Source organism: Helicoverpa zea, chromosome 23, assembly GCF_022581195.2.
Source record: "Helicoverpa zea isolate HzStark_Cry1AcR chromosome 23, ilHelZeax1.1, whole genome shotgun sequence".
Lineage (NCBI taxonomy): Eukaryota > Metazoa > Arthropoda > Insecta > Lepidoptera > Noctuidae > Helicoverpa > Helicoverpa zea.
Window position 1 is genome coordinate 5,272,358 of NC_061474.1, and position 288,358 is coordinate 5,560,715.

The 288,358-nt window shown below is 36.7% G+C and overlaps 15 protein-coding genes across 15 annotated transcripts; 11 read left to right on the forward strand and 4 right to left on the reverse strand.

Moving 5' to 3' along the window:
- Positions 1–15,369: 15,369 nt before the first annotated feature.
- LOC124641996 (pro-corazonin-like) lies at positions 15,370–25,652 on the reverse strand. Its single transcript, XM_047180285.1, has 3 exons — positions 25,518–25,652; positions 16,758–16,984; positions 15,370–16,052 (listed from the first exon to the last, which is right to left on the reverse strand). Exons 2-3 carry the CDS (start codon positions 16,974–16,976, stop codon positions 15,960–15,962), a joined length of 312 nt encoding a protein of 103 aa, XP_047036241.1. The 5' UTR covers positions 16,977–16,984; positions 25,518–25,652; the 3' UTR covers positions 15,370–15,959.
- An 18,090-nt stretch (positions 25,653–43,742) lies between these two features.
- On the forward strand, positions 43,743–104,171 carry LOC124642041 (lateral signaling target protein 2 homolog). The gene is made up of 14 exons (XM_047180338.1): positions 43,743–43,969; positions 67,650–67,790; positions 85,352–85,489; positions 90,711–90,901; positions 92,458–92,605; positions 93,096–93,201; positions 93,651–93,806; positions 94,532–94,640; positions 94,862–96,448; positions 97,285–97,389; positions 98,148–98,350; positions 98,853–99,054; positions 101,032–101,156; positions 101,633–104,171. Exons 1-14 carry the CDS (start codon positions 43,907–43,909, stop codon positions 101,773–101,775), a joined length of 3,417 nt encoding a protein of 1,138 aa, XP_047036294.1. The 5' UTR covers positions 43,743–43,906; the 3' UTR covers positions 101,776–104,171.
- Positions 104,172–109,692: 5,521 nt separating this feature from the next.
- Positions 109,693–110,503, forward strand: LOC124642076 (glutathione S-transferase 1-like). The gene has a single exon (XM_047180373.1). The coding sequence runs from the start codon at positions 109,750–109,752 to the stop codon at positions 110,395–110,397; it is 648 nt and encodes a 215-aa protein (XP_047036329.1). The 5' UTR covers positions 109,693–109,749; the 3' UTR covers positions 110,398–110,503.
- Positions 110,504–111,705: 1,202 nt separating this feature from the next.
- LOC124641707 lies at positions 111,706–114,134 on the forward strand. The gene is made up of 6 exons (XM_047179874.1): positions 111,706–111,885; positions 112,167–112,403; positions 112,572–112,724; positions 113,402–113,470; positions 113,546–113,718; positions 113,945–114,134. Exons 1-6 carry the CDS (start codon positions 111,706–111,708, stop codon positions 114,126–114,128), a joined length of 996 nt encoding a protein of 331 aa, XP_047035830.1. The 3' UTR covers positions 114,129–114,134.
- Positions 114,135–117,332: 3,198 nt separating this feature from the next.
- On the forward strand, positions 117,333–121,484 carry LOC124641994. Its single transcript, XM_047180283.1, has 9 exons — positions 117,333–117,396; positions 117,542–117,603; positions 118,322–118,550; positions 118,871–119,067; positions 119,365–119,565; positions 119,857–120,015; positions 120,522–120,694; positions 120,916–121,011; positions 121,283–121,484. The coding sequence occupies exons 1-9, from the start codon at positions 117,333–117,335 to the stop codon at positions 121,353–121,355; spliced, it is 1,254 nt and encodes a 417-aa protein (XP_047036239.1). The 3' UTR covers positions 121,356–121,484.
- A 432-nt stretch (positions 121,485–121,916) lies between these two features.
- Positions 121,917–128,608, reverse strand: LOC124642016 (heat shock protein DDB_G0288861-like). The gene is made up of 9 exons (XM_047180312.1): positions 128,563–128,608; positions 127,857–127,912; positions 126,219–126,447; positions 125,828–126,036; positions 125,079–125,291; positions 124,602–124,694; positions 124,245–124,417; positions 122,290–124,149; positions 121,917–122,115 (listed from the first exon to the last, which is right to left on the reverse strand). The coding sequence occupies exons 1-9, from the start codon at positions 128,606–128,608 to the stop codon at positions 122,022–122,024; spliced, it is 2,973 nt and encodes a 990-aa protein (XP_047036268.1). The 3' UTR covers positions 121,917–122,021.
- Positions 128,609–129,635: 1,027 nt separating this feature from the next.
- LOC124642073 lies at positions 129,636–133,310 on the reverse strand. Its single transcript, XM_047180371.1, has 9 exons — positions 133,262–133,310; positions 133,059–133,120; positions 132,419–132,647; positions 132,047–132,267; positions 131,728–131,964; positions 131,501–131,572; positions 130,767–130,927; positions 130,297–130,395; positions 129,636–129,741 (listed from the first exon to the last, which is right to left on the reverse strand). The coding sequence occupies exons 1-9, from the start codon at positions 133,308–133,310 to the stop codon at positions 129,636–129,638; spliced, it is 1,236 nt and encodes a 411-aa protein (XP_047036327.1).
- A 1,409-nt stretch (positions 133,311–134,719) lies between these two features.
- LOC124642029 lies at positions 134,720–138,037 on the forward strand. The gene is made up of 7 exons (XM_047180326.1): positions 134,720–134,771; positions 134,996–135,210; positions 135,302–135,550; positions 136,057–136,209; positions 136,626–136,813; positions 137,001–137,102; positions 137,345–138,037. Exons 1-7 carry the CDS (start codon positions 134,735–134,737, stop codon positions 137,916–137,918), a joined length of 1,518 nt encoding a protein of 505 aa, XP_047036282.1. The 5' UTR covers positions 134,720–134,734; the 3' UTR covers positions 137,919–138,037.
- Positions 138,038–138,725: 688 nt separating this feature from the next.
- LOC124641708 lies at positions 138,726–142,383 on the forward strand. Its single transcript, XM_047179875.1, has 8 exons — positions 138,726–138,761; positions 139,099–139,327; positions 139,515–139,729; positions 140,150–140,392; positions 140,606–140,755; positions 141,221–141,417; positions 141,606–141,692; positions 142,071–142,383. The coding sequence occupies exons 1-8, from the start codon at positions 138,726–138,728 to the stop codon at positions 142,381–142,383; spliced, it is 1,470 nt and encodes a 489-aa protein (XP_047035831.1).
- Positions 142,384–142,898: 515 nt separating this feature from the next.
- On the forward strand, positions 142,899–146,551 carry LOC124642027. The gene is made up of 9 exons (XM_047180324.1): positions 142,899–142,947; positions 143,176–143,237; positions 143,626–143,854; positions 144,113–144,327; positions 144,496–144,744; positions 144,957–145,175; positions 145,327–145,538; positions 145,640–145,723; positions 145,819–146,551. The coding sequence occupies exons 1-9, from the start codon at positions 142,899–142,901 to the stop codon at positions 146,549–146,551; spliced, it is 2,052 nt and encodes a 683-aa protein (XP_047036280.1).
- Positions 146,552–147,184: 633 nt separating this feature from the next.
- LOC124641978 lies at positions 147,185–152,137 on the forward strand. Its single transcript, XM_047180261.1, has 9 exons — positions 147,185–147,233; positions 147,340–147,401; positions 147,600–147,828; positions 148,311–148,525; positions 148,983–149,255; positions 149,697–149,924; positions 150,261–150,466; positions 151,118–151,204; positions 151,438–152,137. Exons 1-9 carry the CDS (start codon positions 147,185–147,187, stop codon positions 152,135–152,137), a joined length of 2,049 nt encoding a protein of 682 aa, XP_047036217.1.
- A 284-nt stretch (positions 152,138–152,421) lies between these two features.
- On the forward strand, positions 152,422–156,634 carry LOC124641952. Its single transcript, XM_047180219.1, has 9 exons — positions 152,422–152,470; positions 152,726–152,787; positions 153,060–153,288; positions 153,786–154,000; positions 154,322–154,585; positions 154,837–154,941; positions 155,335–155,522; positions 155,920–156,003; positions 156,449–156,634. Exons 1-9 carry the CDS (start codon positions 152,422–152,424, stop codon positions 156,624–156,626), a joined length of 1,374 nt encoding a protein of 457 aa, XP_047036175.1. The 3' UTR covers positions 156,627–156,634.
- Positions 156,635–158,160: 1,526 nt separating this feature from the next.
- LOC124641953 lies at positions 158,161–164,904 on the forward strand. Its single transcript, XM_047180221.1, has 9 exons — positions 158,161–158,209; positions 158,418–158,470; positions 158,610–158,838; positions 158,914–159,128; positions 159,426–159,686; positions 160,772–160,933; positions 163,647–163,837; positions 164,009–164,092; positions 164,707–164,904. Exons 1-9 carry the CDS (start codon positions 158,161–158,163, stop codon positions 164,864–164,866), a joined length of 1,404 nt encoding a protein of 467 aa, XP_047036177.1. The 3' UTR covers positions 164,867–164,904.
- Positions 164,905–165,888: 984 nt separating this feature from the next.
- On the forward strand, positions 165,889–173,582 carry LOC124642000 (dual specificity protein kinase splB-like). The gene is made up of 9 exons (XM_047180288.1): positions 165,889–165,937; positions 166,662–166,723; positions 168,299–168,527; positions 169,165–169,379; positions 169,787–170,035; positions 170,198–170,509; positions 170,708–170,895; positions 172,062–172,136; positions 172,427–173,582. The coding sequence occupies exons 1-9, from the start codon at positions 165,889–165,891 to the stop codon at positions 173,562–173,564; spliced, it is 2,517 nt and encodes an 838-aa protein (XP_047036244.1). The 3' UTR covers positions 173,565–173,582.
- An 83,626-nt stretch (positions 173,583–257,208) lies between these two features.
- On the reverse strand, positions 257,209–262,817 carry LOC124641999 (piggyBac transposable element-derived protein 4-like). Its single transcript, XM_047180287.1, has 2 exons — positions 262,564–262,817; positions 257,209–258,991 (listed from the first exon to the last, which is right to left on the reverse strand). Exon 2 carries the CDS (start codon positions 258,978–258,980, stop codon positions 257,238–257,240), a length of 1,743 nt encoding a protein of 580 aa, XP_047036243.1. The 5' UTR covers positions 258,981–258,991; positions 262,564–262,817; the 3' UTR covers positions 257,209–257,237.
- Between the last annotated feature and the right edge of the window lie 25,541 nt (positions 262,818–288,358).

Sequence of the window (288,358 nt, forward strand, 5' to 3'; positions counted from 1 at the left end):
AAATAAAATTTGAAGTAACATCTTTCCCTAACACTCCCACTTTAGACGATAGTCATATAAAATCAGGGTACCAATAAAGTGCACGAAAAACCCCTCGGTACCAAGCACGTACGGAACCAATCGAAATCACTGCATCGGTTTTCTCATCAAAATTTCATACATCGATATTGCAACTGAATATCAATTCGGTATTAGTATTCTATTCTAGAATATTTTGTGGGTCTGCGCTAGTTTAATGGGATTGGACAAATACATATTTATAATGCCTATGTATTTTTACGCTAACACAAAAAGCATTTCAGTCGAAAAAAGCAGTATCTACAATGGTCGATTTATTTTGGAGCATGACGTTTCATAGGTAGGTTTTGTATAAACTCTGTAGGCGAATATCTTGTTTTTCCAGCATTATTTAACTTAGTATGATGTGAGTTGCATAAAGAAAGTGTAAGTACTAGTAGTAGTTTAAAAGTTACCGCGACCCTGGCACACTAAGTACTCCTGGAGAAGCATGGGTGTGTAGAAGAGTAGGTACGATAAGCAGTTTCCTCGAGACGATGCTTAGTGCATTAACTTGCTTTAACAGACTTAACAGTAACAAAGAACACCTCAATCAAAATACAAGCGAACCCACAACAAAACCATCCAATTGCTATAAAACCCGGCTTCCGAAAGCTTCAAAGAATCATGTAACTACCTACATCGCATAAGGAATGGTTACCGCATGCTCATAAACGTGCCTGACAAATTACATAACAATAAGAACCGCACGCGATCCGGATCCGAGCCGTTTGTAAACCGGTCACGTTCCTATTGCGTTTCGGATGGTGGTTCTACGGTGGGACGGTTTTGATACTTGCGATGTTCAACTTTTTATGTTACATGCTTTTGTATATTCGCTATGTGCAAAGTGGGTGGTGGGGGACGGCAAATCGATCGAAGCGCACGGTGTGGCAGAAATGTGAATTAATTCTGGGCTGTCAAGTGTCAAATTGCTTTATTTTCATAACTTCCTTTATAATTATAAGTAAAAACGTAAAAATATGCGATATGGGTCATAGTACATGCTGTGTCGTAAATTGTAAAAACAATGGGAAAAACAGTTCGTGCAAGTTTTATTCGTTTCCAACATCAAAATGGACATTACAACAAAGACAAAAATGGATAGCTGCTGTGAAGAGAAAAAAGTAAGAAATTTAACCCAGTACACTATAATAATAATAATAAGCGTTCCAAAATTACAGTCCTTTTTTATTTGTTTTAGTGCTGATGGGTCCCCATGGCACCCAAAACGACATGATACAATATGCAGTCAACATTTTATTGGAGGCAAAAAGTCAGACGCAGAGGCGAGCCCTAGTTATATTCCAACAATATTCCCGTCAATATATCGGTGTAAGAAAATTTACCATTCTCAGGTCACTGCTAGATATAATCGTTTTATGACACGAAGATATCCGGATCAACAATTTATTGGAAAATACGAACAGAATCAGTTACCAATCGAAACAGTTACTAAAGTAAATGAAATGGAATTTACTATGATGGGCGATAAAGGATGCCAAGCAGATATTTATAATCAGTTCGAGTTGAAAGAAACATCATTTATTTGTAATAGGTACGTTCAAAATAATAACTGTGATGCTGAGATCCAAGTAGAAATACCAACTACTTCCAAAATTGGGCTGACAAGTCCTAAATAGTTGTGGCCACTAGGGGCGCTGTCATCGCGCACACAGCGAATAGGTAGGTATATAGTTGTAAACTGTCATGGTGTATCAAAGATCGAAAGCTCTAAAGATGAACTTGTATAAAGAATAGGGCAAAATTATGCATCAATATTATACTATTATACTATATGCACTGGGAATGGAAGTTAAAAATTTTAAGATCCATATTAAAGAATCAAGCAGTACTTTTTATATATACAATTTTTTTTTTTTTTTTACAGCTTACAGCCAAAAAGTATCAAAACCACACCATCCGCATACGAAGAAAGATGAGAGATCTCATAAAAATTATATCGAAGTGGGCACCGCGTTTGTACGAATGTCATATCGATATTGAACAGCACTCCACTATTCTGTGCTATTGCGTCAGTATAGCAAATATACGGAGAAAAATATATCGATAAAATTGTGGGCAAAGGAATGAAGTAGTGATGGAATGTTAAAACAAAAGAATAGTAGGTTCGAAATCGCTTAAAAAACAGTTGAATTGAGAACCTTCGAAATTTTTTGAAGTCGGTTAAAAAGAATATTTGAAACATACCTAGGTATTATTTGAACCATAGATTTGGAAATAAAATATCTATTCGTTAACTTGCTAGTGAAATAAAACATTGTAATCATGTTCGAATAATGATATCTACAGGATCAGATCTGCACTTGGGATATCGTATATTAGTAGTTTTCAAATATTTGTCGAATGATGGTAGAGAAAAGTTAGATATAATTAAAAAAAAAACATAATAGGAGGAAGGAAAACTACGACATAAAGCTCTCAGGAACTAATTCCATGTGTTTGTATAAGTATATTAAAAAATAGTCACTTACACCCATTTATTTACAAAAGTATACCTAACATAGTATAGTGCTGCAAATGCCGCAAGACAGTTTAATACTACTTCTGCCTTATAGTTATTCCAAAAAATACGTTCAACGAGTTAGTAATTTAGTAAACATCACTTCACAAAATGTAACACGAACAAAATCATAAACAACACAAAACCTACTAAACCGACGACAAAAAAATGATTATATTTAATACGTCCAATTAATTACAAGTTTATAACAATTTTATCAAGACTCGTATCCAACTTAAAAGGTTTTAAAACATTCAATATGTGCGGGTTGCCCTCACAAATCACTTGGGCCTTACGGAATGTATTAAGTGCATACGACAGTGTGGGTTCTGTAGCTAAGGTTTTTGAAACTAAGGTTTTTGGGAGAAAATTACCTTCGCTGATTGAATTAGAAAAATAATTATTAAGTTCGTCAGTGGTATGATTTGTCAATTGGTGCTGGTGATGGTTGAGTATAATAAAAATATATGTGAAACTGTGAGTTATTTAAATTAAAAGCCTTGTGGCTTCTTTTTAGAGTACCAAAGTACATTCAGATAGATTTTACGAACTGAAGTTTTGCTATAGGTATAAAAGCGTATGTTAATTAAAACAAAACACAAGATTAGCAAAAACAATACGACCTGTTTTCCTGAAAAATCTAGAACTTGATATTTTTTTAAGCCTCTTTACACACGAAAAACTTTTTCCCTATACTAGAATCACAGAAAAGGGATTTCCCATCCAATCCCAACGACCAACGACAGCCACCAACCAAGATTTTCAAACCCTTTCGAAATTCGAACGAAGAAAAAAACACGTTCAAACTCCTTTCGCGAAACAATGTAACCTTTTTTTCTCCACAGATCCCAAAAGATGGCATAAAAAAAAGAAAAAAAGAAAAAATGTAAAGATAAAGAGGCAGAAAGGTAAACATTGGACACGTAGACGACTAAATATAAATGTCTCGGGAGAACATTAAGATAGCAAGTGGAATGTTAAAAGCTATTTAATATTATGTTCTGGTCGAACTTTATTATCATCGAGTTTTGTTTGGTGTGTGGAAAGTACTGCGAGTGAGGAAAAAAATTAGTAACTTTCTTAAATTTTTTGAGCGTCAAAAATTTGTTCGTGTGAAACCGTTTTTAATCATATAGTTAAGGGGATGTGTTTTTTTTAATGTAGGTATCCTAGTTTGTAATTTCTGCTTAGAGTGTTACTTGGGAGATGACACCATATAGCAAAGTGTGGAAGACGAAGAGATGCTGCGCTAACTCCAAATAATAAATTGTGCTAAGTGCAGAGAACTGATAATATCTAGTTTCTAAGTAGGTACATAGTAAGTTGCAATACAACTCAAGCGTTACACATTTCCAAGACCCAGTTGCACCCTTTTAGTATAAAACCAAACCACAACCAGCCGTATACTCACCGCCCTTTGGTCAAATCGGCGATTTGAAAACTGAAAATGGTTCATTTCAATTCACCGTATGAATGACAGAACTTAATCGATAATGTAATATGTAGATAACTAAAAAATAATATCGCCTTTATTAAATATTTTTGCTTTCAGCCTCAGGTACTTACTCGTACTAATAAAATACTTAATTAATCAGACAACAGTACTTTCTTACATCCATACTCGGGTCGTCTTTTACAAGACGAAGGCATTTAAATGAAAGCGCGATAAACGGCTCTATATTAATGAATGTGCTTTGAGCACTCCTCCTACACTCGTGTAGTACTTTTAATATGCTATATTATACTTGCACATGTGGGATATTGTATATCTAGCTTAGCGGTTTTATTTATTCTCTCGTTTCTGTAACATAGAAAATTGAGAAAATAATTATGTCTTTGTAAAGTTGTGTGTAAAACTTTAAAAGAACTGTTCCTTTTCTGATGGATTTTGTAATTTAAGTATATCAATGTTTGCATTATCAAGTAACTATTGTGAACGCTGAAGAAGACCAGCTAAATTCGTTTTTGTCTTCTTTTAACACTAAAATGCTTTTTCCATGAAGCCAACCGGATTACTCTTCAAAGTTAAAGTCAAAATTCCAGATTAGACGCGTACCATTGTATTGCAGTTTCGCATAAGTATACTTAACATATGTTATGTAAAAGAGGTCGTTATATGAATTCATTTTCATGTAGTTTTTCTAAGTCATTTACAGATACATTCTAAGCACCTATGTCTTGGACACCATCGACTGAGTGAAAGAAAACATCTCGGGGAAACCTAAGCACTTTCAATCCGCCTGAAGCAAACGTGGTCACTATGTATGAAACTGAGGTTTGTACCTACCTTGTCGTGACCCCTAGACTCTTAAATTCTAGACATCCACAGGAAAAGTCTGGTTAAGCAATACACAGCCTTCTAGGCTGAACTGCGAGATGACATACAAACAAAAAACTGTGAAGTGGGAGCATAAAAAAGGCTGGAGATGATGTTAATGAATGACAAGCTTATCAAGCGATTAGTTAAAGACTAAGTACTTATATCTTTCTTGGTACTGGTACTAACATCCTATAGGGGTGTTTTTTTACTTAGAATTCAGGTAAGTAGTTTGCACACCTGCTTTCTGAGGTCATTAATTGCTGAAATAGGGACAGGTACAGACAGCAGATTAACCTACTTCAATCTAACCTTCTTCAATAGATTTTCAACCTTATCACAATAGTAGAAAGTTAATGTTCGATTGGTGAAATTCTAATTTTCAACTGGGAGCCTATCGGGATCGGTCTTCAGATTCGGATAGGCTGCATGCTGGTTCTGTACTGGTAGAAATTCCTTTCTATAAAAACTATACAACAAAAATAAAACTATACAACAAAAAACAAGGAAGAATTTACAAAAACAAAATTCAATAGCATCAAAAGTCATAGAGATTGTTGGCAAGCCGACTCAATCTGAGGCGTACACGTTCAATTCAGATTAGTTATCTGCGCCATTGTGGAATAAATCGCAACACTCGTCGCAGAATAAAGTCGTCACTATATCGTAAGTATTAAGTTACTGTTATTATTGTAATTAGGTACATAGATTTTTAGCCACATTTTATTCTTATTCTAAACTGAGATTTTCAATAAAAAGTATTTTCAAGATTGTTTCCTACCTTCAGTTAAGTGTTATAGCTGTTTCACGCGATTTCTCCCGCATTCCTGGGTGCTCTCTTTCAGAAATTAGTTTTATATAAAACTAGCTTTCGCCCGCGGTTTCACCCGCGTCCCGTAGCCGGATGGTGACAAAAACCTAAAACCTAAAACCTTCTCCCGGGTCTAAATTACCTCCCCTCTAATTTTTAGCCAAATCGGTCAAGCCGTTTTCATGTTATGTCATGACAACGGAAAGCGGGTTTCATTTATATATAGATAGATAGCCTAATAAATAAAAAAATGAGGAAGAATTTACAAAAACAAAATCCAATAGCATCAAAAGTCATAGAGATTGTTGGCAAGCCGACTCAATCTGAGGCGTACACGTTCAATTCAGATTAGTTATCAGCGACATTGTGGAATAAATCGCAAGACTCGTCGCAGAATAAAGTCGTCACTATATCGTATCGGTATCGCTGCGCCCACGGGCAACTACGACTGGTATACGGTCCTCGGGAAGGTAAAGTTTGAGGTGTAGTAAGGTTTTTTGGGCACCGTTGATGCGTTATGTAATTTTGCTGTGAATCACAATCAACCACAATTCCTAAACTCAAAAACTCAAACTCAAACTCAATTTTTTTTATTTCAAATAGGCCTATTAAAGCTCTTTCGAAACGTCAAAGTTAGGTGCACGGTTCCAAAGAGTTGGTCTCATGGAGAAGAACCGGCAAGAAACTCCATGGGCACTCTTTTTAAAAGAAAATAAAAATAATTACAAACATACAGTTTTCTATCTAGTCCTGAGAATGTTATACAATACAAATTGAGCTAAAAATGTATTAATAAATTATACAAAATAATTTTAGTGCAATTTTTACTAGAAAAATAATTTATACAATTCAAAGAAAAGATATGTATACTGGGTAATCAAGTTTTCAAACAGATACTTCAATTAGTGGTCCTTTTGGCTGGTCTGGGCGGCGGCAGTCCCGTGCCCGTGGTCGCCAGGGAAGCCACATGTGCAGAGAAAAAGAAAAAACAATATTAATTTAACGCCAGGCATCACTGTCATTAATGTACTCCTGGATTTTATAATACGCCTTTTTAATCAAAATGTTTTTAACTACATTCTTAAACTTTTTATCAGTGAGATCAAGGATACATTTAGGTAGCTTGTTATAAAAACGTACACAATTCCCTAAGAACGACTTATTTGTTTTTGTTAGCCTAAACTTGGGAACCACTAATTTATGTTTGTTACGTGTATTTATCTGGTGAATGTCGCTTTTAACTGTGAAATTATGGAGGTTTTTGCGAACAAACATAATATTTTCAAAAATATACAAGGAAGGTAATGTAAGAATATTAATTTCCTTAAAGAATTCTCTTAGAGATTCGCGAGAGCCCATGCCATAGATCGCTCGGATCGCCTTTTTTTGCAGAACAAAAATTGATTGGACATCAGAGGCTGCCCCCCATAGCAATATGCCATATGACATCACGCAATGGAAATAGGCGAAGTATACAAGCCTGGCCGTAGCTATATCGGTCAGTTGTCTTATTTTTCTGACTGCAAAGGCAGCAGAACCAAGTCGCCCTGATAGGGAGGATATATGGTCTCCCCATTGCAATTTACTGTCAATGGTAATGCCCAGAAATACTGTACTGTTAATTAACTCTAATTTGCTCTTTTCGAGCATTATATTTGTTTCAACCGCGGTGACGTTAGGCAAACAGAACTTAAGACATTTAGTCTTGGAAGCGTTTAATAATAAATTGTTAGCTGCGAACCATTTTGAGAGAATTTCTAGGCTTTCATTAATATGACTAACATTGGGGTTCTTACGCTTAACTTTAAAAATAAGGGAAGTGTCATCTGCAAATAAAATAACATCCGAAATATCAGACAACACATATGGAAGGTCATTTATATAAGCTAGGAACAGAAATGGACCCAGTATAGAGCCTTGCGGCACGCCCATTTTTACAACTGTCCCGGAAGATGTTGAGCCGCAGACTTCCACTTTTTGCTGTCTGTTGGATAAATAAGACCGGACAAGTTCAAGAGATTTTCCACGAATTCCGTAGTGTCTCAGCTTAGAAATTAGTGTATCGTGGTCCACACAATCAAACGCCTTGGAGAGATCACAGAATATACCGACGGCATCCTGCGAACTCTCCCAGGCTTCCAAAATTTGAGTGACTAACCGCGCACTGGCGTCCGTAGTGGACCTACCCTTTGTAAAGCCGAATTGACGGTCGTACAGTATATCATTTAAGTTGAAGTGGTTTAACATCTGATCAAGCATGATCCTTTCGAATATTTTACTTAGAGCCGGGAGAAAACTTGCCAAGTCAACATCATTAAAAAGTAACTATTTTTAACTGAGGTATGTGTATGGAACTTGGTACTTATTCAGATCTCACTTCTTTTATAGGCGAAGCATTCCCATATTATCGAACTTGGCAGCCTTTCACATTTTTGTTTTGGGTGGGATTTCATTTATTTTTGTAAGGTTGTTTATTTTATTTTTTTCTTATGATTAAGTTAGTTAAGGAAATGTCTCATTTATACTATCTTTCAGATTTTTGAATATGCACTATGCTTCTTACAAAGAAATGAACTAGATTAACTAAATGGACTAGATTTACCAACTGACTGACATGACATGTTATCATATATTATGTTCGTGGATGAAAGTTACACATTCGTTATTTTCGAAAGTGACTCACACTTGGCCGTTTTCAGATTTTTAGTTTACTTTGACTAAATACAAACTTTTGTAACGAATTTCAGATCGGTACGACCATTCGAAGATATATTATATAAATATAGATACATTTAGTTCGTTTTAGTTCCTTAGGGGTATAAATTTACACCTTCATTATTTTGAAACTGACTCACACTTGGCCATTTTCAGATTTTTCCCTTTATCTTGACATAAAGACCTACCTCCATGCCAAATTTCAAGTCAATACGACCATTGGAAGTGGTCTAGGTTTTTGATGAGTGAGTCAGTGAATCAGTCAGTCAGTGAGTGTATAGTAAAAATAGCGATTTTCTGACGTCAATATCTCAAGACCTACAATAGGTATATTAATGAAATTTTGTATTTTATATAAGTGAGGGGGTCTCAACAATACTTGAAATTTGATATGCGTAAATAAAATATATTTTGAGTTATAGGGGGGTCGAATTTGGCCCGAAATGGTTCGTGTAATATAACCCACGGCCGGTGTGTCGCTTTTTTTTGCTCGAACTTGGCGGTCACACTGCCGTGTGTCTAGATAAATGAATTTGAATTATCATTTATGAGATACATTTAGGTAAAGGAAGGACGAATCAAATGTTTTTATGTAATTGTATAAGAATAGTTACAACGTATAATAGAGGACGTGTCTACAAATAAAAAGTTAATAATGTTATTAACACTGAATGACGAAGGAAATCACCACCCAAATCCCTCAACTTACAACTTTACACAAACTCACGAAGCACTCGGTGTACCACAGCCCTAACCGTCAACGTCTGTATTCAAGTTATCCGGCGAGGTAAGTTAGGCGCAAGTTCACGGCGACGCTTATCTCACTAAAATAAATTGCGCAAGTAATCAAATGTTAGAGGGAATTGTTATGGCTTGTATCACAGGCCCTGTATTGTTCGAATGACATTCTACAAGTTTAAGTAGGAGCTAAAAGTTGCTCGGTGACATTTGTAATAAAAATACAAGAATTTAAGTTTATGTTAAGGTTTAAACTTTATGTGTTGTGATTCCAAATAACTAGGTACAACCTGGGAGTCTTCATAATTGAAATAGTTATTTGTTATACAAGAGTGCAAAGTTGCTTTTTATCCGCAGGCTCAATTTTGATGACCGAGCAAGCGAAGGATTCTAAAATTGAAACATGAGCGTAGCAAGTGTTTCAATAATTAGAATCCTGAGCGATAGCGAGGGAATCAAAAGAGCTCAAGGTGAAAAATCTTTGCTCTCGAGTGCAACACGTAACTTTTCATCCCACCTCATCGAGGAAATTACTAAATGCAAAAAAACAAAATGGCGCGCACATATGAGTATCAAATTAAAAAGCAGTACCTATTAAAGCTCATTTATTTGAAAACTCAGTTTAAAAATGAAACGAGGTTAAAAATCTATGTAAAAACAATAATAAAAATGACTTAATTAATTGAATAATTATTTTTAAGCAGTATTTTATTTGTTTAATATGTATTTGTTTGAAAAGTCTTATCAAGATTGTCACAAATGGAGTATTGCACACGATGTTCTAAATTCAAATCACTTTGCCGCTCTAGAGGATAAAAACGGCTTTTGCGCTCAGATATCAAAGGGTAAAACTACTCTTTCCGAGATGGTGGGATGAAAAATAAATTAACTTCTAAGTAAGTGTGCTAGTGGTAAAACGTGTGCCAATATCAATAACAAAAACTGCTACGATAAGAATGGTCTCTTAAGGTAAGCGTCCACAGGCACGCATCGCAACGGATTTTACCTTTCCTTGTATAAGAATTCAAACAACGGTGTCCACTGCTCCGCATCATATGGACGACTCAGATAGCTATGCTATAATTTGATACGTCCGATACGTTCGATGCGGGCCTGTGGACGCTTACCTTTACAGGAATTTTCAGGTTGATATAAATGTGTACCTACCACATAAATATTTTCTGTTTCCAGGGTCCTAGGTTAGACTACCCTGTTTCCATTGCGTTGCTCCATCAACATTTGTACCAGACTGGTTACTGCTCAGTGTCTTAAAACGTTCAGCCTTTTAAAAAACTCTACACTTTTCATAAAGAATTTAACATTCAGTTTATTTTTTAGACCAAAACAGAATCTAGAATTTTCGATAAACTTACCTATTTCATCCCTAGTACCATTTTCAAGCATCGACCTCAACAACCAAGTGTCGGCAACTCGGTAACGCAAGTGGCCAATCAGACGGCCGGTAACCGTTACCGACCAGTTACCAAATTACCGAATGTCGTGCGACAGGGTGTCACGGTAAACGGTACTAACTAGCTCAGTGTCATTAACTGGCTTGTATCGATTTAACGCGCTTTAGTTGAACTGTATTTTGGGTTCTTGTGATATTTTAGAGGTAACAAAATGAATAAGTAGCTTTTTAAGGTCCATTGCAAAAAGGACGTTAGATGTTTGATCGCTAAGTAGGTATGTGTGCCTGTCTGTGGCACCGTAGGTATATCTTAAATGAATGAATCAATTGCTCAATCGTTCAATCGTTTTAAAGTTAGAATTCTATCTATCTGGGCCCGGTTAATTTTTCAGTTTTGGCTGTTTATGGCTACTTCTACTTCAAGTTTTAATATTTCTGGTACTTCTTCCATATCTCTTGTATTCACTGTCAGTCTTGGTCTTCTCTCAGGTGACAATTGGTTTCGCTGCTTTGAATATAACAGGCGATAGTAATATATAGCTACGTTCTGTAAGTATTGAGCTCCGTTTAGTGATCGGCTGTCCATTGTTTTTTTTTTATGCTATTCCATCAATGGAGTTTAAGGATCATTTATTTATGCTGAATTTCAGAAATGCTGACCAAGGCTTTAATTACGTACAATCAAACATTTTAATTGGTTTACTCTTTAGGTAAAAAAGTAGATAGGTAGACCTATTGTAGAAACTTCTATTTTATTTTTGAGCTCATAACATTAGCACCAACAATTACAACACACCCACATTTCGTCAAAATGCTCATAATAAGCCCCAAAGCAAACATTACCAAGAACTGGAAATAATTATATGTACCTAAAGCTTGTGGCACATTGTAGCAGCACGGCAACAGCACGGCAGCAGCACGGCGTCGCCTCGAATTAAGACTACGGCTAGCTGTCAGCGCGCTAACCACGCGCTGTCCGCTCGCCGTCGGCGCGCCGTTGGCGCTCCGTTGGCGCGCCGGCCGCGCGCCGGCCGCGCGCCGGCCGCGCGCCGGCCGCGAGGTGTAAGCTTGCTGTCACAGCAAACTCAATATTATTTTAAGACGATTATGATTGATGTTATGATTGAACACGACGCAATGACGTTGTTTCGCTGCCGGCTCGGAGTCGGCGCGCAATTAGCACGCCGTCGGCGCGCTGTACGCATGAGGACCGCTCGCTTGCAGCGCGCGGGCGGCGAGTCGAGTTGTGTGGAGGCGGCAAGCACGCTGACTGCTCGCCGTTGGCTTTTTTATATTGACATTACGAAATATCTTATAATATACACGATTTAATGCTCTAAATTGAATGACACCTTAAATGCTGGTGTGGAGCCATGCTGTTGCGGTGCCGCTATAATGTGCCATAACCTTAAATCTATATTTTATTTGCCAGAAATTACACGCTTATAACTGCCATAACCTTTAACTTTTTTAGAACTGCGTAGGTACAGAGTTCAAAGACTTTACTTGTGGGTAGAAATCTAAATAGAACGATTAAAAATATACATATCTCAAGTTCAATTACTTAAGTCGTTATTTCCTCGTATTTCAGTCTTCTCTTCTTTCTCCTGCCCTGTTCCCAAATTTTACTTGGGGTCGGCGTAATATGTCATTTTCAACATTCGACATATTGCTATATGATTTGGCATTGTGTTTTTACGACCGGCCGCCTGCCTGACGTCAACCCTCTTTGGGAATTTCCTCGTATTTCAGGAAATCCTTAAAAAATAAGAAACACGTTACCACTTACCTAATGATTGAAAAGTAACTCTGTCAGTGGCAGTCTCATGCCAAAAAGTACTGAAACGATTTAAATGATGCACAGATAGTCTAAACCCTGAGGAAAACATATGATACTTTTTATCCGGATGCGGAAAGCTGCTCTCTGAGGACTCGGATGGAACTGCGGGTAACAGTCAGTTTATAATAAGTTGAATTCTAAAGGCTCATAAATAAATGCAAAGTCTCTTAGTTAGACCTCTACGTAAGTAAGATTGACACAATCTATTCCCATCTTCAGGCATTAAATATTCACGAATATAACGTGCCGATTATTCCCTTAATAGAACTTGACGTTACAGAAATGTGCATAAAATAAAAACCCTTTTATAATATTTTACAGCGTCCATTTCAGTTACAGCGAAATAAAATTAGATAAATTGACAGAAATATTTGACACATCTGCATCGGAACGGACAATAAAAACTTATTTGCAATCGAACACTGCATTAAATTCACAAAATTAGAATATCCAAATAACTGGTAACACAACGTCTATAAATAAAAAAAAGCTCGACGAACGAATTTTTAAAAATAACGTGCAAAATCAAAAGTCATTAATGTCCAATAAGTTAAAAAGTTGTGAGACGGCTATAATAAATCATTTTGTATTACATCTCTGTACCAATTTTTCCTAGTCTTTTTTCATCAATTTAACACGAGCAAAAAGTGGCACTCAATTGTAAGGTTTACGCTGCGATACATTTTTTTCTTTTTTATTATGAGCAACCCGTTTAATATTTTGGGCCAATCAGCGGCGGCGGTTGGCGGTCGAACAACGCCCTCCGCGTACACTATTGGTCGGTTCGCGGTACGGATTGTGCGATGGCGGGAAACGGATTTAAGTCTATGGCATCTCATTCTTACAATCGACAGGGCAGTGGGGCAGATTTGGTATCGATATCGATTTTTCTAACTCAATTAAAAAGTTTGGTTCACCATTTAACAGGCTTTACGTGTATACGATCTACGATTTATTGTTTAATTTATTTATTAAACAATTTGAATAGTTATTTTAGATTGTGGTGTTTAATAATGGAGAAAGTTTTTATGATAAAATCATCCGAAAAATAAAATGTCGATTCTTTCATTCCCCTTCATCATATTTTATAGAAATAACAAACTATTGACGTATTGTCATAATGCAAGTTATTGACACCTCTTTAAAATGAATATAGGAATCTAGTGACTTCAGGATTACTCCTTCCAGGTATCAAGGATTGTATCTTCTTATCAACCAAATAGTTAAGTTAAATAAACCAAACACAAACCTAACATACCTTATCATGCTTATCTTTCTCTAAACTTATCGACAAGCCCCCATCACTAGCTTATAAACGTCTCAACGTTCGTCTTCACGCAGACGACCAATTTCATCAGGCATACATTGTGGGCATCATTACTCGCTCGTTGAGGCCGAATCGACGTAATTTACTTGTAATCACGCATAACATCGGAACGTAATTGGATCTCAAGTAATTATGGTTTAAGTAGTTTTGTACTAAATAGGTTTTGATGTGCGGGATGGTTTTTATAGATACCTATGTGTATACTTATGTAGTTTGTTAGTATATATAATTTGTAATTTTATTGGGTCTATGTGTCTTTTTATTGATAGGGGAGAGGTAGTAGTGTGGTTATAATGTTCTTAAATAAAATTACTACTAAAAAGTGGGTACGTTTGGAAAAGAAAAAATGTTAATTCGTCTTTTATAAACGTTGCTTCTGATTTAGAACGAAGTTTATGACTAGTGAACTTATTTGTTCCGATAGCTGTAAAAGCCTTTAATTACAAATATATCTAAGTACTTATATAAATAAAAATGAATTTATTGTTGTTCGTTAATCTGATTAAAACTCGAGAATGGCTGGGCCGACTGAGCTGATTTTGGTTTTAAAATGTCTGTAGAGGTCCAGGGAAGGTTTGAACGATACTAAGTTCGCGGGATCAGCTAGTCAAAAATATAATCGTATCAGTAATTTATGTTCAACGCGAATAAATATTATTTTAGTGAAAAAAGGGTCTTACCTTAATCCAAATTATAATTTTAAAACATCTAATGCGCCATATGCCTAACATTATCTATAGTAGGTATACCTAAGGCTTCAGCATATAATCGTTAATGTAAAAATAATACCGATGCAATTACAATGGATGTTAGTTGGAGTTAATTTACTTTTAAATGATCCACACGATTTGTTGCCCACTAAAGTCTAATGATACTTGTTAAATTACGAATGATAAATGAACCACAAAATTGGTGTATAGTGTAGACGATATTGAACCTTATAATTATAGAGCTGTAAGTCCTTTTTTGGAAGAGAAAATATTTTCTTGAATGCTTAACAACTAAGTACGTAGGTAGGGTAAAACTATTTACGTAGGTATATAACCGTGGACCTACTTAACGGTACCACATAAAAATAAACAGTATCTAAAACCAAAACTTCGCAATAGAAATTTTAAAATAAGGAGATTTACGAAAGTTAATTGATTTATCATTACTCGTATGAAGTGTATTTTAAACAAGTTTGCCATCTAGCGGCCAATGGCAGAACTAGGTTACAAAGTGCTGCTTTACGTATGGTAGTAATATCGCTACTCCTCCCTAGATGGCGTTGTTTTAAATTTTGAAACATTGTGAATCTTATTTACTAGCTCGATGTATAGATGGCGCTTAATATTTATTTGAAGAGAAAATGTATCTTTCTACTATGTTGAACCAATTATTTTTCTGTTATTTTGCCTAGCACAACATATTTTTTCTAGCATGCCTCAGGGAGGTTTATGTTTGCTAATTTGATTGTTTCTCCTTAGTTGACTTTTTCGGTAATCACAAATAGGTACCTATCTAATGAAATCTTTGGAAGTAGGTATTTTTCTTTCATTTTGAATGTACCTACTATTCTGGAGTTTGAAACTTACAGTACCTAACCATTTTAAGAACTAAATAATATAAAACCAGATTCATCAATTTCCACCTTTTTATTTATAATATAAGTTACAATACAATATTGTTGTCAACATTTTTAACATTGTTATACGTTATTCTATAATTTAGTTTCATTTTTTAAGGTCTGCACCTCGAAATAGCACAAATTACATTTATTAAGCCAAATAGGTATCTTGAAATCACTATACATACATAGATATACTCTTAATTTTGTAATAACTATTTTATTCTATTAAACAAACTGATAATTCTATTGCATCAAAACTTCCGTAATTATGAAGTGTTCTAACCATAAATTGTTTTACTTCAAGAGAGGTATGGGGCCACCATCCTTTTCTCACAACAAAACATTTTCCTGGTCAGAACTCTTCACAATTTGAATTACAGAGCAGAAAAAAAACATTTTTGGTATAATCTGACTATAAATAGTAATGCACTTATCCAGCCATGAATGCATTACATAAAATAATGACTTACAAACATTTAATTAACAATATTAGGTACAATAATAAAATCTATCAAAATGGTCCTTGTATCACCTAACTATAAAATAAAATATAATTTAATCTCATTTTCTGTTGGCACATTATAATTAAGCAATTAAATTAGAACTTTCAGTGAAATGCTTCGATGAGCGCGTCCAGGGTTCGTTCAGTGTATCTTTTTGGAGATTCTTCGTCGTCTAAGATGTCGCACGGCACCAGCAGCTGAAAAAAAAAAATTGTAATTAGAAAAGCTCTTATTTATACATCCTAGAAAAAACGAATTCGCTAAAGACGATCTACAATATTACAAAAAGTTCCAGAAGAAAAAAAAAACAAGTACGTAGTATGTTCAGAAATATTTGATCCGGGCCAGAACTAACAATTTGCCTAGACAATAGCTTTTCGAAAGTGTAAGTTCGTATTCTAAACTCCATTTAAACCTCTTCTGTCATCTTTCGGATCAAAATGATAGTGTTTTCTTGTAAGTGTTTGGCAAACACATTAAACTTTCACCAGAATATGCGTATCTACAATATGCGTGCTATGCTAGGGGTGGATCTATTTGTTATTCTTACATCAGATAGGAAAATTGTGGCGTATTGCGTTTAGCCTTAGACGAACCGAACCTAAGAGTTTGTTTTAATGGAAGTATCTATCCTGCATGATGTTTCATAACAAATATTTTGTTCAGGAGCAAATTTTTTAATATAACGCACAGGATACGAAGTCTGCAAGTAATGAGGCATTCAACTTTAAGTCGGCTACAATTTGTTAATCATCAATTTAATCGAAGTATTATGGATAATTAAAATGTGGATAGAGCCAGAAATTCCATCGTTAGCCCATTAGGTACGTTTCAGGATCTAAGTAACCCTTTTGAAAACAACCAGTCTTCAAGACATCATCAACAGTAAAACAAAAACATACCTTTTCAGTAACCGGCTTTCCTTCCAACAGATACTTGAGCTTATTAATCTGGCAGGGCGAGAGGAACTTGTCGATATTCATGGCTATCTCCCTGATGTCATCAGTTCTCTTGTGGCCGTCTCTCTTGCCGTTCGTCCAGCCTCGGGAGTACTGGAAGGTCTGTGCCGTCACTGATGCTATGGTCACGAAGATCAGGAGTAGTGTCGTGTTGGTTACCATTGTGGTGGCTGAAACAAGGGATTGGTTGTTAGACTTCATTTGGAGTATTTGTAATGGTAGTCCATATCGTCATCCTCTGAGCCTTTTCCTAACTATGTTGGGGTCGGCTTCCAGTCTAACCGGATGTAATGGTAGTCCATAAGTATAAACTTCTATAATGAAGTCATACGAGTTCGTGGCTAAGCTACAGTGGCTTATAATATGTCTATCAGAAAAAAATCTTCTGAGCTTTACGTGGTATTACGCAGCATTTGGTAAGAATGATTCCATTAAGATATTATATTCCAGATAAGAATTTGAAAAAAGTGGGTTAATCAGGTACCTGACATTATTGTACAAAAAATAATATATACGTTCAGTTATTATTATTCGACAATGGCGATCTAAGAACTAAATAGCTAGGTACCTAGGTATTGCTAAATAAATAAGTGTAATGTAAAATCATTCAGTCTGTTTGTATTCGAACTCATTCAAGTTCCTGAACAGTTTTATAGATGTCAGGTGCACTCGGATTTTATTGACGCAATTTAAAGACGTTTAATTCATTTTATTGCACTTTTTTTAAGTCTGGGTGCGGAATTATAACCCATCTACGCCTTCACTTGCACTTTTGGGTTTGTTATTAAAGAGGAAAAACAAAAGAATATTCAAGCGATGTTATTTTGTTATCTTTATTCAAATCTTCATCAGCAGTCGTCCGAAAAGATAGTTTGATCGAGATAAAAAAAAAAAGTTGCACAAAAAAAAATATTAAATCCTTTTCAAGCGTTAGTTGATATCGAGAAAAATAAAGTGCGTGTTTTATAATCCTCGTAACAAATACTTTGCAACAGTATACACGGCAGTTCAACGCATAAAGTCTGCTATCTATTGCATGCTATTTCACAGCCCATAGACGACTACTAGCTAGAAAATCAAGTACTAGAGCATTAGGTAAAGTGCATACTACCAATCTATTTGCAACCTTGAAACGAAGAGCTGAAGGTTAAAATTTCAATGATGAGAAAAAGTACTTGAAATTGATGGATTGTCGTTACGACCGTGGGAAGTTAGAAGACATGTAAACTGTGTTTGATGTATTAAGAATGTAATAAATTAGTCTAAATATGAAAGAGCATGGACTGACATTTAAAGAAGGCTTTTTAAAGTGTTCTTTTGTTGAGTGAGGTGAGTATAAGAAGGAAGAAAATCCCAACACAACGGGGTTCCAGCTTTAGTAAGTATATCTCAGAATATTCACGAAAAAGAACCATTTTTGATTCAAGTAAATGATAGAAGGAAGTAAGAAGGTTTTTGCAAGGAACTAATATTTGTGCAAGACTACCAACACCTGCTTTCTAAGCATAAATACACCCACGATATCATCTTACGTCACGAAAAGTTTGATTTTGAAATGAACAGGTACATATTTTTTTTCCTTCATAAGAACGTTTCATATAACATGCTGCGCCGACCCCAAATGAAATTGGGATAAGGGCAGGAGGATGATGATGATGAAGAACGTTTCATATACTGCCATTGAACGAGTAATGTGCATATACCACCTGATCCAAATCATCATAAATGAAGGTAATAGTAAAATGTCATGTAAAAGTAGGTCTACATTTTCTTAATTAATCAATTTGCACCTATAGAAAATACCATGGTGGTTACGCAAAAACCTTGAAACAATGAAATGTTTGGTATAGAAATAATTTTCAAAACAATATGCATGATGGTTAATGAAATAACTTTTTGATTTATTTCTCGTATGCTGGCAACCCTATGGGGATGCACTAGCTTGATTAATTAAGGGTAGGAATGCAATGAGTAAAGTTAAGCTTATTTAAGTAATTGATTTTGACTTTTTAACTTAACTTGAGATTATTATAAAGGCAATAGTTCTCATTTAAGTGAACATTAAAATTATTTCCAAAACAAAGTCGTCTGGAAGCTATTTAAATATTTGAATAGACTTCACTTTCTCTCACCCTCAAGATAGTTAAGATAAAGAATATATATGGAAAGCAATAAAAGTATTGAGTACATATGAGTCATCCCCGCTCTTTTAGGTAACAGTCTTCACACTGGTTTACATCAACTGCACATATGCTTAACTGAAACGCAACTTAGTTACCACGTAAGTTTGTACAAAATATTACCTTCCTATCAGTCACTGTGAAGTACACTAAGTACTACGTAAATACTTAAGTTGACTTTAGTTAACTTTAGTTGGCTAATAATCTTGATCAGCCAAAAATATAAGCTCTTGAACAACTATGATATCTTTGATCCCGAGTCTAAATAACTTTCAGAGTAATTCGTCACTAGACTTAGCGACTCAATTTATGGGAAAAGTGAGAATATTGCTTTTAACGATTTAGCTTTTGCTTGTGGTTTCATAAACGTTGTGTGTTTTCTAACCGAATATTATCACATTCACATTCCCAAAGCAAGGCAAAGAAAGACTCATAAGTTAGTTATTAATGTCTAAATTAAAATAAATGTTAACAGTAATCCACCAGTAGGAATTAGGGTTTACCAAAAACTGGAATTTACGTAGTATGTACAAATCTAGTCAGCTGTCTAGCCAGATAATAAGACGTAAATAAGTTATTAAAAGAATCCTATCTTCGGCACAAAAATGCCAATATGTAAGGTTGGCAGACATGTGTGTTTATATAATGCGTCGAGGTGTTTACGCTTATTGCAACAAACTATTCTTAGTTTTACATTATTATGCGAAATTATCTCTGTCTGTCTAGCTTTCTCGCCAAAACTACTGAACCGATATGAATGTAAGATACACAGACAGGTGCGGGAATTAGTTTCCTCGAGATGAGGGAAACAGTTAGTAATGTATATTTATCTTTATGTTATTCTACAACTACAAACTAAAGGTTTAGTCAAAGCCTTTAAAACACTTGGGGATACTTATAATATCTTATGTATTCCGGGAAGAATAGTCTTGGGGATAGCCTTTAGGTCCCTTGAATGAATATCCCTCTTAATCAGATTACTATATAAGATCATATAATACAGTTAGGAAGTCACAACAGACGTGGGAAACAAATTATAATTATGTATTCAGAAAAAAATCTTGCTGATAATAAAACAACACCAGAAAGTTTTACCAACGGGCACCGTGTTGCCTATTATAGGTCTGGGTTGAGATAGTCCAAAGGGCAGTCGCTCTGTGCGAAACAGTGATGCTAATCTACATCAAAAACGGGAAGCTGATGCCAACATACATTGTCGGTAAAAAGGTGATAAATAAATTAGTTTAAAAATATATATGGTTAGTCAACTACCAGAATGAGAATGACGAATGCTCTCCGCATTAGATAGACAATCGCATCTTCCCAAAGTCTTGCACTAAGCAAATTCTTGCAGTGTAGAAGACTGCAGTTCATTCATTCATTCATTCATCAACCATTTGTGTAGTAAAATTTAGCAATGGTTGCCTGGATGTGTAAAGTTAAATTGCAGAAGGACTTGACAGTCGTGTGATGAAGCATGTCTTACAAATTGAATTTTGTAGGTACCAAATCTGACGAACTTAGGTTTGTAGGATTCTTGATAATTTAGAATATGAGACGTACGAGTACGCAAAGAGCACGTTCTAGTAAATATTATTAAGAAAGAAATACATGATTTGCCACGTCAGAAAGGTTAAACTACTTCGCAGAATTAAAAATCTTAGTATTTCCACCAATTTTTGAATAGTCACGTCTGTCTGCAAAGCAACATGTTGTTAATATGAAAATTCAGTTTGTGCATGAGTACATATATTCATGTATAGTTTTGCATTTATTTTCATAAAAGTCAGGGTGTTGAAGAAAATCAGTCTGATATTAGAAACGTGAAAGTTGGATATAGAGATGCGACTATTTCACGAAAACTAACTAAACTACGGGAGGGAAATAACTTAATCTGTAAATTCTTCGAATTTTAAAGACACTTGCTTCAGACACCAAGACATTGTGAACGTGACTGTTTCTTTCGGGCTTTCAGGCCAAAACTACTGAACCGAAACAAACAAAACTCGGAATACAGATCCGGATCCGATCTCGGAGAGAAGACTCCAGGGCACGGGTACAGAGGCTGAGAAAGGACAAACCGCGGTAACGGCTAGTAGTACAATAATTAAAACATTCACGAACTATTTCTCGTCAAATAGAAACTCGGTCACGTTAAGTTATATAACCTCTATAACCAGCGAAATGTAATTAATGTTCACTTTTATTAGGCAAAAACTAAACTATGAATCTCGATTAAAACGCCGTACCTGACCTTTAAATATTAACTTTTTAGTTTCGTTTGATTATTGGGCATAAATAAATATTGTTTAAGGGGGCTGGCTTTGGGCTCTGATCAAATAATATAAATGACACTATTTTGTATGTCTTTTATGAATTTGACGATAATTTAAGTTAATCTGAATTGGATTTTCATTTTACAACACTTCATGTGATGAATCCTACTTAAATCTTGCCATTTTGTTCTGTCATTGACTATGCTTATTCATAATTTTATTATATTCCTCAAATTAATACATAGACTGGTCTATGACAATTTTAAACCCACAAAACTATTTCGGCCCGACCAAGGAATCGAACCCGTGATCCCATCCACGGCAGTCGCTCTTTCGATCACTGCTACCCGCCTCGGTAGCAGTGATTAAAGAAAACACATACCTACATGGATTTGTAACCAACTTCTTTTACTATTCTAAATATTTATAGTATCTTCTGTAAATTTACTTGTTGCTTTAAAACAAATTAGTTAACAATCATTGTTTTGGTCGCCCCTTTCCGTCTTCCTATAATTGTGTATCCTTTTGTTTAGTACAATTGTTTAGACAGTAATTGTCCTGTAGAAAATGTAAATACAAATTACATAATGCTTCTGCTATTAAGTTACCTCATAATGATAACTAATTATAAGAAGTTGGTTGTGTTACATACCCGTTTGGCCCGCCAGTATCCCTGAATGCTACTCAGTAGCAGTCGTTGTTACAATTCCACGTCAGAGGCCGTCAGGCGGATTTGAGAAAACTCTGACACAAGAGCTTGTTAGATGATTACAACTGCAGCTCACTCTATAAGAAGACGTGTTTTCTTGATGCCTTAATGCGAACTACAACCAACTTATTGAAAAACGTGGTTTGATAGAAGCTTACGTCCATTGTTTTTGACATTAAAAGACTTTGCAAGAATTCCGTCAAACCGCGTGTGGTAATTATTACCTTGAAAGAACGTGCACCTTGTTTGTGACTAATAAGTATGTTAAATTGTACATACCCCTAAGGTAAATTAGTTATTATATGGACATCAATATCAACAAGCTAATAACATTTTAAATGATAAAAGCCTATTTACGTAAACTGAGTAATCAAAACTTTCAGCAACATTTAACATAGCCAGTAACATGACATTTAAAACAACTGATCCTAAACTCCATAAATAACAACAGTCGGGTTAATTCGCAATATTTTAATTAAACTATAACAATAACCAAATCATAACCAGACGTATCGGTCGGTTATCGCTATAGTCTTCAATCAGTACGTCCTACCTGTCATGACTTACGTAGCCGAAACGTGGACACTGACGGTACGGCTGGTCCACAAGTTTAAAGTCGCTCAGCGGGCTATGGAAAGAGCTATGCTCGGCAATTATCTGAGGGATCGCATCAGAAATGAGGTAATCCGTCAGAGAACCAAGGTCATCGACATAGCCCACCGAATCAGCAAGCTGCAGTGGCAGTGGGCTGGCCATATTAGCCGAAGAACCGAAAACCGTTGGGGTAAACGAGTTCTAGAGTGAAGACCACGCCTCGGCAAACGTAGTGTAGGACGTCCTCAGGCACGGTGAAGTGATGACTTGCGCAAGACGGCTGGCAGGAGCTGGATGCGAGAAGCCGAAAATCGATCTCAGTGGCGTGCACTTGGAGAGGACTATGTCCAGCAGTGGACTGGGATAGGCTGATGATGATGATGATGATGATCGTTATAGTTAAATGGTGCAACTCACCGTAAAACAAATGAAAACTGCGAACAACTGTACAGAATATAATTAGTTCACAGGTTACTCAGTTAATTTCTTCCGGACATCTAAGGCGCAATGAAGTGATCAAGTTTCCAACCAGGAAAGAAAGGCTACAGGATTGAGCGTGCTCACGGAGCAAGGAAATATGAGCGGAGATGCCATAATGCAGGTAGGTCAGGCGCCTTCTTCTAGGTCAAATGGGTATGGTAAGCATGACCAAAACTATAATTTACGAGTGAATTAACAATGCGTTCGGGTTTTTTGAGACATCTGTCAACGATTTTTGCTATTACAAAAAATTGTTGGGTCCGAAGAAGGCGCATAACAGCGAAGACAGTAACGTTCCTCGTCCCCGGCACACCCGCATTTTGGTGCGCTACTTTCTTAGGCGATTTTCCGTTATGGCACCTCCGCTAGTCATTTTGTTCTCCATGAGCGTAGTATACTGTACGTACGTATTGTACTGAATGTAAGGTTGTGTGGTGAATAGTTTTTTATTATTAGCTGGCAATCCCAACCCTTAATGGTTGTATGGAATGTGATCTTCAGTAGGATATTTGGTTGTGGGAGTTGTGACATCACATCTTAATACTTTTAGTTCTAGATGGAAAATTGACACTTTTGATTGACTTAATTGATTTGCCTTATAACGAGTGTCAGAAACAAAAGGTTATTGCGGCATGCAGTCATGCTAGGCATGATAGTCAGCTCATCAGAGATTTTTATTTGTACAAAATTTAGAAGGGATGATTGGCGATGGTTTGGTTTGGCATTGTTTTTAGCCCTTCGTTCAGCAGAGACGGCAACGGGCTGATACGATGTTGATGATATCATAAATATCATATATGATAATTGATATGATATCATAAAGCGAAGGCTTGTGAGAATTTGAATTAGAATATGTCGCAGACGAAATAACGACAGGTTTAAAGAAGGAAAATAGCAGTAGGGATAGTATCCCAGCATACTGAATAACCATGTACGTCACACGCCTTACCTGTTTTTATTGAATGCAAATCTTAGATAGTGTTATGTTTATTAGAAGCTGTTATGATACTTTTATGCTATTTGAAAAACTGACAAATTATCACTTCAGCTGCAAAAGAATTGGTAGTAATATCTACTATGATATAAATTATTCATTTTCAACTACTTGAACTACTATGAATCCATCAGCTTTTAAGATTTGCCTATGACGTCATTGTTTTTTATGAGTGATAAATTGACTATATTTAAAAGAAAAAAGTTTATTTCAAAATTGAAGCCATTTCGATTTAATAAGTTAAACACACAGGTAACTTGAGAGTAAGAAAGGACAGAGGCTACATTTTACCCTATTACATTTAGTGGTACTTCCGGGATGTTGGTAAAACCCCAGGGAACAAATACTGAAAAAACTACTTATCAGAAAAAAGTTAGTGAAATTTGTTAACGGATTGTTTCTGTTTATTTGCTTTTCACTCGAACTAAAATATAAATTCAATGCATTCTGAAAGCGGAAAATTACCCTATCCACACTTAGTAAAATATCATACTCTATTTGTAACGCGACTGGGCAGAGTTGTGCTAACTCTTATAAATGACCACTCCAATATAAACTAGTGGTGATGTCCATGAATATTAGATTTACAACTAATGTTTAAAGTTACTGTTGTCCCTATGTTTCGCGTAGCGCTACGAACTACGAGATTTTATGAAAGTATGCTACGCTACGCAAAAAAGATTCGTAGCATTCGTAGTAGGTGCTACGACAATTGTAGTTTGAGTTTTCGAGTTCATGGTGGTTTAATACTTATCAAATGTATGGAAAACTAATTTGGTATTTAACTATATACGTAGTTAAAATAGTCATCGGAATTGTCCACGATATTATATTGCTTGTGAACATTTTGTAATTTTCATTAATATTGGATCAGATGATGAAGTTTTCAACTGATCAAATAAATGAACAGCGGAACAATGTATTTTGGTAGATAAGTTATATGTACGGATAGCATAAAAATCGACTAGTACTTAATGTGAAGATTTTGTTTTCAATTATATTATTTATTTTCAGTTTAGACTGATGATTTTAATAGTCAAAATTGTTGATGGTTAATTCATAGTTTGTTTATTTCTCCATCCTGATGTAAATTGTAATATTTTCGTTGCGTTAATATTGCAGAATGCAAATATTTAAATTTGTTTGCAGATCAGTGGCATGTAATGCATTTCCTCTTGTCACAACAATTGCAACGCAATATCTTTACAGAACTTAATTTGTAAAAAAATTAAGCAATAATTAACAATATTATAGTAATAAGATATCTTTTGATATAATTATCAGATTTTCAGGGATATAAATTAATAAAAAGTTTTTAAACGATAATCCTTCCGTGTGAAACTTGACAAAATTTTCATTAAATTTTTTTGTTAATAAATCCCAACCTTCCAAAATAAAAGGTCCAAAATAGACAACAACTAAAATTATATAATTAGTGCAATAATACCTTTGTTCTAAAAAAAAACTCACCTTTCAATTACTGGCCAATCAGAACTCTCTACGTCACAAACTCCACAGAATGGAATGTAATTTAAAAAAACAATTGATGTGTTCCAAAATCAAAATTGATTGAGACTTCGACCTGATTCCTCGGAAGGTATGGCTTGACTACGGTTCTCTGTGTTCTGTCGTCCCCTTATATATGAAGCGGGGCGTTATACAATGAGCGTAGGTTGCTTATAATTCGACTGTGAATTTTACACGTTTTCACTTTATGACTCCTGTTTGGATTATAGTAATGGTTTATTGAAATAATATGTTAATGTTGTTAGATAATAAGTATATTTTTTAAAATTAGGGAATAGTTTTTAATTATGCTCTACATTTCGATTGTACAGCTAAAATATTTGAGACACATTATACTCATAGGATGACTTAAGACAATTGCAAAACTTTTTTTTTATTTAGTATTGCTTCGAAATATCAATATGAAAATGTTTAGTATGCATTAGTTGTCAAGGCTAAACCTTTTTAATTTTATGAACTCTATAAAGAAGTGCACCAGAAATGTTTTATTCCATGACTCAATACTCTAAAGGATCGTAACTTAATTTACGATAGTTCTTTTGAACTTGTCAACCTTCAAGCAAATTATTTTGTAGTTTAATTTAAGTTCATATTTTATACTACTTTATGGTTTTTGTGATATGTTTGAATCGTGTATTGATGTTTTTTTGAAGATTATTCCAATGTGCTAAGAACTGATTAATAAATAATCAGTCTACAAATTAATTAAATGTAGGTATTTTTTTCTAAAAAAGCGTACCTAATGTAACCCCACCTCCTAACCTGAATGTAGTACAACAAAATAACAATAATCTTACAAAAACAATATTAATACGCATAAAAAAGAACGTGAACTGATCTCCTAGCCTACATAGTACGTGCAGGAAAAAATCTAATGTAATATTACAATATTAGTGCGTTTTATGACACCACTGTGGAACGCGTCGCGAGTACGCGGTGAACCACGCGCCCAAATGTGAATAACAACTCATATTAAGACTGATTTTACCCCTTAACTTAAAAATATTTAAAAAGGAGAACGTGAAATCTTAATTTGTTTGTCAGGCCCGCCGCTAGCTGTTTGTTCGCCCGCGTGCAAAACTGATTATGCCGCCCTACGACTACATACGTTTTGTCAAAAAATATATAGGGGGGGGGGGCGGATCCAGGTGGTCCGGACCCCCCCCGCCCATTCATATCCAATCCAAATATTGATTGCAGAAAACCCACCTACTTTTGGATAAATAACTATTGCAATACATAACATACATTACACATAACTTTTTATTTACTTGAAATGTTCAGAGTAACCTAAGCAGTCCTGGGTTAGCCCATAAGCAAACTAAGCAATTGCTTAGGGCATCAATGCAGTGCAATCATTACCCAAGTGGCCCCTATGTATTGAAAGATTGTGATTAACTTAAACTAACGCACTTAAATATCTATAACAATGTTTAAAGTCAGTAAAATATGTTATTTGGTGGGTTTCCCGTTGAAAAGTTATAAGGCACACGTCATATGTAAGGAAGCGCGAGCGGAGCGAGCGCGAAAATTTTTTAGTCTAAGGACACAAAACAAATAAAAACCACTGTAAATTAACTATGCACAGAAGTGAAGTGCAAAAGCCGCGAGCGAAGCGAGCGCGATTTTTTCCTTAGAGTTTTCATGAAGGGAACATATTCTCGCTGGATGCGAGAAGCTGAAAATCGATCTCAGTGGCGTGCACTTGGAGAGGCCTATGTCCAGCAGTGGACTGCGATAGGCTGATGATGATGATGATGATGAAACATATTATCATAAAAAGCCATAACGGACGTGCGTGAAAAAGGGTTTTTTCGGAATTGAATGCCTCAACAATTAAACAAAGATAAAATGCGATATCTGACATGGGGCCGCGAGCGCAGCGAGCGCGAATTTTTTTGGGGATGCAAAGGATAAAACAGTCAAAATTGATAGGAGACGACCAAAGCTAGGGCGGCTTTTTCAGAAATTTTATTGGTTTAATTTTGCCGCCCCCTAAATAGCATTTGCCCCAAGCTACGCCACTGGTTGATCTTAAATCGTTTTTAAGAATCTTTAATTTTGAAAATGTCCTTTCAACAGATGTACCTAACTGAAACCGGCAGTGTAAGTAATATTCTTAGCGCTATTGCTGAGTTTGGAAATATTGAAATTAAATCATTAGTAAAAAGATATTGTATTTTTTAAATATTACGTGATAACTCGCAAGATTTGGAAAACGGCGTACATTACCCCTGTTCACAAAAAAGGCGCCAGAAATGCGGTTGAAAATTATAGACCAATTTCTAAACTCTGTTTATTTGCAAAAATATTAGAAAAAATTGTTTACTCTCAGGTCTATAGCGGTATAAGGCACTCGCTTACAGAGTGTCAGCATGGTTTCCTAAGAAATAGGTCTACAGTTTCCAATCTCCTCGTCTGCTCTGACTATCTTTCCAATGTTATGTCTGAACCTTCCCAAGTCGATGTGATCTACACAGACTATAGTAAAGCATTTGATCGAATAGATCACGATATCTTGCTGCAAAAGTTGCTTAGTCTGGGTATCAGGGGTAACTTATTTAGATGGTTTGCGTCCTATATCTCAAATCGTTGTCAAATTGTTGCCTTAAATGGTTACAACTCAGTTCCTTCGTCTATTCCCTCCGGTATTCCGCAGGGATCCCTTTTAGGTCCCCTATTGTTTACAATTTTCATAAATGATATTGAATCATGTTTTAAAAATGCAAAAATAATTCTATATGCAGACGATATGAAAATTTTATTTCGAATTTCTGACATTAGTGACTGTCTCGTTCTTCAGCAAGATCTCGATAGTTTGCTAAATTATTGTACTAAGAACAAGCTAGAGCTCAATGTTTCTAAATGTTTTGTAATATCTTTTACTCGTAAACCCAACTTTCTAAGCTACCAATATAAATTAAACAATATGGAACTAAAAAGAATTCAAGCTATGAGAGATTTAGGTGTAACATTTGACTCGAAATTGCTTTTCGACGCGCATATTGACAATATCATAAAAAAGCTACTAAAGCCCTTGGCTTTATTTTGAGACTTTCAGCTGATTTTAGAAATATAAAAACATTTAAAATACTTTATTGTACGTTTGTCCGCAGCCACTTGGAGTACGCTTCACAAATATGGAACCCAAACTATAGCATATACATTGATAGGATTGAGCGTGTACAGAAACGTTTCCTTCGATTTTTACAATTTAAGACACGTAAATACTCTTCCAATTATATTGTTAGGTGTAAAAGGTTTCATATGTTACCTTTACACGAGCGTAGGCGTATAGCTGATATAACTACTCTCTTTAAAATAGCTAATGGTGAGATGGATTGTCCGGAGCTTCTCAGTAAATTAGGACTGGTAACACACACTGCACTGTTAAGGAACCCCCGCCTCCTTCATGTCCCACGGGTTAATACAACATACAGGCAAAATTCATTTATGTTAAGAGCAAGCAAATCTTTCAATGTAATCTCGCGTGATGTTGTTGACTTAGATTTGTTCAATACCAGTGTTGCTCGTCTTAAGCGTTGTCTAGTTAGTCATTTTTTTATTTAACTTTTTTTTATAATCACAGGCAATACGAGTTGTTACTATTTTTCCAGAAACCAATCGAAATTTTCTTTTTTATTAGTATGTAAATCTAATTGTGAAAACTTGTAAATGGCCTTCAAGTGTCATATTATTTCTCTCATATTGTTTCCTCTAGCTGTAAGTTTTCCGAAAATGTTAAAATAAAATAAAAATAAATAAAATTTGCCGCCCCCTAGGACGTGCCGCCCGCGTGCTGTGCACGCGCTGCACGCCCGCTTATGGCGGGCCTGTTGTTTGTAAACTCAGGTAGGCAAGTTACCAGTTTGAAATGTAAGGTTAGATAATAAAGGCATGTTTTTCTTTGCCACCTTAATATTAATTTTCGATCATTGGGAAAAGTAATTATACATACTAATTATACGATTGTTGTTCTGCGACTATATACGCATCAAAATGACTGTCACTCCTCCTTACCTCGGTCAAAATATATTTTAACCTAACGCTAACACCATTGTAACATTTCAAAATTAAGCAAAGGTTGACGTTAATAAAAATAATACCTGTTTGAATTTTTTTTCTTTTCGTCCCTTAATGCATTTTTATTACAGATCAAATTACCAAAAATAAGGAAGGAGGAACGAAATATTCTTAACAGGACATCCGGGACTTTTTACATGGAACTTTTAATTTAAAACCTTCAACCAACAGTTGAATGAACGACATGATATGAATGAATGATTAAAGTAGATCAGTAAGTGGTGTTAATAAAAATAAAAAATAAAATGTCATTTATTTCAGGCAAATTCACCCATATCAGAAATTCACACAAACAAATTACTATTATTCATTAAGAAAAATCAAAAGAAAACAATATTAATAATTAAATTATACATACAATCAAACAATATTAATAATAAAATTAAGTTTTTAGTAAAAAGTAAATTTAAGTTAATGACTTTACTTTTACGCTCAATAAATAAGCAATTTTCCGCAAATTTTCTTCGTTATAAATAAGTTATACGTATTTATACGAAATGATAATATTTACTTGATACCCAATTTTACTCTTGTTTTTGTTTTTATAAATAAACGGGAATTCGTCATGCTGACTTTTAAATTAACATACGTATATTTTAAACTTGCAAATAAGTGAATAACTTAAAGTTATGCAAAATATTTTTTGTACTTTTTCATCTTTCTCTTTTAACAAACTATACATTTTATTTTTTTCATTTTGAGTATCGTTCTCTAATTTAAGAAAAATATAAAACAAAAGATGTCCTTTTGCAGCATTTGTACATTTGCCTAATGAAGGGAAATTGGTCCCTTCCAAAATTAGGGGTGACCAACTTTTTGACATGATCCCTCTGTGATGATATGCATAATCAGGCATAATGTTCGCGCTCTAGTGAGTTGGATACCTATTCTTGGTATAGTGCAGTAGTTTTGCACCACATATTCTAATATATACTTAGGTAGGTACTTAGTAGGAACTGTACTTACTCTATACCTACTCGATATATTTACCAATGTATTTTTAAAGTAAGTAAATGCAGGTATTTTGTACACGAATGGCTGAGTAAAGTAAAAGGAAAAAAAAAACATTTTGAGGACACCTGAACTTTAGAATCTGAAATCGATAATTCGACTTGAGCAAGGGATTTGATCCTTCTCTCTGCGAGAAGAGACCTGTGCCACTGAGCCACGCAGACGATGATGAAACTCGATGCATCAAGCCTTGAAACCCTCGTTTTGTTGAACTGACATAAATTAAAAAGCCGTGGTGGCCTAGTGGGTAAAAAACCAACCTCTCAAGTATGAGTGCGTGGGTTCGATTCCAGTTCAGACAAGTACCAATGCAACTTTTCTAAGTTGGTATGCACTTTCTATGTATATCTTGGACACCAATGGCTAATGGAGGAAACATGGACTGTTAAGTCTGAAATCACCAACCCGCATTGAGCAAGCGTGTGATTAACGCTCAACCCTTCTCCATGTGAGAGGAGGCCTGTGCCCAGCAGTGGGACGATAAATAGGCTGTAACGGTAACGGCATAAATTAAATTAAAGTAAGTGGTTTACAAGCCGTGACATGGTATTTTGGACTGTTGTCAATATTCTCTTGTGTTGTCATACACAACATTGTAAGTTGATCTTCTGCCGCTTTACATATCCCACGCAAATGGCTTGAAATAGTTCGGCAAACTGTGGAAATGTTGAATTTGATGATTAAGTTTTTGAAACAAAGTTAGCGGCTCTGTTGTTGAATAAAGGATTAAGAATGTCCCTGGCCGCAAGCGTGGTGATTAAAGCTCATACTTTCTCAGTGTGAGAGGGGCGATGTGACCAGCAGTGGGACGCCGATGATGTTGAATTAAAACCATTGCCTATTTGGTTGTCTTATTTGGCTTTTAGAAGTATATTTTGTTATATAGCATGTGTTACTTACAGTGTAAAGTAAGTGCAGTGCGTTTAGAACTTAATTCTCTTGTATTTTATAGCCAACAGGAAAAAGAGGAAAATGATGTCTTTTCCATGGGACTTTTTCAGATGTGTTCCTGAAAAACCTGAAAAGCTGTTGGTCCTTTTGCCCCAAATGAAGACTATATTTGTTGTATAAAGTGCAACAGGTACCAAAGAAAACACGTTGCGGACCAAAACGTAGGTGTTTTATCTTCTGTTTATTTTCAGATAGTAACATGTAGATGCACGCTTTTCATTATTACAAAACTGCATGCGTCATCGAAGGAGCATCATATTAGCACCAATATTGAGAAAAGAAACATGTATTATGTATTTTTCTTAGTTAACGTGAAATAATCTGCTAGGAAAAGTATTTTTGAAAACCTCCCACGTAAAAACGTACGGTTTATTTTAAGACATATCTATAAAACGTCTGGGCGGTACCCACACACAGCTTTACGGAAACCAAGATGTTGATGCGATTTTTTTTAAGATACGTATTGTAAAGTGAATCAATCGCTTGACAGTATTCAAATGAAGGATATTCATCAATCGTCGTCGGAAAGAAAAATGGATACATATGTCACGGTTTTCTTGTCTTTCCTTGAGTTTTAAATAACTTTGATGCAACAGTAGATGCAAATCTATATACCTAAGTAGTCTTTAATGACTCTGTATGTCAATCGTTCGCGCTTTCTCGACCTAACTACCTGGACTGATTTAAATAATATTTGGTACACTGTACAGAGATAGTCAGAGCTTGTGAAAAGGTGTAGCTTATTTTTAAATTGGTGCATTAGGTTGGTGCCCTTGGAACGCAGGTGTAACCCCGGCTAAATGCTAGAAAGGCCGACTGGTTCAAAATATTTTAACAACCTAATTATTTCTAAATTTTTGCGCGAAAGATTAGTTTTTGAAATCCGCTTAGTCAAGAACACGTACACGAAATGTTTTTGTTTAATTTCCAGATTAACATGGACATTCTTACTTTGAAATTAAAAAGAAGAAAACACACATAAAAACCTGAAATAAATACTTACTTAATTGCTTTCCAAGGACTTTCATATTTTGTGCTTAGGTTTATTTTACTAGTCTACTTAACTATGTGGATCCTAGACTGGTTTTAACTAAAAGTTAAGACTGTTACTGTGACAGCCTTTTTATCTTCCCACAGCTAGGCACAGGCCTCCTCTCACACGGAGAAGGATTGAGCATTAATCACCATACTTGCTCAATGCGCATTGGTGATTTCAGACTATATAGTCCAGGTTTCCTCAAGATGTTTTCCTTCACCTTTTTATCAGCCATCGGTGTCCTAGATATACTTAGAAAGTACATACAAACTTAGAAAAGTTGCATTGGTACTTGCCTGAACTTGCCGAACCCACACCCTCATACTCGAGAGGTTGGTTCTTTACTCACTAGACCACCACGACTTTTTTTTTAAGGTTAACACTGACCAACCAAGAATAAAGTATCCTATCTCTCCTAGGTACGTGTCGAATCACAGATACAGGAATGAATTTTAAGCAATGCGCAAAAAAAACTGGTGGTCCAGAATCGTTAACAGAACATATCTGCATCATCAGTAAAATTTTTTTTTTCATTCTCTTGTCCGCCCTAAAATCAGCAAAATATGGATACCAACTATTCTTACGCGCGCCGAGCGGAGATCGCGTCAGTAAACTGGTTTCGCGTAGCTGCCGTGCCTACTATGACGACTGTGACCGTTCTATCGGTTACAAAATAAACATCTTTCGATATCAATAACTTTTCTTTTTTGTACTAAAACACTACAAAATAAAAATATACGTATCTATAAAAATTATTTAACTATAAGTTGACAAAGTTTGCGCACTGGATAAAATTCATTCCTGTATATACATATCTGTGTGTCTAACGTGTCCTGTCTCATATAATGTAAAGACGTCTCTACTAGTTCCATGGAGTAGTCATACATTAGCATATATTTTCTGCAACACCACAAAATATGAACTAAATTCAGTTACTTTCAATCAACTATTACGAAGAATAAACGTGCCGTAGTGCATGTATGTAGTTTTAATTAGACCACCTGTTTCTGGTAGAAGCCTTATTATGGCTGCACCAATTATCGAGTCGGTCCAATGTGTTACGTAGGTTGTTGAGAAATGAGTACCCATAGTGCACTCATTTGCCGTCTACGACCCATAAAGCATGATGTATTTTTTCGTAGACGTGTTTTGAATTTTAAAATAGGATGGCACTTTTGAATAAAGAGCTTTTTGGTTTTGCAATTGTTTTTTTGGCATTGTTTTGTACCTTTTTTTTTTTTGTTTTTTTTTTTGTTTTTTTTTTTTTTTTTCCGACGTCAAAAATCATCAAATGACCCCTCCCGCTGTGGGTTAGCAGCGGTGAGGGAGTGTCAGACTCTTACTGACTAAAAACCGAAGTTTTTATAATGTTGATTAGGCCAGTAATCCGAATGTCTGCCTTCCTTTGTATTTACTCTACGATACTATCACCTACGATAGCACCCGGATAAAAGTAGCCTACATCATTCCTCGATAAATGGGCTTTATAATACTAGTTTATGAAATCTATACATTATATTTTAAAGTAAACTAAATGTATATTTATATTAAAAAAAAGAAAACTTAAAACAAATAAAGGGCGTCGAAAAATTGATCCTCATCGCTGTCACCCGGCAGTGTACCCAAAAGGCTGGCTGCATTGCCACGTTGAGTGGCAAATACCTTAACGTTTACGTTAAATTTTAACACTTTATACGTTTAGATTTTAACACGTACATACCTACGTATGATTCGCCCACGTCATAACTCCTTAAAATAATTAATTAGTTTCATGAAAGGGATCTAAATTAATACACTCAGCAAACTATAACTCTCCCTTATAATTATTTATTCTCATGGAATTGATAATAACATAGATGTTATAATCATTCTAGATTTCTTGGATATGTATAGGGGTGACATGGATGTCTATTCAAACTAAATGTGGCAGCAATAATTTTAGTGGGAATTACTTGATGATGTGATCTGCATAACACTGTCTAGTCTGACACCAGTCTAACCAAGGGGTGTTGGGTTGCCCGGGTAACTGGGTTGAGGAGGTCAGATAGGCAGTCGCTCCTTGTAAAGCACTGGTACTCAGCTACATCCGGTGAGACTGGAAGCCGACCCCAACATAGTTGGGAAAAAGGCTCGGAGGATGATGATGTGATCTGCATGACACTATTTTACTAAAGTGATACACGAAGCTAGTTTTTCAAGCTAGGGTGGTGAACTGCTATCGGTAAATTAGTAAGCTACTAGGGTAGGTACTTATTTAGTAACGACGGTACTATTCACAGCGATTGTCTATGATGATATCTATGTATAACGGTTACCCTAATCCCACGCTGTTAAAAGCCCACACATCTGAAGATTTATCTATACATATAATAAATCTGTAAAAAAACTGTGTCTGTACATTGAATATATAAAAAAAATAATAATTGGGTGGGGTTTAGAAACAGTAATGGAGCACAAATCCAAAAAAAAATTCTGTCTGTTTGTCTGTATGTCTGTATGTCTGTATGTCTGTATGTCTGTATGTCTGTTTGTTTGTACACGCTAATCTTCCGAACTACTGAACGGATTTCAATGACTTTTTCTTTGTTGTATCAGTATTAGGCCTGGTCAACATATAGGCTATAATTTATCTTCGAAACTTGAAGACCTGATGCAGAACTCCAACAGACCAATAAAACTATAAGAGATACAAATATGGTGCCGTGGCAAAAATTGTTTCATTTGATGAGCATTTTCAGCTGAGATTATAAATTTTAAGATCTGGAAGACCTGATGTGGAACCCCAAGAGCCCAGCTTCTCTGTACCATATACAGGTATGCCGTTTTAGCAAAAGTTGTTCAATTTGATAAGCACTTTCTATTGACTTATACAAATTGAAGATCTAAAACACCTGATGTGGAACTCCAGGGGCCCAGCTAGACTATAGCATATAGAGGTATGACGTTTTAGCAAAAGTTGTTCAATCTGATAAGCACTCTCTGTTGACTTATAAAAATTGAAGATGTAAAACACCTAATGTGGAAACCCAGGAGCCCAGCTAGACTATAGCTTATAAAGATATGACGTTTTAGCAAAAGTGGTTCAATCTGATAAGCACTCTCTATTGACGTGTAAACATCGAAGATCTGGAACACCTGATGTGGAACTTCAAGAGCAATACTACACTTGAAATGTATAGAAATGAATGTTATGAAATAGGTATAGTGAATCAAAATAAGTAATTAGTCCGTCTTTTAGATAACCCTAAAATAATGGACACGCATTTTTCTTTTCTCTCTCTCACAAACAAATAATAACGAAGATACAACAACGCTTGAATTTCGTGTTAAGTCACTGCTTAGTACAAATTTTACATACCTAGACGTGGCGTCACGAGCCTCCACTCTCTAACTTTGTTGCGTTTTATCTTCATTATTATTTTGTATATCTCTTCCAGACCTCGGGACTACAGAGTTCCAAATTTTTGGGAGGCAAACGTGGGGTCGAAGCCAACACGCTGAAGCCCTTTTGAGACAACTTTAATGAAATGGTGACACAAAACCGACGATTATCCCTTTATACACTATAGAAATGAACCCAAGGACAATCCCCGGTGGACGTCGTTAAAAAAAAGACAAATCCCGGTTCTGTGCTAAACTATTGCTAACTATGGAGGAAAACTACTTGGGCTATTTTGATGGGATGTTAGTGGATGACAATGTATTAGGTACATGTAAAAACGGCAGGTGGAGACTCGCCACCTCACTTACTGTAACCAGTCACTGAATAGCAACAAGAGGGCAATAGGGACATGAGCGGCTGAAGGGTGAGGATACCTCGGCGGACTTTAAACGCGGATTACGCGCTCCCTGTGCTTACCATGAGGCACCTACCCTCCGAGCAGGGCCACTAATCCTGCTCTAGCGACTCCACTCTGGACGGCCAAGCCAAGCCAGAGGCGTGAGACCTACCCCCGTCATGGTTCACTCCGACCGGCCGGAGATGGGGGACAGTATACTCTCCCTGGAGAACTCAGTATATATAGCCCCGCGGGGTCGCTACTCCCCGTCATCAGCCTCAGATGTCTTGCGGTGCATATATCTCATTATTATTGTCGTTATTATCTCAAGAGCCTTTGTCCCAATTATGTTAGGGTCGACTTCCAGTCACGATGCAACTGAGTACCAGTGTTTTACAAGGAGCGACTGCCTATCTGACCTCCACAACCCGGTTACCCCTTGGTAAGACTTACTGGCTTCTGACTACCCATAACGACTGCCAAGAATGTTCAATGACAGTCGGAACCTACAGTTTAACATCCCCTCCAAATAACGGTCATTGGTATCCAAAATATACGTAGAAAGTACATACGAACTTAGAAAAGTTGCATTGGCAGGCACTTGCCAGACCTGGAATCAAAGACGCACGCTCATACTTGAGAGATTGGTTCTCTACCCACTAAACCACCACGAATTCCACTAAGTCACCACGACTTTGTCATCTATTTAATGTTTTTTTACGAAATAATACCTACGTGTAATATTTTTGCCACACACAACTTAAATGCGGTCTAATTAGAATCACTACTTTTATCCCTATGGTCACGTCTATTGCGACGATTCAGATCTTTGATTTTGCTGACCCCATAGTCGCTGGCATAAGGGACAGGATCCGCGTACGAAGTCGCGGGCAGAAGCTAGTGTTTAAATAAAAGCACAAAACTTTTGAAATTTAAATGTATGGTCATTATGTTTTACTTAACAACAGGTAATGAAAGATCCGAAAACTTTTTATTTTACCCTTTTAGTAAATAGTTTTACATAGAGCGACTATCTATAAGATTTCTTCAACCTTCAACGTGGGCACCTCGATATGCTTTGAGAAAGACTTATGGTCATAGCCTCGTCATAGCTTCTAGTTTCTGACTCCCCTTAACGACTGCCATTGATGGTCAAATGACATCCATACCTTTTTTTTAACGACGACGTCAAAAATCATTAAATGACCTCTCCCGCTGTGGGTTAGTTAAATAGATGATAGTGCGTTTCGCAGACTGCTGTGATGCTGTCCCTTCTAGAACCTTCTACATCAATATGAAGAGAGTTGTTAATGATCTGTAGGGACGGCTACTAATCTTCTAATCATTCCGCAGTGTATAATTTATGACATTGTACGCGTTATATTAATTAATAACTGTGCGTGTCGGGGATGATATCTCTTCAGAGAATACGCAAGAAGCTGGGAATTACTTTAAAGTTGAGTTGTGGCCACATCTTACGTCTGTACGTACATTGCTTGAGTTGCAAGTTTTGGGGTGAATGCTGTCACTGGCCTATTTGTGTAAGTAGTATGTATACTCGAGTAAATTATGCTTCTGTTGCCCTGTTTTTAAAGACACACCAACTGCCATCAGCTGTTTTGTCCGGACCCTTGTGGCCTCCGTCTCACCCCCGAATAAAAAGTAGCTTTCCTTGGTGAATTTAGTATTTAACACTGACATATTTTTTTTCAATTATGTGCGTAGTTCCTGAGATTTTTCTTTCAAACAAACACACTTTTCACTTTTCAGCTTTATGATATTGCCCGTAGATTATTTTTCCATACAAAAAGGGGCATAAGTAAACATAAAAGTGCCGAATGCTTTATGTAGGCCACCCTTCATAAATAAACTGGCTGTATAAGATGTCTTGAAGAATTAAAAAAAAATTCAGCGATTATGGATCAAAATTCACTCTACTCGAAAGATAACCAAAAGTTACTTCTAGGAAATGTTCTGTAACGGAAAAGTATCTTTGAGATGTTTCCTTAAATAGATTTAAATAATAGCTTAGGTTCGCCGCATAACTTTCCTCTCACATAATTATTTTGGTGAAAAACATACGCTAATTTAGTGCACTATAATAAATACATAATTACGGATTTAATTACTTATTAACCAAAACTACTACCTATTACCTACTTCATATTTGCATTAAGAATAAATTGCATTATAGATTTTGACACAAAAATATTTTGAACTTAGAACGGAAAGAGTTCAACGCCACGCCTGAACAGACTGGCTGAAATAACTAACAACAGGTGAGTAATGCATTAAAATATTACCACTTCAATGAACAACTCTTACACACGATGGCAGTTACAAACTTCTCTAACGACAACCTTAAAACATAACACCTTACTAAAACTTCTCCATTTATCACCTCTAGGGAAACAGAACTTTTTGCAGCATACCATAGCTAATTTAATTTCATTTAGGAGCACCCACGTGGCATTCGAATTTCAAAAAAACGATAAAAGTTAAAAAAATAACGTTCGCCCTCTAGCGAATTACCCTTCTAGTTAGTCGATCAATTTACATTGAAATTCGGCTCATCTTTTAACTGTTATTGTTGTTTTAATCCTTAAGGGCTGGTTCGTCACTTTGTGCCGCCAAAGGTCTCTTATTATTCATAATTATGCCCTGAGCAAATTATCTGGCATCTTTTAGAAAAGTACGTCTATTACGCCGTTAGTTCCTAGGTTTGTATTTGTTAAAATTTGCTTAACTAGGCCACTAAACATGACATGCGAAGGTATTGATGTCTCATTACGATTAACACTACGTGATATTACCACCCACCGACATAAGCAAAGTTTGGCGGTCAAACTTCGTATAGAAGATTAACTTTCCATCGGGGATGTTCCAGGATAAATGCGTATCAAGGGACTTTTCTAAATTGTACTGAAAGAGCAATCATAATTGTTTTAAATGATATAAATTTTAATTACGTGATAGCTTTACGTTTTACGTTTTTTTTACGTTATATTTAAACTTTTTTCAAAACTTACGACGGTAAGAAACAATTCGGCAATAAAAAAAATAATAAAAACATAGACGCGACAAATGAGCGACACAATCTTCTATTTGAAATAGATACGTCTGTGCAGATCAAAGGAGAATCGTATCTCCAGGTTTCGGCATTGGTTGAACCTATTGTCATTATTTCGGCATTACCCACCTACGATGTAGTGGGTAACTAAATATCCAGTGACATATACCATATACAGCCCTTAAAATAGTAAAACGTAAAACATTTTTGTAATTGCGTATGACTTAATGGTATTCTCAAGTGTCAATTAATTTAAAAGTTATGTTATGATAATAATTACAGTGTCCTTTGTTTTTATTTTAAGTGTTCAAAAGAAGGTCAAACGGCACGTTAAATTGGCAAATAAACTACTTATTGACTGTAAAGGAGGACATTAAAATTCTATTTGTGTATCCTCACTATGAATTTATACCATTTAAAACAATTATGATTGCACTTTCAGTAGAATTTAGAAAAGTCCCTTGATACGCATTTATCCTGGAACATCCCAGATGGAAAGTTAATCTTCCATACGAAGTTTGACCGCCAAACTGTACCTATGTAGGTGGGTGGTAATATCAACTCGTTAAATAATGACGTCATATGAGATCGACTGGTCTTTTTATTTACATAGATATTTACAGCACTATAAATATTTCAAAAAAAAAAACCTAAAAATATCCAAGAAAAAGTTAAAACTAAAAATCGGCAGAAAATTGGAGTCATCCCCGTTGGATCTCATTTCAATTTTTGTGGCGTTCGATCCCAAAATTAATAATTAACTTGTATTTCCACATTTAAAATAAAATAAAAAAAAGTCTCGTTGGATCGAGCCCAAGACCAAGACGTCACTATTTTATGCCAACTTCTGACTGATGATTTTTTTTTTTACAAATGAATACTTTTTAATGAACTACAAAGGCACGCCGGATATCTAACCAAAAGAATAAAGACAGTTAGTAGAATAATAAAATCCAGGTTTAAGAATTTCGGTCTCATGACGTCATTTTGTCGTCCTTTCGAACGGAATTGAATCTTTTGTTACTAAATAAAAGATATAATCGTTCTTTTAGTTAATTTCTAAAGCAAAGAGATTGTCTTTGACTTTGTAGTACGGCCTACGTAAAAAAAGGCCGATTGCAAAAGGGGTGAATAGGGTGATTTTATATTCGATATAATGGACAATGTTCTTCTCAGGGCCGTCTTTAAACTATTTGAGGCCCTGGGCACATTAGGATCATGGGGCCCCTATGACCTTGAGAAAACACTATTTAGTTATAATATAAACTCTTTTGCAAAAAAAACGGGCACCTATGCGAAATCCTAGATTTAAAGCCTTACGTATTATATTCAAAGGGTATTATAGTAGGTATGTTTCTAGCATAAAAAGGGTTAGCCAAGCACGCGTGAGAGTGTATTCTTTTGAATTTTGTACATTTGCAGTGGCGGCGTAGCATCGGGTGGTACCCGGGGCGGACTACCTATTGAGCACCCCCCAAAACAAACGACAGAATATAATCACGGACTAAATTTCAAAAGTAAAGTACTTAAAAATTGTGTAGAAATCATTCATGGTGCTTTTTGCTAGGTTTAACATAAAGAAGCTGGAGACAGATCAGAATTTGAAATCACTGCAAACTTAAGCGCTAGCGAAGCGATCCCGTAATTTTTGTGTTTTAGGACATAAAGAACCTAGACACGATTTACGAAAAGTAGCGCAAAGGGAAAAAGCCGCGAGCGCAGCGAGCGCGAAATTTTTAAATTTGGGACAAAGCACCCAAACAAGTGTAAAAAAAACCACTGTAAAGAGAAGAAGCCGCGAGCGTAGCGAGCACGAATTTTTCGAGTTTTGGGACACAAAAGTCCTCCACCTCCTAAACAACTTAGAAATCGGCAGCGTAGAGCGTCAGTTGTTTTTGCTACTTCGGTCTTTAACTTTTTGTTAGACTGAGGACTCAAACAGTAAGCGCAGAATGAATCAGACATTACCTATTAAAAAATCGCAAACGAAGCGAGCGGATTTTTTTTTATAATTTTGGGGAATTAATTTAAGTAATCCATGACAGCCGGACTGGCACCCCTCTCAGTGACGCATCGACGTCTTGCGCATGCACTGTTGTAGTTTAGTTTAAAAATTGAATAGTGTGCAGTGACTGGTAGTGAACCTAGGCTTCGCAGATTAGAATGGCACCCTCACTTGTCCCTTCTGCCGGCGCTATCCTGGTCGTGCACATATGTGCCGACCGAGATTCCCCCCCCCCCCACCTTACTAAGAAATTGAAATACATTTGCTAAGAAATTGGTTAAACACTGTTTTGGACTAATTGCTAGCAGAAAGTTCGTCAGTGTTTTGAAGTGATTTTCAGAAAAATGATAATGCAGTTTTAATTAATGTACATTTTTGTTAGACCAAAACATTTTTGAAAAACTGCGTATTAAAATTTGATAAAATTTTCACCTGTTCTAAATGGGCTATACCTACTGATGATTGATGGCAATGTTAAGAGTTTCGGTATTTTAGTGTAAAGCGCTCTATCGTTTAGATATTGTACCCACGTGTTTTAAAATATCGCTCTTTCATAATTAAACACCATTTAGAGGAGAATCAGTATTTTGGGCTGCGACAAAACCAATTTAAAGTAAGCAGTGCCGATCACATTATCATCAGATTTTTCAAAATTAATGTTTTTCGGTAATACCTAAATATCGGTTTAACATTTGGTAATCTGGCAGGAACTAGGGGGCCCCATTCGATCCCGGGGCCCTGGGCACTTGCCCATAGTGCCCAGTGGAGAAGAGGGGCCTGGTTCTTCTCCCCCATAGCAAAACTTTGAGAAGGTAAGTACGTACCTACCTATACCTACATCAAAGGAGGTACTGTAGTGTGTATGGAAATGTATTTAACACACACGCATGGATTTTCATAATTGTCACCACATATAAAGTGTTCGGAAAGCCATCAACCCTTTTCGAACTTTTAAGTGATAGAAATTACTAGGTACCTACATTTTGAACCCTCTAACTAAAAGGTTACCCAGCTTCTAGGTAGGTGTTTTGGAAGGCACTATAAATTGGTGAGTCCCGGCTGTCTCTAATTTTTGCCAGATCGTTATGGGTAGTCAGAAGCCAGGAAGCCAAAACCAGTCATATCAATGGTTGCCCGGGTAATTGGGTTGAGGAGGTCAGATTGGCAGTCTCTATGTCGAACACTGGTACTCATCTTCATCTGTTGCAGATTGGAAGCCAACTTCAACATAGTTGGGAAAAGGTTAGACAGATGATGACGATCACCTTTTTCAGGTTGCCAGGTTATAAGTAGGACCTAACATTGTTAAGAAATAAATACATTACTGTAGAGTATAAGTACTTATCATTCATTTGAAAAACCTACGTGCTGTAATTGAAAGTATAGGTACATAAAAAATATAACAGCTTAGGTAGCTGCTAATATAGAAGAACCAAGAAAGCATAATAAGCCCACTACGCTACGACGAAAGGTAGCATTCATACTACAAAGTCTAACTCTGCCTAGTTCAACCATATCGTAAGAGATGGCGCCACACGTACTAAATTGAGTATACAAGTCGTGTTTCATGTATTTTTATTTATTTAGTTTTAGTTTACAAAATATATTCAGTAATAAGTGAAGAATAATTTGTTTTCTTCAATTAATAAATTACAAATTTTGCTGGCCTAAATCCCTTTTTAGGTGTTTTGAAAGATTATTTTGAATTTAATAAAATTGCTGTCCGAATGTACATAGTTTCCGAAATCATGAGCTTATTAGATTAGGTACGTAAATAGGTCCTTATAATTTGAAATTACGGCGTCGAAAACATCGTACGCGATTCGCGAATCTTTTATAAAAAATTATGAGTTGAAATGACATATTGCGCCGACCCCAAATAAAATTGGGAACAGGGCAGGAGGAAGAAGAAGAAGAAGAAGAAGTTGAAATGAGTTCAAGTTCTAGTTAATTATACTTCCCGCCTTAAAAAAAATACTCATTCATTACAAACAATAATCGATTCTAAGAATCGACTAAAATTTGTAAAGAGATCATATCTTTTAGAGAGATAAAACTTTTATACCTGGTAAGTAAGTCACTGAATTTATTTAAGGGCAAAATTATACTACTTTTTGGGCTAGAACATTTTATAAATCTTTCTTCAACACACATTAAAGATAAGAATGAAAGATCTTTTGCACAACACTATTACTTCGTTCGGTCGCATCGCCCAGTCGTCATAATCATTCACTCACTCCGTAACGTGAACGGAACGCGGATAGTGGAAACATGTCTGCCGTTTGTGTTATTTGACGTAAATATTGACGAAAATCAAGTTTCTGTTTTCATATGCGTAGTGATTATCGGTGCTATTTCATTTTTATAATGTGTGTGGATGTGCAGTGATCCGTTCATATGAGGCTGCTATACAAAACAGGTCCAATGGAGTCACTAAGAAAGTGGTTCTATAAACCGAAGGTACGTCAACATGATATTTTGATAATTATCCTTGTAACTGTGCTAATTTCCTTGTCAAATTCAACTTTAAAACATTACAAAGGATATTAAAAGATAAACAGACGATGTATATCTGTTTCGTAGGTGTGGTATTTATGATTCGCCTAGAAGTTGTCATTCTTTGTTGGCATATATTGGGATGATTCAGGCGATGTTTCTGTTTGATTTTCCTACTACCTACCATTGTTCTGATTGTTAACGTGTTCAGTACAATTTCCTATTACTATAGTGGTCATATTAAATCGCTAGGGTATGATTGTTGTGCCTTACGTCATAAAGTACAAGTTTTGTATTGTCTGGTCAGTCATATGCAAATTACTGTTCAAATAGTAAATATTTTAGTATGAAAATGTTATGTAGCGAGCGCCTCGGTGGCCGCGTTTAATGTGATGCTGTTGCAAACATAGAGTTGTTATGTTAAATAGTTGCTTAAAGATTAGCTGGTCATACTGGTTTGTTTTGCGATGTCTCTTGTTGATGTTTAAACGTCGTCATTAATTTGTCTGCATACATTTTCGTGTTGTGATTGCCAGCTGTCAGGTTCATGATATGTTTTAAGTCTATTGAGCAAAGAGTTAGCATTTTAATGTTTTTCTTTGTGTTCTTTATCACAATACAACAAATGAAGGTCATGTACTGTGTGATAATATTACCCAAATAGCTAACTATCAGTCATTTGATAATGTTAGCATATGATTAAACTGTAGCGTTCAAAGACTTCCTATTCTTATCAATAATAATCAAAATACAATAGACTGACTCAATGTTATCAGTTTCACAGCAAAAAACTAAAATAATCTATCATTTGTTTTTTTTTTCTATTGCTGTCTCATGTTATTTTGATATATCAGACAGAGAGGCGTTTATTGAGTAATCAATTTCGGTAGTTTTAAGACATGAAGGTTACAATACTTATTGGTCCCCATTGTTTTTTAATACCTAGCGCACCCAGAGAAAATGGATAATTGGGTTATTGAATAATTTTTGGAATCTATTCAGTAGTTAAGCAGCAGACTGTTTGTTTGAATTTGCTAATGTCAAGAACATTAGCGAGTTCAAACAAATACATTCTTCAGCTTTATTGTTATTCTTATGGACATATGTATGGTGGAATTTCCAAACTAAATATTGACAATATTTAACATTAATTATTATTTAAAAACGAATTATTTAAAAACTTGTTGTAATGTCTTGTGCTAGCAAACTTTGGGTATTTCCTAATGACCGGTCCTGCTCATTAATGTGTAAAATAATGTTTGTTTATAGTGGAATTACTAACAACATCTTATATTTCATTAAATATATACAATTTATAGGCATGTAGGTACTTGGTAAAGTAATTCTATGAATGGACAGTACTTAAGAGTATTTCTGTGCGTAATGTAGAACGAAAAATACATTCATCCATATTTCACACAATTCACATGAAATAGAATATCAATATAATGGTAGTAAAAGTCACTCAATAAGGTCCATTGGTTAAGACAGGTACAAAAACACCTTCACATTTTATAGCATGCTAAATAACTAATTAGACATTCAAATGAACGGTCATTGATTTGACTATTCAGATCGTGCACATGAATTAATTTACAATAGCCAGCTTTAAATTTACTTACATACCTACGTGTTGACTGACTAGTTGGGACTGATGGTCACCTGTAATGTAACTGAGAACCCCAGTTTTGGTCAGAGACGGTCGGCCGGATTCTATGGTTGCCTAGTCAAAAATGTAATCTACACTTTTGCACTAGGTTTTATAAAGATTTTTTTTGCACTCTAAATGCTCCAAAACTACTGGGTTGATTAAACAAAAAAAAAAATATGTAGAGCTAGAGTATTCCCGAGTAACACAGGCTATATTTTATTTGGGTACGGGCAGTAGTTTCTACGAGACGCAGGTGATACTATAGGAAAATGACTAAAATGTAATCAATTTATAGTAAAAACATACTTTAATATTAGTGTCTCACTTTGTGTACATTGGCATCGCAATATACATGATTCCTGCATCATCTCACTGTCTTAGTTTTGATATTCCATTTCTGGCTGCAGAAATCTCAAGTAGTTCATCATCATCCTCTGAGCCTTTTTCCCAACTATGTTGGTGTTGGGGCCTGCTTCCAGTCTAACCGTATTTAGCTGAGTACTAGTGCTTTACAAGGAGCGACTGCCCTATCTGACCCCCTCAACCCAGTTACCCGGGCAACTCAATACCCTTAGTTAGACTGGTCTCAGACTTACTGACTTCTGACTACTCGTAACGACTGCCAAGAATGTTCAATGACAGCCGGGATCTACAGTTTAACGGTCCATCTGAAACACAGTCATTGCAGAAATCTCAAGTAATTAGGTAATCATAATGTGAATATATTAATTATTGTTAACAATATTTATTTGTTTTCATCATTCATTTAATTTTATTGCTATCCATTGTTATTGCATTCAATTGCTATTTATGTTTTCATTCATTATGCTAATAATTCTGTTTATTAGTAGAAAAATGTCATGAATGATTTTTTCCTGGTTTCTTAGCCTTTTATTTTTTGTTATGTTTGAACTTCTTGTGAAGTTAAAAATATGTTATTCAGATGATTTAATTTAATTTATGGGGCTATATGAAGTTAGGTAAACAATACAAATGATTCATTCTATAGCTCACTTAGACTAGGCGGGTTGAATGCTATCTACATAAATATGTACTTCCAATCAAAGATTACTCAAGCTATGAACTAACCAAGTATCTAAAACAATAATTAACAAAATATGTGTATTGTATTATCTTTGTTTTTCCTTATCTCATAAGCAGCAATGGTTCATAAATTACTGTCATAAGTTAATTTCCATTTCTGAAAGGTACCTAATGACTGGTGAGATTTACTTATTTGTTTGTATTGTTTAAAGAAATGTTTTGAGAAAGGAACAACGTAATAAACAGACTTACTCAAAGGCTAATAATAAATATTTCAATAATTTGGCTGCCTTAACTTTCTCTTAATTCAGACTGGTATTTTTAATAGTGTGTAAATTCCAATGTGATGTCATACAGGTTGTACAACTACTTTTAAAAGCAGAAACAGTTTTTTACAATGTCCATTTTATCTTAAGACCATCTCTAGGGCATCTGATATTGTCAATTAAAAACTTAATAATTGCAGGTAAGTCGGAATTACAATACTACCTACGCCACCTGCTATGACTTGCCTAAAAAATAAAAACAACATAATAGTTCATAGGTATTAAGCGAAACCACGCCTGGGCCATTACTGTAGACAAATTGTATATACTCTGACAAAGGCCTTTGTCCAACAGTGACACGAATTGACACGATTATTTTACAATTAGATGACAAATACGGATTAGTGCGGTAGAACGATCTACACCGGTACCTGAGCCTAGTTTCGTGTGGTTTACCTATGTGCTGTGTTGTGACGTCATGCTAACCATTAAAGGTAATTGAGAATCGACAGTACTTGTACCTACCTGAAGGCCAGCCTTATGAATTAATTTAGAATGTGAATGTAAAATTGACGAAGACTTATGTGGTGGAAGGTAGGATAATATGGACTTACACCTCATAGAGTAAGTCTACATGAAAATCTTGAGGTCTCATTCGTGGAACTAGTAATAAAATAAAGTCGTATCGGACAATGTAATAGAGATGAGTGCAGAGTCTATCATTCAATTGAAAAAGCTAATCTCATAACAATTTATCGCAGACCTCAAGTACTCTACATGTATAATAACAACAATTTTGCAACCATAAACAATTTTATTCAAGAATCGATTTTATATTGACATCCTTAATCCGCGTTATCGGATTGTGACGTCACATCCCGCGTCTCGTTTTAACAAGGCCAATTTATTCGTTCGTCTCGCTTGCTCACTTTCACTTTTTTTCACCGCTTTCCCAATGGCGAAACTCGGTCGTCTTTGCCAAATCTTTCGCGAATGGATGCAGTCTGTCGCCCATTCAACATTAAGTTTGTGGGTGTCTTAAGTTTATGAACCGATTTCTTTTGGCATTGTTTGACTTTTTTTAAAACCATTGTTCTTGGACGTGGCAACCGTTACACTAAGTATTGTTGGTAAACAGTTAATTTTTGGCACTCAACTATTTACCGTATTCTCTTTGAACTTTTAGCTGGGGTTGTGTATTTCGATCTATGCTCTAGATTTATGTATTACTGTCTCGAAATAAACAAATGGAACACAAGCACAACATCTTTTAATACATTTGTGTGTCACGTTTTCTCGCGGCAGTCTCTGTGGATTGGAGCCGTTCTATTGGCAATTAACTTAGCTGTAGCAAATCGTCAAACTAATAAAATCCTTGTAATGACTGCATGGCCTGTTGTGGCATGACCATGCGGTTATCAGAACGAGAGATAATTGACGTAAACACCACGCCTGCTCTTTGGGTCATCGCGTTACATTCTAGTACTGTGAGCACTATTAGTAAACATTGATTCGTTATTTATACCATTATTTGACTTTTTGAATATTTGACTATACTGTAAAAGGGTGTTTTTCAGAAAACTTGACCCTAGCAAAATGGGCCTGTCCCACACATTCAAACATTTTTATTTTTATTTTTTTATATGGCACGTGTGAAAGTGAGTTTTTGATTAATTTAGGTATGGGTCATTCTAAGTTAAGAAGTACTTTCGACGGCAACAACAAAAAAATACATTTTTTTTCAATAAACTTTACAAATAACCTATTTATCACTTAAAACTAAATGTTTCCTATGTGGTCACTCAAATTTATTGCAGAAATGTACGTAATTAAGTCACAATAAGCTCTAATATATGAAAAATGTCTCTCCCCTGGTCTGTCCCCCAACCGACTTTATTTGTAAATCAGTAATTATGAATGTATTAAAATTCAATAATTATTATAAACTCTTTAATTTTATAGGGACAGTAAACTTAGTAATAGTATCTTACAAGTAAAAGTGCTTTTATTTCAATTCTTTAAAAAAAATATGAACACCGAAATTTGTCCACCGAGTTTCGTGTCTCGTCCCCTGGTCTTTTGTTTTCGTTCAAAAATCAGTTTTGCTCTCCTAGTCTGTAGAAGTTGTGACCTTGAATGCATAGTGTGTAACGTGAAGTTAGCAGCAAACGGCGCATAAGCAACTGCGCCGCCTTTATTGTCGGCCATTTCGTTCACGCTACTCGCTGGGTGCAGAAGAGTTATGTGAATGCAGTCTTTCCTCTGGTAAGTTTTACATTGCAATTTTTTGTTAAAATACTAACATATACTTCAATATTTACTATGAATAGTGTGTACATTGTTATGTTTGTGTGTGAATGACGTGCGCGAAATACTTTTACGGCTATTTTAGATTTCTATCGAAAATGTATCTCCCCTGGCGTATTTCCCCTGGCTCTTTTGATGGCAGGGGAGATACTTAATGTCCAGGGGAGATACATTTTTACGCGTTTCCATTAATACTTCTAGTTTTCTCTAATCCTTTACTTGGCGTTATGCTTATTTTAGCTTTACAATACAATATTACGTTTTATTTACAGAAAAATGGCTTGAAAAGAAGAGGATAGCAAACGATTACGATATCAAAGAATTAAAAATGACCCGGATAAGTATTTCATCGTTGTACTTGTTTTTTTTTGTAGCGTTGGACTGCACAGATTTAAGTGGATCTATTTCTTCCGCTTGTTTTTTTATTTTCAGGTTTCTTGCTTTTCTTGCTCGAGTGGACTTTTGCTGCACGATCTCCCGCGAAGCAGCTGGCCTACTGCCAGACTGCCACCGTGGGATCTGGAGGCGAGAGTCTTCTTGCGCCTGTACTACTGGCGCGAGGAGGCTCAGGAGGGCTGGGAGGGAACTCCGTTGCCGCGGCAAGTTGTCGAGCAGCGGGCGGAGCTCCGGCGCGATCTCATGGTGGCCTGGAGGGAACGACTGTCGCAACCCAGTGCAGGGCACGCCACCATAGTGGCGGTAAGTCCCCTCTGAGGAGTGGCTCGGGAGGAGTCACGGCGCCCTCACGTACCGCATGACGCAGGTCCTCACTGGACACGGTTGTTTCGAGAGGTACCTGCATCGAATCGGTCGTGAGGAGGCGCCTGGGTGTCACCACTGTGCGGACAGCCCCGAGGACACGGTGGACCATACAGTCCAGGAGTGCCCTGCGTGGGAAGGGCACCGCCGGGTCCTCGTCGAGGCTTTAGGCGGCGGCGACCTCTCGCGTCCGGCCCTGGTTCAGGCCATGGTCCGGGGCGAGAGGGAATGGGATGCCGTCGCCTCCTTCTCGAGCATGACTGTTTTGCACCTCTCATCCCGGCCGCCGCGCTGGAGCAGGTAGACACCACGGGCGCCGGGTGTCGCGAGACGACTCCCGGCCACCGTAGGCGTAGGTCTGTGAGCGGTGAGTTCGGGTGGCTCATCGCTCATGTCTATTTTTAGACAACAGACCCGTGTCGGCGGCGCGCGTTGTTCCACGCGCTCCTCAAAGAGATGTCAGCATCCCCAGCGGGGCCCAGTAGGGCCAAGGCCTGCCAGGGCTGCGGGTTGTTCAAAAGAGATACCGCGGCCCTGGCACATAAAAAGGCCTGCGACTTTTGATGCTTTTTGACGTCGTTAAAAAAAAGTTGACTTTTGCTGTGTTGCCTGCGTTCGCCTGTTTATATTTTGAGGAGGCGGTGGGCCTTCATTATCTGAACATGGTGGTGTTACAAAAGCATTACTTATATCTTGGAGTGCTAAACGTCTTCTACGAATTTTTGCTTTTTCTCTCCATATTTCAAGTTACTGTTATTCAAAAGAGAATTTTTTGTTTTTGTTTCTTTTTATTATTGTTTTTCATGTTTTGTACCTAGCACATAAGACTGCTAAGAAATGAAAAGTCTGATTATAAATAATTCATAATTAAAATAAATAAAGATGATTCTTAAAATTAACCTTGTTATATTTTTTATCTCTTCCCTGTTCATGAAGTATCTTCCCCTGTACACCTTGTCTCTCCCCTGTATTGTGTATTTCCCCTGGTCACTTATAAAACGAGATAAACCCAAAAAATTGACTGGCCCCTTTGTAAACGTTTTCAACGTAGCCGTTTACATTTAAAAATGTATACTTAAGTAAAAATATATAAAAAAAAAACTCGTGCCGCCATTTCATACAACGAATTACCTCTTAACTTAGAATGACCCGTATATATTTTAATGTACAATTAAATCGATATGTAGCATAAAAAGTGGATAGTTATTTTTATATTTAAAATAAACCTGAAGAGGACGTATAAATATCGTGTGTCCCATGGCGCTCTTGGAGATTTCAAATACATCTAACTTCTAAAATATTCGTTTTTAGGTATGTTTAAGTTTTTGAACTTAGTCTCTGTATTTCTAAAAACGTATTTTTAATTTTTATGCCATAAATGTATTGTTATTTTAAGAAATATCATTATTTTAATGTTGTCCTACGAAAATCATTGTTCCGGAAAATCCGGTTTCGTCACGGTGAATTTGATATCGTACTGAAGACAAAATCTACTAATTTGTGTTTTTTCTACCTTCTTGGCAACTTTATGATCGTATTAGGATTCCGCCATTGGCGTTTTAAAGTCAGTTAAGGCGAAAACTGTGACGACAATGTTGGTGTCATCGGCGCGCAAAATTTTTGGTCCGGATAGTGGCAATATTTAAAAGGTTAATAAATTGTTTTTTTAACTCTATAACACTGTATATAACATAAACAACTCATCATTATTAGATTAGTAAGGCTAAAAACAAGGTAGTTTAAATAAATATTAGTTATTTTCAATTTTAAAAGTCTCGTGAGATGAAAACGTCACCTCCTGTGCGTCACGTTACATACTACCGGAACAAAATCGTAACGATCTTGAATTGTAAAGCTTAGTGTACAATTAAATAATTTATGGGAGCGTCCTGTCCGCGCGTGTGGTAGGTATCAAACGAAAAGGCTTACATTTAATCGGTTTTGTTTATATATGTGTGTGTAAAGGTTTATATCTAAAAAATTTGAGAGTTAATACTTTATTCTTTGTAATTGTGTTTTGAAAACGGCAGTGTGGACATTACTCAAATTATTCTTATCCATCACGAAATTTTCATAATAGTCACTGTCCCATATTCTGGATGTTACAAAAATGGTTTTAAAATATATATTTTTCATTTTATAGCGTTTATTTTGGCATCATAGTATTTTGTTAGTATCTAAAATTTCTCACTAGGCTTGATTTTGGAAATTGTAGCGGATATCATTAGTAATAACAACTTTTCTAGTGAGATGTGTCCAAGAAGTGACGAAAGTGAAATTATTTAGCTGATTATTTAATAATCTTATAGAATTATGCTATCGTTTTGTTTGTTTTTAAAAGATTTTAAGTATATCTTTATGCTACCATAAGTTGATTTCGTTTTAATACTTGTTTGTTTTATTTTTAATTAATTATATTTTGTGACGTTCAGGAATACTATGCATCATACGCTGACAGAAAAACTTTAATATTTCTTAAAATCATCTTATAATTTTAATTTAAAATGCAGATTTAGCTAGTTAACAATATATTCTTTAATATTAGAGTAAATATAATAGAATTCACGAAATAAATAAAAAATATTTCCTGTGCGTCACAGGGTATTCTTTTCTGAAAAACACCCAAAAGCAATGTTTCGTATAGCAACGGTGTAAATCGTAACAGTCATGTAAATATTACGGTGTTAAATCGCCAATGGTTAGTGTTAACACAGCAGCAGTTCTTGAGAGACCAATAAGACATCAACAGAATTTGTGTCAATTGTTCTATTCATAATTCTTACTCTGTCGCGTATTTTTAAGATGCCTTCAGCCTTGAGTTTATGTCATACATAAATAATTTATGAACAAAAATAGTGCGGATTTAATTAGATGTAGATAGGCTATCTAAAGTAAAAATTTCGTAATATTTCAACATTAAACTTCGTATCATCGAATGAAAGATAATGTACCTATCATTCAAGATATTATTTTTACATATTGCAGGTCCTTATGTTCGTGTGCATCAGGTTTTATAGAAAGTGTAAGCTCAGACAAATCTTTCACATATTTTTTGTATAATGTCTAGCTTTCCGTCGGTTGTCCTACTTAGTAAAAGTTCACAAAATTATGGAAAGGTCACTAGATCATGATCATAGAAGACTGTAGACGCTAGACAGACAGGCCGATAGTTTGTCACGCAATGAACTTTGTCTCATCTTTTGTTGCTAGTCTGTCCCTGACTTTTTCATGTCATGGTAACAAATGTAAGAATAGTATGGACTTGCCTATCTATGGAGTAGTGAATTTGCGAAACTATGGAGTTTTGAGTTGACTGTATTTCGCGAAACGTTTCCCAAACGTCTGGAATTTGTTATTTTTGTGGTACAAGAAGTCAAAGTCATCATTACAATCAAACCAGCGCGATGACTATGAAAAGGCCAAATGCTATCTAAGATAAGACTCCCGATGATTGATGATTGTAGGTAGAAATGTAGGTACTTATCGGATATGATGATTCATTAAATCAACTGTCAAATTAGGCACTCTAACTGATTGTTGATTGAACAAAAATCTGAGTTGAGTCTACTGTACCAAGTTGACTCCAACTGAAAGTGCTCTTAGAAGTAAATGAGTCCTGTTACGTACTTTTTTAAAATTAATCATGTGTAGTGACTACAATAAGTTTGGTTGACTATAAACATCCGTTTGTATACTGATAAGATAAATTACTGTTTTCGTTACCCACTTAGGTAATTAGAAATTAATAACTTGCCCTGTCAGTAGTTTTGGAGCTTATTTGTCCTTAAATGCGCTATAGAAATACCCACTTGGTTAACTATGTGCTTCAATAGATTTTCAACCTTATCACAATAATGGAAGGTTAATGTTCGATTGGTAAAATTTGGCAGATTCGGGTAGGTTGACCAGCTGGCGTCTACACCAATCACTGTTGTGTTATTATTTATTATATAGGATCAATGATTCATTCAATGTCAGGATCGATAAAAAGTTAGTAAAGTATTTACTGGTCATCTTATATTTTTTGTTGATGTTATTGCTGTTAGAGGACACTATATTTGCGTGTGAAACACATTATTGAAGCATGAATAAAAATCAACCAAACGCAGACCGAATATGACATTCCTTGGAATTTAAATAGCTACTCCAACTATAATAAGCTACTATCAGAAAGTTTTTAGATTTCTAGATACATTCTGTCTGACGCTAGTTCAGGTATTCTAGATATTTACTTACTGGACTACTTCGACGATGTAATCTAGTTAGAATCGCCCAGTTTGCTACATAACCGCAGAGGCTGCTTGTAACTGGATCTTTGCACGAGAGGTTTTGTAAATCGAGAATACTAAAAGCATTAGTTTGAGAGAATATAACTAATCATCCAATTTTCTATTCGATGATATTGCTTTGTTGATGTCCTAACGAGTATCAATTGTCTTTTCACATCCTAATCTGCCTTAATCTGAAAATAAACCAGTTCAATTACCAGGTGAAGTTGATAACCAAATTTTTCTATTTTAATTTAACAATAGCACCTGCAACTATAATTTACTATTGTGCGGAAAATAGTCATAACACAATTAGTTTCGAATTGTGCAATCTTGCCATTCCGATTAAAATCTCACAGAGTGCCCACGTAAGATGAAGTCATTGTAAACTAACCAATTATTTGCTTCCTGTATCAAGTTTCTTTATTTGTAGTGTGATAAGATTCTGCATTGTGGATGCTGTTCAATGAATGCCTAGCGGGCTGTTTCCAACGCTAGTCGTTGTTCTGAGTAATAAACGAATGCCACAGTTGACAGGCGCATCAGTGCGCGGACGCAGCACCTATTATGTCATCGACTGTTAAGTAATAGTCGGAAATTGAATTCAATTCCACGTTATCAAGAAGTTTACTAAGTTCAAAACATATTGTGTGGCATGCAGCAATCGCGGCAATCGGTAATTTTCAATCAATGTGACCCACCAAAAACATTAAATGTAAAAAAATGCCAAGTCTCTCCATGCAGTCTTTCCATCGTAAAAAGTTTGGAGATCTCATAGAAGCCAAGTCCTATTCAAAATATTTTGTAGTTATAAATCAACATTTAATAATTGTATCAATAGTTTTCTTTATATTATAATTATAGTGACTTGGCAATGAGCACAAGAAGAAACAAATAAAACGGCATATTTGGAGGAGTTGAAAGTTACACACACCGCATGCGTAAACATTAATTTTCTTTTGGTTTATCCGTGTCGTCCCAACCGAATTTCGGCAACGGCAGTCAGTCTTAGTGTACTCTCGATTCATTTACTTTCCTAAAGCGATGGCCCGTAAGGTATTCTTAATTATTGTATTGGAGCATGTAGTCGGTAGTGACCATCATGATTCACACATAACAAATAATATAATCTGATCACTGGTCTCGTCAGAATATTTGCACATAATTCCAGGCAGCAAGCAGCTTTTAATTTGTGCTCATTGCCAAGTCACTATAATTATAATATAAAGAAAACTATTGATACAATTATTAAATGTTGATTTATAACTACAAAATATTTTGAATAGGACTTGGCTTCTATGAGATCTCCAAACTTTTTACGATGGAAAGACTGCATGGAGAGACTTGGCATTTTTTTACATTTAATGTTTTTGGTGGGATCTCATTAATTTTTTGTAAGTGTATAAATATGTCGGAGGCGTCATCAGGATGGCACTATCGTCCGACATCAGTTAGGGTAATCAAGCAAAGAGATAACTCAAAGAAACTCAAAACTCAAACAAACTAAAAAAACTCAAACGTTTATTCAAATTAGTCAGAACAAAAGACAACCCCCAAAACGCCCGCCCTTCGCCACTTCCTATGTGTTTTGGCTGGGGAGAAGAAGTGGCGGAACAAACTCCCCAGCAACACATGTCTGTCTGTTAGGTTAGAAGAACCATTACAATAACCTTTACAATATGGATCTACAACGGTACTACAACGCTAGGCAATAACACTAGGTACACTACACGTAACGAAAGGCAGTAACGCGACAACTCCACGAAGACTCGACGAAGCCTCGACCAAGACTCGATCAAGACTGAGCTCTGCGGACGCCACGCTGACCGCCACTACTCTGCCAAGCGCGCCAAAATGTTGTTTCACCGGAAACGCCGCTAGAGGGCGCGCTTGCGTGACGTTTAGTGTCTGTACTATTGACAGTCTCCGACACGGCCATCCTGCGTAGACCACGTCCTCGTGGTCGTTTAATCTGCAACAACACAAACACAGCACAGTATGCACAGTACAGCCTCGGCCACTCCTGACCACAACAGTAACTCTCGATCTTTGTTTTACGCTCTTACTTCTCTCAAGGAAATGAAACAAACTTCAAATGGCCTCAATTAGGTCTTTAACAAACAATCTAGGTGACAACTAGTTCTCAAAAGCTATACCCGGAGCAACCGAGTACTAAACTCTCACAAGCAACAAATCAAACTCTACATTTAATTGGGAAATGATCAATGAAAAGAAAGAAAATAATCGTTTGATCAAATTTAGTATGCAGTACTCTGTTCGTAACTCCACCTCGTCTAACAACTCATTGCCTCAATCCGGCAAAACCAGCGGGACCTCCATCCGGTACCCGAATTCAACACACACAACATATCACATTGCCTCTGTCCGGCAACTATGGGACCTCCATCCGGTACCCAATCTACCTTCTTCCTTTGGCGATCACCTACATCACCATGCTGGACGTTGGCTAGGTAAAACTCAGGCCAATAACCACGAACAGCAGCGATCTGAGCCACTCACATACTACGTTTGCATCTTTAATCTCAATTTAAGGTCTAACATACTCATCAACATTCGGATCAACTTAAAAATTCAAAGTTCGAATTAAAACAATTTTTACTTAGTTATCGTCAGGTTTATCTGATCAATCTAAACATTTTCAATGCAATAGAATGCTTTCACCTTGTGTGATGACATGCGATGTCCTGGCCTGTCGCAACTCATACGGCCTCCACGACAAATCCGGGGGAGGATGACGCTCCAAACAGCAACTGCAGCGCACCTCGCCCGCCGCTTGACTAGTAGACCTCGTCCTGTTCTCCAGGCTCGGTTCACCTTAGATTATATCTGTAAAGCTAGAAATAAAAAGTGCTTAGGCAACCGATAAATATTGACAACATATGGGTCAGCAACAAACCTTCTCGTTATGTAAGATAGTAAGACCTACACACATGTTACAGATTTAAAGAATAGCAATCACTATTCAAATGAAGAAACTAGATACATTAAATGCTAAGCACGAAATCAAAGAAAGATCGAATTGCTAGTCAGACTCAACTTGTAAATGACAAAATCATTACAGCTACGGTTGTCATTCACATCTACGCCTTCTACTTGATAGGCTTCACATAACCGTCGTGTCCCTTAGCCGAGCTCTCAGCCCATCTTGGCCTCCTAGGGACCACAACCACAACCACAGTGACATGACACCAACTGTACCACAGATTCACACAGGTCTCTTCCTGGTCACCCCAATGCCGTCACACAGGCCAACGGGTCTCTTCCAAGTCACCCCGATACCCATCATAGGTACAGCTTAACACAACGAAATTACAGAGTAGGTGAATGTAACACCTTACCAAAATCTATAGTCTGATGCACAATTCAATCAAATGACGCAAAACCGAAATATTCTAATTTGAGGTTTTAATTGATAAACAGAAACCAAGTCATCCCTGTGACCAAACATAAGGTACACACTTCAGCCATCCTTGTGACAAGTGTTCAACGGCAGTCATCTCTGTGACTTCCAACTTAACAGTCAATCAACCCTGTGATTGAAGCGCAACACACAAGCATACACACATTTACGTACTCTCCGATGCACGAGTGAATCAATCACCAATATCCAGACTAAGGGCTGCTTTGTGAAAGTTTCTAAAACTCAAAGCGATTTCGTCCCGACCCGGGAATCGAACCCAAGACCTCGTGTATAGCAGTCACGCTTGCGACCACTAGGCCAACGAGTCAGTCAAACAGTACAATGTACAATGACAAGCCACAATAAAATTGGATTGATCTCACCAGGTTTATCATTCAGGCGTCTCTTAACATCTCTGTGCATAGTGCCTCGTGTATGTTCATGCTGAAATCCGACACGCAGTAGAATCCAGGCGTCGCGCTCGCGGACGCCACAGCGACGAACTAGCAGACTAGACTCCTTTCACTCGAAGCAGGAGAGGCTCACGGGATTATCACATGCAAAAGAAATCGGAAATCGATTAATTTTATCACAACATTTTCATAACAACTATGACAATATTACTATCATGGCATAAATCTAATTTCACTGACTGACGATTTTCCCAACCATGCAATTCATGAAGGTCACGTCAACATTATGTCAGCTCTTTGACACATTCGGATCAAAACAAACCTAACAGCAGCTTCTTAAGGATCCTTGTGACAATGAATGCTCCCTGAAACCAAGCGGTTCATAACCAACACTAATCAGCGAGACAGACTGCCTCTCAAGTTTAAAAATGTCGTAAAACAAATAACGTCAACATAAAGTAAAAATGGATCGGTCTCACCGGGTTTCCATTCAACGTGCGTGACGATGCGCACATCGCTATGGCGCGCAGTACAGTGGCTTTCGCGAACGTGAAGAAGCCACGGAGATGCACGAGCACCAACATTCCGAACTCACGATAACACGACAGGCTCCTGGCAGCTGGGATGCTCCGCAGTAATTTTGTCGCCATATTGCACAATAACCACCGTCATTGTTGAAACATGAAAAAAATACAAATTCGGTTAATTTCTAGCATACCCTCAACAACTAGCTTGACATGTAACAATGGAAAACGATACCATTACCATAACCGTGGTTACCATACTTCTACCTTCGCTGAAATTCTTAATAAATCTTCTACTACAACCTCCATTTGAAATTATCAACGTTCCATTTTTTTTTTAACCAAATGATTCAAAGTCCACTTACGTCGTTAAATACACACTAACAAAATTCACATAGCAAACCTTACTAACAAAAGTCAAAACTAAGCTCAATTCAACAATTTCCGTCAAGACAACCTCTATCCGGAGTCTGATAGTCACCATTTCAAGACAACCTCTATCCGGCGTCTGACATCTACGACTCAAGACATCCTCTATCCGGAGTCTGACATCTGTGACTCAAGACATCCTCTATCCGGAGTCTGATAGTCACCATTTCAAGACAACCTCTATCCGGCGTCTGACATCTGCGACTCAAGACATCCTCTACCCGGAGTCTGATAGTCACCATTTCAAGACAACCTCTATCCGGCGTCTGACATCTACGACTCAAGACATCCTCTACCCGGAGTCTGATAGTCGACTTGCCCTTCAAGACAACCTCTATCCGGCGTCTGACAGGCACACCCAAATAACCATTCCACCGAATAACCACCTAGGATTCTTCCTAGTGCTTACCTAGATCGATTCAATGTGATAGCAGTATCGTAACTGGCGTTGCAATTTTCACCACTACAATCTTTGAACACGTGACACTGTGGACATTCGGATTGCATCCCACTTCTGATGTCGGAGGCGTCATCAGGATGGCACTATCGTCCGACATCAGTTAGGGTAATCAAGCAAAGAGATAACTCAAAGAAACTCAAAACTCAAACAAACTAAAAAAACTCAAACGTTTATTCAAATTAGTCAGAACAAAAGACAACCCCCAAAACGCCCGCCCTTCGCCACTTCCTATGTGTTTTGGCTGGGGAGAAGAAGTGGCGGAACAAACTCCCCAGCAACACATGTCTGTCTGTTAGGTTAGAAGAACCATTACAATAACCTTTACAATATGGATCTACAACGGTACTACAACGCTAGGCAATAACACTAGGTACACTACACGTAACGAAAGGCAGTAACGCGACAACTCCACGAAGACTCGACGAAGCCTCGACCAAGACTCGATCAAGACTGAGCTCTGCGGACGCCACGCTGACCGCCACTACTCTGCCAAGCGCGCCAAAATGTTGTTTCACCGGAAACGCCGCTAGAGGGCGCGCTTGCGTGACGTTTAGTGTCTGTGCTATTGACAGTCTCCGACAAATATATATCTACTAACTTACAAACTATAACTTAACTAAACTAAATAACAAGTTCTCCGAATATCAATTATTACTACAATATTTTTTAGTTTCGAAATGGTTTTTCATGGACAGATGGCGCTATCAAATGAAAATTATCGAATTATTTTGAAGTACTACTTAGACTGCGCTTTGTAACGAAACCATAGCGCGATTCAGCCAGGTACAACGCCATCTATCGAGCGCGCATACAATATTTATCGCAATACAATGGAGTTTTAGCTTTATTAATTTAATGAATTATGAACTTTATGTATTAATTTGTATTAATGATAGTCTATGTATTACATTTATATTATTCTTTTCTATTCTATGTATGTATTCATCCAATTGAATAGGTACTTAAACAACGAACAAAGTTAACAATGCAGTCAAATTCCACACATAATGTTCTTGCCAAACCGCAAATATAAAATTGTTTTCTATGGCATATTAATTTTTAATGTTTTTATAATTTTTCCTTTATATGTGGCTAATGACCTATCTTGGTGCAAAATTTGAAGTTTCTAAGTCTGCTAGAAGTACCTTAGATTTTTGATGATCTGTCAGTGAATCAGTGAGTCAGTGAGTGACAAAATGGTGTAACTTTGATCGACCGTAACTCCTAAACTATTAATTCAATTGGCATGTAATTTCGAACTTAAGCTTGTTCTTATGCCTACTATTATTCACCGAAAACCTAAACTCCTAGCTTTGTCCACGTCGAAGATATAGGGGGGGCGAAACAGCCGCGAATCGCTTCGAGAAAAGATGGTACGGCCGTGCCCGTTTTGCTCGAGACTTGGCTGGGGCACTGCCGTGCCCCCAGATTGTCTTTGCAGCTTTATGATTTTGTTATTCGATCGTCCCCAAAATTTCCATGACAAATGATATCGCACTTTGTCCTTTGAAGATGACCTACTCTCGTTTCACCCACACCGTTTTGCCTAGGAGTAACGCCCTTACATTGTCCCTAAGTGTCATTGCTTTCATAAAATGTCGAGTGTTATTGTCAATTGAGACTTTGACGTCACGTGGCACCCTGTAGTCTCTTGTTCCTTATAGTCTCTTGCTATGATTCCAATGTTATTTTCCTTCTCTGATGCTTGCGATCTTCAAGAGCTCTAATTGATAAGTTATTAGGATCTAATTGCCGGAAGAATTAATCTTCAATGCAGATTGTCGGCCGTTGCCCACTGTTGGCGAGGTTTGCTCAAGGTTTTTTGTTCCCATCCGAACCGTCATGTGATCTCTCAGTCGGTTATTTCATTGCTTTCCATGTTTTATTAAGATAAGACGTGCATGTCAGTTGTGTTTTGTAAATAACTGGAAATGAGGCCGATGTTTCACGGTTGTCAAAATGTTGGCCCTGTAATGAGCGGTTCCGATGGACGTCAATGCCGTTTCGGATGACGTATGCAGAAATAATGTTCGTAAATGGAAAATTTTGTGGTAATATGGAGAGGAATGCCGAGATATTTATATTTTGTCTCTCTTATTGTAATCTATAGAGAACTCAAACAACAGTGTACTTAAACTGATACAATATTCTATTTAGCTATCACATACCAATGGCGTGATCTCATTCATCTCGTATTGATAGTGAAATCGCTCTAATCTAAGTTTCGAAAGTACCTAGGTCACTATGTCGGAATATACACGATTTTGGTGACTAGACATGTTTTTTCTAACTTCTTCAGTACGATAGACGTATAAAAACTTTCATTGTGTGAATAAAGCATTGCTGGGTAACGTTCACTTAACCGTGGCGGGAGAAATATCTACTTAAAATAAACTTTGAAAGAACGGGTGTACTGAATGCACTAAAGCAAGGTTTTAATTTTGTCGAAACTTTAGCCAGGCTGTTTGGTTTTTATTGTGCTCTAAATAAACACGTCTCCTTTGTAATAAAATTCTCGTAGTATATGAAAATCTTTATTTTACGTATGGTATGGAAGCATGGCTTATGAAAATTGTATTATTTTAAGGCGTTTAATATTCATCTCACGTACTTTTATTACATGTTTGTTTTATTAAGTAAGTTCGTGTCTGGCTGTAGGCTTCGGTAATACAAAGATTGATATTTCATATTTCGGACGCAAACTAATGGTATACATATAATATTACAGTAAGTGTATTTTCCAAAAAATCTGTATCTCCGGATAGTTTTTATCTATGTGTAAATGAATAAATAGTGCCCACTTAAAATTGTCTACACACCAAACTATCAAAACCCATTCACCCGAGAAACTTGAAAGCGTAACAGACAGACAAATATCTAGAAAGACACACAGACAGACGGCTAGTCTACTGATCCAAATAGATAATCCTATTCCTGACTGACTGAAGACGAATCTAGAATCAGAGATATCTAACCTACATGTGTACATTCGATTCAGTTACAGCATGACTATGAGTCACAACACTAGTCTGCATTGATTATAAAAAGTAATTTTGGAACGAACGTCTAATAATTAAGTACTGTTAATGCCAATGTCGAGGTTAATTGGTTCTAAGAATGCTTAAATAGGTACTGCTTTGAGGCCGTAGTTCAGTGTACATTTGTGGACTGTATGTTTTGCAATTAGTGAAATAATTTTTGGAACTGATTAAACTAAACCATACATACATCTGACTTGAGACCCCTTCGTTTTGGGGAGTCGTTGAAAATACTTTCTTGAGAAAGATGTAACTATGTACAACAGTATATTGAGCTCGCAAATCGAGTCGTAATAAATGAATGGCTTTTATAAATTTTGTTAGACCTTTTAGTAAATGTCTTTACCTCATCGTTACCTACCTCTTTTGCGTTAAAGGGAATCCCGGCAGTTTTCCTCATCGGGTTTCAACGCCAAACCATTACGATTTAGAACAAGTTCTACACAGAATTGCTATATAAACGATATCTATGCTACCGCTAACATAAAAACAAAATCTAAAATAATGGTTTCGGCAATAATAAGCTATCCAAGATGCAAAGTTGATTTCCAATCCACAAAAATGTATGCGTAAACAATCCGCAACAATCTGCAAGTGATTGCGTTTCCATTGCATTGCACTGTTGCATCAGTTGCATCCACTTGCTAACCCTAACTACTGAACCACGTCATAAATTGGTAAATTGCAATGAATTTAATAGACACAAATCACAATAGAGCTGTCTGCAGTGAGGCTGGCAGATTCAAGGTGTCGTTGTTAACTGCATACCGGAAAATTGTTCTAGCACTCATCTGGTCGGAGTACTAGCAACTTTCCGGCAATTGTTCGAAATATTGCCTCACATTTCAGTTCAGCAGGATAGTTGGCTAACATATTTTGTCAACATTGGACTTAGGCACAAATGCTTCTAAGCAATTTCGCTTACGGAGACATTCATAGATTTCATTGCGAGAAATGGAAAGACATAAGAAGTTTCGAATGAATACTTATAGCGTGTGTATGTTGTACCGAATACCATTCGAAGTTAAGTGAAACCAGTTGCAGTTACGCTCTGTTTTTACAGCGCCATACCCATGACCTATTTTGTTTAACCAGTTGAACAAGAGCGCGTCAAAAGTTGTTGCGATAAGCCGTTACATTCGCATCTTCAAATTTTACATTTACAAAATGATTCCACTATTGTGTTAACAGATCCTCTCAATGCCAGTCAATTATGGACAGGTTGCCATATTTGCAAAGATTTCGCACAACAAAAAACTCGTTCGCTGGCAGATGACGGTCTCAACAAGCCGTCTCGGTCTGCGCATTGCGAAACCAATGTGTTTACATCTCCAATGAGTCATTGCTCCGTATCGCGGATTCTGATGTCGATGATATATTGCTCTAATTAGTACCCTCTAATTAAATCAGTTTCTTGGTCAATTTCATCTACAGTATTTAGTTTGTTAGTGCAGTTCGAATATGTATGTGCTTTTCACAATTTGCCGATGCTGGCACGCTTGGCCCCCGTCCAATCGTCTTGACCTAGTACGGAACCCTCGTCGAATGATTCTCGATAACTGATAATACATTGTGTTTCAGATTTATAATCGATACTTTCGATCACGGGATCTTTTATTTTATTTATTTACGTTCTAACATGGCATTTTCAGCTGCCAATATTTCATTTAGAAGTGTCTCGTATACACGTGTTGTGTCGTACCTTTTACTGGGAAAATACCGTTTCCTATTATTGGTATTCTCTATTATTGTTTAATTTATATTTCCATTATTATATTCAGTATTGTCCGTGTGACTGCGTCATTTTTTATAAACTACAGTAAAATGCAATCAAATAAACGTGACAAAGAATTTCCACTATGATTATCATGTTCGTATCAGAAATGTGATCATGTTATCACATTCATTTTTATCGTTTCTGAATCCTTTTACAAATACGAATGCATACAATCTGATAAGACAACTTTTTATTGCATTATATTTTAATTAATTTATCTTCTCAATTAATGAGTAAGTAAATTACGAGTGTTGCGTCAGAGAGACTTGAAATTAATATACAACTTTGTTTATTTGCACAGGTTTTTGTTTATAAGGTATATTTGCATTCTGTTAACATTAAAACTTTGGCTGTTTTTGTAGACCTTTATTACAACGCACTAAGGTTGAGATTGCAAAAACATTGGGTTACATAAAGTGTTCTGATGAAAGTGAAGGAGGCGACAAACTTAGCTCGGTGTGACGTCTGTCACCTTGATCTCATGCCATTCACTTTAATCCTGGGGTTTATTTAACAAGATTCTAGAGATTTTTCTTCACTTAGAATTGAAATGGACTGAACCGCTAATTGATATAATGTGATTAGATAACTTACATCTTCGGTTTACGCAATCGAGTCACGCTATGCAGTAAAAAAGTTAATTGATGTAATTATGTGCCTGTACCATAATATTATCATCTTAAGTGCGTGGAAATTGCAATAAATTATCCATATTCTTCTTGGCTGTTGGTAACTTAGTTATTACTAGGAGATGAGAACCATATACAGATTTGTGTTTGAGTTATTTCTATTAAATGAAACATTTGATTTGGTCTTTGCTAACTTCCATTTCCTAATTCTTTGTTCATTTAAAAAATATGTAAATAATTTTTTGTTCCTTCCAAAATAAAATAAAATCCATTCCCAAAATGACGACATGCTTAAAATCCATTAGAAAAATTCTACCTGGCCAATAATTTTTTGGCGATGTCGCATTGGAGGTCATTCTACGAAGATTTAAAGGCTCGTTTACATTAAACCAGTGACTGGGGCGAGTAACTAGAAAAATTGCTTTCTGAAAACCATTTTCATATACCTATTTAAAATATCAACGAAGCATGTTCTATTGTCGTGAATGAGGTAAATGAAGTTTCCTATTCATTTTTCTGTTTGCGCTTCAAACAATAAAATAAGTATAGTTGATACAGTTATTATACCTAACAAACCGGTAGTCGTTATTACGTACGTGGAATGTTTGTCATAATAATTTAATTTCATAATATTCTCAAGGAAAAACATGTTTTATGTCCTAGCTCATAGTCAAGATGAATAAGTTTACGTAATGAATGACCTTTGGAATTTTCTTAAGAAAAACAAAATTACTTAACCCACCTATTAAGAAATGTGATACGGAAAATGAAAAAATATAAAATGAAAACTACTAAGGGTGGGTTGCACCATTTAACGATAACCAAACAATAACCAGCCGTGAAATTGCACCAGGGACAAATAGCCGATTTGACAACTTTGTATGGATTTGACAACTTTGTAGCAAGTGAGCTAAAACGTGCGTAAGTTTTCGATTCAAATTGCTCCTGCCTCAGACGTCCTACCTTTGTCCTATCAGGGTTCATTCTCAGGTTGGGTCTTAAGTTTTTATTAACGACTGGTAGATATATAATATTTTTGTGTTCATTTGCATCTCATTAACAAATCGCATTTGGTCCTAAATTGTTTGTTGTTATTATTAACGTACGTCATATACATTAGTCTTTGAGCCCATTAGCCTCGGGCGAGAGCACAACAGATTTGAAAAATAATCTAAAAATCACGGATTAAATATGACTTCCTGCAAATTGGATCTCCTGTCCTAACTAATTTGTCTATCGCCAACGTCAAAGTGACATTAATAGCATTTTATAAATAAGAGTGACTCAAAATTTTTGTGACGTTTGAGTACCAGTCTTCGAGTACTCTTGGTCATTTATAACTTTTTGTCTAGCTTTATTTTCGATTTATTTAGGTAGATGTATTGTATGTTTATTTTAAAAACATGACTCGTTTAGTTTTATACAATGACCGGGAAACAGGTCTCCTAAGACTGTAATTTATCTATCAACCCAATCATTTATTACATCACATTGTTGTCACTACACTATAGTCAGTTATTACCTGTTTACATGAAAAGCGGTTTAATAACTTATGTTTGCCATGGATTATGTGCCGTCTATTGTTCGTCCCCTAACATAATAGAGATTAGGTACATTGAACAAAATTAACAAAGGTGAACTTCCCTGATCATTTTAACGAACAGGATTTGTCTAGTGTCAATAACCTAACAGAATTAATTTGAGCCAAATAATGGAAATTATGTGAAAAGCTAGCTATGATTGAGTACCTCTCAAACACTAGTACGGGGAAGTCCTTAGTAGACCGTACAGTCATAAGTATTTTGTTGAATGCATTTTAGCCCGATCTTAAAATAAATGCTTACACGTTGTTTCGTTGTCTGATAGATAATAATAGACTACTGATAAAGCATTATGTTTGTGTCGGTTACAATGCCCCGTGAGGTGAGCTATCTGTCTGTTTACTTACCGTCAAACAACATTAATAAATGATCTTCTCAACCCACCTCAACACTGATTTTGTGGCCTTTTTACTGTTTGACCAACGCTTTATGAAATTACCGTTAAATAGTTGTACCAAAAAGTTGCCAATCGACTAGTTTACTGCACACGTGTCGGCATTTCTTTGGTAATAGAAATATACCCATTTACCTCACGTATTAAGGGAAAGTAGCCTCTATGGTCATTGATTGATTATTGTGGTTTAAAAATACTTGACACGCATTCCCATACATTTGAAATGTAAACGGAAGGATTTCTGTCTGACCTCTGCCCTTATGGTCGATCAAAACTTCTGACACTAAGACGCTTTGCTCTCTAGCGCCTCTATGTCTCATCACATCTGCATCATCATCATCTGCCCACGTTGTTCTTGCCGTTTATGGCATGTTTTGCTACGTGTCCCAAAATATTCTTATTGCTTATTGATTCTGTTGAGGCAGTTACCGAAAGTATAGGACCCGTACAGCGGTGGGTGCAGTGTGATAGAGAGTCAGACTCTTACTGACTAAAACCCACCTTGTTCTTTCTGCAACCCCTTATGCACCAGAGCGGTGGTAACTTTCGAACAATTGCAGTCGTATTGGATAGACCTGACTGTAATCTAAAATGACAAGAAAAGTATCCTTTTTAAATGTTGCCACATACTAAATGTTCCTAATATTATATTTCCTGTTCCAGAGGGACGACCGGTCGCTTCTGGCGCAGTTCTTCTTCGCCGACGACGCTCTCAATATGGTCGCGGCTGAGTTGGACTCGTTTGACGGCCGGAAAGACCCGGAGAGGTGTTCCACGCTCGTCAACCAGCTAAGACATGCACAGGTTTGTAATTCCTTCAAATGCAGTAAAGTTTTTTCAAAGGCTTTTCTGAGGATCTGCAAAATATCTACTTTATTTTGCAGATCCTCAGAAAAGCCTTTGTCCAGCCCACGAAATGTTTAACGTCAGAGGGAAAATTAATCTACAATAATTCTTCTGTTAGCACATATATCTGTTGGACAGTATTGAGCGTTTATCATCAGCTTGACTAGTTAATGTTTGGCTGAACAAAATTAAGTCTTACAAGTGTCTCTCAAGTGTTGTAAGTACATCCATCCAGAGCTGGAACTACTTCAAGTTGGTAGGTGTTAAGACGAATAATCGTATATTAAGATTTTGGAAAAGGTTTAAGGATCTACATTTAAAATGTGAATCTTAATTCGTCGTCACCTGGATGCGCCCGCGCACGGTCGAATATAGGTCTCCCCACCTATTACCGCGACAATGTCTGCGAAGACGTTAAAATGTGTGAATTGCAATATTGTGATTTGTGAACTTTTGTCTTTCATCCAAAATAAAATAGACGTGATGGACAATGAGAGCCTTATAAGGATTTGTGATACCGCCTTCACGGTGGAAGAAGTGGACAGTGCTAAGGAGTTGCTGTTTAGTTCAATTAAAACGGACAAGAAGAAAGTGAATAGACGCAAAGAAGGGAAAAAAGTGAGAGACCTGGAGGATATTATATGTATCTTTAAAGTGACAGAGCCAGATCTTATACCAATCTTCGTTGCCCGTGACTTGCAAAAATTACCGCCAGTTACATTTGATCATGTGGATGTGACCAAATTATTAAAAGATTTGTTGATAATGCGTGGAGAAATCAATGAAATAAAAAGTAATTATGCAACAGTCGCTCAACTAGACGAATTGAAGCTAGAATTGGAATCAAATATGCCAAGGTCATCATTACTGTCGCGCAATATTAATGCGAAGAAAAGAGGAGGGTATTTGCTTGACAGTGGGCCGGTAGGATTATCACCGGCGGCGCCTGTGTACGGCGACGGTAACTCGATCATGACGTGTGCGAGTCCAGAGCGCGAGCGCACTGTGTCACCAAAGTATCGTTCTCTCGCTTGCACGCACACTGAGGCGATCACAACGGGTGCGCCTGCACCGATTAACTCGACACTATTGGAAAACAAAATGTTGTCCGAGTCAGCTGTTTGTCCTGCAGAAAACTGTCAATTAAAAATGTCTACTATGGCGGAGGTCGCAAGGAATGGTGAATGGAAAACGCCTAAAAACCCAACAAATGAGTGGACCTTAGTGCAAAAGAGGCGGTCTAAAAACCGTTTTACGAGTAAAACGGGCAAAGCGACCACAGATGTGGCGGAGAAATTTAAAGCAGCGGATGTCAAAATTCCTTTGTTTATATCGAACGTAAACAAGGACGTAGCGATAGATGACATATGCAAATATATTAAAAATAAAACAACGGAGACCGTCTCGCTTGAGAAAATAACAATGAAAAGGGAAAAACCATACAATGCCTTTAAACTGATTGTTAACAAAAACAAACTGGATGTGTTCCTAGATGACCAGATATGGCCAGACGGCGTGACTTTTAGGCGTTTTATTCATTTCAAGAATAGAAGGGAAGACAAAAATGATTCAATTTTTGGAAGTGAGGCAATTACAAAATCAAATAATGGATAGTAGTTCAAAAATGAACATAATAACATTCAATTGCAAAAATATCAAAAGGTCGGTGAACTGTGTACGTTCACTGTGCAAAACAGCTGATGTTGTTTTGCTGCAAGAAACATGGCTATACCCACATGATTTAACCTTTCTTGATAGTGTACATCAGGAATTCAATTACACGGGAAAGTCATCAGTGGACACGTCAGCTGGCATGTGTAAAGGGAGGCCCTACGGAGGGCTTGCCATACTATGGCGTAAAACTGCATTTAGCTACGTGAGTGAGGTACAATGTGTCAGTGACCGTATATGTGCAGTGAATATAGTAGTGAACAACAGATGTTTTTTGGTTATAAACATGTATATGCCGACGGATTGTCGTGAAAATCTACCACTTTTTACGGAGTGCCTTAGCGAGATGTATTCTATTATTCAAAGTAATAATGCTGAAGCAGTGTATGTGTTGGGAGACTTCAACGCGCACCCGGGTGAGTCATTTTGTAATGAACTTATTAGCTTTTGTAGTGAGCAAGAATTAATATGCGCGGACTTAGATTACTTAGACATATTATCGCAAACATACACGTTCATTAGTGACTCACACGGGTGTAAGCGCTGGCTCGACCACTGTCTTGTCACACAAGCGGCGGGAAAAACAATTGTAAACATTGAGGTTATTTATAATACGTTTTGGTCAGATCACTTTCCCTTAAAAATAGAATGCGATGTAAATATTATTAGATTAAAAACTTGTGTAATTGAATCATCACTTAATGGTGTACGATGGGGTGAAAGAAGCCCTGATGAAATAAAGGAGTACTCGTATATGTGCAACAATAAATTGAAAAACATAGATTTTCCAAAGGACTTTGAGCTTTGTGCTGATAATTTTTGTAATGATATCAATCATAGGTTATTGTTGGATTCGATGTATAAAGACATAGTGTCTATATTAAGTGAATCAGCTAGTGTAAATCGAATGTCTAAAGTCATTATTAAAAATAAGGTTATAAAAGGCTGGAACAAGCATGTCAAAGATGTACATACTCGAGCAAGGTCTAAGTTTAAATTGTGGATGTGGTATGGGGAACCCAGTAGTGGGCCTATCTATGAGGACATGATATTAAGTCGTAAAATATTTAAATCAAAACTGAAATGGGTCATTAAGAATCAAGAAAAAATTGCAATGGATATATTGGCCTCACTCCATTCTAAGAAATGTTTCTCGACATTCTGGAAAGGTACTAAAAAGCTCAATGTCTCTCCAAGCTTACCATTTAGCGTGGAGGGTGAGAGTGACCACACTGGGATAGCTAATATATTTAAAGAGCAGTTTATTGTGAGCTCACCTCTTGAATCTATGGGAAGGGTGAACGATGCTGAGTCTTCTCAGTCAGGAGCACCCTTTAAGTTTACGTGTACAGAAATAAAAGCAGCCATTAAATGTATGAAGCGGGGAAAGTCTCCTGGGCATGATGGGCTCAGCATTGAGCATCTTCAAAATGCCGGTGTGCACTTGCCAAGAGTATTAACCATGTTTTTAAACCTTTGTATGGGCCATTCTTATCTTCCACAGGAGATGCTCGATACGTTAGTTGTTCCTATTGTAAAAAATCGGACGGGAGACATAGCTGACAAAGGGAACTATAGGCCAATTTCGTTAGCAACTGTAATAGCCAAAGTGTTTGACAGTGTGCTTGACGTGCACCTGAGTAACTGTACAAAACTTCACGACACACAGTTCGGTTTTCGTGCGGGGCTGTCTACAGAGAGTGCAATACTTGCGTTAAAGCACACTGTCAAATATTATACGGACAGGAAGACACCGGTGTATGCTTGTTTCCTAGATCTTTCCAAAGCGTTTGACCTAGTTTCATATAACGTTTTATGGGAGAAGCTTCGGAGGGCGGGAGTTCCGGCTGCATTGGTGTCAATATTATCTATCTGGTATGAAAAGCAAAGGAACTTTGTTAAATGGTCTAACGCATTATCAGAGCCATATAAATTGAAATGTGGTGTGAGGCAGGGGGGTCTGACTTCCCCGAGAATATTTAATATTTATGTCAACAACTTGCTTGTTGAGCTCAGCAGCACTCATGTCGGTTGCCATGTAGACGGAGTAAGTTTAAATAATTTAAGTTACGCAGACGATATGGTGCTGCTGAGCCCCACAATCGGGGGAATAAGAAAGTTACTCACTATATGTGAAAGGTACGCTGAACAGCATGGGCTGAAGTATAATCCCACGAAAAGTGAGTTATTGGTTTTTAAGGGAAAAAATAAAAGCCCCTCATATATCCCACACGTAAAACTGAACGGGTTACCGCTAAATAGGGTAACACAATTTAAATATCTAGGCCATATTGTGACAGAGGATTTAAAAGACGATCTAGATATGGAAAGGGAGCGCAGGGCGCTGGCTGTGAGGGGAAACATGTTGGCGCGCAGGTTTGCTGGTTGTTCAGCACCGGTTAAAATAACACTTTTTAAAGCGTTTTGTCAAATATTCTACACCAGCAGTCTGTGGGCTAATCATACACAAAAAGCGGACAGCGCACTGCGCATTCAATATAATAACGCCTTCAGGGCGCTGTTGAGGCTTCCACCTTACTGTAGTGCGTCAGGGATGTTCGCGGATGCGCACACTGATGATTATTTCGCGATCATGCGCAAAAAAGTGGCATCAGTGGTACGCAGATCGAGGGGAAGCAGCAACAGCATTCTGAAGGTATTTTCAGAAAGGCTAGAAGGGCCTGTTATGGATAGATTTATCAAGCTGCATGTTAGACATGGGACTTGATAAATCTTCTAATAATCCTGGATGTATTGTGTGTATTATTTTATATTATTTTGTACTTGTGTGTTACTACTAACATAGTTTGTAAGTTTGTACTGTTTACTAACACGCTATGGGCCGTCGATGCCTGAAAATAAAAGATTTTTATTTTTATTTTATTTTTTATTTATTTTTATTAATTAGCTACAAATATTGCGGTATCAGTTTCGACATTTAAATCATGCCTATTGCAAAAGAATTCATTAGTGACACCTCAATAATAGCTCTTTCATCAGTACCTAATCCTGATAGCTAAACCTGTTTCCAATAACATACTAGTTTCGATAAAATATGGTACTATAAGGAAGAGAAGATAAGTTCATTGTTATTATTATCAGTTCCATGAGTAAGTTGCTTGGAACGTAGTTTATCGTTCTAGTGGTTAACGGTCTTTGTTTAGAGTGGACAATAATAGAAGTTTTATTCTAAAATAAACACAACATAATTGATTTGTCGTTTCTCTGTGAAAATGGCCTGTGGGATTTCCTACGTTATTATAGGTCAACACAAAATGATTGTCGTGTTTGTCTTTTTAAACGACAATATATACCCATACTCCTAAGTATTTCTGTCTCAGATCGCTACACATGTTAAGTTTATTATTCAAAACATAAACGACCTTGTTATTTTGCGTACTTGCTTGCTAGCTAGTCATTTGGTCCCAAAGTACTTACCTAGTTTTGACATTATTGAATTAAATGATCTTGAACTGTAACTTCGGATATAGTACGACCTATAATGCTATTGCTTTTGTAATCCTTTCGCCACTGCTGATTTGATCACATTATTTTGAAACTAAGCTAAAAGAAAGGAAGATCAAAGCCAGCCTTGGTTAGTTCATAGAGATGGCTGAGCATTTTAATAACGTAGTATAATGTTCTCCCTCGTGCCTTGGAGCACTTAAGCTGTCAGTACTGCTCTTGATCTGTCGGCTCTTTTTCCGTGCCATCGGTTCTTGTATTAAAATTTTCTAGGGAAAATAGGTTTTCACTAGGGCCGTCTTAGAATTATTTAGGAAGCATTTTGTATATAAAGAATGTCATTATAATTATCATGTTAAGAGGGAATTGGTGGGATAGCAGTAATCCTTAAGAATTTTGCTTCCACAAAAGTGCCAATCGAGAGCTTATTATTTTGTAGTTTATTCAATCAAAATATGTTTTGTTGGTGGGCGAACCTGCTAAATACTATGGATAACACAAGGTGTTTAATGAAGATGCCGAAACAGTAAACTCTATTACCATCTTTTAATATAAACAGCTTTTCTAGAGTTATAAATAGTAAAGATGACAGAAGTACCCGGGATCTTTCAGCTGTTTGCAAATATCTCCTTAAAAATATAAAGCCCTGCTCTTTAGATCACAGTGGGAAAACAGTTTTCAAGATCGTTGTGAATGATTTAATTACGTAACAGTAGAATACAAAAAAAAACAATCGTTAACCCAGAAATTAAAATGGTGGGAAGTAATAAATTTAAATTTATCGTGGTGTTTAAATGAACAAAAAAATAAATGTTTCTTTTTTGTTCGTTTAAAAACCATACATAGGTATATTGTGTGTACTTACTTGCTGCTTTATGTGCGTGTAGAGAAATTCAAGGACGCCTGTTGTACATAAAATTGAGGTCAGATTTTTTACCTTAGATTATGTACGAAAGGAAACTTAAGTTAGCCTTTTATAATACCACAATGATTCAAACTAGGATTAAAAAACCTTTACTTATTTACCAATTTCTTAGTTTTTGAAGCAGATAATCAAATTTCAACTAAGTAGAAATAAATGAGCGAAAAAAATAAAATTTTCTGAGTTCTAAACAGCAACTAGCTCTAGTATAATTCCGCTAAGTTGTGAGACGCGATCCGTCCGTACATTGAGCGGTCCGATTGGAGTTTTGCGTAGTTTTTGTTGTTCATTATGAATCATATGACTCATGCGCATGCATGCCGCTTTGATAACGTCATTGTACGCAATGCCATGAGGATACCGCGATATTTTTGCACGAAATGTGCGTAAATTCGATGCATTTACGTCTCCAGTCTATTATTTAGATTTTCTACAGCTGTTAGTGTCATTATTCTGGCTTTTTTTGACTTTTTCTAGGGGAAAACCCATGTCGAAAATGAAGCTATAAATAGTTATTCGACAATCCCTAAAATGTATCCACTCCTCTGCATAGCGAAGTGTTAATTGAGGAAAAGTATTATTGAACCATATGTTTTTCAATTCACAAATCTGAGAATTCTGTGAAACAGTAATATCTGTTTCTAAGGAAATTAGTTTCGCCTCATTCATTTGTTACATTATTATTAGTTAGTAATTAAATGTTTATACTAAATCGGAAGTCTACCGATGCCGGAATGCCTGATAAAAAAAAAAACATGTCATTGTTTCAGTATCATTGTTTGGGTGAATTTCAATGAGCGATAGGTATTTAAATGAAGTATTTTGTTTTTCCTTGAACTGGTTTTTTCCTTTTTACTGAATACCTATTTGAAGCTGCTTTACTTTAGTAACCCAATTTCCCATTGATGTTCAGCTTTTTCTATCACAAAACATTTTCTTATCCGTATAGAAAAGCCTTGTTATAAATGTTTATTGACCTATTAATATAGGAAATAAGCTCCCTTTATTCATCTTTTGTTGTCGTTTGTATATGGCCTCATCCTACTTCCTACTTATATTATAAATGTGAAAGTTTGTGAGAATGTATGGATGTATGTTTGTTATTCAATCACCCAAAAACGGCTGGATCGATTTGATTGGAATTTGGTATGTAGATAGGTGATACCCTGGATTAACACATAGGCTACTTTTTATCAACACACCACGCGGGCGAAGCCGCTGGCGGAAGCTAGTACATAATAAAGCTTCTAGCATTTGGTAAGCTATTACAATAAAGACCACTTTTCTATTGAATTATAAAACAATATTTCGGTAACTTTTCCTTGAATCATTAATAATATTTTTTTTATTAATAAACAATATTAAATGTATCACTAGCCTGTAATTTGGTTTTTAAAGAGTTTGTTCGAAATAAACAATATGTAACTCAGACGAAATTCAGTTTCGTTTTCAATTATTGTTTGAGGTCTCGGTGCAAGTATGATTCATACAAGGACAACAAACAACCCAATTGCGATGCGATGAATGTCTGCTGACCCAAATCTTTAATATCCTAAAAGTTCGGTAACACACACTAATCAACGTCTTTCCTTTAGAAGAGAAAATAATCGGAGCCAATAACAGAGAGTTAGGAATGAATCCAGATTTGGTCCCCACTACTCTAACGTACATTTTAGGACCACCATGTATTCTAGAGGTTCATAAAAAGTATGTGGATGTTTTAATACCTAGTAAATCCTTACTGAGTCCTCACGTTAAACAGGAAAGGCTAGTTCCTTGAGCAATGCATACGTAGCTATTGGTCTACGCAGCTCGGTTACTGGGACATCGAGATTCCATTAGCGGATTACAGACTCAAACGCTAAAACGGTTGATGCAATACAGTGAAGGTGTACGTATGTATGGGGATAGAGTATCCTTGTCTTCCTTGTTTATTGAGGTAAAGAGAACGAAGTTTTGAAGGGGTAATACTTCTGTGCTGATTTACCTACATTTATGTTTGTCGTTTTAAATAAGCACTGCAACAGTACTATTCATCTAACAGTACCCAATCATTACATAATGACCAGCATATTATAATAACTACACTTAAACGATGGAAATATCCTCACAGATATGCCGTGTTTGTGCTTGATTTCAATTAGCGTTATTGCTAAAATATTCACAGTGCAGAAAATTGATCTAATTTCAAGCATCGGCGGGGCAATTGTGAAGTTGGTTTAAATACAATTTACGATACACAGACTGGTCGAGTTGCGCCACTTTCGTCGGCGACAAATAGACCACTACCTCTTGTTGACTTTCTGGTTTGCAAGAAAGCAGACGATCAAGAAGGTGAAGAATTATAACTAAGTTTCAAACAAAGAACCTTAAACCTAAAACATCAGTCTTTAGGAATAGTACTCTTTTAATTAAGGCAATGGCTACATTCTTAGATAATAACAATTAAATTGACAATAATAATTGTTAATTAGCATGGGAACATGTTGACCCAGGTCTTGGTAAGAAATTCTTAAACTAGAGTATAGAATCGCTAGTTTGATTACGTAGTTAATGTTTCTTTCTTTCGAATTTAGTAGCCAAATTTTCATGTACTGCGCAAAGTGGATTTTCTAATCAATTTATTCATTCGGAGTTGGTACAAGTACCAAGCCTTCCTTGTATAGAAAGTTCATTATTTCATTCAAGAGTGGCCCTTTCTACTAGTTTCGATTATCAAAGTTTTTATCCTATTGGAACCTAACCTGTTCAGGTTTTGGAGTTATTTTCTATACTTGATAGCTCTTCTTCTTTGCTTTTCTTTATAGTTAGTAAAATAACAGTATTCTACCTCTATAATTAGAGAACACTTATTAGCCCGGTCAAAATAGACATTTGAAATAACAAAAATTCCCACAGAGCAGATTTTTGGTGGAGAGCTAGATTTGATTATTATAAATAAAATACTAAAAGTCCCCATCGATCCCATGTGTGCGTCAAAAGTTATTCGAGGTCAAATGTCAAAATTTTAGGTTTTTTGATTTTTTTTCGAAAACGGTAAGTTTTATCAAAAAAAGACATCAGACCAAAATCGTAGATCTTTAAATTTTCTACAAAAATGGCATTAACAGTTTTCTCCTAAATCTTACCATTCCTGAGATATTGCGCATCAAAGTATATTCCATACATGACATGCACACATGTCCACGCCACCTGTGAGGTAGTGTACTCGGTGCGTTTTTTTTACCGTAGTTTCTCCTGTAGGCCTACTCCACTAACTGTCATGACAATTTTAGGATAGTTTAAGGGAATAATTGCCGTCAAGTTCTAATATGATGTCATTATTGATATTAACTATTGGGTTAACTATTATTGTGATTGTTTTAGATTTATCAGATTCATACAAAAACTCGTGGTGGCCTAGTGGGTAAAGAACCAACCTCTCAAGTATGAGTGGGTTCGATTCCACGTCAGACAAGTACCAATGCAACTTTTCTAAGTTTGTATGTACTTTCTAAGCATATTTTGGACACCAACGACTGTTTCTGATGGCACGTTAAACTGTAGGTTCTGGATGTCATTGAACATCCTTGGCAGTCGTAATGGGTAGTTAGAAGCCAGTAAGTCTGACACCAGTCTAACCAAGCGGTATTGGGTTGCCCGGGTAACTGGGTTGAGGGGGCAGATGGGGCAGTCGCTCCTTGTAAAGGACTGGTACTACATCAGCTACATCCGGTTAAACTAGAAGCCGACTCCAACATAGTTGGGAAAAGGGCTCGGAGGATGATTTGATACTACAATATTTTTTGCAATTGCAAAAAATTATGTCAGGAGTTTTCCTGGAGCAGGTGGGAGTAAAGTTTTAATAGGTTCCAGATATTATGTATCAATTTCCAACCCCAGTCTTCTGGATAAAAATGGAAATGTCGAAGGAAAATAAGCGTGCGATAATTTTCTACAACTTTAAAAGCGGATTGTCGCGACTTCAGCGCTTAAAAAAAAAATGTTCTGTGTTTAGTGATGCAGAACCATGCCTTAGGACTGCAGTACGCTGATATTTAGGATTTAAAAGTGGGCAATCTAGCCTTAGAGACAAGCCACTTGAAGGTAGTTCAAAACCCGATATGACCCAAGATAATATCGAGGCTATGCGGCAGTTAATTGTCGCAGACCAACATGTAACATACCGTGACATAGATCCGTGGGCATAACGATTGTTTTACATTCCACAAAATTAAGTAAAGTCTTCGTGGTAAACGTTTCAGCACACCTGAAAAAGCTGTTGACTCATACAAATCGGCCAATTTGACTACCCCACTTTAGAATGGAATAAATGTTTCAAGAACTGGGTTTAATGCGTGCAAAAGTACATTAAATATCGCAGAGAATTCTTTGAAAAACAATAAATGGTATTAACTTATTAGATTGTCTGTACTTATTTCAAACGATACAACTTAAAGGTAGCCCTCGTATGTACGTGGCTTATATGTGCATATCATGTATAGTGTGACTCTTTGAATCGCTATATCTCAGGAATGGTAAGATTTAGGAGAAAACTGTTAATGCCATTTTTGTAGAAAATTTAAAGATCTACGATTTTGGTCTGATGTCTTTTTTTGATAAAACTTACCGTTTTCGAAAAAAAATCAAAAAACCTAAAATTTTGACATTTGACCTCGAATAACTTTTGACGCACACATGGGATCGATGGGGACTTTTAGTATTTTATTTGTAATGATCAAATCTAGCTCTCCACCAAAAATCAGCTCTGTGGGAGTTTTTGTTATTTGACCACTACTTTTATGTCTATTTTGACCGGGCTATATTACAGTCACGTAACTTTGTGATCTGATGCAATCGACCCTAAAGTGATGCAACTTGTCCCGGGCCCTGATTATTTCAAGGGAAGGAGGGTACTTCATTAAGGCCAACAGTAGTAGCCTGACCTTAAATGATTTCCTTTCATAAATAATTTGCAGTTCTTCCTCCTCGCAAATAAGCCGAAGTGTAAACTAAAAATTTCCAGTTTTTAATTATTTAATTGGTAGGACACAATATTGAGTGACTTTATAGGTTTTGGTTATAACACTTGTGTTCAAACAACTTGTCAATACGTCTCACCATACACTAATGCACTAAAAGGTAACAAGGTGTTTCTGATATCTCCAAGTCTGTAGTACTTACTTGCAATTTGTATAATCTTAAGTTTGATATTAACGCCACAAACATTGCAATTTAATTCATAAAATTATGCATGCATACTTGTAACAGTAATACACAAGACCTGAAAGAAACGACCTAATAAAGTATGCAAATGAACGGAAGACAGGAAAAAAACAATGACATTTAGCCCAAATAATAATTTCATAAACACAAACTCGGTCAAGTTATGTGCATGCGTAGCGGGCGGGTTCAGACCTAATTAGTGGTTACGAAAACCGATCGAGCAGCAACGTGACTGAGGAACGTCACTAAATAAATTGACGCAGAAGGCCAAGGGCTCTATTGTGACACGTGGAAATACAGGTCTGTGTCGATAAGAGAGACACTTTAGCTACAAATTGAAGAAGTAAAGTTAGTAGCTAAAGTATCATCCCTACAATGCCATGTAATCTGGATGACGTCTAAAGCCAAACTTCGGCTTCTCTGCCAATTTCTGAAGTCATATAGTTGTCTATAAGCATCAATGAAAATGCACCGTGTAAAGAAGCATATTGGTGACAAACTTCAGCAATTAGAAACGCAGAAATCATACTTTGATATGCACAATTTTGTTGCTCTTTTTAATTTTGTTGGTTGATTGTGGGGAGTTTGTTCCACCACTTCTTCCCAGCAAAAACACATAGGAAGTGGTGAAGGGCGGGCGTTTTGGGGGCTGTCTTTTGCAGATTTGACGTTCAAAAAGTGCTGATTTTCAGCCTACTTTGGATAAATGACTTTTGATTTGGATATATCGATAGGTTTTCATCAAGTAACAGTAGTGTAAGCTATTGCATAGACTGAAACTTCTTTGCCGTGCATTATGACCAAAACTATGCCACCGTGTTACCAGTGGTACTATGTTTAGCTTTAATTGCTGCCACTCAATTTAAATATGGAGATCGTTTTGATTTGAAACCTAATTAACAAGCCGGATATTTTATGGGGAAGGGGAGTTAATTAAGGTTCGCATAATTTCCTTTTTCAAAGGTCAAAGGTTAACGAGATTCCATCTGCTAAATCCTTAGGACTTAACAGACCTGTATTGTTTTATGTAGGAATGAAATTTTCGTAAATAGGCGAAACGTTTCATCTTCATGAAATCTGAATGGGGCCTCTTTCACCATCTATGTAACCTTCTTCTCAATGTTGAGATCGGCTTTCATTCTAACCAGACGCAGATCAGTACCAGTGTTTTCTGGTCCTCTTTGATTTCTTATAAATGTTTCCTTTTAAGTGATTACAACCTACAGTTTTAGCAAAGTAAAGTTATGCGACTTCTTTCCATATGCAACCCCATTTTAGCTACATTGATGACTGATAAGTTGGCCGTGCTGAAGCATACGGGTATAATTTATAGCACTGTCGCCTGGCTTGCTAATAACTTACCTTGTTTACATAGATTAGTATGTATGCGTGTTTGCACTAATTTCCTGCTCCAAGAATCAACGCACAAAGAATTTTAAATGTCACTTTACTTAAATGTTATAAAAAGCTGTTAGATGTCTTTTTTTTCTATTGCTGATAATGTTTTATTTAGTACCAGAATATTTTCCCAGCATACAAGCCCATAGACTTAATTCAACATGGTAAAAGTAGATTTGAAAATATGGGTCTCCAGTAACCGTTAAATGTTTTCCTTCCCCAATTTCCAATTTATTTTCTTATCTTTATCCTTTGGTTTAGTGGCCTCTCGCTGGTTGTATTACGCAATTAAACTATCCCATCAATACTGCTCGGTTTTCCTTCCTCACCACTGGCGGAAAAACTTACTGTCTTTGTCATAATCACTATTAAAATCTATTTGAACACATGTTTGAACAGTGTTAACAAGCACAATCTTATTAATTCTACCAAAGCAGAGGCGCTTGAAATACTAATTCCATAATATTATAACATTAACACGAATCCATTAGAAACTGCGGTTAGATCACGAACAGACCAAATGAAGTTATTTGCGTGTTTAAAAGCATTTACCAAGTGGAACGCTCACTCGACTATCTGTAGCTAGAATAATTTACAAAAGATTCATAACACTACATCACTCAATAGTTTTATCAGTGTAGACGAACGTGGAAAATAACGCTGTTTTAGGACATAACAAATGTGCATACAATGTTTTAGAACAGTGGTACGGTAGACTGCACATCAGTGGTAACTGTCATGCACCTTAACTCAATAACATTAAGTACGATTTTCCTATAAAACTGTTACCACTGACCTAAAGTTGACTGTGCTGCTGGTATCTGTGACCACGTGTGGTCGTTGCTTATCAGTATGCATGTGTATGTACTGTAGACAAAATAGTAAGTGTGTCAGTAATCAATCATGACTTTGTGGGACTTTGTAGTGTCTTAAAATCGTCGATCGTATTGGCTTGGGTTGGTTCGTCATCTATTACAGCTCTTTGATTGATTTGTAATAAAAACTTCTTCTTATTAACCATATCATATGAAACGTGATTTGGACTTGGTTTGGATTTATTTGTTAGTAGGTATTGTCTAATGGTTGAATGATGGTTGGGTCTATTGTACAACAAAGCTGTCGTTAGAGATGTTGTCATGCCTCATTTCAAACCAATGTTTTAGACCAGTCCATAGCTACAAAGCTGCAGCATTAGTTGCTACTTACGCGGAATGCTTGGCGCCAGTTTTATTATCTCCAGTCTAAAACAAATCTTATTTAGCTGTGTGTATGTACAATATGTTTATGTCATAATACATTGTTGTTATCTCCCTCATTACAATTGAAGTACTGAGCTCATTACGAAGTACAAGGTGAGCAAGATTTTAGTGTAAGGAAGATAATACGAGCTCTGATATTTCTAGTAACTGGCTAAATCTAACTTCTCAGTACGTATGGTCTTAGTTCATTAAGTACTTTACATGTACCTAAGTGTTCTCCCGAACTCATTCATACTTTGGAAAGGGCTTTGAGCTACGTTTTATAGTCTGTTACCAATCGGTTGGCTTCACCCAGTCTTTGGAAGATTAAGTTCGCATAACAGGTGTTTGTGTGACTAAGTAGTGTTTGCATGTAATTATAGGTTAGTACATATTATTTATAGTTACTTCCTTGTATAGGTACATCAGTTAGTTCGATGTTCTTTGTTACTTGACTTTGGCTTGACTTCAATTCCTGCATGACAGGAGCAGTTGTTCCGTAAGTTGGAAGACGGACGGCGTTGAAGCTATGTTGGTATTTCATACTAACCATAAAACTGGCTTACAATTGCCAACGACTTGACACCATAGTGTGGCAATAAACCTAATAAAATAACTTGAATTCACACAAAAGCATCGCAAACTTAACGACATAGCAGCTGCATAGTATATTGTTTATATAATAACTATAAAATTTATCGCGTGAACACGTAATGTGGTGTGGCACGCTTATGTTTCGACTTCGTACGTTCTAGTCTGATCGTAGCGGGTAAGATTTCATGCTCATTAGTTCTCTACAGTTTTCTGTAACGACCTCTTTCATGCAGATCATTATGAAACGCTTCGTGCTTTACATTAAATATAACATGTTCGATGTAAGCGATTTTGTATGATACCCTAGTTTGTTTTCAATCTCTTCCTAGTTACACTTAAATCATGTAAGGTTTTCATCCAACTTACAGGCTTGCCTGGCGCGGGTCTTTTCGGAAATTGAATGTTATTTGTCGACGTGACAAAACACTAAACGCAAAACTTTTAATATATGTTAAAACTATTAAACTATTAATATCCTGGGACATTAAAGTTTCTCTTTGTATTAATGGCCTTAATAAGTTAGCGTTTAATTTGTTTTAATAATTCTGTCCGGAGACCTTTAGTGGTCATAAAATGTATCCTTTGGCGAATAAAAGTATAAACCTGTCTAAACATGGTGCAATTTACGAGTTCGTATAGATTTTGTGGTCTCACCTCAAAAAGCGAAAGTTGATGCGTGTAAAATTGAGGATTTTAAAGCTATTAAAGTATTAGATGACTATCAAGTAACAGTTAAGCCCCTAAAACACATGTTACACGTGTGACCGGATTTGACGCTTGACCTTTCGAGGCGACCTGTTCGTGCCAAAGTCGCGTGCATACTGAATTGAATGGTGACAGGTTGTTAACCCACCCAGCTGTAATACCACCTTCTATAACCTTAGCACTTCATTTTATTTGCGTGATAATCCAGTTTTCGGAATGAGGTTCGTAAAGATTTGAGGTTTTAATTTTGTTTGTTTTTATGACCGGATAAGTTGGTTCGTGTTTGGGTTGAAAACTTGGAATAACAACGTTGAAATATGGTGATGTGGTTAAGCACACCCTGACGTGTCACCATTAATGCTTATAATAATAGAACAGTTCCCATTTAGAAATAGCGTTGTTTTATTAGTCGACTTCCTTGGTGGGTTCGTCATCTGTTAACAAGTCTATGATTTTCATTAGAGAAAACCCATGATTGTGATGGAGTTTCCAGAACTCAGGCGGTATTTGGCAAATCCTTAGATATCTTCCTTATTTATATCAATATTGTAGATAGGTACAAATCTTTAATCTTAAAGAAACAATATCTAGGTCTTGTTATGTACTCAGGCCGACTGAGCTGGGTTTACATCATTAACAAAATTACAGAACATGTTTCAATACCTGAAGCAGTGAATTACAAAATCAGTGTTAATAGCCGGGCCTCAAACAAAAGTTCTGAAAGCCCGCGGACTGTCTTCTTTCTTTCTGTCACCATTATAGGATACTAGCTTTCCGCCCGCGGTTTCACCCGCGTCCCGAGATAACTGCTTCCCGAAGCCGGATGGTGACAAAACTATCATATGTTCTTCTCCTGGTTCTAAACTACCTCCCTGCCACTTTTCAACTAAATCGGTTCAGCCGTTTTTGAGTTATAAGTGGAGTAACTAACACGACTTTCTTTTATATACCTAGTCTTGCCATAAATATTGTAATAAAGAAAAAAGAAAATTGTTAACTGCAAATAACATTTATTACTTTTACAGTGTGTCAGTTTAATACATAAATATAAAACAATTAAAAATATAAAAAGCTTATTCGAAGTGGTCTCCATTGGCTGCAATACAGTCCTTTAAACGATGAGGCCAGTTATCAATAGAAGCACGCACTCTTTCCATGGGAAAATTCTTCACTGCCAATCGTATAGATTGTTTTAGGGACTCCAAATTATCATGGCGTTTAGAGCAAGCTGTACTCTCTAAAACTGACCACAAATCATAATCCAGCGGATTAAGATCGGGACTAGACGACGGCCAGTCTTCAGCTCTGATGAAGTCCGAAACGTTCGATTCCAACCAAGACTGCGTGGACCGAGCTTTATGACCCGGCGCCGAGTCTTGCTGGAAGGACCATACTTGGTTATTGAACATGGTGATGTTAAGGGGCTTAACTACCTTCTCAAGAATGGTATCTTGATACACTTGTGCCGATGTTTTGATACCTTTTTCACAAAAATATGGCTCAGTCACTCCTTCATAGCTAACACCCCACCAAACCATCACTGAAGTCGGATAATGTCCACGTTGCACTCTGTCGACTAATTGGGAAGCTTCCTTAGAGCTTTGAGCATAAATACGGTCATTTTGTTTGTTAAAATGTTGCTCAATTGTAAAAATTTTCTCATCCGTAAACAAAATTTTTCTGTGACCTCCCTTTGCGTACCGCTTCAGTAGTTGTTTCGATTTTACCACCCTATTCTTCTTTAAATTATCAGTTAAGAAATGGCCAGTGCGTCTCTTATAGGCTGCAAGTCCTAAGTCATCTTTTAAAATACGCGACATGGTTCTAGGTGCTATCTTCATTTCCCGAGATAAAATCTTTTGCTTTCGGACAGGATTTCTTCGAATTCTTTCCCTTACTGCTTTGACCACCTTTTTCGTACGAACACTACGTGGACGGCCAGATCTTTTTCTGTCACAAACAGAGGAGGTCTCATTGTACCTATTAATAGCCCGGTACACAAACATTTTACTAATACCAAGTGTATGGAGAGTTTTAAAAATTGCATTTGGCTCCATACCTACTTTGTGTAATGCTATCACAGCGATTCGGTTCTCTTTATCACCCCACACCATTTTAATATCGCAAAATATTTTACAATGTATTGGCGCCAAAATGAGAAAACACAATGAACAATCATATAAAAATGACAGATTCGAAATTCAAATGTAATATTTTTTTATAATTAAGTGTAACAGTATTTATGGCCAGACTAAGTATATAGATTAATAGATTATGTTCGAGTTCAGCCTTTCACTAATATCATGTTTTATTGTTTCCAGGACAGAGTACTGAACATCACAAGTCAGATAATGGACCAGTTGCTGGGTGACGAGCGGGTGGCACGAGGCTTCCGAGTCAAGTTCCCAGAAGACGTCCTGCAAGACAACCTGGCTGGACAGCTTTGGTTTGGAGCTGAGGTACGTACCATGGAGTTTGTTACACTCTTTAGGCCCAAGTTGCCCTCGTACATAAACGTCCGTTTATCAACTGTATGTCTTGAAAATGGAACGCGAAAGGACAATGCCAGGGTGTGGGCTCAAAGTTTGCCCAGCAGTGGGAGTAGTTTCAGCTGGTTCCATAGTGCACTCTGAACACGAAATCCAAATATTTTTGAAATCGGTCCCAGAGGTCCCGAGAAAAACCGGTTCAAATGGTCTCCATAGATAGTCACTTAACAAAGCCTGAGCCATTTGCCCAGTAGTGAAAGTGGTGGAAATTCGTTCTTTACTGCACTGTTAACACGAAATCCAAATATTTTTGAAATCGGTCCCAGAGGTCCCGAGAAAAACCGGTTCAAATGTTAAACTTGATCAGTCACTTTATAAAGTCCAAGCCATTTGCCCAGTAGTGGGAATGGTTAGAATAGGTTCTTTACTTCACTCTTAAGACGGAATCCAAATATTTTTGAAATCGGTCCCAGAGGTCCCGAGAAAAACCGGTTCAAATGTTAAACTTGAACAGTCACTTTATAAAGCCCAAGCCATTTGCCCAGTAGTGGGAATGGTTAGAATAGGTTCTTTACTTCACTCTTAAGACGGAATCCAAATATTTTTGAAATCGGTCCCAGAGGTCCCGAGAAAACCCGGTACTAATGTCCAACTTGAACAGTCAGTTTATGAAGCCCAAGCCATTTGCCCAGTAGTGGAAATTGTTAAAATAGGTTCCATAGTGCACTCTGAACACGAAATCCAAATATTTTTGAAGTCGGTCCCAGAGGTCCCGAGAAAAACCGGTTCAAATGTTCTCCATAGATAGTCACTTAACAAAGCCTGAGCCATTTGCCCAGTAGTGAAAGTGGTCGAAATAGGTTCTTTGCTGCACTGTTAACACGAAATCCAAATATTTTGGAAATCGGTCCCAGAGGTCCCGAGAAAAACCGGTTCAAATGTTAAACTTGAACAGTCACTTTATAAAGCCCAAGCCATTTGCCCAGTAGTGGGAATGGTTAGAATAGGTTCTTTACTTCACTGTTGTCACGAAATCCAAATATTTTGGAAATCGGTCCCAGAGGTCCCGAGAAAAACCGGTTCAAATGTTAAACTTGATCAGTCACTTTATAAAGTCCAAGCCATTTGCCCAGTAGTGGGAATGGTTAGAATAGGTTCTTTACTTCACTCTTAAGACGGAATCCAAATATTTTTGAAACCGGTCCCAGAGGTCCCGAGAAAACTCGGTTCTAATGTCCAACTTGAACAGTCAGTTTATGAAGCCCAAGCCATTTGCCCAGTAGTGGGAATGATTAAAATAGGTTTTTTACTTCACTCTTAAGACGGAATGCAAATATTTTTGAAATCGGTCCCAGAGGTCCCGAGAAAAACCAGTTCTGATGTTAGCCAGCCATTGTTAGCAAGCCATTGTTAGCAAGCCATTTTAAGCAGCCACAAACCTAACAACCTCTTTTCTTGATAGATAGAGATATATATATCAGATAGATAGTGGTTTCACTGTTAACAGGATAAAAAAAAAAAAACAGAAATAGACGTTTAAAGGTAATTGTTGTTTCTCTTGCTTTTCAGTCTCTATCTACCACAATCAGTCCTAAGTTCGAGTAGCGTCATGCAATTAATATCCTTAATGGCAATGGAAAAATCTTATCAAGACGAATAAAATAAGCTCAAACACGAGGTAGTAAATAGATACCGTTGAGGAGTTCCCTCGTCTCACTGTCGTCTCCATCGTCAGGTCAGGTCTTAACCTCCACAGTTTTGTGGTGTCGGAGACATATACCCGATTGACAAGTTTTTATTCGATATGTGCTTACAATTTCCGAGAGTTCCATAATGTTTTAAGGTTTCTATCACCAGACCCTGGACCCTGGAACTATTTGGAAAGTAAATCCTTTTAAACAATAAAATGATTGTTTAAATCGGTTGGTAAACGACGGAGTTATGCACGTACTTACGTAAAAAGAATACAAACGAACTGAGAAACTCCTCCATTTTTTGAAGTCGGTAAAAAAAAATCTCGTTCAATACCTCGTATTTGTCGATTAATATTATAATGCATATCAATTAAGGTAATAAAAGTGGAATAGTTAAGAGTTCGTAAGCATATTTTTCGTAGTATTGAATAAGAGTCAAACCAGTTTTTCTCAGCACTCCTGGGATAGATTTCGAAATATTTCGGTCTGGGACCTATTATAAGCCTATGGAACATAATACACTATGCAGTTACTGTGGGCAACTCTTGAGCCCAACTTCCATACAAAGAATAGCATTGTCCTTTATAGTAAACAGTTGTTTTAGGAACAGTGACGTTTATGTTGTTGGTGAACTTAGGCATAAGTGGCATACATAAAACTCTTTCGTTTTATAATTGTTTGGAGTTATGCTAGTGTTTGAGATTTTGCACAGGTGCATTTAGGGCTGTTCCCAATATGTTATCTAAGTATCTGTTGTTTAGCTTACTGGAGATAGGAACTTGACATTACTTTTATGGGGCTAATGTATTCTATCTCTAGTAAGCAGATCAACTTGCTAACTGCGATTAGTGGGAAGTCCTATGTATGTTCAGCAGATGATGTTGATATTTGAATCTAGAGCATTCTTTCTTGATTCACTATAGAAAGTCAAAGTCAAAGGTTTGAGGGTTTGAGGATGCAGAGAGAACTATTAAAATATTTTGCGTCTTATTTACTTACTGGTATACAACATAACAATACATGATGTACATTTGTGCATGAAAAACAAAAACTATAAATGATACCGAAGGGTAACTAAAGGGTCTAAAATTCTACATTACAATTATTATGGTGGTGGACACGCAAACTTAAAAAAAAATGCCAAATCATAGTGACGACATTCAAGCGACAACAAAAACATATGATTAAGATCTCTTAAGCCGCATAGTTCATTGTACTTGATAAATAAATTGACGCAAAAACATACAGGACGATTCGTCATTGTCAAATATCAATTGATAGAAAAAGTAAAACTATTGTGGTTATTTTGCTAACATTTTGTACCCATATTTGGTAGCTCTTTGTAACTAGCACAAGATATAGCTTTGGTTCCTTTCTTTTGGAAAATGTAGCGTTATTCAACAACTTAAGATTATTTCTTTATATTCTACTAGCTTCTGCCAGCGGTTTCACCCGCATCCCGTGAAAACCTCTGCATGAACCCGGATAAAAAGTCTATAGCCTTCCTCGATAAATGGGCTATCTAACACTGAAAGAATTTTTCAAATCGGACCAGTAGTTCCTGAGATTAGCGCGTTCAAACAAACAAACAAACAAACTCTTCAGTTTTATAATATTAGTATAGATTCTGGATACAAATAAGACTAAGCTCATAGTATAATCATAACTTTAGGTAAAGCTCTTGTAAATAATTCTTCCTAAGTTCAGAGGCCTTTCGAAACATAGGAATATGTTAGCCATAGTAAAACAATACTCACGTACTTAATAAACTATGTCACGCCTACTTCCTAAGTAAATATCGATTATTTACCATCGAACATGTTGTGCTTAATATTCGGGTATTACGTTTAGAAATAGAATCCAGTGTTCTTTCAAGGTCAGACTTGATTATTCATTAATTTGTAGTATTGTAAAGGCGGTTGGTATTCGAGTTATTTCTTTTCCAAAATGTAATCGCTGAAAGATTCCAGTTGCGGTTAAGAATTTGGAAAAGGATTCCACCATTGCCCACTTTTGCTCAATACAGCTAGGCATTAGTTATTATCCAAATTGGTGAGCCAGTAGTCACCTTTTCATATAAACTAAGTTTACTTATTTATGGTTTATGAGTAAGAAAAAACATTTCATTGGCCTATGATCAATAACCAGAGTTCTGTATGACCATAACATTGATGATCCATCAACTGTAACGCACAACCTTATGCCCATCCTATTTGATTATATTGTAAGAAAATGGCGGCCTAAGTAGTTATGTTGGTAGCAGTAGTAATTAAAATATGAGTCACGCAAACTGAATAAGCATAGGTACACAAACACGCACTTTGATATTAGTTTATGTATGTTTTACGGCCGGTTCACACATGTCTCCGTTTTACTGTCCCGTTTTATCGTGTACGTTTTTTTTTCGTCGATGGCGTATGTAGTTGTATACAGAATACTGTGTCATGTGTGAAGTCACTCATACAACTACATACGCCATCGACGAAAAAAAAACGTACACGATAAAACGGAACAGTAAAACGGAGACATGTGTGAACCGGCCGTAAATGGCCGATTGACATGTACATAGGTGCGTACATTTGTGTTATAATTTAAGTTCCATTTTGCTGACTAACTTATCATTTTTGACGTTCTAATGGATTACGGGTTTAGGGGAAAAGGGTAGGCAAAGACGGGTTTCCGTCACAGGCGTGTATCTCGTCTACCGTGAAAGAATACCTTAAAAATGATATTCTGAAAGAATCCGTGGAAGAAATAAAAAATATTTTTCAGAACAGAGATTTCTATGTGACCACATTATTTGTGATTCCAGTGAAATGAGGGTGGTCAATAACATCAAAGGTTGTAAAGTTCTTTCAGCCTTATGGTCAACTATTGTGCTAGCTTACAATAGATTCTTTTCACAAAAAGATTATGCCCCACGTTCACCCTAGCTAGACGAAAATAGAAGAAATAATATTTTTATTAAGGTATTGATTGACCTTTATTTCGTATGTTTATGTAAGAAAGACCGCGTTATTTTTAGGTCTTACGTGACTCAGTATTTCGCAGAATATTTTACTAAGATATTTGTTTGATATCCATAAAAATACAATACATCTGTGCCTTATTCGATACGCCTACATTACCTTACCTACGTGTACAGAAGTAATTGTTCTCGAAAGCTTTGCAAATGCTTTTACTTTCAACCTTTTTGGGACCTAGACTAACCAAATCTGGATGTAGCATAAAAAACCAAATTGGTAACTTTTTGGTATTGTCTTCTCTCTGCTCTCTTTATTACTTCATTGCCTGTAATGGTGTAAAATCCTGGAAGTGTTTTGGGAACAAAATCAGAATAATGAGTCTTACGCCATTAAACTCTTCATAGATGCTCAAAATACATCATCATACCCATTTGATTGCCTATAATTACCGGTCTTATTTTTTTACTTTGTCTGCTTAGAACTATGTTTATAATTAAAAAGTTAGTAACACAATGCATTTTATCATTCCAGTGCCTAGCCGCGGGCTCCTCGATAATGAATCGCGAGGAGGAATCGGCGGCCATGCGTCCGTTGGCAAAGGCGCTCACTCGAAGCTTGGAGACTGTTCGATCTCTGCTGCGAGAGCAGTGCCTCAGGCCTCGAGGCATGGCACTGTCGCAACATGACGATATGCTGCACGAGAGCCTTAGGATATTTGACAGGTTTGTTCTTCATTACCTAACTAAAGGCGCTCACTCGAAGCCTGGAGACGGTTCGCTCTCCGCTACGGGAGCAATGCCTCAGGCCTCGAGGCATGGCGCTATCGCAACATGACGATATGCTGCACGAGAGCCTCAGGAAATTTGTAAGGTTTGTTCTTCATTACCTATCTAAAGGCGTTCACTCGAAGCCTGGAGACTGTTCGCTCTCTGCTGCGGGAGCAGTGCCTCAGGCCTCGAGGCATGGCACTGTCGCAACATGACGATATGCTGCACGAGAGCCTTAGGATATTTGACAGGCTTGTTCTTCGATATCTTCTATCTTAAGGCTTTTTTGAGCAGAGAAAATGTCTCCATCGTTCGGAACTAGTCGTAGAACTATTAGGGACTCGCAGCCACTGAAAATTACATCGTTCATTTGCGAGAGCGTTGGGGTATTTGACAGGTTTCCTATTCTATCACTTCTGTATTCTGTATTCAGAAACTTGTTGAGCAGAGAAATTGACTCCACCGTTGATTGACAGACGGGGATTGCAATCTTAGAAGGTTGCAATCCCCGTCACACTTTCTCTCAATCTATTCGAATCAGCCAAATTGTTAAAAATATGCTCAAGATATTGTCAACCGGATATAAGTTCTTAGATGTTTTTAACTACGTATAACGTATTAGAATTTGTGATACAACACTTTTCCACAGCAAATACACACGTGCACTTAGTATATTATCTGGCCTTCTTTGAGTAATTGAAACGATATCTATAGTAGCATTCAGCAGGTAATTCAACTACATCACGTTTATTGAAATCACGTGCTCCAATCTAGATAAGAGTAGGGGTCATCTTAAGATAATTTTACGTCATAGATGTGAACTTTAATAGTATTGAAATTGCTTGACATGTGCTACCATCGTGGTAATCGACAGGCAAACGATAAGAATTCAAATACTTACAGTAGGTATAGATATATATGTGGATACAATTTTAAGCGCTCTGTGTATTAACTCAGAATGTGTGTAAATATTAAATAAAATGTCAGAAGACAATTTTGATTTAAATTATTTTTTTTATGTCCATTTATATGCCTAAAACCTAGATTCATACGAGACAACAATTGATCATCTATTGTTGTACATAATTAAAATACGTAATACTACAGAACATACGTATCAGAAGTAGGTAACTATATTATATTTTATATTATATTATATTTTATATTATACTAGCTTCCGCCAGCGGCTTCGCCCGCGTGGTGTGTTGATAAAAAGTAGCCTATGTGTTAATCCAGGGTATCACCTATCTACATACCAAATTTCAATCAAATCGGTCCAGCCGTTTTTGCGTGATTGAATAACAAACATACATCCATACATTCTCACAAACTTTCACATTTATAATATAAGTAGGATTTTAGGTACCCGAAAAATATTTCATATATTATATCATCATTATTATAAATTCATGAAACATCCAATTTCCCCCAGAAATTCCGCACAATCATTAATTGCGTTGAAGTCATTAATTAATGAGCACCAATTTTAAAATCTTCCTTTTTATTTCCAGGTTGTTCGCGGAGTTCGAACTATGCTACGTCAGCGCTATGGTGAATGTTAAGACACCGCACGAGTTTGAAGCGCAACAACTCATCTGCGTTCTGTTCTCCGAGAGCTTGAGGCGGGCGCTCAAACAGAACTTGCTCACTCAAGAACAGGTTGGTTAAACTGACAGGTCATCTAATAAAAACTCCATATGTATATGGAGTTTCTTGAGGGTTCTTCTTCTTGAGATCAACCCTTGGGACCGTGCATTAGTTAGGTATCTTTGAAATAAATAAATATGACTTTGACAGAAATGTCAAGCATATTTAGCTCAAAGAAAAAAAAAAAACGTATCCTAAATTGCTAGAATATGTGATGATGTACTTGATAGTCTTACCACGGGGTATCGGGTTGCTCGGGTAACTCGGCTGCGGAGGTCGGATAAACAGTCGCTTCAACTAAAATACTGATACTTACCCGCATGCGGTTAGACTGAAAGCTGAACTCTAAACAGTTGAAAAAGGCTAACTGGATGAATGATGATGATGGCTTTTGGCTTAAATAGTTACAGATAGTCTCTTAAAATCTTTTGATATTAGATACTCACATTAAAACTATAGGTTCTGACTCATTTGATTACAATTACTTTTTATCTCTTTCCAGGTGGATTCATACGACCCTGCCCTTATGTTCGCCGTGCCGAGGCTGGCTATAGTCAGCGGATTGCTGATATACTCCAGCGGACCACTTAGCATTGATAAATCACCAGGTATATAATTATATGTATTATCGTTTATTGTTTTTAGTTACTACATAACACATTCCTAGACACATTAGTCAATTAGACCTTTTTGGATCTGTCCTAGCATGTCATGATGTGGGGACTACTATTCAGCTAACGGTCATTTGTTCAAGCGTTGATTATATGCAATACTGTTGATATCGTGGGTCGGATAGTTTACCTAACTTATGTGGGCGGATCTTAAGCTAGTCCATTAGTTCCGTAATTAGGTAATATTGTTCCTACATCATACATTAAACTAACTTCAACTAACTTCAAATTGGATAAAACCCGTCATTTGAGTGTACTATATGTGACAGAAGGGGTAATGGTCCTTATGTCTTTGCAATGTTGTCTCGTGCAAAAAGTTTCGACAACATTTTTTGTAAAGTCTTCATAATATAATTTCTCAATTTATTTGTTTGTCTATTTTCCAGAGGAGATGTCGGACATGTTCCGTCCGTTCCGCACGCTGCTGCACAAGATCCGGTCGCTGCTGTGGACGCTGGACCGCCGCGAGCTGCTCGCGCTCGAGCGGCTGCTCTGCACCAACGAGGACATCTCCAACCTGGCCGCGTTAGACCTGCCCAACGGTATGTTGTCATCTGCCTCGTTCTTTCCCAACATATTGGACCCTGACATAGTTGGGAAAAGGCTAGCCAGATGATGATGTCGAAACTTACCATTCTGTATGACCTGGTCCTCAGTAGCTTCATACTCAATAGCGGGCGGCTTCTCGTCCGCCTGTTCTTGCGGGTCGGGCGACTGGTTCATTAGGAACGTGACTGCCTCGTTAGTCTAGTGGTCGCAAGCGCGGCTGCTGCACTCGAGGTCTCGGGTTCGATTCCCGGGTCGGGCCGAAATCGCTTTGTGGGTTTTCTTAAACTTTCACAAAGCAGCCCGTAGTCTGGAAGTTGGTGATTGATTCACCCGTGCATCGGAGAGCACGTAAATGTCGGTCCTGCGCCTGATCTCTTTGTTGAGAAAAGGCTTTGGCATCCTTTTCCCAACTATGTTAGGGTCGGCTTTCAGTCTAATCGGATGCAGCTGAGTACTAATATACCACATGATGCGATTGCCTTTCTGACTTCCTCAACCCTAAAACCTCCAAAACTTTCTGGCTTCTGATTACTCGTAACGACTGCCAAAGATGTTCAAATGACAGCTAGGACCCACTAACACGGAAGAACTCGAACTTTGTGGCTGTTACTTATCTTCAAGTCTATACATTTGTGCACTGTAATATGTCCCATGCTAATGGATTATTTTCGTCATGTTAGAAGCAGTGTACTCAATGATACGTTCTTCAATTTTCCAGACCCTGAATCGTCAAACGACTGGTCATGTCCCTACCCAGACTTGGGAGAGTTTGTGTCGAGATTCTACGCCGACCACGCTAACTGCCGCGACTTATACTCGCATCAAAGGTAAGCACAGTATTTAAACTCAAAACTTATTTATTTTTGCGAATATGGGTACATGTGGATCTTATTTATTCTATTTATCATTGTATACAATTCTTTCTAATACAATGGAATAGTTCAATATAAAAATAAAAACATCGTATTTGTGTTTTAGTAATCCTCCTCTTTTGAATAAATTGCTATTTTACATTCACTATTATAAATCTCTTCTCTTTTATTCACAGCTCAACAGAACCGATAATAACGGACGGCGACTATCTGCCCGACAATATAGAAGTGATGACTCCCATCATCGACGGCTTACGTCGTCTCAGCGAGGGCACCGACCCCGCCGACCATCTCTCCGAACACGACACCAACAAGACCTCGCGACACTACTCCGATACAACCAGCACTGACACATTCCAAACTACAGACAGCAGAGAATACATCGATAGAACAAGAAAAACCAGCAAAGCCGAAAGCAGCGACCTCTCTTCTCTAAGAAACTTGTCCACAAACGGCCTAATGATGTTCGATCCTTTAGTCATTAACGCCGTCTCTGCTTCCACTAGTGATACTAACAGACAGTTGCCCGATCACGATCTAGTGACGTCATTAAACGAACAAGTCACAGAAATCGCTGATCGATTGTCCTCGATAGCTGCTAGTGATGTCGATATTATCGATCATAATCACTCGTTTTCGACTAATGATGTCCCTACACTCATATCGACTGATGATTCGGGGGCGTACGGATTTTCTGGACCAAGGAATGAGCAGTTAAGCTGTTTGCCTTCAACGAGTCACGGGTATTTGATACCGAATGCTATCAGTCACGAACCAGCGGTACTGTCCTCTCTATCACATAATAACTCTGCGGTTTTTAACCAAGAAGATGAATCCGGCAGCGAACTTAACGGTGCAATGCTAAACTCTGATCTCCCGCTCATTATCCCTGACAATATTGACGCGGACATTGTAAATACTAATATATCGATAGCTAACGCTAATTTAAGTTCTCTGCTACTAACCAATGAGGAGTATAATACTTTAGAAAGCGAAGCGGCTGATGATGATAATACAAGTTTCCATTCAGCTAAGAGGACGTTAGACGCTGAGGATGAAAGAGTTAAGTTTATGTTAGGTTACGAGAGCGACCACGAGTCCCCGGTCGACTCGGGCGTCAGTACTGAGAACACTAGTTTAGATAGATCGCCCGACACCGACCAGAGTAAAGATATCAAAGACAATCATTTCATGCAACAAAACAGGGTACTAAAAAGTCCGGATGCTGAGGCGGATGACGACAAACACACCAAAAACACGCTAGAGAGTTCCTTTTCCGATGTAAATAATGACGTTACTGTAAATATTAATTATGTGGAAGACGAGAGCAGTAAGAACGAAGCTGGGGCGTCTTCATCTATAATGGATAAGGTTATCAATAGGTTAAGTTCTGACGAGGAAGGGTTGAATGAGGCGACTAATGTAAATAGCGAGGCAAGAAGAGTTCTCCATGATTGGGGTGCAAACGCTACTGAAGAAGAATATAGAACGATCGATGAAGTGATTACAGAGTTGAGAAGGCATAGAGAGTCTGATAAGAAGATTAGTTCGCTAGTTGACGAAGACAATAATGTTAGTTCTAACGCCGATGTTGGCCCGTCCCAATGTAGCAGCCGGCCCAAGAAGAGTCGGAAGGCTAATACTAAGATTAAGAAGAAAAAGAGTAAGATATGGTCGCGTGGTATGGTGATATTAGATAACCGCTCGACGCAGAACGAAAATAGCCCTTTGAGATTGAATTTGGATCATTTTGTTGATGAGAGGTGAGTTTTGCCCATTAGGTTTTTAGGGTTCCGTAGCCAAAATGGCAAAAACGGAACCCTTATAGTTTCGTCATGTCCGTCTGTCCGTCTGTCCGTCTGTCCGTCTGTCACAGCCGATTTACTCGGAAACTATAAGTACTACAGTGATGAAATTTGATGGGAATATGTGTTGTATGAACCGCTACAAAAATATGTCACTAAATAGTAAAAAAAAGAATTGGGGGTGGGGCCCCCCATACATGTAACTGAGGGATGAAATTTTTTTTTTCGATGTACATACCCGTGTGGGGTATCAATGGAAAGGTCTTTTAAAATGATATAAAGTTTTCTAAAAAACATTTTTCTTAAAGTGAACGGTTTTTGAGATATCAGCTCTCAAAGTCGTAAAAAGTATGTCCCCCCCCCTCTATTTTTATAACTACGGGGTATAAAATTCTAAAAAAAATAGAGGTGATGCATGCTAATTAACTCTTTCAACGATTTTTGGTTTGATCAAAGTATCTCTTATAGTTTTTGAGATAGGTTGATTTAACTGTAATTTACGGAACCCTTCGTGCACGAGTCCGACTCGCACTTGGCCGGTTTTTTATTACAATTTGGAATGATAGTTGACCGTTACCGTTACCATATTATATCTTGCCCAGATTCTAAAGGCTGTTTTAAATATTTATTCCATTTAGTTTGTTATTTCATGAAAATCAAATCTTGACGAAAAAGTTCCATTCTATCATTGCTTCTAGGCCTGAGAACAAAAGTTAAAAGATAATACTTCTAGATTATGCTATATTTCAGTTTAAATATATAGCTGTTAAAAAAAAAAAAAAAAAACATTTCAGTGGTACATCTTGCGGTGCGTCAGAATGCGCGGACGACGAACAAATAGCTCTCGCTTTACAAGCGCAGGAACTCGCCGCCAGACAACATGCAAGAGGGAAGTTCAAGTGAGTATAAACATACAAAAACTATGATAAAGATTATGGATGTTCTTAATACATAGAGAGGTAATACAAGCCCTGCAAATGATGAAATGATGTCCTCCTAGCCGATTATCGGCTACGGCGGCTGTTCTCATGTAAGGAGATTAGCCAACTGCGTAGGACATATTATAGTGCACAAGAAATTGCGCAGACACAGGTGCACTCCCTATTCCTTCACTCTCATAGCCCGATGGGACGGCAATCCGACACGACCGGAAAGAGATCAGGCGCAGGACCGACATTTACGTGCTCTCCGATGCACGGGTGAATCAGTCACCAACTTCCAGGCTTCGGGCTGCTTTGTGAAAGTCTTCTAAAACCCACAAAGCGATTTCGGCCCGACTCGGGAATCGAACCCGAGACCTCGTGCTCAGCAGCCACACTTGCGACAACTAGACCAACGAGGCAGTTAAAAGCCCTGCAAATAACCTATATACTACGAACATACCTACATACAATAATAATAGTTGTTGCCAAACTTTTTGTCGTCTCGGTAAATTGCATGAGTTGCTGCGCAGAAACCAATTTTGAGTATTAGAGGAGGCGAAACATTTACTAAGCTTCTATGTGAAAAAGTATAATATATGTATATGCGAGATAAAAAGTGCATACTCAATTTACACGAATTTACGATTTTCCTGCATATGTCTAGTACATATATTTTTATATCCATCCATATCTTTCACATTATTCCACACCACCCATATATTTTTTTTTTTCAGATCAAGTGAAGACCTAATCCACCGTCTCTTCGTGTGCATAGCGGGAGTCGCGGACCAGTTACAGACAAATTTCGCGGCCGACTTACGAAACATACTGAAGTCTGTCTTCCTGATGAACCAGTCGCCCGACCCGCCTGAGCCGGTGGACGAGAAGCCGCCGGCTATAGAGTATGAGGCTACTGAGGACCAGGTCATACAGAATGGTGAGTTTCGATTTTATTTTGGGAGTAGCAGCTGTTTGGCAGGGGGCTCGTGGCTAAGTAGAAGCAGGAAGGATCGATTGACCATAAGTTAAGCAAAGTTTGACATGACGACTTTTTCCGTGTTTCGGAAGCTACGATACACTGGTTGTTATTTATAAACCGGCTGTTATTTAAACATCTTTAAATAACAGTCGTTACGGGTAGTCAGAAGTAAGAAATTCTGACAACCAGTCTTGTCAAAGGGTGTCGAGCTGCCCGGGTAACTTAGTTGATGAGGTACCAGTTAGATCGAAAACCGATACCAACATAGTTGCATAAGGCGAAGGATGGTAGCTACGATGATGATGATGGATGGGATAATAGCTGTGGTGATTTGTGCGCGAGTCCACTAAACGTGATTAAATTTTTGCTGCATTCTAACACTGCGACCTACAAATTCTTCACTATATCATGACCTAAAATACTTCATGGTATTGACAACCATTATTCTTTATATCCACAGGCAGCTCATTCGACAGCGTGTATTCAGCAGAAGAAGTGTACGCTGACAGCGCATCAGACAGCACGTCGGACGGCAGCGGCCGCGTTCCGCGACGGAGCGCGGACGCCGAGCCGCCCGTCCCGCCCGAGCCGCAGCGACGCAAGAGTGTGGATGCGGGACATAATTTGCAGGCTTCTGTGTCTACTGGAGATCTTACTTATAGGTAATATGTTTAAAAAGTCTTATATGTAAAGCAGATTTATTGATTCAAAGATTTCTATTAAAAAAATGTTATCATCATCCTCCGAGCCTTTTTCCCAACTATGTTGGGGTCGGCTTCCAGTCCAGTAAAAAAAAAAATGTTATAGGTATATGTAAATAAAAAGAGGAGCCTTTATATTATGACGCCACTATACGCGTTTCTGTACTTCGCAGATAAAATAATACATTCCTTAGATTCTGTTAGCATCATCATAGAAAGATTTCTTAGTATTCCGGGTAAATATCAATTAATGCTTACTCTAATTTAACCTTAGAAAGGACAATGCTATTCTTTGTATGGAAGTTGGGCTCAAGAGTTGCCCACAGCAGCTGCATAGTGTATTATGTTCCATAGGCTTATAATAGGTCCCAGACCGAAATATTTCGAAATCTATCCCAGGAGTCCTGAGAAAAACTGGTTTGACTCTTATTCAATATTACGAAAAATATGCTTACAAACTCTTAACTATTCCACTTTTATTACCTTAATTGAAATGCATTATAATATTAATCGACAAATACGAGGTGTTGAACGAGATTTTTTTTTACCGACTTCAAAAAATGGAGGAGTTTTTCAGTTCGTTTGTATTCTTTTTACGTTTGTACGTGCATAACTCCGTCGTTTACCAACCGATTTAAACAATCATTTTATTGTTTGAAAGGATTTCCTTTCCAAATGGTTCCTTTGTTATTGGGTCCGGGGTCTGGTGATAGAAACCTTAAAACAATAGGGAACTGTCGGAAATTGTAAGCACACATTGAATAAAAACTTGTCATTCGGGTATATATTTCCAACACCACAAAACTGTGGAGGACCTGACGATGGAGACGACAGTGAGACGAGGGAACTCCTCAACGGTATCTATTTACTACCTCGTGTTCGAGCTTGTTTTATTCGTCTTGATAAGATTTTTCCATTGCCATTACGAATATTAATTGCATGACGCTACACGAATTTAGGACTGATTGTGGTAGATAGAGAATGAAAAGCAAGAGAAACAACAATTACCTTTAAACGTCTATTTCTGTTTTTTTATCCTGTTAACAGTGAAACCACTAACTACGTGAATGTTATTTCAAGAAAAGAGGTTGTTAGGTTTGTTGCTGCTTAAAACGGCTTGCTAACAATGGCTGGCTAACATTAGAACCGGTTTTTTCTCGGGACCTCTGGGATCGATTTCTAAAATATTTGGATTTCGTATTAACAGTGAAGTAAAGAACCTATTCTAACCATTCCCACTACTGGGCAAACGGCTTGGGCTTTATAAATTGACTGATCAAGTTTAACATTAGAACCGGTTTTTTTCGGGACCTCTGGGACCGATTTCCAAAATATTTGGATTTCGTGTTAACAGTGCAGTAAAGAACCTATTTCGACCACTTTCACTACTGGGCAAAAGGCTTAGGCTTTGTTAAGAGACTATCTATGGAGAACATTTGAACCGGTTTTTCTCGGGACCTCTGGGACCGATTTCAAAAACATTTGGATTCCGCGTTAAGAGTGAAGTAAGGAACCTATTTTAACAATATCCACTACTGGGCAAATGGCTTGGGCTTTATAAAGTGACTGTTCAAGTTTAACATTAGAACCGGTTTTTCTCGGGACCTCTGGGACCGATTTCAAAAATATTTGGATTTCGTGTTCAGAGTGCACTATGGAACCAGCTGGAACTACTCCCACTGCTGGGCAAACTTTGAGCCCAGACCCTGGCATTGTCCTTTCTAATCTATGTAAGTTGTAACAAGGTTAATGCCGTTATTACCGCAAACTTACCGATACCCGCCAGCAGGCTGGCATAAACCGGTACCGCTTGTGGTCACTGCCAATGATTGTGCAGACGGCATGCGGCATAATCATAAGCAGTGATCAGGAGACACTGCTATCGTCACTTTTGGCCTAAAAATTTACTAATAGATATAATATACGTCATGTATTCAGGGAGGAGCAAGCGCCAGCGCCAGAGCGTTTACCCGAGTGGGTGCCCGACATCGCGGCGCCCGCCTGCATGCGATGTGCCGCACACTTCACCGCCTTTCGCCGCCGACATCACTGCCGCAACTGTGGTACGTAAATCTGTTCATTTAAAGTACTGTGAAAGAGAATAAATAATCACAGCTTGAAAATATCCACTGCTGTTAGCCAATGCACGGATTTTGATGTATTTTTAACCAAGCAAATAAGGCAAAACTTTTGTATTGCAAAATTGATAGCTAATACCAGATATTGCTGTCGTGCACGCATCAGAACGCTTGTAGCTTTCAGAAAATGTACACCCAATAATAATGTTACAAATCAGTGGTCATAAACCATTTTACATAAACCCGTTTCGTCTCACATTATATACCTAAGCGAATTTCAGGAACATGTGTGGACGCCTTGCTTAACCAACTACCGCATAAACTCTTCCTTCTCGTTTCAATCCATATGAAGCTTATCTGGAAGAGATCGCTCATAGCGATAAGACTACCCATTATGTCACCAACTTAATTCTAAGTTCTAAGAACAAAAACATAAAAACTAAACAACAATTTACTTACAGGGAAAGTATTCTGCGCATCATGTAGCTCAAACTCAATTCCTTTACCCCGATACGGGCAGTTGAAACCGGTTCGTGTCTGTGACGAGTGCTTTCGCTCCATCGCCAGCCACTGCCGCCGGCCGCAGCCCTCGCAGTATCGGTGAAATATTATGATATACACGCTAGCTGTTTATCGGCAGACTTATAGATGTCAGTGAGGTAAGCGTCAATCGTAGAGATATGTATTCTTTCAAAGTCAAAGTATATAAAAGCTCTTTCGAAACGTCATACTGGTTGCACGGTTCTTTGCTGTGGAAAAATAGTGTATTGGTCTTACCGGTCACAGAGAGGACTTAAAAAGTAGTGATGGTAATTAGTCTGTCTTTTAGATTAGCTGAAATGTTGGAGAAATTCAAGTTAGCTCCCACTTTTTGATTCCATTTTAATATTCGTGGCGTTGTAACGAGAATGATTCAAATGGTGAACACGTCGCTGTTTGTCTCAGGAGAGCATAAATTAAAACTTAGATGCCTTAGGGGCCTTGTGACGTCATGGCTTAGTTCTACCTATCACAATTTTAACGTATTTTATCTTCGTTATTTTTAGCTTGTGGGAAAAGAGGAAACGTGTAATGGCTTTTGGCTAATCTAGAAGACTGACTGTAGAAGACCTAATTACGGTTTTCATTTGTCGCACCTATTGGAATTTAAAATCCATTGTACCAGTAGTTAATAGTTTCACCCTATCATATAGTGATTAGTACGATCAACTGAAGTATGTTTGTGAGCTATCAACTAAAAAAAGTAAATTCTCTTTCATTATTCACATCTACATTTCTGCGAACCTCATACAATTGACGCTTACGCTCTACCGACGGTTAAAGTTTGTTCAAGGCTAGTGTTGTTCATGAACTTTCTAGTTGTTATACTGTTGGAGTTAACCTTATTTTTAAAAGTGGGTCAAATTACGTCACAGTGGGTATCTTTCTTTAGCAAACAGCAAAGAATTTCACCCTTAGTTCGTTCTAAGAATATGTTCATATGGCGCTTCTTTGCGCAAAATTGCGCAAACATATGGCTGGTATGTATGCGCAATTTGGTAATTGCGCAAAAAAGCATCTTATGGATTAATTTTGCAAATTTCGTTTTCCGGATTGCCATTCTTCCAATAACATGACCACTATAAAAACCAGGTTAGCACCAGAAATATATATTCTTAACTATAAAGGTGAATTTATTCGTCTGATTTGTTTTATACTTATAGCAATTGTTTATCAGACAGTGCATGATGGTTTAACAAAATGCCAAAATGTATGTTGATTTCAAGTAAATTGTTAAATTAATTCTCCTTTGTATTCGTCCAAAAAATGTATATTTACGATCATCCACGTGATATTTGAAATGTTATTCCAAAATACATTTTATTACCATTATATAGGGCGTATATTTGAATCGCAAGTAAGTTTCACTCATTTTGTTTATATTAACGAGTAGAAATATTAATTATTTTGCTTAGTTTGACTTATTTTTACTATTTTGTAGTTATTATAAATGATAATGTTTTAGTTTCGATTCAAATATATGCCGATTATATTCCCCAAGTTTGTTGATAGCGGTGTTTAATAAATAAATAAAAATATGTATAGTTTGTTTCATATTGACTGATAAAAATTTTCGTGTAAGGAATTTCCATATTTTGTTAGGTAGCTCTCTAAAATATTAATGTTGTTTGCTACGTGTTTTATTGTATAAGTTGTGTTGCTTGCAAGTAGCAATATGACGCGTACATCATTTTCTTAACGATATTAGTGAATTTACCTATCATCACAAAACAATTTTGATAACTGTCTTCCTTTCTCAGAATACAGGTTGTGTTTTTATATTTTCAAAATTTTGTAGAGCATAGAACTTAGTTATTTCTCAAAAAGCTTATAGTAATTCAGGTAGTCTTGTAACAGTCTTCCTCATTGCTCGTATATTTTAAGAACATAATTTGACCATCACAATCCGCCTCTGTTATGTGTATTTGTAAATAAACATGGCATTTTAATGTTTCATAACTAGATGTGTCATTTTATTCGCGTCTGCAAGCAACACATCGACATCGCCCCAAGATAAATAATGGAAATTGTTTCGTTTTAGACTAGTTAGGGACATTCGAAAAATATATTTTTAAGAATACTATTGTCTGATTGAATTGTTAGGTCATTACTTTATTTAGTACTCCGAAGTGTTGGGACAGAAACTTCGCGAATATCGACATCGATATTCTGTCCCAACCCTGCGGCCTGCGAACCTAATATTAATCTATGACTTTAAATAAAAAATAAAACTTTAAAAAGATTCCATAATTTTTATATCCATCACTTTAGATTTTTAAGCATTCTTTTAATGTTAAGGTATAACGTTGAATGTTTGTAAATTTTGTAAAGCTAATGAGTGTATCCACGTACCCCATAGATTTTGTATATTGCAAATGGTGAATTATGATAGCTATTTTCAAAAAATGTTATAAGTGATAGGTATGATATTTTAACGTGTAAATAAATTTCGTTATTAGATATCAATGGTTTTATTTTGGTTTATATTTTCCCAACATTCGACTGACTAAATACTATTGTAGTTTATTGCACAACTTTGGCAGAAGATGAAGATTTGAAAACCAATTTCAGTATAACACGCTTGGCTGCAATTTTTTGATTACTGAAATGGCATTCAGAAGATTTTTAACTCAGTTTTCTACTTATTCCATCGTTTCAGAATTGTGTCCATTGATTTGGAAATGATGTTTTTTCTCTGATAAAAGTAAATTATGTATTGCAAATGAGGTGCTAATATCCGCTCATAAAGTTAAATATTTATTTAATAAATGTAAAATTAATAAATGTACTATGTCAGTCAAGCATCTTTACGTATTTATACTCATATTTATAAATGTTAAGTATCTATTACGGATGTTTTGAATTCCATACGTTGATAGTAGAGAATAACATTAATTTGAATATTACAGTCAGTGTGTGCCAACGCAGAATAGTTAAAGGTACCCGTACACATGCACAGAAGAGGTACATGGTAAGAAAGTATTATAATTAGTAGAGTACTCCATTATTCTCATCAAGTAGCTCGACTGCAAAACGTCCAATAGATGAGGAATCGTCGAAGCGAAAATCATATCTAAAGCCGACTTTCAAACAAACTTCAGGGCAGCAAAGTTGTGGCTATGATAAAAATATTTGGGGAAAACAATTCGTGGTTCAAAAATATGTATCTCCTTCAGCAAGTCTTTTGCCGACGCCGATATCCTGGATCCTGAATTTATGCTTATATTATAAAGCAGAAGAGTTTGTTTGAACGGAAGCTATATGTCCAAAAACCATAGTTAGAAAGCACATTTACTGAGGTAAATCCGTTTGCTGGGAGTTCCAAAAGAACACGGGCGGGTTTTCCCATTTCAACCACTTTTTTACACCAAAAATTGCTGAATTATTCCTTTTACAGGTGTACCTAGTAAAAGCTAGATCCTCAACCGAAACTAACGACAATTTTCTCTGCGGTGGGACATTAGTGACCACCTCTCAAATACTGACTTCAGCAGCATGTATCATACGCTTGGATAACTTATACGCTATAGCTGGATATAGGAAATATGTCAATGGCATGGATCTCGAAAATGATAACTGTACGAAGCTCAAGAAAGAGAGAATTGTTAAGATTCGGGTACCGAGAGGTGAGTTATGAATTATAATATTGATACTTTTATTTGTGATGTTGTTGGTAGGTAATCTTATTTCATATACCTTGCCTGTCTGACCTCCTCAACCCAGTCACTCGGTCAACGCAATACCCTTGGTAAGACTGGTGTCAGACTGACTGGCTTCTGACTACCCGTAACGACTGCCAACGATGTTCAATGACAGCCGGGACCGTGACAGTTTAACGTGCCGTCCGAAACACAGTGGTGTCCAAGATATACCTACTTAGAAAGTACATACAAACTTGGAAAAGTTCTACAAATAATTTATCCAACTGAATAAATGAATGCCAATGAATTAGTAACAGTGCGCGGTAGGAATTCTGAATATTCCGATTAGATAGGTACCTAAGTAGAGTTATTAACGGTGCGAGTGCAAACCGAACATAGTAACAATTCGTAGAGTTGCAGTCAAAATGCCAGTCATGTGACGTCATTTGCATCCTGACCAATAGGCAACTAGTACGTGTCCATTTCGACCGCGCGGCCCCCTCATAATTGTTGATGAAACTTTGCCAGGAATTAGTAGTAATTTGTTACTTTTCACTCCTCTTTTCCTGAATTTGTTACAAAAAAAACCAAGACGCTATGACAAAGAACAGTTGGCCGCTAGAACCGCCACTTGCCGTAGTCATCGCCCGTGATTACTCAGAAACTATACAATGCAGATAGACGAATGATACATCAAAAGAAAGGTCTTTATTTGTTAAATTTGTTACAAAAATAAAAAAGGTCAAAACGTAGATAAACAAAAAGTTATGCAATGTTAAGTTTTCAGGTTATGAGTAGGTAAGTATATCACCGTAGGTACCAAATTAATAGAGGCTAATGTGTATAGAAAATTAGTCTTTAATTTGTTACAGCGAAAAAAGACAAAAAAATACTAGAAAGTAGGTTCAATAATATGTTAGAGTCGTTTTTAGTTGGCCGCGCGGACGGCAATATGCCTAAAATACAATTTCGTTTTTCTCGTTATTAAAAGTAGGTTTAAGCTTAATTAGAGTACTAATCGATGGGTAACGTAACCTAGTTTGAATAAATATAGCGAATTTAACTGCAGCATTCATATTTTAGGAGATATTTACAAAAACACAGTGGTATGAAACTGTATGAGAGTAGGGTGTCCATGCATTTTCACATATTCGAAATTTTCGTTATTCACGTCTCATTTTTTTAGGGAGAGTGCATACTAGTAGAGTACCATGATTACATTAGTACAAAGGCATGTTGTTAATTTTGTATTCTGAACAAATATGCGGTTCGTTTTGCGGTCATATTGATGTCCATTGTTCTTAATTCTTTAAAGTACCCATTTACTAATAAAAAAATAGTTTCATTGACTTTCCGCAGGTGTTTTATGATGGGAACGATTCCAGAAAAATAATCTCTTTTGTTTTCAATCTATTGTTAAAAATATTTGTCGCAAGCTGTTTAAAAAACGATATTTTTTTGTTGCAAATAAATTCCTGTGCTGAATTTTGAAGTGTATAGGTACTCGTACGTATTTAATTCCCGTGATTTTTATACTACTAAGTTACTGAGACAATTATCATTATAAATCCAGAAGTGTCTAAAAGTGCTTAGTTATCAGTTGTGCCCACTGTATGTTGGAACTCCCCACCAAAAAGTGTATTGCAGAGGGATCCAAATCGACTGCGATAAGTTTTTTTTTTTTTCAATTTTATGATGACTTGTATAAAGTAATAAACTGTGTCCTTATAATTATTAAGTATATATAAAATGACATGAAATTCATGAAGTCTCTGCCACATTTTAATGTGATTTCATTTCACTTCAAAAGTGGTCATCTCTTAAAAATATTCTTAGCTTAATAACTTACATTAGCTTTTAATTTAGCTGCAAAATATAATAGGGTTGTTTCCAATTTTCGAAAATCTATTTAAATAGCTTCCAAATAATTTAAAGATCACCCCTCCTACGATTTTGCGTCTTAAATCTCTTTACTTTTTATGTATTCGATTTTTTTCTATTTTTCTTAAAACATTGCCCAGAAAACGCTCGATCACGTGACTGTGACGTCAGAGTATACTATGTGTTCCTTTACACTTTGCACATCTAAAGAGAAGAAACTAATTAGAAAGAAGTCATTGATTTTTAAATTCTAATAATGCATTCTTATAATATAGATTCAAAAACAAACATTTTAAACATTTACATTATTTTTAAACATTGGGCACAAAAGAAAATACCTGTAATGTTTTGAGTTGTGTACGCGGTAAAATAAAACTGTGCAAAGGAACGTAAAGTTTGTGTTTGTTATTGAGGTTATATTTGTGTCATCTTGGTTATTAGCAAAGAATTGAGCCACAAAAAAACTATCATCTTTCATAAATCCTTTCTCCATAATTCTTTTCTAACTTTCTTTCGCTCAAATACAAATAAAAACTAAAGAAAACATCACATCAATTCTCAGTTTATACCTGTCATAGACTGGCACTGTCAAATACTTGTCATTGTCAATGTAAAGTGACGACATCGGACTCGATTCGCCGTTTTCAAGGGCATGACGTAATAGACGATAAATTTAAATTTCATAAATTATTTAAAAATTATGTGGTCAGTTATTATTAATATAATATAGCTTATCGTGGTTCTAGTTTTGTAAACATTCGGTACATATACAAATTTTTAATTGACTGAATACTAGGAAACAACCCTATTGCACACTTCTTTCATAGAAGTGCTGACCGTTAGTGACCGATTTTTTTTTTAAATAAGTCGCTGCATCTTTGTCTGTCAAATAACGACGACTTTTCTTCGTTATAAAATTATTAATTAAGAAAAGTTCTTGCCCTTAATATGTACCTACTTACATAGCAATAATTTGTAGTACCTCAGTATGTATATTTTGTTTGTGATGCAGGCAACGGATGTTTAACCTTTGTATTATATTATCAGTTGCTTTTATTGCAGCAAAAATGGGTAAAGCTGGACGAAAATCTATTGTTGAGAAATCAAAACAGAGAGAAGTTTTTATGAAATATGCCGACAAACTACTGGATGTTAAACTGAATGACCCTTTATTTGATAAAATTGCAAGTGATTTGGATAATCTTATGACACCAGCAGCTCTTTACATGTCACTGAAAAGAAATTTCAGGGAGTTTCTAAACACTGAATGCAAGCAGCGAACTGTATGTCCGTCCTCGTCATCCTCATCATCATCCTCAAGCAATAGCCCGAGAACTGCATCCAAAATATCACATTCTCATGTCGAGTCCAATCAGCATCATAGTGAAAACGATACAAAAAACTTCAAGTTCGAATTAGATATCTATGACTGGAAAAAAATGCAACCATTAAATGTCTTGTATAAAAGAAATTACTTGAGAACATGCACTCCATTTAAAAAATATAAAATACTGCCTAAGTACAAATGGGTGCATATTTTAAGAGAAAAGATTTGGCTCATTACTAGATTACCTTGTACATGGAATTTCAAAAGTTACAAAGTGGAGTCTGAGCATCATATTTTCTATCTATTTGTGACTTTGATTTTTATAAAGTATGCACTCTCCCTAAAAAAATAAGACGTGAATAACGAAAATTTCGAATATGTGAAAATGCATGGACACCCTACTCTCATACATTTTCATACCACTGTGTTTTTGTAAATATCTCCTAAAATATGAATGTTGCAGTTAAATTCGCTATATTTATTCAAACTAGGTTACGTTACCCATCGATTAGTACTCTAATTAAGCTTAAACCTACTTTTAATAACGAGAAAAACGAAATTGTATTTTAGGCATATTGCCGTCCGCGCGGCAAACTAAACACGACTCTAACATATTATTGAACCTACTTTCTAGTATTTTTTTGTCTTTTTTCGCTGTAACAAATTAAAGACTAATTTTCTATACACATTAGCCTCTATTAATTTGGTACCTACGGTGATATACTTACCTACTCATAACCTGAAAACTTAACATTGCATAACTTTTTGTTTATCTACGTTTTGACCTTTTTTTTATTTTTGTAACAAATTTAACAAATTAAGACCTTTCTTTTGATGTATCATTCGTCTATCTGAATTGTATAGTTTCTGAGTAATCACGGGCGATGACTACGGCAAGTGGCGGTTCTAGCGGCCAACTGTTCTTTGTCATAGCGTCTTGGTTTTTTTTGTAACAAATTCAGGAAAAGAGGAGTGAAAAGTAACAAATTACTACTAATTCCTGGCAAAGTCTCATCAAAAATTATGAGGTGGCCGCGCGGTCGAAATGGACACACTAGTACTCATACTATGACAATTTAGAAACTCATTATAGATATCTCTAAAGTATCAGATATCACCGCGATAAGTGAACGCCAGTGGTATCGTGCAAATCAGTAAATACAAACTCGCAGTAGACGCAAGTCGCATCATGTCGATAATAATCCACAAAACTGATATCAGCCCACCGGCCCGCGCAACTTTGATAGTTGCCGACTTACTCGGTCTCAAAATCGAGACCAGAGAAGTCAATTTGCCAACTAGAGAACAATTCAAACCGGACTATGTGGCAAAGAACCCGCTACACACAGTACCATTATTGGAAGACGGTGATTTTATTCTACCAGAAAGCCATGCCATCGTGACGTACCTGGTGTCCAAGTACGGGAGTGAACAACAGACTTTATACCCTAAGGATGTGAGAACAAGAGCTATAGTCGACCAGCGCTTATACTTCGATGCTTCAATACTCTTTCCGAGACTTCGAGCAGTTATTTACAGTGTTGTGAAGTTCAGAGCTCCGGGACCCAATGAGGTTCAGATTGCGGATATTGTGGAATGCTACGAAGTGACGGAGAAGTACCTTGAAGGGAAGACTTATATTGCAGGCGAAGGGTTTACTTTGGCCGATATTTCGTGTGTGGCTACAATATCTGCGTTGGACTGCATTGTTGCTGTCGACAAAAAGTATGCGAAGCTTCATGCTTGGTGGGAACTTCTGCAGAAAGAAGCTTGGTATCAGAAGATCAATGAACCCGGACTGAGACAGTTTGATCGTTTTATTAAACAGTTTATTTAAAATGTTCTGTTAAACAATTTAACGTATTTAGTAATAGTCAAAACCTGAGTAATGTGAAACACGGGATGCACACATTTTTTAAATATAAGCTGAAATAAAACCTGTACGTACATATTTATTTAAATTAGTTAGTTACATCCCTATCAAACGTAGAGTCCCATCGGAAACCTATACTTATGATTAACATCCGCTTTTTTATCAAAATCGTATCTTTTTGGTGGTTGTCCCAAAATTATTATTTTCATAGAGTCAACCCCAAGTAAATCGATTACAATATAAATGGGGCACCCACACATCTAGCCCACGCTTAAAGTACTCCATTGATAAATAAACATTATGTAAGTGCTTAGAATAGAGTGCTTCTTATCTTAAAATGCAAGTAAATACTTGTTATAATGGAACAATGTTGTGCTACTAATTATCATAGATAACATTGTTTAATTTGCAATCGCTCTAATAGAAGCATCAATGTAAGGCATCCATATTTGTAGCTCTCTTAAGTATGCAAACCACGATATTTAATATACTTATGTTTTTGATGCCAATGAACTTATGTATGTAAAATCCGAAGCAATGACGTAGGAGTTAATAATTACTTCCAAAAAAGAGGATGATGTTAATTCGTTGTCTTCGAGGCATCGAATTCTAAAGCGACGCAAAACTTATACTACTTACTTTCCAATGATTCTGCCTAAGGCGATTATCACACTGCCCCGCATGATGCAGCGTAGTGCGTGGATGCGTTTTTTTTCCGTTGCTTGTAAATAGCTCCGTTTGTATGGAAAATACGCATAGTCCAACACACTGAAAATGCATCCACGCGCGTTCATGCAGATCACTCGCATACACGCGGAGAAACACGCACCCCCGCGCGTAGGTGCGGGGCGAGACGCATGGTATGGCACACTGAATCCCGCAGTGCCGCGCGTGATTTTGAATGGGCGTGACGTGTATATTTGAAAATGGAACTCGATGAGAGCCGCTGTGCGTGAATTTACAAAACGCACCTACGCGCGTGAGTGCGCGAAAAACCCGCACGATGATGCAGATCTGCACTCCCGCATTAACGCGCGTAGGTGCGTCGACACGCAAGATGCAGCGTAATGCGGGGCAGTGTGAAGATCACCTAACCCTTTAGAAAGCAAATATTTACTTTTGTTGTAAAGGGACCTGGGCCTAATTATCCGGCAGGATTCCTTTTATTTCTTACGAACGACAATGAAGAATAAGACTTAACCAATCACCGCCATTCTTTAACTCGCAGGTCATTTGTCACATCTTCGCGAATATGCCAACACCACCCGGTGGATGGCCCTAGACATCGGCGTGGCTACCGTTGAGAAACCGTACGATTTTCAAGACGTAACCTTCAAGATATACTGCTCATATATACCAGCTGCCATTCAAATTAATTATGATACAAATCTGGATAAGAAAATTGGGACTAATGTTGTGGCTTTGGGATGGGGACGCGATCGAGGTTCCAGGGTAAGTACGCTGAAGTGGGATTGTAGTTGGGTTACCGCGGCCCTTTGTACTCATGGCTTTGGCTCTGGCTCCAGAAGGAACATGGTGGGTTTTAGTCGGTAAGAGTCTGGCACTCTCTTCCGTAGTGGAAGAGCGGGAGGACATTTGATGATTTACCAAAAAATGGTGTAAAAACGTGCACATAACATGCCATGCGTATTTATAAACCGCCGTCGTTCTAAGTTTCCCTCAGTATCCAATAATACAATGACACACCTGATAGGATACAAATTTATTCTCAGATTCGCGATCTAGTCGACCGCAACTCCGAAACTCTTAAGGAAGTGTCTATAGTGATACAAAAGAAAGACGATTGCATAAAGAAATTCAGAGGGAACGGCTTGGCAGTACTGATAGAGAAGTTCATGATATGCACCCACGGCACAGGGCTTTTAGACGGCGAGGGGAATGTCATCAACGAACTTGACAAGGCCATTTACAACGCTTGCACTGACGGACAAAGACCTGGCCACGATCAGGTCAGTTCAGGTCAATTCTAGAAGTTTCTTTTTTTTTGTTAGTTAAGTAGGTATCAATCTAGAATATCACTTATACTAATTTTGATCATTTCAAAACCAACCTTTCCTTAATATTTGTGGCATGCACGTTTGAACACCGTGCTTTTTAGTATGAATTATCAATTTTAGTGTAAGGATTTCGACGATAAGGTCTACGCAAATAGACGCATGCGAAGACCGAGTGTTAAACAAAACGAGACCGGCGACATAAACCACTTGGATCGAAAAATAAATGAAAGCAATGTAAAGCATGTATTCTCTAGAAGACAAGGAATTTGTCAGGTATTAGATAAGTTCATTTTAAGAGGACGAATTGGAAATTTTGGCGCCAAGGATCTCAATTTTTCTCAGTAAATACAAAACGGATCAAAATACAACTTGGTTACCTGAAAGTTCATGATATAAACCTTATTTTGTTAGACTTCAAAACATGATTAGGTAACTTTTATAACATAGAAAAATATATCAAACATACCTCTTTTTAAAAAGAGATTCACATATTATGGGCAAACGGGACCGATTTAAGCCTCTTCACTTTTTTAGTAGTTGAGTATATACATACTCTTTAAAATTGTGGAAGAAATTTTTATCAAATTATCATTTCTAAATAATAAAATTACAAAACCATTTTGTCGCTTATGACTTTTAGTTATAAGCTAGCGCGCGTATTGTAATCCTCGCCCCGCTCAGACGCTCTGTCCCCTCTTGGCCCCTTGATGCGCGTGCCGGTTATGGAATTATTGTTTACCAATTCGTCGCCTTAAAATAGCTATTCAAACTGTTCTTCCATATTTTACAAAAAGTTTAACAATGTCAGTCTATCTTTATAGTCTTAAGCTGCTTACCCGCCTTTCTAACCACCTCCAGAGGGGACTAATACCCCCTACCGAAAAAGAGCAGCCTACATCCTTTCTCAGGCCCTAAAATGTTAACATATTTAATTTAAGTTGATTCCGTAGTTATGGCATGAACGCAGACGCATAGAGACTTTCGCATTTACAATATCTGTGAGGATAGGTGTAAAAATAGTAAGTTAGTGCAAAATTCTCATTTGAATGTTTCAATGTTTTTTGTAAAATAAACTCCTTGAGCTTATTTTCCAGAACGACCATGGCGGTCCATTAGTCACATGGGTTGGCACTGCTGAATTAGTTATAGGAGTAGCAGTGAACGGTCTGTATGATGTAGAGTACAACTGCGTTGGGCCCTATATATTTGTTAGCACATCTGCCGCTGGTCTGATATTGAAGTGCTTGTTATCTGACAATGTTTCCACGTGAGTATTCTAGTTGAAATTTCTTTTTACCCGGTTTTCCAAAGAGACTCTCGATTCAGGTGTTTGTATGTTTTCTTTCTGAGTGACTAAACTTATGGTAAAGAGTAACTAGATTCATTACACCCCATTGTAAGTTCAAAACATCTTACTAACTATTATAACATTAAATTACCACTATAATAAAAATTATTGATTCTTCCGAGTTTCAAGGAAATTATATTTTCAGAGGTGAAAGTTGTACCCAAGAAACGACGGGTGGCTTTGACATTTTCGAAAACGTAACACGTGGATTTGAAGATGGCGTCCAAGCTTTGTTAAGAGCTCAAGAAGAAATGTCCGCTAAAATAGGAAAGTCTGAACTAATATCAGATTATGATTATTCTTCTGTCCAAGAAGTTGCTTATTTATAATATGTTTTTATTTAATCACATTTTCTTTCCCTTTTATCTCCTAGAATTAGGTGTTTAGTTCCCATCTAGTTATTCTTTGTGTTAAAACCCTAAAACAAATTGGCTTATGTTTAACTGATCACCAGATATAGTAACAAATAGCAGACAAAAATAGTAAATGATCACACCAAAATGAAACTCGCATTTTAATATAAAACTATAACCAAAGTTTTAACACTTTGCTATCCTATTTAAGAGTGTGTTTTCGAGGGTGTGTATTGAGAAACACATTCTTCTTCTTCTTCCTCCTGCCCTGTTTCCAATTTTACTTGGGGTCGGCGCAATATGTCATTTTCTTCCATTTTCCCCTGTCACTCGTCATACTGACACTCACGCATGCATTGCAAGCCGGCCACATAACTTAATATGGCATTATAATACTTTATTTGGTTAAAGGCCTACATTTTATGGTAATCACAGTGATTTATTTAGGCAAAAATAATACATTTATTTGGTCGTCAAGAGTTGGTGATCATTTGGTGGTCGAATACAATTTAAAGTGGAGTCGTGACTAAAATAGCTGGTACTATTACATTTTTAGACTTTATTTTTCTGGTGTTCAGTAGATATTTTTGGTTACAAAACTAAGGGTATCAAAGCATTTTATGGTGGTCATTATATTTGTTCCCAAACAAATTTGGTATCGGTAAAGACCATAGTGGCACTGGTAGTTTTAAAAATAGCGAGTTGTAGGGCTTATAAAATGACCGGGTCGGCAGAACCTGAATCCTACTACCTATACAAGGTGTTGATTTGCATTTGTGCCATAGTTCAGGAGGAGGACATACAATACGTAAATAATCGATTGGAATTACAGTAGATGGGAAATAACTAATATGCACTGCTTTTTTTGTCATTGTAATGTCGTGGTATTTTCGAAGTAATCCAATTTTATGAATGAAATTTATGAGTGATCGTTGCGTATGCTTTGTGTTTGCGTTTGTGTGAGGGTGCAGCACGGTTTTAACGCCAGTAACATACGCGACAAGTTTAAATAAGGCTAGATGACATTTACGGAATTCCGAAAAAAAATTAAAGAAAAAAAAATAGTACCAATTTTTTTATTGATTTGGGTCGAGAATCATTAGCATAATTACGTCCTTGAATATGGCACGGATGCAAATCAACAGCTTGTATTACCTAGGTACTTTTTGGTGAAATAGCACGAAACTGGTTAAGGAAAACAGCAAAAATATTATTAATAATATTCATTTATTTGCTCAGAATATAGATATTTACAGTAAGGTGATTACAGAAACGTTGAGGAAATTCTTTACATTATATAGTAGACTAGCGAGCCGCCCCGGCTTCGCAAGGGTAAGACCGCAAACGCACAGGCAGGTGGCTTGCTTAGCGCCTAGTGCCTAGCGGCTTTCATCCTTTCTATTCGACTAGCTAGGCGCTAAGCGCACAGTGCAGCCAGTCGCGTTCATTTTAGAACGTTCGTTTTACTGGGCTACTCGCTAGGTGACGCGCTAGACACTAGGCGCTAAGCAAGCCACCTGCCTGTGCGTTCGCGGCCTAATAGTATTTCTCGACTATTTAATGGATGTTATAAGACATGTATACCTTCCTCCTCAATCACTCTATAATAATATCTATTAAAAAACCGCATCAAAGTCCGTTGCGCAGTTTTAAAGATGTAAGTATACATAGGAATATAGGGACAGAGAAATGGACTTTGTTTTATGCCAAGTAGTGATTAAGTACTATACTTCGGCCGTTCAGAGAATGCGTTCCTGACACCTATCAGTTAGTCACGACTAGTGATGGGCACAACATAACACTGAGTTCGTAACCGTTCCTTCAAAATGAACCGCCGCATTATTTTAAGATTATTTTCGTTTTAAATTGGCGGAATCATTTGTTTTATATTTTAGTTATTTAAGTGGAAACCAAAAAAAGGTAATATTCATATAATAAAATTGTTTTATTTATTCTTTGTTACAAGTACATTGAATTGAATGTGCGAACAGAATATTAATCAGACTCCGATTTGCTTGAGGAGGTGGTGTCTTCATCATCATCTTCGCCTACATGTATAATTATATTATTATCAATAACAGAATCAATCCTGATATCTCGGTCTAACAAAAGCCGGGTAATCAAATAAAAACAGATCGAAAACACTTGAAAAACGTGGTCTATGCGCACGAAACGACAACGGACGACTGTTTTAGCGTCACAAAATGGCGGCCCATAACGCCATTTGGGGTTACCATTTTTAATCTAAGTATAAAAATGCGGTTTGGTCATAGTTTTATTTTTATATTTCATAAACGTTATAATTAAGTCTTATAGTCCATTATTTTCCAATTCTTAAAAAGAAAATCAAAACGTATTATTTTATATTATAACTGTATAAGAACAGATTACGATACTTGCCTGTTATTTTTAGCACAGCACTACAAAATATAAACCGCTGACATAACCTTGTAATAGCGCAGTATAGATTTAGAAAAATATTGTTTACCAAGTTATTTGACACTCAGTTTGGCACAAAATTATAACATTCATTGATTATTGATATAATAATGTTGTTTTAATGCTCCTCAATTGTTAAAACGGTAAACAACCAGCAAAAATATTTTTATCGTAACTGCAACGCCATTGCAAAGTTACGTCGTCAGTTCAATCGCGACGTGTCAGGAACGCATTCTCTGAATGGCCGAACTATAGGTAGTTGGAACCTGATTATACTTAATAAATAATGTTAGGACACCTTTTCACACACGGTTGGTTAGCCCCATGGTAAGTTATTAATTATCTTGTGTCATGGGTGCTAACAAAACTGATAAACTACATATATACATATTTATAAATACATATCATAACACCCAAACCACGGCCAACAAGCATGCCCATCACACAAATGTCGACCGAACCGGGAATCGAACTCGGGACCTCAGGTTCGACAGTCCGGCATGATGACCATTGCGCCATCGAGTTCGAGATATCAGTGCAAGTAGAAAAAGGCTAGACACATGATCAGAGAATGAGGTAGGCAGTACACTACCATGGTCTCATGTCTACAAGAATAATAATTGATACTCGTATGTAATCAAATTTTTCTTCGCCTGAATGCATTTGTAAATTGAATTCGAAAAAGTTTTTTTTTATTTATTTTATATGACTGCGTAGTGTAATAGGTACTTTAACCAAGTCATGTTGTACGAGCCCTTTATTTATTCTTTAATGTGGTTTATTAGCTTTAAAGTTAAGTACCTATGCCTTGTGTGAATGTAGTACTTTTGATCCATCGTTACTTTTTTCAATATATTATCTTAGCTTTATAAGAATTGCTGGCAGAAGTTAGTCAGATTTTCTTATAATTAGATGAAATGATTTTAAATAAGTTTCTTATCGTAAAACAGTTTGTCTGTTCGAGCGAAGAATAACTAACGGACAAGTTGAAACCAAAGGGAAGAGGTATGTGGTAAGTATTTTCAAACCCTAGTATTTAAAACACAAAGTTCGATCATAGAAACTATGGATTGTTTAAAAGAGGATAATGTGAGATGCAGTGAAATGTATAAATATGTGGATGAAATGAAGCAACGAGACCAACTAAATTGGGGATAAGAGAATGATGACGATGAAAATGAAATAATATTATATAATTCATGTCTTATTAATTACTAAGACAGCCTAAGTTAAGAGTTTGCCTGCCTCGTTGGTCTAGTTGTCGCAAGTGCGGCTGCTGAGCACGAGGTCTCGGGTTCGATTCCTGAGTCGGGCCGAAATCGCTTTGTGGGTTTTAGAAGACTTTCACAAAGCAGCCCGGAGTCTGGAAGTTGGTGATTGATTCACCCGTGCATCGGAGAGCACGTAAATGTCGGTCCAGCGCCTGATCTCTTTCCGGTCGTGTCGGATTGCCGTCCCATCGGGCTATGAGAGTGAAGGAATAGCGCAAATGCTTGTGCACTATAATATGTCCTGCGTAGTTGGCTAATCTCCTTACATGAGAACAGCCGCCGTAGCCGATAATCGGCTAGGAGGACATCAATTACTAAGAGGAGATGAATAAGATGGGAGTGGATGTTAGTACGACGTCTGACAGAGAGGTATGGAGTACATATTGCGCCAACCCCAAATAACATGAGAACGGGACAGGAAAAAGAATAGCTTAGTTCCTGCAAATTCTCCAATTTCAGGTGTACCTTCTAAATTCACCATATTCAGAATACCAGCCAGAAGCCTGGCTCTGTGGTGGAGTTCTTATTTCAACAACTAAAGTTTTGACATCAGCCGCTTGCCTTACCGAAGTCAGTCATATTTATGTGATAGCTGGCTATAAGAAATACGTCAGTGGTAATAGTATACAAGACAATGATTGCACACGGTTTAAGAAGAATAAGATTATCAGGATTATTATTCCTAAAGGTCAGTAAGTTACTCTGGTAGTTCTTGGCAGTGTGTTAAGGACAGTTGCGTTGTTGGCACTGTATCGTAAGTATTAAGTTTCCTGAGCCCCACACTTCAGTATAATAGTAATCCTGTAAATGGTATTAGTTGCCTAACTCTCATACGTTAGTAGTAACTCTATAGATTATAAAGAAACAGAAAAACAACAATAAATAACAGAGGTCTAGTTAAATAATTCTATCAAAGGACGCCTAAGAGAAGAGCAGAGGAAAACTACTGAACATTATGTTCCATCAAACAAATCCAGTGCAATTCTAAGCATCAAAATTCTATTGCAGCATTTAATTCAGAAACGTGGATAAAATTCGACATAGGCGTTGGTGTTGTCGAAAAACCGTACGACTTTCTCGATATATCGTATCGTTCGATATGTTCGTACGAACCAGAAGCTGTAGCGATTAATTACGATGTCAATCTGGAGGTCCCTAATACTGCTGCTGTGGCATTTGGTTGGGGAGGGTCGAGAGCTCGCGAGGTAAGAATTGTATCTAGAAGATATTTACTATTTAAACATTAATTAGCAATACTTATAGTTGTTAAATCAGAATTAATTTTGTCAGTTATATGGAAAACAATATGATCTGTGATGTGAAACATAGTAGCAGTTGATGATTGACTTTCTAAACAACCAACTTTGAAGCAACATTACTAACACTCTTTACTATTTTTTGGGCAAATACTTTTTTCCTATCATATTATGATACTGTTTCCAGAAATCCATTTACTAGGAAGTCTTTTTTGCTAAGTTTAATAGAATTAAAAAATATTACAGCCTGGAGTAGATGGTGACCTAAACTCAAACTACTTGATGTCAGCTCAAACACTTATAACGCACAAAGAAGTATGCCAAAAACTGTTCCCAGATAGTGTGGATTATTACTTCCTTTGTACTACAGCGTCAACTGCATCCGAAGACATTTTTTCTAACGTTAAATGTAACCAGACTGATTCCAATGGCACTCTTCCTAAAGAGGTAAGTCTTGGCATTCGTTGATAGTCAGTAAGAAGAATAATAAAGTCTAACAACCAATAGATTCAAGGATGTTGTCTTGTGCAACAAGAGGTTGATAGGCAGTTACTCCATGTCAAACATTGATAATCAGATCAGCTGAATACGGTTAGACTAAAAGCTGATCCCAACTTAGTTGTTAAAGGGTTAGACAGATGATAATGAGACAATTTTCCTTTCAGAAACGCTTTTGTGTCTATGTTGTTTTTGTTTACAAAGTAATGCCAATAACTGCCAAACAGGATTCCGTTTCAGTGTTTGGATCCTGTCGAAGTAAACATCAGTAGAAAATCTCTATCTGACAATAATTACACTACTACTACTAGGATTGACGACAAAAATGTAACGCTTGATGATTTTAATAGAACGAGCAGAAAACAAGGGAACGAGAATATCTATGGTGGGATTTGTCAGGTAAGTGTATTATTTGTTCTAGAAAAGAGGCCTTAGCCTCATATACCTACGCGTTTTTGTACGTTCACTTTCATCTTATCACCACCACGGTCAATTCTGCGTTACACACTAGTGCAAAAGCGTTCAGGCGTTCAGCAGCGTGAGGGAATGTCAAACACTTACTGACTAAAACTTATCATGTTCGTTCATGGATCTTTTATGTACCAGGTCCGCGGAAACTCTTTCGCTCTTTCAAAAGCGCAGCTAGCATATTGACCTTTTTTTTTAACGACGTCAAAAATCATTAAATCCCGCTGTGGGTTAGCAGCGATGAAGGAGTGTCAGACTCTTACATTGACCTTGTATAGACATACGTTCTCTTTCCAAATAGCTTTAGCTTTCAGCTGCGTGCCAGATTTAAGTATATTTGCAAGATTTAAGGCCTTAATACCCAAGTACTTAATAAAATTTGAACTATAAATTCGATAAACTGGAAACCAAGTCAAGTATCACATGTTTATTTCCAGAATGACCACGGTGGACCTTTAATAGCATTCTCAGGTGACAAGGAGGTGGTTATAGGAATTGCGTTGAATAGCGTTTACGATGAAGAATATCAATGTAAAGGCCCCTTCTTATATCTGAGCACAGCTCATTCTAAAGTACTCATTAAATGTTTACTTGCTTCCGTCGATGAAACGTAAGTAATCTGGACTTAATATTGAAATATGAAGAATTTGTTCCTTTGGTTGAATGAGCCTTTCAAGAAGTAATTTAAGATGAAGAGGTCTAAGATGGCCCAATTTTCGATTAAAGTGGAATGTTTTAGGCTGCTTTTTATCTGGGATATGTCTTATTGCTATCATTCATTATTAACGAAAACAGTAACAAGTTCTTTACGTAGTATCCTTTCCGTTGCAGACGAAAGGTATGTGAATCAATGAATTACGCGGTAGATGAACGAATTATTAAGTGGCCAGATGTTAAACGTAAAGTACCAAAGGAATGTGAAGATGGGTAAGCATTTGACTTGAAAATTTGTGACGAACTTATTTTAGATACTTAATAATTTCTCTTAGCATAATAACGCTAGAGGTATCCGGACTTTTTTTCTTTAAAATCCTGAAGTAAGTTGTTTTTTTTTTGACTAGATTTGACCAAATAAAGCTCTTGGCACATACACAAACTATGGGAGCCTACTTGAAGCTAGAAATGTTTGTAGGCAATTGGAACTATTTCTAGATGAATTCAGTATCAGTACTCAGTATTGTTGTATTTTATTTTACAGAGGATGTCAGGCTGTGCGAATCCGACCACAAGTGAGATTATTAGACTTGATAGATGATGCTATAGAACAGTGAACTGTTACACCCTTTTTTTATCGTCCCACTACTGGGCACAGGCCTCCTCTCACACGGAGAACAGTGAACACCGTTTAATATTGATTTATTGAGCTTGAAAAATACGAAAACATTATTGTTTCAATTAGATTCATTAATTAGATACATGATATTTATAAAACGTTTTTTTTTTTATGAAATTCTTGTTGTTTTATTTTATTTTCCATGGATTTTTATTAACGACTTGTAAGAGAATGATAATGATGTCCTCCTAGTCGATTATCGGCTACGGCGGCTATTCTCATGTAATTAGCGAACTGCGCAGGACATATTATAGTGCACAAGCATTTGCGCAGTCACAAGTGCACTCACTATTCCTTTACTCTCATAGTCCGATGGGACGGCAATCCTCCAAGACCAGAGAGAGATCTGGCGCAGGACACACAAAAGTTGACGTTTAAACTCATTTCTGCTCAATATTCATGCAAAATTTAAATAAAAAATATCCACTGGGTTATTCTAATTATTTAATTTTATACAAAAATTAACAATGTGAAATCATCTTTCAGAAACGTTAGTATATTATTTACAAATCAACTGTTACATTTTGAAAGGATTCCGTCCGTACCTAACCATATTATGAAACTACTACTAGGAGCACTATTTTCAAACGAGTTCTTATATTTTTTAAATATCCTTCCTTCTTTGGTTCGGTTGGTTATTATAAGTCATGTAATCTGGGTATTCCAAAGGCATTTGGGGTCGAACCTTGACTTCACCGCTGTAAAATTTTAAAGACAAATACGTCTTAATATACGGGTATAAGATATACATATAAGAATAGCTTAGCAAAGTTTCGTATCTATGCTCCTTACTGTGAAGGAGTTCCCTTCAACCGGCGGGCGGTAAAAGTGGAAAATGAATATTAATTGTCACTCTGCTGAACAGTACTTACCGTTCTTCGGCTGCTTGAGGCACGTTGCTATTTCGATCATATTGTTGTTCAGGTTGTTTGTTTTGAAATGATTGTTGGTCAACCGCAGGTTGATTCAATGTGGGCTGATCAAACTGAGGTATATTAAGTGGGAGCTGACCAATCTGTGGTTCATTAAACGAAGGCTGACCATACTGGGGTCGATCAGACGAGGGCTGACCAAACTGTCTTTCGGGTTGACTAGCCGAGGGCTGCTCCATCGTAGGCTGATTAAAGTCTTCTTGATACGTTGGCTGGTCAGCATTTTTCATGTCAAATGATTGCTCTCCTTTCGGCTCCCTTTCTGCGTCTTGAGACCCATCATCGTGAAGAGTCTTGTACATTTCCTCAAAGGTTTGCTCGGTTACTGGTGCATTATTAGAGAATGATGACGATCCTCCCGCATGAAGTTGTGAATACATTTGCTCGAAAGTTTGTGAATTATCTTGAGAGGGATCTTGTTCCATACGCATGTCGCTTCCCTGCTGCTGGTAACGAAGAAAACTGCGAGATTGACTCGGATCGGTTGTTGTCGAAGTTTCCTGCATTTGCGACTGGCCAAATGGTTCCACGTGTTGTTGTTCTCCGGGCTGCACATGCGTTTGGTCAAAAGGCCGTCCAGAATCAACTTGATGCACATTTGGCTGTCCGTAGGGTTCCACAGGTGCGGGCTTGAATGGTTCTTGCTTCTTATAAGAAGAATCGGAACTTGGGTGTTTATACGGTTCCACAGGTGAGGCTTTGAATGGTTCATCCACTGGAATTTTAAACGGATCGAGTTCATCAGGTTGGTTTTCTGATATGATTGATAGCGGGTTATACGCGTCAGATGCAGCAGTTTGTTTAAAAGGTTCTATGTCAGGGTTATTGAACGGTGATTGAATAGATGGGTCCTGAAATGAATTTTTTGTTTGACTGAAAGGTTCTATTTTTGGCTCTGATTCTGCTTGTGGTTGTTTAAATTGCGTTTGTGGCTGATTACCATGGCTATACAAATCCCTTTGTGCTTGCTTGTATGCGTCCATTTCTGGTTTAATATTTCCATTTCCTAGCGCTGGTTTAAATGAAGCTGTCTGTTGTTGATTATATGAATCGACTTGTGGTGGTTTCTGTGCATCTGGTTGATTGTAAAAATCTTGAGGTGGATTAAAAGAGGACTGGCTTTGGTATTGTGGTTGATTATTTAAATCTACCGGAGGTTGATTTTGTGTTTCCATCGGATTTTGATTATATGAGTCCATCGATGGCGGATTAAACGAATCCATTGGTTGTGGATTATAAGGATCAGCTGGTTGTTGATTAAACGATTCCATTTGTGGTTGATTGAATGATTGTGATTGGCCATAAGGGTCATTTTGTTGAGCAAACGTGTCCACTTTAGGTGGATTGTAGGGTGCAATTTGTTGATTATAAGCATCAGCTTGTGGTTGATTGAAGGACCCCACTTGTGCTTGATTATATGGGTCCGCTACCGGTTGATTTTGCAGATCAGTTGGTGATTGCTGCATTTGTCCTTGTTGATTTCCATATTGTGCGCTTGGCGCTTCTTGTCCTTGGTCCATAGCTGGATTAAGGTAGAATGAGTCTGCAGGCTTTTGGTCATTTTGGTTATATACCGGCTCTCGTAGCTGGCTTGGGTTTCCTTGATCTCCATTCTTAACCAGGTCTTTAGTAGGCCGCACTTGCAAAGGTTGTTCCTCATTTCGTTTTCTCAGAAATAAAGAGCCTTTTTGTTTGGTTAGTAACGTTGATAAATTAAATGCCACATCTTCGGGCCACTTAATAACTATGTCCACGACTTGATACTTTTGGTCTTCTATTTTGCCATTGCAGGTATTCCGTCTAAAACACATTGAATCATTTACAACTTCTTCTATAAAGCACTTTGATAGAGATTTACTGAATGAGAAAGGAAATATATATCAATTGTTACTTACCTCATTTCGTTTTGCTCTAATAAGCATTTTATTATGGTCTCTGTTTCTGCTGTACTAACATACATGCGGGGACCAGTGCAGTGAAAGCCTGCCTTAGCCACGCCATTCAATGCCACTCCCAATATGACCTCTTGTGTACCAATCCATGAAATAAGTGGGCCACCATGATCATACTGGAAAATATATCGTGCATAGAATACATTAATAAGTATAACGTCTTTAAATTAATACTGCAAAACAAAATTGAAAAGAAGATCAAAAATTTTAGAAATATTTAAACTTGCAATATATAAAGATGCAATATCTTTTATGATTACTGAAATAATAAATAACAGTAAGGGGCTATTCTGCTTTTACCTGACACGATTTTACAGTTGACCTTCTTGAAATAATCTCTCTTAGGTTGGTTGAGTTGATGCCCAGTCTCCTAAACTTAAAATCATCGAAGCACTGGAATTACAAATTGAAAACAAATGATTTACAGGACTACTAACATTGATGTGAAGATTTTAGGTTCTATTTTGCGGCTTGATGACTATCTCAACAAATCATATCTTAGTGTTAACTGTTGTAACTCATACGTTAACACCTGTCTAAATGCCATTATAAAAGTAGGTAACTATTAGTAGTAGAAGCCGGTATCTGACCGACTGAAAACTTTGATAGGAATTCGTAAAAAGAGAATTGCCAACCATCGGGTCAACTATCGAAACCGACTTTGTAGTCTGTAGTGTGCTGGAGTGCTAAATGTTTCAAATCTTTGCTGTTGTTCGACTAAGAAGAACCCCAATCAACATTTCTACGTGCAAAAATAGGATTATATATGTAACTTACTATGGGATCACTACTGTCGGGAGGACAGTCATCCGAAACGGAAACTGCCGTTGTCCCTAAACCATCTTCTGCTTCCTGTCCTTCGCCTGATGCACACAACATATATTTTTCTATAAGCTCCATGGATTCGGGACGAGATACAAGATTTGAGCACATCCTTTTCTCTATTATAGTCGTGTTTGCTTCTTGCAGAAATATGTCTTTAGATGACTCCTTGAGATAAGCGAAAATAGAAATTTAAGCTTGTGGCACATTAAAGCAGCACCGCAACAGCACGGCGTCGCCGTCGCCCCGAATTAAGACTACGGCGAGCGGACAGCGCGTGGTCGGCGCGCCGGCCGCGCGCCGTCCGCGAGGTGTAAGCTTGCTGTCACAGCAAACTCAATATTATTTTAAGACGATTATGATTGATGTTATGATTGAACACGACGTAATGACGTTGTTTCGCTGCCGGCTCGGAGTCGGCGCGCAATTAGCACGCCGTTGGCGCGCTGTACGCATGAGGTCAGCACGCGGGCGGCGAGTCGAGTTGTGTGGAAGCGCCAAGCACGCTGACTGCTCGCCGTTGGCTTTTTCATATTGACATTACGAAATATATTATAATATACACGATTTAATGCTCTAAATTGAATGACAACTTAAATGCTGGTGTGGAGCCGTGCTGTTGCGGTGCTGCTATAATGTGCCACAAGCTTAAAACTACTAATAGCATTCCAAAAGAAATTAAAAAATAAATCCCTCACGCTTACATCTTGCTTCCCTCCCCAGCCAAGTGCCACGGCTTGATTTATTTCAAACATATTATTTTTTTCAAAGTTAATTATAATACTCTGAGGTACATAAGAGCAATACATTCGGTAGGACATGTCGGAGAACCTATACGGTTCCTGAACATGCGCGATTCCAATGTCTATGCTGATCCAATCAGGTTGTTTCGCAGTGGCATCTATAGTATATTCTGCAATGAAAATATATTGCATAGTGATATTATCCATGTATCTACTTGTATTTTCTTACTTTGTATCCTGAATGTTCTATCTAAATTAATTGCTAAATATCTTATTGTTAGAGCCTCATGCTGACAGCTGCCTTCCGCGGTATAGCCTAAAAAATAAGGAAATATAAAAGTTTCAATCATACCTTTTGGAACGGAAATCTTGACGACCTTCTTCTTATAACGGCTTGTGCAATTATCTTTATCGATATCTACACCATTTACGTATTTCTTATATCCGGCTATAGCATATATTTTCTGCATCTCGGTCAGGCAAGATGCTGCCGTCAGAATTTGCGTAGGCGTGACGATTGCCCCGGCGCAAATCCATGATTTGTCATCTATTTTTGTATACGGAGATTTCACAAAATACACCTGTAAAAATGATTATGTTGTGATATAAATAAATCAAGAAACCTGTAAAAAGAGAAGTAAAATTGCTGTGTAGTGCAGGTTTTCTTAACTTGGTGAGGTTATCAAACTAATTAAGATACTATAGAACTTACATATTATAACATCTATAGGTTACATGGAGGAAATGGGGAAGGAAATACCTACCCACCCAAAACAAAAATGTGAAAGACTGCCAAGTTCGATAATATGGGAATGCTTCGCCTATAAAAGAAGTAAGATCTGAATAAGTACCAAGTTCCATACACATACCTCAGTTAAAAATAGTTACTTTTTAATGATGTTACTTGGCAAGTTTTCATACACCGTTATAAACCTACTAAACGCAATGAATCAAGTATTTAATTTTCTATTAAAACTTGCCAAGTAACATCATTAAAAAGCAACTATTTTTAACTGAGGTATGTGTATGGAACTTGGTACTTATTCAGATCTTACTTCTTTTATAGGCGAAGCATTCCCATATTATCGAACTTGGCAGTCTTTCACATTTTTGTTTTGGGTGGGATTTCATTTATTTTTGTAAGGTTGTTTATTTTTATTTTTTCTTATGATGAAGTTAGTTAAAGAAATGTCTCATTTATACTATCTTTTAGATATTTTTATATGCACTATGTTTCTTACAAATAAATGAACTAGATTAAATAAATGGACTAGATTTACCAGCTGACTGACATGACATGTTATCATATATTATGTTCGTGGATCAAAGTTACACATTCGTTATTTTCGAAAGTGATTCACACTTGGCCGTTTTCAGATTTTTACTTTACTTTGACTAAATACAAACCTTTGTACCATTCAAAGATATATTATATAAATACAGATAAATTTAGTAGGTTTAGTTCCTTAGGGGTATAAATTTACACCGGGTATAAAACACCTTCATTATTTTGAAACCGACTCACACTTGGCCATTTTCAGATTTTTCCCTTTACCTTGACATAAAGACCTACCTCCATGCCAAATTTCAAGTCAATACGACCATTGGAAGTGGTCTAGGTTTTTGATGAGTGAGTCAGTGAATCAGTCAGTCAGTGAGTGTATAGTAAAAATAGCTATTTTCTGACGTCAATATCTCAAGACCTACAATAGGTATATTAATGAAATTTTGTATTTTAGATAAGTGAGGGGGTCTCAACAGATACTAGAAATTTGATATGCATAAATTAAATAGATTTTGAGTTACAGGGGGGTCGAATTTGGCCCGAAATGGTTCGTGTAATATAACCCACGGCCGGTGTGTCGCTTTTTTTGCTCGAACTTGGTGGACACACTGCCGTGTGTCTAGATACTTAATTGAATTGAAACACAAAGCACTAAAGTGAAATTTCACATCGTCTAAGAACCTCAATCAAGTTGGAAACTCTTACCAGGTAATTCTTTCCAGCCACACTTTCATGGCCCGTTCTTTGTTGACAAAAAGACACTAAAGAAATAAACAATTCCATTTTATTATTACTGTTACTGTTACAGCCTTTTCATCGTCCCACTGCTGGGCCCAGACCTCCTCTCATACGGAGAAGGATTGAGCATATTACCACGCTTGCTCAATGCGGGTTGGTGATTTCAGTTTTAATAGTCCAGGTTTCCTCATTTTGTTATTATTATTGATTAAATTTAGCTCTAGTACGTTTAATTGCTACGAAAAGAATGTTGGTTATGGGACACACTGAGTTATAAATCTGCTATCATTACTTGGCGTCATAGCTTCAATTTGGCCAAATGAGAAAAGGAAAGAAAAGACAACACAACGTTAGATCCAAAAAATTCAGATATTTAGAAACTGGTAAAGGTTTCCGATCCACCAATGGGTGCTCCCAATAGCTGTCTGTGTTTGGTAATAGACATTTGCAAAATAGTATATCTTGAACACCAATTGCTGATAAAAAGGTGAAGGAAAACATCTTGAGGAAACCTGGACTGTAAAGTCTGAAATCACCAACCCGCAATGAGCAAGCGTGGTGATTAATGCTCAATCCTTCTTCCAGTGAGAGGAGCCTGTGCCCAGCAGTGGGATGATAAAAAGGCTGTAACAGTAAGACCAGACAATCCAAACACTAAACGTTAGATACTAACACTTGAAAACTGCTATCCAAATCAATATGTAAAAACACTTCAGCATCGTAGAGACATTGATTCATTTTTCCATTAAATTTATTTACAAGCTCAATTTCGAGGGAGCGATCAACCGTTGAATTGATTTAACAAATAAAATACTCGATTGCAAATACATATCACATACTCATACAAAACTTTTCTTTCATAGTTTTATGCTCTTTTGATTGCAATTCAAATAATTACAATAAACTTTCGGGATATATTTTTTGTTACCTATATTGTGGTTGACTCAATTTTTTTAAACGGAAGAGGACGACCACAATCCTTCCATCGTTTATCGATACTAATATTATAAATCTGAAGTTTGTTTGCTAGAACGTGCTTAGGAACTACAGGTCCAATGTGAAAAAATATTTCAGTGTGAGGTAGCCCATGAAAGGTTCATCATCCTTCGAGTCTTTTTCCCCAACTATGTTGGGGTCAGCTTCTGAAGAAGATTATATGCTTTTTGTCCAGGGTCGTGCAGAAGTTTCCACGGGATGCGGGTGAAACCGCTGGCAGAAGCTAGTATGGCAATAAAACGTTGGATGTATTGTTTGAAAGACGATATGACAGTAAAGAGTATTACTTGTGAACAGATAGGAAGGTATGGAAGAAGGACTGCACTAATTCTAAAAAAAAACTTTTATAAGGACAGGGAATGAATGCTCAATCCTTCTCCGTGTGAGACGAGGCCTGTGCCCAGCAGTGGGACGATAAAAAAGGCTGTAACAGTACGGACAGGGCATAATGATGATGAATTAATAAAATGATTTTGAATTTAAGTAATACGTATTCAATTAAAGGTATTTCTGTATGTTGTAGCCTAGCCGAGCTTACCATTTCATGTTTCATTTATGTTTCATAGTATTTCACCAAGGTCTGTTTAGAGTTTAAAATTAATATAACTTTAAAAGCTTTTTTTGGATGATTGGAAATATGTATGCCAAATTAGGAATATTTTTCAATCGAATACAAAAAACTCTTGGTTTAAATATATAATTAAATGTAAATGGAATAAAACAATGTAAATGATTTATTTTTTCAAAATTTTACACTCTTACATTTTCAGTCAATAAAACTTTTTCAGGTTTCAGCGTGGTTTTGGTTATATTTCCCTTAATTTCATGCTTCATAGTCGTTGTGGTGTTATTCCGACTGCAAAAGAAAAGGTATTAATACATTCCTGCTACTTTTGCGGTTTCACAGCGCCCCAGGGGAACTTCTTCCCGCTTCCGGATAAAATTTACATTTTCTATCTATGTTTCTCACCCGGGGATAGTGTAGCTTGTAGCTTCCCAATAGTGAAAAAAAAACAAATCGGTTCATTGGCTTCAGGGTCTTTACAGGCAAATATAAATGTTCTTTATAATATTAATTTAAAATAAGATTGTCAACTGAAATAAACAAGTTCTTTCCTACCGTGAATTGCTGAATCCACTTAGAGAGGTTATGAGCAATTAAAATCCAATACAAGTACTTACTTACTATTAATGCTTAAATACACCTTATTGCCCAATTAAGTATTGTTCAAAGATTAAGTAATTCAGTTTTGGTCGAAGTTTTAATATAATATAATAACGATAAGGATAGAATAGAATAGAATAAACGTTTATTGTCTCCAGTACTGCAGCTAGGAGTAGTAATACACACAGAACTATAGTACTGGAAGCAAAAGGTTCAAGCGTCAGCTTTTGGATTAGTTAGTTTCACCTTTTAACGATATAAGTATCCGGCCATATAATTTCTTCTTCGACTATTTGATAACCTTTTTGTTCAGGTGCTATGTCGCAAAGTCTTGAACGTCTGGTACTGAGAAATAATCAAACATTATCTTAATTCAGGTCAAGATCATATCATACTGCTGCTTAAAGTACCGACTATCGAAAAGATGACTGCCAAAAATGTTCACTGCTCAAACACTTTTATTTTTTTGTCAAAGTAAGGTACTTTAACTTCTGCGACAAAAATACTTTTTTAGGACTTAAATTAAGACTCTTGAATGTTGAATCTGGGTAATATGAATTACATTATGACAGTTGCTCCTTGTCAAACACTGGTATTCAGCTGCATCCGGTTAGACTGGAAGCCGACCCCAATATATGTAGTTGGGAAAAGGCTTGGGAGATGATGACTTGAAAAACTAAATGAGCACTTATCAGAAAACTAAAATGTAAACTCACTAGCGTAACATGCAGTAGATAAATTCTCCGTTGCTAAACGTGCTTGTGTAGAGGTAAGGACCCACGCATTCCATCTGGCCGTTCACTTGAAACCCACAGGCGACACCAATCACGTACTCCCGACCCCCAATCCAAGTGATTAGGGGACCACCGTGATCATTCTTTAGAAAAGCAAGAGTAGACTTTGATAAATAAATATTAACATAAAAAGTGATAGTTTTTAAAAACAAAAAAACACGCATTATTTTTTTTTTATTAATTGGATTTGTAATGACGTTTCTTAACAGGTCATGCACTGCCATCAGAACTCAGAACGTGTGCAAAATTTAATCATAATCGAAGACCGGGAAGTGGGTCAAATTAAGATTCTAAGATTTTCTTTCATTCCTACATAGTTGCAAGTGAAGCTAATAATAAGCATGTTAAAAAGAATGAACATCAAGCACACGATGTTAGAAACCAAGGTGAAGATTACATGTTTCAGTTGACACAAGATATATCGCTGTGCTGACATCTAATCCCGAGTAGTGGAGAGCTACCCGAAGAAGAATAAAAATAGAGTAGGATGGTGGACCTTGTTGCGAAAATTTAAAGTCTTGCAGGATCTATAATTTGCATTCATAAGATATCTATGAGTCAAGGCAGATTCATATTGCAGTTCTTAAGCATATCAAAGTTATGATTTGCCTCATGTTTAATCTTAGAATTTACATAAAACATTCAAATACACAAACCTGACATGGCCCATGTTTTCTGTAGTTCTTGATTTGGCCTTTGAAGTAATCTAAAGTAGCTCTCGAATGTAACTAAAAAGATGCAATAACTTTATAGTGAAAAGTATTAACAAGTAGTCGTTTTGCTAAATTGAAATTCGTTTGTATCTTATTTTGTAGTATTACAAGTGGGTTAACCCACCGGCAATGGATAGTTTAATATGATATAAAGAGTTAACACAACTTACTGCTTTATCCTGTTTTAGATTTTCATGTTTTGTTTTATTTAGGGGTCCAATAGAGGAAGTAGCAAATTTTCCTCCTTCATCCAGACTCCCGTTTCCAGAGGCACATAAGAGATAATTATGCACATGCACTTTCATTTCAGAATGTCCTATTAGTAGAGTTTTACAAAGTTCCTTATCAATAACTACAGTTGATGCATAGTTCACGTATTCTTCATTATGATCTTTTAAGTCTTCTTCCTTAAATGTATAAAAATATTTATCAAGTAGGCGTAAGATTTTCTTGGATTGCTAGGCACTAGAAAATAGGACGTATACAAACCAATCGAAAATAATGTCTGTGACCCCATCCAAAAGTGACAGCTTCCGTCCCAGGTTGTTCAAAAACTCTATTGAAGTTAACTTTTACAGATGCCGGGAAATAAGAACAGTATTTTGTGTAGACTGGATCCCTGAAATTGAACGGTGATTCCACTCTAGCTACACTTATGTCTCTGTAATTCCACTTGTGTGGCCCTGGATCGCTTGATTTTTGTCTATATTCTGGAAATCATAATTATATAGGTTTTATAAATAGTATGTTTTATCTGGTAAGGACCTGCGTTATGATACCAAATACCAACTCAAACACCGATTGCACAGTTGCTTTGCCAAACTGAATGCGGTAAAAAGTCTTCCTTATACAAATACAAACCTTTTTGAAAAGAATTAGAAATAACTCTCTTTTTGATGCGTTTAGTACATTCATCTTTGTCTATGTCTTCACTTCGAACATATTTCTTGTAGCCAACGATAGCATAGACATGTTTCACATCTACGAGGCATGCAGACGAAGTTAATATATACAATGGATGAATTATGCAACCTCCGCATATCCATCCCATGTACTTTTTCATTGATTGTGGAGCTTTTACAAAGTATGCCTGCAAAATAGATTTTTGTAATTAATATTACCTATTATATGTATGTCTCTTCCAGATCTCGGGACTATAGAGTCCCGGATTTTTGGGAGGCGAACGTGGGGCCGAAGCCAACACGCTGAAGCCCTTTTGAGACAACTTTAATGAAATGGTGACACAAAACCGACGATTATCGCTGTATACACTATAGAAATGTACCCAAGGACAATCCCCGGTTCTGTGCTAAACTATTGCTAACTATGGATGAAAACTACTTAGGCTATTGTGATGGGATGCTAATGGACTAGGAATGGGGAAACTACGGGAACTATGGCACCTGCCGATGACAATGTATTAAATACATGTTAAAATGGCAATATTACCTATTACTATTAAAGAAGTTACTATTAAAACAAAACAATAAAAGTGACTAACCAGATACCTAGGTTCACCAATGGCCAAAGTCCCGTTAACAATTCTGCGTTCACAGTGTGTCACTAAAACAGCAAACGAATGATAATGAGACGGATTTTTAAAACCAAATACCTAGTTTTATTAGCATAAACCTTGAAATCATTTAAGAAACTGGACAGGATTCTGTTTATGGAATTTAAGTAACATCTCACAAAGCAACTCACATTTTATCAAACATGGAAGAAATAAGGCGCACGTAAATAAAGAAAACATAATTATTTCATTTGAATGTCGTAGGAGAAAATTGAAAACATATTTTATGAATCCATATTGGATTACATGAATGCCATTAAAGCGTTACAGCTGAAATGAAAGAAGATTCCATTAAAAAAAGAAAACCAATACTTAAAGTTTAAAATTTATCCAAAATCAACATTTTCTGATCCTAACGCTAACACAATAATTGTGAGCTCACTTAGGCGTTTGATTGCATGTATATTTTATACACGCTGAATATTTTGGTACCTACCTATTTACTTTTTTCAAAGCAAGGTGTCCCTATATAGCGAAATGATCCCTAATGGGGTGACTTTGATTACGTTTAAAGAAAAGGGTACTTAGAACGTAAACGATTTGACTTATATTCAGGGGTATGCCGCTAGGTTCAATCTCGAGTCCAATATGCTGGTAAATTGAGATAGTTGCGTTGATAGTGTCTAAAATAATACCTAAAAAAATGCTCATACATTTTTCAATGATCTTGTGAATGTGGTTATCGCAATTAATTTATTTTTATAATTTTAAAAGAAGAAAGGAAATCTTACTATCAATCTATAAACTTTCATAATTATCTTGTTCATAGCAGAATCCACATATTTTTGAGAGTAACTTTATTTTAAAGTTTCAAAAAAGTACCTGCCGTTGGTTTTTAAAATGGTTTGCTAAAATGTCCTGAAAAGAAAATAAAAAAACAGCAAAATTAAGATTAATTTCACGAAAAGGCTACAAAATAATGAAAATTCCATAAAGAAATAATCATTGCTATTCAATTATTCCGTTCCATTCCGTCAAACTATAATTTATTTGGCCACGTAGTTCGCAATCAATCAAGGCTAGATTTTAAAATGTTTGCCAAAGACATAGAGTTACTGATATTTTTTATGATTATTTACGGTAAGGAGCCAAGTTGCATCCTTGAATAAACTTATAAAATGTATCTCTAGGAGATAGTGTTACACAGCTGCTTACATTTAAATTCAACAACATTTATTTCCTTGTTGAAAATAAACCACTTAGTTTTTTTTTTTTAATAAAAGAACAAGTTTTCAAAACAACATCTTAAAAAGTTCTGTTTTTTCTTAGTGTCGCAGTGCCAAAGAAGAATCAAAGATGGTGTAGAAGTTGTGGAAAGCAAGACATACGTGGTAAGTTTTACACCTTCTCAGAGTTGAGCTTTGCAAAATTAGGTTGTAACGGAACTGTATAAAGTTGAAAATATATTTCAGGTATATTTAGTGAAGGCACCAATATCTCTAGTTGCATATGACTACTGGCTATGTGGGGGCGCTATAGTCAGCAGTGAATTTGTGATAACTTCAGCGGCATGCGTCCATGATGTGGATTACCTATACGTTGTGGCAGGGTACAAAAAATACGTTCAGGATAGCGAGCTGGAGACTGATAAGTGTACCTCAAAAATGAAAAAGAAAATCATTTATACTTGTTCACCTAAACGTAATTCAATTTATTTTTCTTTGCCATCAATTAGTTAAGGTTAAGATGACTAAACCCTAAGGACGGACTGTATAGCACTCGTTGAACGAGGTCTTAATCTATAATAGGCTTTAGCTATAATTTACACAGACACAGTCCAGATTTCCATTGTTGTCAAACTTTTTAGAATTCAGATTATCCCTTGAAATAGATTGCAAAGAACTTAAAAAATGATATTATTCCAGACTACGAGTTGAAATACGGTGAACTAGATTACTGGTCGCATATAGACGTGGCTCTAGTGAGGGTTGAATCACCGTTTAATTTTAACGATACCAACTATGAAACGTTGTGTTCGTACAAACCAACGACTATACCCATCAACTATGAATTGAAATATCAGGAGCCTGGCACTGATGCTCTTGTGTTGGGATGGGGACACAAAGAAAAATGGCGAAAGGTAACGTTGCTAAGTATAGTATAAACTAAAAGAAATGTTAATGAAACTGTCATAACAGAAGGCAAGTCTTTATAACCTACTTTACTTTCAGCCAGGTGACAACACCAACTACAATTCAGAATTTTTAAGATATGCTCCAACGTTGTTACTGAATAAAACTGAATGCAATCAACATTACGAAGATTACAAGAACATGAGTGACGTCATCGATCGATATATGATTTGTTCTCTAGGAAAAGGAAATATAGATGATGGGGGCAACACTATTCAGAAGAGTTTGCCGGTAGAAAATGGGTGTACCTCCAAGCAACAAAAGGTTTTAGGCTTTGAAGGTGTATCGGTAAGCATCGATTTTCGATGAAAAACTCCACATTCATCAGAAAGTTAACTTAAATACTGTGTATTTTTGAAAATCTTAAAATATTTCTTGGTTTCATTAAAATGATAGACACAGGATTATTATCTACTTAGAACTTGTCTGCAGTGTAGTAGTGATAATGATACTCCTAGCGAATTATCGGCTAGAGCGGCTGTCGTCATATAGGTACCTAATGAGATTAACCAACTGCGCAGGACATATAACAGTGTACAAGCATTCGCGCAGATACAGGTTGCACTCACTATTCCTTCACTCTCATAGCCCGATGGAACGTTAATCCGACACGAACGGAGAGAAATCAGGCGAGGGACCGATTTTAATGTGCACTCCGATGCACGATGTATCAATGACCAACTTTCAAGCTCCGGGCTGCTTTGTGAAAGTTACTAAAACCCACAAAGCGATTTCGACCCGAGTAGTACGTATGCAATAGATATACATTAAAATTAAATTAGCTCCCTATTTAGTGTGAACTACCGAGTACAGAGGACGTTTCGGATGAAGATGGCCGGAGAAGCGCCAAAAAGCTCAAGCAAATTAACGGTTCTTCGACTGAAGTTCTAAACGACACATATTTACTAGACATGATAGACGATCCTAGAAGATCTGGAATTTGTCAGGTACTTAAAAACACAATTTTTAGTTTTGGATGTTTCTTTATTAATCTCAGTAGTTTTTTTTTGGGAATGAGGAATATCAGACAAAATACAGGGTCTATTTACCCCATCTGTTTATAGCTCAGTGTAGGTATTAAAAGTTTACCAATCATACCCGTCATCAGACACACTACTGGTTGCATCATTTATCTTAAACGTAACATCTTATTTATCGTGCTCACTAATAAGTTCCTGCTAATAAACTGGTAAGGGTGTCTTCAAAATATTTCTCCGAAGAAGAGGTAAATAGAATTGAGGATCAAAAATTTTTATTATTATGTACTCCTCTGCTGTCTCTTCACTCATTTCTCTTACCGCCATATTGCCCAATCTTTCAAAATTATTTTGTCAATTGATTGCTATTCTTTGTAATTTTATAGAATGACCATGGAGGGCCACTAGTCACCTGGGCAGGTGCACGTGAAATCCTCATTGGCATAGCATCGGTATTCAAGGTTTCTGATGAGTTGGAATGTATGGGACCCTACTTGTACACCAGTACTCTTTGTGTAGGAGCATTCTTAGAATGTATACTGGTCTCCGAATCTTTACCAGACATGAAGAAAACGTAAGTTTTATTGGTAATTGTATAGTGCCCTCAAATTGAGGCTTACAAATGATTAAAAGCATAAAGATAAATTATAGAGGTACAAAAGTTCCAATAATCCTAGTAAAGTTTGACGATGACTTCTCATGTGCCTTTCCAGAACATAGTTGTTTAACTAAAAATAAATTAAAAATATTTATTTTTCAAGAAGCCGACGGAGTCGACGGAACGATATGTGTGACAGACCACCGAGTGAGAGAGGATATGACACTGTCGAAAAATACATATCATGGAAAGACCACCCTGCAGGGTAAGTTATTTACCATGTGAACTGACTTAACAAATCTCTGTCTACCAAAATAAAGTTTAAATTAACATTACTTTATAACAATTATATATGTGCCGACCCCCTATTATTTATTGATACAAACTTCGTTTAACAATGTTTAGAGCTACCCATCTCGCGATTCTTAAGATTACATTCCTTCTTTTTACCTTGTATCTTTTATCTTCATCTTTTCTACGTGAATATGATTCAAATTATTTTTCCAGACCTGCAGACAATGAAAGAGTTGGCAGGGCTTCAATTCCAAAGCCTTTCAATAAGTACTCAGCTGGAGCAAACGCGCAGAGCGACGGTCAATCAGATTATGAATCAAATGAAATGCATCACAAATTATCAGCATTACGTGAACATAATGTAGGATATCATTTCGATATGTTTAGGAATCCGCCAAAAGTTGATAGGTATCCTAAGAAGGAAGAGTATCCTCCGAAACAAGAGTATCCTCAGTATAATCAACCTCCACAAAGCATGGGAATCCCACCACCAAATGTGAGGAACCCTCCACATACTGTGAGAAACCCACCACTGAATTATGGGAATCAACAATCCAATTCTTGGAATCCACCAGCCAATGTCAGATATACAGGAACGAACTATTATCCAGCGAATATAAGATACACAACTCGGAATCCTCGGGGAATAAATGTTATGGTCCCACCAAAGGCGCCAGGAGGAAAAGTGTACCCAGGAACCGGTTGGCATCCAGCGAATCGAGCTCCACAAAAAGTACCACCGAAAAATCCTTTTCCAATGCGAGCTCTGCGGCCGTTACGAAATTGAGTCATCGTCGTCATCACATTTGGCAGTCCCACTTTCGTCAAGCCCTGCTGTGGGACAGTTAAGCCAGAATTAAGGAGCGTTACACCACACTTCCTCAACGCGGATTAGGGGTCATTTATACTTTATTACTCAGTAGATATTTATTTTGTTGTTAATATTAAAATGTAGCTTAAAATGTAAATATTTTTTCACAAATTCTTGTTTATTTCTGTCGGTGGCTTTCAACTCATCGTAAACTTTTGCCTGTATTTGGGGCACAAATATCAAATCTGCCTTGTATGGTATAGTAGTAAGGTTTGCCATTTTTTAAATGATTATGAGGGTTATCCGAACGTGGGATTTCCGAATAAAAGCCAATCCTCACATGATTCTTGCTATAAACTCAGGACGTTCAAAGTTCAAGTAACGAAAGCTAAAATTCATACAATATTTTTCATATCATGAAAGCAGCAGCAGAAATAGATAAAGTTGAAACTTATACTATAGATAAGCTTATCGGAACATTGAGAAATAATTTAAAACAATAAAAAGTAATAATTCAGATACACTCAATTACTTCGTTAGCCAATCAAATCATAATTTATTTTGTTACGTGTTTTTAAAGAGACGAGGTGTAAGTCACGATGTTTGTATTCACAAATACATTGGAGCTTTTGTTATTTTTTATTTTTATATTTTGTAAAGGTAAGTAGATGATTAATCCAATTGAGTAATGAAGCTCTTATTATTCGTGTGAAAAAATACATTTATTTCTTCCATCCCTATTTGGTTTTAGTGTGTTATTGTCAAAGAAGAATTGAAGAAGGCATGAATTTAACTACTTCATCGCCCAAACCATACGTTGTAAGTTATTTCACGTTTCATAATTGTTTGATACTACTTCATAATCAATCATGACGAAAACGTTCCTATTAAAAACGTATAAATGTAGTACTGGATTCTACACATGGGAACTGTTGCAATTTCCGATGTTTATCCTAACCTTTTCCTACTCAGTATAGGATGTGAGAGATATACCCACGGAGGAGAAACTTCTCCTCCGTGGATATACCTTATATGAAAGTATATACTTATAACTTTGATAACTCTATCTTTGGTACTTGCCTGACAGGGATTCGAACCCCCAGTCTTTTTCTTGAGAGACTAGTACTTTAAACCAATATGAATATTTTACCTCCAGGTATATTTAACGAAAGCAGAAATATCTAAAAGGAATTATGACTTCTGGCTATGTGGCGGTGCTCTAGTAACCAAGGATTTTATCCTGACGTCAGCTGCATGCGTATCCGACGTAAACTATTTGTATGCCATTGCTGGATACGACAAATATGTCATCGACGAAGATATTGAAAAAGATGAGTGTACAAAAAAGATGAAAAAGAAAGTGATTTTCACCTGTGTTCCCGTATGTAAGTACGTATAGTTCGTCAGTATTCGCCTAGATTAGTCTTTACTAACTTATGCAGTATCTAGTACATCTAGGATATTAAGTGTTCACCGTGTGACCAGGCCTTTCACACTCAACACAAAATTACAAAAATATATCTCTTGTGTTTTGTACCTAATCTTTTATTATTTAAAGCTACTCTTTTTCAGCTTACAATTTTGACTTTGATCTGCTAGAAAAGTGGTCATATATAGACATCGCATTGGTAAAAGTGGAATCACCTTATGATTTCACAGACACCACTTATACAGAAATCTGTTCATATATTCCGACTACAATACCTATTAATTATGATCCTAAATATCAAATGGCTGATATAGATGCCATCGTTTTGGGATGGGGGCATGACTTACTGTGGCGAAAGGTAAAGATTTCAACCATGATTATCTAAACTTACTTGTTTGTTTGGACGCGCTAATCTCGGGATATACTGGTCCGATTTGAAAATTTATTTTTGTGTCAGATAGCCTATTTATCGAGGAAGGCTATAGGTTACTTTTTATCTGGATTCATGCAGAGGTTCCCACGGGATGCAGGTGAAACCGCTGGAGAAGCTAGTTCTGTTATAAAATTGTAGTATGACTTCAAGTGCAGCTTTTCTTTACTCTGTTGGAATCTTGGAGTCGAATTAGTCGGTCCACTGTCGTCAACTGGGTACTGATATTCGTATCAGTAGTAGTTAGACCGTGATTCGAAGAGTGTTACAACTCTAACTTTATAGGTCACACAATAATAGTCAGGTCATTAGTATATCTGAGAGTCTCAATGCAAACTTTGCTTCCAGCACGGAGACATTATAAATTACAACGCCGAAAAGATTGAATACGCACCAACCTTAGTGATGGATAAGCGGGACTGCATGAAGTCTTATGAAGTTTATCCAAACATGACGTATATTATAGAGCAGTATATGATATGTACTTTAGAAGAAGGCAATTTAAATGATAAGGGTGATCCAATAGTAAAGTCTCTGCCCACTGCAGAAGGATGTACCGGAACACAAAAAGCAGGTCGTGAGGGTGAAGATGTAAGTGATTTATTTTTAACCCGTTATTGCAGCAGACGTCCCTAGAAAACTTTTTTTTATTTTTCTATCCTGCGACTTAGCAATCCGTTTCTATAGATTTGAAGTCAGATTTACATCTGAGGAAATGGATTACCTGAGATGTGTCCCTAGTGGTACCACTCCAACCTCTTGTCGGTATCCCTAGAAAACTAGAAATTAATTCCTTTATTTCAGTGTGAAGAGCAGAATGATGCGAATCAATTTTCACGAAGAGACATTTCGAACGACAATAGAACATACTATAACTATACTACATACGAATACATTAAGAAAGCTGCTCGAGAAAGGAGATTCAATCGCACTAGGCGGAGTGGAATCTGTCAGGTACGTGGGTATGTATAGTATATATCGGGTGTGCTGTACCGGTTGTTACTGTTACTGTTGCAGCCTTTTTATCGTCCCACTGCTGGGCACAGGCCTCCTCTCACACGGAGAAGGATTGAACGTTAATCACCACGCTTGCTCAATGCGGGTGATTTCAGACTACATAGTTTCGGTTTCCTCAAGATGTTTTCCTTCACCTTTTTATCAGCCATGGGTGTCTAAGGTATACTTAGAAAGTACATACAAACTTAGAAAAGTTATATTGGTACTTGCCTGACCTGAAATCGAACCCACACACTCATACAAGAGAGGTTAGTTCTTTACCCACTAGGCCACCACGACTAGGCTGGGGCCACACTAACGTTTAACATCAATGCCCATTACCTATTTTATTGACAGATTCTTTGTCATCTAGATATGATTCCTGGGTGGCTCTTTGACCTATTTCTTCACTTCTGTCCACAGAACGACCACGGCGGACCACTCGTCACTTGGGTCGGCACAAGAGAAGTAGTCATAGGTGTTGCATCAGTTTTCAAAATAAATGAAGCTAGTGAATGCATTGGACCCTTCCTATATACAAGCACACAATGTAATGGAGCGTTCTTGGATTGTGTTTTAAACGCTGACATTGATCAGCAAAATAAGAAACGAAAGTCACGGTTAGCATGCTTTCCTTTCTTTTATTGCTGTTCGTTAGTCTCACTAAAACTCGAGAAGGGCTAGACCGATTTATCTTCTTTTGGTTTTAAAATGTTTGTAAAGGTCTATGGAAGGTTTAAACGATACGCGGGATAAGCTAGTTTAAAATAGAATTGAGGTAAAGTTCTAAATATCTTTGTCTGAACAGGCGAATGCTGCTCTGCGACAGTCCGCCCAGCGTAAAGGGCTTTGATATGGTGAAAAACCACATATCTTGGAAAAATCACCCAGCTGGGTAAGTGTTTTTTGTCTTCGGAAAAGTGTTGTTCCCATACATTAATGTTCGTTGCAAGCTTGAATCTTAGAACTGCAAGTAATTTTTTTTTCTAATGTTTTCGTGTTACCATGCATTGTTTCTTGTCAATTCGAAGTAGGTACTGGGGCCACACTATCATTTAACGTCAATGCCCACTATCGGGATAATTATTGCAATAGTGGGCACGCCGCGTTAAAGTGGGTGGCTACACTTCAAGGTCAACGTGAATGCTCATTATTGGCGTTAAAAACGGCGTTGAATTTTTTCAATCCAAGCAGGATGGAATTCAATCCAACAATGTTAATTGTTTTAACCAATTATAATTTTAGATAATCTAATATATTTTCCTTTTTCCAGTCCTGCACACAATGAAATGCCTCACAACAATATCCCGACAAACCCTGTGGTACCACATAATTATCAACCGAATCCAAATACATTTCAAAATTACAAAAATCCACAGTACTCGTCACGCGTGACTCCACATCCTCAATATGGAAGTAACGGCTTACGTGGCAATAGGTACCATGACTATGGAGCTTACCCAGAACATTATAAACCACCTTTAGCAAGATACCAAGGAAATAGACTGATACCTGGCTTCGAAAATCTAGATGAGCCTACATACTCAATGCGACCACAGAACCCTTACTATGAACCTCAAGCATAATCTTCTTCTTCTTGGAGCTTCGATGGCAGACGACTTTAAACTGCCCGCAAGGCCTTTTTATATTGGTCTTGGGTATAATAATCATTATCTTACTCAATCCAGTTACCAGGGCAACTTACAAGATAGCTATTATTAATTTATTAAAGAAGTCAAATAGTTAAGTTATGACTTGTTTTATTTTTATTCTATTACACATTGTCAGTGTTCTTAGCAATTTCCATTAATTGTATTTTTTTACGTAAATGTGCATGTATATTGATGATTTAGTTACCGAAATCAAGTAAATGAAATTATAATTTATTGTTTTTTTTTTTATATATTTTGATCATTTCATCTCTCTTTAGGGAGAATCCTTTCGCAATCAGAGAAAGCATCAATTTCTGTGATAAAACTGCAAAATAAGAAAAGTAATGACGTAAGACAATAAACCCTGATTCATTTATTTTGCCATTTTGATTCGGCATACCGGCAAATTGAAACTTCGAGACTTATAATGATCAAGGATAGACGTAAAAATGGTTGTAATAAAATGGGAATTCGCGTTGTTATTAATTTATTTTCATGGTAAGTAAGCAGTGTCATGTGCTGATGTACCCTCTGTTTATTTATAGTTAAGCTAAGCGCTATATATTTTGTTATAAGTTTTTGTTGTTAATCTCATTTTAAGTGAACTATGTTCTTATGAGAAATAAAGTTCTTTAAACTCATGTAACATTGTTGAAATTGTTCGAGTCTTTGATATATGTTAATGATTCTATTCTATTGTAATAGCTACATATTTTTGTATTTTAGAGTGTCATTGCCAAAGAAGAATAATTGATGGTTCTATCGTAACATCTGACAAACCTTATGTGGTGAGTTCATTCTGCAATGACGGGAGATTTTTTACTACCAATGTTTACTAAGACCGACCCTAAAATACAAATGCCTAAAGTAAAAACATGGGTGGGTTACTTTATTGAGCATGAGCACGTAAATGTCGGTCCTGCGCCTAATCTCTCTCAGGTCTTGTCTGATTGCCGTCTCATTAGTGGGTTACGAGTGCGAAGGAATTGGTAGCGTCCTTGTGTGTACACAAATGTTTGTGCCCTATAATATGTCCTCCGCAGATGGTTGATCTCCTTAAATGAGAGCAGCCGCCGTAGCAGACAGTCGGACTTGACCTGGTTTTAAATAAATGACTTTTTTCCCTTTATCTTTGTCCCCATCTTCATATGCATATAATAATACCGATGACCCCAGGTATATCTAGTAAGAGCCACAATGTCAGATCGAAGGTATGATTCTTGGATTTGTGGCGGCGCTCTGGTCACCAAAGAGTTTATCATAACGTCAGCAGCTTGCGTTGAAGATGTCAAATACATGTATGCTATAGCTGGATACGACACATATGTTAACGACAAGTTTATACCTTTCAACGACTGCACCAAAACTATGAGGAAAAGAATCGTTTATACGTGCGTCCCCGTGAGTAAGTACTTATCAGAGAAATTAATATAAAGTAAATTATCATCTGCCGAACCTTTTCCCAACTATGTTGTGGCGGCTTCAAGTATGACCAGATGTAGCTGGAACCAGCGCTTTACAGCTATTAATTGTCTAATCTTAGTTACCCAACCAACCTGATACCCTTGGGTACGACGGGCAGCCGGGACCCACCAAAACGTGCCCTACCATTCGTCATGATACCATGGTATTTGATAATTAAAACATTTAACTTTATTTTCAGGCTACGAATTTTCCTACGACGAATTAGAAAAGTGGTCTTACATAGACATAGCATTGGTTAAAGTGGAATCGCCTTACAATTTAGAAGATGCTAGGTTCCAAGTAATGTGCTCCTATGTACCGCAAATAATCACTATAAATTTTGATGTTAAACGTCAAGCGCCAAATACTGATGCTATTGTGATGGGGTGGGGACATAAGCAATATTGGCGAAAGGTACTTCAGGAAAACAATTATTGTCACCCTCATTTGTTACTTTTACACATGTGTATACTTATGTTGTTACCTTTCTTCGTACTTATATTTTGTCTGTTGTCTCGTTTCGTATATTGCAATGAACACCAAGCTCGTAGCTTTCATTAATCTACATTTCTCTTTTTCTAGCGAAGTGATAAAATGAATTACAACCAAAAGTCTCTTCACTACACCCCAGTATCGTTAATGGAGAAAGAAGAATGTAAAGCTGCTTATACAAGCTATCCTGAAGTGTTAAAAACTATAGATAAATATATGATATGTTCAATGCTGCCCGGTAACCTAAATGATGAGGGGACACCCATTGAGACAAAACCCTCCTTAGCTGATGGTTGTGTTACGTCTAAACAAAGGTTGAGTGGTGCTGCTGGACCTTCTGTAAGTAACTTTATATTTAACTGGATAAATAAACCGGTTAATCATAGTCATTATCATCATCTATCTATGTAGTTGACGGATCATCAAAATAAAAAATCGTCTATTCAAAGTTGGCGGTAAAACAGTACTTTTCGAAAAGATACAGACAATTACCTACACACTTGAGTTTATTAGAATAAATTATATTTAAAGAAATCGACTTTCGTTTTTAGTGTGAAGTTGAAGTCGTTGAAGAGGAATATCCAATGGAAAATAATCCTGTTGTATTAGAAGTAGATCCTGGAAAAGATGCCACACGCAGACAGACTAGCTTAAATGAAACAAATGATCATGGTTTCACAAACCAAACCCATTATAATAATGGAACTAATTTCGAAGATGGAAATGATGAGAGTGATGAAGTGAACGGAAGAAGAAATGGCATTTGTCAAGTAAGTAAGTCTTCTACTTCGTGAATTAAACTCTTATACTAAAACAATAATTGTGTTCGTGCAAAAGAGTGTAGTGGTATATTCGAAATGAATTCGTGTGTTCTCTGTTACTGTATTGTATAGTAAAGTGGATAGGTGATTTCTTTCTCAGAATGACCATGGCGGACCACTTGTCACTTGGGTCGGGAGGAGAGAGGTTCTGATTGGCATCGCTTCTGTGTTTAAAATAACTGCAGATAATGAATGCGTTGGACCTTTCCTATATACCAGCACAATGTGTAACGGCGCATTTATAGATTGTGTTTTGAATGAAAAGGCAAGAGGTAAAAATAATGCACCCGTTCAAAATCTGAGTCACGTCCCGTAAGTATCTGGCCTCTTTCGCATTTCAAAAACTTTAAAGTAAATAAGCTTGAGATTTGGAATATTTATGATATCGCATCATTCTTAAACTCTTTCGACAGTCGAGAACTTTGTGACAGTCCTGCCAGCGTAAAGGGTTTTGATATAATTGAATCCTATGTTTCATGGAGGGATCATCCGGATGGGTAAGTTAATTAAAAAAAAAACACTGGTTAGAAGAAATGTATCTAAAATATATTGTCTCATACATAGAACTGTATCGCATTTTAAATAATTGCAGGCCTGCAGAAAATGAACTCGGACGAAAAAAGAAAAGAGTTGATAAGTATGCTACACGTAATAATACGGCCAAGAATAAACGTCTTGATCCCAGCAATCCATTAAGCGACAGATTTAAACCAAAGATAGGCTTTCCAATAATAAAAAAACGACCACCTAAACATAAACCAGAAAAAAAAGCAGGAACTGAACCACACACAGATAGGCTTGATATTAGAATTGGGCCTCCTCCACTATTAAGTGATAAGAATAAACCAAAACCTAAATTAGACAGTGAAGGGAGCATGGCAGCTCAAAATGATGAATTTTTGAAATCAGCTCAAAATGCTGAATTTGTAAATCCAGCTCAAAATGATGAATTTCTGAAATCAGCTCAAAATGCAGAATTTGTAAGTCCAGCTCAAAATAATGATTTTTTGAAATCAGCTCAAAATGCAGAATTTGGAAATCCAGTTCAAAATACTGCATTTGTAAATCCAGCTCAAAATCCAGCTCAAAGTAATGCGTTTGGGAGACCTGCACAAACCAATCCATTTGATCCATTTGCTAATATTCCGTATCATAGTGATATTTTTTCGAAGCCTGCAAGGACGAATGTTGCTCCCGCACTACCCCCTTTAAATAATCCTGCGTTAGGAGCAGCAGTGAATGATCCAAACGTTATGCAGAGTCAGTCTAACTCTGATGCGGGGGAACTTAAAGCGCGACCAATGCGTCCTCTTCGCAACGCTTAAAGCTTTTGTTATTTGTTAAATGATATCAATAAATACTTTAAAACAATGCTACCATCAATTTATTTACCTTTTTCCCAACTTTGTCATTCATTTAAAATAAAATTGTCTGTGTACTATTATAGTATATTGCTTTACTTCAAATTTTATGAAGATTTTATTATAGGGAAATCATAATAGTTAGCTCTTTTAGTAATACTTACTAAATACCTATAATTCATTATTCATAAATACCTATGTAATTGCATAATCAGTGATCTGAAAATTATGCGACATAGACTGAAAAAGATTCACAAATACTTTATATTAAAAAATACGAGCTATTCTGGTCTAACTAAGTAGGTCAAATATTATTTTGAGTTTTATTTCCTTGATAAAGCTTACTACGATATTGAAGATGCTATACTATTTTTTTTTATCAACCGTAATCTATCTCTGTTAATAGAACACTTAGTATACTAATATGTGAATCTGAGAAAAATATCAGCAAAATGGCGTTCAGCTAAAGTTCTATCTCCTTCCAGATAAAAATCCAAAAGAAACACTATTTGTATTAACGAAAAAGAGTATTAACACACACCGTCAAATTAAAATTTTAATTAAATCTCAATCATTTTTCCAAGGCCAGTTTTCAAAATGGTTGGTTTTCGATTAAGTGTCCTGTTGCTTTTTGTAATTTTCGATGGTATGTTAAGTGTCCTTGTCAAGTGTTGTGTTGACGGTGTTTCGTATAACAAAACACTCACGTGATGTAGACAAGTTTAAAAATATCATTTATTTATTTATTTTAGTTTCGCTTTGCACTAGAAGGATCCAGGAAGGTGAAGTAGTAACATCACAAAAACCTTATGTGGTGAGTAAAGATTCGTTAGTGAGGACAGGCCCCATTGTTTCTGCCTAACCTCTTCTTGCTTTTGAATCCACGTGTTTGTCATTTTCATGAAATATGTTGTGACGATTGTAAAAGATAATGTTCAGACATTTGATATTCCTAGCTAAGCTTTTTCGAACGATGTACAAACATTCGCAATGTTCGTTGATACATTTGCAGGTATACATTGTAAAAGCACCGACGGCATCGGTCAAGTATGACTCCTGGCTCTGCGGAGGAGCTTTAGTCTCAAGCCTATTCGTGGTCACGTCAGCCGCTTGCATCAAAGATGTGAATTACTTGTATGTAATAGCAGGATACGATAAATACGTAATTGACGATGAAATTGAACTTGATCCGTGTACTAAGGAGAAAAAAAAGAAAGTTATATACACGTGTTTTCCATCTGGTGAGTTTTGTATACACGATATCCTCTCGTCTGTGGCGGCCATTTTGCGCGATTCGGCGCATCTGTGTCAGCACTTCGTGGGTGGTCCGCGCGATACCGGCGCGTGTATTTAAAATTACAATATCTCAAAAGTCTTAATAAAAGCTTATATAAAGCTTATATCTTTGAAATCGCAAAGAAATAGGCTAACATAAAAATATGTATTAGTCCAGTTTCAATTTGTAATGTATAATTAGTCCTAATTTGAAATCACGATGAGCTATTATTTTCCCAGTTCAAACTGATCGATATGGCAGCAAACCTTTAGGACGAAACAAGGTGGTTGCAAAACAGGTGCAATTTATAAAAAATCTTCTCTACTTACTTACTCTTGGAGCCTAATGGGTGCTAATCCCAGAAAAGTACCATAAATGAAAAAGCAAATTATTAAAATTTATAACATAACACATAGGAAACACTATTCATACATTCTACTTTTTCAGACTACGAAATACATTACGATAAATTAGACAAATGGGCCCTTATAGACATAGGCGTGGTGAAAGTGGAATCCCCATACGATTTTGCAGACGAATCATATAAAACAGTATGTTCTTACATACCGTCGGTGATTCCCATCAGCTATGAAGCTAAGTACCAGGAACCAGGTACTGATGCTATAGTCATGGGATGGGGACATTTGTTACTTTGGCGAAAGGTACCACAATAATTAATATTTACTTATAAACACTTGACTAACATCTGTGTAACTTTTTTGCAGTAAAGTATAATACATTAAAACATTAAATGTGACAATCCCACTGCTTCGACAAAGCATATGTCTTCATTCGAGTTGCATCTTTACATGGTCATTGCAGTAGCCGGATGGTCAAAAATCCTATGTCCTTCTCCTGGGTCTAAACTAACTCCCCTCTAACTTTCAGCTTAAACAGTTCAGCCATTCTTGAGTTATAAAATGTGTAACTAACACGACTTACTTTCATTTGTTTAGAAGAAGAAGATATTATGAAATACGATGTAGTCATTATCTGCGTTCGAGGGAGTCGGTCATCCAGATACAAACGGAGCGCCAAGCGACGAAATAATAGCATTAAGAGAATAAAGATAATTATAGGGTTTGAACATATAATAATTAAACAAAATAACACTTTCAGGAAAGTGACACAAAAAATCTTAATCAAAAACAGTTAAACTATGCTCCTGTCGTAATCTATGATAAGGAAAAGTGTAAGAAACATTATGAAGATTATCCAAATATGGGCGATGTGATCGACAAGTATATGATATGTTCGATGGGGGGAGGTAACATAAATGACGAGGGGGAAGCTATAAAAGTCAATGAAGACAGGCACGAAGGATGCCGTCCACCGGCGTCAGACCCCAATGTTGATAAGAGCTTATCCTTGAAGTATGTAGAGGCAGACTCAGTAAGTTTAATTTCGAAGTTCACTACCTGACCTTTACTAACATAAGTAAAAATAAAACCGGCCAAGCGTGTCGGGTTACGCTCAGTGGAGAGTACCGTAGGTCCCCGATTAAGTCTCATAATTATCCCGACCTCATCAACTCAGAAAAAATCCTAACAGCGCGAAGTAGCCCAAAGTTCAGTGATATAAGTTTACTGGAAAATGGTAAAAACTATAATTTTTGGATTGCGTGAACCGATTTTAATGATTCTTTTTTTATTTCAAAGTTCAGATTCAGAATTATAAAATAAACTAAGTCTTTATGTATTCTACATTTGAGCTTTTTTTCATATTTCTTAAACTACTACTGATTGAGTTATTTGCTGTTTCCGCGATTCTGATCAAAGATGAAAAAATAAATTGGTTATTCTTGAAAAATATTCAAATTAGCTTTAATTTAAGGAATGTTCAGATGGAGAGCTCAGTGAAGAAGACAGGCGCAGACGAAATAATTACTCTAATGATTCCCTTAGTCACGATATGGGCACAATGAAAAATAACAAAACTATATTGAAGAATATATCTAGTAATAACGGAAAGTCGGTGTCTAACAAAGCAAGTTTATCCAACATAAGTACATCATCCGCAAATAAAACTCACAAACAAACACGACGTTCTGGCATTTGTCAGGTATGTTTGTTTATTATTAAACTAGCTTTTTTCTAACTTTCCGCAGCCTGAAGAAAGGTAGTCCATGTCCTTACTCAGGCTGTATCAAATTTTATTTAAATTGGTTCGGTAATTTAAACGAGGAAGTCTGACAGGCAGAGCTATTTTTACATTTGTAATGATAGTAAGCATAATCATCTGTTTCTGCTAGCTTAGGTATTTCTGAATTTAGACGTTTTAAAAAAATTGGGATTACGCTATGTTAATAACGAATCATCAACAACAAAATTAGATGCAAATTAGTGCTACCGAAAAGACAGAATTAAAAGATCACTAAAGTTATTTTTTATGTCGTAGAATGATCATGGAGGACCCTTAGTGACCTGGGTAGGATCCCATGAGATTTTGATCGGTATCGCTTCTGTGTTCAAAGTATCGCAAGACTCAGAATGCCAAGGCCCCTATTTATATACAAGTACGCAGTGTAATGGAGCCTTTCTAGATTGTGTATTAGAACGAGCAGAATGGCCTCAATCATCATCCAAAAACAGGAGTGCTGGAAGGTGAGTATAAGTTTACTTTGTCAGTCCCTCTGTCTTCTTCTTCTGATTACTGTTACTGTTACACCCTCTTTGTCGTCCCACTGCTGGGCACAGGCCTCCTCTCACACAGAGAGGGATTGAGCATTCAACACGCTTGCCCAATGCGGCTTGGTGATTTCAGACTTTATAGTCCAGGTTTTCTCAAGATGTTTTCCTTCACCTTTTGACCAGCCATTGGTGTCCAAGATATACTTATAAAGTACATACAAACTTAGAAAAGTTATATTGGTACTTGCCTGACCTGGAAATGAACCCACACCATATTCGAGAGGTTGGTCCTTTACCCACTAGGCCACCACGACTTTTTTCTCAATCTCACAGATTGCAAATATATAATCAATCCAATCTACAGAATCTTATAGATTAAACTCAAGACGATATTCCTTAAATTGAAAGTCCTTACAGGACATTCATTTATTACCTGACTATGTGACGAGTTTGATGTGGTGTAAATGTAATGTCTTCATTCTTTTTTGTACCTACTTCTCTTACTCAGTTTAAAAATTAATTCGCTTTTATAGAATTACATGTTAGAAATGTACGTTAAAAAAACCTTCTTGGTAGTAAAACAGTCCATAGCTTAGTTATTATAAAAAAACATTTTCTTTATAGTCGACGGGCGCTGTGTAAGAAGGATGTAAATGATCCGGGACAAAGTACGATTGAAAGACACATATCATGGTTGTATCATCCACATGGGTAAGTTATAGCAAATATTACGTTAGGTCACATAAAAGAAATGGTGCTATTATTCCTTGTACAGTAGTAAGTTTCTCTCATTTAAAAAAGATTGAGTAAAAAGTAGTTGTCGAATTTTGTTCGGTGACGTCCTAAAGAATAAGATTCCAAAAGAATCCTAACCGAATTTATTTGGATCATGTATGTGAATCCAGTATTCTTTAAATTTCACAATTATATTCAATTATTTCCAGAGCCGCAGATAACGAAGTAGAAAAGAAAGGTGTAGGAAGTGATGCAGTAACTGTGTCAAAACCTAAAAAATACGGGATATCCGCACCAACTACTACGGCGTATCCGTCAAATAGAGGAAACCCGGAGAGTCTAAGATACCAACAAAATGGTGGATACGCATCAAATATGGCACAAAATCCACCTAACGACGGATATGTTGCCGATGGAGGATATCCGCCAAATGGCGGATACCCACCAAATAGTGGATACCCAACAAATGAAGGATATCAAGCAAATAATGGATACCCACCAAATTATAGAAACCCACAAATTGGAGGATACCAACCAAATGAAGGATACTCAGCAAATCAGGGATACAATCCAAATGGCGAATATCCACCTCCTGAATACCTACCAAATGAAGGTTACCCGCCTTCAAATATGGCCTATCAACCTAACGGTGGATATCCCCCTAATATGGCACCACCTTCTATGTCAGCAGCAAATCAAATGCATGGCGATAATATTAACAATTTTCCACCAAATATCAGGATGCCAGCTGAAGGCCAAACATTTAATAATGGATTACAAAACAGGTATCAGCCAAATAGTAGAAATCCACAGAATAGTATGACAGCAGAAAACAGTATGCCCGGTCACAGTGGTATGAGTCCTTTATTAAAGCGACCACAGAAGCCCTTATATAAAACCCAAAATTGAGTAAAATTAAATCGTTATGTATATTTTCACGTTTATAAATTATTTTTTACTGTTTTTCTGTCTTATTTTGATCATTACCCAATTTACATCGAAAAACTCTCGTAGTTCGACAGTCTTATTAATAAATCATATTTCTCATGACTTTATCAGAAAATTCACAAAATAATAGAAACAATTAAATTGTTCATTCAACTGCAACTTTCATAAACGTGCTGCCTGCCCTTGAGTATATATTGACGATATCTTTAGTGGTGCACTTTTGATATTCAAAGTATGATTTTAAAATGGTTTCTGTGAAGTTAGATTTAGTGTTATTGTTAAATATTTTTCATGGTGAGTTGAATATTAATTATATCATTTGAGTGATCCTTATGGGTTACGTGGTGAATGTGTCTTTGGTGGTAATCGATTAAAATACGACTACTGGAATATTTTACTTAGTTTACTTGAACATTTTATGGTATTAATACACTAGCAAAAAAACTAAAAGGCGTAAAATGCTGACACAGTCACCTTTACAACTGCTTTATGACTAAAGAAAATAATATTGTTCGTGTAAGTGGTGTAAGTCGCTTCTGTTCGTTATAGTGTATGAATGCAGTAGAAGAATCACTGGTGGTGAAGTCGTGACTACAGAGAAAAGATATGTGGTAAGATATATTTGCCAACTTTTTTTTATTTCTGAATTTTAGTCTCAGTGTGGTGCTACTTGGTTTATATTGCAGACTATCATACTTTATTTTCTATACGTCATCGTTATTTCAGCCGAAAGATGTCCAATGCTGGACAAAACCCTCAAGAATTCACTGCTTCCCGGCAACCCTGACCATATAATGTTCTATTATAGTATATTCTTATATATCCCAAAGATTTTCCAAGGAATTATTTTGGAATAAAATATGCATCCATAATTTAATTCCAGGTTTACTTATTGAAAGCGCCATTATCAAACAAAATATACGATTCCTGGGTATGTGGCGGTGCTCTGGTGTCAACTTTATTCATAGTAACATCAGCAGCTTGTGTAGATGATGTTGAGTTCCTATACGCCATAGCCGGTTACAAAAACTACGTACCAGATACGGAAATAGAAAATAACGAATGCACTAAGGCGAAGAAAAAGAAAGTGATTTACACTTGTATCCCAATGAGTAAGTAATTCATGAAGCACTAAATGGTAATTACGGGTATATCAAGTCTACTTCCAGAACAGGCTGACTTGACAACGATAAGCCATTTAAATGGCGTCACAAATGTATTAGGGACAGCTAATAATGAGTCTTTAGACATAGACCCCAATATGGTAGCTAGCGCTGTCCCTTGAACTAGCTAAATGCAATCAAAGGAATTGTCGCAATAAGATCGGATTCTGCCTTTATGTAATGATAAGGGTCTTCACAGTCGTTACGGGAAGTTATAAGCCGGCAGGTTTGACTACCACTCTAGGGGTATTGGCTTGCCCGGATAACTGGGTTTAAGAGATTAGATAGACAATCGCTCCTTCTAAAGCACTAGTACTGAGCTACTTCCAGTTTGACTGGAAGCTGACCCCAGCGGAGTTGTAAAAAGACTAGGCTGATGATGAGGGGCCTTCACAGTGTCATTTACGTAATTTACTATTAACCTCATGTTTTATTTCCTTTTTCAGGATATGACTTAAAGTACGATAAAATCGAAAAGTGGTCTTTCATAGATATAGCTCTGGTGAAGGTAGAATCTCCATATGATTTCAATGACGAATCATATAAAGAAGTTTGTTCTTATATACCAGCTGCAATTCCAATTAATTATGAAACCAGATTTCAAAACCCTGGTACTGATGGTTTGGTGTTTGGTTGGGGACATACAGAAATATGGCGAAAGGTAATTTTTGCAAAAGTTTAAGATCAGTCAACAAAAAAATGCTTTGATTTTGTAGTGAATAGAAAAAAAAATACAGTATCCTATGTTAATAGGAGAAGAGAGAAAACATTCTATAAACTAAGTATACTTATGTTTTTGACCGTTAAAAACATAAGTATGCTTAGTTTATAGAATGTTTTCTCTAAAACCAGATTCTAAACTAAGTCTGATTCACCGATCGGTATCAAAACTCATACATTGAGTCATTAGAATTGCTTGTGCCTGTAGTTGATGATAGCCCAGATAAAATGCAATTTATTATGTATATTGTGGATTTTTTAGCCTGGAGATACAAGAAATTACAACCAAGAAGTTCTACGGTATGCGCCCGTTAAGATACTGGATAAACAGAAATGCAAAACTTCTTATGCTTCAATTGCTAATATGAATGATGTAATAGATCAATTTATGATATGTTCAGAAGAAAGGGGTGAAATGGACGAAAATGGCAATGTTGACATGAATGGCCCAAGTCAAGCCCCTAAGATGAATGGTTGCGGTGGCCAACAGTTGTCAGCAGATGTGTTGACCATAGATGAAATATTAGTGAGTATTTGAAAATAATAACAGTTTTAAAACTGTTGTTATTTTTTAGCCTTTGAAGGAAGCTAAGCACGCAGAATTCGACAATTTTATCGTCCTGTTTAAGATCTAGTTACGCTATTATGACTAAATTCACCGTTTCAAGTTCTACGTAACGTTAACTAACGTATTTTTTTCATAATATATTGTATATATTATGTATACCTACATATATTTATGCAATAATTAACATTTATCAATTTTCTTTATTCAAGTGTGAAGAAAATAGACTATCATTACGCTCAAATCAAAGTTCTAGTTTTTCTTCGATCAAAAACGGAACTGTATTTAACCAAACGCGGAGAGCTGGAATTTGTCAGGTGGGATATTTTTTTTATCAGCTTTGATTCATTTATTATTGGCAACTTTAACCTTTTCAAACTAAAGGTGCTTACATATTATAGAAACAGGTTACCGGTACAGATACCCGTTCCTTTTTGTAAGCACCCTTACACTTATAAGTTCACAAATCTTTGCACACAATATATAAAAATTCAACTGTGTTGTAAAAACTAAAATACTATATGCTAAAAAAATTAAAAAAGTACATAAAATTGCATCAATAAAAGAGCTAGTTAGTTCGGCCGCTGTATTTTGTATCAAATGCACTCGTACATTTGCATTTAGTTGAAGAACTCATAACGGTCAAGGGTTTTGAATATGCTTTTTAGTTAAATTAAATTTAGTGAAATAATTAACATTTCTGTTCTCAGAATGACCACGGAGGTCCACTCGTCACGTGGGTGGGGGCAAATGAGGTTCTCATTGGTGTGGCCTCAGTATTCAAAGTAGATGATGATTCTAATTGTATGGGGCCTTTCTTGTACACAAGCACTCAATGTAATGGTGCATTTCTCGACTGTATACTTGCTGGTTCTAGTAGATCAGGACTGAACGGAGAGTGAGTTGAATTTTTTCCTTAAATCCAACAAGATGATGATATATCTTTTTTTTTTAGTTTGGATGTTAAAGAAGCTTGCGCATGTTGAGGCACATGCGTGGGTTACATGAATTTTAAAAACGTGCGGGTCCAGCGACTCGCTCATGTACCTAAAGCGAAATACCCACCCGCGTGCTCTTGTCACTTGTCACTTGCGCATGTTAACTTGCTACAGCTACATGCACCGTGTGGACGCACCCTTTATAAGCATGTTCATATCAATCAAAGATCACATGCTATCTTTGTCGAACAGACCTGTTGAACCTTTCTTTTACTCAGTGAAACTAGTCTTTATCTGTCAATATTTAAATGAGAATTTTATGTACAACATATACTAATTGATTTTTTGAAATTAAAGGAGATCTCTTTGTGACCTGCCGCCGATCCAGAGGGGTTATGACACATTTGAACGATTTATATCGTGGATAAATCATCCTGCTGGGTACGTTTCTTTTATTAGCTCTTACAGCCAGTTTCTTCATCAAAAGTAAAAGTCAAAGTAATGTCTAAAGTAAAAGTAACGCTCAAATTAGTTTTTTCAAGGCTAAAGTAACAGCAACACTAATAGAAAAAACGAATTTGACCGTTACCTTTACTTTACTTTGACTTTTACTTTGGCTTTTACTTTTGATGAAGAAATTGGCTGTTAGTATATATCACACAACTTATCAATTTTGTAGTTAGCCATTTTCTCTTTGTGTTGTTGTACAGATAGTGAGATAGAAACTAAACAAGCTTTCATCCGCGTTTTGAAGGAATTACCTACATATTATTCTAATGTTAAAGGTATCTTACTGCCAAGTTTCTCTAAAATCCGTCCAGCCGTTTGTACATGAAGAATTAACAAATACACCCAATCACAAACTTTCGCATTTAATTGATTACAGAGCGGCAGACAACGAATTTGATTATGGTAATTCCACTGAAGCTGAAACAGAAAATAGACCAACCCCTCGATATCAGTCAGAGGCTTTTAAACAATTTGTGAAAATGAAAAAAAAATCACAAAACAACACAATTTCAACACGACCGCAGCGACCTCTATATTCCAGACTGAATGTTTAACATTTCTATAACTAGTTATATTTAAAAATTGTAGTTAAGATGTAAGTTCCGTTCTTTTTTCAAATAAATAAGTTTCTAATAAAGTTTATTTATTTACCAGTTTCACTCGCTTACAGAGAGGTCTAATTGGCCAAAAAAACTTACATAGATACCCACATAAAAGGAACCATATTTAAATACTTAAAAAGACCTTCAAGGGGCGGACGGAAATTTTTTTACATATTGTCAACCTTATTACTGTCAATTTTTATCAAAATCCGTTTAGCTGTTTGCGGCTGATGAAGTACCAGTAAAACTCGCTCACAAACTTTTGCTTTTCTACAGTAATATTATAAAGAGGAAAACTTTGTTTGTTTGTTTGTAATGGATAAACTCAAAAACGAGCGAAAGCTATATTATCTGCGAGTAACATAGGCTATATTTTATCCCGGTGCGGGCAGTAGCTCCCACGGGACGCGGGTGAAACCGCGGGAAAACGGCTAGTATAGAATATTATGTAATATTAACAAAATGCTTAATTCAAAGCTAACTCAGTGATTCTACGATATTTAATTTAATTCTGAGGTCACGTAAAATGTTTCCATGTTTGAAGTAATGTTTGATGTAGTATAATACCGCATTCTGTAAACTTGTTGTCGATCGATAATGTCTTTGGGCTCATAAATCAGCATGTAGGTACGAACTTGACAAATATTAGGTACTAGCTGTTGCCCGCGACTTCGTCTGCGTGAGCAATATAGAATTTCCAATTTCGTTTATTTAATCGTTCATTGCTCAACCCCCGTGGGTGATAGCGTGATAATATATAGCCTATGTGTTGAACCGGCGCCCAGGTAATAGTCATGCAAAATTTGATTTAAATCGATGCTGTAGTTTTTGAGTTTATCCGGGACAAACATACAGACAAACAGACATACAGACAAACAGATAAAAATTCTAAAAACTACATATTTGGATTCAGAATCGATTATGGATCACCCCCCAAGTATTCTTTAAAAAAAATATTCAATGTACAGTTTTGACTGTCCTATCATTTTATTATATGTACGTATAGATTTAGCTCGTAATAGACCAACCGAAAATCAAGATTTTGTTTAATAAAAATTGACTGTTTACAGCCAGTTTCTTCATCAAAATTAAAAGCCAAAGTAATGTCATAAAGTAAAAGTAACGGTCAAATTCGTTTTTTCAAGTCTAAAGTAACAGAAAAACTAATAGAAAAAACGAATTTGAGCGTTACTTTTACTTATGACTTTGGCTTTTACTTTTGATGAAGAAATTGATTTTGACTTTTTGATTTTATGATGCCCTTTTTAGAAAAATAGATTACACAAATTAATTAAAATACATCTTCAATGCTCCTTGATAAGGATTTTTTTTCATTTGTTAATAGTTACCAAGTTATGACAATCAATCACAAAATATTTACGATAACTGATCAAATTTTATTACCAAAACTCAATTTCATACTTCTAAAATTCAATTTATTTCGAAGACATTATTTAAATAAAAAAAAACAACCTGAGTTTGTGAAATGGTGGTATCAAAATTATGTTTAGTGTTTCTTGTTGTTTTCATTTACAGTGAGTAGTAGTTTTACTCCCAACTTATATTTATTATCGCTTCGAATATTGTACTCATTTATTTACTTGTTTGTTGCCTGCTTTGCTTCAAATGTATCGTAGGCACATAACAACGTTTGAGTACTGAGTTAGCAGTGTCATGGCTAATACTGAGAAGGCGGATACAAAAATGTGTGTTACTGAACGCGTTTTGAATCTTTTGTTTTAGGTTCTGATTGCATTAAAGATGGTAAACCTGTATCTACAGATAAAAGATACGTGGTAAGAAGAAATGTATTTTGAAATTGCAAATCGTAGTCTACTTAGTGATCCGGACTGGCACACTTCTTCTTGAGAATCGGTGCCTTAGACACTTCCACAACTTTGTTCCACATTATGAATACCTTACTCATTCTTGCAGGTATACTTAGTGAAAGCACCAAAGTCAGCCAAAGTATACGACTTTTGGCTGTGTGGGGGTGCCATAGTGTCAACTTTATTTATAGTGACATCAGCAGCATGCGTTGATGATGTGGAGTTCATGTATGCTATAGCGGGGTACAAAAATTACGTCATCGACAAAGATATTGCGAAAGATGCTTGTATAAAAGAAAAGAAAAAGAAAATTGTATACACTTGCGTTCCTATGAGTAAGTAAATTACACACAGCTGTAACTGTAAAGTATCCTGTGCTGAAAGTTACTACTAATGAGTTTTATTTTCAGAATATGAACTAAATTACTTACAAGTTGAGAAATGGTCATTCATAGACATAGCTTTGGTGAAAGTAGAATCACCATACGATTTCAATGATCAGTCATATACTAAAGTATGTTCGTATATACCAAGTGCAATTGCTATAAACTATGAGCCTAAATTTCAACGTCCTGGTCTTGATGCCTTAGTATATGGATGGGGACATACAGAAAAATGGAGGGAAGTAAGAATTCATAGCCCGTATGCCTTTTGTTCTGTACTGTTTATTTGTTAGAGGACTTTTGTCATTCTAACTCGTAGTGCAGCTTAGCGATATCTGCTTCCGGCAAGTACAAATGCCTTCTCCCTAGCGGGATTATCTATGATATCTTGTCTTACATGTCAACTATCCTTAAAGTAGTATGACTAACCCAATTGCTTTGCACGCTTTTTGAAATTGAGGAACTGAAAGTATGTAAAATAATTTGGTCATGAATATTAATATATTCATGGCCCTATTTTAATACCCCAAAAATTCCAGGTAGGCGACCACGCTAATTACAACCAAAAAGAAATGCGGTATGCTGCTACAAAAATTATAGACAAAACAACGTGCAAAAAACATTACAAAGTTTATCCAAATATGAGTGAAGTGATAGACAGCTTCATGATATGCACTCTAGCTCAAGGTGAACTCAGTGACAAGGGTGAACTCATTCTAATTGGACCACCTCAACCAAAAGCTGATGGGTGTGGGACTCAACTGTCGGGTCCCACGAATCTCAATGAATACTCATCACCAGTAAGTATCCAGTGTAACGTATTCCCATTTTTCTTTTGTCGGAATTACAAATCTTAACATACTAACGTTGGATTGCCCCATTAAACACACATACAACGAAAATTGAAGCGTTTTCAGTTGTTAAATCGCCGATTTGATCAAAGGCCGGTTATCGTGGGCACGCCACCATCGTGGCGGTAAGTCCCCTCTTTGAGGAGTGGCTCGGGAGGAGTCACGGCGCCCTCACGTACCGCATGACGCAGGTCCTCACCGGACACGGTTGTTTCGGGAGGTACCTGCACCGCATCGGTCGTGAGGAGGCGCCCGGGTGTCACCATTGTGCGGACAGCCCCGAGGACACGGTGGACCACACAGTCCAGGTGTGCCCCGCATGGGAGGGGCACCGCCGGGTCCTCGTCGAGGCTTTGGGCGGCGGCGACCTCTCGCGTCCGGCCCTGGTTCGAGCCATGGTCCGGGGCGAGAGGGAGTGGGATGCCGTCGCTTCCTTCTGCGAAGCGGTCATGCTCGAGAAGGAGGAGGCGGAACGCCAGAGAGTTCGCACCTCTCATCCCGGCCGCCGCGCTGGACCAGGTAGACACCATGGGCGCCGGGTGTCGCGAGATGACTCCCGGCCACCGTAGGCGTGGGTCTGTGGGCGGTGAGTTCGGGTGGCTCATCGTCCCTCTGTCTGCTTAGACGACAGACCCGTGTCGACGGCGTGCGTTGTTCCACGCGCTCCTCAAAGAGATGTCAGCAACCCCAGCGGGGCCCAGCAGGGCCAAGGCCTGCCGGGGCTGCGGGTTGTTCGAAAGAGATACCGCGGCCCTGGTACATAAAAGGCCTATGAAGGAACACGACGGTTTTTAGTCAGTAAGAGTCTGACACTCACTCACCGCTGCTAACCCACAGCGGGAGGGGTCATTTGATGATTTTTGACGTCGGAAAAAAAAAGGCCGGTTGTCGTCAGCTGTTTTGGTTGTCCTTTAAGTGATGTGACTCACCCACAGCTATCACACCTATTTTTTAAAATGAGCTCTGATGGTTATAACTTTATAAGTATAAGTATGAAAATATAAGTATGAAATCTAACTTTGACTGTTTACAAGTGCGATAAAAATGGACAAGATGATTTAGACGATGCTTTGCTCGACGTCACACGCAGAAAAGATACACTCAATGAAACAGTTGATAACAAACCTGCAGAAAAAATAAACAAAACCAATTACGAACCCAAGAATCACCAATCAAGGAAACATGGCATTTGTCAGGTCAGTCTATTAGCAAAAGCACAATACACATAGAAGTAGGCGTAACAAACTCATTCAAGAATTACGCAGATTTAAATACTTTCAAAAATCTGAGGAATTTTAGGTATGGAACATAATCATTTATTGGGTACACATTTGTCCAGCAGTTGACTTAATTGCAGATGATACTGATAAAGGTGCTCTCTCTATTCCCCTACCCTCATAATCCGTAGGGGTGGCAATCCGACTTGACTCGAAAGAGATCAGGTAAAGGAACAAAAGGACATTGTTCAATTTTGGCCTAAGAACCGATGTGAATATAAATTATACTATAATTTTCATTTAATTTTTTATTGTTTGAAACATATTTTCGTTTTCCACGGACACTTCAAATAAATAAATTCCAAATAAAAAGTTGGGTCACAATTATTGATGCCTTATAAAATGTTTCCGTCAGCCAGTGCTGTCAGTTTCGGAAGTTTTCGCAATTTCGGTAAATACGGACCGAATTGAGAACCTCCTTTCCGAAATCGGTTATTAGAATTAGTTGCTAACACTTTATTCATTTAAATACCTAAATTGACTAGCTAGAAAAAAACTAGTATTCTATATGTTTTAAGCGAAATCTCGAATTTCTAGCTTGGCATTCGAGTAGGATTATAGTTTTCGTAATTGGCAACACTGGTGTATTTCAGTCAGTTTGCTAGAAGTCAGTTTGATTGCTTTGAGACTATCGTTTTTTTTTGTGATTTTCTATGCGTTTCATGGTTTTATTCTAACAACTTTGGCTTGATTACGGACTCCGATTAGATTGCGTACTTGGTAGACTCGGCTGTGTGTAAAGGACTGGATTTTCCTGGCATTTTCGGATATTGCTCTGTCTGTGATCGAATTTAGTTGTATTATAATTACAACAATGGATGCAGAATATAGTATATTGTATAAATTGTGGATCTGCTGGAGGTTCTTTGGTATTAGAAAACGAAGATATACTTCGTTGCATACAACAATGGACTGTTCCCTGTATGGTAAGTGGTCTACGAAAGTGTTTTTCTAATTTTGATAAGAATGTTACTACCTACTTATGTTCTCATAAGCACACAATTTCTCGGTTTTCAAATTAATTGCCACAATTGCAAGTTACTTGACATTTACTAATGTTTTATTGTATTTATTTATTACAGGTTGAAGCTCATGACCTTATATGTACGACGTGTTGGTCTGAAGCAGTCGAGCATAATAAGATGCAATGCACTGTTGGACGCAATTGTGTACTTTGTAAGAAGCTCCTACCATCAGGCATTACTGTTGCAATTGTATCGTTGGGCGTAGAACAGTGGGCTGTTGTGCCCACATAATGACTATAATTTGGTATTTAAGCTGGGCGAGATACCCCTGCCCAGTTCTTAGATAATATATTATTGAGAAATATTGATGATTAAAAACCTTTAATTGAATATAAATATTGTTTTTATTGCACATCCTCGAAAACCTCTTTCATTGTTATTGGTAAACCTTACTTTAACTGTTAAATTATTTTGTGTGGTAATGACATTTTTAGTATGGTCTGTGCCTTCTTGGTAATAGACCGCGAGTTCGATTCCCGCCTTATGGCATGTAGATAGCTAGGTAACTGTCTAATATAAAAGTAGTAACAATCATTTAAATAAATAATTATCCATCGTAATAACATCGATTTTATGAATTGTGGTGAATGGAACTCTTCCATTTTGGATACTTATGCGTTTTATCACAAATCCAAAGTGGATTCACTATATATTAAGAAACGTAACGTTGAAAGCAAAAGCGTTTAGGTAGTTGTTTTTCATATAAATTCTAAGCATTTATGAAAACTAGTCACACGCCCCGTCTTCGCACGGTGGCAATGTAAAACCTTGGTGTAAACCTTCCTCTTGACCTACCTACTCTATCTATTAAAAAAAATCGCACCCAAATCCATTGCGTAGTTTTAAAGATCTAAAGCATTCATAGGGACAGACAGAAAATGCAACTTTATAAAATGATCATTGTCAAAGAATTCTCTTAAACTTGACTAGGTACTATCTCTTTTCCTAGTATCTAGTAGAGTAGTCTTTCCCTAGATCTAGAAGAGAACATATAGAGCTGCACATAGTGTTGTTGATATTTTGTATAGTGTAGTTTGATTTTTAATTAATACTACTCTGATATTTCACGCAAGCTTGGTTATTTTTTATTTATAACCTCAAAATATTAACTTTTTTCGTAATTATTTTAGTTTCCTGAAGTGTCCGTTCGTGAAAACTTATTTCATAGGATTCCATATAATTTAAAGAGTTTATAGAAGTCACTTTCCATTCGAACGGTTCTTAGGCAGAACATGTATGGAGCCGGAACAATGTCCTTTATCTGCTCTTCAATGCACAATCAATCACCAATTTCCAGACTTCGATATGCGTTGTGAACTTTGCGATAGCTAGACCAACGAGCCTAACAAAGATGGATTTCATCCTTAACTAGCGACCCGGTCCGGCTTCGCACGGAATTTCAGTGTTTCCCCACTATTTAATGTATGTTATTATTTATATAAACTTACCTCTTTAATCACTCTATTTATTTAAAAAAAACGCATGAAAATCGGTTGCCTAGTTTTAAATATTTAAGTGTACAAAGGGACAGTGATGTACGGACATAGGGACAGAAAAAGCGACTTTGTTTTATACTATGTAGGTAGTGATCATGACACATTTTCCAGAATGACCACGGAGGACCACTGGTCACTTGGGTTGGAGGTAATGAGGTTCTCATAGGAGTAGCCTCAGTGTTCAAAGTGTCAGATGATTTCAAGTGCATGGGTCCATACTTGTTTACAAGTACACAGTGTAATGGTGCCTTTTTAGATTGCATATTGTCTGGTGGTACTCCAAATACAGAAAAAAGAGCGAGGTGGGTTCAACCATTTTGCGTATGTTTGATATTCATGTCATGTACCTTTTTTTTTCCACTCGTTGACAATCTGACGTTTTCTAGAAGTATGTGTAGATGTAGAAGCTTGTTATTTGTTCAGTCGATTGCAGAGCATTCTCTGATACATGTGTTTTTTTTTTAATACTGCAGTCGTGCTATTTGTGACATGCCACCGATACAGAGGGGCTACGATACAGTCGAACGATTTATATCCTGGAAAAATCATCCTGCAGGGTAAGTTTTTTGAAAATACTGCTACTGAGGCAAAAAGTCGTGGTGGCCTAGTGGGTAAAGAACCAATCTCTCGAGTATGAGAGTTTGGGTTCGATTCCAGGTTAGGCAAATAGAAATGCAACTTTTCTAAGTTTGTGTGTATTTTCTATGTACATCTTGGACACCAATGACTGCATTACGGGTCATCAGAAGCCAGTCTTACCAAGGGGTATTGGGTTGCCCATTTTACTGGGCTTAGGAAGTCAGATAGGGCAGTCGCTTCTTGTAAAACACTGGTACTCAGCTGCATCCGGTTAGACGGATGGCCGACCCCAACTAAGTTGGAAAAAGGCTCGGGAGATAATGAAAATGAGGCAATTATCATTTCGACATCAACTCATGCATGGGTCCATTTGATCCGTGTCTAGTCAAATAATTTGATTTAAATGTAAATAATATTCCATTGAATCTTGTTGTTTCTAGTTGATGCATCTAACCAGTAGAGTTTTAAAATCTATGTACAATAGACCAAAATGTATTAAAAGTGTTATAAAAATTCACCTAATACTTTGGCCCATATAAAGAAAGAGAATTAAATAACCGAAGGTAGGTTAATAATATTATGAATTTAACAGACCCGCTGAAAACGAAAGAACCAGTGAAGAAAATACAAGGCCTAAGAAAAAAAACAATTTTGCAAACTTTGTAAAGTTAGCGGTGGCTTCGTTGGCTGTGAATAGCTCAGTGGCAGTCAGACCACAAAAACCTCTCCATGATGATAGTGATGGTACATAAAACAACTCAAATATTTTTTATTGTCTATTAAAGGTGCATCTACACGGTGCAAGTAGCTCGCGAATGTTGAGGCACATGCGCAGTTTACATGCATTTTAAAAACGTGCTGGTCCAGCGACTCGCGCATGTACCAAAACAAAATACCCACCCGCGTGCTCTTGTCAATTGTCACATGTCATGTTAACTTGCTCCAGCTACATGCTCCGTGTACACACACCCTTATGTTTGGCAAGAAAGATCATTTTGTGAGTCATTGTCAGGGGTTAAATTAAAGTAAATTGTTATATTTTTTATTTTTGTGTTTTCTTGATACATACTATTATGACTGATCATCAGCCATAGACATTCGACATACGACTTTTTTGATCCACCAAATGACTTCCCTCGTATAAACGGAGCTTACTTGAATCCCTATATTATTGGCTGATTGATATCTATCTATCCATCCATTTTACCGCAATAACTCTTTTGCCCAATAGATTATAGATATTTAATTCTGTTACCGACTCCTGTTTAAATCCATATTTATATAATAAATAAAGAGAAACATTTTTTGTTTGTTTGTTTGTACCCTAAAGCCTCCGAAACTACTGACTAGATTTGAAAAATTGTTGCTCAGTTGAAAAGCTACACTCTTCTTGAGCAACATAGGCTATATTTTAAGGAAATCTAATCTGAGTATTTGAATCTAATTAATAATCTGAATCTAAGTATTTTCAGGAAATTAGCTAGTTTTAAATAAATATCGGCCATTGTGCCGTCATGAGAGAAGCGCTTCTGCAGAATTATTTTACAACGTAAGTTTCTAACACAATATCGTTTATCCACATGCTTATTTCCGTGTATGTGTTTAACTGAGTCGATTGTTAATATCAACTTCGAATGAAGTCAACCTGCAAATTAATTTATTTTCATTCAACTCAATTATGTGCATTACATTTATGTATCGTAAAATTGTGATTTCTGGTCAGGTTTAAAATCTTAATGGGTAGATAAAGGCAAAACAATGTATCGATTCGAAAATGTTTGCATATAAATTACATCAAGTTTTGTTTATATTTATTGTTAATGGTAAGAAGTGGAATAAATGTAAAATTTAATAGGAAGTAGTTGTAAGTAAATAGTAAACTAACAATATTCATCATCTGCCCAGTCTTTTCCCAATTATGCTTGGGTCGGCTTCCAGTCTAACTGGATGCAGCTGAGTACCAGTGTTCTACAAGGAGCGACTGCCGATCTGACGTTAAACTGGTTGTCAGACTTACTGGCTTCTATCCGTAACGACTGCCAACCATGTTTCACAGCTGAGACCTACAGTAATTCGTGCCATTAAAGTATTAAAGGATAATATTTTAAGGGATTTTTGAAAAATTTACCGCGACCCAAAACACAAACCGCATGCTGGAACGCACATATACGAGGGACACAATTGTTTTTCTATTATTTTATAACTAGCGAAATCGCTCGAAATTGAATTCGCTTTGTGGGGTTTTCTTCAACTTTCACAAAGCAGTAGTCTGGAAGTTGGTGACCCGTGCATCGGAGAGCACGTAGGTAAATGTCGGTCCTGCGCCTGATCTCTTTCCGGTCGTGTCGGATTGCCGTCCCATTGGGTTATGAGAGTGAAGGAATAGGGAGTGCACCTGTGTCTGCGCAAATGCTCGTGCACTATAATATGTCCTGCGCAGCTGGCTGATCTCCTTAAATGAGAACAGCCGCCGTGGCCGAAATCGGCCGTGGACGCCATTATTATAACTAGCGACATAAAAGCAGTTAAATCGTATTTAATTTATAGGTTGTTATTGTCAAAGGCGAATTAAAGATGGCGAAGCTGTGAAGGATCCTAAAAATTACATGGTAAGATCAAAATATTTTATTAAACCTAGAGGGTTCAACTCTGGAATAATTAGGGTCCGTTCATGTAGACCGGCTCAGAGAGCATCAGGGAGTCGGCTCCGATCGGCTCCGATCGGCTGCGTGAGATGCAATTGGAGCCAAACGTCAGCAAGATCAAGAAAAAGTACACGGTCGGAGCCGGTCGACTCCTCTTATTATTTCACACCGAGCGCCTTCGAGCATTCTTAATGACAAAAGCAGTGCGCATGGAAAAATAAACCTTACTTCAAATACTAAGTACTCAATTTTCAACGTGTTAAGAATTTGCTAAAAATAACGAACCCTAAAGGTAGAATTCCGTGGGTCGCGGCTTACGCAGCCGCGCGCGGCTTACGACAGTCGTCGGCCGCGCGCGACAATAGTCAACCTATGAAAATGTATGGCGCCGCTGCCGAGGCTCGCGACAGTCGCGCGCGGCCGACGAAATTCGTAAGCCGCGCGCGGCATTGTGTTGAAATTAGTAGATTTTGTTCGTCCGTTCCCTCTAGTCGAAGTGCTAATTGATATCCTTGAAGAAGAAGAGGATGACGTATTGCTGTGGCTGTATTATGAAAATAGATTACCAATCGACCCTATTTTTAAAAAGTAGAAATGATGAAGGATACTACCCAATACTGATTCAAAAGCATTTGTATTGTAATGAAAACAAAAGGAAGTTTTGCCGACTAAATAAAAAACGATTCAATTCTGGTTTTACTAAAATTATATAGATGTTACTAAGCGCTAGACCATGTTGAGATGCATACGGCCGCGCGCGGCTTACGAAATTCGTCGGCCGCGCGCGACTGTCGCGGACCTCGGCAGCGGCGCTATACATTTTCATAGGTTGACTATTGTCGCGCGCGGCCGACGACTGTCGTAAGCCGCGCGCGGCTGTCGTAGCCGCTATCCACGGAATTCTACCTTTAGAGCAAAATTCTCCTAGTGTCCTGCTACACTGGAAAATTGCTTACTGCGAAATTGGATAGACCTGTGAGGTTTTGAAAGGAATAGTTTACGCTAATTAACTTTGCATATCTGTGGAACAAAGTGTTGTTCAGTTTGACCAGCTCTTGTTCTCATTGAGATCTTCAGGCCATCTCTGTTATTAAAGGTACACTTAATTCTAACAATCACTTTTTATAGCCCAACTCAATTCTTGGTTGGCGCTGGCTTTCGATGTTCATGATTAAGGTGTTTGAAATCGTTTCATTGGAACGCATACAGATGGCGCTTATTTCAAGTTTCTATTAATTGTGTATCACAATAATATTATGAAAGCTACAGTTTGTATGTACGTATGTTTTCTACCTGTTCAAGCTCAAACGGCTGAACGGGTTTTGATGAAACTTTGCAGTATTATAGCTTGTATTTCTATAACCATCAAATTACATGTGTATCTGATGATATAATATACTAAGATTGCAAAAAAAAAAACCAATTTTTAAGATTACGCTCGAACCGCAAAAAAGCATATATTTAGACTGATTCGAGAAGATTTGAATGTGTTAAACAACTGGCTGGCACTAGGTATCTTATACATAAAAAATGACCTAGGTATACCTCGTCAAGTCACCAGTATCACCTCAAAACTACGATGGCTGGTTATGCGGTGGGGCGCTCGTCTCTCCTGAGTACATAGTGACGTCAGCGGCATGCGTCAGTGACGTCATACACCTATATGCTGTAGCCGGGTATGACAAATATGTACGAGACACTGAGATAAACGTCGATCCTTGTACAAAGGCTAAGAAGAAGAAAGTTGTGCTCATTTGCACACCTCAGGGTAAGTTGGCTTAGCTGCGGGATTGTTCGAAAGTGTTACCGTGGCCCTGGTACATTAATGGCCTACGAAGGAACATGGTGGGTTTTAATCAGTAAGAGTCTGACACTCCCTCACGCTGGTAACTCACAGCGGGAGGTGGCATTTGATGATTTCCCATAAAAAAGCTTGGTTTAAGCAGAATGGTAGTATTTTGGAAACAGTTATAGTAGAAGATTCCATGGCTAGGTGCAAAAAGTGTCTTCGAAACTACGGTGGATCTGTTGTTAATGGCCGGTGAGAAAATCTGATTCATATTGTGGGTCAGCGCTGAAAACCAGCGCTGTTGTCTCGTGCCTGCGTGTGCGAGACACAGCATTATGCTGAGCGTTGCCCCTTTTCACGCATAAGTGACGCAGCTGCAGCGCTTTTCTTTTTTGTTTCACTGTTTGTTTTGTCCATTGTTTTATTTGTTTGTATTTGTGTGTGTTTGTTTTCTGCGTCATTTGTGTGTTAAATAAATGGTTTTGCTTTCTTTCTTTCTTTCTTCTTTCTTTCATATTCCATGACTGCCTACTGTTGGACTTTTGTTTGTATTATTTATTTTATGTTGAAACAATTTGTTAGTAGTAAGGACCTAAATAGTGAAATTTGGTTTCAGCTTACGAGCTTAGTTACGAACAAGTTGAGAAATGGTCTTTCATCGATATCGCCGTGGTGAAAGTCGAAACGCCTTATGATTTTAAAGACGCCACATACTCGACCACTTGCTCATACACGCCAAATGCTATTACCATCAACTATCAAACGAAATATCAGGAACCTAAAGTGGACGCTATAGTATTCGGTTGGGGTCATACAAAGAATTGGAGAAATGTAAGATTGGAAAAAAAAATTCTTTTTAAGAAATGGGATTTGGAACAAAACTTTGAGAAAAACTCTAAGTAACAAATGTTTAGCAGTTATTAAAATGCCTTAAAATAATTTCTATGAATTGGGAAACTTATTCTAATATGTAATTACTTATTGCTAGACATCTTATTGCAAGTTTTGCGTTTGTTTTGAGGTGCAAAACCCTATTGTTACAGCCTTTTTTTATTTTTTTAACCTGGACTATTGTCTGAAATCACCAACCCGCATTGAGCAAGCGTGGTGATTAATGCTCAATCCTTCTCCTTGTGAGAGGAGGCCGCAGCCCAGCAGTGGGACGATAAAAAAGGCTGTAACATATAAAACCACTTCTACAGCCTTAATATGTACCTATGTAATAATTTTTTTTCTAGCTAAATGACCCAACCGATTTAAACCAGGAGAGATTGATGTTCGCTCCTACGCTAATACAAGACAAAGAAGAATGCAAGAAAGGATACACAGCTTATAATGGAATGGATCAAATAATAGACAAGTATATGATCTGTACTTTCGAAAAGGGTAACATCAATGATGCGGGAATGACAATACTTAAGACACCACCCACAGCCGAAGGATGTGATACGAAAGTGAAAAGACTTCAGGGGAGCGAAACTGCATACGTGAGTTCTAACTTTCAAAATAATACTAACAATGTGCAATTGTTTAAAAAATATATCTTCAACTATTTGCATATTCTTATATACTTTATTAATATACTTATCTTGCCATCGCAGTTAGCAGTTTTCAAACATTTACATGATTAATGACTGTAATTTTTACAGTGTGAAAATGCCAACAGTCCTGGTATTGAAGTAGCCTTGATTGAAACAAGAAAAGACATCAAACCTATCAATCAAACGATTCACAATTTAAACCAAACACATAGAAGAAATCTTAACGATATAACAAATGTTGTTGATGTAAAACTTAGTGAGAACGTTGGCAAAAATATTAAGAAAAATTATGATCAAAAGCTTACTTATCGTAGTAGCGATATTTATAAGCAGGCTTTAGATAGCAACAGTACCCATAATAACACTTTGCAACATAAAGAAGAGAGAAGATATTTTTCGAGAAGACACGGAATTTGTCAGGTACCTACAATGGAGCTCGTCTATACCGAAATGACATTAGCACTGCCGCATTGAAATTACGCCGTGCAACGTAAATGTGGTAGCGACCGTCATTTCAGCTAAGACGAGCTATAATAGGACTTAATCACTCTTGGTTTCACTTTGAGTAAAGATTAAGAGTAACTCTAGTTCATTTGTAAATATAATTATTTCTTTTAGAATGACCATGGAGGTCCGTTAGTTACATGGGTAGGTTCTCATGAAGTTCTCATCGGTGTTGCATCCGTATTTAAGATAACAGAACAACGTGAATGCATCGGACCATACTTGTTTACAAGCACGCAATGCAACGGCGCTTTTTTGGACTGTATACTAAAAAATGATAACACTAAAGATCAACAACAAAGGTAATTTATTTAGACATAATATTATAACTGAACAAAAAACGTTTCCTTGAATAAAGTTGAACGGCTATTTAAGAAAGTTAAGCAAAAGAAAGGGTTATTTAATATGCATATATATACTTATAATAAATCTGTAGAGAGGTCAATTCTGTACGTTGAATATATTTCCAAAAAAACTATTGATTAGTGATCGATACTGATGCCAAAAATGCAATCAGTAAAATTTTTGTCTGTCTGTCTGTCTGTATGTTTGTTATAGAAACAAAAACTACTTGACGGACTTTAACGAAACTTAGTACAATTACGATACTTTTCATCGTGCTACGAACAATAGGAGCAGAGCAGTGAAGGGAAATTGCGGGAAAAAGGGCGAAGTTACTCCATTTTTTGAGCTTCCCTCGCGTGTGCAGCCAAGAAAAATCAAAGTTATACATGAAATACGGTAACAAGCCATCGCGCGTGAATATCATGTTATAAGGGTAATTTCTGTGTAACGGTCGCCGCGCTCGACGTGGCTCGCGGCGCGGTTTCTGCCCGAGCTTCATACAATATTTGGCTGTTGATGCGATTGGTGCGAATAGACCTTCAGAGTGTTCAACCTTATTGACCGACAATAATTGATATTAACAAACCTTGCAGCGCGTCTTTCAATAATATAATTTATTTTAAACTTTCTTTTGTTCTTATTAAAAAAAAATAGTGAAGAATTATTTATTTTGGTAGTGTTTAAATATTCGTTCAATTACAATAATATAATAGTTTACATTTTATTTATTTTTAGGTGAAGTAGGTACGCATAGATTTAGAATTGGATTGGCTGGTGTTTAGTTTTTCTTCCTCTCTTTGCACAAAGTCCGAATTCAACGCGGACGAAGTCGCTGGCAGAAGCTAGTAATATATAAAAACACCAGATAGGTACATGCCAGTGACTATTTTTTAGCTCTTTCAGTTTTTACTTCTCCTCTTTTATAACTCTATATTATGTCGGTTAATTAGGTACCAAGATTATCAGTTGGGCATATTTTGGTGGGAGTCGCTGCGCAGAAACCAATTTTAGATCTAAATGGGCGCATTTTTGCTTGGTATTTAGTTCGCCATTTGTCTTTCATGAAAATTAGTACCTAACAGTAAAACCAAATATTTGAAACTAAGTATTTATTATTTTATAGACGTGCAATATGTGATGCCGAATTCGGATTTAAGTTGGTTGAAACGCAAATATCTTGGAAAGATCACCCTGACGGGTAAGTTTGATTTTACAGGCCTTAATAGATCTAAGTCACATGAAGAATGGTTTGCTTAAACTGAACGATTTCAGTGTTACTTGATATCGTTGTTTTGGTTCTGTTTATCGGCTGTAGATCATCACAATATACGTTAGATATACGATATCAAAAGAGTTTCTGAAATCAACCCACCTAAAAGTAGAACCGACCTAATTTTAAATTAATGTGACTGTCAAGTGAACAACAATACTATCAGCAAATCATATTTCACCAAATATCGTATTGATGATAATTCAATTAATTTGCAGGCCTGCGGAGAATGAAAACAACACAGCTGATTCAAATTTAACCTATCATGCAACAATCGATCTCAAGTTTGAAAAACAAAAACCAATTGATTTACACACTCTTACTAATGTGTCCTCTCCTTTCGAAAACTTAACATCTACGAACCAAGTTTCATTCAAAATAAATCCGCTTAGCAATGAAAACCCAACGAGAAACACAACAGACAAAAATTTTGCTGTTACCACTCCCACAAATTTAACAAATACAACTTTGAATAAAAACGATTCTACTTTATTAACAAATATTGCGTTAAAACTTTTAACTAACGTAACAACAATTAAAAATTTGAATGATCTGTCTTCTCAATTAAACAAGGCTGCATCTACATTAGAACTTAAAAGTGCTTCATCTGTAGATTTAATTAATGTTACAACTTCAAATGTTACTTCTACTACAACTTCAAGTACAATTAAAGTAACATCTTCTGCTTCTGTTAAATCCACTCCAGCGTCTATACAAAACGTCACTTCGTCAATATCTTTTAATTTAAGTAATATTACATTAAGTACCGTAACAAATTCAGTAACGAGTACTGTTTCTGCAGATCTTAAGAATACCACAACTAGTAAACCAACATCTACAAACCAATTTTCATTCAAAATAAATCCGCTTAGCAATGAAAAACCAACGAGAACCACAACAGATAAAAATTTTGCTGTTACCACTCCCACAAATTTAACAAATGCAAATTTGAATAAAGACGATTCTACTTTACTAACAAATATTGCGTTAAAGCTTTTAACTAACGTAACATCAATTAAAAATTTAAATGATCTGTCTTCTGAATTACACAAAGCTGCATCTACATTAGAACTTAAAAGTGCTTCATCTGTAGATTTAAATAATGTTACAACTTCAAATGTTACTTCTACTACAACTTCAAGTACAATAAAAGTAACATCTTCTGCTTCTGTTAAATCCACTCCAGCATCTATAAAAAACGTCACTTCGTCAATATCTTTTAATTTAAGTAATACTACATTAAGAACACTAGTACACATTAGTAAAGAAACAAATGCAGTAACGAGTACTGTTTCTGCAGACCTTAAGAATACGACACTAGTTGTTGTCACGCCAACATCTAAAACTGTAAGCTAATACATTGTCTTATAAGTAATTTCTATTTTTATTAAGACTATATTGTAAGCTTGCAATTTATTTAATTAAAGTCTGTTATTTTTAATTATATTCTTTTTTTTTCTACATTAACCGTAAGATGTCCACTGTTGACGTAGGCCTCCCCAAAGATTTTCAAAAGGACCGGTTAGAGTCATTCTATATGCAGGTAGGTATTTGATTTATATATGTTTTTATTCCTTTCTGGGAAATCTTCAAATGAACCTTTCCGCTATGTTTCTTCGAGAGCTCTTCGTGTACAGGGCCGCGGTAACTGCTCCAAACTATATTTTGACCTTTAGGAACCCCTCCAAGCCTTTACACTGTAACAAAATCTTAAGTAGTAATGAGAAATTCCACTTAGCATCTCGACTAATAAGAGCATAGAAAGTAGAAACATTGTAGTTTTTATTATATCATAAAATATTCTACAGAGGACTGACATTGTCTCGGTAAGTTGTTAGAAACTTAATCTGAAAATATTTGTGACGTTCTAACGGAAAATGTTTTGAGATTTTTTGCTCAGATTCAGGATGTGTCCGTCATATGTGATCAATATGTCTTATGTCAACATAATTATCAAATAGCCAGAATGATATTAAAGTAGGTTTTAGACCGACCGTTTCTCTTCTGCTCTTACTAGAACGTAAAAGAATTATTTCCTCATAATCCTTTTGTCCTTATCCCAATTTTATTCTTCTTCCATACTCTTCGAACATAAAGAATTATAGCCTAAATATACGTTATACATACTTACTCCGGGTACATCCGGGTAACCATGTTCTTTATTGAATTCGTTTTCAATCTCAACATTATCACGTTATGTATATTTTTATCGACGCCTGCCTATCCATGCCCATGGATAGGCTTGAAGGTAAAATGGAGAAATTTTAACATCGGATTGGAGGACGATGTACTTATTTAAAAATAATGAGCTGAATTTTATTAATTGTGATCAATCTATTAATTAAATTATCTAATGTGCACTTACAAAATTATATTTATTGTATGTTTTGAGTGGCATTAAAACTGACAAAAAAACTAGACGAGATCAAGCACAAACAAACCTACATCGTTAATTTTCACACGGTTGGAAAGACGAAAAAAAGTAGGGGGTTAACGAGGTGAAATTTTTGCGTTTTTTTGGTATCACTGTCGTTAAAAGTTAGGTGGATTGCGACACTCCAATTAGTCGGACCCAAGGGTACCAAATATTTCACACGGTTCGTCCTGACTCTGACATACAAATTCGGATGTTACCCAACTTTCTGAATGCAATTAATGTTAACTGAAGCTGTGTTGTTTCTTTTAATGGTGTGCAAGGTATTTTGACTCTTATGTGTGTTACTTTAAAGTTTTAACTTGTTTTATCCTGGGGTGAAGGAATTCTTTTCAGTAAGATACTTTCTGCATTTATTATTTTCTAATTCAAATAGTATATTGACTTCTTGACTATTTCATCTTCATTTTATAAACTTGCTTTGACATGCTTACTTGTTCATTGGTCAAACAAAGAAGAAGATGCGCAATAGTATATTCTAATTACTTATAATAATTAAAAAAAAAACACATCCTTTATTCTATTGACCTTCCTAATTACCAAAATTCTGCAGAAAATGATCTCAAATTTTTGATAAGCAAGAAACTCTGAGGGCCAGTTAAACTTAGGCAACTAGTTAAACGACTTATAAGATATTATCTTCCAACTGACAATGACAGCTGAATTATTATAAGTTTTTGACAGCATCATTAATTGTTGATAGAAACAATCATGAACTTAGCGAGCGAAACAAGTACCTCGTCTTTGATCTTTCGAAATTTCGAAATTCAATCATGAATTATGTGCTCTGCTTACTTTAATAGCGTTAATTATTTTGTTACTAACCAAGATTCTGTCTAAGTATATCTTAGACGCCAATGGCTGATTAAAAGGTGAAGGAAAACATCTTGAGGAAACCTGGACAATAAAGTCTGAAATCACCAACCCGCATTGAGCAAGCGTTGTGATTAATGCTCAATCCTTCTCCGTGTGAGAGGAGGCCTGAGCCCAGCAGTGGGGCGATAAAAAGGCTGTAACATAGTACTTACCTATCAAAGAAACACATACCTCTCTGACATATTACATTTATATCCAGTATGCAAACCGACTAAAATTTTATCAAAATGGCAGTGAACAAATTGGATTTGTGTGCCGGTAGAACATAACAAGCTTGGCTAGTTGTTTGTCAATCGGCGTGTAGTTTACACAAACCTGATTGGAACTAAAGCTCCATGTGTTTGTAGCAAATGTTGTGTCAATGTTTTATTAATTAATTTAATGGCCGCATGGTTCTGTTTTTTTAATGAAGATATTTTTTTACTTGTAATGTGTAATGGACCTTTTTTGTACTTATACAAAATCCCTTGTTGTATTCGGTAAAGCATCATTTTAAGCCTTTTTTTATTGTTGTTAAATAATCAAAATAAGTAGAAAGCTGCAGCTGTAGTACGAGGTGAAACATTTGTGACGTCATAGTTACACAAATGGCATAGAATATACCCGTATTTGACAGTTCAAAAAAATATTGCCTAGTGATCAAATACCGTCATCCTCCGAGCCTTTTCCCAACTATGTTGGGGTCGGCTTCCAGTCTAACCGGATTCAGCTGAGTAGGTACCAGTGCTTTACAAGAAGCGACTGCCTATCTGACCTCCTCAACCCAGTTACCCGGGCAACCCGATACCCCTTGGTTAGACCGGTGTCAGACTTACTGGCTTCTGACTACCCGTGACGACTGCCAAGGATGTTCAAAGACAGCCGGGACCTACAGTTTAACGTGCCATCCGAAACACAGTCATTGGTGTCTAAGATATACTTAGAAAGTACATGCAAACTGCCTGACCTGGAATTGAACCCGCGCCCTCATACTCGAGAGGTTGGTTCTTTGCCCACAAGGCCACCACGACTATTGAGTATTATTGAATACCGTATTGAGTAATTTTAATTTTTAAATTACCTATAGCTACTATTCTATTTTAGAACTATTTCATAGTACATATGTGTACCTTATATCCCAGTTTAAGCCAAGTTTAGTATTCCAATTCCAGAGGTTTTTTTTTATTTAGATACGAGTATTACGTTTTGGTGCATTGCCAATAACTGACTGTCTGGAACATTTTTTACGGAATTGTAGAAAAAACTTTACTTTTATTCGGAAAGGCTTGGATAAAAAAACGAAACAAAATTGAAGTAACATTTTTTTATGTTAGGTATGCCTATTCCAGTTGAATCCACATGATGCTGAATTTTTTGGCTGATGGCTGGAATTGAACACAGTTTTTTATAAATTTAAATAAAGTAGGTACTTTCCAAGAGTTTTTGTATGACATGAATTTCATCACAATTTTACATTAGTGGGCATGGCAATTTTTAACGACTATTTTTTAAATGGCCCAAAATACTAACATGGCACTGAAATTGAACTTGGTACCGATAGAATAAAAAGAGTTCCCTTCAAGAACTTCCATAATATGACATTTCAACAAGATTCATCACTTTTGGACAAAGTTAAAAATGGGTACAAAAAATAATTTTACCATTCATATAAAAAAGCCTACCGCATTCTTCAATTAATATCATCTCTCATCCGGGTGCGCATAAACGTGCTCATATTTCAAATGTCTTGTCAGCATGACTACGTAATTTGCATTCATTCATAAATCTGGGTGTTCAGCCCCAATTAGAGAAATATCCTTTTTATAGTTGTTCGCGCACCTGGTCCATTTAATTTGGCTTTTGCTGGATTTTTAAAAAGCTTAGCTTTTGTGCAGGTTTGAAAGATCTTAGGTATTGTTTGTGGTGATCATTTTTGTTGAAAATTCTTTGAACTTTGAAGTGGTGTAGCTGGACTTTACTTCAATAAGTATATAATCATCGGCACGAATCTTGAGCGCTGACCTTCAACTGCGCAGAAGTAAGATACTTAACTATAATTTCTTCTAGAGGTACCTACTACAGGTATTAAACTGACAGATTACAGTAGTTTGAAAAATATAGGCTACTTGTACCTAAAAGTCTATGCGTGAAATATTAAGTTTACATAAGTAATTATTATTTGACTCCTGACTTGTATACTTTTATTCAGTGGTCCTTGATAGCATAGTTTAAAATTTTAGGTACTAATATTAAACTTTGTCAACAATATAATAAATTACTTAATTATAGGTAGACATTTACAGACAAAACAAAACACCATCATGCACCAATAAAAAGAAAATCTCAATCAAGCCCACATAAAACGCAAACGCAAACCGTGCAAGTCTGCACAAAACGCAATCGAAAACGTTAGCGCTACGGTCATTCGCAAAAGGAAATAGAAGCTTAACCGGATTGACTGCAGTCTGTCGTTTGCGTGTTTGTCAGCTGCAACCTACTTATGGCCTATGTCGGGGATGGCCAACCTTTATTTGAGTGTCAAATTCTTAGAAAAATACAGCGATATAGTGGCGTGTCTTCATGGCAATTGATCATTTTCTAACGGTTACAAGTCAAATAATAATAATACACTGAGCTTTAAACAACTCAACTCAAAACAACACAAGAAACAATCAGTAGGTACTCAGATATACATAGGTCGGGATTACTATGGTTAACTTTTATTATAAATAAAAATAGTACAAAGTAGCCAAACAGATACGATATAAAAAACAACGAGTTTGAGTCTCTAAATAAAATATACCTACTTTATTTTATCCGGATGTGGGAAGTAGTTCCAAGTGACACGGCTCAAACCACAAGAAACACCAAGCGGCAGGTACCTATAGTCTGTTTTTTAATCTCGTAGACTAAACTGACATTACGAGTGTGGTCAGTTTATTGCAAATTCTTAAATAGTGATGTGGCACGACCGAAACTTAGCGTTAATAAAATCAAGTATCGTTTTTTTACAATAAGTCATCCTGAAATAATGGGCTTATCCTTGATGATTACGCATGGCTTTGCGTGGTCAGGTATCCCTGGCAGTTTGTAGCACCTCGTACAGCCGTGTGTACGTACGTGATTTTTAAATATAAAACTTTGAATGAATATTAAATCCGTCTATTATAGATGAAAAGTTACGATTCAACGAACCAGTATCGGAAGTACAACACTGCACCAAAGAGCTAGCAACAAGTTTGTAAGTTTGACATTTTACAAGTGTCAATTTAGTCTACGAGATTAAAAAACAGACTGTAGGTACATAATTTCAAGTTCAATAATTTTGATGCAAAAAAATGGTGTTCTCATAATATTTTTCTGCGTGCCATCATAGGCACACGAGCCTTAGGTTCCCCACCCCTGTCTTATGTTGACCTGGACGTGGAAAACGTTTGTTTCGCTTTGTATATTTGTTTGATGGAGTTTTATTCACGGAACTAGGAACCTAGACATTTGTATGGAATGAGAATTATAGTGAGGAAGGTATTGAACATGAATGTGGATGGATAGAGAAAAGATGAAGAAAGAAATAATGGATGGATTGTGTGAAAATGTGATATGGCCAGATAAAATTTTAAGAATATATGAGATAGTAGGGAAGATGAAGACATGTTGCGCCGATCATGAATACAATTAAGATAAGGCCAGAAGCTGTGTATGATGCTCTTGTGAATCTACTTAACAGTTTCTTGCCGTTTCTTCTCTTTGAGAACAACACCTTAGACCATGCTTCACTTTTCCGAAGAACCTGTATCTAATAGGTCTATTTAAAGTAAAAAAACGTAAAACAAATAAGCTTTTGAATATCGCATTGTGAATTCGCCTCTTCTCTTCAAAATGTGGAAAGGACCAAAGTGCGTTTCAAAATAATTTCTCAGTAACTACGGTTTAATTCAGTTTTTTCATTACTACATCAGTCGTTCTAATTAGTGAATAATAAAATTGGATGCTTTAATCCCCAGTACTTACAAGTGCTTTAAAACGGCCAGCTATAAACCTCTTAAAACTAAAATCTAGTATGAATATCATAGTCAAATAAATCTTCGTTCGAGTCCTAGCTTCACTAATCCTATTTTAGTTCACTGTGTTCTAGTCTTACTTTTACTTAAATGTACCTTTTCACAGATATTTTGAAATGAGCAGATTAACATTTAACACTAAGGATTAAGGTTATCCACTTTGTTTGAGAAGTTTAATCTAAGTTTGCGTATAAATCTCTGCTTTTAAAATATTTATGAATTGTTGCTTCTCGCGGTTTCGCCCGCGTTAATGATAATTTTCTCTTTTGTGTCACTTGAGGATAGTGTAGCTTCTCAACGATGCCATAGTTTTGGAGACTTTGCGATACAGACCAACACAAAAAAGAAACAATGTTTACTCGTAATTGCCATTGATTAATGACAGATTTAAACCCTACAAATCAAATTAAAATGTTGCAATCATATATTAACTACATGAATTTAAACGTTAATACAATTATAAACTATTGCTATTAGTGTCGAATGGCATCAGGCATAACTGTCGCATCGCCGCTAGCTTTCCAACATCCACAGTCAATTTTAAACCTTAATGACTAGCAGAGAGAATACAAAATCCTATGCAAATGTAATGGGTTGAAACAGGTGATTACCTCCGAACGTACGCTCTTATTGATGCATGTCGGAAATGAAGTTTGTCCTATGGCTAAGCGGGGTTAGAAATTTATGAAAATTGCGCCAGGAAATTCCAGCCTGACCTATATTATTAACTTGGGTATATTATTTTGTATGCTGGCTAAGAACATAAAATGTTTATCATTTCCTCTAATGTCATCACTACATAGTATAAAACAAAGTCGCTTTTTCTGTCCCTATGTCCCTTTGTACGCTTAAATCTTCAAAACTACGCAACGGATTTTGATGCGGTTTTTCTCAATAGATAGAATGATTAAAGAGGAAGGTTATATGTATTATATGTATAATACGAGTAACATACATTAAATAGTGGGAAATACTGTTATCCCGTGCGAAGCCGGAGCGGGTCGCTAGTTAATTTTAAACGAAGTCCAGTGTTAACTGCAACACTGCTGAAAAGTTATAAATAAATAAAATGTTTCAGTTATGTTTGTAGATATAATACCTACCTTGATAAGTGAGTATAAAAAATATTATAAGAAAAGGCGTGATTTCATTTTGCATTGCGTGAGGTAAGGAGTTTTTACATTCGATCCCAAAGAAGATTAGGTATGTATCAGGAAACGTAACGGACTGTTTGTAAGAACCTTTAATATATAGGCCTAAGTGTATGAAATAACCTTTTACATACCTAAAAAAAAATGAAAGTCAAATCAGGATTTCAAAAGTCATTATTAATGACTCCAAAATTAGTCAAATGCCAAATGCCTTTACAGATTTTTAATCTGTGCACCGTCATTTCAGGCACAAACTCGTCCTTTCAACAAAAACATGACGAATCAAAAGGAATTTTTATTTTCTATAACTGACCCTCGTCAAAGTAAGGGTTGGGACAGGTGTTATGTTCAAGTCGGAGACCAATCTGTCTTCTGACGCGGATTTTTAACGCCATCTGCAAAGTCTGTTAATCCATAAAATCTTAGCGAATCGTTTGAATTTTGTTCCTTTTAAAAATCAGTTTATATTGGATTGCTGAATTTTTGGATACTTGGATCTTTGCTTTTTATTCTGTTCAAACATCCTACAAAATGTTTACATACCTACTGAAAATAATACATTTGGCATTTATATTACCAAATGACCCCTCCCGCTGTGGGTGCAGCGTGAATGTCTCATACTGACTAAAACCCGTCATGTTCCAGCCTTTTACGTATCAGGCCACGGTAACTCTTTCAAACAATCCCGCAGCCCCGGCAAGCATTTAGGACACCTACGAAACGATAAAAAAATATACATAGGTACTCTTAGTTCTTTATGTTAAAGCTATATTTAGGTTGTATCATTTCTGAATCAAATTCATATAAGCAAAACGTAAATGTAGGTCCAAGTAACAGTTGTATCCCGAAGAACATTTTCCTAAGTTATTTTTGAGTTCCAAGTTGGGGCGTTCGTTACTCATCTTTTTTTCAAAGATTGATGAGACCGCCGACAATAAAATCGGCAGTGTCGATGTTTTGACGAGGGTGAGTGAAAAACCTTTTATATTCGCAGATCCAACATCTTTTGTAACACACGATAGAAAACTAAAATAAAGATTAATAAGGAAGGGCCGGACCGTCGACTTTTTATACGATTACGTGAAATAATATTTTTTGCTTTTATCATTTTCTTTTGGGTCTCCTTGCCAAAAGTGAAGTGTAAGAACATGGCATTTATAATGATTCACTAACTTAGTAGTTGCGGATGTAATTTATATTTTTACAGATACACTAATTAGAAAATGTGCATTGATTTTAGTTTAAAAAACCGGAATCTTATGCCCCTGTCTGTTCTCTGAGTCTAGCCTCAAGAAAATCTGGAAAATGAATGTGAAAAGCTTTGTAAAGTATAACCCAGCAATAAAACGTAGGTACATCCTTGGTACGTCCTCAGTATATTCTGCTGAATAATTATTTCTAAGAATTCTCCAGGGGTATTCTCGCCATATTTTGAAATACAGGAGAATATCGAGTCCATCATAGATAGAAATATGTTTTCAATTTACAGGTCTTTTTATATTTTCTACAATATTTTTTATAACAGGAAAATTATAGTTTATGATAATGAATATTCTATTTTCTTTTGTTACTTGTAAACGGAACGTAAGCATTTTTAACAAATTTCGCCCAACTTTTATCTGTCATAATTTAAGTGAAAATATACCCCATCAAACTATTTTAAAGAAGAACCCCATTTTATACCATTAAGTGCCTACTAAACATACCTCCTCATTTTGCAAACCCATTACATTTGATGGGTGACCTATCTCTATAATAAAATCTACCAGTTGATATCATATATGAGTTTCTCATACATTGCTGGTTCAGACCACTAGGGACACATAATTTACAAACCACTTTGCTTCGATTGATCTGGAAGATATTTTGCAAAATTCCCCTCTGCGATTGGTCGATTTTCTAGAAAATACTTTTATAAAGCTAAATTACTAGACTGGAGTTGTTATTGCTTTTATAAGTCGTTGAGTGGATTGAGATTAAAAAAGGTTTTTAAGTTTTGAGAAAATTAGGTTTAAACTACATTTTGTTGAGTTGTTTTGGTTTATCAGTTATTTTTGAAAGTTAATAATTAAATTGTAAAATTAGTAGATCAATAATATATGGTCTAGTCGGTATATAATAGTGGTTTGCTCAATTTGACCACACTTATGGTTTTTTTTTTATTTCGTTCATAGCTTTTTAATACTAGCGCCCCAAATGAGTTTGATATGGACGCGGTATATTATCTATGTTCTATACAAAAAATCACATCCGAGAACACATTTAAAAATCAGTTCCTAACCTTGTTTTCCAAACCCGATCAACAAGCGTCTTGGTCTAAAGTCTAGACTAACAGTTGTCTCAGACTAACACAAACACGCTAGGATCTAGACTTATACGCGAGATTGAAGAGCTGACCGGACGAGATCGTTCCATAACTAGGTTAGGGGTTGCTTCTCAAGTAGTGATGGGATCAAGGCTGTGAAATTGTTTGTAAGATAAATACATATTTTTATCGATATTATCGATGAATGTTTTTTCAATATTTTTTCTATATCGAATGTTTTTTTTATATGTTTTATTTTAAGGCAACATCATACACAGCTGTGCTAATTGAGATATAAGTTTTTTCATGTAATTAGCTTGGTATCTAACTTTGAGAAGGAATAGGTATTTACCAAGTGTTTTTTCTTGGAGTGACGAAAAAAAAAAACAATCTTTCATAAATTGGCTTATCAAAAGAAAAAGGAATCTCTTTATTAATGTTTACATGTGTTTTGCTATTAAGCGTGCCCTCTTTGTAAAACACAACGACTGTAATCCCTTTTAATCTATGCCTACTAATTATAATTATTATTTAAGTCACGTACCTTTAGCTAAGCTTATAAGCTGTTTCCTGCCTTCTAAACGTATTAATTTTGATTAGAACATTGTAATATTTAAATAGATCCCTTTACTTATATGATGCATTTTTATATTATGTTTTAGTTACCTTTAATTCATTGCTATCAAAACAATAGAATACCTAACAGTCTTCGTAATGTGAAAGAAATATTCGGATACTTTTTTCATTGATAAAATTATATCGATAACTAGCACATCACTAATAACATTGGCGCAGGTAACGATTTTCCCTTGCCTAACCCTCCGATATTCAACGAGGCACTCATACGCGCCGAACGGGACTCACTCACGAATAAAAATGCTATATTTTATTGAGCTCCATTGGTTTACAACGTGCTTACTTTCAAGTTAACTTTGAACTTATGTGGAGACGTGATTTTATGTGGAACAAATGTTTTACAAGTTTTTTATTTTATTTTGAAGTGAATGTAAAGAAGTAATGAGATTTAATTGTAGGAAACCTTGTGATCTTTGGTTTGAACGTGGATAAGATTCTTTGTCAAGGTTCCTACTAAAGTAGGTATCTAATTCAATCCATCTGTAAACCATTCACTCCAAAATCCAGCTAACAAAAGAAGAGTGCTTCATTTTTGAACCCTGAATGCAAATAATCCCGCCAGGGCTGCGGGATTGTTAGAAAGAGTTACCGCAGCCCTGGTACATTAAAGGCCTACGAAGGAATACGATGGATTCTTAGTCAGTAAGAGTCTGATACTCCCTCACCGCTGCTAACCCACAGCGTGAGGGGTCATTTGATGATTTTTGCTATTGATAAAAAATTCAAATAATACTTTTATTTAGGCGACAAAGGACAGAAAATTAATGATACTCCTTGTAAATCTATTGTAGTTTTACCCAATCTTCAAGGTGTCTAGGCTAAGCTAACAAATATAAATGTGGTAAATAAATAATGACAATACGCAATTTATTCAAACAAATTAAACAGGGTCTGCAAAAAAGCAATTTGTGTTTTTTTTTCTCTAATTAAAATTCGCAAAATCTGTCTCCAACCACGGGTTCAATTATTTTTCTAATTATTTCTAATTTATTTTTTCGTCAGATGCATTCAATAAATTATTTGCGTAACACTTTAATAAAATTCAATTAGATTGAATGATGAAAAATATATTTAATTTAAACTCATTAGATTCATCTGCCATTATAATGAGAAAACTTATTTGTTTGTTAAGAAATTAAAGGACATTGTTCAATTTTGGCCTAAGAACCGATGTGAATATAAATTATACTATAATTTTTATTTATTTTTATATTGTTTGAAACATATTTTAGTATTCCACGGACACTTCAAATAAAAAAATTCCAAATAAAAAGTAGGGTCACAATTATTGATGCCTTATAAAATGTTTCCGTCGGCCAGTGCTGCCAGTTTCGGAAGTTTTCGGGATTTCGGTAAATACGGATGGAATTGAGAACCCCCTTTCCGAAGTCGGTTATTAAAATTAGTTGCTAACACTTTATTCATTTAAATACCTAAACTGACTAGCTAGAAAAAAACTAGTATTTGTATAATGTTTTAAGATGGTTTTGAGCGAAATCGCGAATTTCTAGCTTGGCACTCGAGTAGGATTATAGTTTTCGTAATTGGCAACACTGGTGTACCTCAGTCAGTTTGCTAGAAGTCAGTTTGATAGCTTTGCGACTATCGTTTCTTTTGTGATTTTCTATGCGTTTCATGGTTTTATTCTAACAACTTTGGCTTGATTACGGACTCCGATTAGATTGCGTACTTGGTAGACTCGGCTTTGTGTGAAGAACTGGATTTTACTAGCATTTTCGGATATTGCTCTGTCTGTGATCGAATTTAGTTATATTATAATTACAACAATGGATGCAGAATATAGTATATTGTATAAATTGTGGATCTGCTGGAGGTTCTTTGGTATTAGAAAACGAAGATATACTTCGTGGCATACAACAATGGACCTTTCCCCGTATGGTAAGTGGTCTACGAAAGTGTTTTTCTAATTTTGATAAGAATGTTACTACCTACTTATGTTTTCATAAGCACACAATTTCTCGGTTTTCAAATCAATTGCCACAATTGCAAGTTACTTGATATTTACTAATGTTTTTTGTATTTATTATTACAGGTTGAAGCTCATGACCTTATATGTACGACGTGTTGGTCTCAAGCAGTCGAGCATAATAAGATGCAATGCACTGTTGGACGCAATTGTGTACTTTGTAAGAAGCTCCTACCATCAGGCATACTGTTGCAATTGTATCTTTGGGCGTAGAACAGTGGGCTGTTGTGCCCACATAATGACTATTATCTGGTATTTAAGCTGGGCGAGATACCAAAACTCAATTGAACCCCCTGCTCAGTTCTTAGATAATATATTATTGAGAAATATTGATGATTAAAAACCTTTAATTGAATATAAATATTGTTTTTATTGCACATCCTCGAAAACCTCTTTCATTGTTATTGGTAAACCTTACTTTAACTGTTAAATTATTTTGTGTGGTAATGACATTTTTAGTATGGTCTGTACCTTCTTGGTAATAGACCGCGGGTTCGATTCCCGCCTTATGGCATGTAGATAGCTAGGTAACTGTCTAATATAAAAGTAGTATCAATCATTTAAATAAATAATTCTCTATCGTAATAATATCGATATTTTATGAATTGTGGTGAATGGAACTCTTCCATTTTGGATACGTTTTATCACAAATCCAAAGTGGATTCACTATATATTAAGAAACGTAACGTTGAAAGCAAAAGCGTTTAGGTAGTTGTTTTTCATAAAAATTCTAAGCATTTATGAAAACTAGTCACACGCCCCGTCTTCGCACGGTGGCAATATAAAACCTTGGTGTTAACCTTCCTCTTGACCTACTCTATCTATTAAAAAAAAATAAAAAAAAATCGCACCCAAATCCATCGCGTAGTTTTAAAGATCTAAAGCATTCATAGGGACAGACAGAAAATGCAACTTTATAAAATGATCATTGTCAAAGAATTATCTTAAACTTGACTATTTACTATCTCTTTTCCTAGTATCTAGTAGAGTAGTCTTTTCCTAGATCTAGAAGAGAACATATAGAGCTGTACATAGTATTGTTGATATTTTGTATAGTGTAGTTTGATAACACTACTCTGATATTTCACGCAAGCTTGGTTATTTTTTATTTATAACCTCAAAATATTAACTTTTTTCGTAATTATTTTAGTTTCCTGAAGTGTCCGTTCGTGAAAACTTATTTCATAGGATTCCATATAATTTTAAGAGTTTATAGAAGTCACTTTCCATTCAAACGGTTCTTAGGCAGAACATGTATGGAGCCGGAACAATGTCCTTTGCTTTGAAATATGTTTATAAAGCTTTATTATACCTCTTTTATTTACTTAGTTTGAATGATCAAGAGACTCATTTTTCAGTTCAATTTGAAATTAATCCGTTGGCAAAGAAAATCTTTTAAAATGAATATTTCCATTAATTTCCACTCTCAATAGAGTATTAGTTGCATTCTAATTTAATTTTGATTCTAACAATTTTCTTGATCTTGTTTTTATAATTTCTGATCTACTAGGACATGTTTATGTTATTTAGAACAAGTTTTTGCCATCAGTTTTTGCCTATATCTATCAGTGTGAAAAATTGCCTTAACCTCCCTCGATAAATAGGTTAACTTATACAATTTTCTAAAAAAACAATAAAATATACCTAGTGAAAATTGGAAGAGCAGTTATAACTAAACAATAACATACATTTGAATTAGCATGAATTAACATCCAAATTCAAAGTTCAACACATCTGCTAGCTTGCAATTTGTAAATTGGAGAGTACGTTCGGCCTCACCTAGTTGACTTTATAAGTTAAATGGATCGCATTATGCGAAACTCTGAGGAAGTCGCTCTATACACGAGACGACCAACTTAAATAGACCTATCCAGTAGCCGTATCCCCTTTTTATAATAGAAAAGTTAAGATATACGGCAGGTCTCTTTAAATTGGCCGAATAATGATCCTGTTTGAATAGGAACTGTTATTTGTACCTGTTTCTCATTAGTTGTGGTATTTATAGCTTGATATTCTTCGTTTGTTTTTGAAGTTAGTTTGCAGCTGGAATTAGGAGTTAAGCTGGTGATATCGAGCCTTTCTTAGAACATCTTGAACACCAACTACTGTGTAAACAGCTTGAGAATATCTGGACAATCCGCCCTGGCATTAACGCTCATTCCTTCTCCATATAGGAAGCGTCCTGTGCTCTGCAGTTGGACAGTAAAATGCTGATGATTAGATTCAGACAGACTGCCAATGTGGTGAGCCTTTGAGATAAAATCGTAGTCGTGGAGTACCACCGTTTTCAGCAGTATGAAAACATAAGGGTTTTAAATATTCAGTATATTGTTTTACCCATTGTTTTTGGCTTTTTTCCTATGGTTTGGTTTGGAAAAAAACTGTTATTTTTCTTTAAATATTTAGCTTCACATTGGTGCTTTCAATATACTTAGGTAAATGTTACAGCCAGAACTTGTTTAAAATTACAGATAGAAAAATAGCGTGATCGTTGTGAAATCTTCCTGGCTATGAAAGTACTATAAAATTAACTTCAAACTTCAAAATAAGCGAGTCGATAATTAAGAGCTGCCAATACCAGGCGACTGGATGCGAGCAACAAAATATTGGACCAATTAAAACGTCTCCTCGTTTACTAAGAACTCTATGAAACGATGTTTATTTCTCTGGACCTATTTTAAATAATTTTATGGGTTTTTGAATTCATAAATGTTTAAGGTAAGTTAACTATTTATTGGATTTAGTTTTCGTGATGTTGACCAAATTACTTGTGAAGGTAACAATACAGTTAACACAATTAATTAAGCTTTAAGCATAATGAAATAAAATTTACAATTAAAATAATAATTATTAAATCTGTAGAAAAAAAAATCCAACAATCTACCCAAAGATTGGTTTAGTAGACATAAAATTTCGACATCAGTCCCATACAAGTAATTTCAAATGCCTATTTCTTGTAAGCAAAACAAACGATGGTTAGAATACTGGGTAAGTCCCTAATATTATCTTATTGCATTTTGTTTTACAGTAAAAAATGTTCAAATTATCAATTCTACATGTTGGAAATCAGCCATTATTGCTTGAAGTTCTCCATAGCACTTGAACTGAAACGGAAAACAACCCGTGCCGACTTGATTATAAGCATCGATCGTAAAACCATACTCAATTAACTGCAGAATATTTCCTAGAAATCGTAAAAACAATTCATTTTTAAAACTAAACGTGACGCTCTGAAAGCCCACTTTGGTGTTTTTTTTTTAATTTAAATGTTTTCTTTATATTTTTTCATGCAAAGCGTCAGAAATCTCACTATGGTTGATACATGAATAAAAACTATGGCCATTAAATTACATACGATTGGCCTTATATTGTTTTTAATGAGTAAGTTTCTTCTTAAATAATTAGCCTTCAGTGCAATGTTTTTTTTTTTCTGTTTAAGAATGTTTATGATTCTAGTGGAACCATTGCCTATGAATGTCAAATCTTCTGGTCTTCAAAGGATTTTGAAAAATTCGTCTTTGTGTGTGAGCGGCAAATGGATCAAAGTGGGTAGTTTTAGGTTTTGGAAACGAGCACCATGTGCTGAGCGGAGGTAGGTACGCCTTTTTTTTTTTTTTTTTTTTATCGACGTAAAATCATCAAATGACCCCTCCCGCTGTGGGTTAGCAGCGGTGAGGGAGTGTCAGACTTTTACTGACTAAAATCGTCGTGTTCCGTCATAGGCCTTTTATGTACCAGGGCCGCGGTATCTCTTTCGAACAACCCGCAGCCCCGGCAGGCCTTGGCCCTGCTGGGCCCCGCTGGGGTTGCTGACGTCTCTTTGAGGAGCGCGTGGAACAACGCGCGCCGTCGACACGGGTCTGTCGTCTAGGAAGACAGAGGGACGATGAGCCACCCGAACTCACCGCCCACAGACCCACGCCTACGGTGGCCGGGAGTCATCTCGCGACACCCGGCGCCCATGGTGTCTACCTGGTCCAGCGCGGCGGCCGGGATGAGAGGTGCGAACTCTCTGGCGTTCCGCCTCCTCCTTCTCGAGCATGACCGCTTCGCAGAAGGAGGCGACGGCATCCCATTCCCTCTCGCCCCGGACCATGGCCTGAACCAGGGCCGGACGCGAGAGGTCGCCGCCGCCCAAAGCCTCGACGAGGACCCGGCGGTGCCCTTCCCATGCGGGGCACACCTGGACTGTGTGGTCCACCGTGTCCTCGGGGCTGTCCGCACAATGGTGACACCCGGGCGCCTCCTCACGACCGATGCGGTGCAGGTACCTCCCGAAACAACCGTGTCCGGTGAGGACCTGCGTCATGCGGTACGTGAGGGCGCCGTGACTCCTCCCGAGCCACTCCTCAAAGAGGGGACTTACCGCCACGATGGTGGCGTGCCCTGCACTGGGTTGCGATAGTCGCTCCCTCCAGGCCACCATGAGATCGCGCCGGAGCTCCGCCCGCTGCGCGACAACTTGCCGCGGCAACGGGGTTTCTCCCCGGCGCTGAGCCTCCTCGCGCCAGTCGTACAGGCGCAAGAAGACCCTCGCCTCCAGATCCCACGGTGGCAGTCCAGCGAGTAGGCCAGCTGCTTCGCGGGAGATCGTGCGGTACCCCCGGATTAGCCTAATGGCTATCACCCTTTGGGGCACGTTCAGGTAGTGCACAGCCCGCGGCCGTGCCGAACGTGCCCGAGGTAGGTACGCCTGGAGCCAGCTTTTAGTCCTTCTAGATCCAAAACTAAAATGCTGATGTAAAGACGATTTGAGAAACCTGAATACAATTTTGAAATAATTATCTATTCAACGATAATATTGACGAACTTTATTTCTCTCACTATGGTTGAGACCTAATAAAATTGGGGACAGGCCAGGTACTAGAAGAGGTCATCAAAATTATTTTTATTATCGTCTACATTCCGCCCACGTATTGAGCCTTACAAAAATTCAAGTCCACATTTATAATGATGATATCATCGTCATCATCCTCCGAGCCTTTTCCCAACTATATCGGGGTCAGCTTCCAGTCTCACCGGATTCAGCTGAGTACCAGTACTTTACAAGAAGCGACTGCCTATCTGACCTCCTCAACCCAGTTACCCGGGCAACCCGATACCCCTTGGGTAGACTGGCGTCAGACTTACTAGCTTCCGACTACCCGTACGACTGCCAAGGATGTTCAATAACAGCCGGGACTTACAGTTTAACGTGCCATCCAAACATACAGTCATTGGTGTCCAACATATGGTTAGAAAGTACATACAAACTTAGAAAAGTTGCATTGGTACTTGCCTGACCTGGAATCAAACCCACACCCTCATACATGAGAGGTTGGTTTTTTACCACCAGGCCACCATAACTAAAACACAAAATTAAAATCCACATACAGCTGATAACCATATCACCTTTATTTGGCGCAGTCGGATAAAACCATTTTTTGTAGACAGGCTCCTGCGCCTGGCAAACCACCTGGTGACGAGTTGGACGATATGATGCCTAGCGCTGAGGCAGGACCGAAGCGAAACGAAACCTACAACCCTACGTACGGTTATGAACCTTACTGGGTCGACGGTGAATGGGTGTTTGATAAACCGGAGCCACCAGGAAATGGTTCCGATTACATGTGTGGCTTGAGGTGCCCGCCGATGTACTCTGAGTTAGTAACTTATTTACTTATACCTACTATAAAAGAAAGCTATTACCTACTACTATCTTACATTAAACGCCTTCCTCTCTTCTCATTAATTTGCTGTGCCAATAAGGATCCATAATTGTGACTGTCATTTTATATTTTCCACCTAATGTACATTATAGAACACAATAAACGATATGCAATGTTATATAACAAGGTACTTTTCATACAAAAAACCTTTAACAAAAAGATAAACTAATTTAAGGTGCTAGAAGTCAGTATCTAACGGATGTACCTAAGTTTATTTCGTAACGGTGAACAATCGGTGAACAATAAACATAAAAAATAATCAATAAGATCCCGGCGAAGTCGATTAAAAATAGCTTATATTAACTTTGGATAAAGTAGCTTCAAAATAATTATGAAAGAATTCTTTAAACCGGCTCAGAAATTTCGGATGCCAGGCCCATCATGTTAATTCCTCCAGAGGTTACCATCAGCTTTCCGTTCAAAGATCTTTTTGTTATTAACCTCTTTTTGTTAAAATTAATTATTTATTGTATGTCGCTTATACTAAAACAATTGTGTCTCGCGTATATCTGCGCCCCGGCATGCAATGAATTCAGGGTCCGTTCACACAGACCGGCTCGGAGAGCATCGGCACGCATTTTTCTTTTCACACAGAACGGAACCAATCGGCTGCGTGAGCGAGAGCATGCAATCGGAGCCAAACGTCTGCAACACCGAGAAAAAGTACGCGGTCGGAGCCGGTCAGCTCCACTGATTATTTCACACCAAGAGCTTTCGAGCATTCTTAAAGCAGTGCTCATGCAAAAATAAATTAATTAAAGAATTTGCTCTCCTCTCCGAGCCGGACAGATATCGGGGAAATTTGCATGACGTCACATACCCAGTTTACTACATGGATAGGTATTTATCATTTCAGGTACGGGACAATATGTGGACGAGACAAAAAACATAAATATCAAACTTTTGAAAATTACTGCGCTCTTAGAAATTATGATTGCAACGATACAAAAGGTGAGTTTCGCTATTTTTATTTTATTTTATAATTTTTAAGAATTTAAGTCATAATAATAAATGTTCTTTTTTATACCTATAAATTATCATAGCCAAAGCCAAGTTTGTATGTACTTTCTAAGTATATCTTAGACACCAATAGCTGATAAAAGGGTGAAGGAAACATCTTGAGGAAACCTGGACTACAAAGTCTGACCTAGACTACGAACCCGCATTGAGCCAGCGTGGTGATTAATGCTCAATCCTTCTCCGAGTGAGAGGAGGCCTATGCCTAACAGTGGGACGATAAAAATGTGACTTTGACTTTGATTGCAGGTTGGACGCCGCTATATAAAGGCAGGTGTTATCGTGATCTGTTACTGTACAACCGTCATTACTTAAAGTCTCGCGCTAGAAAGCATATCTCGAGTTTCATGGCAGCTCATACTTCGTATCATAGCTACGTCGGTTACGTTAGCAAGAAGCAAGGCGAAAGCTTTGCTTAGCTGCGGAATTATATAACCTAGCTATCGAATGTTTTGCGATTAGAGATTGATGATATTTGACAGTAATTTCTACTGGACCCACTGTCAAAATTCAGTCTCAAATCAACGGATAGGTTAGGGCTATAAAATACACTGTAAGAGAAGAAATAAAATCTGACTTTTTGGTCTGTCTTGAGCATTTTACTCATCACTTGTTCTGGCTACTCACTTCCACCTCCTTAGAAAACTTCTTACCGGAATCCGGAAAAAAAATGTACAATATATATTACAGCGAAGTCTCATCAAAATCCGGTTAGACGTTTTTACATGAAGAACTATCAATGATTTTGACGAAACTTTCAAGCTTAATTTTATCCAAGTGCGGTAAGTAGGTAACTCTATCGGGAGGCGGGTGAAACCACTCTCTCTCACTCTGAGAAAATGAATAGTTTTTTACAAAAAAATTAAACCGACTTCCAAAAACACTAAAAAGCAAAAAATAATTTATAATTTTAGGTGCATCGGCCTAGAAGTCGGTGGCAAAATTAACTTTGTAACATCCATTAGACAAAGTTTTTTATTTACAGCTTTTCTGTGATACGAATAGTTGTCACTATCCATATAACTGGACAATTCTCATCAATACAAATAAAATTAGCCCAATAACAGGGTATTTTACATATTCAGTTGTCGAGTTCCCTCGACCTTCTCTGGTCTCCATCCTCAGGTCAGCTCCAAACCTTCACTGTTGCAAAGGTCTTATCAATACAAATAATATAAGCCCAAACACGGGGTAGTTTACATATTCAGTTGTCGAGTTCCCTCGACCCTCTCTGGTCTCCATCATCAAGTCAACCTTCACTGTTGAATACTGCTTTCAGGCATACACCTGAGTGTCAAGTTTTTACCCTATGCATGCCTACAACTTTCGAAGGTTGCCCTCGATTTCTCAGGGTTTCCATCATCAGATGACCTGATGACTATGGGACCAACTGGCAGCTATTCCGCGTCGAACAAAAAAAAGAATCACATAAATCGGTCAATAAACCTCGGAGTAATCGATGTACCTCTTGTAACCTCCTCCTTTTTGGGAAGTCGGTTAAAAAGCTACGTAGATAGACGGAAGGTAGTATTAAAGAACCATGTTGATATGTACAGTGTGCCTGCCTATGAAGAGGTATATTCATAACCTGAAACTCAAACTACAATTAAGCTGTATTGGACGGAGCCCAGTTAGGATTTCAATTTCAGATAAAATAGCTCGCATAAACGTATTAGAAATCACTACGTGAAAACCAATAAATATTTCCATTTCAAAGGTCTGTGGCAAAGCTCGATAGGATTTTAATTTTTTTCTGCGAAAATCGTTTTACATGTTTGCTTTTTTGGCCGGATTTGGTATATTTACAATTAACTTATTGAAGAAAATAGGTAGAGGTTCGTGCCAATCAATAGTTCAACCATATTACGATAGATTGTTTCTGGTCGGTTCCCTAGATAATAAACAGTTTTGTATGATTTTCTAGTTTTCCAACTGTAGGTATTATAGTTCTGTATTTCGGTTAAAAATATATAACTATTTTAACTTATTGGAAAAGCTTAAGGATGAAAATCATGATTAAATTATTTGGATAATTATGACAGAGTAAATTATTTTCGGCATAAAATAAACTTGATACATTATATAGAAGTTAAAATAATAATCTGCAAGTATAATAATTTTCGAAATTCTATAATTGAAGAAAATATTTACATTTTCATAATAATGTTATTGAAAAGTAAAAAATTCAAATTGTAATGATCTAATTATGATACATAAATATTTAGGTGTGTTGTTGGTGCATAATTAACAATAATAATGATAAAATATCAGCAGGCGTCTCGAAGCGATGAAATAACAATGGAGGTGGGTGATATAACGATGTTGCTAGAAGTGGCATGGTACAGTCAACTTCAGGTCAGTGGTAACAGTTTTATAGGAAAATCGTACTTATTACTATTGAGTTAAGGTGCATGACAGCTACCACTGATGTGCGATCTACCGTACTACGTATGAAGGTCAATATTTTGTGGAAATAGGCACTATAAATGTTTGCTTTGCCAAACTTAAAGAACCGTTAAATTAACTTCCAGTTTTAACCAATAAAACAAGTGACCTTGACCTTTTTTTTTAACGTCGTCAAAAATCATCTAATGACCACTCCCGCTGTGGGTTAGCAGCGGTGAGGGAGTGTCAGACTCTTACTGACTAAAAACCGTCGTGTTCCGTCGTAGCGCAGCCCCGGCAGGCTGAAAGGAGAAACCACACTAAAAGGAGATGGCTAAATTTTCTAATAAAAAAACCAGAATCGACAGCAATGAAATGTTTACCAATGGGTTCATTATGATAGATCTTTAATGGAGCCAAAAAGACCGGCCTGAAATCCATGGGATATATGATATTATCACAAAAATAAGTTACGTTGCATTTATCTTGATTGTAACGATTATTTACATCAAGGAACATAAAAACAAGCTACACTAACATTATAAAAGCCATCTTATGTACTCCTTTTATGTACTCTTATGCACTCCTCTTATATACTCCTCTTGCGTACTACTCTTAAGTTCTCCTTTTATGTACCTATTCTCTTATGTACTCCTTTTATGTACCTATTCTCTTATGTACTCTCTTATGTATTCTTTTATGTACTCTCTTATGTATTCTCTTATGTACTCTCTTATGTACTCTCTTATGTACTCTCTTATGTACTATCTTATGTACTTCTCTTTTGTACTCTCTTATGTAATTCTCACATTATACTGAATCCAATCATACTTAATGAAGTTTGTGTCGACTCTGGGTGTTGTTGGCTATCTCCTCCTCCCACATTCAATTAACTTTTCAATTCTTAACTTGGAGAAAAGACTGCTTAAAAGAACATAGCACCAACAAAAGGAAAAAAATGACCTTAATACAGAGTGACCTTATGGAAAGTTCAAAGTCACATCTAGAATTTTATCACCACGTTACTATTCGCAGTCTTGATTGGAACGGAGACTAGCTATAATGGATTCCCCCGGCGCCCGTAATTGGGTAGGTGGTGACGTTGGATTAGCAGCTATACCTAGCTATTGCGTATTAGGAATAGTATATTAAGTATGTCTAATATAATAAGTAATAAACCGGCCAAGGGCGAGTCGGACTCGCGCACGAAGGGTTCCGTGCCATTATTTATAAAATGAGCAAAAAAATCACGTTTGTTGTAAGGGAGACCCCCAGAATATTTATTTTATTCCAGTTTTCAGTATTTGTTGTTATAGCGGCAACAGAAATACATCATCATGTGAAAATTTCAACTCTCTAACTATCACGGTTCATGAGATACAGCCTGATGACAGACGGACTGACGGACGGACAGAGGAGCGAAAACAACTGGGTCCCGTTTTACCCTTTGGGTACGGAACCCTAAAAATAACAACTAACGGTTAACACTTCAAAAAGTAAAATAAGTAGAAATATATTTACTAAAATTGATAGTTATTCTTATTGGAGTACCTATACTTGAATGAGGGGTTTTTGGAAAGAGTTACCGCCGTTCTGGTGCATAAAGGCCTCCAGAAGAAACATGTTGGCTTTAAATAAGAGTCTGTACTCTTCATGCAAGCCCCCACTTTCATCATCCTCCGAGCCTTTTTTCCAACTATGTTGGGGTCGGCTTCCAGTCTAATCGGAGTACCAGTGCTTTACAAGGAGCAACTGCCCCATCTGACCCCCTCAACCCAGTTACCCGGGCAAAACAAAACTCCTTGGTTAGACTGGTGTCAGACTTACTGGCTTCTGACATTACATGCAAGCGCTCACGTTGGGAGGGGTAATTTCCCACCAAGAAAGATACGTTAAAATCGTTCAGAAGCCGCCCATAGAATATTACTTTTTTGAATGTGTGGCTGGTGGAAAACACATATTTCTAAATTATCTTTTTTTCTGATGACTACAAGACCGCAATTTTCCTCTACATAAAATCATAAAGTGAGTTTATATCCTAAAAATCTTAGACAAGGTCACGTCAACTTCAGCATCAAAATATGATAAAAATCTCCAATCTCAAAGGGTTTAAAAAGTCTTTGACGGGACCTTCGTAAGTGCTCGTTATTCTATAAACTTTAAACTAGAAAGTGCACTGCGTTTGACATTGTTTGGGATGTACCGATAGCAACGACATCCTTAATATTCTAATAGAGATAAAATTTTGAATGAGCTCATGCAAGTAGGTATTATCAAATTCCTATCTCCAGTAACCAAGAAAGAGGATAGATAGAATATTACCAGGCCTCTGTCACTCGACGTACTTGCGCGCGATAAATGCCTACCGCTCGCTGGGTTACCGGTAGCCCCACGCGGCACAGGGCTTTCAACAGTCACACGCGCCGCGCGCGCTCCAATATTATTATTTTTATTTCGTGGCATGTTATACTGTTGGTTTTTATTAGGTTTTTTAAGCTACCTCACAAACTGATGGATTATTTTGAGTTGTGTTGGTTTATATGCGACTATTGTAAGATTTAGAAACATTTTATATGTATGAACTTATCTAGTAATTCTATTTTTTTTTTAATAAATTAATACTTATCTACTTTATGATTTTAACAACAGAGATCATTAGGTACTTATTTTACTTTAGATACCTACTTAGTTATATGAACTGTATTGTGAGTTTTGTAGCTCAAAACACATCTCGAGTGTAAGTAGGTATAGTTCTGGTCCAACTTAATGACGACTCGAAACATTACGCGTTTCGCTACGCAGAAACCAATTTTAGGTATGTATCAACACTCGACGGAGTTGTACCATATGGGGTATGGCACTTGTGCTCGAAAAATAGTTGGAAACCGCCTTTGATTTTGACGAAAGCTTTTTTTAAGTACTTACCTATGCTTACGGAAATATTTAGTAATATGTACCCATACTCCATTTTAGTAGGCGATATAATAGTTAACTAAAGAAAAATATTCTTGAAATTACTTTTTATTTAAAAACTCAGTTTTAAAAAAGGCTATCTTAAAATAAGCGTAACTTTGTTTTCCTACTTAAATATTAATAAATTGTAAGAAGCAACCCTAAGCACGGCCACGGCACGGTTGCGGTCACTGAACTGTGCGCTATCGCATCGGAATAACAATCAAGCGCTCGAGCTTTTAAGGTTCATTTTATAACGCAGCTAGGAATTTGTACGTAGTTGGGGAACTTGTAGGTGCTTATAACAGTAGGTATGGACTTTTTTGTATGGAGTGATTTATCTGTTACGTAGTAACTATTATATAATCTGTGATATTACTAACGGTCCAATTTTACACAGGTTATAGCTTAATTTAATTTTAGGTAATTTTGTCCACATAACCGAAGTCACGGAAAAAACCTTGTAGACCGTTGACTTAACATACCCATAATTAAGGACCCTCAATTAGCAGATTGTTGTTCTTAATAGAACCCTTGATTTTAATTTATTTAAAAAACAAGGAGGAAGCATTTTCACATCAATTTATTTTCTAAAGTAAATTGCCTCATTGGTGGCCGTAAACAGGATAAATGATCTTGATCCTTGTTTCGACCTTGGGCTGAGGATCGGTGATTTGTGTCCGGGTTATGGGTATAGATTCACTCAGAGGGTATTTACAAAATAGGTATCAGGGGTTCCTTTAGCAATGAGAAATGTTAGTTTACAATGTTGTTTAAAATTATGCATATACGAGTAGGTAATTCACAGAAACTGCTATGTGAGCCATAAGATTATAGTAGTTAGTTAAGGTAATATATATATATATATATTTTGCAATTTTTTTTAATCTAAAAAATATTTTATGAAAAAAAAATGAAATAATTAATGAATAAAGCACACTCCTTTTATATTAAAAAAAAAACGTTAAAAAATATATATTTACTGTATGATATTTTTTCTAACCATGCACTTGAGACATTTTCCCCAATCTCTCGTCTTGCGGGAATCCTTCAAGATCGACAGCCGACAGCGAGTCAAGCTTGACAAGCGAGCGCCACGCAACACTTGAAGTATGAACCCAAGGAATAACTTGTTCAACTATCAGTAATTGTAATAGAAGAGGAGATTAGGGAAAACTGTTCTGTTCGGGAGGACTGGTAAATTGGGAAAAAGTAAGTAATTGGGTGGTTTGTTTTAGAAACAATTAACGATCGTTTACGTAAAAATGATTAGAAAATAATGATTTCTTTCTCATCCTAAATGTTACTTGTAAGATGATGACAGACAGATATGAGAGAATGGAAGAAGAAAACATGCTGCGCCCACTCCAAATAAAATTAGATAGGGGCAGGAGGATGATGGCAATGTTCTGATCCTAATATTCTCTTTGATTGAGAATTTATACATGAAGGATGTATAAATTCTCAATCAAAGATAATCAATCCTCTCTTCCATTTTTAAGTCACAAAATGATTATTAAAATGTAAATCAATTTTTATATTGATCAGAATAATTACAAGACCCTACCCTTCAATGCTATACCAACAAAGAAACACAAATAAACTTAGTTTTGCTATACCTCGCCCCATTTGCCCCTTCATGAAGTTCTCATTTCCTTGGCCGAGCTACACTTGAGTTCAGAAACTTTAAGTCAAGTTAACGGTTCAGCGGCTAGTTTGTGTTGGAAATCAATAACTTGAAATGCAATTCATATTTGCTTTGATTAGTCACGATTAAATTATTGAGTATTAGGTACAGTTCGAAATTATTTTGGTTAAAACACGTATATATTTTCAATATTAATTTAGGTATATGTATATATAGCCATTAGGCTAATCCGGGGGTACCGCACGATCTCCCGCGAAGCAGCTGGCCTACTTGCTGGACTGCCACCGTGGGATCTGGAGGCGAGGGTCTTCTTGCGCCTGTACGACTGGCGCGAGGAGGCTCAGCGCCGGGGGGAAACCCCGTTGCCGCGGCAAGTTGTCGCGCAGCGGGCGTAGCTCCGGCGCGATCTCATGGTGGCGTGGAGGGAGCGACTGTCGCAACCCAGTGCAGGGCACGCCACCATCGTGGCGGTAAGTCCCCTCTTTGAGGAGTGGCTCGGGAGGAGTCACGGCGCCCTCACGTACCGCATGACGCAGATCCTCACCGGACACGGTTGTTTCGGGAGGTACCTGCACCGCATCGGTCGTGAGGAGGCGCCCGGGTGTCACCATTGTGCGGACAGCCCCGAGGACACGGTGGACCACACAGTCCAGGTGTGCCCCGCATGGGAAGGGCACCGCCGGGTCCTCGTCGAGGCTTTGGGCGGCGGCGACCTCTCGCGTCCGGCCCTGGTTCAGGCCATGGTCCGGGGCGAGAGGGAATGGGATGCCGTCGCCTCCTTCTGCGAAGCGGTCATGCTCGAGAAGGAGGAGGCGGAACGCCAGAGAGTTCGCACCTCTCATCCCGGCCGCCGCGCTGGACCAGGTAGACACCATGGGCGCCGGGTGTCGCGAGATGACTCCCGGCCACCGTAGGCGTGGGTCTGTGGGCGGTGAGTTCGGGTGGCTCATCGTCCCTCTGTCTGCTTAGACGACAGACCCGTGTCGACGGCGCGCGTTGTTCCACGCGCTCCTCAAAGAGATGTCAGCAACCCCAGCGGGGCCCAGCAGGGCCAAGGCCTGCCGGGGCTGCGGGTTGTTCGAAAGAGATACCGCGGCCCTGGTACATAAAAGGCCTATGACGGAACACGACGGTTTTTAGTCAGTAAGAGTCTGACACTCCCTCACCGCTGCTAACCCACAGCGGGAGGGGTCATTTGGTGATTTTTGACGTCGGAAAAAAAAAAAAAAAAAAGGTATATGTATATAAATAAAAATGAATTGTTGTTCGTTAGTCTGATTAAAACTCGAGAACGGCTAGGCCGATTGAGCTGATTTTGGTTTTAAAATATTCGTCGTAGTCCAGGGTAGGTCTAAACGGTGAGGAAATAAGGAAAAATTGCGAAAATTGTGTCGTGTGTTTGTAACTTTCTAAATATGCCTCCAATAATAAGGCGGTACGAAGTTCGCCGGGTCAGCTAGTATATAATATATGCATTGTAAAGTACACGAGAATATGTACAATAATGTTTATTTTTCTTGGCAATTTCATACCAATGCTTTCCCTCCACTCTCCAAAGGTAGACTGGTGGAGAACGCCTAAGACGTTGTTAAGTCTGCCATTCGTTTGTGTGCAAGAAATCAACAAAAGTGACGATAGAAGTACCTATAACTAATTTTCAAAAGTGGTGAAATGAGGTTTTCCAAATTCAGAACAAGCCATATTGCTTGCTTATAGTACTAGAAGCGAGCAAATGGCTTATTCTAGTCATAATATAGCATCACATTTCGAAATGAACATAATAATATAAATGACTAGTAGTAATTTCAAAACCACATTGAAATGTAAATACATCTGAATTCGCAACTAATTTCAACTGAGTAGGTAATTCACATTTCAATATTCGGATGTAAGGATGTTCAATGACAGCCGGGACCTACAGTTAAACGTGCCATCCGAAAAACAGTCATTAGTGTCTAAGATATACTTATAACTTAAACTAAATTATTATATAACTTAAATTATTATACTTTAACTGCCTCGTTGGTCTAGTGGTCGCAAGCGCGGCTGCGTTCGCGAGGTCTCGGGTTCGATTCCCGGGTCGGGCCGAAATCGCTTTGTGGGTTTTCTGGAACTTTCACAAAGCAGCCCGTAGTCTGGAAGTTGGTGATTGATTCATCCGTGCATCGGAGAGCACGTAAATGTCGGTCCTGCGCCTGATCTCCTGATGGACCTGATGGACCTGTGTCTGCGCAAATGCTCGTGCACTATAATATGTCCTGCGCAGCTGGCTGATCTCCTTAAATGAGAACAGCCGCCGTGGCCGAAATCGGCAGTGGACGCCACACCACATACTTATAAAGTTGCATTGGTACTTGCCTGACCAGTAAGCTAAGTTGGGAACCTCATATAAATGTTGTGACGTGTCGTACTAGGAAGTTAATTTGGGTTTTCAAAAAACTCAGACACGCCGCGGACTTCTCGCTTCTCCGTAATATATATTATGCCTTAGCTCAATCCATTCTTGGATACTGCATAGGAGTTTGGGGTGGTGCCTGCAAAACCCGCATGATGCAATTAGAGAGGGCTCAAAGGTCATTACTAAAAGTGATGACCTTTAAGCCCTTCAGATATCCGTCTAAACAGTTGTACGAAAATTGCGAGCTGCTTACAATTAGACAATTATACATTTTCCAAATTATAACTAAAAAACACAAGCAAACTCCCTGTCCTGTAAATGAGTATAAGAGGAAACGAGTTATTAAAAACGTTTGCTTACCGGACAGATGTCGGACGGCTACGGCTAGACGACAACAATCTTATAGGTCATCCTACTTATACAATAAAATAAATAAATTAATAAACATTCATCCACTTACCGTTCGAGAAACAAAAATCAAAGTTAAAAACTGGCTACTTCAATTGAACTACGACCAAACTGAAAGGCTATTGCTCGCAAATTAACATTCCCTATTATCATATTCAGACATAACACACGCACTTACACACACACACACACACACGCACACACACACACACACACACACTCACTCACTCACTCACAAAGACTTCTATAAACACTCATAAGTAACCTTCCATTATTAGATTTATGTTAAGCTACTTTAATTTTCTAATTTCCTTTTTTATTCACAATTTGTATAACAGAAACTGGAAGAGGGCACTGACTTCTGTAACACAAGTTTTTACTTAGCTCAGAAGTCAGGGTTTTCAATAGGATTTTTGTAAAAAGTTTGTGTGAATAAATTATTTATTTATTTATTTATTTATTTTACCAGGAATCGAACCCGCGCGTACTCATACTTGAGAGGTTGGTTCTTTACCCACTAGACCACCACGACTTTATTATACAAGCTTACATACATATCTTTTTCCAACTCCGCGCATGTTTCCATCCTCCGTGGGTTTCCATTAAAATATTCACCAAATCCAGTTCTGTATTGCAATTCAAACAGTTTTTATCGGCCTATAATACTTGAAGTCCATAAACGAAATTCGTCAATCAATCAACAAAATTGGATGCGAATCGGCTGCCATTTTAATGCGTACCATGAAATGGACTTCGTTTAAGCCCCAAAGTGAATTGGTTTGTCATTTAGGAAACGATAATTGAGAATGTTAGTACTTCTAGTTAACAAGTAATAGGGCATTATAATGTTATTCCTGCATTCCAAATAGGTAGTTAATAGTTCTAGAATACTTACGTCATAATTTGGTACGTCATATTTTAGTCAAATGTGAGCACATTAGCTTTAATTGATCCTGTAGATAAATTAATGTAAGACGATAGTGATAGCTCATAGTCTGGCTTAAATATAGGTACAGCTCCGATAACGATTATTTGTTATGGAAGACACGAGATTCCCCTAAAATTATTCACAAACAAAAATTATGTCATTACCAGTCCTCTACATAATATTTTTCACGTTTCCTCTACCTATTAGTTTTATAATAAAAGCGTATGCATTCTAAAGGACTAACCAGTATCGTTGCTTTACCATAGTACGGGGTAAAATAATCCAATTAACTCCAAAATGGAAATTAATTATAAAGTGTTAAAGGAATAAATAAATATAATAAGCAACTGTCTTGTTTGCATTGTTTTCGCACCTGTCACCCACTTCGGATATTTGTTTGCAAAGTTCGAGTTGAAGGATGGCTATTTGAATTTCCTTTTATTAAATGTTTACAGTATTTTCATTGCATTATTTTTCCGTAGAAAACTGTCGATGGCACAGTTGAGTTTTCAAGTTAAGTTAGTTAAGTCAAGTTAAAATAATAAAGATTTGTTAGTTTGTATTCAATTTGTGAAATATCGAAAATAATTGGTCTCTCTATGAACTCGGCTATGAAAGTATTTTTGTTCTACTGTGCAAATGAACTACATTTTAAAATCTTACTTTATTTATATTTGATCTTAATTAATCAATTGTTGTACACAAACATAATCTTCAAAAAGTTAATTTAAAGACGTTAAAGCTAGAAGTACATAATTATGAGAAAGGCAACGAATATATCTATTGTCTTTCTGAGAAAATTGCTGCTAGTTGGCTATGCCAGTCGCAGTACATGCTCGAAAAACGGCACTAGTATTTCGACGTACCAATTTTCTTTCTTCTTTTCACATACTTAACACAGACATTGCGACTCAGACAGACAACTAACGAGACAAAAACTTACAAAACACAGCATCCTCTTTGTTACCGCAGTCGAGTAAAACCGCAACGTTTTACACAGGGCTTCAGCACTTTCAGTTTGTTATTGCACAAAGCCGTGGTCGGTGGAATTTTAAAAGTTGATTAATCTGAGTGCGCTCAAAACTTCGGCCTGAAGAGAAGTTAATTTCTATTTTGATGCGGATAGGGGAACCCTTTAAGAAGCAAGTGGTGGTTGAATAGTTCACGAATTCTGCTTCTTGCTCATTTTGAAATAGTTGGTAGCAGGAAAATGCTATTTTGGAGTTATTTCCAAAATAGTAAAATAGCAAACTATTTATTTTTTATATCGAATTATACTTGAAAAGTCATTGAATAGACTGACTGATTATCACCTAAATTACAGGGATGAGATCGTTTAAAAATTGAAGTGATCTATTTTTGAATTCATAATATTTTGGTGGCGCTCCGAAAAGGGTCTAACAAACTGTAGCCTTAATAAATACACGTAAAGATTTCCTTCTAAAAAGTATTTTGGTAAAATTTTAGCAAAGCATACTTCAATGTGTGTTACTGAAACTTTCAGGTTAGATATCGTACTTTACAACTGCATTAGTAATTCTCGGAGTACTGAAAAATTTCTGCCCTCTTAAATCTTCTTGTCTGTCTTTTTCGTTCTCTCAGTTTTAACGCAGGTTAAATAAAGACAGAAAATAGAGTACCGTTTTAGGGTATGGTCCTAATTTTTCAGAGGAGTTGCAGATTTTTTTATACAGACTTCGTTTGGATTTCTCTTTCAAAAAAGTACTCATTGATGACACCATAAACTAAATAATTCAGGAAAAACACTTTCATAGTTTTATGTGTCAAGGACTTTGTCTCTTCTCGCTAAACCCTATTTCTTTCTCTAAACGTCTGTGTGTATTATAGGTAATATGTAATTTACATGGCCAGTTACCTACTTATATATTTTTTCAAACTACCTATAGGTCTACGCTAATATGAAATGGTTTGGTCGCTTTATTCTTTGATTTTGCTATCTTGTGTGAACTAAAATGGTATTTCCTTTTATATTATTTTTTGGCTCTCTTTCGTTGCCACTGCGACCCAACACCGTTGCACGGCGGTTGCAAAGCGTCGCTGGCTAGAATTATTAATGCCCCTCCCACACCACGGTGACGTACAACTTAGTCTTCAGACCCTTTCCTGCGGTTGATAGCTGATAGTACCACCTTATAGATAGACTCGACCTTAGGTCTAGATAGCTTTGATGTGGTTGAAGATTAAATAATATTATTTATATAAAATATTGGATATTCTACACGTCCCATCGGGATATGAGAGTGAAGGAATAGTGAGTGCACTTGTGTCTGCGCAAGTGCTCGTGCACTATAAAATGTCCTGCGCAGCTGGCTGATCTCCTTACATGAGAATAGCGCCGTGGCCGAAATGGTCATGGACATTATTATCATTTAGCTTTTATATGGTTGAAGTTAATATATAAATATAGAAGAATAGTTTTTACTCCAGTGTGGGTTACAATTTGTGATGTATTAGAACATTATCAACTGAAACCATTAGCAATTAAAAATTAGAAGAAGTAGGCTTATAAAAATAGAAATAAATGAAAACCTTTTTAAACCTCGCTACGAAAATTAAAAGAAGAAGATCCTTTTTCCCTATTAGGTCCATTCAAATTCATTTATGTAAGTAAAAGTTAAACCTAAAAATAATACACCCAAAGACAATGCTAACATTACTCTCTTTAAACCCACCCACAGTTTTGTAAAAAGCAAAAAAGCCCGGAGCTTTTTCCCTCGTAGCAACAAAATCCCCAATTGTTGTTATTCTCTCGTTCATTCGCTTTATCCTAAGTGATAATAAACATTTGTCTTAAATTGATTAAGAGGCCCCGCATACTGTGGACTAAACTGTAGGCCCGATGGTTTGTTGACAGTTTATAATTTAGAGGAGATGTCATAATGGAAAATCTTCTAAATGCGTATGTTCGGGGGACGAGGAATTTGGAACACGCCCATTTTTTTTTTCAAACAAAATCATCAATCTTTCAATACCAATTTTTGAGACGAATGTATCACAAGGAACCCGAACGTATCGTTAGTTTATTTATAAGTAACTGATCGTTTTATTCACGCTTACCGTATGTTATTTGACCTTCAAGAAGGCACCTACTTATTGCCTTTTGACATCTACGCTCATCTTTCTTTTCTCAGAAGTCCGATCAAACTATCGGTCGACTAAAAGTTTGCAGTGTGCTCTCGCTCTAAAGGGATTGTCATAATTCTACAGCAATTCTTGGCCGCTTACCAAATGCACTTTCCTCTTTGACTCCAACTTAAATCTGTCAAGTCTAGATAATTTTAACGAGTTTTCCAAAGTACTTTGCTTTTCTCCAATAGTTTTTAAAGGGCAAAATCACAAGTTGAAAGAAGTTTGCTTTCAATTATATTGTTCAGCTGGCTTTTTGAGTGGGTTAGGTTAAATTGTTTGGCAAAATTGAGCTATTTTGAGAATATGTAATGATAAAGGTTATGAACGAAACCCAGATTTAATAAATGGTAAAGTTTGTAAGTATATAATTGACCATATTGAAAAAAAAAATTGCATGATTAAAAGCGTTGTGTCTCCTACATAAAATACCTAGTACAGGTATATTTTTTTGTATTTGTATCGGAAATCTAAGGCCTTTATGATTGTGTCTGTCTTTGTGCATACTTATGTATTAACGTCTATTATAAAAATGTGTAAACAACAAAAGCCATACATTCCATTCAACTATTATGTGCAAGTTATTTTGCAAGTTTTCAGTGTTCAAAGAAGGAAAAAGTGTGAAAAATGTTTGCGTTTCACATTTTGCTTTGAACTACATTTTCATGTTGGAAATATATTACTATAGAAACAGAAGCCTTTGTGTGAACGAAGAAACGAGTGCTTTTGAAAATTCAAGCTAAAGTTGCCCTAAACTCGTATTTGTTCACAAACTAGTGAATAGGTATTTGTGGAGTAGCGTGACTAAACTGAAAAGTCACAAAAAATAATTATTTTGACAAAGTTTTTTTTTATGTATTTGTATATTAGAAAGAATAACTGAAAACGGAATCTTTTAAGTCGGAAATCTTTAAATGAAAATGTGCAATGTGTAGTATGATATCGTAATGTTTAAAAGGCTGTTTAAAAATATGGTGGTCACTGTCTGTCCGGTCAAAATTAGAAGTATAAAGACTTCTCGTGTTTTTAATTCACCACAAAGTCTTCTAATCTACCACTAGCCAAAAATACATTACTTAACGCAAATTTTCTAGAACATTCCGACCAGAAAAAACTTTAATCACTCTCTAATTGATAGCGTGGGTCGTAAACGTTAAACCTAAAGTCAAAGCTGAAAAGTTCATTGTCAATGCGAAAAACTGGCTGGAATTCGCGCCAACGCAAAAGGAATGCGGTGCAAAGAATGTAGTTCCATCCATAGAGATTGCAGTACTGAAATAATCAAACCTTTTTTTTAAAATTGAATTTGGAACATTGGATAGCAACATTAGCAACACTAGGTTTTTGGGCGACTGTCTTTTGTCAAACTTACTTAAAATGAATGTTGTCATAACGACGATTAAGTTTAGGAAGTGAAAATATTTGCTTATTAGGCTAAGATCATCATACTCCGAGCCTTTTTCCCAACTATGTTGGGGTCGGTTTCCAGTCTAACCGGATTCAGCTGAGTACTAGTGCTTTACGAGAAGCGACTGCCTATCTGACCTCCTCAACCCAGTTATCAGGGCACCCCGATACCCCTTTTTTTTCCGACGTTAAAAATCATCAAATGACCCCTCCCACTGTGGGTTAGCAGCGGTGAGGGAGTGTCAGACTCTTACTGACTAAAAACCGTCGTGTTCCGTCATAGGCCTTTTATGTACCAGGGCCGCGGTATCTCTTTCGAACAACCCGCAGCCCCGGCAGGCCTTGGCCCTGCTGGGCCCCGCTGGGGTTGCTGACATCTCTTTGAGGAGCGCGTGGAACAACGCGCGCCGTCGACACGGGTCTGTCGTCTAAGCAGACAGAGGGACGATGAGCCACCCAAACTCACCGCCCACAGACCCACGCCTACGGTGGCCGGGAGTCATCACGCGACACCCGGCGCCCATGGTGTCTACCTGGTCCAGCGCGGCGGCTGGGATGAGAGGTGCGAACTCTCTGGCATTCCGCCTCCTCCTTCTCGAGCATGACCGCTTCGCAGAAGGAGGCGACGGCATCCCATTCCCTCTCGCCCCGGACCATGGCTTGAACCAGGTCCGGACGCGAGAGGTCGCCGCCGCCCAAAGCCTCGACGAGGACCCGGCGGTGCCCTTCCCATGCGGGGCACACCTGGACTGTGTGGTCCACCGTGTCCTCGGGGCTGTCCGCACAATGGTGACACCCGGGCGCCTCCTCACGACCGATTCGGTGCAGGTACCTCCCGAAACAACTGTGTCCGGTGAGGACCTGCGTCATGCGGTGCGTGAGGGCGCCCTGACTCCTCCCGAGCCACTCCTCAAAGAGGGGACTTACCGCCACGATGGTGGCGTGCTCTACCCCGATACCCCTTGGTTAGACTGGTGTCAGACTTACTGGCATCTGACTACCCGTAACGACTGCCAAGGATGTTCAATGACTTATTAGATTAATTACCGCAAGTATAGAAGATCTTATTAATAGTAGTTATCTTTGATGTGTACTGGAATCGTTTTATGTGATTGAGAACCATTGAAAGAGAATTTGACTGAGAAATAAACGCGCTGATTCTCGTGTCCAATTCTATTTTCAAAACTCTAATCACAAATAACAAAAATAAAAAACCCTAACCTATATCACAAAAATTTCAATATCAACAAAAGCGATCCATTAAGAGCAGAAAAAAATGGGTAACAAAAAAACACAATATTCCGATTATTGACAAAATTCACGTGAAATGGACACTTTGGAAACGTTTGAACGTAATTGCCGAGGATTGTTCACGCTTGCTAATTTTGGGGTGAGCAGTGAGCTATGCAAAGATTGCTTATTCCGACCATGTGCTCATTTGAAACCATTCATCCTGTTTACGTTATGTTTACCTATGTATGTTTGGGGAAATTGATACCTATGTGCTTGTGTAAATTGATTCCTTTTCGGTAAATGGTTGTTCGGTAAAGAGTCGTGGTGGCCTAAAGAGTCGTGGTGGCTTAGAGAGTCGTGGTGGCCTAATGGGTACAGAACCAACCTCGAGTATGAGGGTCTGGGTTCGATTCCAGGTCAGGCAAGTACCAATGCAACTTTTCTATGTTTGTTCATACTTTCTAAGTATATCTTGGCCACCAATGACTAGTAAAAACATCTTTAGGAAACCTGGACTATATAGTCTGAAAACACCAACCCGCATTGAGCAAGCGTGGTGATTAATGCTCAATCCATCTCCGTGTGAGAGAAGGCCTGTGCCCAGCAGTGGGACGATAAAAAGGCAGTAACTGTAAACGGTTGTTGGTTAAATCTCTGAGGAGCGGGATTGTTCGAAAGAGTCACCGCGGCCCTGGTACATAAAGAGCTTAAGAAGAAACGTGGTGGGTTTTGTCAGTAAGAGTCTGATACTCCCTCGCGCTGCACCCATGCGAAGGGTCATTTGATGATTTCCCACCAAAAAATAAAGTTTTATTAGGAATACAACTAATTATACGTTTGTCCATCTCTATTTGTAATCAGTTGTTGAAAATAAAAAAGCTACCACAATTTGAGCTCTATTATGCCTGTATTTCCATGGTAGCTATTTGATCAATATTCGAAATGATTTGAATATTTTTAGACTGTAAAGCTTGTGGCACATTATAGCAGCACCGCAACAGCACAGCTGCAGCACGGCGTCGCCTTGAATTAAGACTACGGCTAGCTGCCAGCGCGCCAACCACGCGCTGTCCGCTCGCCGCCGGCGCGCCGGCCGCGCGCCGGCCGCGAGGTGTAAGCTTGCTGTCACCGCAAACTCAATATTATTTTAAGACGATTATGATTGATGTTATGATTGAACACGACGTAATGACGTTGTTTCGCTGCCAGCTCGGAGTCGGCGCGCTGTACGCATGAGGCCCGCTCGCTTGCAGCACGCGGGCGGCGAGTCGAGTTGTGTGGAAGCGGCAAGCACGCTGACTGCTCGCCGTTGGCTTTTTCATATTGACATTACGAAATATATTATAATATACACGATTTAATGCTCTAAATTGAATGACAACTTAAATGCTGGTGTGGAGCCGTGCTGTTGCGGTGCCGCTATAATGTGCCATAACCTTTACTTTTGTAAAGTCATAGAAACATTATTTACGAGTATAATGTGTATTTCAATAACATCAATAACAGCGACCGGCCTGTAATTTTGAGCTCCAGTAATTTTGTTTGGGGAGTGCTAACGATGCTTTCCTGGTTAATTTATTAATTGATACAAATTAGGCCATTAACGACCATATTGTTTGCCTAGGAAAGGTAGCAGAAATGATTTATTTGTATTGTATTTTGGAACGATAATAATAATGTCATTCTCCACTTATGTATATGTAATGGACCATGTGATTAATTCGGGCATTATTTATAATGCCCGAGCATTATGAATAATGTCTAGCTTTATCGGGCCAAGTGATTAATAACTATCTTAACTTCATTATTTATCACATTGCACGGGCATTATTATATTGCTACATGATAGTTGGGCAATTTGATAATGAAGCTATATTTTATGCGGTGCGAGGGTGGCAGATGTTCTAATAAATAAATCATGTTACTTGCTACATATTTTATGATTATTGTTTTAAATTATATGTTCTATTTTAATGGGAAATTATAAGTCTAGCCACAAAATTATTTATTGGACAATTGTCATCTAATTTACTCACTCGGCCTCGCTTTTCTTGATCTCATTTTTCTTGGCTCGTTTTTTTTAATGGTAGAATTTAATTTGGATTCAAAACATTGTATTAAAAACTGAACTTAGTGACGAAAACGAATCGCTGCAAAACCGACTCCACGTAGTCTTGTCTGCCCTACCCCTAGAGTGCAATTCAAAACCGGGTAGGCGCGGAGGGGCGAGGCGGCCTGCGAGCTGAGGCTGGCCGGCACAGCCGGCCAGCAAGCCGAAGCTGCGGTGGTGAGCGTGAAAACCATCTGCGACGTTAAGCTCGCATGGGACCGCCAGAGCCCCGCAGCGCCGGAGCCGTGACAGAAGCCATGCTTGCTGCATGTTGCATGCTTACTTCCATGCTCTGTCAATTGATATGGGATGTGTTATATTTTAAACGTACTGAGTAAAAAAATTAGAAGCTAAATAAATATATTTTATGATGTCATTTAATAGTATTTCAGAAGTTTACTTTAGCATGCTACAAATTTAATTGTGGCTGACTTAGTAATTTAGAAGGCAACATTTTGGAGGCGAGTAATGATATTAAAAAGAAGCCTGTTTAAATAGCACCCTATTTTAATTATATTTTCTATGTGACTTTTATTTAGAGAAGCTAAATAAAAGTTAATTATGCCAAATAATGGGTCCGATCGCTTAAAATTTAGTTTATTTTGTTTTATATGTTAGATATGTTGTAATTTTTTTGTTTTTAATTATATTTTATGTTATGTTTTAATATGACTTTCCTTAACTTTTAAATGCAAAATCTAGTGAATTTTTAAGGCAGAAGTCCTTCATAATTAATCCAAATCATGAGGCTGATTATTTAAGTGGTTTAATATTTAGTTTATTTTAAGTTAAATGTCAATAACAATAAAAAAAATGAAATTAAATATGTTTGTATTACTTTGCCCAAACGGTCACGGGCAATATGTATAGTGTCCGGTCAATTTGATTATTTGAATAATTATTATCAAATTGCACTCTCATATTGAGCATTATTCATAATGACCGGGCATTATGTATACTGCCCAATTTATCACTTGGTCCATAACATATATAAACTTATGTAATTGTGTGTATTTCTTGAGCCGTAAAAATTTACCTGAAACTGTTTACTAAAATTCTATCCAATATCTTACCCTTTATAAGACGAAGGACATTAATCCAATATATCTTTTAACAAACAAATACCTCTACCATCCAATACTTAATACTCGTAGGTATTACCACAGAATAATGATGTATAATCATCGGCAAGGATATTGAGCCCTGACCTTGACCTGCGCAGAAGTGATTTATTGGTTTATTGCCTTAAATGTACAGTGCGCAAAGCGATCCCCAGTCTTCCGCCGAGAGCTCATTATCCGTGCCGATAACTATACAGTTGTGAAGGTACCTACTAACGTTCGTAAGAATGTCACTCACACACGCATGTGCGAGCATCGACGAGCTTATACCGGCGCTATCGGTGCTGTCAGTACTGAGTGTCGTGCATGGATCACATGCGTGTGTGAGTGACATTGTTACGAACGTCAGTACGTAGCTACACAACTGTTTACAAGAGAATATATTTGAACTGTGGCATTACCTTAAGGCATCCCTTTCAGAGATATACAGTTAATTCAAATCTGATAGCCGTTCCCTTTTTCGCATCAGTGGGCACAATAAATTTGGTCAAAAGTATTGAATTAGGTACCGATAGCCATCGGGTCAAATTGCTTTTGCGAAGTAATTCGTTTTGTTAGAAAAATATTGGTGTGAATATTATATTTTTTTTGCAATCGTATTTATATAAGCCCCTACAATTATGTAGTTATATATGTTTAAGGGTTACTGTGTTTTTGGAGTACCCAGAATACCCGAGTCTCCCCACATATTGTAGACTAAATTGTCGGTCGATAGCTGGACCTATGGTTAGTTGACAGTGGATACTGTAATCGTTGCTCTATTCGTTCGTAAGCACACTACAATTCATCTGCTTACTGATTTATGAGCCCGATAAAACTATTGGCCGACTGAAAGTTAGCAATGTGATGCGGGCTTACAGGTTTCATTTGCAATTACATCTTCTCAAAGGGCCGTGAATATACGATAATGTACGAGTATTTTGTTTCAGAAAGTCATCATTAAGATTAGTTATCGAAAAAAAAATGAAATATTCAATGTAATACCCATAGCATACGTTCATTCACACGGGCCTCCTAATCTTCAATCTTTCCTCTCTTGAAAAGTTTTATCATTTAAGTTGTTTTGAATATTCATAAAGAAACCTTTTTCTTTCCTAAAAATCAAGACAAACCAAAAACTTTCAATATGAAGGAAACTTCGATTTTTAATATCGAAACTTTTAAATGTGTTCAAATGGATACGGAAAGGAGAATAAGAGAAAATTTAAGGCAAAAATTCCTAATAAAAAGAAAGTTAGTACAATTTAAAAGTAAATAAAAGAAGTACCGAGGGAAATCAGAAGTCTCAATAAGAAAGTGTGTTTATTCGTATTGAAGTCTGCGAAGTAAGAGATTGATACTTTGTAGGTACTTGAAGAGTATTTTATCGGTTTTTTTGAATGCTGTTTCAAAAGATTTTCGACCACCAAAGGTACTCACTGGGGGTACTATTTCCCCGGATGAAATAAGATTAAAAAAAAAATCCGAGAAAACATTTTGTAATTTATGAATACAAAACACTGAAATATTTTTCATAAATATTGAATTGTTATTTTAGAAAGCTCACAATGAATAATGACATCGATGTGATATAATAATTACATTTTATACAAAGTGAAAGAACTCGTGGTAAGTCAGGGCCGATAAATTGATGGGTCTCGGCTGTCATTTGAACATCTTTGGCAGTCGTTATGGGCAGTCAGAAGCCAGAAAGTCAGACAAGCAGTCATACCAAGAGATATCGGATTATCCCGGGTTACTGCGAGAGAGTTGAAGGGAAAAACGAGCATAAAATACAACTCGTTAGTACCTTATAGTCTCGTATCCTCAATGCTAAAATTTTAATACAATACAATATCCGAATAACCAAACCTAAACAATGGCTAAACTCGTATTTAATGTAACTTCGTTATTAAAAAATACGATTCAAAGCATATATCACTGACGTTTGCTAAAACAGATTCTAACTTGTTATCCGGCTGCCCACAATGTCAGTTATGGACAAGCTACCTCTTTTGTTTATACGCTCGATTTAACCTGAAATGAAAACCCGATTTAATTGTAACGTGTTATGAAAACCTTTTTATTGCGTGTTTACATACAACTCGTGTGGAAATATCGTAATTTGCATACTTTCGTTTTTTATTAAGGTACACCCTCGATGTACCTTAATAAAAACAATAGCACCAACAATTTTTAAATGAATAGCAGAAATACGGAGATTGATATGTGCTTGTCATTTTTCATGTGCGTTAAGTTATAATTTGTCACATTTAAGACTAAATGAAGTAATTACGGACACTTAGTTTAGGTTGTATAGCGCTTTTCTCAAGCGGATTTTGTCGCACGAATACACTCGGGTTTTCTACGCACGGCAAAACAAATGTCAACTGGGTACAGTTTTCATTGTTTGTTCCTAATTGTCAATTGTTTATTATCGCTCGTGTATGCATAAGTCGCAAGCGTTGCCGCGCGGAAAAATCGAGTGGAAAATGCGCTGTTATAAAAGCACTGAAATCTGTAAAATAAAGCTTCCATCGATACAATATTTAATTAAATTCAATTAATTATCTAAATTAAAAAGGTAATTGAATCAGGAAGATTGAACATCGCTCATAATGAGGTGACAAAGTGCGAACACGCTTTTAATGGCTACCCTCATTTCCATAATGTTTTACATTTTATCGGCAGCGATCAATATTGCGAACAGTGGTCGAATTCATTGAAATTCATTTAACCATTAGAGGGTTTTATTGAGGCATTTTATTTCATGGTTTATTTTTGGGAAGATATTACGTACTTTGTTTTTTTCTGGGCTGTTATGGAGATAATTTTTCTCAAAAGTGGCAGTTGATACTTCAAACATAACCAAACTATGGTATGTAACACCACTTATAAGCAATTAATGATAAATGGACAAAAAACCTAGTACCTAGTAGGTACCATAGTGTAATTCTATTGAAAAATTCTGTAATCAATAAGTGAGTCTGTAAGATATAATTCTTAAAAAAAACAATAGAATAAGAATTGTAGCACTGATGAATTGTGACACTTTTTGATGATACTTATACATCTTCAAACGAACGTGGTTAATAGTTTCGCTTTAATTAATTCGCCCTTTTTTCTTATCCTTAATTAAAATCTTAAAGAAAATACCAACAAACCCCATTCACTGTAATACATTTACACAAAATGAAAATAAATGCTTACATTTAAGGACAAAAGCTACTTATTTAATACATGTAATTTGGAATCAAATGTTTTTACGAATCCTTTGCAAATAGTAGAGATTTGGTCCTTTATTGTCTGATAATAGGGAGACCTTTGATCCCGATTATTTGTTAAGGTAGACATTTTTGATACCTTTTTGTGTTTTGGGTATTCATATTTTTATTGAGAGGGGTCTTTGGGTTATAAAAATAGAAATTTAAAGAGAGAATTCTAAAAGAATAATGTAAACACCTACAATCAATACAAAACGAATACTACTTAAAACTCAAAAAGTGAGGATGAAAAGAGTGCATTTTTTACAGTTATTTCCTATTTTCATTTTATGTGATGAATCCACTCAAAAATATACCTAACTTTAAAGCGATATATCCAAAAAAATAACCCACCACTTTGCACTCATTTAGTATTCACAAACATTTTTCATGCTGACGTCATATCTCCCGTAGCAAACCCCTCTTCCATGTATTCACATATTTATAGAGCCAACGAGGCAGATATGCAGTTAGACAACCACTGATGTGCTAGAAGAAAAATTCATGCATCAATATTAGAAAATATTATTAGAAATTAGAAAAGTAATTTTTAAATTACTCATTCGTAATTATTTCATTAGTTCAATTAAATCAAGTAAAACTTTGTTTCCACATCTCCTAATGTGCATTGCATACTTTTGGAACCCAATGGCAAACTCATCTGAATCAGGATCCAGGTGCAAAACAAGGGTAAAACCCAAACAAAGCATGGTCATGCAGCTTTCTTAAAACAACTGTTAACATAAAAACATATAAAAGATCATCGATTAGCCGTCGAAGTATTCCTCCGCACCACGGTCCTCCGGAAACGTGCCCAGAAGACCGGCTGCATACTAACTGTTACCACTGTTAACTATGACTTTTCACGTCCCAATTTCAAAGTTCTTTTAAGAAAAACGGACGTTCTTATTATCTATGGAAATAAGCCCTAGTACATACTATACTAACATCGAACATCAAAGCTAGATTCAGCAATCGCTTGTCTACGTATAGCTTAATCGACTAAACCGCATTGGTTTACCGCACCGCATTAGCGCGATTGGATAAATTAGTCCGAGTGTTAGGAATGCATTGCGTTATTGGCATCAAAATGGTTTGAGCTTGTTCGTGTGTTTAGTGCTGAAATGCTGGAACCTGGCTGTAATGCTTGTTTGGAAGATAGACGTATAAATTAAATGGTGTTAAAGTACGTAATGGTATTTCAAAAACGGGCAAATAGTACTACTTATTTGACGGAGATTAGATAATTGAGGAATATGTGATACTTTGTTGACCAATGCACTTTGCAATGTATATGTTATGGACCAAGTGATAAATTGGGCAGTATACATAATGCCCGGTCATTATGAATAATGCCCAATATGAGAGTGCAATTTGATAATAATTATTCAAACAATCAAATTGACCGGGCACTATACATATTGCCCGTGACCTTTTGGGCAAAGTAATACAAACATATTTAATTTCATTTTTTTATTGTTATAGACATTTCACTTAAAATAAACTAAATATAACACATCCCATATCAATTGACAGAGTATAGAAGTAGGCATGCAACATGCAGCAAGCATGGCTTCTGTCACGGCTCCGGCGCTGCGGGGCTCCGGCGGTCCCATGCGAGCTTATCGTCGCAGATGGTTTTCACGCTCACCACCGCAGCTTCGGCTTGCTGGCCGGCTCCCGGCCAGCCTCAGCCGCGGCGGCGAGCGCTTCAACTACCTGCGCCTCAGCTCGCAGGCCGCCTCGCCCCTCCGTGCCTACGCGGTTTTGAATTGCACTCTAGGGGTAGGGCAGACAAGACTACGTGGAGTCGGTTTTGCAGCGATTCGTTTTCGTCACTAAGTTCAGTTTTTAATACAATGTTTTGAATCCAAATTAAATTCTACCATAAAAAAACGAGCCAAGAAAAATGCGATCAAGAAAAACGAGGCCGAGTTAGTAAATTAGATGACAATTGTCCAATTAATAGTTTTGTGCCTAGACTTATAATTTCCCATTAAAATAGAACATATAATTTAAAACAATAATCATAAAATATGTAGCAAGTAACAGGATTTATTTTTTAGAACAACTGCCACCCTCGCACCGCATAAAATATAGCTTTATTATCAAATTGCCCAACTGTCATGTAGCAATATAATAATGCCCGTGCAATGTGATAAATAATGAAGTTAAGATAGTTATTAATCACTTGGCCCGATAAAGCTAGACATTATTCATAATGCTCGGGCATTATAAATAATGCCCGAATTAATCACATGGTCCATAACATATACATACAGGAATGAATTTTATCCAGTGCGCAAACTTTGTCAACTTATAGTTAAATAAGTTTTATAGATACGTATATTTTTATTTTGTAGTGTTTTAGTACAAAAAAGAAAAGTTATTGATATCGAAAGATGTTTATTTTGTAACCGATAGTACGGTCACAGTCGTCATAGTAGGCACGGCGGCAACGCGAAACCGGTTTACTGACGCGAGCTCCGCTCGGCGCGCGTAAGAATAGTTGGTATCCATATTTTGCTGATTTTAGGGCGGACAAAAGAATGAAAAAAAATTTTTTACTGATGATGCAATATGTTCTGTTAACGATTCTGGACCACCTGTTTTTTTTTGCGCACTGCTTAAAATTCATTCCTGTATACATACATTATTTGGTGCATTAATTTCTGGAAAGAATAAATCACTGGTACATTTTTGATTTCAGCTGCAAGTTTAAAAACTAAGTCTCGGTTATGTCGAGTTTGTCATAATAATAACGATATTCCCGAAACGTTTCATACTTGCACCGAGAGCAGTAACAACAAAATTTTAAGATTAAAAGTGTGTTGAAACGAAACCTCTGTTTACAAAACAATTAAAAACGGTAACTTGATAGCAACCCAAATTACCTCTGTCCGGATTTCAAAACGTTGCCACCACAAAAAAGGGATTTTTTACACAGTTATTTAATTTAAAGCTTAGACTTATGAGCCCGTACTTTTAGTTAATTTCACAATATAGATTGTGTTCTACACTAATTTATAAAACCGGCGTACAAAGGGTTCCATTTTATTATCCACATATACCATTTTAATTTTGGTCTAGTTTTAAGTATTCGTTGCTATAGCGGCAACAATTATAAATGATATGTGAAAATTTCAACTGTCTAACTATCACGGCTTATAAGATACAGCCTGGTGACTGATGGACGGATGGACATTAAAATCTCAGAAACAGAGATTTCTACCCTTTCCTTTGGGTACGGAACTCTAAAAATAATAATAAATTGAGAAATCGTACCAAATGAACTATAAAATCATTACAGAAAGAAAGATAAAGTGATAAAGTAATTTCAGATCTTATCATAATCCATTAATTAAAGCCCTCGGATATTACTTTGATCAATGATATCTTTTCAAAGGAAATAACTAAAAATTATTCCTTTTTTCCTTTTATTTCCTTTAAGCCAGCTCAGTATTTCCCGAGCGTATTACTTTTACGTGTATTTTCTATTTTATTTTTATTTGACCTACAAGTGACCTTTGCGTACTTATTTAGGGCTTTTTATTTTAGTCTTGTTGACATGTGAGCCGCTTTCTATGAATAATCAGAAGTGTATTTTGGGTTATATTTTTAGAATTTAAAGGTATTTTAACTGATACCTTACCAATAAAAATTAACCAGAGTTTTTGCCAATAAACTCCCGATTAAGAAGAAACTCGCAATTTACTCATCTGACCGGTAATTTAGAAGCGTTCCAAAATACTTGCTTACTAAAAATCAGCGATGAATGTTGACTAAGTAATCCCGTTAGTATGATAGATATCTAAGCGTTAAACTTTATTTGTAGGTAAGCTATATTGTCATACGTGATTGTGTTTTATTCAAATTCATGCTTCAAAGAAAACTGTCTACCCAACAACACGCGAAAAAGTAACACCAAAAAGGCATTTCAATTAATCAAATAAAATTCACGGTAATATCATACGGTATCACGCTCACTTACGCCCAAGTCCACCGACAACATAGACGTCAGTTTTGTTAAAACAACTGTTTATTATGAGTCGTCGTCATCGTCGTGTCAGCCGAAAAACAATCAGCATCTATCGCTTTCTGTGAGCGTGCTTGCTTGATTCTACCGGGGAGTTTGTTACGCCACTTCTTCTTCCCACCAAAAACATAGGTCCTATGTTATTTAAACACAAAAAACATTATTAAAAACATTTTGAGGAAACCTGGACTAAATAGTCTGAAATCACCAACTCGCATTGAGCCAGCGTGGTGATTAATGCTCAATCCTTCTCCGTGTGAGAGGAGGCCTGTGCCCAGCAGTGGGACGATAAAAAGGCTGTAGCAGTAACAACCCTTCCTATGTCATAGAAAAAGGTGAAGGGCGGGCGTTTTTGGTGGCTGCCTCATGTCATTTTGAATTTAAAAGTGCTGTTTTCAGCCTTTTTGAATAAATGCGTGTCATCATCCTCCTCCGAGCCTTTTCCCAAACTATGTTGGAGTCGGCATCCAGTCTAACCGGATTCAGCTGAGTACCAGTGCTTTACAAGAAGCGACTGCCTATCTGACCTCGTGTGTGTTAGGATGATTTAGATTTTTTAATTTTCACGTTCAAACACACCGCAAACTTTTAGTTGGCTGATAGTTTGTATGGTTTCATAAATCAGTATGAAGATAAATGGTATTACGTATAGTACAAAAATCAGGTGCTTAGCGAGTATCAGACTGACTGAAAACTTTGATTGGAATCAAGATCCAATTAAAAAGAATACCAACCATTGGGTAAACTGTCGACCAACCGTTTAATCTGCAGTGTAAGTTGTTTTTATAATAAACGGTCGTTTATATTGTCAGTTCCCTCGGCCCCTAATCCGTCAGCAGACAATTAGCATAGATGCGCCACAGATATTATAAACCTGATGAATATTTATGCCCGTACAGGTAGACGCGTGAATTTTAATATTAAGGATTATACGCCTTCGCGTTCGTTAAATGTGCTTCATCTTTTAATTCGGTGGATCAACTGTAGAATAATAAATGGTGAGATGTTATAAATCTTATTTTACGGATATTCGAATTTCATATTGGGTTTACTTAGTTAGATTTTAGGTTGGTGTAGAAATGATTTAAAGTATTTGTAGAAGGCATTTGATTTATCTTTGTAGTAGATAAATGGGTAAATATTAATTACAAATCAAAAGAAGAATGGGTACTATATTGAAATAGAGAAAATTTAGACTTTATATTTTTAAAGTAGATATAATTTGTATCGATTTGGGCACGGGCCTTGTTGATTTTAATTAATAATTTTCTTAAAAACTGCCCACAATCGAAATAATTAACAATCACAAAAAAAAAATCTATAAGCAGATTTGAAAGACATCCATCAGATCGGATTAACCGACAATGCACAAAGTTGTGTAGATATAAAAGCATTGTCAAATTGAATCTGTCGGTTAGGTGGCAAACGAATGTGATTCCCGGCCGGAGCGAAGCGAGCGAACGGGCAAAGCGGAGCGAGCAAATGTAATTTGCGTCGTTTCGTCGATCGAAGCGACTTTTAAAATTTCCCTTTGAGCGTTGACAGGGTTATGTGCAGTGTTAGTGGTTGCAGTTGAGGGTTATAGAGTTTTATTTTAGGGGTTAAAATATTTTTATGAGATTCTGAATTTGATATTATTGACGCTGAAGTTTGAAATGATTCAGTGCATGTCTTTTGTAAGAATAATATCTTTGGAATTAGGTAGCTATATTTTTGGACTTAAACATTTATTGTGGGTACCTACTGACAATTTATCTATCTTTATTCAACACACAATTCAGAATTAAAACAATTCAATAGATCATCTATCAAAATGGGATTCATTCTTCAACACAATATTATTATGTAAATTACACAAAACCTTATGGCCAAGTAGATTTATTAAATGTGTGTTATTGGGTGTAAGTTATCACAAAAAAAAATCGTTTTTATTGACCCACTTTATATTCATACATTTTACGTCCCAGACAGTACCTAAATTCAACCTAGCATTTTTGTAGTTATTATTTCTGTGTATGTATAAAATCTATGCATTACATAATACATCGTAAACTTCGCGCCGTGTAGAACAGTCTGTTTACGATTCCAAATAATTATTTAAACGGATTGAAGAAAACATTTCAACGAAATTAACTTTTTATGTGCTATCAAAGTACTTTAAAATTCTTCACAGAAAGTAATTTACTTTAGCATTTATTTTATAAATAAATAAAACTCCTTCGAGTTTAAATAAGCGTGGGGACTTTCAAAAACGGTTTTACGAAAAATAATTGTTTGAAAATGTGAATTGAATTTGATCAATGTGCACGAGTAACTGTGTGCCTACCCTTTAGAATTCTAGTATAGTCTGTGGTCTTAACTGATGTTCCAAGTTCTGAAACTTGTGTCCAGAATCGACAACGAGGCTGGCAAAGTTAGGTCGCGTCAAGTTTGCTTACTCAAGCCTTTAAGTAAGGGTTTACCGAATGCTTTAGATATTAGACTGTTTAAATACAAATTATTAACTGTCTGCGCTGTTGCTTGCATTTATTTTCAAGGCGATATCGAGACTCTCGTAGACGTGGTGTGTGACGTAGTGTTTCAGCCGAAATACGTCTAGTGCTGGACAAAAGCCTCCCCCAAGGTTCGCCACTTGGCTCGATCTTCAGCAACCCACATCCTCTGCTTCCCGGCGACCTTGGCCAGATTGTCCGTCTACCTAGAGAGGGGCCTGCTCACGCTGCGTCTTCCAGATGAGGATTGATACTTAAGTTACAACATAATTTTTCAAAACTTTTAATTCGTAAAAAATCATCGCAGTTTTTATTTACTACGACTATGTATGTATGCCAAAAATATGCAAAATGTTCGCAACCGAACTAAATCACGAGTACCTACACAGGAATTTGCATATATGTTTCTATTTGAAAAAATAAACCTCGGCTTTATAAAAAAATCGTTTTCACATTCACTCCTATTTTCAACAACCTACAAGATAAGTTTTGTATTTCATATGCATTTTTAGGTATTCTCAAGTTGAGAAAGTTTGACGAAATCTGATAAAAATATTGGTCGGTCAGCGGAGAGGATTTTGTGGTATGTAGATTCAAATGCACAAGAATATTTCAAGATGACTTTATTTCTTACTTTCAAAAAGTAGATAGGTACCTATATTTTTATTTCAAAAATGGTTTTAGTATAAACATTAATTTATTTACCCAAATTCTATCGAGAATTTGTGTCAGAAGAACTGCAAAAGGAGACTATTAAGTTTTTTTTTAGGGTTCCGTACCTCGAAAGGAAAAAACGGAACCCTTATAGGATCACTTTGTTGTCCGTCTGTCTGTCTGTCTGTCTGTCAAGACCCTTTATATTAAGAACGCGTGGACGTATCAAGCTGAAATTCACATGAAATACCCGGGTCTATTGCCCCTTTAGGCTGTGAAAATATCAAGCTTCTAAGCCAAGCCAATCAAAAGATACAACCGATTATGTCGATATTTTCAACAAATTCTCGACACTCGCAAAGGAATCAAAACCTACAGGGTACTTCCCGTAAACTCAGAATCTTGAAATTTGGCATGAAGCATTGTTATATAATGCAAATATAGGAAAAATTGCGAAAATCTCATTTTTTTTGTTATATAATATAATAAAAATATTTTAATAAAATGAAACTTACTACCTTATTTCTCACGAACGAATAAAGGTACCAAATTGAAATTTATACCAAATACTTAGGTCTATTGTCCCTTTAAGCAATGAAAAAATCAAACTTCTAAGTTAACGCGATCAAAAGATACAGCAGTTTTACCAACATCTTAGACGAATTTCCGTCACACGCTAGGGAATCAAAACCTACAAGGTACTTCCCGTGAACTCAGAATCTTAAAATTCGGCACGAAGCAACGTTATATAGTACAGATAAAGGAAAAATTGCGGAAATGATAAATTTGAAGTTACATAAAATATTAAAATATTATTTTTGCTTACATGACATAAAATATTTTTTTAATAATTATAAACTTACTACCTACCCTTTTTCACATGAACGCGTAGAGATATTAAAGTTTTGAATAAAAAGTGAAATTCATATCAAACACTTCTTAAATATAATGGCCTCTAAACGGTGAAAAATTTTTAATCATTCAAAGGTCATTGGGCACCTTAGTATGAAAACCATACCCACGGCGGATACGAACGAAATATAGCACAGTATAATGATAAAGGCTCTGATTTACTACGGCATTAGTCGCATCAATGTGAACCATGGGAATCTAGAGAAAATCAGGTGTAAACATCAAATATTTTCCTCATTTCAATGGGGAATTTAAACGACCAAGTTTGACGGATTTGAGAAATCATTTCTTTGTAGTGAAAGAGTATACTCGCCGTTTATTTCCATTGTCATCAGGTCAGGATCTGATGATGGAAATCCTGATAAATCGAGGGCAACTATCAGAAATTGTAGGCATGCATAGGATTAAAACTTGATTTTCAGATGTATGTCTGGTGATACTATCAAACAGTGAAGGTTTAGAGCTTATCTGATGATGGAGACGTGAGAAAGTCGAGAGAACTCGGTATGTTTTAGTTACGTCGTGTTTGGGCTTATATTATTCGTATTGACGAGAACTTTTCACAAAAGTTAAAAATAAAAACTTTTTACAAAAAAAAAAAACAACTTCTAAAACAACAAGAAAACTGTTTATATGCATCGGTCTAGATCTCGGTGGTTAAATAAATATAGATGCATCCTCTAGACACCGACTTCTAGACCGATGCACCTAACATCTTTTTAATTTCTTTCTTGCTTTTGTTTTCTTGTTGCGTTTTTATATGTTTGAAGTTGGATTTGTTTGTAAAATGCTACAAAATAAAATAATGCCGACTTTATAAAACAAAGAAAGGGACAGAATTACACTTTTGTCAAGGCTCTAGAAACGTAAAGCCAGCAGCCCCGAATCCTACTCTCTAGAAGTCGTTGTTACAATTCGACAGCTACAAGTCGTCAGGCGGTTTCGAAAAAAACCTGAAACTGGGGCTCTTTAGGTGATTAATCCCTCAAAAATAAATGATCCCATTCCTGCAATGGCTGCTTTAACCCAAGTTAGTAGTGAATTCTCATCACCTAAAATAAAATAAGCTCCAACACAAGGTTACGTTATAAATTGTAAAGGAGTTCCCATAACTATATCTGATCTTAGCTGTCGATCCCACAATGGCAGTCAAACCTATCTTTGTGGAAAGTCTTCGCCAATACGAATAAAATAAGCCCAAACACGTGGTAGTTGCAACATACCGTTCGGGAGTTCCCTTGACTCTCTGTAGTCTCCATAATCAAATCAGCTCCAAACCTTCACTGTTTACCAGTACCCTCAAAAATACACTCACATGTCTGGTTATGACTCGATGCGTGCCTACAATATTCAAGAGTTGCCCTCGATTTCTCAGGGTTTCCAGATCCTCATCAGATCCTGGTCATCCGGATTGGCACCTTCCTTCTTTGTGAAATGTCTTTAACAATAAAAACTAGCATTGCAACCTGGACAATCCTCTGAAACTGCTTGTCTTTTATATTTTTCAAACGATCCTGGACATTCGTCTCCATGGAATTTTAATAAAATATTTATATTCAAAGAAACGTCATACCATTCTCCACGATTTAAAACTACTTTGATTCATGTCCGCCACTTTTTACAAAGCGGGTCAGATATGCCCCATGACCTTTAAGACATAATTAGTTATTTTCAATCAGATTTCTGAATGATGACTATAAAATTTTGTATATAAATAACTACAATAAAATAACTTTTACAAGGTACTGGCCTACTATTTTAGTTATATTATAAAATAAAAAATATTAACTATTTTGACTCTCACGAAATTACCATAACTATGATTGTTCTAAACTGAACGGTTGGCGCGAAACTCACTTTTTATCTATACAGCATTTGTACGGAACCCTCGGTGCGCGAGTCCGACTCGCACTTGGCCGGTTTATTTCATACTAGCTTCTGCCCGCGACTTCGTACGCGGATCCTGTCCCTTATGCCAGCGACTACGGGGTCAGCAAAATCAAAGATCTGAACCGTCTGATATTGAATTTTAAGGGCCCGTTGACTTGAAAACAACGGAATACGGATAAACATTAGAAACGTTCCATATATTTAATTAAATTGGACTAAACAAAACGCTGAGAACTGAACCGCAATAGGCGTGATCATAGGGATAAAAGTAGTGATTCTAATAAGTCTGCATTTAAGTTATGTGGCAAAAATGTTACACGTATTATTACGTAAAAAAACATTAAATAGATGACAAAGTCGTGGTGACTTAGTGGAAGTCGTGGTGGTTTAGTGGGTAGAGAACCAATCTCTCAAGTATGAGCGTGCGTCTTTGATTCCAGGTCTGGCAAGTGCCTGCCAATGCAACTTTTCTAAGTTCGTATGTACTTTCTACGTATATTTTGGATACCAATAACCGTTATTTGGAGGGGATGTTAAACTGTAGGTTCCGGCTGTCATTGAACATTCTTGGCAGTCGTTATGGGTAGTCAGAAGCCAGTAAGTCTTACCAAGGTATGTTGGGTTGAGCGGGTAACCAGGTTGTGGAGGTCAGATAGGCAGTCGCTCCTTGTAAAACACTGGTACTCAGTTGCATCGTGACTGGAAGTCGACCATAACATAATTGGGACAAAGGCTCTTGAGATAATAACGACAATAATAATGAGATATAGGCACCGCAGGACATCTGAGGCTGATGACGGGGAGTAGCAACCCCGCGGGGCTATACTATATGCTGAGTTCTCCAGGGAGAGTATCCCCCATCTCCGGCCGGTCGGAGTGAACCATGACGGGGGTAGGTCTCACGCCTCTGGCTTGGCTTGGCCGTCCAGAGTGGAGTCGCTAGAGCAGGATTAGTAGCCCTGCTCGGAGGGTAGGTGCCTCATGGTAAGCACAGGGAGCGCGTAATCTGTGTTTAAAGTCCGCCGAGGTATCCTCACGCTTCAGGTTCCCGGGGGCCCAGTAAGTGAGGTGGCGAGTCTCCACCTGCCATTTTTACATGTACCATTGACATCCACTAACATCCCATCACAAATAGCCCAAGTAGTTTCCCTCAATAGTTAGCAATAGTTTAGCACAGAACCGGGGATTGTCTTTTTTTTAACGACGTCCACCGGTGAATGTCCTTGGGTTCATTTCTATAGTGTATAAAGGGATAATCGACGGTATTGTGTCACCATTTCATTAAAGTTGTCTCAAAAGGGCTTCAGCGTGTTGGCTTCGGCCCCACGTTTGCCTCCCAAAAATTCGGAACTCTGTAGTCCCGAGGTCTGGAAGAGACATACAAAATAATAATGAGATATAACGCAACAAAGTCGGAGAGTGAGGGCTCGTGACGCCACGTCTAAGTATGTAAAATTTGTACTAAGCAGTGACTTAACGAAGCGTTGTTGTATCTTCGTTATTATTTGTTTGTGAGAGAGAGAGAAAAGAAAAATACGTGTCCATTATTTTAGGATAGGATTCACCATACCTATTTCATAACATTCATTTCTATACATTTCAAGTGTAGTATTGCTCTTGAAGTTTCATATCAGGTGTTCCAGATCTTCGATGTTTATACATCAATAGAGAGTGCTTATCAGATTGAACCACTTTTGCTAAAACGTCATATCTTCATATGCTATAGTCTAGCTGGACTCCTGGAGTTCCACATCAGGTGTTTTACACCTTCAATTTGTATAAGTCAACAGAGAGTGCTTATCAGATTGAACAACTTTTGCTAAAACGTCATACCTCTATATGCTATAGTCTAGCTGGGCACCTGGAGTTCCACATCAGGTGTTTTAGATCTTCAATTTGTGTAAGTCAATAGAAAGTGCTTATCAAATTGAACAACTTTTGCTAAAACGCCATACCTGTATATGGTACAGAGAAGCTGGGCTCTTGGGGTTCCACATCAGGTGTTCCAGATCTTCAAATTTATTATCTCAACTAAAAATGCTCATCACATGAAACAATTTTTGCCATGGCACCATTTTTATATCTCTTATAGTTTTGTTGGTCTGTTGGAGTTCTGCATCAGGTCTGCAAGTTTCGAAGATATATTATAGCCTATATGTTGACCAGGCTTAATACTGATACAACAAAGAAAAAATCATTGAAATCCGTTCAGTAGTTCCGAAGATTAGCGTGTACAAACAAACAGACATACAGACATACAGACATACAGACATACAGACAAACAGACAGAATTTTTTTTTTGGATTTGTGCTCCATTACTGTTTCTAAACCCCACCCAATTATTATTTTTTAAATATATTCAATGTACAGACACAGTTTTTTTACAGATTTATTATATGTATAGATATAGATTAATATTTCAGATCCGTATTCATGTTAGAAACAAGAATCTTGTATCTGTACCTATTGGTTCTAATGAACTTTTACTACCTTTAGGTTGTATTTCAAATGACATTAACGAATACCTATCTATCTAAATAAAACTCGGGATAAAATACTAGAAGAAGTTGAGTTTCTCCAGTTTTTCCTTGGCTTCAAAAACAGTCGTTTAAAGCCGGTCTTAGGTAGTTCTTAAAATATAGTCTAGTATTTAAAAAAATGTTTTAATGAGGGTGTAAATGCGAACTACGCAGTAATTCTCGTTAGCTTTAAGCTTCTTTAAACACTAAGCGAGCGTTAAAGTTTCCAGTAAAGAGAATTTACTAAAATCAAGAAACAAAATTACAATCTATTATATAACAGTACCGCAAACTGCCGACTAAACAGTCGGCCGACAGTTGACCCGATAGTTGTCAAATTTTATTCAAAGAAAATCTTGACTCCAATCAAAGTCTTCAGTTGGTCTGGTACCGGACAAATACCTGATCTTTGTAATGTGCGTACTACCATTCATCTTCATACTGATTTATGAGCCCAAACAAACCATAGGCCGACTGAAAGTTTGCTGTGTGCTCGTAACGTCTAATAAATGTTAATTTACGGCTCGAATTTCCTAAGATTTGTTAGATTCCAATTGTCACGAACCTCGTACATTTTCATTAGCAACTGGCTTAAATAAGAGAATCCTTATTTGGTGTTCACGTGAATTACGTTACAGCAAATATATTAAAGGCTATACGTGAACAAATAAAAGGTAAAGGATATTAAATGGAAGAACGTGTAAAACGTGTGATAATATACTGTAGCTGTGATGTACTAAAAACATAATATTTTGCATAAAAGTCGTGGTTGCAATCACCGCCGTCAGAATTTCTGCGGAGTATGCACGAAACCAGATTAAGCAAAACAAAATTTAAACGTACTAAGGAAATGTGTACTTATTTACGTGCATACCAAGCTAAAATATAGCAAACAAAACGGACTTTAAATTATATGATGCTCAGAGTTTTTAAATAATTCTTGCGGTGGCGTAATCCTTAACCTTAAATTAGGATTAAGTCCACGCAATGTTTTTGAAAATCTGAAAATGTCAAACCCTTCAAGGAAACGTGGAGTTTTAATGTGAGGGCCATAAACAATGCCAAGTTCATCATCTTTTTTTTCAACTATGTTGGAGTCGGCTTTCAGTCTACTGTTATACAAGGAGCGACTGTCTACTGATCTCCTCAACCTCGTCACCCGGTCAATGTTGCCCCCTTGGTATTGGTTGTCAGACTTTCTCGATTCTGACTACCCGAAACGACTGCCAAAGATGTTCAAATGACCGCCAAAACCTACTGTTTACCGTGCTCTCCGAAACACGGAAGAACTCGATATGACAAGATGCTCACTCATCCACGGACCGACCGCATCAAGCGTTGCTTAATTTTATGATCAATCGAACCGGCTTTGACATAGCCACGAGCTCTTTCTATGTCAATTCTCAAAAATAAGAAAACACATAACTACGACTCAAATTGTACCTTCTAGAGAGGTGAAAACGAACCTTTGTTCAGGGCCCATAAAGAGCTTTAAAAGCACCAATAATCTGAAAAGCAAATAGAATATTTTGCATTTCATTTCAGTGCAATGCATTTGAAGCTGGTTCATCTGCGCTGAGAACAATGGGGAGCTATTATCAATGGATGCTGGATGACAATGGATACGATTGTCTGAGTCTCCTCGTGGAAATCTTGCTTTTGAAGGCTATATCTGATCTTTGGATGTAGCTTTAGCAAGGTGGGGTTTAATTAGTAGATGTGATGTTTTAAAATATAATGTAACTTCAAATTGATTTAAGTCTTTAACAAATTAACCATGCTCTATAGATATAATAATTAAACAGAAACTGCGTATGGTGTGGCCTGCGGGATGCTAATGTGTATATGTTAATATTCCGCTTCTATTCCTCTGTTAGCTACCATACTCCCTTTAACTTTCTAAATCTTTTTCGCAATCTATCCATCCTTTCTTTGGTCTTCCTCCCCAATCCACTCTAAACACAGATTTCCTAATTTCGAATTTCGTCGTAATTTTCACCGGACACAGTGTAGATTTTTACGTTTACAAATAAAATGTAATTGCAAAAAAGCTGAAAATCCATTACCTCTAACAAAACGTTGCAGCCGATATTTGTGAAAGTGTTTCGAGAGCAATCCACGGACTTTTAGCGACTTAAAACTAAAGCCAAAAATCCGAGCACACAGTGGGTAGGATTAAGTAAACGCTCACAGAATTTAACACAGAATAATAGAAGGTTCCGCTCAAAGAATTGTTCAAATAAATTCGTTCGAAAAATCTAAAATGTTATCGTTGTTTGGCAAAGGCTGCGCTTTTGGAGTTCCTACCGTTGTATATAAGCCATGCATGTATATAATTGAATGTTTGCCAATATGCTTTATAAACTATATCAACGGCCATTTCGAAACACAAAAATATCTTTATTTTTTCAAATTAATAACTAACAATTATTTTTTAAATTGATGGTATTATCTTACCCAACCTTATATATTTCATTAGGTTCTGATAGAGGTATATTTTGGCCTACATACCTACACACATTTCTAAATGTCTCACAAACACAATAAATGTAGATACAAATCTCTTAACAAAAGCATTGAAATATTCAACAGCAACAAAACAACATTTTCCCTCATAAAAGCGAACGGTTCTAATAAAAACTTCATTTTGAAACAGTTTCATTCTGCAATACGAATCTAATATAAAATGTTTGTTCCCAGTTCATTATCATAGTGAATATTTAAGTCGGCTGCAAGTAATTTATTGCGACAAAAAGCGATCGTTTATTGGAATGCTTCACGGAACCCTAATAATGAGTTTTGAACTGCTATAGAAGATTGTCTATAGTTTGTCTTATAAATGGAAGGTCTTGATTTCTCACGATTTAAGATTTAATGTCTTGTTTTCTTTCGTTTTGTAACTTATTTGATGAAAAATTCGTTTAAAGCATCATGACGCGTCATTGATAAAACTGCTATAGAGATATAATTTTACGCAGTCTTCTGTGTTTAGTCAATATTTTCCATGATATTCAAAGTCATACCTATTTGTTTGTTGGTTTCCCAAAACGTAGAAAGGATTGTGATGAAATTTAAGCACATGATTATTCAATGTAGGCTTGTCTAGTTCAAAAAAGTTTGGCAAAGCATCGCATGTACCTGCTACAATTTGTTCCTATGTATGGTATAGCATGTACCGCATGTATTACATATTTGTATGGTATTCAACATCTATCAAGATATTGCTTCTATTATTTATTGTTTTCGAACAATAACTGCTTCTTATAAGTACAAGTGACACGTTCTTTGAGTTTGATTAAATTACAATTAAATCACATTGTAGCGTAATATCCTTATAGATAAACTTTCCCAAACACTCGTCCTTGGATCCTGAATCTCTCACACACATACACACACATGATTTGTAATTGAACCAATAACGATCGATATGTTATTGAAACCAGGTCATTAGTACAGCTATGATCATGAAGCTACATCATTTGTGGAACTTCTAATAATATATGATTTTAACGAGATGTGAGCCAGTTTCACGCATGTTAGATAATGTTTTCTCGTTTATAGGCGTGTTTTTGATAAGAAGAAGTCGTGGTGGCCTAGTGGGCAAAGAACCAACCTCTCGAGTATGAGGGCGCGGGTTCGATTCCAGGTCAGGCAAGTACCAATGCAACTTTTCTAAGTTTGTATGTACTTTCTAAGTATATCTTAGACACCAATGACTGTGTTTCGGATGGCACGTTAAACTGTAGGTCCCGGCTGTCATTGAACATCCTTTGCAGTCGTTACGGGTAGTCAGAAGCCAGTAAGTCTGACACCAGTCTAACCAAGGGGTATTGGGTTGCCCAGGTAAGCTGGGTTGAGGAGGTCAGGCAGGGCAGTCGCTCCTTGTAAAGCACTGGTACTCAGCTACATCCGGTTAGACTGGAAGCCGACCCCAACATAGTTGGGAAAAAAGGCTCGGAGGATGATGAGGCGTGTTTTTGATAAATTGAAAATCTTAATGAATTTTGTGGTTAAATTCTTTTGTCGTAGTTGAACACCTATACAGCTACAATATTATGGTTTAATGGTACAATATGAATACCAAAAACCATACCTATGTATATAAGTGAAAATTCCATGAAATGCCAAGACTCACATTTTGAGTGTATTGCGAAATAATAGAGAAATGCGGTAGGGATCTTCATTTTACAAAATACGATGATGATGGATGATGAGACAGTAATAGGAAGTGAATCATAACATTGATCGTTACCCAGTTCCCTGTTCGAGACCCGTTTTCATAAGGAGCTTAGATTGGATAACCATAATTCATTCGGCCATAAACAAACAAACATCATCCCCATTAATATTATTACTACTTCAAAACTTTGCAGATTTATGAGCACTCCAATAAATTCATCATGGTTAAATTTAAACGTACGTACTTCTGTCAAACTGTATGAAGTTAGCGCGGCGACAGTATAAGTTTGCGGTTGACTCACGCTCGGTTAAACTGAACTAACTTTCCTAGCGAATGGAAATGTTTTCCAAGTTGTCGGATGTCCCAGTGTGTCGACAGGTTTATATAGCTGTATGTCTAAACTTTACGTTTTATGTCTCTTCTTGATGCAGCGATGGCGGAATTAAATTAATTTGCATTTTGTAATATTTGAATATTTATATATTTGATTTTGCGTTTCTAAAGTTGATCAGGTTAAAACCTCAAACCGTTTGGGCCTTTTGGGTTTGAAACCTAAGGATCACTAGTGAACAAAAGTCTGGCCTATATTTCGTTCAAAGAGTATGCACTGTATGCATTGCCATTCCGCGTGGCAATGCAGTCAGCCTTTTGGCCGACGATCCCCGCTGACAGCGATGCGGATGAATCTTTTGATACATAGTTATAATTTTTCCATTTTATTTGTAAACTAGCTTCTGCCCGCGACTTCGCACGCGGATCCTGTCCCTTATGCCAGAGACTACGGGGTCAGCAAAATCAAAGATCTGAATCGTCTGATATTGAATTTTAAGGGCACATTGACGGGAAAACAACGGAACATTTGTAAATAGTTGGAGAATATGTAATTTAAATAAGAAATCTAGATTCAGAGCAATAGAGGAGAGTAGATAATATTTATGTTCAATGCAGAAAATGCAGTTCTGTTGGCCGTTTTTCATAAAATGTAAATATGGAGCTTACACTATGTAAATATAGAAGCCATAAGTGCTGAATAAAATGCAGGCTCTGTAAACGTATTTTATATCACCGTACGTTTTTCTACTTTATTTTCTCTGTTAATCGGAAAGCAATTATTTTCAAAAAGAGATTTGACGATAAAAAGAGCTATTTATCATTCAAAGATAAAGCATTGCTTTATCTATGTTTATCAAGTGGCATGAACTGCTTATCCGAAATCTGTTCACATTATTTGCGTGTCAGCAAGATGGTAGCCAGGGTTGGCCTAGTTTATATGACCTATTAAGTATTTTCATTATGTAGGTACCTGATATAGGTCGTAGGTATTTAATCAGCTAGGTACATAACACGTAAGGAAAAACTCACATAGCTACCTAATTGAGAAATAAACTTCTGTACTCTAATAGGAGAATATCTCGCAGGAAGATAAAATTAACATAGATTTGAAGTTACTATTCTGTTTAAAGTAACTCATCATCTGCCTTGCCTTTTCCCAACTATTTTCAGGTCGGCATCCAGTCTAAAAATGTCTTCAAATTAAGATCGATGGTTCGAGAATAGCTCTCATCATCATATTTCTTCACCGAATCAGCAAGCTGAAGTGGCAGTGGGCTGGCCATATTAGCCGAAGAACCGATAACCGTTGGGGTAAACGAGTTCTAGAGTGGAGACCACGCCTCGGCAAACGTAGTGTAGGACGTCCTCAGGCACGGTGGAGTGATGACTTGCGCAAGACGGCTGGCAGGAGCTGGATGCGAGAAGCCGAAAATCGATCTCAGTGGCGTGCACTTGGAGAGGCCTATGCCCAGCAATGGACTGCGATAGGCTGATGATGATGATGATCATATTTCTTCTATCATCCAATCATACATCCTGTAACAACACATAATCGCGACAGTTCCTACAAATACGAAACAGCTCCAACTAATACGGAACTGTTCCGAGTACAAGAACAGTAACCTAATACTCTGACCGAACCGGATTGACGACGGTGTAAGACGTTCAACGTGAAGCTATTGCATTGTTATTGGAAGTGAACCGAAGCTTCAATCTGACTGAACATGACACACAAAGGAAGATTGACTTCGGTAATATAATATTTTGTGTATGGCTAGGTAAGGGTCTGTGGTATTCAGAATTCAAAGATGATCGCCTCGCATGCTTCTTTGGAGTTTGGGTTTACAAGATTGTGCCGAATACATTGAAAGTATGAGTTAGTGAAAATATGTAACTAGAAAATTAAATCGTAGTGACAAAGGTACCATATAGTTATGTACTTGTAAGAGCTCAAAAACTTTTGATGAAGGATTTTGAAGTGTATAGACGTATATCATGTAATAAGTCATAATTATGAATCTAGCTTTTTATCGACCGCCAGCGTTTTCACCCACATCCCGAGAATCCATCTTCTTCGATCTAATACTAAAGGAATTTTCAAATTGGTTGAGCAGTTCCTAAGATGAACGTGTTCAAACAAACAAATCCCTCACTTAAGTTCCGGACAGTCTTAGGAAGTCGAGCAGAGAGCGCGATGCTAAGTAAAAACTTTCAAATGTTAAGTTAAACTGCATGCAAAATGTCGTTACTTTCGAAATCCCTTGACATAAACTGCATATACAACTTCAAAAGTTTCAACACTTTAAAAAGAAATAAGGACACACACTAGTGGTGGGCGACAGTTACCAAAAATATATCGGGTGTGACGTTCACAATCACATTAAATGAAATGCGTTAATATACTGGTTAATATATGTAGATTAACACAAAGAAAATAGAAAAAATGCGTAAAAATAAAAAAATAACTTTTCAAACAAAGTAAATAGAATAAAAAATGTGCGAGAATTAGAACACCATATAAAAGTCAGTCATTACAAACAACTGAAATTCTCATTTGAAAACTGACAGCTGTCAACTGATCAAAACATTTGATACTCCTAACTTTATCTCTGCTTTACACATGATTTTGTAAATTATAAAAATGAAAAACGAGTTCCGTGGTTAAACCACTGAATGGATTAGGTTATTTTTGTTACAATTCACCATAGAATATCATAAAGTATATGCGATAGGATTTAATGTGATTGTGAACGACACACCCTGTATATCTTTGTATAATACATACACATGCTACCTACTAGTGTTATTTAAAAAAAAGTCAAATAGACGATCATTCGACATCCAAAAGTTATACGAAGCCAATGAATAGTATACTTACTTTTATTAATTTTACCAGCAATTTTAGTACCTAATTTGCATTGAAAAAAATTCTGAAGCATACATCGTAACAAACGTCTATTTAACTATGTAATAATACCAATAGTACTTATGTATGAATCAAAATCACATAAACAATTATGACAATAGAAGTAATCGGAGACGGAATTGCCGTGTAAATACAGTATCGATATCCAACATTAGCAACAGATACACATATTACCCATACGATACTAGATATACCATCCCTATGCAAACTACTGAACTTCAAGCCAGTCAAGAGTGTAGTGTTCATACAAAGTTTTAGTTCAATAAGAACTTCAAGTTCGTGCAATGGTGTGATGTCAGTGAGTTGTCACTGCATTCGGCTGTAACTTAAAGGGGAGATTCCACCAAATTGTTTGCACACGTTTGTTCGCGAACAAGAAGTGTGTTCGCGTCGGAACGAGTAGTCTGCTAGCATGTGTACGGGCAAAAGGTTGTTATTTAGCGGAAATTTTAAAAATACAAATAATAGAATGTTTATAAACTAATAGTTACTTTACAAATTGCTTACACTGACGTTCAGCCACAAACTGAGCACAGCTCGTATCTAGTTGCTCAGAGTGTGATACTAAGTATTACAAAGTTACAAGATCTTTCTAGTGAAATCATATAAAGTCCCTGTATGCTAGTTTAAGTACACATATTTCGTTATGTACTTAAAAAGCTTGTATGCTTAAAGTGTTCATGGGTATCCTTCATCATCAGCCTATCGCAGTCCTCTGCTGGACATAGGCCTCTCCAAGTGCACGCCACTGTCTGCACACACGTCTCCTAACGTAATATAAATATGTAACTCTTTGCTAGAGCAAGTAGACCAGAAGAAACATTTGTGTATCACACTGAGCGTCAAAGTGCTGCACACTGGTGGAATCTTGTCTTTAGAATAAAACTTGAAGAAAAGTGTTGTTTCTAACGTCTTAAATACTTACCAGTTGGAATTGAATTTAAAATGGATTATAGGGATGGGACAGCACGTTCTTACGTAAACTTATGTCAGTAACAAATTATGTATGTAACCTACTTTTGTTTGAAATAGTCGATTCTGGAAGTAAAACTAGTAATACAACTAGTAGTAAAACTGGGTTGAAGAATTAAATTTTTAATGTGATTAATAAAAGTTTGTTGACTCAGACTTCTGGATTTTACACTTAGACATATATTACGCCTAGTGTCATGAAAATCCATTCATCAATTTACTAGTGAAGGACTGACAAACATACACACACACAGACACACACACACACACACACAAACTTTTAACACATTCAATAGATAACACAAGTCCCATGAGAAAATGGTTCTATTTGTAACACTAATTAAGTACATTACATCTGAGAAAACAAATGTGATACTTAGATATTATAACTAGATAATTATGTCATCAAATAACGTCTCGAATAAGCTTTGTAAATAATCTTTTACCCAACATATCTTTTAGAAATAATTGATCAGTTTATCAATATAATTTAGATTTTCATACACACATTGATAATTGAGATAATTAATTTATATTTGAATAAATCCGAGTAATGATTCGTCAATTCGTAGAGGGGCTTTAATCATACTGATTCAATTAATTGAATATTTAACGGCCAATCTGGGGACAAACAAACATGATTTTAGCTGATGATTGGACAATATTGGAACAATTACGTATATTGTCTGCATGCATGCGATATCATTGTGTTATAATGTAACAACAGTTACATAATAATGGAGTTCAGAATAATTATCATCTAAGGCTACTGTTCTCTATGAAGAGATAAGCTAGTTACGCAGAACGTGTTAGGGTCAATTCCCACTGAAAGAGCAGCGGCCGGCAGCGGCCGTAAGAGCACGGACAATGTAAGAGCGCGGCGCGGCGCGGCCCAGCGCGGCGCCGCGCGGCCCGTCGCGCTCGCGCTCAATCACTTGTATTTTTACGGCCGCTGCCGGCCGCTGCTCTTTCAGTGGGGATTGACCCTTATGGTGCACAAATATTTGCGCAGACACAGGTGCACTCTTAAGGTACGAGTTCGCAGCCGACCGCAGGCGACAACTGCAGACGACGTGTCGCAACGACACTACTGGTTTCTATGTATTTCTATGAAATTCCCTCCGTAGTTGAATGAAGCGACGACATGTCGTCTGCAGTTGTCGCCTGCGGTCGGCTGCCAACTTGTACCTTTATTCTTATAGTTCGATGGGACGGCAAACCGACACGATCGGAGAGAGATCCGACATTAACGTGCTCTCCAATGCATGGAAGTATTATCAATCAGCAACTGCCAGACTGTGGGCTGCTTTGTGAAAGTTTCTTAAAACCCACAAACCGATTTCCTCTGTAACCACAGCAATGATACTATACGAGTACTAGACAAACAAAGCATTTAGGTACATACATTCACTAATACATTAAAATAAGGTATTACATCGTAAAAAGAGAAACTAGCGATGGGAACAGCACCTTTTAGAATCCAATGAAAAATAGGCGATGCTTTCAAAATATCCTCAAAAACAAATAACAGTTAAAACGTCGACAGAAATAAAACTGGCTTGCCCAGCTCTCGAAACAAAGTCTTAACACAGTAACTTCATTGAATGTAAGCATTCTAAGCAACCCAACGGCCTTTTAGGCTGAACTGCATACAAACATCTTCAGGATTCAATCACTTACATTGTAGCTACAGCCGACAAGTACCGCAGTCGTCGCTTTGTGTTACATAAAGCACAAAGCGCCACTGATTGGAGTCTCCGATACCTATACACATGCAAATATTTGTACCTGTGCTCTGACCATAGAGTTATGAAGAGTAGGACAAGCCAGTTCAATTAGCTCGAGAAACTTTTGGTACCATTGGTAATTGATTTGTTGTACTTATATAAAAATATAATTACACAAAAAAAAAAAAACTAAAACATCAAAGGTGCTGACCTATTTTTGCAACCACTATATTGGGCTTTATCCACTCCTCAATCTTAATGATGAGTGACTCCTGATAAATAAATTATCTAACATTGAAAGATTTTTCCAAATCAGCCTGATATATGCGCATTCAAGCAAGCAAACTCTTCCTTCAACAGAATTATATTAGTTCCGATAGGCTGTATTTGTTTTTATTCATTTTTTTAGCTACGGGCATATCTACTTAATTCTTAGATCTATAGCGCTAACCAAAAGGGGTTTGTGTCGAAATACGAATGTACTGGTCCAATGGTTGTGCATTTGTATTGCAAACCTTTGGAATATTGTTTCTAGTAACCGAGTTAGATGTTTGGGTATTTCTGTTAGAAAGTTACCTAAGTGGTGTCAAATTATCTTGGATTTGATTTATAAAGTGCTCTGTAATCAACACTATTGTCCCTATACAGAGGCAATATAAAGGTAAAAATCATTAATTTTTAATGTAAGGAATAAAAAAATCCTCAGAAACTTATTAAGTATCAAAGTTTCTAAGTTATATTAGCACTACAATATCATCTGCCATTATTATTTTCTCTACGATAAACTAACACTACCTGCTGTCATACTTAAAACAATGAAATAAAATCTTTAAAGATGATAAAACAATAGGCAACAAAAAAGTACTTAATAACAAACCTATTTCTATCTATCCTCACAGTTTAGTGAAACTTTATTGCGCTGAAACTTTTTAATATCCGCAGTAGAAAATTAAAAGGTTCATGGCAATTTTTAAAAAGATATTTCTTCCTGAGCGGCCCCAATCAACTGAGTAGAGTGCATCGAAATGACTGCTTCAGGGCAATCGCTAAGTAATGTTTAAGAACTAATACTTACACACTTTCGACTTTACAAGAAATGTACGGATTATTTTCAAGTAATTTTTTTTGTTGTTTGTCTGATCTGTCCATACAGCAGTAATTTTGACAGTTTTTTTTTCTTTCGCTACTATAAATGTATTTTGTTGTTATCATTCAATTATTCATTATTGACTCCTTTTTTTCGAATATCTCTATTTTAAAGAGTACCTTTGATCTGAACGCACCGAGGAAAATAAAACACACACCTATTTGTTGAAATAACAAACCAACGTTAATGGTCCTAATTCTGACTGACCTAGGACGTATTCTGGAGGTAAATCACTCACAAATACCGGTACACACATCTTATTACAATATCTGTCGAATTTAAAGTCATTCACTACAATATAGTAATTTAAATTTAAAAATAATTAAATATGCCCGAAATATATTTAATTTAAATTTTAAATCTAACACATATTATTTTGATGACTGGCCGCCAGTGTTGCCAGCCAAAACAAGCTTCAAAATCACGGACTGTACCGTGAATAAAAACTAATTAGTACATAATTAATCATGCCCGCAAAAGGTTAAAAATTCCAACGGTTTGCCGTCCGTTAATTACACAATGACATGATGAAATTATTTTGCCAAAATCTGCAATACAAATCGGCCGTCAAACCCTTATCATCGTTATAGAAGAAAATGAAGAAATAGAACATTGTTAAAGACAAAATATCGGGAAGTTGGTACAATGTAGCCTAATTATCTTTTGTTTCTTAATAATTTGTGAAGACATCACGTCGGGTTTCTTAAAATGTTAGAGGCTCTGTCTAATAAAAATCAAGAAATCCCATAAATAAAATTAGAAGTAATATTCCAAATAACTATGATATCTTGTTTAAAAATCCAAATACATTTAGAAAATCTTACTTTATAGGCCCTAGTGTCAGATATACCACAAATCTGTTTAACGCTTCCTGATATGAGATTATAATGTCGTTTTAATAATTCCAGAGTTGTAAGTTTGGCAAACTTACGGAAACATACATGGAAAGGTATCATCATCATCCGAGCCTTTTTCCCAACTATGTTGGGGTCGGCTTCCAGTTTAACCGGATTCAGCTGAGTACCAGTGCTTTACAAGGAGCGACTGCCTATCTGACCTCCTCAACCCAGTTACCCGGGCAACCCGATACCCCTTGGTTAGGACTGGTGTCAGACTTACTGGCTTCTGACTACCCGTAACGACTGCCAAGGAAAGGTATATAGGATAAGAATTAATATACCATTTTAAATTTTAAGTTACGTACTTGCATGAAATTCAAAGTAACCAAATCCCTGCTTTATGCAAACGAATAAAAAGAAGGAATTTTATGCTAGTCTCCGGAACGAGTTTAAGAACTGTGCCAAATCTTTTATCTAATAAAATGAAATTCTTTGTTACTGTGCAGTCGCTTCTTAAAGATTAGGAAATGTATTCTTTTCGTATATTTAAAATGTACAAAAGGGAAATGAGGTTGTAGCCTGTTATACTGAAAATTACAATTTACAATGCCCATATTGTGATAACTTTGTTTTTATTCTCTTCATCTTAGGCTCCTTCCATTCTGCCCGATTTGAGCAATTTACGTATGTAGCTGATAGTTAATTTAATCGTCAATATGAATATTAAGTTGCAAATGCACTATAATATGTCCTGAGCAGCTGGCTGATCTCCTTAAATGAGAATAGCCGCCGTGGCCGAAATCGGCCGTGGACGCCATTATTAGTTGCAAATAATGTAATTTCTTTCACTTCCAGTTTCCAAAAGTCTAGCAGTATTCAAAAGTCATTTACTTAATTGAACAGTTTTATGCAATCAACTGGCTTTCCTTTTTGAGAAAATCGCAAATCCGTCGTTTCGAAAGTCGGTAGTGTGCGACTATCAATCGCATTTCTCTTAATAGGCACTTGGTGACGTCATCTAGGAATTGAAAAACGGCCAAGTGCGAGTCGGACTCGCGCACGAAGGGTTCTGTACCATTATTTATAAAATGGACAAAAAAATCACGTTTGTTGTACGGGAGCCCCCCAAAATATTTATTTAATTCTATTTTTCAGTATTTGTTGTTATAGCAGCAATAATAATATCTACGTCATGTGTGAAAATTTCAGCTCTCTAACTATCACGGTTCATGGGATACAGCGTGGTGACAGACGGACGGACGGACAGACGGACGGACGGACGGACGGACAGACGGACGGACGGACGGACGGACAGACGGACGGACGGAAGGACGGACAGAGGAGCGAAAACAAGAAGGTCCCGTTTTACCCTTTGGGTACGGAACCCTAAAAAGCTAGGCGTAATTTCCTACGCCAGAAATTACTACGTTATTTTCCATAGCTAAACATTAAACATGACTTTATGTCTATTTGTTGTGTGTATGTTATGTTTTACGAACTCCTGACATGTTTTATGTATGCTCCTATGTTTTTGAACTGTTGTAAAGTATATAATAATGATGTTTCGAAATGAATTTTGTGAAAAGGAAACTTTTTATTTGTTTTTGTAAATGAAAGCACAGAGTTACAGTTTTATGCGATCTTTAGTTTTACTTTCGTTTTAGGTAAGTTTAAGTTGCATACAAAATGTGCACAATAATAGTATGGTTACCATAAGTCAGTTTTGCCTTAATTAGCCTTATATTGAAATTAATCAGTCTTACTTCATTATGAAGTCAAATATTTATGAATAATTAAGTATTGTCAAAAAACTTTTTGTTAAAAGTAATTTTATTCATAATTTAATGCAGATATGATTGATCTTATTTGTTTATGTTTTAATGAAATGAATAATTAACACGATATCGTATATCTATATAATATAATTAAAACAATACATTTATAAAATCACCTACAATTTTAATAGTTCTGAAGACATTTTACATAAAACATTAATGATATATATAATACCTACTTATGCAGTAATAAGGTCCTCATCTCACTGACCCGACAAATTTTTATTGAATACCTAACCCAATAACACTACAATACACCTAATTACGGCCAAACATTCGAATAGCAATCTATTCATGCAAATCTAATATATACACACATACACAGGTGCATACCACAGAGGAAGGAAGACAAACGGAGATGCCACAAGGCAGGTGGATACGGCCTTCTTTTAGATAAATTATGGTATCATCATCACAATCATCAAAAATCCATGACATTAAATGTTAGGGAAAATATTAAGCATTAATTCTCCACACGTGTTTCGCCAATATGAGCCTTCTTGGTCTAATACGTACGGTGAAGGCATGACCAAAATGCTCAGTTCCGATTTAACTGCAGAGGTTCCTTGACACATCTGTCGAAGATTTTGGTTTTACAAAAAATGGGTGAATTATAAAGAAGGCGGATGAAGGAGTAGCCAACAACGTTCCCCGTCCTCAGACGGGGAACGTTGCAATTCAATTCTTTTGCAATTCTTTCTTAGGACATCTTAAATAAATCTATTTTTGTCCTGCTGTGGGTTAGCAGTTGAATGAGAATGAGAGAATGAGTGTGAGACTCTTACCGACTAAAACCTATAATGTTCCTTCTTAAGCTCTGTACCAGGGCCGCGCTAACTCTTTCGAACAATCCCGCAAATCCGTTATGACATATCCGTTCGTTATTTTATTCTCCACGGCACATACATAGGTGCATACCAAGCTATGACGTAGTACGTGATCTAAGCTTACTCTATTGTGTTGGAGATTGCTTGGGCAGACGTTACTGCTAACGCTGGTAATCCGGGAAGCTGCTTGGAGTTGGTATGTTGATCATTTTGCTTGTTCGGCTTATGTAACATGCAGTTGTGGTATGTAGGTAGTATTTGGATATAGGTGATATGTGGAGTTTGCGATTTCGCAACTGTAGGCAGATAGTCGTATATAATAAGATTCCAAGATTTTCTTACATACATAGTTAGTTACAAGGGAAGCTAATATACCTAAGCTAAGCGTGTCAAAAAGACATGACCAAAAATGTGTCATTGTGTTTAACGTTTTGTTTTTTTCTTTAACACGGTATTAGCGCTAGTTCAGACACGGCGGGAACCGCGCGATTATAGAATCGCATGGAAATCGCACGGGTCTTATTTATATGAGTTAGTTAGTAATCGTTCAGACATAACCGCGCGGTTAATCAAGCCGCGCGGTTACTGCAACCCAACCGCCAGAAAATAGAATCGCGCTGCTCCCGCGCGTTTCTATTACTATGGAGTCTTTACTTCGCGTTCAGTTGCGTTGCGGATACCGCGCGGTGAGCACGTCACTGCTCGTGAGTTCGCCATGGATCGTTTCGACACTGAACTATTTATTGATGAGGTGGAGAAGAGACCTGCAATATGGGACATTCAGTGTGATGATTACTCAAATAAAATTATCAAGAACCGAGCTTGGCAAGAGTTGGTGGAGATATTTGGAAAAATTTGTTATCTCACAGTCTTAATTTGGGATTAAACGTTACGAACTGACCATGTACTAGCCGGTCACGTAATATTGGATGCACCCAATACCGCCTTTTTCTTTTCTTTTTTTTAAGGAGCAACCACAGTAAACACACTTCTTCGTCGACCTCCATTTTGAAACTGACGCTAACACGCACGAAATCGCATACTAACCGCGCGTGTCTGAATAGCATCACAATTTTGCGGTTTCAAACCGCGCGATTTGTAAACGCACGATTCCCGCATGTCTGAACGCAGCCTTATACAACTTACATTAGTTGATAACAGATTAACGGTATGAGGCGTTCGGGTTCCTTGACACATTTGTCGTCAATTTCAGATTTTACAACAATGGGGGCTACCGTTTTTTGTTTCACCAGATGGCGCAACTGTGCGTGTCCTAAACTACGGCAATCAAAGTTCGTATTATGAGCGCCAAAAACTTATATCTACATTAGATGATTATATTTGTATATAATCATCTATAGTGTGAAAGTATTGGCGATGCCACAGTGTTGCGCAGTGCCGTTTTGCTCGATAAAGAAAGGCGGACATAAGTTTCCGAAAGATAAAAGTGTGTCAAAGCAGTGACATTTGTAGATCCGTAATCTGTATTTGCCATAATTAATCTAAAGTATTGTTAAATATTCGCAATATTAATTTAATTAGAAATATAAACCCGCGCGCATAAAAAAACAGTGATATTTGACGTTTCGTAGACATTTTTTTTTTTTTTTTTTTTCCGACGTCAAAAATCATCAAATGACCCCACCCGCTGTGGGTTAGCAGCGGTGAGGGAGTGTCAGACTCTTACTGACTAAAAACCGTCGTGTTCCGTCATAGGCCTTTTATGTACCAGGGCCGCGGTATCTCTTTCGAACAACCCTCAGCCCCGGCAGGACGTTTCGTAGATCTCACGCTACACAGGCGCCTCTAGCGGCGATTTCATACGCGGTAGCCCTCATTGAGCGTGTTCTGAGGAGACCATAAAGTAAATAACCACTAGAGAGCGCACTCGCCAATTTCTTCTAAGAACACGACTCATCGCTGCGGGCCGGGGGACGCGGCATAATCCGCGGCTACTATTGGTCAGTTCAAGGTCGAGTTGCATGAGTACGCTCAGCAAGGGATTGCTCTCTTTCAATTAAAAAATATCGATAAAATGTAGGTATTTCATCGTAGTAATAAATATTTAATAAAAATCAGTCTATTACAAAAAAGAACTGCGTATAAGAAAATTATTGATTCTCAAAATGTATTAATTTAGTATAAGTTCTTCGAATTAATGTTTTAGGGTCCTGATTGTTTTTGGTGAAAAACGATAATCGATCGTCTACATATTTAAAACATTTTAAAAAGTCGTGGTGGCCTAGTGGGTAAAAGACCAACCTCTCAAGTATGAGGGCGCGGGTTCGATCCTAGGTCAGGCAAGTACCAATGCAACTTTTCTAAGTTTGTATGTACTTTCTAAGTATATCTTAGACACCATTGACTGTGTTTCGGATGGCACGTTAAACTGTAGGTCCCGGCTGTCATTAAACATCCTTGGCAGTCGTTACGGGTAGTCAGAAGCCAGTAAGTCTGACACCAGTCTAACCAAGGGGTATCGGGTTGCCCGGGTAACTGGGTTGAGGAGGTCAGATAGGCAGTCGCTTCTTGTAAAGCACTGGTACTCAGCTGAATCTGGTTAGACTGGAAGCCGACCCCAACAGGATTGGGAAAAGGCTCGGAGGATGATGATCGTCTACATATTTACTTGTTGGGGAAAAATTTTCCCCATTGATAGTATATATCCACTTCTCTTTTATTTCTAGAATCTTCAAAAATCTTCTTTCGATTACATTAAAAGTAATTTGTGGAGGCACCAGGAACAGCAGCCTCTAACATAACTATGGTCAGTTAATTAACTCATTAACCAAAATAAAACATATTTTTTAATTAATGTAAATGTACTATTATCGATATCCACTTCATCCTTAAAGGTAATAGCCCAAATTTCATCGATAGGAATACAAAGGGCAAGAAAGAGATGGACATATTAGAATTTCTTAATGAAAGAAAGGGACTTTCCCAAAAGACATCAACGAGCGTGAGCGCGGTTCACCAACCACCAATTTAAAGAGACCCCTGTGGTATTTCGTAATATAATTAAATCAAAGCCAAATTTTGGTATTGATACTTGCCAAATGCCTCCTTTTTGTAACTACATAGATGTCCTGGATTGTTCCCCGTACCATTTCATCTCGCATGTAGGCATTTTTTTATTTTTTACTAAATAAAATCCTCAATAATTTAGCATGTTCGCAGGTATAGACTTGGTCCCTACTAAAGGATCGTACTGATCGTAGCCTTATAGTACGCGCAAAATCACTAACGTTTGGCGAGCGTCGGGGCACTGTATGCGCAGTCAAGTGGTTTTATAGTCTTTGGAGGAGACATAGCCAGATAAATTAAGATTAATATGGTATGTTCCTCATATCCCGAACACTGACATTTTGGTGACGCTTTCTTACGCTAAGGACTAAAATTGTGTCATGGTGTACGTATATCTAGACATATGTACCATATTGCCTATGTTTTCTTTAATGCGGTATTATTTTGACTAACAATAGTGGGTTTTCTGTGACATTATTTACAGTAAGACACTCACATTGAGATGGAAATATGTACCTATAAAGTTAAATAGGCATACATACCCTAAAGTTCAGAGTAAAAAAAACTGTAGGCACATTAATAGCCTGTGAAAACATTCCTCTGCCAAATAAAATTGTTTTATTTCCACTCGACCTTCATTTGTTTCATGTTTTTGTACCGGCCTAGAAAAAAAAACACAACGGCATTTTCCTAATTCGAAATTGTTTATAAGCAAAACAAAAAAAAAAACAGGAAAATAATGGGGTTCATGGTAATCGTTGTGTAAAGACAGAAGTCCAAGGAACAACGATCAGATAACGCTTACAAAAATAAAGGGGGAGTCGGGGGAAATTGGGAACTAAGTTCACCCGCACACTTCAAATTTTTAGTCGGGCGATAGTTTGTTTGGGCTGTATCAGTATGAAGATGAATGGTAGTACGCACATTACAAAGATCAGGTATCTAATCGGTTTCAGATCGACTGAAAAAAATTATTAAAATCATCTTACCATTACCGTTACAGCCTTTTTATCGTCCCACTGCTGGATACACGCCTCCGCTCACACGCAGAAGGATTGAGCATTCACGTAGAAACTACATATAATCTTAGAAAAGTTGTATTGAAAACATGCCTGACCTGGAATCGAACATACACACTCATACATGAACGGTTGCCACCACGATTATTTTTTTTAACTTATTCTTCCAAAAAAATTACCAACCATCGGGTCAACTTTTGGCCGACTGTTTAGTCGCCCGTTTGCTACTCTTAGAGTTTCGTGAATGGGGCGAGGTGGGAATAATTGTTTTGGTAAATAACCGGCCTTTGTAGATATAGTAATGGTAAAACGATACGCCAGTGAAATGTGATATCGTAAGAAAATGTAGAAATGGTGAAAATATTTTTTTTACGAACTCAAATACGAAACCGTTTGTTGTTTTGTTAAACAAAGGCTGTTATTGTTTGCTGTGTTTCATTTAAGAGCACTTAGGTCGGTCGAAATATGCTAATTATATTCAACAAATATTACAACGTGGCCATTTTCCGAGAAGATTCAATACAAAGCAAATACTTATGTATTTATCCTGCTTATATAATAAACGCGAAAGTTTATAACGATCATGCGTGTGTGCTATTCGTTCAGGCAAAAACTAAAGCATTGATTTAAATGAAACTTTGCAGTTACAGCTTAAGTATCATATCAGAATAATAAGCAGTCTACTCTTTGTCCATGTGCATGAAATAAGGGGGTGCCGTGGGAAGCCGTCAGGTTGATTTGAGAAAACTCTGAAACCAGGGCTTGTCAGGTTTAAACCTGTAGCTCACTCGATAAGAACCACGTGGGCGAAAGCTAGTGCTAAAATTTGTCATTGAAAATTGCTTTCTCACACTCAAGAATCAAATTCAGTACCATACTATCCAAAGAGAAATACATATTTGTATAGAGAAAACCAACCATATTCTTATAAAAAAGGTCAACCTACCAAGAATAATATTTTGTCAATATTGAATTGAATACAAATAGCCCTCATTCCTTTCTCAATGTACTTGCAGTTTTGTATTGGGTTATCGAGTCCCTTTCGCGAGAATATCATATGTAAACACCCAAGTTTTTTATTTGATCTAACAAATAACTTCGTACAAAAAAGAGGTTATGCGAATTGAGGATTTAGTAGCATAAGGTTATAATATTGTAGGTAAGTTATTGAGTAGCAATATACTACGTTACTGCCCTTTATGACAATGTCTTAGTAATTTTATAATTTAAATGATTGGTACAGTAATCCGAATTGAGAAGCCTCTTCGGAAAGTCGGTTTGGTTAAAAACGTTTTTTGATGTTAATAGCAGGTTAGTTTTATTTCTCTATCCAAAACAACTTTTCTTAATATTCTGTACCACTTTAATTTCCCTTGCGATGTACTTATTATTTTAATAATAAAGAGTTTTATTTTAGTAGATTTTTATCTAACAAATAAGTGCGCAACAGTCGCGATATGCGACACTTAGACCAACTAGACAAAATAAAGGTAGATAATAAAAACATTTTAGCCGATTACAAAAGTCGGAGTATAAAATACACAACTACAACAAACAATACAAAAGCATTCACTGATTTTCTATTTAAATCGCTACAAAGCACTTCGCACGGTGTGCCTAAAGCAGAATTTTCATTTGCCACCTAAAATGCAAATGTGCCTTCAGTAAATCTAAACTGATATTAAAATGAAGCTTGACTTTATGCAGCTGGGTTTGCAGTTTAGAATAATGTTATTAGATACCGTCATTATTTTGTTTGACAGCACTTTATACTATGGTTATTAATTTTTTTAACTGACTAGCTTCCGTCCAAACTTTCGCCAGTATACCAAAATTAAAATTCATTTTATTTACAAAAGATTACAATAAGAAAATCAACCTACTTAAAATAAATTCCCATAATATCTTAACAAAAGTTATCTGCCTGAACTAGGTAGTCCTAGTGTTTGAGGCAATAAAACTAAGTGCATTTTTATAGACGGTAAGTATAGCCTTCTTCGCCTTATATCCATTTCATTTTTTTACTAAAACTATTCAATCAATTTCTGTTATTATTTGAGGTTTAATCTCTTTAATATTATCCATGGTTTTAAATCTGAATAATTTGATTCGGACAATAACCTCAAAGCGCAAAAGAAACTGTTTGTTGGGTAATTAAATTCTATTTTGAAAAGATTCCTTAAAATTGTTCAAAGAATTTTTGAATCCAAAATCAGATATCTGGCTTGTGGTTTTATTAAATTTTCAACTATTGTTTGCCTGAATTCTGGCGTGATTTAATTTGTAACAACGCCTATTAGTTTTAGAACGTTTTGTGACGCGTCAAAGGTACCTATTTGAATTTAGAATGAATGTATTTTCTCTTATTTCATTTGAGCATATTAGAAGGTCCTGTGCTAAAAGAACTGGCCATAAAATTTGATACTCTATTTTGTTTGACATTTTTGAATTTCATATTTGAATCAGATGAATAGCGCTTATTTGCATTTTGACATAGAATACTAGTCGGTTGGTTGTGCTTAACCCTTTAGGTCAAATAGGCGTCTATAGTACGACTATTGTATATCTTGAGCAGTTCAATAAGACTAAAAAATACCTCCCCCAAACAAGCAAACAGTCCTATAAATTGCCAACGCGACATCTTGAACATTGAAACTAATCAAACTACCTAACTTGCTTATTCAAACTCCAGGCTGCTTCTGACGTCAAGTACCAACAATTTGAATACACCCAACTCCACAAATGTTGGTATTAGATTGTCGCCAGCAATCGCTCGAGTGTTCTTAACTCGAGTTCTTGCTTTACCCCCAACTCGAGTCGGCACTTGACATTTCAATCGATGCATATCGATTTAATGTTTCGAATAAAATTGGGACTGTTGATTCCGGTTAAGTTGTCGCTTATACCAATTTCCGGCTGTTTGAATTAATTACGATTCGGGGTAGTGGGTAAACTTCTATTTATTCTGAAAAGGGCAAATAAGCAGATATTGGTGATCAACAAAGCTTTATTGTTATTATTCCGTACTGTTAATATTTTGATGAAAAAGAATATTATTTTGGTCCTTAAGAATTGCCTTTTTAGGGTTCCGTACCCAAAGGGTAAAACGGGACCCTATTGTTTTCGCTCCTCTGTCCGTCCGTCCGTCCGTCCATCCGTCCATCCGTCCATCCGTCCGTCCGTCCGTCCGTCTGTCACCAGGCTGTATCTCATGAACCGTGATAGTTAGAGAGGTGAAATTTCACAGATGATGTATTTCTGTTGCCGCTATAACAACAAAATACTGAAAACTATAATTAAATACATATTTTGGGTGGCTCCCATACAACAAACGTGATTTTTTTGTCCGTTTTATCCTAACTAATATTATAAATGAGAAAGTAACTCTGTCTGTCTGTCTGTCTGTCTGTCTTTTCTTCACGCCTAAACTACTGAATCGATTTGTGTGAAATTTGGTACAGATATAGTTTGAAACTTGAGAAAGGACATAGGATAGTTTTTATTACAAAAAAATATAAAAATAAAATTTATTCCGGACATATAGCGCCACCTATTGGTCAAACCAAAAATCTACCGGAAGTTACTATTCCACGCGAAAGAAGTCGCGGGCAAAAGCTAGTAAATAAATAATGATACGGAACCCTTCGTGCGCGAGTCCGACTCGCACTTGGCCGGTTTTTCTAATGTTGAAATTATTTTATACAGCCTGTATCTCTATACCTCTATTGTGCTTCAGACTAACGAGGTAGGTTATTTTTTTCTTTCGTATTAAATAACACAGGCCCTGAGAAAACTGCTCGCTCACAAAGTATCAGGAAGTTCGTTATTCTTCAAGGCTTATTTTTTATTTTCATCGCCCTTAAAAAAACAATAACAAGAAAGGCTTATTTTCACAGCAATTATGGTACAATTAGTGGCTTATTAAATAATGTAAGTAGGCACCCAAAACCTACATTATTTAATAATAGATACAGTAGTTCCTGATACTAATGATCTTCCACGTCACTGCCTATCATTAGGATTGCCAGTGGCAATTATTTGAGCATCTTTGATAGTTGTTACGGGCAGTCAGAAGCCAGACAGTCTGACAACCAATCTCACTAACAGGTATCGGGTTGCCCGGGAAACTGGAGGTCAGGTAGACAGCCGCTCCATCCGGTTAGACTGAAAGCTGTTCCACATATTATTCATATCGTATGCACTAGTAATCAACATCACGAATTTCGTCAGATCAAGCCTGTAGATAAATCTGGAAATAAACAACATAACCATATATTTTTTTAATTAAACACACAAGTACCTATCTCTAACCCGCTTTCATGACATAGGTTCTATACATACCATATTGTGTCTTGTAAATTGGGACTTCTACAATTTAATCAACTATCGAAGAATGCAGACTTAAATACAACTAGACAGGTACTTACAGAACTAATACCACAGACAACAAAAGCTCTAGAAAGGTTGCAGACATCATTATAAACGTCTTGACCGACGGTATGTAGTTCCTTTTGCCTCGCTTTCTACGTAAACGAATTTAACCTATTACAGAGAAGCGATGTTAAATTGATCTGGAGTTTAATTCAGGAAAATAGATTGTGTAATTTAGGTTAATAATATAACTGATGTAAAACTATGGCAAATGTATGTTAAAACATAAAGTTTGAATGCGTTGCGAAAAATGGAGGGCCCTCCAAAATATTTCCAGCTGCTGATATTAATAAAATGTGTATTTATTTATTTATTTAATAGTTGATGAGAAATGTAGAAAAAATTAACTATCAAGTAAGTATAAAGACACTGCTTAGGTATGTCTTAAGAATTATTATTATTATTATATAGATATGTCTTAATTAAGTTTAATTCGATTTTACTTAAGTTTAATGACGTCTCCTTTATAATACAAGATAATAATTTTAGATTTAGCCATGCAGTCATTATAAAAACAAATCTCAATAAACAATGACATTCAACACTAAAAAGCAAATATCGACCAGTCTTCTGCAATTAATCAAAAAATAATTATTCAATGATATATGACACTAATACATGAAATTCGATCATAAATTCTAATCTATCTTGTCTGTGTGTATTAACGTGTCAGGTGAAACATTAACTTTTGTGTTTGACAAGAATACATACTTTTAGTCGGCCGATAGTTTATATACAACCCTGGGTGACCCGGGTAACAGGGTTAAGAAAGTCAAATAGGCAGTCGCTCCTTGTAAAATACTGGTACACAGCTGCATCCGGTGAGACTGTAGCCGACCCCAACATAGTTGGGAAAGGATCGGGAGATGTTGCTAAATCAGTATGAAGATGATTGATAGTACGTACGCACGTTACAAAGAACTGGTATTGAGCCGGCATCATACCGACTGAAAACTTTTAGTTAAGTAGGTTTATGTGCAAATTATAGTGCATGCAGTGCTCTTCTTCAAGTGATGAGGCACTTAGATATAAGTTTAAATGTATAGTTAAAGATGTAACCGTGTACTCATAGTTGAAGAGCCAAACTAAATAAATAAATAAATTGAAATTACGATGTTACTAAAAAAAATATATTGCACTGTCGGGGCAATTGTCGGCCGCAGTGGCGGATTTGCAAATTTGCCGCTAGTAGGCCATTCAATTTCTGCCGCCCGCCCCTACTGACTTTTGAATTCAATACGTAAGTTTAATCCCCTTATTAGTATGGTGTGCCGCCCCCAAGTTTTGGGTATATGTATTGGCACATGCAGCCCTTAAAAGGTTGTAGGAATCTGGTTTTCAGGTTAACAATTGTCATTACCACTACAACCGATGAACTGAACAGATTTTGATTATTTAGTGCGCTCGCTGGCGCGATGAGAGAAGAAAAAAGCAATTGTAAATAAGCGCGAGCGTAGCGAGCGCGAAATTTTTATAGTTTATGGTCTGAAAAAGTAATTGAAGCCAAAGGTGTCTCTAGCTAATGTTCGTAAATGAGCTTATGTAGCGCCCTTGTGCATTCATTATGTATTCATAGGGGCCAGTTGGGGAATGAATGCAAAGATTGTGATTAATATGTATATCAAAGTGCTTAGAACAGTTTAGGGGTAACCCAAACTAACGAACTTAAATATCTATAATAATGTTGTAACAATTACTTACTGGGGTTGTCTCATTTATAAAATTGTTCTGACTGTTTTGAGACAAATAAACATTTTTATTTATTTATTTATGATTAAATTTAGTAAAAGATGTTGAAAGTCAATGCATAGGACATCCCATATGTAAGGAGCGCGAGCGAAGCGACCGCGAAAATATTTTTGTCTAAGGACACAAAATAAATAAAAAAACATTGTAAAATAACAAAGCAAAGTCAAAAAGTAAGATATGCGCAGAAATTAAGTGCAAAAAGCCATAACGGACGTGCGCGAAAAATGTTTTTTACCGGAATTGAATGCCTCATCAAAGGTAAAATGTGAAATCTGACATGGAGCCGCGAGCACACCGAGCGCATATTTTTTTTTGGAGTTGCAAAGGATGAACCCGAAAATTGACAGGACATGACCAAAGCGAGGACGGCTTTTGCTGAAATTTTATTGCTAATCTACATATCTATTTTTAGTAAAAACATTTTTATTAGGTAATTATGATGGTTTAATTTTGCCGCCCCTCTAAATCTGCCGCCCTAGGCACTGGCCTACTTGGCCTATTGGTAAATCCGCCACTGGTCGGCCGACTATTTAGTTTTCAGTGTGCAGGTATTCTTAACAAGACTTATAGCTGACATTACAATAGATTAAATGGCTAATAAAAGCTCTATTTTCTGTTAATCAGCTTTTTAATCTATCTCTATGAATGTTTTGAGAATGAGATTGATAACATTAAGTATGTACGTACATGATAAATTAATACAGCTGTATTTAATTTTGATTTTATAATTTTAATCATGCTAATCGAAAGCATTATGATAACAATATAAAGCTCATTCAGCATATGCTTATCCTTTCACAATTATGCTGGGATCAGTTAATTCTTAAATCCCAGCACCTAACGGTTAGTTTACTCTATTTAGAGAAATCGACACCTCTTGGTAAGACTGTTTGTGAGAATTTCTGACCTGACTTTTCGTACTGACTGCCAAACATGACAAATAAAGCGTAAAACATACAAATAACAGTCGTCGGGACCCCAAAAATGCAAATACCGAATCAAGGCGGTCAAGACGGTCTGCCTTGCGGCTGATATTTAGCCATGCTTACACGGTAACTAGTAATCACTATCCATCAACCGTTAAAATCTCAATATTGGCAAAATCGTTCATACTTCACTGTTGATCATTAATAAAGGCAGAACCTAATTGATTTCGATTGGAACACTGTCATACAACCATCCCACTCAACCACTGACGTTGAAAATATTACTGCAAGCACATTGAAATGTAATAAAATGTTGACCGAACAAACAGCAGACCAACCAATCAATTCGCTCGAAAATACATTAATTTTGCAACGAATTTTATTTGAAAACTCATCTAAAAGGTCCCGCAGTCTGAAATATTGCAAAATCATCAATCTTACATTGAATAAACAATGCCACTCAAATGTGGGTAGTTCTAAACCCGATAGAAAGTGTTCAACGTGAATTCCAGGCATGCTCCAAATAAATTGGATAGTGTTGAAATTTTGATGACGTCACAATTTATTGGGGGTGGAGAACACTACCTTTTTATGAGCTCATCGATTTTTAGGGCTGTCTGATTGAAATATTGAATTTTCTGAATCATTTACTTTAAAAGGTGGAGATATTTGTATGAAGAAAATAATATCAAGTGTCAAATAAAAGGATAATCTGAACAGTAGTAAAATAAGTAACAGCGCAGACAAAGTCATATATATTTATTTTTTCATAAAATAACGAACATTCAAGTGTTCTTTAATACACCATTCATTTAGTAGTTACAACATTTTTAACGTTGGTCACTCCTAAAAATAAACCAGGCTCATTAACATGCTAATGTTAGATTAATCAGTTGAGATAAGAGCAGTAAAAAATAAATGTAACTTAGGCATTTGACAGATCATTAAATTGCACGCAAGAGTCGTAAGTTAGTTTTTACTATGTAGGTATTTTTACTAGCTGTTTATATTATTTACTAGCTGTTTTCAGTGGCTTCACTGGTGCCCTGGAAGATTTTCCTGTACCATCCTAACTAATATTATAAATGTGAAAGTAACTCTGTCTGTCTGTCTGTCTGTCTTTTCTTCACGCCTAAACTACTGAACCGATTTGTGTGAAATTTGGTACAGACATAGTTTGGAACTTGAGAAAGGACATAGGATAGTTTTTATTAAAAAAAAAATAATAAAAAATAAAATTTATTCCGGACATATAGCGCCATTTATTGGTCAAACCAAAAATATGCCGGAAGTCACTATTCCATGCGAACGAAGTCGCGGGCAAAAGCTAGTTGTAAAATATAGCCTATGTTAGTTGCATGTTTGAGTGTAGGTTCCCAACAGTTACTAACACAGATTTAGGTTTTTTATACACTAACTTTGTTTGTACAATATAATAACATGTATGTCAGTTTCTAGGGTATATATCGATGGGCCAATACAGCCTGAAAATAAAGATATTTGAGTTAAAAGATTTTTTAAATCGGTTCATTAGTCTCGGAGTCAAACAAACAAAATATGTTTCAAGATTCAACGAAACCAAACAATAACTATAAAAGATTGAGATGGCTAAGATATACATGAAAAAAATACAAAAAAATCACCCATTCAGATAATTATGTTATCATTATCCCTTTTACAACACCAGTACTTTAAAAGCTAAGTAGGTATATCACTTACCTGGCAACCCTAATACTTACAATTGAGACCGTAGGGGCAGCGCTCATTACAGTTGTCAGACTATCCACCAGACAAAGTTAGTCCTTTAATTCGAAGTTACAACTGAGGTAAACCGACCGTCTGTCTGTCTGCAATTGGCTTAGTTTGGGCCTTCGCTAATGATGCATCTACACGATACAAGTAGCTTGCGCATGTTGAGGCATATGCGCTTGTTATATTCATTTTAAAAACGTGCGGGTCCAGCGACTCGCGCATGTACCAAAGCAAAATACACAGCCGCGTGCTCTTGTCACTTGCGCATGTCAACTTGCTTCAGCTACATGCACGGTGTAGACGCACCCTAACCCAAACTTGCATTATGTCACCAGTTTCAATATTCATTTTGGGAAATGTAAAAGTGTTGAAAGGATCATGTGAGAAACTTTTATGTTATGCAAATCGTTCCTTTTCATGTATTCCACAGGCGGTCGGGTAAATGGGGATTCGAGGTGAAATAGTATTGATAGGAATCGGAAACGTTTTTTGCTTTAACCTTTTTTCGATTCAACAAATAGTATGAATGTATTTAATATGGGATAGATCATGGTTAACAAAATGTGTTTTAAATTGCAAATTGCTCTAAACTTTGAATAACATTACACAGATTTTGGAAATTTTGTAACTTGGAGTCAGATTTCGTTTGATGGTTCTAACTTTCAAAGGAGTTGTAACTTCATAAGTAAATATTCGCATATTAGATGAAGCTGAAAACAGCTGATTTATCAATGGATATGAATTTGCCTGAAGCAGAGATATGAAAATTGCAAATTCTGTGATATATTTCATAAGATTATATCAATTGAAATAGTGTGATAAACTCCGTCTATGACACTTAATATTACAGAAAAGTGGCATTAAATTTAATAGTGGAACAATTTGAGCCGATAAGATAAATTTCTTGAGACTGCATGCATCATTTGATCCCTGAGAAATAATGCAATTTTCTGAGATCATTTACCACTGTATTAACAATATTGCCATTCATAATTTTCTTGCTACAGAGAACTAGCTAGCTACAATCAATATCAATTCATTTAGGCCTTTGCAAGCACATATGAGTGTAAAAAATATTAATAATGTTGATTCTAGTTGACTATTCGAAAAAGAGCTTCTGGTGGAGAAGAGGCAAGTAACTCCACAAAAATTAACTTAGTCAAATCCAAACATTTTCTTAATGAATTTATTCATGAGCCCCTACCTATCTACCATCAATATCAACTAATTTACAAATATCTAGCGAATGAAGTAGGAAGCTCGAAGGCACTGGATAACTACAAACTGCAGACAACTAGCTTTGTCACACGGCTCCCGCTATCGATGCAAATTAGTCTGAAACTGTTCCTAGGTAACGAATTATATTCGAGAGGACTGAGGAAATGGAAATTTTGAATTATTTAGTTTTAAGTTGATTTTGAGACTCCATTTTGCTAGTATAACTGACTTTATTTAATTAATATTATGCAACTAAAACGGTGAAGACTTTTATAAGTCAAGATGATTATTGTTTATGTGTGCGAATGTGAATTATCAAGGTCTGAAGACACTAAAATGACTAAAACTTAATATACACGTAGAAAATTGTGTAGTACATTATTCTACAATGTGTGACTAAAATAGGTATTCAATGTAAGTAATTTGATTATGGATGATAAATTGAAAACAACAAACTTACTTGTTCATTTTAATGTACTTACAAATTAATCCATAGTATGAGCAGTACAACTCTGACACATAGTAACAACGTGTTCCAAGCAAATAGGTTTTTTGCACTCAATACATTTATATTTTGTCTTCCTATCTTTAGCAGAAGGACAGACTCTGCATCTCTTGTAAGGGTACTTGTCTTCAGAAGGTCCTGGTGGATCATAAACCGACTCACCAACTTGTTCAAAAATTCGCTTCTTTAGCTCCCGAGGCAAGCTACTTTTATTCTTCCTTATCTTCAAGTGTTGTTCTAACAACGCCAATCCTAGCTTCCTGATAAACTCGCACCTCCTTAATTTAGTGTTATTATTGTTCTCACGGTAAATAATGAAGCTGTTTATTGCAGCAATATTCAGCATAGTGTAAAGTATTAGGATTGGCCAGCTTTTACAATAGTTTCTTACGTCGTACATTTTGGTTAGTTTGTCGACAAATTCAACGCCTGTTTTTGTCGAGTTGTAGAATGATACGATTTCTGGCTTTGGTTTTTCACTGTATTTCGTGTCGATCTTCTTGTCGTGGTGATAAGAAGATAGTAGGACAACGACTTTCGATTTTTTGGGAATATACGAGACAAGTGTCAAATCCTTTTGGAAGCCAAATCGACTGCTATAAACTCCCCTTCCTTCCATTTTCACGAAGCAACGAGGTATTTCTTTATAGGTTTTCATCAACGCTCCGGTACATGTTAAGCCGTGCACATTGAGTAAATGTGTAGCAAGAGGAACATTTGTGAATTGGTTGTCAAAGGTCACGTTCCTATTAGATTTACTGACTGGTTTCACTAACCTGTCTACTACGTCACTCGGCTCATAACTGGTGGCGTGGGGTCCATCTGGTTGATTGCCTGCGTGTATTTCAAGATTGACCGTGTAATTAACTTTGGTGTCAACGAGCGCATACATTTTTATTCCGTAAGCAGCTGACGACTGTTTCATAAATTGTCGGAAATGGCACTCTCCCCGAAATGGTATGTACTTGGCATCCAAACAAAGACACTGACTAGGAGAATAAGCGTCCTTACAATTCTCAACGAATTTTTCAAACATGGATCTTATGGGTGCAATATTATCTACTGAATTTCTGGCTTCCCTAGTAGTAGCATCATCAAAACGCAGGCAGCTTTGTAGAAAATTAAACCTTTGTAAAGACATGGTCATCCTGAAAATATCTACACCAGTACCATCGGATCGCCACAAATCTGTCAAATTGTAACCTGTGGAATTGTTCAATCCAGCGATATACATTAATCCCAAAACGGCCATTAGTTCATCCATTGATGTTTCTTTTATTATATAGGCGCGTGTGTTAGGAGTTTCTGGAACTGTTTTTGAATTTATTTCAACATTCGTATGATGAAGTATTTCTTCCATGATGTCTTTAGTGAAGAAAAGATTCCAACAATCTAATTCTGTTTTGGCTTTCTGAGCATTAGGTTTTGCACCAGATATTATTGGTTTGATATCCTTCTTAATAATGTTAGCTTTATCAGGATTTGAATACCATACGGTTGTGTTATCTCTACCGGTGTAAGATGTATCTTCGTCTTCGTTTTCTATGATAGGGAATTCTTCTTCTTCATCTTCGCTTAACCTTTGATCGGAATCGCTGTCTGCGCTATCAATAACAAGCCGATTAATTTCATCTTCACTATTGTAATCGTATCGGCTTTTTTCTTCTTTCAATTGTGCTTCGCAGAAGCCAAACATCATCGTCTGGTCCTTATTGACTGACATGTTGATGAGATCTGTTGAAAATAGAAATACAATATTAACCCTTATGTGAGTGACGAATAAAACACCTTTAGTGGAGTGACGAGGTACCCGGGTACCTTCATACAGTTTAGACGTAATTTAAACAATCAAGGTCTGTTTTAACATTACCCTCACTTTGATATTATTATTTTAGCTAAGCTAAACACTTGAATTCACTCAATGCATCGTGTTAGATCTCGTGGCTAAATATAAAAATTCAGGACTAAATGTAAGTATGGATATTTTTTTTACATCTCTTCAACTGGCTCATTCCTTGAATTCGTGGAACATGACACTAGTTGGAACGGTAAGAAAAAATAAACGGTTTCTTCCTCCAAATATGCAAGCACACAAGGAGAGGGTGATTTATTCTTCTAACTTCGCCTTTAGCAAAGAAGCAACTGTGTGCTGCTATGTACAAAGCAGTAATAATGTTGTCATCAATGCACATGTCACCAGTTATTGAAAGTGATAAGGAAACTGCCGAGCCAGAAATAACTTTATATTATAACAAAACCAAAAGTGGAGTGGACTATATGGATAAGTTGTGCAGAACGAATCGGTGGCCTTTAGCACTTCTTTACAATATTATTGACATTGCAGCTTTGGCAGCATATGTATATCATTTACATGGAACATAACGCAAAATTTGTCTTGAGTGACAGACGTAGAAAGTTTCTGAAATCATTGAGTCTACAACTGTGTGGTAAAAATATAGAAGAAAAATAATAAAAATCCATTGTGACATCAAAATTACATGTAAGATCTGCAATGCAGGACGTGCTTGGCCAAGAACTAAGGCTCTCGATTCCTTCTGGATCTACAACTTCTATAAGTCGGACCAGACGAGATTCTACAGGGCGTGTTGCAGTCGTCGGAAGTTGCTACATGTGCAGAGAACTCAAATGCAAGCAAAGAAAAACACGAAAAGCTTGAACTAACTGTAAAAAACCAGTTTGTGATGAACATGCAGTAACTCGCACAACATGTACTAATTCTGCATAAACAAAGAATTTGTGACTTTTATAGAAATAAAACATCATAAAAAAATTATTATTATTTCATTTTTGTACCAAATTATAAATACTTTTTTCATTGTCATACAAGACACAAACAGGTACCCGGGTACCTCGTCACTCTATTGTGAGTTTATATTATGTTTTGGTTTCTACAAAACATTGTAAATAGTTGACTGGGTTAAAAGATTAAAAAATATATAATTTATAAATAGTTAAGAGCTCTCAGGAAATCACAGCCACCTACAGAGCGTAAAACATACTTTTCGTTAAATTTGAAAATGCTAAAGGTACCCGGGTACCTCGTCACTCACATAAGGGTTAAATAATATTGTAATGATTAGGCACTACACATCCAACTATAAGTTGTACACACGTGTGTACACAGTTGGATATTATTTGAATAAAAATTATATAAGTTTCGTAATTATTTTAAAATAAACAATGTTTCAGTTGCTAGTTAGTTTATTTATTATGTGCATACTTAATTAAAATGAAAAAGTCGTGGTGGCCTAGTGGATAAAGGACCAACCTCTCAAGCGTGAGGGCGCGGGTTCGATCCCAGGTCAGGCAAGTACCAATGCAACTTTTCTAAGTTTGTATGTACTTTCTAAGTATATCTTAGACACCACTGACTGTGTTTCGGATGGCACGTTAAACTGTAGGTCCCGGCTGTCATTGAACATCCTTGGCAGTCGTTACGGGTAGTCAGAAGCCAGTAAGTCTGACACCAGTCTAACCAAGGGGTATCGGGTTGCCCGGGTAACTGGGTTGAGGAGGTCAGATAGGCAGTCGCTTCTTGTAAAGCACTGGTACTCAGCTGAATCCGGTTAGACTGGAAGCCGACCCCAACATGATTGGGAAAAAGGCTCGGAGGATGATGATGATGATGATGACTTAATTAAAATACAGTTTTATTTAAACAAAGTTAAGAATTTTTTTTTTAAAAGAATATTATTCTGTACGTTATTCAGTTACAACTAGTATTCGTTAATTTAATTAGTGTTTAACATCGTTTGAGTCATTTTTCCGTACGGTATTAAGCAAATAACATGAGCAAGACATCAGAAATGCTAAGGGCCGATTCAAACGAACTGAATAAATAAACCGCCAATTTTGGCAGTTTATCATTTACCTATTCTAGGATTATTCTTATATGGCGGACTGACATCAATTGATATTACGACGCAATCAATTGACAAATGTGACCGGCCTAGCCAGATGACATCTAATCAATACATGTATAAAACAAAGTCGCTTATTCTATCCCTATGTCCCTTTGTACGCTTAAATCTTCAAAACTACGCAACCGATTTACCTACATGCGTTTTATTTAATACATACGAGTGATTAAAGAGGAAGGTTTATATGTTAACATAGGTACATTAAATAGTGCGGAAACACTGTTATCCCGTACGAAGCCGGGACGAGTCGCTAGTAAAATATATCCCACCCAAAACAAAAATGTGAAAGACTGCCAAGTTCGATAATATGGGAATGCTTCGCCAATAAAAGAAGTGAGATCTGAATAAGTACCAAGTTCCACACACATACCTCAGTTAAAAATAGTTACTTTTTAGTGATGTTACTTGGCAAGTTTTCACACATCTGTTATAAACCTACTAAACGCAATGAATCAAGTATATAATTTTATACTAAAACTTGCCAAGTAACATTATTAAAAAGTAACTATTTTTAACTGAGAGTGGTAATACCTACCACTTGCTCAAGGTTCACTCCTCACGTAGGTATTGTTATTGCAAAGTTTGTTTTATACTTCAGATTGCATTGATAAATAACTTGATTTACAAGAAATTAAGATTGTGGAATAGCTAAATCTTGGTTTGGTAACTCGAGGATAATTTCTAGTTAGGTCAAACGAAAGTAAAATACCTACTTTCTTAGCTTTCAGCACGTTTATTCCATAACTAAATTAACTACACTACACGTGATAAGATAATCAGGAAACAACCAAAAATGTTAATTATGTAATTAGAATAATCCGTCAAATGTTTAAACGTCCCTTTTATTATTATATTCTACCCATGACAGGTATAACGACAAAAGTTTTTTATGTCTACAAACCCTCCTACCTAAACCAAACAATAAAAGCCAATAAAAAATATTATTAGGTAGGTACCTACTCTAAGAATATAATTCTATCCAAGTTTAATATACCTATATAGTAAGTAAAGAAAGGGTCAGCGGGTCTTCTTAGGAGTTTTACGAAGTTAGGTTATTACCTATTAATCATCATGACATACAGTTGTAGCTGCAATCAGCGCTACACAGTAAACAAACGTATGTACGTAATATGGTAATATGCCTGGTTCCTACAAACAAGAATCATTCGTTTTGCAGACGGTGACATTTGGCGTTCATGTTATGTCAAAACAATCAAACATCAGAATTTATAACCTCCTAAACTAATTATTTTTGGGGAGTCGGTTAAAACTATAAATACTACAAACAAATCGAACACTTTTTGTTTAGAAACCGGGCATATTATGACTCAATACAAGCTAACAACAAACATAATGCATTCTTACAATGACGTCAGCACCTGTGTATGTATAGGTTATGTCGGCCGGCCGGTTGCAAGATAAACACGACGCGACTGCTTAACAACAACACTTTTACAATCCTTTTCGATCTACAATGTATAACAACAGTACCAAACACACATGAACAACACTATGACAGTACTTAAAACACTATTATTCAAAGAAATAGACACAAAAATCCAAACGGGTATAAATTACCCGCCACACTGCACACGTCTGACTTTCTCTGCGCACGCAGGGACACTGAGGGGCGACGCGCGAGGGGGCTAGCGCGTCACGCCAAGGTCGCCGACCCGTGTGAACAACGGTCGCTTCGCGGCCGGGTATATAATACCCAACCTTAATGCTATAGCCATAAAGATCAATATTGCATCGTTGGCAATATGATAGCTGGAATGTTGATAGCGTTTGTGTTGGGTACGTAATACCCGACTGTAATACTGAGGTAATAAGATTTGTTATGGCATGTATATCGTTGTATTGATATTTATAGCGTTGGTTGGGTTTGAGGCACCCAACGTTTATGTCAGTGGGTTGCGCTCATTACTTAGTCGAGTTAATAAATACAAAAATGTTTTGTTTGAATTGATGTTTACAAGTGTTTTGCATTTCGAGGCAATTTGTCACCCAGTTCTAAAATAGTGTTATACTGCACCTATAGGTAGATATTATGATGAGATTAACCAACTGCGCAGGACATGTTATAGCGCACAAGCTGCATTTGCGCAGACACAAGTGCACTCACTATTCCTTCACTCTCATAACCCGATGGGATGGCAATCCGACTCGACCGGAGAGAGATCAGGCGCAGGACCGATTATAGCTTTTTCAATAAGTTAATTAGATGATTTTTTTAAGAAATAATGCGATCTTAAACTTTATTTATGTATAACTTGATGATTATTAACATTTTTTTGTGGTTGGGTTGCCTTATACGGAAGAAATGCCTGCTGATACATTTTAGCGGTAAGACTTCCCATTATACTCGTAGTTCATTCATATTTGCTTGTATTGTCCTATCTATTTTGTTCTGTCCTAACGTTGTACAATGAAGATTATTCTATTCTATTCATGAGTTCTTAACTGTCAGTAGTTGGGCTGGACTGGATAATACCGGCTTGCAACTAACTTCTGAGCACAGCTGCGCGTTGTTCTGAGCATAACTTTCGCTGATAGAATACTTAAAAATGGTTAGTGCGCACTGTGCGCAGTGACTCGCGCGATGTTCCGAGCGTCCTGCCGGGACTGCGGGATTGTTCGAAAGAGTTACTGCGGCCGTGGTACTCATAAAGCCTACGACGGAACGCGACGGTTTTTAGTCCGATCGAGTTGTTTAATCCGATCGTTATTGAATAGGGCCGCTATATTGAAATACTTATATGTGACAACGTATCAGTCAGTATGCCACCTTACAATAAAATAAATAAATTTACAACACTATCTTCCGCTAATGGTTTCATCCGCGTCAAGTGGGAACTACCTACTTACCGGACATGGATAAAAAAGTTGCCTTATTTTATGCCTGATATGCAATATGCCTGATATATAAGGTAAGCTATATTTTTGCCATGAAAATCAATACAGTAATCTATCTATTTTAGGGTGAAAGAAGAACGAACCTCCATTAAATTGATACATACAATTTGAGTAGGAAATACCACGCTCACAGAAGTGGTCACTGTTCATATTTTTTGTTTGGTGAGTGCGGATACCGGAATCACCCTCCGGTTCCCATTGTACACTTCATCGTGACCTTCTGGGACAATGTCTCATTGTTCCTAAAGTCCTTCTCTTCCCCTTACAATAAAGGCAACAGGCACTTAAGTATAACTTCTCGTTGGTATCGCGGGTGTCCATAATTGCTTACCAAAACGGGTCAAAAAGTTATAAGTTCCTAATATTACTATAAATGTCAGGACACCTTTTCACACACGGTCGGTTAGAGCCATGCTAAGTTAATAATTAACTTGTGTTATGGGTGCTAACACAACTGATAAATTATCTACTTATAGCTACATGGGTATATACATATCATAACACCCAAACCACGGCCATCAAGCATGCTCATCACACAAATGTCGACCGAAACGGGAATCGAACCCGGGACCTCAGGTACGGCAGTCCGGCATTGCGCCATCGAGGTCGTCAAATAGAATGAAACGTAGGTAAGTAGGTAGGTACAGAAGAAAGGTATTTATGTTACAGCCAAAGTAATAAGTCCGCATATTATACATATTATCTAGCTATTGTTTATAATATCAACTCAATTTGGATAAAGTGATAATTGACATAGCATTAATCACATTAACTAGCAATTTTATATAATATCTCCATAGACTTAGATAATGTAATAAAACAAGTAGGTAAAGATTATTATTTCATGTTAAGTAACTAACTAAAGTGCCTGGTAGCTGACCTTAATATATTTCGAAAAAGGCTAGTTTGCACCCTATAATAGTAGCGAAAAGTGTGGCTCGGGCCACTGTACGGACCACCCGGAGTGTGCCCTGCCCGGGAAGGGCACCGCCGTGTCCTCGTCGAGGCAGTCGGCAGCGGCGACCTCTCGCGCCCGGCCTTGGTTCAAGCCAAGGTCCGGGGCGAGAGGTACTGGGATGCCATCGTCTCCTTATGTGTGGTCGAGAGACGACTCCCAGCCACCGTAGACGTGGGCCTGTCCGATGAGTTCGGGTGCCTTATCGGCCTTCCGTCTCCTGGAAGACACGGACCCGTCTCGGTGGCGCGCGTTGTTCAACGCGTGGGTTTAAGCCATTAACAGTCTGATCTCACGCTGCACGCTCACGCTCACGCTCTCTGAGTCCCTCACGCTGCTCTCCCGCAGTGGGAGGAATCATTTGATGATTTATCATAAAAAGAGTCGATAATAACTTGAGCCGTTTCTAAGAATTAGTAAGTAGTCAGACGATTATACCATATTTATTACTTTGGCTAACTTTGACCAGCTATTATGAATTAGATCCAGATAAAGTGATTAATCTATCACACTGTCTAGTCAATTTGGGTATTATATACAATGACCAGTCATTATGTATAATATATATTTAATCACTTTGGCTGTAACATTTATATTGTTAAAACTAAATTATTTATTTAGTGAAAAATACTGTCGACAAATTCCTTGTTAAGGCATGTACTGCCTATAAATAATTTCCAATTAACCGTGACGAGCCTGCTAACGATATTTCGATTAAAATAGAAATCCCTCTTAGGACCCATAAATATATTTTATTTCTAAGTATTTAATGGAATTTCTTAGGAAAAATACTATTTCTTAAAGATCTTTCTTTTGTTTATATCAGAAATTATTTTGAAATAGTATTACTTACGTCAAATAGAATTTCTGCACAACATATTGAAGTTGGAATTTTGTACCCTTTTACCAAAATAATAAAATCGAATTTAGCAAAACAAAGAAAGCTAGCACCCTTACACACACTTAGTACGATGTTGTTACTACTAATCACCGAAATAAACATTATTTTGAACGGTCAGAAGTTTGCATAATCAAAGCAAACAAATCTATGGAGTGCCAAATAATTTGACAAACTTTAACTATTAATTCAGTTATTATCTGGAGCTTGCAAACAGACGACGTTTTGAACATAAGTCACGTAATGATCATTATGTAACTAAAATAAAGGCAATCGGCTATTGTGAATAAAGAGATCTTTTAACTTTAAGGGTCCCATTATGTGTTATATAAATGGTATTCATGGTCTGTTATAAGTTTTTACCCGACTCCACCCTATGGAGGTTTTTCTTAAGTACGAAAAAAAGACGTGGTAGCCTGGTGGGCAAAGAACCAACCTCTCGAGTTTGAGGGCGCGGGTTCGATTCCAGGTCAGGCAAGTGCAACATTTGTAAGTTTGTATGTGCTTTCTAAGCATATCTTAGACACCAATGACTGTGTTTCGTGAAACTGTAGGCCCCGGCTATCATTGAACATCCTTGGCCGTCGTCACGGGTAGTCAAAAGCCAGTAAGTCTGACGCCTGGCTAACCAAAGGGTATTGGGTTGCCCGGGTAACTGGGTTGAGGGGGTCAGATAGGGCAGTCGCTCCTTGTAAAGCACTGGTACTCAGCTACATCTGATTAGACTGTAAGCCGACCCTAACATAGTTTGGGAAAAAGGCTCGGAGGATGATGAGGATGATGATAGGGAAAACAATTTTTGACTTTATTATTTTGTTCTGCTGAATAAAAATCTTCATTATTCTTTATAGCTACAAAACAAAATACAACAAATAAATGAAGTCTTCTGTGTCTATACTAAGTTTGTTTGATGTTTTTATTAAAAACATGGAGCATAACATCGTCGGGTATAACACGTGTTATTGAAACTTCTACAACAACGTGGCTTTAGAGATACACAGGTTCACGTGTAGGATCAGTCTTTTATCATGGAATTAACGTATGTTTCTAGATTTTAAAAGAAGATTGAATTTCTTTATTGCTTAGGTAAATAATTTAAGTTATCAAAATAATATAAAATTAACGATCACGAAAAAATACTAATCGTTTTAATCAAAGACATAACCAAGAGCGCGATTCAGACCTAGAGAAGTCCTCTTTAAATGGTTAGATTTACTTTTTCCTAAAGTTATAGGGCATTTCACGAGGAGAGAAATTAATATTATGGTAAGAATATATTCTTTTTACACACAAATCTTTGAGTTATGTATGCGGGAATCGAAAACCACGACCTCCGGCGTATGGGGTAGGTACTCTAACTACTTCGCCAGCTGATTCTGGTGGATCGAATAACAACAATAATGGATAATATAAAGCAATATCAGCTAATTTATTATTGCTAACACATATTCCATGTAACAATTAATAATCTGAAACCGATATTATTGCACGAAAAATATATTTACGACTTTCATAATAGCGTTAATATTTCATTTTACGTCGAAATCGATTCGTTATTTTTTCTCGAATGGTGATCGATGCAGATGCGATATGAGAAAACGTGTAAGAAAAATGATATTATCTTTCAACAAAGAAAATGGTTTAAAAGAAAAATCAAAGGGCTTTCAATGTGAAATAGATTGAGAAGCGGTGGGAGGTCGCGGAAATAGGTTTCTAACTTATACCTATTGAATACGCTGTCAAAGGATTGTAGATCTTTCCTTTGAGCACAGTTTTATTTCTATATTTAGTTACCAGCTGGCATGTGCAAGTAAGTTTGTGCTAATTGTGTTGGTGGAAGGAAAAAAAAAGCAAATAAATAATGTTTGTTTGCGTTTTTCATACACTGATTTATGCTCAAAATAATAGAAGAGTTGCATAAAACCCGCGATCTTCTGAGTCTAGGATGTCATCGAATCTTTTCACTTAGGGAGATTAAGTGTCAGAAAACTCCTTCCATCATTGCATATCATAAAACAAAGTCCTCCATTGTCTCCTTTCTTTATCACTGCTCGTGATGAACTCACAAATAGATAGACTGATTCTTACGGACGATTTAAGAATGTTATTATCGTATACATACAAACTGTAATACCTCTACTATGTTTTAAAAAGAGTAACCATGGAGTTTCTTGCCCGTTCTTCTCCATAGGAAGCTACTTTTTGAATGGGCAACTACAATCAAACCTATTTATAATTTTTGACTTGTAAGGGCCTAAATGAAATAAATGATTTGATTTTGACTTTGAAAGAATAAATAAAACCTGTTCATAGTTCTTATATAAAATGTTGTTGTTCAGAACCTCGGTAACTTGTTCCATTTCTTCCCCTTAACTAGTGTGACCATAATTGAAAGTGCCACAAGTCTAAAGCACGTCTTATTTTATGTTCAAGTTCGCGTAAGTTTTTGTTTAAATTCGTCATAATGTTAGTGCGTCACGTCTCGGTGTCGGCGCCAAATTGAGCGGTTATGTGAACGTGTGGCCGTTTCGTGTGTGGTACAAGTTATGGGCTTTGGCGTTTTTAAAAAGAATACAAAAATAAGTCATCATCCTCCGAACCTTTTTCCCAATCATGTTGGGGTCGGCTTCCAGTCTAACCGGATTCAGCTGAGTACCAGTGCTTTACAAGAAGCGACTGCCTATCTGACCTCCTCAACCCAGTTACCCGGGCAACCCGATACCCCTTGGTTAGACTGGTGTCAGACTTACTGGCTTCTGACTACCCGTAACGACTGCCAAGGATGTTCAATGACGGCCGGGACCTACAGTTTAACGTGCCATCCGAAACACAGCCAATGGTGTCTAAGATATACTTAGAAAGTACATACAGACTTAGAAAAGTTGCATTGGTACTTGCCTGACCTGGGATCGAACCCGCGCCCTCATACTTGAGAGATTGGTCCTTTTTGGATTGAAGACAAAAATAAGTAAAAATAAAAAATGTTTTTTTCTAACAAAGTAAATAGAATAAAAATGTGCGATAATTAGAACACCATATAAGAGTCAGTCATTACAAACAACTGAAATTCTACCTTGAAAACTGACAGATGTCAACTGGTCAAAACATTCGACGTTCCTTATTTCACTCTGCTTTACATTATGACGCTGTAAATTATGAAAATGAAAAATGACCCCTGTGGCTAAACCACTGAATGGATTAGGTTATTTTCTTTACAATTCGCCGTAGAATATCATAATGTTTATGTGACAGAATTTAATGTGATTAGGTATTACAACACACCTGATATAATTGAAATAGGTAAGTCCCTACGCACCTATTTGACTTGCACCACCCAAGGAATGCCTCTAAATTGTTCCCAAAATGGGCCATCTCACAGAACACTTGGCTTAACTGTACACCTTGGAAGGTATTTATTACACACCCTATTTTAAGTCATGATTTTACTTATCCATTTGAAAAGATCACAAAAATGAAATAAGTAATTTCTATAAGAGCCGTGAGAAAAAAATAGAATTTTAATGAAGTTTTTTTTTCGAAATTATACATTATGTTTTAGTACCTACTTATGAAAGTATCGAAAGTAATAAAATTTTGCGTGCTTCTCTTTTGAACTTTCCTAAACCACCACAAATGCGCCATTCAATATAATCGGATCGTGGTTTCGAACTCGCAACTGCAACTAAGCTTTAGGGCACTCTCACACTTGCCTGCTTAGAGATACTATTGCAACTTCGTCCACTTCTAACTCAGGAATTTCAGGCAATAATGGTTGTAGGTAATGGTTGCTTTCAAATGAGTGTAAAAATACCGTAATATAACAAACTTTATTTACACATTGATATACTTTCCTACATTTGAAGTAAATGTCCAGCGTTTAGTTGTTTGCTATAATTATTACTGTAAAGTTTATTTATTCACTAAAGTTTTTATACTTTACACATCCATCTACCCTGTAATGTGATGCAATGGTTTGTAGGCATGCTTAGATATTGAATTGACTATTAAATTACCAAACAACAACATGAAAAATCACAATAAAATTTGGTTAACGAAATATAGTGTAAAAAATTTTCACATTCATCAAATTCAATTCATCTTTCCACTAGCAACTGTGCACATAAAATAACGATATACATATATATGAAAGTCTGAAATAACTCAACGTTTATGTTTTTTTAGTCGATTACATCTCTAAAGGCGGTTTACCACGACTGTACACAGACACTCATCTAAGGAACTCGACAAATATTTGTTCAGTGAATGAAATTTTTGCTATTTACTCCATACTTCGTTATGATTACTCTTTATTTTTGTTGCTAATATTTCTGTTTGTTTGTTCGTCTAAATGTTGTTTCAGTCTATATTTTTGTTGGTAAATATTTATTAGATTTATTATATCGTTTTGAAGTTTTTGTGATATTTTTGTTAAGTCATCATCATCCTCCGAGCCTTTTCCCAACTATGTTGGGGTCGGCTTCCAGTCTAACCGGATTCAGCTGAGTACCAGTGCTTTACAAGAAGCGACTGCCTATCTGACCTCCTCAACCCAGTTACCCGGGCAACCCGATACCCCTTGGTTAGACTGGTGTCAGACTTACTGGCTTCTGACTACCCGTAACGACTGCCAAGGATGTCCAATGACAGCCGGGACCTACAGTTTAACGTGCCATCCGAAACACAGTCATTGGTGTCTAAGATATACTTAGAAAGTACATACAAACTTAGAAAAGTTGCATTGGTACCTGCCTGACCTGGAATCGAACCCGCGCCCTCATACTTGAGAGGTTGGTCTTTTACCCACTAGGCCACCACGACTTTACTAGGACACACGAATTTTTGTTAAGTGTTGTTTTAAAAATTCGTGCGTGTAAAATTGATAAGTAATCAGGTTTTATTTTTCTTAGTATACAATTTTTTCATTAAAAGCTTATATTATGTGTACCTACACCAGTTTCATTGGAGTCACCTATTCATGTTTCAAAAATATGAAACTTTTCACCACCTTCCTTTTTTCTTAACATGCTTTTTAAGTTCTCAATGCAGTTTCTAAGTTCTGAACGACCCAAAAACGAGTGTTAGTGGAACAATTCATACAAATGTCTTTAATACATTCCTTGTAAAGACAAAATGAATATTATGACTACAATGAATTAAAAAACCTAAGCCTACATAATAAAACTTGGAAACCAGAAAATCCCTTTATTTGTTCTAATTAACATAACATAGCATTCCAGCATTTTATCCACACCCCTTCCTCGGGTTTCCAAACTTGATATTTATCTACCCAATTACTTTCTCTTATCTGAAATCTGTTTTGGCAACTCAAACCGCAAAATGTTTGAAAATTATGTAAAAATAATAATTATTATCCTTTTTAAATAGCGGCGGGTTCATTAATTCTTCGACATTTTATCCTGGGTTTGTTTGCTTTGATTAATCGAAAATTAAAAGAGATTTAAAGAAGCTCTTCCTAGCTAAGTGAGATCCGCATTTATGGTATTATTTTATAGACAGTTTCAGCTATAAGAGGTTTTATAAAGTTGTAAGTAAAGTCGTAAACAAACATGCAAACCTGCGTGAATTGAATGACGTACGGCGAATGCGAATGCCTTGTAAGGGTATGTACAATGTAGTGTACTTTTATATTCGAGACGAGGTACGTGCGGGCGAGCTGACGTATGTCGAGTCGACCCGTGCTTACTTATTAATATGTTGGTAAAACATCCATGTCTCAAACCAGGACATTCTATTATTTTTCTTTATTGCACACTTAACAATTAATATATCCTACTTATATTATAAATGTGAAAGTTTGTGAGAATGTATGGATGTATGTTTGTTATTCAATCACGCAAAAACGGCTGGACCGATTTTATTGGAATTTGGTATGTAGATAGGTGACACCCTGGATTAACATATAGGCTACTTTTTATGAACATACTACGCGGGCGAAGCCGCTGGCGGAAGCTAGTACAGAATAAAGACAGTTGATGTACAACGGCGAGCTTAACCCAGGATTGGGTTCCATTACAGCCAACCTTAAAGCCGTAGAGAGATTCGATAGTAGTACGGTAGATTACAAAGTGCACAACAAATATTAATTACTAAACAAAAAATTCAAATAACAATACTCTTAACATAATATATATGTCGGAGACTGTCATTAGTACGGACACTAAACGTCACGCAAGCGCGCCATCTGGTGGCGTTTCCGGTGAAACAACATTTTGGCGCGCTTGGCAGAGTAGTGGCGGTCAGCGTGGCGTCCGCGGAGTTCAGTCTTGATCGAGTCTTGGTTCAGTCTTGGTCGAGGCTTCGTCGAGTCGTCGCGTTACTGCCTTTCGTTAAGTGTAGTGTACCTAGTGTTATTGCCTAGCGTTGTAGTACCTAAACTACTTGTAGTGTCGTTTGATTTTTGTATTGTAATGGTTCTTCTAACCTAACAGACAGACTTGTGTTGCTGGGGAGTTTGTTCCGCTACTTCTTCTCCCCAGCCAAAACACATAGGAAGTGGCGAAGGGCGGGCGTTTTGGGGGCTGTCTTTTGTTCTGACTAATTTGAATAAACGTTTGAGTTTTGAGTTTGATTTTGAGTTTCTTTGAGTTATCTCTTTGCTTGATTACCCTAACTGATGTCGGACGATAGTGCCATCCTGATGACGCCTCCGACATATAAAATACACTAAACATAATTATATATTCTACCTCAATGATTGACAAAAACTTTCTGTTCAAGCAGGGAACTTGCTGATGATCAAATTGATACCGGTGGAGTCCGACAAATCACACTAATAACGTTAAGCATGACCAAAAAATCTATATGAAACTGGACGTGTCATTTCACGGCCTAACATCCAAATTCAAAACATTTTTAGCTCAAAGCTTTTAGGGTAAAAAATCGTTCGTTTAAAATCACTGTCAGGTAAAACTAGTTAAAACAAACAGTGTGTTTGATTCAAAACAATAATAAAGCCTTTGTTGGTACGCAAACGGTAAACATTTTTGTTTTTTCCTGCTCTTTTTAAAATAGATTTTGTAATGGTTACTAAGTAAATACGTTTTTAGAGCAAACACCGTTTACACGGGTTTCACTATTCCCCTCTATTCGTATTTGTTTTAAAAACGATTGATCTATAATACCTGCCTATCATACTAAACGTCTATAATGATACATGACTGCTATGTAGAAATATAAAGGCCCAAAAAACACTATGTTAATGTATGTATGTACTATCAATGTATCTTTTCCACTTAAAAAACTACCTAACAAAAAGGAATAACTAACAATAATTTAGAAGTTCCATCTGCAACTAATATAATGCAATACTGCGGCTTGTGCTGCCATCTGGCGACTGTTGTGACGTCACAAGTTGGCCGCTGCCCAAATTACATTACACTATAAAGGTAGTCTTTCGAATTAAGCATCAGACGCAGCATCGACCGCAGTCAACTGGGCCGCGGCAAAGACGATTTGGTGACTCATACCCACGACAAACGCACAGAATATGGAGTCCCAACCGATTGTCGGACACAGCGGCTGTTCTCATATAGGGAGACCAGCCAGCTATAGCCAGTGCAGGACATGTGCGCAAGCATTTGCGCAAACACAGGTGCACTCGCAATTTTTTTTAAAACCATGCCAATCAATCAACACTAATCTTTGACATAAGTCTCAAGGAACTCGAACGCCTTTTTAGTTTAGTAGTAACTGATTGTTTTGGTCACATCTAGCACATGTTACTTGACCTACTAGAAGGCTTTTAACCTACCTGCCTTATAGCATCTCCGCTCGTCGCTTTTTCCTCCGTGCTGTAGACGCTCATTTCGAAAGGGTATCTTTAGATGCAGAAACCAGTTCTTATGGTAGGAGGAGACATGTTGCTTTTGTCTTATTTATAAGTAATTTAAGACGTTGAATTATTTATTCCTTTATTTCTTAGCCTTTGTTACTTCTCTGTAGGATTAAGGCAAGGCAACATAAGACTTTTGTCTAGTTATAAAGAAAAGCTAATAGTACTTATCACTCTTTAACTATACTGAGTTTTGGTAGATCCCTGCAAATTTTATCCACGTCCTGAGAAAATTATTTTCCGCTGCCGAATAAAAAGATGCTTAGACTGACGTGTATAAAATTTCATGAAAATCAGTGCAGTAGTTTTGGTTTGAAAGCGCGACAGACAGACAGTATTACTTTCGCGTTTATAATATTAGTAAAGACGATGAATTATTGAGAATTAAATAATATACTGACAAAATTCAAACACATAGACAATCCATTCGATATCATTAGTTCACAATATTTTTTTATAAAACCATCTTATAAACGTTAAACACGTAAATCACCAATTCTAAATCAACAATCTTCCAACTGCCTAGATAGCTAGCGATGCAAAAACCCGATTCAAAGAAATGAATCACATTTTTTTCTTAGTCTGCACTAATTGTCAGCGGACAAAGGTTCTAATTGCTCTCCAGTGAAGAGATGAAAACTGTTTTGAACCAAGTGCAGATCTTGAATGAGAAAATGCATCATTGAATTTGTTTTTTTAAAGAAATGCTGATAATGGCAAATTGGTGCTTTAATCACATTATTGTGAAAACAAATTGGTGCTTTAATCACATTATTGTGAAAGAACAGTGGAACGTCCCTAACGTTCCACTGTTCTTAAAATTTAATACATCAAGAGAAAAAATATTTGCTTGTGTTATGCATATACTAGGCCACAACAGTAGGAAGTGGTGAAAGGGGGGCGTTTTTGTAAATTTGACGTGAAAAAGTGCTAAAGACTAGCCTAGTTTCAATAAACGTTTTTGACTTTGCCTTGACTTTGACTTATGTCACAAATTCTTATAAAACAGAAGATAGAAACTCTAACCGATGCAGTGGAACATGTACCTACTAATTGTTATGCGAACAAAGACACAGTCAGCATACAGTCGAGGTATCCTGATTATTATTCCTGATGACCACTGGACCCTAGATTTTGGGTATCTTACAGCAAATTAGACAGAAAGTGAAAGAAATGAAACAGTCTTTCAAACACAAATTATTGTCACTTTTCATCCCACACTCGCCCAGCATTTAAAATGGTTATTTGATTTTGAAATGAACTTAGAAAATCAGTTCAAAACGTCGTTAATTAATATTGTTAAAATAAACCAAAAGTTTTAATAAATAAACACAAACATTTAGATCCAATGAAAGTTTAAAATGCCTATCGAATGAATTTGCTACGGCGTAGCGGGCGTAGCGCTGACAGTTGCGTAGGCTACGGCGTAGCGGCGGATTAATCCCGCCTAACAATATTAATTGGTTTATGCCAAACGTGATTCAGTAGGCCACAGATATTTAACAATGGCCGTTTATAGGAAAATACAGTGTAACCTAGTTAAGTTTTGAACGCGGATTCAAAACTGAATAAAACATTGTTATTAAGCAATAGTGTTTCTCGTGGTTTTACCCACATCTTGTGCAATATTTTTTCTGTATCTGGAAAAATATACACCGTAACTTTTTAGTCGTCTTACAAAGGTGGTCCACTCAATCTATCCGACATAAAATACCACTAGACACGATTATTAATTTTATAGCCTTACTTAATTAAGATAATAGGTGCAAAGAAAAAAAACTGTTTACGCATCAAACGGTAGAAAGTAGGTACCTTCCAACGCGCCGCGCTCCATTGATACAAGATTCGGGCAGCGCTCACAACAGGGTATTCTTATAATTTACGTCATGCATCATAATAATGAATTAATTTTTATTTTTAAATTATTCAAATCTCATAAATATATATATTTTTTATATGAACGTTTACTAGTCATTGGATACATGAAGTGGGCTGCCGTTGCAGGACAACTAAAAAGTCACGGTGTATAAGCTTAACTCGAAAGGTAAAAAAATATCCGTCTTACCACAAAAACTTTTTAACGTCAGTTTAAGACTTGTCTAAAAAAATGTCAAATTATGACGTTGACATATGGTTCATTTTGGAGCCACATTTTTTTAGACAAGTGTAAAACAGTGGTTAAAGTTTTTGTAGTAAGGCCATATTGGTTTAGAAGTTTCGGATCCTATTCAGTGCTCCTCTTTGTAATATTAGTATAGCCTAACATAAAAAGGAATGGCTACATACATATATTTTTTTGAATCTTTTTCCCAATCCGAATAAAATTTATTCTACAACATTACTTTGGGAACTATTGATGAATAATGCCATTTAGAATTGAAACTAGGTTAACATGAAAAGTAAAGTGTACAGAAAAAAATAACGCTTGTACATTTGAATTACTTTCTGAATACCCAGTGAAGTTAACACCTGACTTTATTAAGTAATCTGTTTATATTTCTAGTTCAGGATTTTAGCGAGCTGCGTTTCCTAAGTATGGTCTAAGTTAGTGGTAGAAAGCGAATAATTAATGTACCTAAAGTAAACAATTACTTTTTCAAAAAAATATTTCGTGAATACACATTCACAATAAATTATCTCTTGACCTGAGGCTGGATTTTTTAAAGAAAATCTTGAGTCCAATCATAGCTTTCTGACAGCCCGATACCTAAATACCTGATCTTTTTAATGTGCGTACTACCATTTATCTTCATACTGATTTATGAGCTCAAACAAACTAATTACGCACAAAAGCTTGCAGTATACTCTAAGTCACTGCCTCTCTCACCCCACTCACACTAACTTTAGATTTTGCGTTCAAATGACCGCACAATACCAGTCAACCAGTACATCATGCAAACATAATTATCTCCATCAATCCGGGAACGCATTTACGTTCTCGTCTAATAACAACGATATGTCCTCTCAACTCAATTAAAACGTCATTTTCGAACAAACAGCACTACTGAAACAAACAACCAATGAGAACTCGTCATATTAATGACGTCACACCATGGAGGAAATACAGATGGAGATGTCATACGGCAGGTAGGTCAGGCACACGGAGGAGAAAAGACTAGCGGAGGTGCCCTAACGTAAAATCTCCTAACAAAGCAGCGCGCCAAAATTCGGGTGAGCGGGGGACGAGGAACGTTACTGGCTCCACCCGTGCTCCACCCTTATACGCCTTTTATGGGAAGCCACCCATTTTTTGTAAATCCATCTAGCGTGGAATAGGATGATTAAAATCTAACCCTAAACTAACATCGACCACTAGTGACATACTCAAAAGTAAAGTAAATACTCAAAATTAATCATTCTTTTAAAATAGTAATTGAATTAGAAAGTTTGAAGAAGCATTCATTTGAAATGAACAAATAAAAAGAGAGAGATAAAAAAGTTAGAAAATTAATTCTTATATAGGTATTATTTTGTGCAGAGAACTTGCCCCACAACAATTTATTTACTCCCCCAGAAATGAAATGGGTATAATTCTACTAGGAACCATTAAACGGAGACTCGATGAAAAATCATTTTTATTCACCACGGGTCTAAAATACCCCCATGGTGTAATTTAAGTATCAACTATTGTCATTGTGTTAGTTCGTCTACTAGCCACTATGGCATCACAAGCACGAAAATTCGTTCTATTTGTTCTAGAACCGTGCTGCGATGACTGTTGTTATTTTCGATGTTGCCATATTACGAAATTCACCAAGAAAAATGGAAATTAAAATTATAGGGACAGTACCAAATTAGAGTTTTCACAACTGTATCATAACGGCGCATCCACTAAGTAGCAGACTTTATGTGAGTCGGATGTTGCTCTGAGTAAAGGTACATTCAAAAAGTATGTACGGCAAGAGAGATATACCTATATAAAAATCTTATATTTGTTATAAATTTTTGGAGCCATTGCAAAAATACTGTTTTTATAAAACGTAGTCTTAGATCTTATTACATGTAACTGATCACAACGATGCTGCCTGGTTACTAAAAGAAATACATAGTTAGAGTTATGATTAATTTTAAGATAATTGCAGCTTTTTTAAATAAGGCCTTTTTTAAGAATGGGTGATTGAATTTTCGATGTCTGGTAGCACTTAATTTTGTAACGGGTGTCTCTGTCTTGATGAACACAATTTCACTTCAAATATACGTAAGTCGACTACTTACCGAAAGATGGTGTTTTTATAATTTTAAATTTTCATGATAATATATCATATGTTTTGGTTTGTAAATAATCTACAAAAAAAACTTGTAGGATGCAAGGAAAAATGAAGCTGTTTTTTAAGGCAAAAATTGGTACCAATAATATACATTGATACAAGATTCATACGAAAATAATACAAACTCACTTAGAGGTTCTAGAAATGCAGCTATTCGACGACAGATGTCTCTAGCAAAAAATATGCTTTATAGTAAAAATATTACTTACACGTGAAATGTTATCCTATGGTATGTTTGAGTTTGGATCCTGAGCAATTTCTACAATTAATGATAGCGCATTTCGTCGTTTTAATCGAGTAACAAATAAAATTTGTTGAAATTGTGGTAAAAATACAACTATGACAAGATGTCAGTTTGATGTGAAGGACGGTATATGGGCGGTGTCCAGCCACGCCTGTCGTGACGTAGTCGTGACGTATTTGACCTACCTGAAGGCGCGTGACCTACCTGCGTTAGGGCATCTCCGCTAGTCTTTTCTCCTCCGTGGTCAGGCACCTTCCTGTAGGTCAAGTACTTTGGGTCATTTGCCAAAGATCAGAAATGATTCATTGATGATTTGGTTTGAAAAAATATGAGGGAGTTCCAAAGAAGGCGACGTTGTCCCTCGAACACCATCATATTGACGATGTTGCTCTCTTAAGATACGTTTTGAATGCTAGCTACCGACTGCAACTGTCGATCGCATATGCTGCGACTGCATTAATCAACCACAGCTGCACTATTGGTTTGGATGTAGGTATTTACGTGAAACCGTTTTGGTTCGAAGCGGTAACAGCACGAGCAGTCCCTCTCATATGTATATTGGCTGATTCATGCAATCGCTGCAAGTGCGGTCGACAGTTGCAGTCGCCTAGCTTTTAAAACGTACCGTACCGTACCGTACCGTAAACGTATTATGACATCTCTGTTCGTCATTTTGTTCTCCATGTATCATACGAACTCGATATCCATAATGAGCTGCACAGTACTTAATGAATCTCATTACAGACTAAATTGGTATACTGACAGACTGATTCAATTAAATTGATAGGAAATTTTTAAAGCGTATGGGTTAAATTTCCGATGTTAATCGATAGTTAATCGTGTTAGCTGCTCGTGTTTGGTGAAAGGCTTTTCAATACATGTTAATATTTTGTTTGAAAATACTGAGTACCTATTCTCGAAGGATAGAAGATTAAGAAAATGGTGGCAATAAAATCTGGACTGGAAATATGTGTAAGACTATAGGAGGGAAACATGGAAATAACAATAGTGAGACGAGTATATAAACTAAAAAACCGGCCAAGTGCGAGTCGAAATCGCACACGTAACGGTTCCGTACAATTATTTAGAAAATGAGCAAAAAAATACGTTTATTGTATGGGAGCCCCCAAAAATATTTATTGTAATCTAGTTTTCAGTATTTGTTGTAATAGCGGCAACAGAAATACATCATCTGTGAAAATTTCAACTCTCTAACTATCATGGTTCATGAGATACAGCCTAGTGACGGACGGGTGGACGGACAGAGAAGCGAAAACAATAGGATTCCGTTTTACCCTTTGAGTACGGAACCCTAAAACTATTCTGTTTTTAAAACCTTGGTATTTAAGTAGTTGCGTTTAAAAAATATGATAGCATGAGCAAGTTTGCACCAAAATCGATTCGCACATGAAGGAATGCGCATAAATGTTGCAATTCCCCGAAAATTCGCACGTAACCAGTGCTTTACAAGGAGCGACTGCCCTATCTGACTCCCTCAACCCAATTACCCGGGCAACCCAATACCCCTTGGTTTGACTGGTGTCTCACTACCCTGGCTTCTGACTACCGGTATCGACTGCCAAGGATGTTCAATGACAGCCGGGACCTACAGTAGCTACTCATACACATCAGTATCTAAAGTTATCTTTTAGTAATACATCCATCTTTAACCCACTATACCATACTAACTTGCACCACACATAAAGCAGACTTAAAATATAGTGAAATTACGAGAGAAAATGCAATGTAGAAGAGTCGAGTCTTGGCGCTCTACAAACTCAGTTCACTGATGAAGTATTAAATGAATTCCGGCGGATCTAGACTGCATCAACTCCTTTTGAAACCTTATTTAATTTTATGTGGAACATTCTTTAGGCTGGTTTTATACTGGCGAATGGAGATGTGTTATTTGCGACTCCAAAAAACACGAGGCATAGGTCTGAATATGTGTACATTAGTGTGTGATTTCCGCGCGTTTGACTGAATCAATGTTGATGCGATTTTGAGCTTTTGTCAGAGTAAGGAGGGGGTTTTAGGCGTAACTTTGAAGTCGATTTTATTTTCTCAGAAAAGTTCTATTGTTATAAGTTTGATAGTTATTTATTTCTTTTTTTAGTACCATAGATGTTAAGAGATGATATGATTTGATTGCGTCTTTTGGTAGATAGTTGGTTTTCCAATGGTGACCATGACATTGGCTCATTTCAAATGGTTTTGAAATTATGAGCTATTTTTTCACTCATTGTATTGTTTCGAAAGCACAGTGTAAACATGCCTGTTATGGGTTTATTTTGAAACAAACGATTTCTCTTTGTTCTTTTTTTATTTTACTTGGCAAAATAAATTATAATAAGTTAGAGTAAACAATGAAAACGTCTAGACTATGAAGCCTTATAAAATATTTTTTTCGTTTTAACAAATACAATAAAAAAAAATGAGTTCTATCATAATCACTAACATTGAATTTCAATAATCTTTGTATAAGGAGATTGAAAGACACAATTTATATGAAGCTACAATCTATAATCGTAAAATAACGAATAGATAGATTATATAAATCCGGGGTAAATGTACTTATAATTATGTTTTAGCAGATATACCTCCCCACTCAGAGACATTTAATGATTACTTAAGTCACTCCTTAGTGACGGAATGTCATACAAATCCTTCACTAAGGAATGACTTAAGTAAGCATTAAATGTCTCTGAGTGGGGACGATAGTGTCTTCGATCCTCAAAAGCATTTTTACTTACATTTCTACCTACCATCTTGTGGTTTTGTGTCGCATGTATGCACAACCCCTTAGAAGTTGTAAGTTTGCGAAGTATTTAAAGTTTGAAACTTACAGATTCACTGGTTTTCGACCGCTGTTTATCTTAGTACCCATGTTTATGTTTGTATGAAGGTGTTTTTGTTCTGAGGTGAATATTATAGCTGGGGTAAATGTGAGAATTTTGCTTTGAAATCATAATTTCAATGTTGTCTGGCATGTTTTGAAAACTGGATGTCTTGAATTTCGAAACAGGAGGTAGTTCAATTCGTCAAGTAGGAGGTCAAATAATGGTCTCGTTGTCATAAACATCCCTGACCTAGAACTTTGAGAAACTTTAGTCAATATTTAAAATTTATAGGTTAAAAACTTGTGTCTTCAGACTTATAGACCTAATGACACTACAAATTAAGGCAGAAGTTTTTTAAGAAGAAAGCATGCTGATGCGCTGACTATAAATACAATTGAGATTTATGGAGAAGGTGGATTTATTGCGATCGTGATCAGAAAAATATTCCGTAGTCTGAGCGCAATCATATTCATCATTTTAGAAGTAGTCAATAAAAATTGAAGGTAGCAACTGAACATTAGCCGTTCGCTTAATATAGAGATTTACATAAGTTTTTCTATATGAATTAAAACACACTGTTCATTATTTTAACGTAAACTAAATCTGTATTTCCAAGTTAGATCTTCATTTATTTGCAATATAGAACCAGTTCGTTATTCTACTTGTAATCTCTCGCGTACTATGCTTTGCACGTATTTCAAATTATATTCGCTTTTTACCTACGTTCATGTTTATTTTCAATAAGTTTTTCCTGATTGAATAATTGGAAAGCGTACTCGGTGCGTCAATTAAAAAAAAACAGAATCCAGATGCTTCGTGTTTGAAAAATATGAGTTCAAATATAAATACATTAAAAATACGAGTAAACATTCGTGACATTTTAGTTCCAGTTTCTGTTAAAAATATATCTCAAAATCTAGTTTATTAGTGTGTCTTTTGATTTGTGAAATTTTGTATGTATGAACAAAGAAAAGTTTTTGGTAATTGCATGATGTGGTCTTATGACTCTTTTAATACTGAGTTTATGCATTTGTCTGCCTGTTCATGATAAACTGAAAGATTACTGAAGAGACATATTATAGTTTCGGTAGTTACATAAATTTTACCCATACAAAATTGGTATCGATAGGTAGTATGTTATATATGTAGCTGTTTCATTTTATAAGCTTTATGATCAATTAATAAATGTATGCCTACGTGTTAAATTGTGGTTTTAATAAATCAGTAAACCACTAATTAGCTTCCATGTAAACGCTGAACAAAGTAAGGTTTATTCAAACACCGCCTCATTGAAGACAACTTCGTTAAAGAGGTTGAAATCCTTCTAATTAATTTATTCCTTAGTATAAAACGGTAATGTTTAATACCCAATATTAATTTGCCCCAATTAAGTACTTATTAAAATTTCCTTTCATTACAGTGAGTCGTGGTGGCCTAGTGGGTAAAGAACCAACCTCTCGAGTATGAGGGTGTGGGTTCGATTCCAGGTCAGGCAAGTACCAATGCAACTTTTCTAAGTTTGTATGTACTTTCTAAGTATAACTTAGACATCAATGGCTGATATAAAGGTGAAGGAAAACATCTCTAGGAAACCTGGACTATATAGTCTGAAATCACCAACCCGCATTGAGCAAGCGTGGTGATTAATGCTCAATCCATCTCCGTGTGAGAGGAGGCCTATGCCCAGCAGTGGGACGATAAAAAGGCTGTAACAGTAACAGAATTATTACAGTTAATTCCATTTCTATACTTAGATTTTTTACATATGTAAATTCCTACATGGTTATCATCGGCCTTTTTTCAGACAGAGAAGGAATATTAGTCACAAAGTCTCAAAGCCGCTTCAGAATTTGAAGTCCAGGTTTCCTCAAAATGGTATCCTTCACCTACATACTCTGTCTTTCTTATACGTATTAAATTTACTTTTTATTAAGATAAGGACTATATTTCATCTTTAGATTTTGATATTTTTTTATTATCTCTAAAGTATACATTACAATTTATACATATATAGCATACATCTTTGTATACTTTGCTATCAATTTTAAACGCTGTCAAAGACATTAATTAAATGTTTCGTATTTTACATTTTAGCTTGATTAATAAACCATGTTCTGTGTTAGATTAAATATTGCAATATTTGATATTTCGAAATATAATGGATTAGCAGCGTTACTAAGTACGCCATATTTTAATAACTTAATTAATATTTGAGCTCTAATCCATGAAACAATGAGCCTGAACCATTAAATTAAACAGGCGCAATACATAAATTTATCGTTCATATTTGACTAATTATTATAATTTAGGTAATGCTCGGATTGAATTATTTGTGTAACTAACTGTTCCGGGTGGTTTCACCCATATCCTTCCTGCTCGCATATAAAAAGTAGCCTGAATTAATCCTTGTAACATGAGCCAACCAATGAAAGTCCCGCCAAAATAGGTACGGAAATTTCTGAGATTAGGTCTAACAAAAAGGCAGATACGGACAAAATCTATACTAATATTATAAAGCTGAAGAGTTTGTTTGTTTGTTTGTTCTATCTATCTCAGGAACTACTGGTCCGATTTGAAAATTTCTTTCAGTGTTAGATAACCCATTTATCGAGGAAGGCTATAGGCTACTTTTTATCCCGGTACGGGAAGTAGTTCCCACGGGATGCGGGTGAAACCACTGGCAGAAGCTAGTTATTTATAAAATATTGTTTCGGTACCTTACAGTATTAGTAAAGATTACAATCCCAATTTTTTTTAAACCAAATAGGTACTAGTAAACCATAAAAAAAAAGAATCGTGGTGGCCCAGTGGGTAAAGCACCTCTCGACTCGAGGGTGTGGATTCGATTCCAGGTCAGGCAAGTACCAATGAAACTTTTCTAAGTTTATGTGTACTTTCTAAATATATCTTAGACAACAATGGCTGATATAAAAATGAAGGAAAACATCTCGAGGAAACCTGGACTATGTAGTCTGAAATCACCAACCCGCATTGAGCAAGCGTGGTGATTAATGCTCAATCCTTCTACGTGAAAGAGGAGGCCTGTGCCCAGCAGTGGGCACATAAAAAAGGCTCACTCACTCAGCTCTCAGGCTGAGTGAACCATTCTCATGTTTCTAAAAATAACTTACCTACACTCCAAATACGGAACTATTTCGTGCTGTGCTTAAAATCAACACACAGCATCACCGAACGTGCCTGTTTAATAATACCTAGCGTGAAGTTGTGTGTACTATACCTAGTGTAAGCACACGTGTTTCTGTACATTGTATACAATATCGTGCAAGCTTGCATGTTATTTAATCATTAGGATAAATGTAACATTAAACTTTGAAAAAGAGCGTACTATAAGATAGGTGATTTCTTAAAAGATAACATTTAAAATACCTACTAAGTTCTGTTTAAAGTAAATACTTATTTTGTTTAAATATAGCTTTTAGATTTTAAATTTTTAGTTTAATAAATGTAAATTTGTACGCCTGACATGGCAAAACATATTGAAACTGTAAATAAATGTAACACCTTTTATAACATATGTTTTTAACAAATAAATTTATCTTTATCTTTATCTTTATCTTTATCTTTGTGCCAAACACACAACTTAATTTTTGAAATATAAACTAGCTTCCGTCGGCAGCTTCATCTACGTTCTGTGAGAACAATTTCGTCTACCCAGATAAAAGGTAGTCTACAGACTACTACTACTATTTTTCGGTAAATCAATGGTGTTTATTTCCTAAAATATTTTTTCAAATCGGACCAAACAACTCATTTCTGAGACACACGAAGAAACTCTTCATCTTTGTAATATTTAGTACTAGCTTCTGCCAGCGACTTCGTCCGCGTTAGCTTCGGACTTCGTGCAAACTCTAAGTTATACATGTCATTGTGAGTCAACCATAAAAGATAGACAAATGCTGTCATGAGATATTTTTTACATCATTTTAAGGAGAACATTTCCGTGATACATGGTTTCTGTGTAGCTTTAATCATTAAGGCTGCACACGCGACGGAAGCTTAAAAAATGGAGTAACTTCTCCCGTATTCCCATCGTTTCCCTACACTGCTCTGCTCCTATTGATCTTAGCGTGATGAAAAGTATCCTATAACCTGACCAGGAGTATGAAGAATAATTGTACCAAGTTTCGTTTAAATCCGTCAAGTAGTTTTTGTTTCCATAACGAACATACAGACAGAAAGACAGACAAAAATTTTACTGATTGCATTTTTGGCATCAGTATCGATCACTAATAATACTATAATCACCCCCTGATAGTTATTTTGGAAATATATTCCACGTACAGAATTGACCTCGCTACAGATTTATTATAAGTATAGATAGATAGATAAAGTTTACTTACGCATAATACCCAAGTATAATATGTATCTAAAATATTATGAGCTTAAATGCTAAGACATAAAATAAATGCGTGTACTAAATGCGATATGATGTAAAGCAATCTTTGGCTTAGAAATATTAAAAGCATTCCAAGCAATCTTGCTAAGTTATCACTTAAGTTTCATAAACACATTCAAATATATCAAACAGGTTTAATAGTGCACAAAAAGAGTGCAGACTGCAAACTTTTAGTCGGCCAATAGTTTGTTTGGGCTCATAAATCAGTATGAGGATGAATGGTAGTGATGATAATGATAATGTCCTCCTAGCTGATTATCGGCTACGCGACTGTTCTCATGTAAGGAGATTAGCCAACTGCGCAGGACATATTATAGTGCACAAGCATTTGAGCAGACACAGGTGCACTCACTATTCCTTCACTCTCATAGCCCGATGGGGTAGTAATCCGACACGAAAGAGAGAGATTAGGCGAGTAGCGGTAATACGCACATTATAAAGATGAGGTATTACGCTGTATCGGACCGACTGAGAACTTTGATTGACATCAAGATATTCTTAAAAAAAATGACAGTCATTGTGTCAACTGACGGCCGACTGTTTAGTTTCCAGTATGCTCGTACATAAGAATAATCTCACATTATTAAAATCTAGGTATATTAAAGTGTAATATTAAAAGATTTGTTTGTTTGTAAGTTATTGAACAAAACGTGTGTTAACCATTAAGCATTTAACTGCACATTATGTTATTAAAATTTATATAAAGTCGTATAATGGACGCTGGAGTACTTTGTAAATATTAACTGTGTGCGTGAATGTGATGTAATGGGACGATTGAATTATTACTGTTCGGCTGAGGTTACATTATCACGCTAAGGGGTTTTATTCAAATAATCATGTATTTAGTGAAAATTGTAGTGCCTTTTCTTTTTTGATTTTCTATAGTTATAACCTGCCTGTTAACACTGTAGTCTTTCGGTCTGCCTCGTTGGTCTAGCTGTCGCAAGTGCGGCTGCTGAGCACGAGGTCTCGGGTTCGATTCCCGAGTCGGGCCGAAATCACTTTGTGGGTTTTAGTAGACTTTCACAAAGCAGCCCGGAGCCTGGAAGCTGGTGATTGATACACCCGTGCATCGGAGAGCACGTAAATGTCGGTCCTGACTCCTGCGCCTGATCTCTCTCCGGTCGTGTCGGATTACCGTCCCATCGGGCTATGAGAGTTTAGGAATAGTGAGTGCACCTGTGTCTGCGCAAATGCTCGTGCACTATAATATGTCCTGCGTAGTTGGCTAGTCTCCTTACATGAGAACAGCCGCCGTAGCCGATAATCGGCTAGGAGGACATCATCATCATCATCTTTCGGAACTAAAGTAAATTGACTTTTATTGTACGAATCAAATTCTATTGTGAATTGTGGACTTAACATAAAACGCGTGTTGGTGAGCGCAGTGGAACATACGTTTAGCTTCGGAGATGCTGCTGTCCATCTTCGAGTGCGGTCTTTCGTGCTTTCGTGCGGTTATACCTCCACCAGTCGGTTGCCAGAGCCTCGTCCATTATTCAGCAGGGTGCACCAACAGGCAGGTGAGGTTGGCAATTGAGACAAAACGACGTTAATTTGCCCCCTTAACTACTCAAGCTCCTATGAATGGAAGCTTGGGGTTCGCTAACCAGTATCTAATGTAGTCTTACCCTTACATTAAATTTTGCTCAAATTGCAATTTGTAAATGTGTTTTAATTTATGCCCAGATTGCACTAAAGTCAATATAGCAATCTTGTTTCAAAGTTACGGTGAACTTTAACCCTGACTCTACAATATCCAAGTTTTACTTGCAATATACGTTTATTGCATTCCAATAATTAAATTTTGTAGAATTTCATTGCAATTAATTTGGCTCAGTTCTAAATGCCACATGTTTTAACCGATAAAAAAAGGATTTTCTCAGTTTGTCTGTATGTTATATGTTTGTTAGTGAGCGATTATCTCACGTTTGACTAAACCGATTTTCATATGGATTTCAGCATTATATTTTGTCAGACTTAGGACAAGATTTTATGTACATTTTTGAAGTCGGTTTTTCTAACAAAATAACTACAAGATAAAACTTATTACTTAAATAATAATTCTTATTATAAATCCAATAAACAAACGTCTATAGGCACTCAAAGTAAATCAAAACAAACGAAAGCTAATTAAAGGAGAAGGCATAAAATTTTCATTGTTCATTAAGATTAGAACAGAGGGGACAATATAAACTCCTTTGCTAAGGCAGTTACTATTTATATCTCGGAACACGAAAGTTTAATAAAGTGAGTTATGATTATAGTTGTAAAAACGAAAATGTTTTTCGACATCAAAAATAAAATTGAACTAAATAATATCATGTCTGTAATCTATCACTTAGGTCCATATAGGATTGTTTTTTTTTAGTTGGATAAAGAGGTAATCTTTTACATGACATTTTGATACACTACTTTGCTCTCAATCTTAATCTAGATTCTAGATGATTGAACAAAAAGCAATATACATCATGATGAAAAAGTAGAAAAACTTTATTATATATATGTATGTATATTATGACTACTATTCATTGATTAGGAACTATTATTTAAAAAGATTTTCTCGTTAAGAAATACGACATACCATATTAAGGGTTAATCCCCACTGAAAGAGCAGCGGCCGGCAGCGGCCGGCAGCGGCCGTAAATGCAAGTGATTGAGCGCGAGCGCGGCGGGCCGCGCGGCGCCGCGCTGGGCCGCGCCGCGCCGCGCTCTTACATTGTCCGTGCTCTTACGGCCGCTGCCGGCCGCTGCTCTTTCAGTGGGAATT

What these genes read in the sequence shown, in the direction of transcription:
- LOC124641996 (XM_047180285.1), bottom strand. Translation starts at nt 16,976, where the DNA reads ATGGTAACCAACACGACACTACTCCTGATCTTCGTGACCATAGCATCA. An exon ending in GAAAGCCGGTTACTGAAAAG is followed by an intron (nt 16,053 to 16,757) that starts GTATGTTTTTGT and finishes TTTTTTTTTCAG; the next exon opens with CTGCTGGTGCCGTGCGACAT.
- LOC124642041 (XM_047180338.1), top strand. Translation starts at nt 43,907, where the DNA reads ATGAGGCTGCTATACAAAACAGGTCCAATGGAGTCACTAAGAAAGTGG. An exon ending in GATCATTTTGTTGATGAGAG is followed by an intron (nt 96,449 to 97,284) that starts GTGAGTTTTGCC and finishes AAAACATTTCAG; the next exon opens with TGGTACATCTTGCGGTGCGT. An exon ending in CATGCAAGAGGGAAGTTCAA is followed by an intron (nt 97,390 to 98,147) that starts GTGAGTATAAAC and finishes TTTTTTTTTCAG; the next exon opens with ATCAAGTGAAGACCTAATCC.
- LOC124642076 (XM_047180373.1), top strand. Translation starts at nt 109,750, where the DNA reads ATGTCGATAATAATCCACAAAACTGATATCAGCCCACCGGCCCGCGCA.
- LOC124641707 (XM_047179874.1), top strand. Translation starts at nt 111,706, where the DNA reads ATGGCCCTAGACATCGGCGTGGCTACCGTTGAGAAACCGTACGATTTT. An exon ending in GACGCGATCGAGGTTCCAGG is followed by an intron (nt 111,886 to 112,166) that starts GTAAGTACGCTG and finishes ATTTATTCTCAG; the next exon opens with ATTCGCGATCTAGTCGACCG. An exon ending in AAAGACCTGGCCACGATCAG is followed by an intron (nt 112,404 to 112,571) that starts GTCAGTTCAGGT and finishes TATCAATTTTAG; the next exon opens with TGTAAGGATTTCGACGATAA.
- LOC124641994 (XM_047180283.1), top strand. Translation starts at nt 117,333, where the DNA reads ATGTTGTACGAGCCCTTTATTTATTCTTTAATGTGGTTTATTAGCTTT. An exon ending in CAGGATTATTATTCCTAAAG is followed by an intron (nt 118,551 to 118,870) that starts GTCAGTAAGTTA and finishes ATTCTATTGCAG; the next exon opens with CATTTAATTCAGAAACGTGG. An exon ending in GAGGGTCGAGAGCTCGCGAG is followed by an intron (nt 119,068 to 119,364) that starts GTAAGAATTGTA and finishes AAAATATTACAG; the next exon opens with CCTGGAGTAGATGGTGACCT.
- LOC124642016 (XM_047180312.1), bottom strand. Translation starts at nt 128,608, where the DNA reads ATGCTGAAGTGTTTTTACATATTGATTTGGATAGCAGTTTTCAAGT. An exon ending in CAAGATTTCCGTTCCAAAAG is followed by an intron (nt 126,037 to 126,218) that starts GTATGATTGAAA and finishes TTTTCATTGCAG; the next exon opens with AATATACTATAGATGCCACT. An exon ending in GCTGGGGAGGGAAGCAAGAT is followed by an intron (nt 125,292 to 125,827) that starts GTAAGCGTGAGG and finishes GCTTATCTCAAG; the next exon opens with GAGTCATCTAAAGACATATT.
- LOC124642073 (XM_047180371.1), bottom strand. Translation starts at nt 133,310, where the DNA reads ATGTTTTCTTTATTTACGTGCGCCTTATTTCTTCCATGTTTGATAAAA. An exon ending in TTCTAATTCTTTTCAAAAAG is followed by an intron (nt 132,268 to 132,418) that starts GTTTGTATTTGT and finishes TATGATTTCCAG; the next exon opens with AATATAGACAAAAATCAAGC. An exon ending in ACAGACATTATTTTCGATTG is followed by an intron (nt 131,965 to 132,046) that starts GTTTGTATACGT and finishes TATACATTTAAG; the next exon opens with GAAGAAGACTTAAAAGATCA.
- LOC124642029 (XM_047180326.1), top strand. Translation starts at nt 134,735, where the DNA reads ATGAAAAAGAAAATCATTTATACTTGTTCACCTAAAC. An exon ending in ACAAAGAAAAATGGCGAAAG is followed by an intron (nt 135,211 to 135,301) that starts GTAACGTTGCTA and finishes CTTTACTTTCAG; the next exon opens with CCAGGTGACAACACCAACTA. An exon ending in TTACCAGACATGAAGAAAAC is followed by an intron (nt 136,814 to 137,000) that starts GTAAGTTTTATT and finishes TTATTTTTCAAG; the next exon opens with AAGCCGACGGAGTCGACGGA.
- LOC124641708 (XM_047179875.1), top strand. Translation starts at nt 138,726, where the DNA reads ATGAATTTAACTACTTCATCGCCCAAACCATACGTT. An exon ending in CAGGTCGTGAGGGTGAAGAT is followed by an intron (nt 140,393 to 140,605) that starts GTAAGTGATTTA and finishes CCTTTATTTCAG; the next exon opens with TGTGAAGAGCAGAATGATGC. An exon ending in TGGAAAAATCACCCAGCTGG is followed by an intron (nt 141,693 to 142,070) that starts GTAAGTGTTTTT and finishes TCCTTTTTCCAG; the next exon opens with TCCTGCACACAATGAAATGC.
- LOC124642027 (XM_047180324.1), top strand. Translation starts at nt 142,899, where the DNA reads ATGGTTGTAATAAAATGGGAATTCGCGTTGTTATTAATTTATTTTCAT. An exon ending in GTTATTAATTTATTTTCATG is followed by an intron (nt 142,948 to 143,175) that starts GTAAGTAAGCAG and finishes TTTGTATTTTAG; the next exon opens with AGTGTCATTGCCAAAGAAGA. An exon ending in ATAAGCAATATTGGCGAAAG is followed by an intron (nt 144,328 to 144,495) that starts GTACTTCAGGAA and finishes CTCTTTTTCTAG; the next exon opens with CGAAGTGATAAAATGAATTA.
- LOC124641978 (XM_047180261.1), top strand. Translation starts at nt 147,185, where the DNA reads ATGGTTGGTTTTCGATTAAGTGTCCTGTTGCTTTTTGTAATTTTCGAT. An exon ending in GACGTTCTGGCATTTGTCAG is followed by an intron (nt 149,925 to 150,260) that starts GTATGTTTGTTT and finishes TTTATGTCGTAG; the next exon opens with AATGATCATGGAGGACCCTT. An exon ending in TGGTTGTATCATCCACATGG is followed by an intron (nt 151,205 to 151,437) that starts GTAAGTTATAGC and finishes AATTATTTCCAG; the next exon opens with AGCCGCAGATAACGAAGTAG.
- LOC124641952 (XM_047180219.1), top strand. Translation starts at nt 152,422, where the DNA reads ATGGTTTCTGTGAAGTTAGATTTAGTGTTATTGTTAAATATTTTTCAT. An exon ending in TTACACTTGTATCCCAATGA is followed by an intron (nt 153,289 to 153,785) that starts GTAAGTAATTCA and finishes TTCCTTTTTCAG; the next exon opens with GATATGACTTAAAGTACGAT. An exon ending in GGAGAGCTGGAATTTGTCAG is followed by an intron (nt 154,942 to 155,334) that starts GTGGGATATTTT and finishes TTCTGTTCTCAG; the next exon opens with AATGACCACGGAGGTCCACT.
- LOC124641953 (XM_047180221.1), top strand. Translation starts at nt 158,161, where the DNA reads ATGGTGGTATCAAAATTATGTTTAGTGTTTCTTGTTGTTTTCATTTAC. An exon ending in ATACACTTGCGTTCCTATGA is followed by an intron (nt 158,839 to 158,913) that starts GTAAGTAAATTA and finishes TTTTATTTTCAG; the next exon opens with AATATGAACTAAATTACTTA. An exon ending in TCAATGAATACTCATCACCA is followed by an intron (nt 159,687 to 160,771) that starts GTAAGTATCCAG and finishes ACTGTTTACAAG; the next exon opens with TGCGATAAAAATGGACAAGA.
- LOC124642000 (XM_047180288.1), top strand. Translation starts at nt 165,889, where the DNA reads ATGTTTGCATATAAATTACATCAAGTTTTGTTTATATTTATTGTTAAT. An exon ending in GCTCATTTGCACACCTCAGG is followed by an intron (nt 168,528 to 169,164) that starts GTAAGTTGGCTT and finishes ATTTGGTTTCAG; the next exon opens with CTTACGAGCTTAGTTACGAA. An exon ending in AGGGGAGCGAAACTGCATAC is followed by an intron (nt 170,036 to 170,197) that starts GTGAGTTCTAAC and finishes TAATTTTTACAG; the next exon opens with TGTGAAAATGCCAACAGTCC.
- LOC124641999 (XM_047180287.1), bottom strand. Translation starts at nt 258,980, where the DNA reads ATGTCAGTCAATAAGGACCAGACGATGATGTTTGGCTTCTGCGAAGCA.